Source organism: Oncorhynchus nerka, linkage group LG28 (assembly GCF_034236695.1).
Source record: "Oncorhynchus nerka isolate Pitt River linkage group LG28, Oner_Uvic_2.0, whole genome shotgun sequence".
NCBI classification, from domain to species: domain Eukaryota; kingdom Metazoa; phylum Chordata; class Actinopteri; order Salmoniformes; family Salmonidae; genus Oncorhynchus; species Oncorhynchus nerka.
In genome coordinates, this window is record NC_088423.1 from 49679007 (window position 1) to 49901672 (window position 222666).

At 42.3% G+C, this 222666-nt stretch overlaps 1 protein-coding gene and 2 long non-coding RNA genes across 7 annotated transcripts; 1 reads left to right on the plus strand and 2 right to left on the minus strand.

Annotated features, from left to right (window-relative positions):
- Positions 1 to 8479: 8479 nt before the first annotated feature.
- Positions 8480 to 13486, plus strand: LOC135565527 (uncharacterized). The gene is made up of 4 exons (XR_010461641.1): positions 8480 to 11645; positions 12069 to 12478; positions 12595 to 12667; positions 13089 to 13486. It is a non-coding gene; the product is annotated as an uncharacterized LOC135565527 (long non-coding RNA).
- Positions 13487 to 56452: 42966 nt separating this feature from the next.
- LOC115113350 (DNA nucleotidylexotransferase) lies at positions 56453 to 199994 on the minus strand. 4 transcript variants are annotated; one of them, XM_065012862.1, is made up of 11 exons: positions 199887 to 199994; positions 194442 to 194616; positions 184767 to 184874; positions 161818 to 161988; positions 153707 to 153778; positions 153366 to 153489; positions 151310 to 151442; positions 127958 to 128060; positions 113285 to 113539; positions 111055 to 111138; positions 56453 to 57230 (listed from the first exon to the last, which is right to left on the minus strand). In XM_065012862.1, exons 1-11 carry the CDS (start codon positions 199925 to 199927, stop codon positions 57144 to 57146), a joined length of 1353 nt encoding a protein of 450 aa, XP_064868934.1. In that variant the 5' UTR covers positions 199928 to 199994; the 3' UTR covers positions 56453 to 57143. The 4 variants fall into 4 exon arrangements, with proteins under 4 accessions (XP_064868934.1, XP_029496750.2, XP_029496749.2 ...); XM_029640890.2 differs by lacking the exon at positions 199887 to 199994 and adding an exon at positions 198765 to 199082 and having other exon boundaries at positions 111055 to 111135; XM_029640889.2 differs by lacking the exon at positions 199887 to 199994 and adding an exon at positions 198765 to 199082.
- LOC115113352 (uncharacterized) lies at positions 76681 to 83627 on the minus strand. 2 transcript variants are annotated; one of them, XR_003861104.2, is made up of 3 exons: positions 80796 to 83613; positions 80423 to 80501; positions 76681 to 77384 (listed from the first exon to the last, which is right to left on the minus strand). It is a non-coding gene; the product is annotated as an uncharacterized LOC115113352 (long non-coding RNA). The 2 variants fall into 2 exon arrangements; XR_010461642.1 differs by having other exon boundaries at positions 80423 to 83627.
- Positions 199995 to 222666: the final 22672 nt, after the last annotated feature.

The window sequence follows — 222666 nt, forward strand, 5'->3', positions numbered from 1 at the left end:
TTTCCAAATCATGTCCAATCAAATGAATTTACCAGAGGTGGACTCAAATCAAGTTGTAGAAACGTTGTAGAAACATCTCAAAATGATGGAAACTGGATGCACCTGAGCTCAATTTCGAGTCTCATTTCAAAAGGTCTGAATTCTTACTGTATTTACTGTATTTAAATAAGGTATTTCTGTTTTTATGTACTATATTTTCAAAAAATGTCCCAAAAACTTTTTTAGCTTTGTCATTATGGGGTATTGTGTGTAGATTTGTGAGTATTTTTATTTATTTAATCCATTTTAGAATAAGGCTGTAATTTAACAAAATGTGTAAAAGGTCAAGGGGTCTGAATACTTCCCGAAGATACTGTAAATTGTAGTCAGCAGCACAGTTAGTAACTAATCCTCTAGTTAACATGCAAACAGCCTAACTTGCTCTGCTAGCGTGAGTAAAATGGCCAGTGAAGTGTTCTCTCATTTGTGTCTGGAAGTAGCTAGCAAGCTTGCCAACTTTAGCCACTTGGGTGCGTGACTGCAGTTGTGAGGAATTCTTGGATCAACCCTACTCCTCGGCCAGAATGTCCAGTGTCAATAGTGCAGTGTGTGCTCTGAATTTACGAACAGATTGTCTGACAATGCTCTGAATTTAGGAATGACCCAGAGTGCACTCTGACACACTGGAAGCAATTTACGACCGCACCCTTAGTTGTCAATCAAATGTATTTTGGCATCGATCAAATGGGAGGGCAGGCAGGAAAGTTCCCATTCAGTTGTCAAAACGTGGGTTGGGACAAGCATGCACTGGCAGGTAAGCTGTAGAAGGACGAGCAGGTTATTATTCCCCATCGCGCTTTCAGTGCCATTTTTGACAGCCAACTAGCTGAACAAATTTGAAAGGGTTTATCTAATGTTCCCTCGTTTGATTTTTTGCTCATTCCGTTCTGGCTAGCATTAGTTGTCGATTTTGTTGTTGATGTGGATAACTGAGGGAGAGAGAGCCTACCTTTTCATGTTTTTTTTAATCAATAGGACCGTGAAGTTCCCACATGTAAGAGGACTCCCGTGGTATTTACCAGAGGTGGGACCAAGTCATTGTTGTACAAGTCACAAGTAAGTCTCAAGTCTTAGCACTCAAGTCCCAAGTCAAGACAGGCAAGTCTGAGTCAAGTGTCAAATCAAGACCGACAAGTCTCAAGTCAAGTCTCAAGTCCTAAACTTTGAGTTTCGAGTTCTAAATAAGTCATAATGTGCTCTTCACCAAATGTAATACCATTTCATATTTGTAACAATAGTTAGTATATTAGTAATAGATAGTATATTACATTCACGCAAATCATGAATGCTTTAAAAAATATATATATTTATTACTTTCCAAATAAACTTTACATTTCCATGGAAATACATGGGTAGCCTTGAGAAAACCCCCCCTTAGCGATCAACTATCAAGGATCTGGGGCCAATCAGGCGATGTAGGCTTGTACACAATCGCCCAACCTTAAACCACACACACACCCTCTCTGTGTGTGGTCACAGTAGGATAACGTATGTCAATGGTTTTAGGAACAACAGTAACATCAGGCAGGATTTAGGCTACCAACTGCCTAGCCAGTTGTAGCTCAATCTTGGGTGCAATGATCACATTCCCGCACCGACTGACTGTGTGGAGGCTCATTGATTTAACGTTACATTAACCTACATGCTACAATAGCAAAGTTATAAATGATATAACGTTAGCTGTCGGCTATATTAGCCACGTCTTACCGTTCTTTGTGCAGCTTCAAATGTCAAACAAAGTTGGAAGTTGTTGTGCCTCCGTCTGTCGTTTTCTTCCCGCGTGTTTTGCAAGTTGCAATCCGTTCTTTGTTGATACAGCGTAGTCTTTATAAACAAAAATAATAATTTTGGGTATCATCTTTCCAAGAGCTCCATCTAAATTCACCTGTTGACGTTCCTCTGCACTACCACGCGCAACTTTTCCGCAGCTGGCACAATTTGATTGGCTGCTGTCCGATTTAAACTGTAATTCGTTAACCTCTTCAACCTATGGGGGCGCTATGTCATTATTGGATAAAAAAACGTGCCCGTTTTAAGCGCAATAGTTTGTCACGAAAAGATGCTCGACTATGCATATAATTGGCAGCTTTGGAAAGAAAACACTCTGACGTTTTCAAAACTGCAAAGATATTATCTGTGAGTGCCCCAGAACTGATGCTACAGGCGAAACCAAGATGAAACATCAAACAGGAAATGAGCTGAATTTTTGAAGCTCTGTTTTACTATCGTCTCCTTATATGGCTGTGAATGTGCTGTGAACGAGCTTATGCTCTCTGCCGTTCGTCCAAGATGTCTGCAGCATTGTGACGTATTTGTAGGCATATCATTGGAAGATTGGCCATAAGAGACTACATTTGCCAGGTGTCCGCCTGGTGTCCTTTGTCTAAATTGGTGCGCAATTCTCAGTAGCACTCATTTTACCATGCGATACAGAGGGAGAAGCACACTTCCAGGAACAATACATCATTGAAGAGATATGTAGAAAAACACCTTGAGGATTGATTCTAAACAACGTTTGCCATGTTTCAGTCGATATTATGGAGTTATTTTGGAAAAAGTTTGGCGTTTTTATAACTGAATTTTCTGTTTTTTTGGTAGCCAAACATGACGCAGAAAACGGACCGATTTCTCCTGCACAAATAATCTTTCAGGAAAACTGAACATTTGCTATCTAACTGAGAGTCTCCTCATTGAAAACATCCGAAGTTCTTCAAAGGTAAATGATTTATTGAATGTTTTTGCTGGTTTTTGTGAAAATGTTGCCTGGTGATGCTAACGCTAAATGCTAATGCTAAATGCTAGTTTTGCTATGGTAGAGAAGCATATTTTTGAAAATCTGAGATGACAGTGTTGTTAACAAAAGGCTAAGCATGAGAGCTAGCATATTGATTTCATTTCATTTGCGATTTTCATGAATAGTTAACGTTGCGTCATGGTAATGGGCTTGAGGCTGTAGTCATGATCCCGGATCCGGGTTGGCTCGACGCAAGAAGTTAAATGAAGAGTTTATTCTTTTTTTAATAGCATTATTTTTAATATTGGGCTTGGGGAGGGTATCAAGTCAGTTTGAGTCAAAGGGCTCAAGTCCAAGTTAAGTCACGAGTCATTGGTGTTAAAGTCAAAGTCGAGTTGCAAGTCATCATATTTGTGACTCAAGTCTGACTCGAGTCCAAGTCATGTGACTCGAGTCCACACCTCTGGTATTTACATATTTGCAGAAATACATTCTGGTGTATTTTGTGAATGCATTCTAATTATCTAAAGTCTGCTGTTGCTACTGCCTGTAAACACACAGTCCAGTTCAAAGTGTATGATGCTAGGCCCATGTGGCAAATGGCTTATTTGCATAAATGCCTGCTGTAGCTCTGATTGGATATGGCGCACTGGTCTGCGTAAACTCCGGTCCTGGACAAGACAGATGTTTTTATTCGGTTTTATTTATTGCAGCGTCTACTACTTGTCCAAACGCACGCATGGTCGCTTTCCCACTCTGTATTGCTGTAGAATTTTCACAAATTCCTTACTATACATCATTCCCAAGCATTCTATGAATTTATGAAAACATGAAAATGACCATATCTAAACGCTGGCTTGTCAGAAAATGGTGTCATATTCTTCTTGGTGGTGTATATGAGCAGATTTTTTATAACATTTCATGTTGTTATAATGCTGTCAGTTCCACTTTAAGTCCCCTATTAACTGAGGTGAATGAAGCTACAGCAACAAGGTGATAATGACTTGAGTCAATTTTGCTTGTTTTTGCTGTTCTCCAAATTGCATGTAATAGCTTTTAAACTGTGTAGAAATGCAGTAAATGAGCTTCAATTTAAAAATATATCCTTGGAAGATTGTCACTTTGCCATACCCTAAATTTAGCTGAAATGACGCCCCTGATATGAGTAATAAAGTATGGTCACAGTTCATTTGCTCTGTTAAACCTACTCTTTGGAATGACTTTGATAGCAATAGTACATCTATTTAGTTCTTAAGTGGAGATCTTTCAACAATCATTCTCACGATAGCACATTGGTAATAGTCACTCACAAAGAGAAATGGAAAAAGTACCCAATTGTCATATGAGTAAAAGTATAGCTACCTTAATAGAAAATTACTCAAGTAAAAGTGAAAGTCACCCAGTAAAATACTACTTGAGTAAAAATGTTAAACAATTTGGTTTTAAATATACTGAAGTATCAAAAGTACATGTATTTGATAAAATATACTTAAGTATCAAAAGTAAAAGTATAAATCACTTCAAATTCCTTATATTAAGCAAACTAGAATGCCCAATTTTCTTTTTTTAAAATGTATAGCCAGGGTCACACTCCAACACTCAGATATTATTTTACAAAAGATGCATTTGTGTTTAGTGAGTACGCCAGAACGTAGGCAGTAGGGATGACCACTTGTTATCTTGATAAGTGCGTGAATTTCACAATATTCCTGGTCTGCTAAGCATTCAAAATGTAATGAGTACTTTTCAGTGTCAGAGAAGTGTATGTGTAAAAAGTACATAATTCTCTTTAGGAATCTAGTGAAGTAAAAGTAAAAGTTGTCAAAAATATAAATAGTAAAATAAAGTACAGATAGCCCAAAAAATGACTTAAGTAGTATTTAAAGCATGTTTTACTTAAGTTTAAGTACTTTACACTACTGCTGACAAATTTCAAAACTAAGCAGGCTGGGCTTGGTTAGAACCTTGGAACGGAGACCAAAGGGGATCTGGGCTTCCATGACTAAACCAAAGCAAGGTCAAAAAGATATACATACATTTACAAGATGTATGTAAATGTATAATCAATAAATCATATGCTTCTCTGAGGAAATTTTCTGAACCATTTAGCTCAACCCACTGTTCCTGGCATAGATTTACATTTTGTCTGGCTGAGAGTAATCAACTTTTTACATTCCTGTTTCACTATGCAAATTGTTTCCATCATCACAATGTGACACGTACTGACCAAGGAGCAGAGTGGGAAATGGACAAAGCATAATGTAGGCAGACTTTTGAGAGGATGATTTTACTGATTCAGGTTCCTCAATAGTTCCCGCTGTCACATTTTATTTCACTAAGACATACAGCTCTGTGCTGATATACTTTGTGAATTGTAGCACATTCATCCGATGGAGTTGCTATTGTGGTATAGGCAGTGGGCCATGGATGACAGAGTAGGAACAACGAGGATATCAATTAGAGCAGAAAGCCTCGCCCACCTTTGTCCCTCAATACTCCATACACTCCAACACATGGGCCCCGTTAACAGTAGAGTGCTGCTCCACCACCGCCATCCCCCAACGAGAGATCATCAAATGATTAAAATTGAAAAGGAAAGACTGGCTTCACACCCCATTTAGCACGATGCAAAGATAAATCACATTGGTATAAACTCACATTTCCAGGCCGGAAGCTTTAGAATGGTTCTTCAACTCAATGCATCCTCTCACTTTCCTTTCCCATATGTGATTTTATCCTGGGAATTATTATCTTTCTTCATAATTGCTGGTGTTCTCATTTTTGGTCTGTAAATTTTTTAGTTTAAAACGTTGTGATTGCTACATGTCGCTGCCAATCATCGATGGAACAATGAGGGTGAAACAGGGTAGAGGCGTTAGCGTACAATGTCAATTACTGCCCTAACATGCTGACCAGACCGGACATGTCGCGTGCACGAGCGTCGCAAAATACATTTAGAAATCCTTGTTATTCAATTATTGCATCCACATTGCTCGAGCTTGCCAACGAGCGTCTGTGACGCCAAGGGCTAAAATAGAAGTCATTCCTATTTCTGATGCAGATCACGCTGCAAGTCCTGCCTCTCCCATCTCTTCAATGGTTATACCCACGTGGGTGAATGAAAGACGAACTGTTTTGCCGGTAGTCGTGGTAATACAATGAAAGTTTAGATGCGATCACCATATAAGTTAAACGATGAAAAAGCCTGGAAGGAGGAGAGATGACTAGAAACGATTCGGTTGGCCGTTTATGTGTGGATTAATTGTCTGAGTAGAGGTCCTCGTGCATATCAGGTAAAATAACAACTCAATGTTTATATCCCAGGACAAATTAACTAGCAACAGCAAGCTAGCTAAATAGGACAAATTGACTAGCAGGAGCAAGCTAACTAGCTAAATTGTCATACATGTTTAATGCTTTTCGACCTGTCCCCAAATTAATGTTGTTGGTTCAGAGTTTTTATATATGTTTTGATATTTTAACCTATGTGTCGTGATCGCGTTTGGTGTGGGGGGTAAAATACATTTATGCACGATAGCGCACGATGGCGCACGCGCGCATCCGGTTTGGTTCCATGTTAGTACTCTCTCCACTTTCTCTCTGCAAAATACTGGTAAATTACAATGGTTCCTCCTTTAAAAGTTGTGTCATACTGCAGCACATCTTGCGGGCTGCTGCAGCATTTTGTGGCATGTTATTTATTTGTCAGCCATTTTTTTCTGTTAATGCGAGTTAGTGCTAGTTTGACCACCAGAGGGCATCTTTGAGAAGCATTTGATAGTCTTCCATATTGGCATTACCAGAGATTTTTTATTTTATTTTGAAATAACATAGTATATAGGGTTGATTTTAATTAATTTGTCTTAATTAATTTGATTAATATTATGGTGTTTCTATTCCAAGTAAAATGAAAATTGAAACCCTCAGGGAAATATGGCGCCGTACAAAGTGATGGTCGGGAATAGGCTACAGCATAAGAGGATTGGAGGACTATCTAAGGGGCATAACATTTCCACACCCTAATTGTAGTGTAACCGAACTTTCAGTTGAGCATACTTGCTCTTTGCCTTCTCTACTTCTCTGCCGGAAGTTGATGCTGTTGCTATGCAACCTCTTGCTCGCAAGTTATCATAACAAATTATTAGTTAGACATTTTTCGACTATGGGAATGTTCTTAAATTCTCAAGCATCCAAGCTAACGTTGGCTAGCTTGTTAGCTACTTCCAGACACAAATTAGACCACTCTGTGTCCGGAACCTCCTGCAACGTTCCACAGTCCGGAACCTCCTGCGACGGTCAAAGGTTCGGAGAGTCCAGGCACGGCGGCCAGTCCCGCTCCATGGCAGGAGCCTTCCTCCGCACCGGTGCCCAGTCCATGCACGGTGCCCAGTCCAGTTCCATGGCAGGAGCCTTCCTCTGCGCCGGTGCCCAGACCAGGCACGTTCAGCCCGGCGCCATGGCCGGATCTGGGGTCTGGGCGGGGGCTACGACCAGGTTTTGCGGCCACCTTTGGGGGGGGGGGGGGGGTACTCTCACGCCCTTGGTTCTCTATGGTATAGTAAGTCAGGGCGTGACTAGGGGGTGTTCTAGGTTTATTATTTCTTTATTTCTATGTTGGTGCTCTTGGTACGGTTCCCAATTAGAGGCAGCTGAGGTTTGTCGTCTCTAATTTGGGATCATACTTAAGGGTTCCCTGTTTCCACCTCCTGTGTGGGATATTGTTTTGAGTTAGTGCATGTTGCACCTCTGATGTCACGGTTCGTTGTTTGTTTCTTTTTGTTTGGAAATTTCGCTTAAATAAATATGTGGAACTTTAATCACGCTGCACCTTGGTCTGTCTCGCCACACATCCGTGACACTCTGACCATTTTACTCACTCTAGCAGAACTGGTTAGGCAGTTTTTTGTGTTAACCAGAGCGTTGGTGACTGTAACTGTGCTGCTGGAAACAATTTAATTACGCTTTTTTACAGATGTTTACTGACACCGGCCATATTCAACAGGTGTTGAGCGCTTGTAAATTCATTATTCTGTGCTCTGGTACACTCAGACGAGAGTGCTCTGAAATCGGAGTAGATAGCCAGAGCGAATATACGAAAGTACCCGAATGTCCATTGAGAATGCACATGACTATACCATTTAGCTAAGAATGACGGGAATAATCAAGTCAATAAACATTGGGTAGTTAGATAGCCTATAGTTAATATACTGGCAAGTTTGATGTATAACTACTAACGTTAGGTAGATAGCTAACATACCGGTACATACTGCTGTAATGATATGCTATGTGGTTCATAAGGACAGCGTAGCTAACAAAATGTCAGCTAACATAACGTGTAAGGTAACTTATTTAAAAAGTAATTACTTTATTATATTGAGTAGCAAGCTACCACGAGGACGCTCTCTATCGACTGCGGCTTGAACATGCTTTTGGTACACAGTCGATAGCTTTTGGTACACAGTCGATAGCGAGCTGAACTTCGGGCAAGAATGTTGAGGATTCAAAATGTGCTCCCTGCTTGTTTCATTTGAAGTCGTGCACAATTATCAGTTTATTATTTGGTTTATATTTCCCATTCATTGTCAGTTAGAGATACAGTAGTGCTTTGGGACCCAAAAGCATAATCAGTGCTCTAACTCCCCCTCAGTCGGGCAAATCTGGTCTGTGATAGGAGGGGGGGGTTCACACCTAGCTCTACTATTAGACTATTCTTTAGTAAAGGATGAATAGTCTATTGTTCAGCTATTAGTTCCCCTCCCCAACTTGCAACAAATTGTTGTTACTCCCATCTCTTTCCTCGCCCTCTTCCACACGCCATTCTCCGGCCGAGTGGCTTGCTTGTGGGCGTTCTGGCATGATATGGCAGCACCTTCGGTTTTATGTCAAGAATTCTGCATAGCATATTTGTATGAAGGTCTGGTTATTCACAGGAAAATTATTATATACTATGGAGGTACTTTTGTGTCTTTTTGTCGAGAGCAAAACTTTTTTTTTTTCAATCAAAAATAATTGTTCTGAAAGCAAAAACGAGGCAATCAAATATTTTGTAATAGAGCTCAACACTTTATGCATTTTATTCCCCAAAATTATTTTGAGAAGAAAAAATGTATTTGTAAACAAAAATTTAATTTCGCTATCAACCACCCTCCATTTTGGCAATTTCTTGAGTGTTTTGCTACAACCAATACTGTTCAGCCTTTCTTTCCGACACAAAGGACGTCATAGCGGACACCTACGAAGGACTGTGTCATGATGGCATCTCAGGTAAGCAGCACTGGGCGATATTCCGTCTAACTTCTACATAGCTAGTAGTTAGCTCCTAAGATGCAGTGTCGGTTCATAACTTCTTATGGCTGCAGGGGCAGTATTGAGTAGCTTGGATGAGAGGTGCCCATAGTAAACGGCCTGCTCCTCATTCATAGTTGCTAATATTTGCATAGTATTAGCAGTATTGGATAGAAAACACTCTGAAGTTTCTAAAACAGTTTGAATTATGTCTGTGAGTATAACAGAACTCATATTGCAGGCAAAAACCTGAGAAATTTGTTTGGATTTTTTCTGGGGGTGGCAGATTTTCAACCAAGCTCTCATTGAAATTACAGCGAGATATGGATGAGTTTTCACTTCCTACGCCTTCCACTAGATGTCAACAGTCAATAGAACTTTGTCTGATGACTCTAATCTGAAGGGGGGTCGAATGAGACAGGAAATAGTCACCACTGCCACGAGTTGACCATGCTTTCACCTTGCGCGTTCACACGGGAAGGACCTGCGTTCCACCACTCATCTGAAGTCATTCTAATTCTCTGCTTGGAACGTAATTCAAGATGTATGTAAACAACATTCTAAAGATTGATTCAGTACATCGTTTGACATGTTTCTACTGACTGTTACAGAACTTTTGGGCATTTCGTCACGTTATAGTGGACGCGCTTTGTGAATTTTAAATTGTTTACCAAACGCGCTAACCAAAGTAGGTAATTGGACATAAATAACGGACATTTTCGAAAAAATCAAGCATTTATTGTGGACCTGAGATTCCTAGGACTGCATTCTGATGAAGTTCATCAAAGGTAAGGAAACATTTAACATGTATTTTCTGGTTTCTGTTGACTCCAACATGGCGGCTAATTTGGCTATTGTTCTGAGCTCCGTCTCAGATTATTCCATGGGTTGCTTTTTCCGTAATGTTTTTTTTCAATCTGACACAGCGGTTGCATTAAGGAGAGGTATATCTATAATTCCATGTGTATAACTTGTATTATCATCTACATTTATGATGAGTATTTCTGTTGAAACGATGTGGCTATGCAAAATCACTTGATGTTTTTGGAACTAGTGAATGTAATGCGCCAATGTAAACTCAGATTTGTTTTATATAAATATGAACTTTATCAAACAAAACATGCATGTATTGTGTAACATGAAGTCCTATGAGTGTCATCTGATGAAGATAATTCAAGGTTAGTGATTAATTTTATCTCTATTTCTGCTTTTTGTGACTGCTATATTTGTCTGGAAAATGGCTGTGTTTATTGTGGTTTGGTGGAGACCTAACATAATCGTTTGTAGAGCTTTCGCTGAAAAGCCTATTTGAAATCGGACACTTTGGTGGGATTAACAACAAGATTAACTTTAAAATGATATAAAACACATGTATGTTTTAGGAACTGTAATTATGAGATTTCTGTGGTTTGAATTTGGCGCCCTCTATTTTCACTGGTAGTTGTCATATCGATCCCGGTAGTGAGATTGCAGCCATAACAAGATAACATTCTACTATATTACATACATACATACATACATACATACATACATACATACATACATACATACATACATACATACATACATACATACATACCGTAGAATGATAAATCATGCAATTATTATTCTCAAGCTAACCAAAAACATTTTGCTATGAACACCTGTTCTCACCATTTTCAGTTGAATTCATCAAACATTCTTTCATGGCAGCTCATAAGCAGGCCATGTCCTATTTGTTTCTTAGTCGAAATATAATCATTTTGCATGAAAGTATAACGGTTAGCTTTTTTTACAGAAGGATGAAAGAACACAATATGTCTGTCGGGGGAATGCTATTCTGATATGTCAGATGAAGAGTTAGACCAGAAAGTCAGGGCCATTAAGGCAAGGATGCCCCATCCAGGCTTTAGAATGGTCAAAGGAAGTCTCCAAGCAATGGGCCATCGTGTACAATGGCGAAGAGTTAGGGAGTCTCTGCAGAGTGTAGATGGTGCAGGTATCGTTGCCAGAATGATCCAGCTTCGTTGCATTGCTCTGCAAAAATACTCTGTACCTGCTCCCCTGTCTCTCGTCCACATTGATACAAATCATACATTGATAAGGTACTAGATGTATAATGTCTCCATCAAATCTTAGAAGTAAACTTTTTTTGTTCTTTCTTATTTGTAGAAAATATCAACTGGTAGTACATAAATAATGAAGCAGGTTAATAGGTTAAACATTTCACTTTTCATTCCAATGCTTTTTTCAAGATACAACATTGTCATATTTGGCAGTATAGATGGATTTTCAAGGAAGGTAAGTATATTATTTTGTATGCATATTGCATATTTCCCATCACCTAATGAACAACCATAATACCAGTCTGGTGTTAAGCTTTCTGTGCTGTATTGATGTGTCCTACAAATGACATCTCCTGCTTTAGATTGAATGGTCATATCTCAGTTATTGTTTTCATATCTACAAAAAAATAAGCTATTTTCTTTACTTTCAGAGTGAGAGCTGATCAAGGGGTCGAAAATGTCAATATTGCCAGATGTATGTTCACTGTCCGAGGAACAGGCTATGGAAGCTTTACTGCTGGCAAAAGTGTCCTTAACCAAAGGTAATTAAACTGTTCTGTGTTCTTTTTCTCTCTTCCTCTCTGCCTGTCTTGTTGTACATGGAACCTGTCTCACATGCATTCATTGAAGATGTCAGCTGCTAATTTTCAGATTTACACCACATAAACATAGCCATTTTCACTGGACTATCAAGCCCTGTTGCTGCCAAGTCATGATTTCCCTTGGGGGTTAGCCTTGCAATAACCAAGTGGTGAGACACATAGCCCTCTATATTTAACTGTTTCAGGTACACTCGGATAGGTGTATGCATCACATACAGTCAGTAACCACTCACAGAGGCACACACAACTTGCATTTCTATAACTTCGGACCCACCTCAGTGATCACTATTCATGGAGGAAGACCACAGGACCACATAGATTAGCCCCCCCCCCCACACAAATCCTTTTCTTTCTCTCTGTTAGAGTGGAACGCTTATGGACAGATGTTTGGAGTGCTGTGACATGTCAGTACTACAACTTTCTGCACAGTTTGGAGGAAGAAGGCTACCTTGACCTGTCAAATTCTATCCACCTCTTCTGTGTGGGATATGTGTTCCTACCTTGTCTGCGGGCAGATCTGCAGTGTTTCACAGAGAGTTGGAATAATCCCCCTTTAAGTACAGAGGTCAACCTGACACCTCACCAGCTGTTGCCTTAGCACTACACAACTGATTCAAATGATCAAGTCATCATCAAGCTTCAAGTGGTATTTATGTATTCATTTGTGATCTGGTAATGTAAAAGTCTAATAATGACATTATCTTCTATTTTTTGTCCTCATGTGTCTGTTTTTCAGCATAAAGTACTCTGTAGTCACTTAGTGTGGACACCAGGTGAGACTACACACACAGATTCCTGTTGAACACAGTTTCTTTAACTACCTTATTTTCTCGGTAACAGTCTCTCTCCTTCACTTCATCCCTCTCCCCCTTCTCCCTAAATCCTCTAGGTTATATCAGCTGTGTTGGTGAACCCCTCCCGCATCTGAACTGTCTGACACAGAGTGCACAGCATGATCATAGGTGAGAGGTCAATTGGTCGGGTCAACGGGAAGTATTATTAAAGAAATGCTTTACATCGAAATACAGACAGAGATGTAGTAGTCCCAGAGTTAATGATCCAAGGTCAGTTTTGCATTTCACCTCCTGATGATTATGATGACTGATCATTTTAAAAAACAACCATGTTTTTTTTTTATCATCGGGGCGGCAGGGTAGCCTAGTGCGGCAGGGTAGCGTGTTGGACTGGTAACCGGAAGGTTGCAAGTTCAAACCCCCAAGCTGACAAGGTACAAATCTGTCAATCTGCCCTTGAACAGGCAGTTAACCCACAGTTCCTAGGCCCTCATTGAAAATAAGAATTTGTTCTTAACTGACTTGCTTAGTTAAATAAAGGTTTTTAAAAAATCATGCTCTGTCTCTATCCATCTGTCACTCTCTGCAGGTATGTTTTGATGTGAGAGAGGAAGCCAGTCCCATCATCGCCACCTTACCTGCTCTTAAGATAACCTTCGGGCCGACTGGGAGCCCAAGGCTGGTTAGGAGACTGGTTAGGAGACACCTCTAGAGACACTATGTAATTGTGATGAACCGAGAGAATATTAGGATAGTACTGTAATTCATTAATCATAAGCGGTCTTCCCTGCTCGTCTATCTTACCTCATTCCTTTTCTGTCTTCTACACCTCTCTCCCCACCTCCTCTTTCATCCTCTTTGTTTTATAATACACACCATATGTACATTGAAGTACTGATTGAACTTGTATTTATAAAATGATATTACATTTATAATATTTATAATGCATGTATTGTATATTTATAACACCTGGATAATGAACTTTCAATAAAGCGTTTCACATGGTTGAAATTAACTCAATGATCTAATTGAAATACTACACCTATCCTGTGTCCTCAGATGAATGCAGATGAAGGGAGTTAGATATGAAATACTACACCTATCCTGTGTCCTCAGATGAATGCAGATGAAGGGAGTTAGATATGAAATACTACACCTATCCTGTGTCCTCAGATGAATGCAGATGAAGGGAGTTAGATATGAAATACTACACCTATCCTGTGTCCTCAGATGAATGCAGATGAAGGGAGTTAGATATGAAATACTACACCTATCCTGTGTCCTCAGATGAATGCAGATGAAGGGAGTTAGATATGAAATACTACACCTATCCTGTGTCCTCAGATGAATGCAGATGAAGGGAGTTAGATATGAAATACTACACCTATCCTGTGTCCTCAGATGAATGCAGATGAAGGGAGTTAGATATGCATAGGAGGTGTAGACTGCTGTTTTTTCTGTATATATGAATTACAAATCAGCCTTAACTTAATTCATGTTTCTAGTCTATTGCATAGTTACAATGTGTAATCATTGATGTCCCAGGAGCAGGAGTGGTAAACACAGTTGAAGTGTATAATTGTAATACATACATGCAGACACAGCATTATTGGATATGACTGAAAAAGAATGTCTCAGAGATTCATACCTGAACCGCACCTTTATTTGCCAAGGAAGAGTACATGATCAGTTAATATATTCAATGTACAGGCTACAATGTGGGGGGGATCTCATGCTTGGTAATAACTACAGTACATGTATATAGGACTTGCATCCTTGGCACAATAAAGTATTATATTCTACTCAATCCATAGGCTTCATTAATGCCATTCAGACTTGAAGTCGATACAACAACTATGATAGCTGAGGTTCATAGGTTCTGAACTAATAATCATACCAAACGTTTTTGGGTCTATACACAGATCGGCTACATACTGTAGCTAGCTACACATCCATAGGCATACAGTTATTTTTATCCTCCACTACACAATAAGCAAATAAATCATTAGCTAGCTATGTTACTTCAGCTGCATTGCATTGCAAATATAAGCAAGGCAAGCTCACACAATTGTACATTAAATTTGCAGTAAATGCTTTAGCTAGCTAGATTCTTTACATCCACTGTTTCACAAGATGATAGACTGGTTTGCTGGTTTTCTCAGGAGTCTCTAAAACATTAAAGAACACGAATTACAATTTCATACTCATGTCTTAGCACTAGCTAGCTAGCTGGCTAATTTTAGCTAGTCAGCTAACTTGCTAAATAGCGATTTTCATAAATGAACTTTATGACAAAGGTATATGCACAATCGTTTGTCTCTACATTAACTAACATACTCCTCTCAATTGTAAATTTTTTGCTTGACTCGTTATGATGTTATAATTACTTACATTTGCTTCCACCGTAATGTTTTGTCAGCAAACTTTGCTGAAGAAAGTCACGAGTGACGGATGGCTCGCGTCAAATTTATCATTGGAACCACTCGATATGATTGGTCATATAAAAACCTTGGGACCCAAATGCATAATGAGTGCTCTAACTCCCCCATTGCTGTGGTCTGGAGCTCGCAACTTTTAAAGGAGGAACCACTGTACATGTTATTATAACCAGTGGTGTAGTGGGAGGTAAATGCACGTAAAGGTCCTTTTGTGGATGCATTAAAAGTATGGGGATCAATACTTTACTCACTGCAAACAGTGATTAGTGATCAGCGTTTACCTATAGTCTCGGAAAATCCCAGACCAACAATAAGGCTGGGGATTTCCTCAACAATAAGACTGGGGACCATTGGGGATTTCCTCTGCAACTTCCAAAGGGGTGAATAAAATTCTGGGGAGGGTGTTCCTCAGACAGACAACTCTTCCAAGCAATCACGATTTTGGGTAGGCGGATTTTAAATGCATGCGGGAATTATGCTCTTCAAAAATAATCCCCTTGGAAATGACAGGCCAACACGAGTTCCTAGTTCCTGTGCAATCATGTACAGTACCAGTCAAACGTTTGGACACAGCTACTCATTCAAGGGTTTTTCTTTATTTTTACTATTTTCTACATTGTAGAATAACAGTGAAGACATCAAAACTATGAAATAACACATATAGAATCATGTAGTAACCAAAAAAGTGATCAACAAAACAAACTAAACGTTATATTTGAGATTCTTCAAAGCAGTCTTTGCCTTGATGACAGCTTTGCACACTCTTGGCATTCTCTCAACCAGCTTCATGAGGTAGTCACCTGGAATGCATTTAAATTAACAGGTGTGCCTTGTTAATTTGTTGAAAAAAAAAAAAAGATGTGTTTGAGCCAATCAGTTGTGTTGTGACAAGGTAGGGGTGGTATATAGAAGATAGCCCTATTTGATAAAAGACCAAGTCCATATTAAGGCAAGAACAGCTCAAATAAGCAATTTGAAACAACAGTCCATCATTACTTTAAGACATGAAGGTCAGTCAATACAGAAAATGTCAAGAACTTTGAAAGTTTCTTCAAATGCAGTTGCAAAAACCATCAAGTGCTATGATGAAACTGGCTCTCATGACGACCGCCACAGGAAAGGAAGACAAAGAGTTACCTCTGCTGAAAAGGATAAGTTCATTAGAGTTAGCAGCCTCAGAAATTGCAGCCCAAATAAATGATTCACAGAGTTCAAGCAGCAGACACATCTCAACATCAACTGTTCAGAGGATACTGTGTGAATCAGGCCTTCATGGAAAGAAACCACTACTAAAGGACACCAATAAGAAGGCAAGACTTGCTTGGTCCAAGAAACACAAGCAATGGACATTAGACCAGTGCAAATCTGTCCCAGAGTTGGTGAACGGATGATCTCCGCATGAGTGGTTCCCACCGTGAAGCATGGAGGAAGAGGTGGGATGGTGTGGGGGTGCTTTGCTGGTGACACTGTTTGTGATTGATTTAGAATTCAAGGCACACCAGCATGGCTACCACAGCATTCTGCAGAAGAAATGCCATCCCATCTGGTTTGCGCTTAGTGTGACAGTCACTTGTTTTTCAATAGGACAATGACCCACCACATCTCCAGGCTATTTAAGGGCTATTTGACCAAGAACGAGAGTCAACTGTATATTTAGATTTGTTTAACACTACACCCTGGTGCTACCCTACAGAGTGCTGGTGAGGCTACTGTAGACCTTCATTGCAAAACAGTGTGTTTTAATACATTATTTGGTGACGTGAATATATGCAGTATAGTTGAAAAAATATATATAACTTTTTAAATGTTTTAATTTGTCACAACTTCCCCCGAAGTTGGTCCCTCTCCTTGTTCGGGCGGTGTCCGGTGGTCGAAGTCACCAAAAACAAAATAAACAAAATAATTAGCATTTCGGCGTTACACAAACCGCACAATAAAATAGAAAACATTCATTACCTTTCACCATCTTCTTTGTTGGCACTCCTAGATGTCCCATAAACACTATTTGGGTCTTTATTTCGATTAAATCGGTCCATATAAAGCCTAGATATCGTTATATGTAGACTGTGTGATAAACGAAAAAAACATCGTTTCAAAACGTAACGTCATTTTTTTAAATTCAAAAAGTCGACGATAAACTTTCACAAAACATTTCGAAATACGTTTGTAATGCAACTTTAGGTATTAGTAAACGTTAATAAGCGATAAAATTCATCAGGAGGCGATGTAAAGATCATTAGCTGTCCGTCTGGAAAAATGTCCGGCTAGAAACTCAACGAAAATATCCGGTCCTAGACCATAGGAGATACGGTGCCCTGCATGTGTTTGACCAAGAAAAAACTCGAAGGGAAATGACAAGACTCTAGACACCGTGTGGAAGCTGTAGGTACTGCAACCTCAGTCAATTAATTGTGGTTCACACAGACTAAGCAAATGCATATACTATATTCCTGGCATGAGTAGCAGGGCGCTGAAATGTTGCGCGATTTTTAACAGAATGTTCAAAAAAGTAGAGGGTCGACTTAAGAGGTTAACCCTCATGTCCTTGTCGGTGATTGTTTTTTTGTAAGCTATGTGCAAGGTATGTTCTGGTGTGCGACGGGTTTTGTACCCACTTGTCTTATTTTGTATATTTTGGTTTTCGTGGCTTTTGAGCACTTATTAAACTGCTCCGTTTATACCAAGTTCGAACTCCTGCGCTTGACTTCCCTGCCACAAGCACGCACCCCCTTACATAATTAAAAGTTTATTTTAGGAAATTCACTGAGGAGGATGGTCCTCCCCTTCCTCCTCTGAGTAGCCTCCACCGGATCTCAGGATGATAGATGAGTTTCCCACTAGTAATTACCAGTTGGAGGGCCATTCTAAGGATTTTTTCCAAGTTGTATGTGGTAAATTCCCAATTAGCACTTGATTACAAATGCAGCAATATTTCATTACGCCACCAGGACAGAGCTAGCATGCCATGATTTGTTTTACGCATACAAAACTGTTAATTTAATCTATCAGAATGTAATGTCTCATTTGCTTTTGCATAGAGAGGAACTTATCAAGATAGAGGATATGTGCATCGAGCGATACTTCTCTGTGTAGCCCACTATACTTTTCAACTGTTCAGTGTGCGCATGCGTGGGCTACATGGAGAAGCAACACAGCCGGATAGGGGAAACTGCTAGAGCTTCACAATAAAACTGGAATTAAACTTTTCAGATAACGTTAGAAATGAAACAACATCTAAACACCTGCATCACTATGTATACTTAGAGCATTGCAATTTCTAATTTGTGAATTTTTGGAGCCTTTGTTCATGTGCCCCTGTAACTGCTGAACAAGCATTTGGAAGAATAACGCTGGTGAGGTAAACCTCTCAAAAACATGTGAGATTGCAAAAAAACTGTCTGGGGACTTCTAAATTATGCCATTTACATCCAAAACACAGATTTGGTTCTAATAAGGTGAACTCGTCCTTTAATGTTCTGGTAACATTCGGAATATATTTTTTAGAACATTGCCAGTATATTACCAAGAACTGACTTAAAAGATAATTTAAGGTTACTTTCGTAATCCCGGTTCTCTGATAATAAGGAAGTGCAAAGGAGATGTTGTACCTACTGTGACTATTAAAACCTACCCTTACCAGAAACCGTGGACAGATGGCAACATTTGTGCAAAACTGAAAGTGCGAACCATCGCGTTTAACCATGGAAAGGTGACTGGGATTTTTGCCGAATACAAACAGTGTAGTTATTCCCTCAGCAAGTCAATCAAACAAGCAAAATGTCAGTATAGAAACAAAGTGGAGTCACAATTCAGCGGCTCAGACACGAGACGTATGTAACATTTCAGCTGTCCTGAAAAACCCTGGGGCAGACTGCTGGCATGAACAGTGGCTGGTAGAGTGAGGTCCTCAAACTGGCTTTAGGGACGCCAAGGACTATAGCATCCAGATGAGGGTAGAGAATTGCTTTGTTCGCTATGGTGCAAACCAGTGTAACTGCCGACTGGAACATCACTGGTCATCGAGTGGTTTGAAGATGAGGGGGAGGCCCTATTTCCTTACTCCGTGTAGATGGAAAAGGGAGGGTAGGCAACATACCATAGGAGGAAAAGCATACGGCATCACCCTATTTCATGTGTTAAAACCACTTAGAGCTACTGTTAGTAATTAGATATGTAGAGGGGTGAGCCGGTCAAGGATCGATTCAGACAAAGTGGTAAATTGTATGACAAGCGACAGTTTATTCAGAGTGAAGATATCTGGTACAGCGTAATTACGGCTCTCCCGTTAGCTCGCACAGAACAGCAGGAAAAGAGGCCATTAACAATCAGCACAGCCCTAATATATGGCACAGAAAGTAGGTTGATTCTAGAAGATCGGATCTTTGGATTGGTTCAGGCTGGGTGTAGTCTGTAGTCTTCCGCCATTGGCTCAGTTGTCTGTCCGTCATCGTAGAATCCTCTTCGGGCACACAATGTTCGGCTAGAGAGGAGATTATGTGTGTGCGCTAGTTTGGCAGTAAGTGTGTAATGCGGGAGCTATCCTGTAGGGGACCCCACGGGCTTTACTGTGAGTTGTAGCCATGTATTAGCAATAGGTTGGTCACCTGCATAAGAAATAGCATTTCTCTACACTACCCCCTTACTTTTTTCAATTTCCACCTGAAGACATACCCAAATCTAACTGACTGTAGCTCAGGCACAGAAACAAGGATATGCATATTCTTGGTACCATTTGAAAGAAAACACTCTGAAGTTTGTGTAAATGTGAATTGAATGTAGGAGAATATAACACAATAGATCTGGTTTAGATAATACAATGAAAAAAACATATTTATTTTATTTTATTGTTGTATCATCATCTTTAAAATGAACAAGATAAACAAACATTCAGATAGGATGATGGGGACAATTTCAGTGAAAAACATAGAGGGCAGCAGTACTTGTGCAAAGTTTCAGAATGATAACTTCCAAAATGATTGTGCTACATGACATTTATCATGAAGTCACCCAGGTGTCCCACACAAGTAGCCCAAATGTACCCAAGTGGCCAAATTGGTGAAGGTATACATTTTGAAACAAATAACTATATACAAAATGCCAAAATGGTTTTCTAACACACCCTCCCCAAAAAAGGAGAGAAAAATATGGAGAAAAAAAATATGAAGAAAAAAATATATACATTTACAAAATAATATGGGTAACTATTTACACACTTTCAATATTTGGAAGACCCTCAGTCCTCTATCAAATCAAATGTATTTATATAGCCATACATCAGCTAATATCTCAATGTGCTGTACAGAAACCCAGCCTAAAACCCCAAACAGCAAGCAATGCAGGTGTAGAAGCACGGTGGCTAGGAAAAACTCCATAGAAAGGCCAAAACCTAGGAAGAAACCTAGAGAGGAACCAGGCTATGAGGGGAGGCCAGTCCTCTTCTGGCTGTGCCGGGTGGAGATTATAACAGAACATGGCCGAGATTTTCAAATGTTCATAGATGACCAGCAGGGTCAAATAATAATCACAGTGGTTGTAGAGGATGCAACAGGACAGCACCTCAAGAGTAAATATGAACAGTTTAGGGTTCCATAGCCGCAGGCAGAACAGTTGCAACTGGAACAGCAGCAAGGCCAGGTGGACTGGGGACAGCAAGGAGTCATCATTCCAGGTAGTCCTGACGCATGGTCCTAGGGCTCAGGTCCTCCGAGAGAGAGAAAGAGAGAATTAGAGAGAGCATACTTAAATTCACACAGGACACCGGATAAGACAGAAGAAGTACTCCAGATATAACAAACTGACTGTTTGTTGTGGGCCTGCCCTCCCCTTAACAGCCTCAAATAGGCTATTTCATGTGGTTTGGGGTGGGGCGGCAGACACACGCATCTCACATTTCATTACATTACATTTTTATATATTGCTTCTAAAATTTAAAAAAAAATCACAAATAATACTTTATATTATTAATTTCAAACAAGGGCATTAGCGTGAGAAGAACTTACCAGTCCAAAACATGTCCTCTCAGTTCAAAAAATATTCCTCCACTTGGGAATCGCTAAATGAATCGTCCTACAACAATCTCTGTCTCACTTTTCCGATCAATTTCTTCTAAAATTGTGTGTACATCTGTATATCTAGACTTAGATTTAGCTTTCCCTGACTTAGTCGCCATACTGATTGATATATAAACAGCTGAATCTGCACATTTACCAAACAATGCTGCGCGTAATATGCGTAGCTCCTTCCGGTATAAAACTTCAATAAGGAATGACTCTCTTTACTCTGGAGTTTACTACATGGGTTGGTCTTCCAACACATAAACATTGCATATTGCCATTTACCTCAGCTCATTGGCTATCTACCCAGCTAGATTTCAAGACAATCAGTGGTCATTGGGTTAAAATACAGTCAATCAATCCTCAGATAATCGCATCGTATTATTTTGCAGTAAATCCTTTTTTAAATCTGACAACGCAGTTGGATTAACAAGATTCTAGGCTTTCGATACATGTGAGACACTTGTATTTTCATGAATGTTTAATATGACTATTTATGTAGGATCAAAGTATGTTGTGGAATTTCAGCCCGCTACCGGGTTCCGGGTTCCGTGCATTAAATGCTCTACAACAAAGCTTTCTTAGTGACCAACAAGCTTAACCTTGTTCTGAACACCTCCAAAACAAAGGTCATGTGGTTTGGTAAGAAGAATTCCCCTCTCCCCACAGGTGGGATTACTACCTCTACCTTGGGAGTATGGCTAGACGGTGCACTGTCCTTCTCTCAGCACATATCAAAGCTGCAGGCTAAAGTTAAATCTAGACTTGGTTTCCAGTATCATAATCGCTCCTCTCTCACCCCAGCTGCCAAACTAACCCTGATTCAGATGAACATCCTACCCATGCTAGATTACGGAGAGATCATTTATAGATCGGCAGGTAAGGGTGCTCTCGAGCGGCTAGATGTTCTTTACCATTTGGCCATCAGATTTGCCACCAATGCTCCTTTTAGGACACATCACTGCACTCTATACTTTTAATTATGAGATTTGTGATGTTTTGAATTTGGCGCCCTACACTTTCACTGGCTGTTGTTATATCATCCCGTTAACGGGATTGCAGCCATCAAATCTGATGACGTGACGTGTCAATCAACGTGTCAATCTTTGTTCCAAAGCCAAGCAACTATCCTGTCACAAGTTGTGGGAAGGTGTTATGCCAGGTAACCATAGGACAATCACACTCTAACCATGCTCTGATGATTCTTAGAATGTTTTTTTGCTACCTGGGTTATTAGAGTTGTGCATGGGACTGCAGTCGGCTCCAGGTGCATCTGAAGTAATGGTTTCTTTATATAGTTCAGGGTCACGCAGCATTAAGCAGGCCTCCATTTCACACTGAATATTAAATGCTTTATCATGAATTTTGTGTATTTTTGCTGCAAAGAGAACATGCACGCACACACACACACACAGATACACACAAACATGCTGCTCTCTTTTTTGGAGATGTGAATGATTCATGTTTTTTGAAGTTCTAATGCTTTGTGCTTCATAGCGGATGGAGTGTTTCTGGTCCAAGTCAAGGTTCCGGGCTGCACCTGTGCTAGCGGGACTACAGCGGAATTACAAACGAGACTCAGGGGAGGAGGAGGCTTTGGAGGAGGGGCGAAGGCTGCAAACAAAATGCATCTTTAATTGTGAATCTGTTTATATTTAATCCCACTTGAAGTGGAAAAGCCCACACAGTGCAGACACCTCTGCATTAATTATGCCCAATTTCATGATGGTGCATGGAGGAGAGCGCCCTTGGTAATTATTAAAAAGTCTTTACACCGCCTGCAAAGAAGGATACATCAAAGTGGCATCAAGAGTTCTTCACAGAGCTAATAAACTTGAGGAGAGCGCCCTTGGTAAAAAAAATAAAAAGTAAAAGTCTTTACACCGCCTGCAAAGAAGGATACTGTACATCAAAGTGTACATCAAGAGTTCTTCACAGAGCTAATAACCTTCAAGTTATACTGTTGGTTGTCACTCACAAAGCTTTGTCACTCAGTGACTTAGTGTGGGCAAAACTGGTGCAAATAATCTGAATGAAATGAGGAGAGATAAAGAGAACAAGGTGGATACTGGATCACAGTGCTGCCACCAAATGTTTGAACGTTTATCATTGTGCTGAGATCTTTATTTTTCTGTGATCAGAGATGTTATGAATCAGATAAATGAAGAGATGGTGTAAGCATACCAATGCCATGGGAACACAAATGTATTTACTTGTATAATTAATAATAATAATAATAATAGTAGTAAAAATAATTATTATAATTGTACCATATCTGTCAGAAACCTTACTGACAGTGCTGTCAAATCCATTTAGATGTTGTAGCTTATTTATATATATATATATTTATTTATATATATCACTGACAAATACAGTATAACCGACTGGACACAGACCTCAGTTCACAGACATCAGTTCAACATCTAGAATTGTCAACCAATTTTATTTTTATTTCACCTTTATTTAACCAGGTAGGCTAGTTGAGAACAGGTTCTCATTTGCAACTGCGACCTGGCCAAGATAAAGCATAGCAGAGTGAACAGACAACACAGAGTTACACATGGAGTAAACAATTAACAAGTCAATAACACAGTAGAGAAAAAAAGGGGAGTCTATATACAATGTGTGCAAAAGGCATGAGGAGGTAGGCGAATAATTACAATATTGCAGATTAACACTGGAGTGATAAATGATCAGATGATCATGTACAGGTAGAGATATTTGTGTGCAAAAGAGCAGAAAAGTAAATAAATAAAAACTGTGGGGATGAGGTAGGTGAAAATGGGTGGGCTATTTACCAATAGATTATGTACAGCTGCAGCGATCGGTTAGCTGCTCAGATAGCTGATGTTTGAAGTTGGTGAGGGAGATAAAAGTCTCCAACTTCAGCGATTTTTGCAATTCGTTCCAGTCACAGGCAGCAGAGTACTGGAACGAAAGGCGGCCGAATGAGGTGTTGGCTTTGGGGATGCTCAATGAGATACACCTGCTGGAGCGCGTGCTACGGATGGGTGTTGCCATCGTGACCAGTGAGCTGAGATAAGGCGGAGCTTTGCCTAGCATGGCCTTGTAGATGACCTGGAGCCAGTGGGTCTGGCGACGAATATGTAGCGAGGGCCAGCCGACTAGAGCATACAAGTCGCAGTGGTGGGTAGTATAAGGAGCTTTAGTGACAAAATGGATGGCACTGTGATAAACTGCATCCAGTTTGCTGAGAAGAGTGTTGGAAGCCATTTTGTAGATGACATCGCCGAAGTCGAGGATCGGTAGGATAGTCAGTTTTACTAGGGTAAGCTTGGCAGCGTGAGTGAAGGAGGCTTTGTTGCGGAATAGAAAGCCGACTCTTGATTTGATTTTCGATTGGAGATGTTTGATATGGGTCTGGAAGGAGAGTTTGCAGTCTAGCCAGACACCTAGGTACTTATAGGTGTCCACATATTCAAGGTCGGAACCATCCAGTGTGGTGATGCTAGTCGGGCAAGCGGGTGCAGGCAGTGATCGGTTGAAAAGCATGCATTTGGTTTTACTAGCGTTTAAGAGCAGTTGGAGGCCACGGAAGGAGTGTTGTATGGCATTGAAGCTCGATTGGAGGTTAGATAGCACAGTGTCCAATGACGGGCCGAAAGTGTATAGAATGGTGTCGTCTGCGTAGAGGTGGATCAGGGAATCGCCCGCAGCAAGAGCAACATCATTGATATACACAGAGAAAAGAGTCGGCCCGAGAATTGAACCCTGTGGCACCCCATAGAGACTGCCAGAGGACCGGACAACATGCCCTCCGATTTGACACACTGAACTCTGTCTGCAAAGTAATTGGTGAACCAGGCAAGGCAGTCATCCGAAAAACCGAGGCTACTGAGTCTGCCGATAAGAATATGGTGATTGACAGAGTCGAAAGCCTTGGCAAGGTCGATGAAGACGGCTGCACAGTACTGTCTTTTATCGATGGCGGTTATGATGTCGTTTAGTACCTTGAGTGTGGCTGAGGTGCACCCGTGACCGGCTCGGAAACCAGATTGCATAGCGGAGAAGGTACGGTGGGATTCGAGATGGTCAGTGACCTGTTTGTTGACTTGGCTTTCGAAGACCTTAGATAGGCAGGGCAGAATGGATATAGGTCTGTAACAGTTTGGGTCCAGGGTGTCCAGGGGATGACTGCGGCAGCTTTCCAATCCTTGGGGATCTCAGACGATATGAAAGAGAGGTTGAACAGGCTGGTAATAGGGGTTGCGACAATGGCGGCGGATAGTTTCAGAAATAGAGGGTCCAGATTGTCAAGCCCAGCTGATTTATACGGGTCCAGGTTTTGCAGCTCTTTCAGAACATCTGCTATCTGGATTTGGGTAAAGGAGAACCTGGAGAGGCTTGGGCGAGGAGCTGCGGGGGGGCCGGAGCTGTTGGCCGAGGTAGGAGTAGCCAGGCGGAAGGCATGGCCAGCCGTTGAGAAATGCTTGTTGAAGTTTTCGATAATCATGGATTTGTCGGTGGTGACCGTGTTCCCTAGCCTCAGTGCAGTGGGCAGCTGGGAGGAGGTGCTCTTGTTCTCCATGGACTTCACAGTGTCCCAGAACTTTTTGGAGTTGGAGCTACAGGATGCAAACTTCTGCCTGAAGAAGCTGGCCTTAGCTTTCCTGACTGACTGCGTGTATTGGTTCCTGACTTCCCTGAACAGTTGCATATCGCGGGGACTGTTCGATGCTATTGCAGTCCGCCACAGGATGTTTTTGTGCTGGTCGAGGGCAGTCAGGTCTGGAGTGAACCAAGGGCTGTATCTGTTCTTAGTTCTGCATTTTTTGAACGGAGCATGTTTATCTAATATGGTGAGGAAGTTACTCTTAAAGAATGACCAGGCATCCTCAACTGACGGGATGAGGTCAATGTCCTTCCAGGATACCCGGGCCAGGTCGATTAGAAAGGCCTGCTCACAGAAGTGTTTTAGGGAGTGTTTGAACGGAATTCAAAGTAAAATCAACAAAAATGTTAACCGGTCATTGGATTTAGATTTTTAAAAAGACATACATTCTTTTTTGGAAATCCAAACAGTTTTCCACGTTGATTCACATTACATTCTTCTGTTGACATGAGGTGGAAATTATGATTCAATCAGTTTGTGCCCAGTGGGAACTATTAATAACTCAAATCATAAAGTTGGTTCAGCAGGCATGATCAAATCCTAAATCATTCGGTGGACTATTAGTGAAATAGACAATTCTATAAATGTAACGATTTATAAAGACGCATCAACTTCAAACATTTGATAGTGTGGTGAAATGTGATTAAACACAATTCTCTGTTAATTGAACATCAATACAGAGGATATGAAATTGTTAATGCAATCCGATGACATTTCTTCACCTATTTTGTCCCCTGTATGGTGCTGTTTGACTTTTCTGCTCTGCTGTATTGTCACCCAGCAGCAGTCTACTGATTGGTTGAAGGTGGTCCAATTGCTGACAAATGTGGTTTGCAAAACACCATTCATTAGAAATATAGGAAGTGGTTTTGATGGAATCAGTAAAGTAAAACAATAGTGAAACAGACAGATATTCAGTCTGGATTCTTTATGGACAGTGGGAAAAACTGGCTACTGCCCACCATTAATTACAACCAAGTCAATCAGGGAAAGAATGTCAATGAGATGAGCAAAGAGATTGAGGGTTGTACGTCCTCCCACCATGGCAGCCCGGCTAATATCATGCCACTTGCAATAGGTTCATTGGAGGATCACAAAACACCATCTCACGAATACATAATTGCTGCCATGAATACACATCATCATCGTTTATCCACTAACATGATCTATCATCTATCAGGACAAAGTAAACATTTATGGAGAAACATTCACATTGCGACTCTCTAAGAGCGGTTCATTTATTGGGAATGTAACAGAGTATTATTGTCAATACATGGAGGGAAATGAAATATTACTACACTATTATTAAGACATGCATCCAGTGATACAGAAAGATGCATATTGGTGATGGAAGGGGGGATGATGTGTTGGTGATGATAACAGGTGATGTGTGAATCCCATGGTGTCCATTCTATATGGAGGCCAAAAAGGATCCTCAATAGCAACTGCCTACAATAATAGACAGAATAGTCAGTTTATGGCAGTGCATTGTAATATTAATTTCACTCTCCCACACACACGCACTCTCTCTCTCTCTCTCTCTCTCTCTCTTTTATCGTCTCTCAGACACAGACTATGACTTACCTTGCCCCACTGAAGCTCAACCTTATAGCTCAGCGGCCACGACGGCAGCAGCCACGTCGACGACAGCGGCGAATGTAGTTGCCAGGCATATGATTGTAAAGAATACGACAACCCCATATTCCTTGCTCGCAATGACTACGTGAAGTTTGTGGCTCTCCAAACGGGTGCATTTGCAGTTTTGGTTGTGTTTTAGTTTTTTTTTTGCCCAATAACTGAATGATGACTGGAGTAATTTTTATTTCTAAGTAAGTAGATAACATGTTTCTGAACACTACTAAATACATCCTGGTAATGCCATTTAATGATTAAGATGTGAGAAACTACAACAAAACATGCTAACATTTCACCATTACCAATAACAGGGGAGGTACTTTATGATCTGTCATTATTCACAATTAATTTATCCATCATCGTAGTAGCAGAGGTGTTCAGGAACATCTTCTATTCTTACTTACAATAAAGGTGACTCCAAAATGACACAAGTCATTATTAACCATTCAGTTCTATTGGGCAAAGCATAATCCAAAACAAACTGCAAACAGGCCCAAGAGGTTTGTACTCTTACAAAACAAACAAACACCTAAAATGTGCAGTTTTACATGTGAACTACTGAAGCTGTTTCCACATGGTGAGCTTAAATGTCATATGTGAAACCATATTTTCACGTGTAGTAAGTATAGAGTTCACAGGTTAACAACACCTTTTCACAGTGAGGAGAATAACATGTTTTCACCTCACGTGAATTGCAGGTACACGTGAAATGTGCGGTTTTCACGTGAAAACATTGGATATGCAGTTTCATATGTGAAAAATATTCACGTGAAATTCTCACTTTCACGTGTGGAATTCCATTTTCTAGTGAACAACAGTCACATGTGAAAATCACATTTGCCGTTTACTCATACAAATTTTAAAAAACTGTGAAAATCAATCACGTGAAAATACAATTAGCGGTTTCATATGTAAGAAAACTACAACTGTGAAAATCTCACTTTCAAATGTGGAATTGCAATAATGTTATTCTTCTCCTGTGTAAAAAAAAAGAAGAAAAAAGATGGTGTTAACATGTTGCAGTGGACTTAGGGTGACGGCATCTTAAAATCTGTTCACAGAACAGTGGAGGGCAGGTTAATGGATCACGTTCAAATGGCGACATAGTTCTTCTGTATGAAGGTGACTGTCTGTTAAAGGGGCGATCCTTAGCTGCTACATCCATTTTTAGACTTACTGTACATATTAATGAGATGTACTGATGCCTCATGGCCCTAGTTCAACTGTTATACCCCATCAGAACTCAACATATAAGCTTGTTTTACTCCGATGTTTGTAAACAAAGTACATGTAAACAACCACTGTATAGCCTAAAAACATGGTTAAAGCTATCATTTTGATATGATGGATGATCAGTCCTTGCATCCATAGCGTAGTGTATTGATTTGTGAGTTGCATTTCTCCAGACCCATCCCTCATCTTTTCACTGAAACTGTGGCGGGGATTGAAATTAAAGATTGAGAAGAGTAATCGTGTTATTATATGGTGCAATCCTCTAGTGAGTGAGTTACTTTTGTGCCATTAATATCAAGCAAAACTTCTGAATTCAAGAACAAAATTCTTAGTATTGCAAACAAAAATAATGATATTGAAAGTAAAACATAAACCCAAAAGTTGTAACAGCTGTTGGTGGAAGAAGGTGAGGACCAAAGCGCAGCGTGGTACGTGTTCATGTTTATTTATTGACACTGAACACTAAATACAAAAATAACAAAGGGAATAACCAAAACAGTCCTGAAAGGTGAAAAACACTAAACAGAAATCAACTACCCACAAAAGCCATGTGGGAAAAAGCTACCTAAGTATGGTTCTCAATCAGAGACAATGATAGACAGCTGCCTCTGATTGAGAACCACACGGCCAAACAACAAAGAAATACAAAACATAGAAAATGAACATAGAATGCCCTCCCTAGTCACACCCTGGCCTAACCAAAATAGAGAATAAAAGCCTCTCTATGGCCAGGGCGTGACAAAAGTATTGATAGCAGGTAGCCTAGTGGTTAGAGCGTTGGGCCAATAACTGAAAGGTTGCTAGATTGAATCACCAAGCTGACAAAGCAAAAATCTGCCCCTGAACAAAGCAGTTAACCCACTGTTCCTAGGCTGTCATTGTAAATAAGAATTTGTTCTTAACTGACTTGCTTAGTTTTAAAAAAGCTACAATTAAAAATATTGCAAGGAAAACAATTGAAATGCCTCCCTCTTTCCCTATCTTTGGTTATGTTTCCATGGTCCTTGCTTTTGCTGCCTTTTTCTATTTGCATGTTTTGGCACATTCATTCCAGCAACCTAGCACCCTGCATCCCACTGCTGGCTGTATTATGAACATAAGCAGGGTCACTCCTGGTCACTCCCTGGATAGGAGACCAGATCTAACTAGAAGTGGTGAAAAATAAAGGTGTGAAAAAAATGTAATGTGTGTTTTTTTACAAGGGAAAACACAAATTATTAACATGTGAATCTTCACACGTGTCCAAAGACAACATGTGTCCGACTCAACATTTCAACAGCCTTTCAACAACAACATTTATATTTTTTTGCATGTGATTTGATCACACGTGTGTTCACTCATGTTTGACCAGCACAGGTTTTTTTCACGTGATTTTTTTTGTAAGTCACAAGCTTCATGTAGTCATTTTTTGCAAGGAATATGGGAGTAATACTAAACTTCTGACTACTAAAACTTTAGACAAATATTATTAAAGTGAATTACATCAAATGTTTTCTAAATGGTAAAACAGATATGTATGAAAATACCCTAAAATAAAAGATGACATTCTGTACTGTTAAGCTAATATGAAACATAAATATAAAACATTATATTTCAAATCCAAATTGCTAGAGTATAGGTCCCCAAAAATATATATTTGCTTCACTTTCAGGTCCACATTTATTGGCACCCTTGATAAAAAAAAAACAATAAAATACACTCACTGGACAGTTTATTTGGTACACTACCCCATTCATGGAAATGTATCACTCCTACAGAAAGTGAATCACATGGCGGTGGCTTGCTATGTAAAGCAGGCAGATAGGCATCGAGGCATTTAGTTACTGTTTGATTGAACGTTAGAATGGGCAAAATGAGTGACCTAAACGACTTTGAGTGTGGTATGATCGTCGGTGCCAGGCACACCGGATCCAGTATCTCAGAAACGCCCTCTTGGTTGAAGAATAATGGCAAGAACCGTTGATAAACGGATGGGACACTCCTATCAGCTTAAAACAATAAGAAGTGGCTCCAGTTGCCATGGGCTCACCAACACTGAACAATTGAGGAGTGTAAAAACATTGCTCGGTCCAATGAATCGCGGTTCCTATTGTTGAAAACTGTTCAACTATTGTCTTTCTCACACTCTGAGTCAACTACTCACCACATTTTTTGCACTATAGTGCTAGGTAGCTGTAGATTATGCTTTCAGTACTACTGTAGATTCATTCTCTGATCCTTTGATTGGGTGGACAACATGTCAGTGCATGCTGCAAGAGCTCTGATAGGTTGGAGGACATCCTCTGGAAGTTGTCACAATTACTGTGTAAGTCTAGGGACCAATAACCTTCTAGGTTTTGTATTTAAGTTAATGTACCAAGAGGAGGACGGAAGCTAGTGCTGTTGAGGCACTCAAATTAGTAAGGTATACTTTTATGACTGCTGAATACCACCTATCAATCACTTAGATCATGTATTTTCAGGCTCACAAACTGCTTTCTATCCCTCTCGATCACGTGTTCTCTCTTCTGTCAGTCTCCGTGTCTGCTTGGATTAGAGCTGCACTTTGGTCCTACAAGGATTGAGAAGCAAAGTGAAATCAGACTAATTATTTTCTGGAATATTGTGATCAGGATAATAATATAACGGGAAACATTGAACTATTAACCTCTTAGAGCTCCCCCTCTATACTGCCCCTGTTGGAGAAAGTGCGTGCCCATAGTAAACTGAAAATATTTTTCCCCAAAATTGCTAATATATGCATATAAAAAATATTATCGAATAGAAAACACTCTAAAGCTTCTAAAACCGTTTAAATTTAGTCTCTATGTAAAGCAGAACTCTCAGGGCATGCATTCTCCCAAATGCTATCTTGTCATGGAGAAAGTTGGCCCAACTTTGACGTCATCTCACACGCACTTCCCAAACAGCTACCGCCCTGGGAACATTCTGTAAGTGTTCAGCGCGAAGCCTCCGCTCACGGGAGTTTGAGCGAGCTGAAACCTCTCGGCCACGCGAAAAAAAAGGTGACTGTTACGCGCGCTCTGGCCGGGTGAAGTCCTTTCTTCAGGATCGATTAAACGACGTGTGTGTTTCTGTTCGCCCTCACGATTTCTGTGCACCTTTATAACATGTTAAAGCTTAATTATGAACACAGTTTGACAAGTTTACTCGACATATAATATGTACTTTCGACGTTTTGGTGCGCATCCACTTGAAATTTGCCTACATTTCGACCGAAATGTGCCGTTTTTGAGAACCGAAAGACACAGACTTGAAAACTAAACGCTGATTTGGTAAGTATAATCCCTTCCAGGTCTTCTGATGGAAGAACAGCAAAGGTAAGGGAATATTTACGTGTTAATTTTGGGTTTCTGTCGACTCCAAGATAGAGGAGGGATACTGCTAATGTTGGAGCGCCGACTCCTAGTATAGCCTAGTGAACGCAACCTGTAACGTTAAAAATAAATGTAACACAGCGATTGCATTTAGAAGAAGTGTATCTTCCTATACATATGTAAAACATGCATATTTAGTCAAAGCTTATGATGTGTATTCCTTGTTAGCTGACGTTATCTGCCGGAGCTATTTCATTTCTCCTGACATTGTAGTAGCATTTTTTGAACGATGCGTCATTGTAAACAGAGATTTATGGATATATATTGCAGATTATTGAAAAAAAAATGAATGTACTGTGTAACATGTTATATTACTGTCATCTGATGAAGATTTCAAAAGGTTAGTGAAATGATTTTTCTTTTAATCCTGCGTTTGTTGATTGCATATTTTTTCCTACTTGGCTATGCTAATGAGGTATGTCTGCGGGTGGTGGTTGGACATAAATATGTGCTATGTTTTCGCCGTAAAACATTTTAGAAATCTGACTTGCTGGGTAGATAAACAACTTGTTTATCTTTCATTTGAGTTATTTTACTTGTTAATGTGTGGAGGTTAAATCTTTTTAGGAATATTTTTTCGCATTGTGCGTTATGCTAATGAGCTTGAGCCCTAGTCAAATCAAATCAAATCAAATCACATTTTATTTGTCACATACACATGGTTAGCAGATGTTAATGCGAGTGTAGCGAAATGCTTGTGCTTCTAGTTCCGACAATGCAGTGATAACCAACAAGTAATCTAACTAACAATTCCAAAACTACTGTCTTATACACAGTGTAAGGGGATAAGGAATATGTACATAAGGATATATGAATGAGTGATGGTACAGAGCAGCATACAGTAGATGGTATCGAGTACAGTATATACATATGAGATGAGTATGTAGACAAAGTAAACAAAGTGGCATAGTTAAAGTGGCTAGTGACATAAGAATGCAGTCGATGATCTAGAGTACAGTATATACATATGCATATGAGATGAATAATGTAGGGTAAGTAACATTATATAAGGTAGCATTGTTTAAAGTGGCTAGTGATATATTTACATCATTTCCCATCAATTCCATTTATTAAAGTGGCTGGAGTTGGGTCAGTGTCAATGACAGTGTGTTGGCAGCAGCCACTCAATGTTAGTGGTGGCTGTTTAACAGTCTGATGGCCTTGAGATAGAAGCTGTTTTTCAGTCTCTCGGTCCCAGCTTTGATGCACCTGTACTGACCTCGCCTTCTGGATGATAGCGGGGTGAACAGGCAGTGGTTCGGGTGGTTGATGTCCTTGATGATCTTTATGGCCTTCCTGTAACATCGGGTGGTGTAGGTGTCCTGGAGGGCAGGTAGTTTGCCCCCGGTGATGCGTTGTGCAGACCTCACTACCCTCTGGAGAGCCTTACGGTTGAGGGCGGAGCAGTTGCTGTACCAGGCGGTGATACAGCCCGCCAGGATGCTCTCGATTGTGCATCTGTAGAAGTTTGTGAGTGCTTTTGGTGACAAGCCGAATTTCTTCAGCCTCCTGAGGTTGAAGAGGCGCTGCTGCGCCTTCTTCACGACGCTGTCAGTGTGAGTGGACCAATTCAGTTTGTCTGTGATGTGTATGCCGAGGAACTTAAAACTTGCTACCCTCTCCACTACTGATCCATCGATGTGGATAGGGGGGTGTTCCCTCTGCTGTTTCCTGAAGTCCACAATCATCTCCTTAGTTTTGTTGACGTTGAGTGTGAGGTTATTTTCCTGACACCACACTCCGAGGGCCCTCACCTCCTCCCTGTAGGCCGTCTCGTCGTTGTCACGAACCCGGATCCGGTATTGGTGGACTATGAGGTTAACCTTGTGAGTTAAATTGTTTTGCTGAATCTCAAATTAATTATTAAACTAACCAAAAAAACATTTGGGCAAAATGTATTAATTAAAACATTCCTGAAAACCATTGGTTATATGGTCACCATTGGGGTTTTACATTTTGCCTTCCTAACAAGTTATGGAGTCTGGACTGCCCCTGAGAATCAAAGGAACAGAACAAAAGAGCAAGTGAAGGGAAGCATTTTTCTCTGCTGGATACAGATAATTTTTATTCCATGGAGGTATTATCTGTGTAGGCCTGTCTTCACGCTGTGATCAATAGCTCTGTATAACGTCTGTTCCCATGCTCATCTTAATAATGAGACCTGAACACAGCCAAATTCTCATTTTATTTGGCTTTGAAGAAGAACAAGTTTGCTAGTTGCAAAGCTTACATTGATTAATATTTATTTTCTCACAGCCGTAGATGAGAAATTATCAGTAATGGTACTTGCTAGGGCAAGAAGAATCGATTGGGATTCATGCGAATGATGAAAATCAATCCGAGTGGGATATGGGAGAAATGAAAGAGGAGACAGAGGAGGAGATCCAGGCAGAAAAGACCTCAACTGTCACACCCTGATCTGCTTCCCCTTTCTTTGTTCTTGTCTCCACCCCCCTACAGGTGTCGCCCTAGTGTATATATCCCTAGTGTATTTATACCTGTGTTCTCTGTTTGTCTGTTGCCAGTTTGTTTTGTTCGTCAAGCCTACCAGCGGTTTTCCCCTTGCTCCTGTCTGTTTATAGTTCCTGTTTTCACAGTTCTGACCATTCTGCCTGCCCTGACCCTGAGACTGCCTGCCGTTCTGTACCTATTGGACTCTGATCTGGATTTACCGACCTCTGCCTGCCCTTGACTTGTCATTTTGCCTGCCCCCTGTTATAGTAATACACTTTTGTTACTTCGACACTGTCTGCGTCTGGGTCTTCCCTAACACGTGATATCAACACTAAGGAAAATTCAGGGAGTAGGTAGTTCATTTTCGTGACAGTATCTAAGCCTAAGTGACACAGAAACAGTATAAAGATTGGGTAATACTTTTTTTTTAAATTGTCCGTAATACACTATTCATAGGGCATTTGTTTAGCTAAAGTTTATTAATCATTACTCACACATTAGTAAATGTTAGTAAGCTAGTTATTCACACATGTATACATATTTCCTTAAACATCCTGTGTTCTGTGCTTCTTCTTTTACCAGGTACTTCAGGAATGTTTACCAATGGCATGCCCGTCTTTATGGCAGAAATTACACTTGTCACTCAAAACATTTATGAAGTATTTCTAAAGTATAAATAGTGCTCACTTTATAGTAGTACCCCCTAGAGTCGATGTCCGCACCTGCATGGACATCTAATTACAATAAAAGAATCTCCATCAAAAATCCGTCTGCTTAAGATAGAGATGTTTTTTTGCATGGGCTGAGTCTCAATCCACTGAATCCGACAATATCGGCCTTCTGAATCTGCAGTGGAATGTAGCAGAGCTACAGAGGTGTATTTCAGACCCCACCATCGAAAGCTGAGACTCTCACATACTTTTCGGTTGTTTTGCGATACGACGCCCACAAGCCTCACAAGACTCTCAGATATAGGACAGACACTTCAAAACATACAGTACTTCCTTTTGATTTATTTTCTGAGTATATGTTTTTACATGTATGAATCTGTTATTCAATGTTTTTCTAGGGGCTAATAGCAGTAAGGCCAAATTGAATGTTTCATCGAATCATACAAAATATAAATATTGGGGAATATCTACAGGCGTCCTAAAATTCCAACTCAAAGAGCTAAATGATCCACAGTATGACCATTTTTAAACAATTGCAGTAACAAATATGTTACTGTAACTTAGTAGAACCCCCCTCATTAGAACGAAAACTCCTTGCTATAGATTTACTTTGGCTCATACACGGCACCCCTCTTGAGTTTGAGGAGCAGAAGCGACAAAACCATCTTGAGTGATTCCATCCAGTGATCCTCCTCCTTTGCTGCGTCTGAAGCAGCACACATCGGTGGAGAGCCAGATGGTGTGTTACACTAGTTTTCCGTCGTCACGGTAACTGTTATTTATACACTACCACAGATGAGATCTTTTTGTTCTCCTCCAAGCTGGAGAGGAGTGGAAGAGAGAAAAGGAGGAGAGAAGCAAGAAACGAGTGGGTGTCACGACTCAGGATAAGACCCAGAAGCAGACACAGGAGGCGGACAGTTAGAATCTGAGATATTTATTATGAAACAGGTGGCAGGCAAATGGCAGGTCAAGGGCAAGCAGAGGTCAGTAATACAAGGCAGAGTCAATCTGGGACTGAACGGCAGGCAGGCACAGGGTCAGGGCAGGCAGAATGGTCAGAATCCGGGAAGACTAGAAAACAAAACTTGAGAAAAGGGAAAAACTGGAAAAACGTTGGAACGACCTAACAAGACAAGATGAACTGGCACAGACAAACAGAAAACGCAGGTATAAATACACAGGAGATAATGGGGACAAATGGGAAACACCTGGTGGGGGGTGAAGACAAGCACAAGACAGGTGAAAGAGATCAGGGTGTGACAGTGGGAGAATAAAACAAATGTCCCTGTCACCTCCTCAGCCCCCTGTGGAACAACTCATTTCTGGCTTTCTGTAACTCGAAACGCGTGGGCCCTACCAAGAAAGTATCATTTATTTATTTTTTAAATGTAAAATATCACTTATATTAGCTGGAGGGTACAAGGCCATGGATCATTATAATGTTACCATGTACAGGACACTTATGGTTGGAGATCAATGATAGATTTCACACCAAGATCTAGCACCACAACCTTTACATTCTCCAACCCCCTTCTGTAAGCTATGAGGCAAAGTGAATTTTGCGGCGCCGCCATAAATCTATGACGTTCATAATAGTGAGAGGTGATGTGAGGTGGGAGGAAACTCGATTTCCTCTTCCAAGTAACATCATAGCAGTTGGTCATCCGTCTCAGCGTGACGGGTCATACTGTTGTCATTATCTCTTCAGGAGGTTTACCTCACTCAGGCCGCAAGGTTATCATCCAGACCACACCCTGACATTACAGCAAATTAGTGAGCGGGCTAACACTTCTATTGGTATTGTTGGCATGATTCCTTGCTTGAGTTACGGATGACAGTTTGCTCTTCTGTTTTAACTCCAGCAGATTTAGATGAATGTGAACACTGAAATGTTGATGAATGTGCACTGTCCCTGTCAAAATAAATGCCATGAGTAAATGTGCTGATTCCGGTTCAGAATGTTTGATTCGATGTCTTATTGCTTCTCTGATCACTTAATTCTCATAATCTCATGCAATCGTCTTTGCTTCAACATCTCCATGGTCATTTTGTGCGAGCGGTGTTTTGAGTGTAGATAAGAGGGAATTGGAAGGTAACAAGTGTAGCCAATTTAAAGATGCCATTTATTATAGTTAATCGCACACATGATTATATGTCCTGTTGTTTGCAGAGAGCACCGTAGGGAGTAGTGGGGTGGGGAGAACGTCCTAACCACTCATTTCAAAAGCCCGTCATGGGTTTTCACAACTGCAAAATGACACTATGGTTTCGTAAGAAAGCATGAGCAAGCCCTATGCAATTGAGCAAATGTGATATGAGATGAGGAGAGACAAGAGGCAAAGGAGAGAGAGTGAGAGGGGGAAAGAGGAAGAGAGGAAGAGAGGACTAGGCAGACTAATCAGGCCTGTTTGTCTCTGTCTCTCTGATTGCTTTGATATTTACTTTGGACAGTAAAGTCTGACCACTGCTTTTTCAAAGTCCTTGAATAATGATCGTCACAATAACATTCTCCAGACTGAAATTTGTCAAATCAAGATGCAGCTTGAGTGTGAAGAATAGTGTTGGGCACGAACCAATGAGAGGCTCATTATCTCGATGAGCTCTCATGTATTGATTGAGATGTGTGTTAAATTTTTTTAGCTACATGAATTAGGACAGGGACAGGCACAGCACTAGATTGACAATTAAAGATCCCCAGAGATTCATTTTGTGATGCAAGTCTTGGAACTTAAAGGGGTTAATCAGGTGCCATCATCACACATTACAAATTGTGCGCAGCCTTTTCTTCATGCTGTTAACTGTCTTCTCTTGCCTAATTATCACCATCACATTTGAAGTTAACTTAAACTAAACTGATGGCTGTTTATTTTCACTTAGTGTTACAATATTTACAATTGGTTGTTAGATTGTTTTTATCTTAGTGTGTCTTGTCTGCTTAGGGGGTCGAACTAGTTGAGTTGTCAGGTCTGTGGAACACAGGCAGAACAGACAAAAATGGTCCAAAGAGAATCTCAGCAAATCATACCTGATGGAAGAATGACCTGTGGAAAGAGGTTGACCCTGATGCAGGAGCCACATACTGTATGTCAGGAAGCCTACTACTCATAGAACACATGGGCATTGTTGGCCTGAGAGAAACTACCAGAGCAGTACTGATTCAGACACTCACCTGCTCTGATAGACATGATGCACTTACTCACACAGACACAGTTGTGTAGCCTAAATGCACCTGAGTAAATGCCCTGCTGGTCCGACATGCTAACGGCTCGATTTTCACATGAATCAACTCTAAAATTGCTCTGAATCAGAGACTCCATTATTTAAAAAAATCCACCTTGTCGAATTTGTGGTCTTGCCCCCAAGGTTCCAGGCGAAGGTGTTTACCATGGCGTGAAATGAGGTGATGTCTAAAAATACAGCAGGTCAACAGGGGGGTTTGGGAGGGGTTAAACGATTGGCCCTCTATTCAAAGAGCGACAAAATGAGCATCTCTGCCTAATTACAATCTCCAGAAGGTGGTGGGCCTATCAGGACATTTGGAGGGCCGTGGCTGCCAGACCAGACAGTGGGCTGAGAGAGGGAGGGTAGAGAATGGGGGTTGAAGACAGCTTGAGGAAGGGCAAGAAGGTCACCACAGCCCCTCCTTTAGACACAGCAGAAGGTGGAGGGTAGCAAGGTGACATGGTGGAGCAGATGGCATATCTCCTTCTTACTCCTTTTTTTCTTTCCATCTCTCTCCATTCTCTCCTATTCCACCTGCGGAGGTGGACACCTCCTGAAGCTCGGCCCACCCACCCCAGGAACCAGGATGCAGGTAATTTATCACTGAAATCCACACACACTGTACGGTAGATCCATGCCACACTTTACTCCACAGCACGCTCAGTATCATTTTCAGGTCAAGCACGGTGTCCTTTCCCTTTTATTTACCCTTTCATGAACAAGATATGATTCCTAAAGAAAATGTGAAACCTCAATACTATCATTACTCTTTGTACTGATGAAGACAATTGATGGAGACCAAATGGCACCTTTCCTAGAATTAAATACAAAAACAATGTTTTATGTGACATGGTAAGTGGTGGCAACAGTTCTCAGTGGATGTGGGGAATATCCGGAGAAAAGACGAGAGGAAAAAATTGGAGTTAGAGTAGAAATCAGATTGATTGATTGGTTTCACCCATGAAAGACCATCCTGCAGGGCCAGCAGCAGGTCCTTCTAAATGCCTGTCATTCCTTGTGTGGGTGACTCCAATATCTCCGAGCTGTGAAGCCAAGCAATCTGAATATTTCCCCCTCTACCTTATTTTTTTTTCACATCGACTGCAGACATGTATCGGTTTCACTTCTCTCCGAGTGAGTTGACGGCCTGACAGGACTTGAGAGGAAAGGATACACAGTGTCCTTATTCTGTCACCCTCCTCCATTGGCTTTAACTGGCCCAGACATGATGCGTTCTAGCACTTACAGCACATCCAATAAATCACTGTCCTCTAATACAATACCGAAGAGTTTACTCAAGCAACTATGAAATTACCAGCCTTCAACCTAATCTATTTCTGTCTCCTCTCCTCGTTTAGTTTATGTGATGGTTGAGTAGAAAGAAAACTTTTGTCAGTAAGTAAAGCAGCACAGTGATGTTGTGACAGTGTTGCTGATTGGACAGTAATGTGTCACATTGCGTTGGGAGTGAAAGCCCATACAGTTGCTGTGACAGCCATTCCCTAGGCTATAATATGATGCAAACCTATATGATCTTGGGAAGTGTACTGTCATACACAAACACAAGCATATACACAAACACACTTCCAGTATGCCCATACTCTTTACAAAGGATTTCAAACACAGCACACAAAAGCATCCAAGTCCATTTTCAGCTGTAAAGGTGTAGTGTCCCTTTTGGGGTCCCTAACCGAGATTTGGTTGGGGGGGGGGGGGGGGGGGGGACCGCACCTCGAGACAAAACATTTTAGTCCCCCCCCTCTTGACGGTGGAGAGAACATTTTTAGTTTTACAGCTATTTTCCTCCAATTCTACACATTTTATCATGGGTCATGGAGAGACGATTTTGAAGTTTAAAAATAAAATCGTGCAATTCTACACATTTTGTAATGACTTATCCCATGTTAATATGATATCTGAGCGAGAATGACTCTGAAATTCAATGGGTGTCCTCTGGAGGTCACAGCCCTCTTGAAGTGTCTGGTCGGTATTCGGCCATGATTACTCTATGTTTATTTAGCTGGCTAGACTAACTACCAATCAAAAAATTCTTAGCTGACATGGCTAACTACTGTCAGTGACTGGAATAACAAAAGAAAAGCTGATGCACAAACACATTTCTAAATGGCATCTGGTGTATTCTACTATTCTCACTCTCACTTGTAAGTTGAGACCCAGTCTGTGTTTCCATAAAAATTATATATACACTGCTCAAAAAAATAAAGGGAACACTAAAATAACACATCCTAGATCTGAATGAATGAAATATTCTTATTAAATACTTTTTTCTTTACATAGTTGAATGTGCTGACAACAAAATCACACAAAAATTATCAATGGAAATCAAATGTATCACCCCATGGAGGTCTGGATTTGGAGTCTCAAAATTAAAGTGGAAAACCACACTACAGGCTGATTCAACTTTGATGTAATGTCCTTAAAACAAGTCAAAATGAGGCTCAGTAGTGTGTGTGGCCTCCACGTGCCTGTATGACCTCCCTACAACTCCTGGACAGTCTGTGGTGCAACGTGGCGTTGGTGGATGGAGCGAGACATGATGTCCCAGATGTGCTCAATTGGATTCAGGTCTGGGGAACGGGCGGGCCAGTCCATAGCACCAATGCCTTCCTCTTGCAGGAACTGCTGACACACTCCAGCCACATGAGATCTAGCATTGTCTTGCATTAGGAGGAACCCAGGGCCAACCGCACCAGCATATGGTCTCACAAGGGGTCTGAAGATCTCATCTCGGTACCTAATGGCAGTCAGGCTACCTCTGGCGAGCACATGGAGGGCTGTGCGGCCCCCCAAAGAAATGCCACCCCACACCATGACTGACCCACCGCCAAACCGGTCATGCTGGAGGATGTTGCAGGCAGCAGAACATTCTCCACGGCATCTCCAGACTGTCACGTTTGTCACATGTGCTCAGTGTGAACCTGCTTTCATCTGTCAAGAGCACAGGGCGCCAGTGGCGAATTTTCCAATCTTGGTGTTCTCTGTTAAATGCCAAACGCCCTGCACAACCCCCACCTGTGGACGTCGGGCACTCATACCACCCTCATGGAGTCTGCTTCTGACCGTTTGAGCAGACACATGCACATTTGTGGCCTGCTGGAGGTCATTTTGCAGGGCTCTGGCAGTACTCCTCCTGCTCCTCCTTGCACAAAGGCGGAGGTAGCGGTCCTGCTGCTGGGTTGTTGCCCTCCTACGGCCTCCTCCACGTCTCCTGATGTACTGGCCTGTCTCCTGGTAGTGCTTCCATGCTCTGGACACTACGCTGACAGACACAGCAAACCTTCTTGCCACAGCTCGCATTGATGTGTCATCCTGGATGAGCTGCACTACCTGAGCCACTTATGTGGGTTGTAGACTCCGTCTCATGCTACCACTAGAGTGAAAGCACCGCCAGCATTCAAAAGTGACCAAAACATCAGCCAGGAAGTATAGGAACTGAGAAGTGGTCTGTGTTCACCACCTGCAGAACCACTCCTTTATTGGGGGTGTCTTGCTAATTGCCTATAATTTCCACCTGTTGTCTATTCCATTTGCACGACAGCATGTGCAATTTATTGTCAATCAGTGTTGCTTCCTATGTGGACACTTTGTTTTCACAGAAGTGTGATTGACTTGGAGTTACATTGTGTTGTTTAAGTGTTGCCTTTATTTTTTTGAGCAGTGTATATATATATATATATATATATATATATATATATATATATATATATATATACACTGCTGTTCAAAAGTTTGGGGTCACTTAGAAATGTCCTTGTTTTTGAAAGTTGAAAGTTAATGGAATATCTACATAGGCATACAGAGGCCCATTATCAGCAACCATCACTGTTGTGTTAGCTAATCCAAGTTTATAATTTTAAAAGGCTAATTGATCATTAGAAAACCCTTGTGCAATTATGTGAGCACAGCTGAAAACTGCTATTCTGATTAAAGAAGCAATACAACTGGCCTTCTTTTGACTAGTGGAGTATCTGGAGCGTCAACATTTGTGGGTTCGATTACAGGCTCAAATGGCCAGAAACAAAGAACTTTCTTCTGAAAGTCTATTCTTGTTCTGCGAAATGAAGTCTAATCCATGCGGGAAACTGCCAAGAAACTGAAGATCTCGTACAACGCTGTGTACTACTCCCTTCACAGAATAGCACAAACGGACTCTAACCAGAATAGAAAGAGGAGTGAGAGGCCCCGGTGCACAACTGAGCAAGAGGAGAAGTACATTAGAGTGTCTAGTTTGAGAAACAGACACCTCACGAGTCCTCAGCTGGTAGCTTCATTAAACACCAGTCTCAACGTCAACAGTGAAGGCGACTCCTGGATGCTGGTCTGTTGGTTCATTGCAAAGCAGAGCAAACAAACACAACAATGTATGAATGAGATCGTCAGTAATTCACTTTCTTATACAGTGGAATCTGTCACCGTTTCTCACCTTGCGTCACAGAATACACACTGTAAAATGTGTGTGATAGGTGGGAGCACTCGTCTTTAATTCAGGCAAACAGGAGCATTTGAGATAACCTTAATGGTAAGATTGTGAAACTGTAAAGACATTACCAGATGTGACAGCCGGTGGTAACTTGTGGAAAAGACACCGGCTGGAATGTGATTTTAACCCATCTGCATTCAGGATTAGACCCACCCGTTATATAATTTGAAATACGTCTCTGAATAGTTGTTTGCATTTATACATTGTTACAGCAGCGGACAAACATCTGGGCAGAAGGTACGCCGACCTCTTCCTCCTGCTCAGGGAAGAGCGGGGCTGATACCCCAGGGAACACTCAAACGGAGATAGATAATGTAAAAATGCAAACAACTATTCAGAGACTATTTCAAATTATATAACGGGTGGGTCTAATCCTGAATGCTGAACACAGCAGGGGCGTTGGTAAGGCCAAATGGCATAACCAGATACTCGTAGTGACCGCTGGCCATGTTGAAGGTAGTCTTCCACTCGTCCCCTTCCCCTATCTGCACCAGGTGGTAGGTGTTACGTAGATCCAGCTTGGATAACACGGTGGCCCCCTGGAGAGGCTTGAAGGCTGGGGAGATGAGTGGTAGCGGGTAGCGGGTCTTCAACGTTATGTTGTTGAGACCCCGGTAGTCGATGCACGGGCACAGGGTCTTGTCCTTCTTCTCCACAAAGAAGAACCCTGAGCCGGCGGAAGAAGAACAAGGATGGATGAATCCTGCAGCAAGGGAGTCCCCAATGTAGTTCTCCATCGACTTGGTCTCTGGTCCCGACAGAGTACAGTCGTCTTCAGGCAGAGTCATGCTAGGGTGAAGGTCAATCCCGTAGTCATCAGGTCGGTGCGGCAGGGGCGAAATGGCCCAGATGGCAGGCAGGCTCAGGGTCAGGGTAGGCAGAGGTCAACAATCCAGAAGTGGGGCAAAGGTGCAGGTCGGCAGGCAGGGTCAGTGGCAGGCAGAGTGGTCAGGCAGGTGGGCTCAGAGTCCGGACAGGCAAGGGTCAAAACCAGGAGGGCGAGAAAAAGAGAGACTGGAAAAAGCAGGAACTGAGAACAAAAATGCTGGTTGACCTGACAAACAAGACGTTTGTTGTTGGCTAGCTCCTCTGACCAACAGTGTCCTGACGAGGGTGCACATTTTCTATGCCAGGTGAAATCACTCCTCCTTAGCTCATTGTTAAGGATGTATCCAAATAAATGTCACTAGAAAACGGCTGAAACAACCTCTTTGGGCTAGGTGGGGCGCTAGTGACCCACCTCGACAACATCTGGTGAAATTGCAGACCGCGTAATTTAAAATACAAAAATCATAATATTAAACGTTCATGAAAATACAAGTGTCGTACATGACGCAACAATCAGCATTTGAGCTGGCCACACTTTTTTCAGAAACATTTTGCACAAACACAGTCGTTACAAAGTTGTCCAGAATGTGAGCAGTTTATTTTTGGATGCAACGTTCAGACATTCACTGAAGTATCTACTACAGCATAACACAATAATCCAATAGTTTTAGCGCTAAGATTAATGTAACACAAGCAGTCATATATTTTTATAACTCTCGGCTGACATAAACTACAATATGAATTAGCTAATAGCTATTACTATTATAATTAATCTCATCACGGGTGAGCTCACCATTTATCGAAATAATTGAGTAAAACACTTTCTAGAAATCTAAAGTAATCTGACAATGGGTAGTTTCTCACAGAAACCAAAGATAAGAGAAGACAAGATGAGTTTGGTCTGTTTATAGTATGCATGTTGAAGGGGGTGTGTCGTCTACCATCGTTCACATCCCACCATTCACTTCCGGAAGTTCTCAAAAAAATGGTGAACCCTTAATCACCTCATTTTGTTATAACATCTTTGGTCCGACAGACCTGGTCTGATACCCAGAATGCATTGTATGTCAAACATGGCTTCACACATAGCTGGAATTAGCTTAGCTCATAATAATCAGTACAACCATCAAAAAAGTATTTTACACACATAATATGTGCCCATTACAATCTATGCAAGAATCGAAATAAATGATTTGTCAACAGAACTTGAAAACGTGAATAAAACAGTAAATATATAAATAATTACCACACTAAACATTTTCTGATAGTGATTTATTGATACAAGTGGCACGTGCCGGCAGTCAATCACATAACCTCTCACTCCCACTCTGAGCCATTCAGTGTTGTTATTGCTGTATGTTTATAGCTAGTGAGATAAACTGTAGAATTAGCCATGTCTTTCAAAAGGAGACAACTCACAAATGAGGAAATTCTGGAGATGTTTTTAATTCTGACAATGAGTCTGAGTATGAAAGTCAGGAATCAGATTCTGACAGTGAGGAACTGCTCCCCAACCTTGTAGCCATTGAGAACCCTGAATCTGAGGACTCCTTGTCCACTGACGAAGTCCCAGGTCCCTTTGAAGATGCTGGTAGTGATGGAGGCAGACCGACAGTGGATGAAGTACAGGAGTTCTGTGGAAAGGTTCAGCTGGAATGCCTGAGCCATCTCACCCCAACCTGGCCCTGCTGTTTGCTTTGATGAGTCCCAGTCTGGAGTGCAACGCCCCTAGCCATTTCCATCTGAGGCAGAGTGCTTCAAGTTGTTTCTGACAGAGGAGCTGGTGGGACACATAGTAGAGGAGACCAATCGCTATGCCTTGGAGCTACAGGAGAAGAGAGCCAGGAGTGGGGGGGGAAACTTGCTAAATGGGTGACGACCACAATTAGTGAAATGTATACCTTCCTGTATACCTTCTCATGGGGATAGTAAAGAAGAACTCCCTAAGAGAATACTGGAGCACAGATCCTATGTTTGCAACTCCCTTCTTTGCCACCCTCTTTTCCCAAGACCGCTTCCTAGTTCTGCTACTGCCATCCTAAGTGACCCGTTATACAAAATAAGAAATGTTCTTATCAGCCTGACATCAGCATTTGGTCGGGTCTTTGTGCCATACAAGGACCTATGCATTGATGAGTCCCTGATGTTATGGAATGGTAGGCTGGCGTTCCGTCAATATTCCCTCCAAAAGGCACAGGTTTGGGGTCAAGTTCTTTGTCATGTGCGACGTGAAGACAGGGTTTGTCCAGGACATTATAGTTTACACAGGGTCCACCACTGAAATCCAACATTTTGAGGGGCTTGGGGTGTCGGGTCCATGGTGTCACGAACCGGCTCAAAGCCCGTAACAAAGGGAGACAACGTGGAGATAAGGAGTAGCAAAATATGTATTTATTACCTAAAGCAACTAAGTATAATATACAATGGTGTGTGTAATCAGTAATCAGTAGTGTAAGTGAGTGTTTTGCATGCATGAATGTGATAATGCAGGGTGATGAAAGGTGCCAAAGCAAACAAACAAACAAACGGCCACAAAGAACCACAACACAATCTACAAAGGGTGTTAGCATGGAGAGAGTCTCCTCCATGAATGGGGAAGTGGTGTATTTATCCTGGGAGACACCGGGCCCAGGTGTTTCCCATGTAGCTGACGACCCTCCCAACTCCGCCCACCAGCATCCTAATAAGGAAATAACAGAGAGAATACGGCAGACAGAGTGGGAGGGTCGTCACATCCCCCCCCATAAAACCGGGGACCAACAAGGACCCCGGAACAAAATACCAGCCTCTAAGTTCCAAATTGACACAGCTTCTGCGCCACAAATTGATGAGGGTTTACGTGTTCACACTTACAATTTGCCCCAGCCAACCTCCTCCCCAGACCTCAGCGACCTTTGCACAGGAAGCAACATTTAAGAGGAAAGAAGAAAACAAGACCAGGAGGGAGCAGACAGGACAGAGAGAACATGACAATACGAAACAATGGTCAGTCACGTAAACATTAGGAACAGGGCGCACGAGAGAGCGCATCAGCAATCACGTTTTCAGTGCCCCGGACCCCGGATGTGCCTCACATCGAGATGGAATGATTGTAAAAATAAACACCATCGCATTATCCTCTGGTTTGGACACATCATAGACCTCAAAAAAGTGAGGGGGTTATGGTCGGTGTAGACCACAATAGGTACTACCCCCGACCCGACATACACTTCGAAGTGTTGTAGTGCCCAAATTAGTGCTAGCGCTTCCTTTTCAATAACCGAATAGTTCAACTGATAATCGTTAAACTTTTTGGAAAAAAAACTAACAGGCCTCTCAATCCCAGACACATCTGCTTGCAGCAAAACTGCACCTGCCCCCACATGACTAGCATCCACCTGCAAGGTAAATGACAAATCCATGCGAGGAGCAGCCAGCACTGGAGTTGAGGTAAGCAACCTCTTTGCCTCTTCAAAAGCGTGTTGACAACGAGTAGACCAAACATAAACAGCCTTAGCTTTCAGCATATCTGTCAAGGGAGCGACCACAGTAGAGAAGTTATTACAAAAACTACGGTAATAACCAATCATGCCCAAGAAACGCATCAGTTCCTTTTTAGTAGTTGGTGGTGGAAAAGCATCAATAGCCACCACTTTAGCCCGAACAGGACGCACTTCACCCTGCCCAACCATTTTTCCAAGGTATGTAACGGTCGCCTGAGCAAACTCACATTTTGCCAGATTGATTGTGAGGCGACCCGCAGCCAGACAACGTAGTTTCTCTGAAGAAACTCTATAGAAGCGCTGACGAATGGGGTCAGCACCTCCAATGTCAATATCATGTTCTATTAAGTTTGTACGTGTAGGTGTATCAGAAAACAAACCTGGAAATCTCTGAATCAGACCAACTATCTCTTTCCGCCCATCAACAGGTAGGTGAGTGAGAAGACTGTCTAAAATATCCAGTGTTTCTGAATTTTTCAATCTACCCTGCAATATACAATCGTCAGGACCAGGAACATCTTCCTCCTCATGCACAGATCTAGCACGACAAGAACCCAAGGAAACAACGGTATCAGCCAAAAGAACAGGTTTACCGTCCTCTGTAGAATCCCACTGTTCAGTCTCAGAGGAACGTGCATAATAGGGTTTTAACAGATTTACATGGCACAGCTGGTGTGCTTTCCTCCGTTCTGGAGTGGCAACTAGAAAATTTTGCTCAGTGCACTGGCGCACCACTGTATATGGACCTTGAAACTTGGCTTGAAAAGGAGAACCAACAATTGGCAGCAGAGCAAGAACCTGGTCACCTGGACTAAAGTGACGAGGCTCAGTTCGGCGATCAAATATGCCCTTCATCCTCTCCTGTGAAGATGATAACTTCTCTTTAGCCATTTCACCAGCGGCATACAGCCGTCGCCGGAAATCACACACATACGATAACAGGGACTGAGGAGGCTCGGGAGACTTCCAGTCATCCTGGAGAACAGATAAAAGTCCACGCACCCTATGTCCAAACACAAGGTCATTTGGACTGAAACCTGTGCTCTCCTGTGAAACATCCCTAGCAGCTAACAGTAACCAAGGCAACCCCTCCTCCCAATCCTTATCCATCTCAGTACAATAAGCTCTCAACAAAGACTTAAGTGTTTGATGGAAACGTTCCAGTGCTCCTTGACTTTGCGCGTGATAGGCGCTAGACAAATTGTGTTTAATATGGAGCTGTTGAAGAACCTGACCAAACAGATTAGAGGTAAAATTAGATCCTTGATCACTCTGAATGACCTTAGGGATTCCAAACAATGAGAGAAACTGAGTCAAAGCTTTTAACACCGATTTAGTCGTGATAGATCGGAGAGGATAGGCAGCAGGAAACCTAGTGGTCTGACACATCACAGTGAACAGGTAACTGCTACCCTTTTTAGAACAAGGCAGAGGACCCACGCAGTCAATAATCAGATACTCAAAAGGTTGGCTGAGTACAGGAATAGGAAACAATGGTACTGGTTTAATAGCTTGATTAGGCTTACCAGTTAATTGACAGGTGTGACAAGTTTTGATAAAATCAGAAACATCCCTCTTTAATCTAGGCCAAAAGAAATGTCTTAATATGCGATTGTAGGTTTTCCTCACCCCCATATGTCCAGCAACGTCGCTGTGAGAAGTTTCCAACACCAACTCACGAAGCTTAACTGGTACAACAACCTGACTAATTGCCTCCCCAGAAAAACACTATCATGAGACACCCACTTTCTCATCAGGACATCCTCTTGGAGAAAATAGCCATGGGCGACATCTCCCAACTGTTCTATAGGCACAATTTGATCACGCAACTCTTCCAACGTGGGGTCATCCCGTTGCGCATTGATTAGATCTGAGCGGGTTACAGATAACGGGATAACAGGGAAAACAGTGACATACTTTGTATTATTATCATTAGTCGGCGCAGTGACCAGTACGCCACGGCTCATAGAACGTGTCACTGCACACGCAGAGAACACCTCTGGGAAACTCTGTACACTCTCATCAGGAATCCCAACAAATGACGGCTTAGTGGAAACCACTAGAGATGGAAACACGACAGGCCATACACGCTCACCAGCCAAGTTATTCCCAAGGATAACATCGATACCCTCAATAGGCAACAAAGGACGCACACCCACAACAACTTCACCCTTCACCAGCCCACAATCCAACATCAGTTTATGCAATGGAACTGACAGAGTGTTCAAACCTATTCCCCTAATTAGAACACTATTCCCCGAATCAGTCTCAGCAGAAAAGGGTAACACAGACTCCAACACAAATGATTCAGAGGCACCTGTGTCTCTCAGGATCTTCACTGGCACTAGGTCTTTACTTCCTAACATAGACACAAAACCTTCTGTAATGAAAGGTAAATAGTCTGGATCAATATGGACTTTCACATTCTCCTGGGCCTGAGGAAATGAGTCATGAATGAACTGATGTCGAACAGGTGCAGCTAATGCAGTAGGCTTAGATTTAGCGTAAGCACCCTTTGACCTGAGAAGTGGACATTCGTTTTTCCAATGCCCTGAACCTTGACAGTAGTGACACTCCTGCCCAAAGTCAGCTTTTCCATGGGAGTCAGGTTCAACCCTAGTTGAATAGAACTCTGCCCGAGAACCAAAGTATCTCGGTGAGCGAAGCCCAAATCTATCCAAACGCCCCCACTCTTTCCGAATACGGGGTTCTGCAAAGACACTTTTGTGAGTCAACACATACTCGTCTGCCAAAACTGCAGCTTCAGCAACATTCTTCACTTTCTGTTCATTAATATACGTGGCAATACGATCAGGAATTGTGTCCTTAAATTGCTCTAACATAATCAGATCACACAGCCCTTGGAAAGTCACAACTGCAGAGGCGGAACACCAGCGATTAAACTGTAAAGACAACTGTCGCGCAAACTCAACATGAGTCTGGTTATCATCCCTTTTTAAAGTTCTAAATCGTTGGCGGTAAGCCTCAGGGACCAATTCATAAATCTGTAACACAGCTGTTTTAACTTTATCATAACTGGCACTATCGTGTACACTAAGAGCTGAATATGCTTCCTGCGCTTTACCAGTCAGCACACACTGCAACATTAAAGTGCGGTCAGAATCAGGCCAACTCCTAGCGTCAGCAACCCGCTCAAACAACGAAAAGAATGTCTCGGGTCCCTTTCATTAAACCGAGGCAATAACCGTAAGTTCCCAACAATATCAAATGTCTCTGGGGCACGACCAAAAGCGGAACTACCCCTAGGTAAATCTGGGTCACCTTCCCAAAACAAACTCTCCCCTGAGATCTTTCCTTCCCTAACCAACTCTATACGTTCTTGTTGCAATTTGATTTTAGCACGCTCCATATCTTGTTTAAATGCCAATTCCTTTTCATATTTTACACGATCATGCTCTAGCTTCTCACGATCATGCTGCCGATCATGCTCTCTTCTCACGATCATGCTCCAGCTGTAACAAAAGCAGTTCTTTCTGCTGTTCAAAAAGAAGGCTACTAGGACTAACCGATGGAATGTCCATTGTAACGTTATGGGGAGACGACAAATCCTCAGCAGAGGCTGGCCCAGTGGTAACTTCAAGAATACCACTCTCCATCAGATTGGCCTTCAATATCAACCTAATAGAATTCTTTAGACGTTTATCACTAATCTCAACCTTGTAGTGTTCCGCGACCTTCAACAGCTGTTCTTTAGTACCTAAATCTAACAATTCCTCTGATGGAGAGCGAATGAACATAAGACGCCATAATCACACAAAAAAAAAAATTCTCGCTCTTCCCTTCTGCTGAGCACACCAGACCACAACCCGAGAATTGACAATCACCCTGAGTACCACAGAAGAGAGATGAGATACGGAGCTTCCCCAAAACCTACAATAACTCAACCCTAGTCTTCGTGCAGATTTGCGGTGGGAATTTACGCACTGTAGCCCGCTGGCAAGGAAATAGAACTCCCCAGCATGCTGGCAAATTCCACCAAGCCACGGATGTGCCCCCGAGACAACTGCTCAGTCCACAGACACCACACAAAAATAACAAACATTAACCATGCCCAACATATTCCAAAAAATGAAACACGTCGCTAAACCTATCAGGGGAAAAAGGCTATAGCTCCGGGTAGCAAGTTCCACTACCCTACCCAAATCTCCCACCGAGGTACACAGCAGATTACTCACCTCAGACTGATGTCCCAACAGAAAGTAGAACAAGAGTTCAGGCTAGGCAGGGCCTGGAAACTAACCATTATAGTCTCTCCAACACAGCACACAAACCAAACAACAAAAGGCAACCAATACTGGGCCTATCAAACACAATATGCAAACCAAACACGTACCTCCACGGTCTCCCAAACCAATAGTTCAAATATCCCGGATGAGCCCCCACTTGTCACGAACCGGCTCAAAGCCCGTAACAAAGGGAGACAACGTGGAGATAAGGAGTAGCAAAATATGTATTTATTACCTAAAGCAACTAAGTATAATATACAATGGTGTGTGTAATCAGTAATCAGTAGTGTAAGTGAGTGTTTTGCATGCATGAATGTGATAATGCAGGGTGATGAAAGGTGCCAAAGCAAACAAACAAACGGCCACCAAGAACCACAACACAATCTACAAAGGGTGTTAGCATGGAGAGAGTCTCCTCCATGAATGGGGAAGTGGTGTATTTATCCTGGGAGACACCGGGCCCAGGTGTTTCCCATGTAGCTGACGACCCTCCCAACTCCGCCCACCAGCATCCTAATAAGGAAATAACAGAGAGAATACGGCAGACAGAGTGGGAGGGTCGTCACAATGGTGATGACCATGCTGGCTCCTCATCTCAGCAGGGGACACACTTTGTATGTGGACAATTGTTACAGCAGTCCCACAGTCTTCCAGCATCTGCTCTCCAACAGCACAGGGGCTTGTGGCACAGTCGGGTCGAACAGGACGGGGATGCCGGCATTCGGATGCAGGAAGATGCGGAGAGGGGAGGTGGAGTTCAAGGAGAACGGTCAACAGCTGGCAGTAAAGTGGCATGACAAACAAAACGTCCATGTCCTCTGCACTGTCCATACAGCAACCATGTCGGCCACAGGGAAGGTGGACCAGCTGACGGGAGAAAGAGAAATCCAACCAGACTGTGTGCTTGACTATAACCTCAAAAAGGGGGCAGTGGATAAGGCGGACATGATAAACAGCTTTGTGGAATGCACTTGGAAAATGACAAAGTGGGATAAGAAGATATTTTTCCATCTGATTGACACTGCTGCCCTCAATGGCCACATAGTTCACCGCCATCTAACAGGTGAGATGATTACTGAACAAGGTATTTTTGGTAAATGGACATACAAATCACATACAGAAACTATTATAACGTAATAAATCACTTACTTTGATAGAAACGTAGCCTGGATTTGAACCAGGGTGTCTGTAGTGATGCCTCTAGCACTAAGATGCTGACTGCTGCGCCACTTGGGAGTCACAAGGCCAGGGTAGCTTCAAAATACAACACAAGATAATACTTCCCGGACGCAATTAGCATTGTTTTACAGAGCTAATAGAAGAATGTAGCTAGCTACATAAGCATGATTGAACATAACACCATAAAGGTTATGAAATGAGTAAGGTTACTTCTTGTGTCGGCAGTTATAAGGAATATACACAAATATATTACGCTCCAGGCATAACACGACATACAGAAACTATTATAACGCAATAAGGCACTTACTTTGAAAGAAAGGCACACATTTCCGAAGTTATTATTGGAAACACAAACAACAACGACTGTGATGCGGACAACAGACGCAAAATATGAACACGTGTGTGCAGATCTTGTTCTGACGGGAGTTGCGCAAATATCTGCAGACTTGAACTGCACAAACAATTGGGAATTGCATTGGGTAAATTCTGCCTGGGTCAGAAAAAATAATAATAATGAATTGTCCACAAAAGACTTAGTCTTGGGCCTGACAACACCCCTGTCAATATATCCTCCAAACACAGGCTTCTCGGGCATTATCCCTTAAATGTAGGTAACTTCACTCAATAAGATTTAGTACAGACCAAGCCTGACACAAAATGTAGAAATGTAGAAAGAGTAGCCTACTTTGACAACAATTCAGTGGATGTAACAACTATTAGATAGAGAGAGATAAAGGGAAGAGGGAAGATACAAAACATAACTCTTCAGAGACAATGAATGATTTGTAGGATAAATTCATATTTCACACAGTCACTTTAGTGTTTGAATTTAGCCTACAGCATGTAATGGAACTTGTGGAAGCACAGCCCCACCCTGCAAAGTGGCACAGAACAGTAGAGCACCTAAAGGAGGGTTTTACACATCTCCCACTCTTCGCCCTGCATCCACTTCGGATGCACACCACACAGCCTCTCTTGCGCCCTTCAAACTTCACCTGCCTTCAAATGAGTTGTAACTCGGTCCACACACCCTGGTGCCACATTCTTGGCTCCCCTCTTCCTGCCATTGTGCCCATGTCACAAAGTGAATGCAAAAGCTGCATTTTGAATGCACTTTAGGCCCAGACTGTATGGTGAGTGGTGGGACTTGGGGCAGACACATGCCATGGAAACGTAGGCTCCCCTCTCGGGTGTGATCTCCCTCTTCTTCCTCCTCTCCCGCTGCTTCGTCCTCTGCTTCGTCCTCTCCCTCCTATTCTTCCTCCTCTCCCTCCACTCTCCTCTCCCTCTCCTTCACTTGCCTCTTCTGCTCTCCCTCTACTCTCCCTCCTCTTCACTCTCCTCTTCCTCTCGCCACATCTCTATCCCTCCAATCATCTCTAACTGCTCTTGCTCCCTGCCTTTTGCTGCTGAGCCCTGACTCTCAGAATCACTTACCTCACGTTCACTGACCTAGAGGAGCAGAGTAACAGAGGAAAAGGAGAAAAACAACAAATAGAATACATTTTTAGTCAGGAACATCAACTTTCTCTCTCCCTCACACTGTCTCTCTTCCTTCCTCTTTTTTTTCTCAACCATACACATACTCTTTTCCTAATAAGGGTTCTCCATAATAAATTGTGTGATATAGTTACAGGCCTCCCATTCCACACACACACACACACACACACACACACACACACACACACACACACACACACACTCGCTCTCTCTCTCTCCTCCAATCAACTCTTGCCTGACAGCAGGGCTCTCCAGAGGGTGGTGCGGTCTGCCCAACTCATCACCGGGGGCAAACTACCTGTCCTGATGTCTCAGGAATGCCAAAAAGATCATGAAGGACAACAACCACGCTAGCCACTTCCTGTTCACCCCGCTATCATCCAGAATGCGAGGTCAGTACGGGTGCATCAAAGCTCGGACCGAGAGACTGAAAACAGCTTCTATCTCAAGGCCATCAGACTGTTAAACAGCCATCACTAAAACATTAGAGGCTGCTGCCCTATATACATAGACTTGAAATCACTGGCCACTTTAATAATGGAACACTAGTCACTAACAATGCTAGCATTATTTACACTACTAATCTCATATGTATATACTGTATTGTGTCCTATTCTACTGTATCTTAGTCTATACCACTCTGAAATTGCTCACCCAAATATTTATATATTCTTAATTTCATTCCTTTACTTTAGATTTGTGTGTATTGTTGTGAAATTGTTAGATATTACTTGTTAGATATTACTGCACTGTTGGAGCTAGAAACACAAGATTTTCGCTACACCCACAATAAAATCTGCTCAACACCTGTATGTGACAAATAAATTAGATTTGATTTGAATACATTTTATTTAACCACTATATATGAATGTCTTTTTACATCAGCAGTTGTCAAAGTGCTTGTACAGAAACCAAGCCTAAATTCCCAATCAATAGCTCTTACCAATTAGTAAATGACAGTGCATAGAGAACGGTGTTATTTATGTAAGGAAAAAATGTATTTGATGTTTTTCCACTTGGAACCAACAGGTTGCACAACCTTATTCATCGTATCCTTATTCAAATGTGTACCTTGCTGGCACTGGCTTTTCCCATGCGTAAGTTCAAGGTCAGAATACGGGTAGAGAGAAAAGTGCATAAACATTGAATTATGTTCAATTTACGCACTGGTAACTCGGGTCTGAATTCCTCCCATAGTTACTGAAGACATCACAGCTAAAAAGTATTTATCCATGCAGTATTAGATAAGCTGCCTCAGCTGGACAGTGAAACGTTCATTGCCATCGTTTTATTATTATACAACCCAATGACCCAGGCCTCCAGAGAAAGGCAGATAGAGCTCCAGTTTCAACACCACTGTGTAGGCCTGTCTCAGAATGCAGTTAGTGTGACTCTCTGTTTGACCGGCCAGCCAGGCTAGGGGAGAGAGGGGGTGAGAGGGAGAGCTAGGCCCTGGGGTCGAGTCCTCAAAGTGCCTGTTATGCTCTACTTAAAGATCTTTAAATAGGGTGATTCACTAGGATGTGATAGCCCCAGTGATCTTTCAGTGGTATCATGGGATGTGCTTGATCTGAGCATCATGGGAAACTGGGCTAGGTTGTGGACAGGACAGCAGGCCATGCTACTGTGCGGCTGGAGGACTGTGCTCTTTATATCTTCAGCAGATGAATCTGTTTGACCCAGCACAGCTACCATAAGAAGAGTAATAGCATGCTTCCTAATAAGAGGCCCTTAAAACAGCAACACTTACTACCGATGTAGGATGTTAATTTGGTCACTCCTTTGTTGCAGAGAATTGTTCTGCACAGCAGGAAATGCCAAATTGGTTTCGAAAGTCTGTCGAAATTTCTGACTTGATTCCACTTTGAAATTTCTGAATTTGAATTTCTGACTTGATTTGAGAAAAACATTCTCAACCCCTGCAAAAATGTCCATAAATTATAATCCACATAATAATGCGCATTTCCTGTTGCTGCAAGATTATTTTCCTGCTATAGCAAACTGTCTCAAATTAAAATGCTACATCTGTAAATGACTGTATTTACAATGTAAACTGACCTGTCATATGAACCCTGGTGATTGCAGTATCTCCAGTACGGTTGATTGGCCTTAATCAGCACAATTCATTCCTGCCACTAGGGAAGTGATTCATTGCGACACAGCAGACTGAGGGGAGGCGGCTGTAGCAGTAGTGGGCGGTTGCTACTGTAAATGCCCTCCAGTGGATGTGGAGGCACTAACGGAGGCTAAACGGGGATGCTGAATGCACCTCTATCTGCAGCTCATTACCCTCCTCTCCATTCCCAGGAGGCTTGGCTCCGGTTCACTTCGAGCGCTGTCCTGCCAGGAGGAGGGTGATTACAACCATTTTACTCAACAAGGGACTTTCTCTCTCTTGCCCGCGCTTATGCCCCTCTCCTCTTCCCTTTTTACCTCGTAGCCATTTGATTTATGTAGTTATGTATCAATCACATAAGAATACTCAGAGAAAAACGGGTTTTGAATGACAGAACAGAATTTTTATTTACTAAGAGGCTAAGAAAAAGCCAGGCATGATGAAAAGAATATAATCATGAATCATACATCAGTATGTAGTCTGACAACAGAACACAAGTATAAAAATCAACCCAGATTAGGCTCTTTGAAATGAGATTGCAGTAGTGTGTAGCCGAGGGGGGAGACAGATGGGAATTATGTACTGCAGTGGTTCCCAAACTGCGGGGGGGTCAAGGGGATGGCAGGGGTGGCGCGGAGTTCCCCAAAACATATTTTTTTAAGGAACTCAGTCGGGCTTTCAACTTACTCTTGAAAGTTGACATTTCTAAAATGGGTAGTGCATCAGCATTTTTTCCTTTTGTCATGTCAGTTATTAGATAGCGATTTATAACTTGTCAGAAATGTCCAAATCAACTAGCCCATGTCAGCTAATGTTTTGTAGCTAGGTTTTTAGCCCATTCATTTTGTTGTAATGTTTAACTCACTCAGATATTACATAAACACACGTAAGACATGCCAAAATCTGTAGAACTGCAGGAAATTAGCTTTAAAACAGCAAAATATTTCTCCATACCATTGCAAAATGTGTTTCCCAATGTTGGAAGGTGGGCTGAGAATTAAAAAGTTGGGAACCCCTAATGTACTGTATGTATAAAGGTGGTATTGAATGGGTGTCTGTGAGAGGATGATGCTTATGCATTTCTCTGCCAAGGCTCCACATACTCCAAACCCAGATGGGCAAAGATGTCCTCCTCAGTAGTCGCCAGTAGGCATAGTTTCTGGAGAAAGAACAAAGACAAAATTGATGGTTGGATTCAGAAATATAGTAGACATAAGAGATATGTGAGAGACTGTGAGAGTTGACATGGCTTGACAGCAAGATGCCACGCACGCACTGAAACATCTCAAGTTGCAAACCAAACAAGCCCAAGTATGAGCAAATCGGAGGACACTCATGTTAGTCTCAGATGAACACAAAGATAACATCGCTATACAGTGGCTTGTGAAAGTATTCACCTCCCTTGGCATTTTTACTATTTTGTTGCCTTACAATCTGGAATTAAAATAGATTTTTGGGTGAGTTTGTTTCATTTGATTTACACAACATGCCCACCACTTTAAAGATGCAAAATATTTTTTATTGTGAAACAAACAAGATGTAAGACAAAAAAACAGAAAACTTGAGCGTGCTTAACTATTCACCCCCCCCCCCCCAAAGTCAATACTTTGCAGAGCCACCTTTTGCAGTAATTACAGCTGCAAGTCTCCTGGGGTATGTCTCTATAAGCTTGGCACATCTAGCCACTTGGTTTTTTGCCCATTCTTCAAGGCAAAACTGCTCCAGCTCCTTCAATTTGGATGGGTTCTGCTGGTGTACAGCAATCTTTAAGTAATACCACAGATTCTCAATTGGATTGAGGTCTGGGCTTTGACTAGGCCATTCCAAGATATTTAAATGTCTCCCCTTTAACTATATGAGTGTTGCTTTAGCAGTATGCATATGGTCATTGTCCTGCTGGAAGGTGAACCTCCGTCCCAGTCTCAAATCTCTGGAAGACTGAAACAAGTTTCCCTCAAGAACTTCCCTGTATTTAGCACCATCGATCATTCCTTTAATTCTGACCAGTTTCCCGGTCCCTGCCGATGAAAAACATCCCCACAGTGAAGCATGGTGGTGGCAGCATCATGCTGTGGGGATGGTGTTCTCAAGGTGATGCGAGGTGTTGTGTTTGCACCAGACATAGCATAGCAAACCTGGTCAAGAACTACAGAAAACGTATGCTCTCTGTAATTGCAAACACATTGTTTCTGTACCAAATATTAAGTTCTGCTTTTCTGATGTATCAAATACTTATGTCATGCAATAAAATGCTAATTAATTACTTAAAAATCATACAATGTGATTTTCTGGATTTTTGTTTTAGATTCTGTCTCTCACAGTTGAAGTGTACCTATGATAAAAAAATTACAGACCTCTACATGCTTTGTAAGTGGGAATACCGTCAAAATCGGCAGGGTATTAAAAACTTGCTCTCCCCACTGTATGTGTTGGGCCCCTCTGACAGCTAAAGGCAGATGATAAACAATCATAACTGGTAGGAGAGAGGGAAAAGTACTTCTAGGCATGTATTCTGCCATTCTAGCCTGTTATTTACAATGCAAATAACAAGGGGGACATTACAGGCCCTGAGTGCATGCTGGGTAAAATAAGTCAGTCCAGCCCAGGTCCAATCTGTGTAAATATCACTCCCTCTGTCTTCATTTGACTTCTGTCTCTGTTGATAAAATCAATTTCACAAACAGTCCAGGCTTAAATCTTGATCATCTAAATTTGATTATGACCTGACACACATTAAACGCAGTCATGCCCGCATGTCTGACAGGGGCACACACACACTTTAAGTCTCTCCACCAGCTAAGTGGATGATTGGTTCTCTGCAGGTCACTAACAGGTCACTAACTCTCACATACATTAAACTCTAGAGAAAATACCCCCATTGTTACAGCAGATGAAAATCTTTCCACAGAGGTGCAATTTGCTATATTCTTCCCAACAACTCCCTTGTACCAGAGCAGACCACCAGATACTTTTTTCCTCTCAGGAAGTAAATAAGACAACATCCACACAGTGATTGGGGAACTGATGAAGTAGTCACATATAAGAGCTTTGGACAGTCAGATCTGAAGGTGATATAGCTCGTAGAGCATCATGTTCAGGCATCCCTAACAAGATGCATGCTTACTGTTCAAAAGGCTCGACGGAAAGCTATGGTAAGCTCTAACATCCAACTAACAAAGGAAATGTAAACTCTGTCCAATCCTTCCAATCCCCACGGGGAATTTTTTTTCATTACATACTGACAAGTTATGTCTATATTAACTTGTCAGTTATTTGTGCCCCAATAGCGGGGGCACTGGTTCGATTTCCTCGACTAAGCGGTACCCCCTGTATATAGCCTCGCTATTGTTGTTTTACTGCTGCTCTTTAATTATTTGTTACTTTTATTTCTTATTCCTCATATATACATATATATTTATATATATATATATATATATATGTGTGTGTGTGTGACAAATACAATTTGAATTGATTTGATTTGACCACAGCAAACTCTCTGAAAGCTTTGACCAAGAACATGTTGTTGCTCTTCTGAGCCTGGCCTTACTTGACTTAAACCCTTTTACTCCGTAAGGAGCATATGCCATCCAAATATAAGCCTACTTACCATGTACTACAATAAGTACTACTTTATTCAGACAGAAGTATGGTAAGCATTTCTGACAGAGGAGGAGCTGGAGTGTGAGTTACTGCATGTCAATGTCCTTGACTTAGTGACCGGCTAACCAGCGGTGTATTTCCTCTTCCCGCTGCATATTTACAGCTCTCGTGGATGTGAACACAGACATCAGGCCATCTTAACATCTGCCTTCTGTCATTGCCTCCATGCCATGACACACAGGCTGATGGAAGGGTCTGATGGAAATGATTGGCTGCCACTCGAAGAGCCATGCACATCCACACACAAACACACAAATTAAAGCACACCCACAATTTCAAACATTTGCTTTACTAGATTTGTGTGGAGCAAACAATTGATTCCCATTCAAAAACATGTTTGACCTAACCCTAATCCCTAAGCCTAAACTAGTATTTTTCTGTGTGGGGAAATGTCCGAATTTTCCATGTTTTACTATGTTTGTGAGTCACCATAAGGATAGTAAAACCAAAAACACACACACACCACACACTGGAACAGACTTGCTGGCTTGTGGATCCTCAGACACAGTGATATGCAAACACAGTTGAATAATATGCAAATCCACACTAAATGAACAACTCATAGGAACATGTAAATACAGATGTTACACAAACACTACAAACACACAAACAGGTGGCCTGTCAGAGAGTACTTCCTTTTGATTGTATTCAGTGTTGATATTCATAATCTATAATACACCGGTAGTATGTCTGAAGGACATGGCAATTCGGGGACTGTTGCGTTTGTTTTCCTCTGTTGGACAGCAAGCAATGAATTTAAATTATTCAAAAGAAAATCAGTATTTTGAGATAGTCCCCTTTGAAAATCACCCATTTACATTTTGTGTCCAACTCGTTGACAGTGAAAGATCCCCCAGGACTAAAGAACACATTGTTTCTGTAAGAGAGGAACATATACATCCACCTATAGTCTACCGTATCATATTTCTCCGTATCCATAGCGTACTACTCCCGTGGGTCTCTCCATTAGAAATCACATCAGGACTATTACATAAGGCATACCAGCGTGGGCCACAGCCTTCCTCCCTCTCTTTGTTTAGATAGTTTTCTTCTTACTGTCACCACCTGGAAACATGTTATTGCCAAGAGGGTGGTGAATCGAAAAATGTTTTGATTGTCTCTAAGTTAATCTATCTTTATTGCAGCTCACAGGAAAGGGCTGACAGTGGTGGAAAAGTGGGAGTCGATTAGTGCCTCTGCTGTCCTACTGAAACGATCCACCCACGATCAGCACGCACGCACATGCTCACACGCGCACACACCTAGCCTTCTCCAGGCACACTGGGACAGCAGAATAGAATCTGGGAGAGAAAGGAGGCGATTCAGACACCTCACTAATCAACCCAGCAATTAGTGTTAGCATCATGAACCCCTCTGAACCATAAAAAGGCTATTGAGCTGAATGTGGTTTACATTGCCTAACTCTCTCAGCCTGCTAATCAGCCAAATAAACTGGGCAGTAAGGGGAAACAGTGCCAGATAATCAACCATTTAATCATACACAGGAAATGAGTTTATTTGGCCGCCAGGGTTTTGCCACATAAAGTAAAAAGTAAAAATACATAATTGTTGATTAGAGTGTCCGAATGTAACAAGCAAAGGAAGACAAAGTCATTATGCCAGTGTAATATGACCTCACTATATCTCATTGTCTATTAAGCAGAATTATTTATTTATCTCCTCTGACACGTTCCTTCAATCCTTCATAAGGCCTACATAACACATCACTGTCACACAGCTAACATAAGCCCAAATCACACGGAGGGACATCTGTCAACTATGTGAATTTTGGGTACGCGAGAGTAGCGTAGTGTAGTGTTCGCCAGCATAATTGTGATGAAAAGCCATTGTAAACAGTTGTATTCTCTCTTGAAATCGGAGTTACCTCATTCCTCGAGTTTTCCAGCCTATTTCCAGCCTATGATCGAAATCAACACAGGTAGGCTGCCATTGTTTTCAAATAGGTAGGCTAATTGTCAGAACAAACACAGCCTATACATCCCAATAAACGTTTTAACCATAAAACTTTACTTAGCAAAGTAGAGAAGTTTAAAACAATTAGTCTAATTCCCTTTCGACCCACTCAATCTCTAGTCCAGACGTGAATATTTGGAAACCAAGGCAATCAATAACCATGCACTTTCTTTTGAGGCTCCCTAAATGTTATCAGCATATCGAATGCGCGACCCGGGCTGGCAAAACCCAGGATCATTGTTATTCTAACTTCCGCGAAGCATATAAAGCCCTCCCCCACCCCCAATTCGGAAAATCTGACCACGACTCCATTTTGTTGCTCCCAGCCTATGGACAGAAACTAAAACAGGAAGCACCCGTGCTCAGGTTTGTTCAACGCTGGTCTGACCAATTGGATTCAACGCTTCAAAATTGCTTCGATCACGTGGACTGGGATATGTTCTTCATTGCGTCGGACAATAACATTGATGAATACGCTGATTCGGTGAGCGAGTTTATTAGCAAGTGCATCAGTGATGTTGTGTCCACAGCGTCTATTAAAACATTCCCCAACCAGAAACCGTGGATTGATGGCAGCATTCGCACAAAACTGAAAGCGCAAACCACTGCATTTAATCAGGGCAAGGTGACCGGAAACATGACCGAATACAAACAGTGTAGCTATTCCCTCCGCAAGGCAATCAAACAAGCTAAGCATCAATACAGAGACAAATTAGAGTCGCACTTCAACGACTCAGACACAAGAGGTATGTGGCAGGGTCTACAGTCAATCACGGACTACAAAAGGAAAACCAGCTCCGTCGCGGACCACGATGTCTTGCTCCAAGACAAACTAAACAACTTCTTTGCTCGCTTTGAGGACAATACAATGCCATTGACACAGCCCGCTACCAAAACCTGCGGGCTCTCCTTCACTGCAGCCAATGTCAGTAAAACATTTAAACGTGTTAACCCTCGCAAGGCTGCCAGCCCAGACAGCATCCCCAGCCACGTTCTCAGAGCATGCGCAGTTCAGCTGGCTGGTGTGTTTACGGACATATTCAATCAATCCTTATCACAGTCTGCTGTTCCCACATGCTTCAAAAGGGCCACCATTGTTCCTGTTACCAAGAAAGCTAAGGTAAGGACTTTCGCTAAGGACTATCGCCCCGTAGCACACACTTCCGTCATCATGAAGTGCTTTGAGAGACTAGTCAAGGATCATATCACCTCCACCATACCTGACACCCTAGACCCACTCCAATTTGCTTACTGCCCTAATAGGTCCATAGACGACGCAATCACAATCACACTGCACACTGCCCAAACCAATCTGGACAAGAGGAATACCTACAGTGGGGCAAAACAGTATTTAGTCAGCCACCAATTGTGCAAGTTCCACCACTTAAAAAGATGAAAGAGGCCTGTAATTTCCATCATAGGTACACTTCAACTATGATAGCCAAAGTGAGAGAAAAAAATCCAGAAAATGACATTGTAGGATTTTTAATGAATTTATTTGCAAATTATGGTGGAAAATAAGTATTTGGTCACCTACAAACAAGCAAGATTTCTGGCTCTCACAGACCTGTAACTTCTTTTTTAAGAGGCTCCTCTGTCCTCCACTCGTTACCTGTATTAATGGCACCTGTTTGAACTTGTTATCAGTATAAAAGACACCTGCCCACAACCTCAAACAGTCACACTCCAAACTCCACTATGGCCAAGACCAAAGAGCTGTCAAAGGACACCAGAAACAAAATTGTAGACCTGCACCAGGCTGGGAAGACTGAATCTGCAATAGGTAAGCAGCTTGGTTTGAAGAAATCAACTGTGGGAGCAATTATTAGGAAATAGAAGACATACAAGACCACTGATAATCTCCCTCGATCTGGGGCACCACGCAAGATCTCACCCCGTGGGGTCAAAATGATCACAAGAACGGTGAGCAAAAATCTCAGAACCACACGGGGGGACCTAGTGAATGACCTGCAGAGAGCTGGGACCAAAGTAACAAAGCCTACCATCAGTAACACACTACGCCGCCATGGACTCAAATCCTGCAGTGCCAGACGTCTCCCCCTGCTTAAGCCAGTACATGTCCAGGCCCATCTGAAGTTTGCTAGAGAGCATTTGGATGATCAAGAAGAAGATTGGGAGAATGTCATATGGTCAGATGAAACCAAAATATAATTTTTGGGTAAAAACTCAACTCGTTGTGTTTGGAGGACAAAGAATGCTGAGTTGCATCCAAAGAACACCATACCTACTGTGAAGCATGGTGGTGGAAACATCATGCACATTGTGCGTAAACAGAGGTGTAAGGATTGGATGAGTGAGTTTTGAACGAGTGGTCAACATCGGAATTAAAAATGTTCAGTTTAATTGCACAACAAGCCTCTTTGCATTTGTAACGCAAAGCTCTTAGACACTTACCCAGTAAGACTCACAGCTGTAATCGCAAATTGATTATAACATGTATTGACTCAGGGATGTGAATACTTATGTAAATTAATATCTGTATTTCATTTTAAATACATTTTAAATACATTTTTTTTAAATACAAAAAAAAGTTTTCACTTTGTCATTATGGGGTACTGTGTGTAGATGTCTGAGAAAAAAATCTATTTTGAATTAAGGCTGTAACAATAAAATGCGTAATAAGTCAAAGGGTATGAATACTTTCTAAAGGCACTGTATACAGTTGAAGTCGGAAGTTTACATACACTTAGGTTGGAGTCATTAAAACTCGTTTTTCAACCACTCCACAAATTTCTTTTTAACAAACTATAGTTTTGGCAAGTCATTTATCCAACAATTGTTTACAAACAGATTATTTCACTTATAATTCCCTGTATCACAATTTCAGTGGGTCAGAAGATTACATACACTAAGTTGACTGTGCCTTTAAACAGCTTGGAAAATTCCATAAAATAATGTCATGGCTTTAGAAGCTTCTGATATTCTAATTGACATCATTTGAGTCAATTGGAGGTGTACCTGTGGATGTATTTCAAGGCCTACCTTCAAACTCAGTGCCTCTTTGAAATCAAAAGAAGTCAGCCAAGACCTCAGAAAAAATATTGTAGACCTCCACAAGTCTGGTTCATCCTTGGGAGCAATTTCCAAATTCCTGAAGGTACCACGTTCATCTGTACAAACAATAGTGCGCAAGTATAAACACCATGGGACCACGCAGATGTCATACCGCTCAGGAAGGAGACACGTTCTCCTAGAGATGAACGTACGTTGGTGCGAAAAGTGCAAATCAATCCCAAACCAACAGCAAAGCACCTTGTGAAGATGCTGGAGGAAACAGGTACAAAAGTATCTATATCCACAGTAAAACAAGTCCTTTATCGACATAACCTGAAAGGCTGCTCAGCAAGGAAGAAGCCACTGCTCCAAAACCACCATAAAAAAGCCAGACTACAGTTTGCAACTGCACTTGGGGACAAAGATTGTACTTTTTGGAGAAATGTCCTCTGGTCTGATGAAACAAAAATCTAACTGTTTGGCCATAATGACCATCATTATGTTTAGAGGAAAAAGGGGGTGGCTTGCAAGCTGAAAAACACCATCCCAACCGTGAAGCACGGGGATGGAAGCATCATGTTGTGGGGGTGCTTTGCTGCAGGAGGGACTGGTGCACTTCACAAAATAGATGGCATCATGAGGGAGGAAAATTAGGTGGATATATTGAAGCAACATCTCACGACATAAGTCAGGAAATTAAAGCTTGGTCGCAAATGGGTCTTCCATATGGACAATGACCCCAAGCATACTTCCAAAGTTGTGGCAAAATGGCTTAAGGACAACAAAGTCAAGGTATTGGAGTGGCCATCCCAAAGCCCTGACCTAAATCCTATAGAATAGTTGTGGGCAGAACTGAAAAATTGTGTGCGAGGAAGGAGGCCTTCAAACCTGACTCAGTTACACCAACTCTGTCAGGAGGAATGAGCCAAAATTCACCCAACTTATTGTGGGAAGCTTGTGGAAGGCTACCTGAAACATTTGACCCAAGTTAAACAATTTAAAGGCAATGCTACCAAACACGAATTGAGTGTATGTAAACTTCCGACCCACTGGGAATGTGATGAAAGATATAGAATCTGAAATAAATAATTCTCTACTATTATTCTGACATTTCACATTCTTAAAATAAAGTGGTGATCCTAACTGACATAAGACAGGGAATTTTTTACTAGGATTGAATGTCAGGAATTGTGGAAAAACTGAGTTTAAATGTATTTGGCTAAGGTGTATGTAAACTTCCGACTTCAACTGTACTTTCGAAACACAACCCAGTTGATAAATGTAGAATGTCGTTGCATTCATGCATTGCTGCCACATTTATATTAAAGCACTTGCCAATAGATCATGCTGACTTGCAGTTAAACATATCACTAAATACACATGCTAACAATACATCACAATTTCAGAGGTAACAACGCACAACCAAAGTGCCAATTTCAGTATGAGCTGGTGGGGACATTTAAGTCCAATCGAAAGCTGATCTTAGCTGTGAAGCAGTTGGTTTATGGCAGGGTTTCCCAAACTCGGTCCTGGGCATATAGCCTACATGGAGGGGTTTTTACACACATCCAAAATAATAACAGGAGCTGGCAAAAATAATGTAACAGCTTACATATATTTATAGATAAAAATGGGATGTCCGCTCACTGTTTTGCTGCTGCCTAACTTTATCTTTTAATAAAGCTTTGGCGATAAAGATTTATTTCAAAGCCGTCTCCCGAGCCAAACCTTTTATCGATGGTCTTAGTCCTGGGGCCCCGCCTGGGTGCACGTTTAGTTTTTTTGCCCTAGCACTACACAGCTGATTCAAATAATCAAAGCTTGATGATGAGTTGGTTATTTGAATCAGCTGTGTAGTGTTAGGGCAAAAAACCCTGTGTTGTCACATAGATTTTGACAAATGAAGCTCATCCTATCCAGCTGTGACGCAGTGCCCATTATGCACACGGAACAAGAGAGTGTTTTTTGTGCCTGTTACGGATACAGTTATCCTGTGTGTGTGTGTGTATCCTGTGTGTGTTTCTTTTCTCTCCTTCTCCCCTCACAGGTGAAAATCATCACTCCCCAATCAATCAACAATCAATCATCAATCAGAAGACACACCTCCTCCTATTTCCTACCCTATCACAGTTCCTTCCCCATGGTTTAAAAACCCCATCATTTGTTTGTTCTAGAGCTCAATCTCTCTGTAAATGCCATGTCTGTAGGTCTCTGTGTTTCACTCTCGCTTTGTGTCTTAACCTCTCTTTTGTTAAAGCACCTCATAGCACTTTGTCATCACCTGTGAGTATTGTTTTTGGTTATGGTGTTTGTTTGTTGCTAGTGGGAAAAGGGGGAAACCAAGACAAGTCGCCCATGGGCACACACTACCCGTAGGTGAACTTTGTTAAATACACTAGTTAGAACTGGGCGGACCACCAACTGTATTTTTGGTTAGTTAGTTAGCTGTTGTTAAAGTAGGCTAGTCTAGCTTAGGGGTGTTTTTGAATACTTGGGTCCAGCTCAGCCCCTTTTCCTGCTCCCCCCATTACCGTGTGTTTATAAATAAACCTAGAGTTTGATGGTAGATTTCTGTTGTCGTGGTTATTTCGTGCACACTTTTACTTTGTCACAATAATAATTTGCATGAGTTATGTTACGGGTCTCCTTACCATCCCCCCTAGACTGTCAGGCCAAAAGGGATTCGTAACAGTGCCCATTAACCTCATCTTTAGAAACATAAACTAATGATTTCTCCCATTTTGTTGAATTTGATTAAAAACCAAGCATAGCCTCCCCTCTGTTTTTTTTGTCATGACCAATGCATTCGCCATGTAGTCAAGACTATCGATAAAAGGCTTTCCTCATGAGACCTCTTTGAAATAAACTTTTATCACCAAAGCTTGATTAAAAAAATCAAGTTTGCCAGGACAGTGAGCGGACATCCCATTTTTATCTATAAATATATGTAGGCTATTACAATATTTCTGCCAGCTCCTGTTATTATTTTGGATGTGTAAAAACCCCTCCATGTAGGCTATATGCCCATCTTGAAATGAGAGATGAGCCCATGTTATTTAATAAACTGTAGTATCAATCCATAATTGTTGCGTTTACCAGCGAGAAAACCAAATAATGTTGCTCAAACAGAAGTGGGAACGAACAGTCACTGACAACAGCCAAAACGATGGGGTTTTAGGAGGGATTCTGAAAGCGACTCATGGGGGTGTCCACTGAAAGTTGACTAGCAACAACAACTGGAACTTTAAAGACACCCACCATGAGTGCCCACTAAATTTGACGAAAAACAGGCAAACAAAAATAAAACCCACACCAAACTTAAAGACAGGAAGCACACCAAAAAGTGGAGCAAAATGAAAACAGGGAAGATCAGATAAAGGTATTTTTTTTCAATAAATCAAATAGGGAGAGACAACTAAAGGAGTTAACCCTCTACATCTCTCAAGACAACTGGAGCACTGGGCCAGCCATTCTTAAATATCACCTGAGTCAGCAGAGGTGAAACACCTACCCACTAACGAGATGACAAACCTGTGCGCGTCCCATGTGCTAACGTCCAGTCTTGAAATATAAATGGAAAAACCAATGCCTGTAACAATAATGGACTAGGAGGATAATATGTGGTTACCCCTGTCGAAATTGGAGTTTGACTATGCAAATACTGTCAATAACATACAGATCTCGATTGCACCTTGATTGCCAGTGAGTGGCCAAGCCTTCGTTACACTTACAACTTGTTTATTCATCAAACCCAGCCCTTTTCGCGCCACCGCCAGCTATTGCGCTCATAATAATGGCTGTGAAAATAGCAATAAATATTTCTCACACACCCATGGATCTATAGTGCTACCGCTAGCGCTTAGACTCACCATTGAATAAGGTTTGTTAAAATAGAGCCCTGGGTGTTTTTCTCGGCTCTCTTGTACGGACCCCAACAGAATATGAATGCTCCATTAATGATTACAATAAATTACGTTTCACTGGTCTACTGAAGCCTGAAAATAATGAATTGGTTTGTTCTAAAGGGGCTGGTTTTGCATGACCAATTTAATTCCTTCTGCATTCACACAATGCGATCCGATGCTGCTGCATCAGCAGAATGAAGGTTCTGCTCAATTAAAAAAAGTATCTGCAAAACATGAGCTTTGTTTGGAAGTTTTTCTTTAACTGTGCTTTCATCTTATAATGAGTTCATTCTTAAAAGTCTAAGCTGTGTTGGATGGGGGGGATCATTTAGCTATTTGATTAGAATTTTAGGACCCCTTTAGGTATAAAAAAATATATATAAAACAATATTTTATAAAATATTTAATTTGGACTTGACTAATATAGCCCAGAGAAACGCATTGAATAACACATTTATAAATGGCAAAAAAGTCAGTCAAAAAATGTATAATAAGAAACAAGGTTTGTAAAGTGTCTGTCCTATATCTAGGAGATACAAGAAAGCTCAGGAAATATTATCATAATTTTATTTCAACACATATTTAACCCCTTTTTTGGGTAGGCACAAAACTACCTTCATACTTCCATTCATTTTTTAAAAATGGTACCGGTTACCTGTGACACTTGTGGGTGATGTAGAACAAAACCACCATCAGGTTCTTGAGTCTTCTCTTTCCATAGAGTGCTCACCATAGTTTTGTAGGTCAAACCGTTCGGAAGCTGCAGACGTTTACGTGTGAAGTCAGATTTTACGGAAGTGCGACATACATAGTAGGTGGATGCTGAGGATTGAGATTCATCCAATGTTGTTTATTATGTTACTTAGATTGACGCACAGGTGTATCAATCGACTCTAGGGGGATAACTGATTTGAATGTTTATTCTATTGTATTGGAAAAGTTGCTGTTGAAATCATTAAACACGTTTCACATGTAAAAGTCGCATTTTCACATGTGAAATAGCTGTTTTCACATGTTGAGCCTACCTAAATGTCGCATGTAAAACCATAATATCATATGTATTAAATTTAGTTCACATGTCATCACCACCTTTTCACATATGAGGAGAATAACATGTTTTCACATCATGTGAATGGCAGATTCACATATGAGAATCACATTTGCCGTTTCTAAGCTTGGACGGTATACCATTTATACCGTATACTAGCATATTTGGAAGTAGTCATGGGATGGTTTCTCAATACCGTTGAAACTATTTCATAAAAGTTTTTTAATACATTTGAATATTTGTAGCTACTTTTAAGGAAATACCGGCAGTCAACTTCTGCAATATGTTAGGCGATAAAGCAGATCGCATTCTTCATTTCACCTGTCACATAATTCATTATGAAGTTTGCCGGTAGTCTTTAGCCACATGGTATTTGATTGGTTTGCTAATTTAGTAGCTAGTTATTAGCTAAGTGGTTAGCTTCTTACAAAATCAAGCTTCTCTTGGTAACAGCAGAGAATCGCTTCCTGGATCAAGTGCCTTGCTGTCTTATATATGTTTTGTGTGTGCAGCAAACTTGTTTTGTTACTTGTATAATTTTATTAGCTGGGATGTATGTCCTGCAAATAGTTTATGTCAAAGAATGTATAAAAGGTTAGCATTCACTATAGGATTTTACATGTACTTTACATGTAACCTTCGAATTACAGAGGCTCAGTGGGGTTGGAAAATGTTGCCCCTTGTGTTTACTGCCAGTATTACTGGGATGGCACAAGTTTGGAATGAAGGTATAACTGTCTGGAATTAAAAGTTCACATGTGAAAAACAATCACATGTAACAATCTAATTTGCAGTTTCATATACTGTATGAAAAATGTTGATGTGATTGTTACTCACACTTGAACTTGCAATTCCACATGTGAAAGTGAACATCAAATTAGCAGTTTCACATGTAAGAAATCTCCACATTTACTCCAATGTAAACAAAGTAAATGTAAAACACTGTATAGCCTAAAAACATGGTTAAAACTATCATTTTTATATCATAGATGGTTAGTACTTGCATCCATAGCGTAGTCTGGGTTGCATTTCTCCAGCCCCATCCCTCAGCTTTTAACAGATACTGTGGTTGGGAAAACAGAGTATTCATGTTTTAATTAGGACTACCGCTTTAAACACCTTTAATAGAGTAATATTATATGGTGCAAATATTATGTAGTATTATGATATGGTGCAATCCTCTGAGTGAGTTACTTTTGTGCCATTAATATCAAGCAAAACTCCTTAAGTCGAGAATAAAATTCTGAGTTTTGCAAACAAAAATAATGATATCGAAAGAAAAACATAAACCCAAAAGTATTGATGGCGAAATAAAATATTACACGATATTTTTTGGGGGGGGTGAATATTGTTTTATCATAAAGCAATTAATTAAAATGCCTCTCTCTTTCCTGCAATTTTCCCTGTCTTTGGTTATGTTACATTGGCCTTTGCTTTCACTGCCTTTTTTCCAGTTGCAAGTTTTGGTACATTTATTCCAACAACATAGGACCCTGCATCCCACTGCTGGTTTGCCTCAGAAGTTAAGCAGGGTTGGTCCTGGTATGTCCCTGGATGGGAGACCAGACACATCTGGAAGTGGTCAAAAATAATGATAAACAGTGAAACATCACATGTCTGACTCTAGCGTTTCACTGTAGTAACATAACACATAGATCATGTATGTCATGGTTACTGTACTGCACACAAAAGCAGGAGGTTCCATCTGATGCAGGACATTTCAATGTATGTTCAGTGGAGTGTCCCGTGAATTATTCATGGTCCAAACTGAAATTGGATATATGGATGGATGGGTGCCACCCACCCCAAGGGCCATGTCAATTAATGTTACATGACAGGCAGACAGACCCAACATCGGAGCCGGAGTGAAAACCTCTGCCATTCACTTTCATCAATAATGCAGCAGGACCTGTCTCTAGAGTTAGCCCGATTGACAACACTCCCCCCATCTCTCTCATCCCCCCCTCATATTCTCTTCTGAGTTCAGAATATTTGTTTTATTTTTCTAATTCCATAATAATAGATTGCAACAATAGTTGTGTATTCATGGATAATAGCTTGAGATTGAATTTCATTTTTGGCACAAAAACATCTGCAAGGAATAGGATCTATAAATACCACTCCTTTTCTCTCCCAGGATAGAGTGATAATGGGCCTAGTGTGGGAGGATGGGAAGGAGGGGGGAAGGGTGAGGAAATGAGGGGGCGATGGTGAGAGGGGTGGCAAAGAAAGGGGATGTGAGAGGAACTTTCATTGTGGTATTGTTCACCCTGGCGGGGGGACTGTTGTAATGTGTGTTTCCCCCCCTATCTGTCTCGGTCTGTATGTCTCTGTTCTCTCTTTTCTCTCACAAGTTTTCTTGATCTCTCCATCCATATCTCCAACTCAGTTTCATTGATTCCCTCAGAAACGCTAGACTCCTACGAACTCTTGCGAGCTTACATTCTGTTTCATTACACAGATTAACAGGGGCACAAATGTGGTTTTAGAAATGGGGGGGACATAACATATATATTTATTTTATATATAGTTGAATAAACACTCCAAACAGCCTAACCAACCGCTCGGAGGCGTCCGTATGGTCCTAAAGCACGTTTTGTATCACATTCTAATTATAAAACTGGTTGCACAGCTGCGGATAGGTTCTGGCCACAACCAGATTCAAACTATTTGAGTCCCTCCCTTCCCTCCACTGTATGGCTGATCTTGAGGAAGTTGGTGTTGATGCTGCTGTAGCAGAAGTTATAACAGGAGAGCATAACTTAATTGAAAGAACGGAAAACTGCATTGAAGGCTTTTCTCAGGGAAGAAGATATTTAGGCTTTTCTGGGTTGGCAAGAGCTTGATTTACCACCTGCCTCCTCTGGTAGTGAAGAAAATGTGACAGATTGAGGAACCAATTCTCATTGTTTTGTCGCCTTTGGTCGCCCTCATGCAAGACATTACCATGTTGTTTTTGGTAGCCCAGGGTCTTGGTATAAGTTAAATAATAAGACCAAATAAAATAAAATGCACTTGAAAAAAATTGGGATTTGATTTATTCCTATTCTTTAACTTTAATTATTGGTTGAGATGGAGATGTGAAAGCCAGACTAAATTAGCAAATCTGATCATAATTCTATCGTCCCTATTCCTACTTACAAGCAAAAACTAAAGCAGGAAGTACCAGTGACTTAATCAATACGGAAGTGGTCAGATGACGCAGATGCTAAGCTACAGGACTGTTTTGCTAGCACAGACTGGAATATGTTCCAGGACAAATCCGATGGCATTGAGGAGTATACTACATTAGTCACCGGCTTCATCAATAAGTGCATCGATGACGTTGACTCCTTTGACCGTACGTACATACCCCAACCAGAAGGCATGGATTACAGGCAACATCCGCATTGAGCTAAAGGGTAGAGCTGCTGCTTTCAAGAGCGGGACACTAATCCGGACGGTTATAAGAAATCCCGCTATGCCCTCAGACGAACCATCAAACAGGCAAAGCTTCATTAAAGGACTAAGATTAAATCGTACTACACCGGCTCCAAAACTCGAATGTGGCAGGGCTTGCAAACTATTACGGACTACAAATGGAAGCCCAGCCGCGAGCTGCCCAGTGACATAAGCCTACCAGATGAGCTAAACAACTTCTATGCTCGCTTCGAGGCAAGTAACACTGAAAATGCATGAGAGCACCAGCTGTTCTGGACGACTGTGTGATCATGCTCTCCGTAGCCGATGTGAGTAAGACCTATAAACAGGTCAACATTCACAAGGCCGCAGGGCTAGATGTATAACCAGGATGTGTACTCCGAGCATGCGCTGACCAACTGGCAAGTGTCTTCACTCACATTTTCAACCTGCCCTGGCCGAGACTGTAATACCAACATGTTTCCGCAGACCACCATAGTCCCTGTGCACCAAGATAACCTGCCTAAATGATTACCGACCCGTAGCACTCATGTCTGTGGCCATGAAGTGCTTTGAAAGGCTAGTCCTGGCTCACAACACCATCATCCCAGAAACACTAGACCCACTCCAATTTGCATACCGCCCCAACATATCCACAAATGACGCCATCTCTATTACACTCAACACTGCCCTTTCCCACCTGGACAAAAGGAACACTGTGCAATGACTACAGCAGAGTTCAACACCATAGTGCACTCAAAGCTCACCACTAAGCTAAGGAACACTGGGATTAAACACCTCCATCTGAAACTGGATCCTGGACTTCCTGATGGGCTGCTGCCAGGTGGTAAGGGTAGGCAACAACACATGTGCCACGTTGATCCTCAACACGGGGGACCCTCAGGGGTGCATGCTTAGTCCCCTCCTGTACTCTCAATTTACCCATGACTGCGTGGCCAAGCATGACTCCAACACCATCAGTAAGTTTGCTGTCTACGGTGGTAGGCTTGATCACCGACAACGATGAGACAGCCTATAGGAAAGAGGTCATAGACCTGACCGTGTGGTGCCAGGACAACAACCTCTCCCACAACGTGATCAAGACAAAGGAGATGACCATGGACTACAGGAAAAGGAGTGCCGAGCATGCCCCCATTCTCATCGATGGGGCTGTAGTGGAGCCGGTTGCGAGCTTGAAGTTCCTTGGTGTCCACATCACCAACAAATTACCATGCTTCAAACACACCAAGACAGTTGTGAAGAGGGCAAGACAACACCTATTCCCCCTCAGGAGACTGAAAAGACTTGGCATGGGTCCTCAAAAAGGTCTACAGCTGCACCATCGAGAGCATCCTGACCGATTGCGTCACTGCCTGGTATGGCAACTGCTCGGCCTCCGACCACAACGCACTACAGAGGGTAGCGCATACGGACCAGTACATCACTGGGGCCAAGCTTCCTGCCATCCATGACCTCTATACCAGGCGGTGTCAGGGGAAGGCCCTTAAAATTGCCAGAGATTCCAGCCACTCTAGTCATAGACTGTTCTCTCTGCTACCGCACGGCAAGTTGTACCGGAGCGCCAAGTCTTGGTCCAAAAGGCTTCTTAACAGCTTCTAACCCCAAGCTATAAGGCTGCTGAACAGCTAATCAAATGCTACCCGGACTATTTGCATTGACACCCCCCTTTTTTTTGAGCTGCTGTACTCGCTGTTTATCATGTATGCATAGTCACTTTACCCCTACCTACATGTACATATTACCTCAATTATCTCGAATAACCTGTACACCCGCACATTGACTCAGTTCTGGTGCCCCCTGTATTATTATTGTTATTTATTGTTGCTCTTTCTTTTCTTTTTTAGTTTAGTTTATTTAGTAAATATATTTCTTAACTCTATTGTTGGTTAAGGGCTTGTAAGTAAGCATTTCACTGTAAAGTCTACACCCGTTGTATTCGGTGCACGTGACAAATACAATTTGATTTGAAAACGCAATTCAACATCACTTTCGCTATACATTAAATAGCCTATTAAAAACAAGTTATCAAATATTATATTGGATTCACGTCTCCAACTAAAATCCAAAATAAAAGTTATTGAATAGGATTAAGCCAGTGGCTCAGATGAAACTGTCCAAGCAATAGATACCCTTTAAATGTTGATATTCAGTTGTGTTGACGATCAAACACAATTCAATATTAGTTATTTTGTCATGTCTATTGCATTATTTACACTTTTGAAATGTATTTATCATTGTCATTATTACACTTTTTTGAGAACCATACTTAGGTAGCTTTTTTCCCCACATGTATTGGTGGGTAGTTGTCCATGTATAGTTGCCTGTGAGCAATACGTTGGCTTCACGGTTTCGCTGGATGTTTATTGTTTTGTTGGCGACAGCTTAAAATATAGATGTACGCTCCCCACGCTGCACCTTGGTCCACTGTTTCCACCTTAGACGATCATGATACAACCTCTACAGAGAAAGCATCCCATGCCCTATGCCAGGTTGCAGAAATGTCTACACATACAGCAAAGCAAGGGAGAACCATGCAAAAAATATGACTTGGTAATAGGTTCAGTGCCAGATGCAACCAGGACTAGTGAGGTGGACCACAAACAACAACATACTGAGGTAAGACTCAGCTTTGGCTTCTTCCTGTCCAACAAGCAGGATGCAGTGAAAGAGGGAGATGGGGAGAGGTTGTTGAAGTTATACACTGTACCTCTGTTGTTCTACAAGGCCTATGGTCATGTCCAGATAGCCTACAGTACCCTTCTACTGACCTTGCAAGTCAATGCCACTCATCCCTTTGGATGGCACACAGTCTTACCTGGAACAAGTTTTAAAATGGGAAGGGAAAGAATATACCTGTTGACTTACACCTAGACCACATCAACAACTTCTAGAAGTCGTTTTTAAGGGTCTGGGTCCAAACATGACAAAGCAAGAGGGAGACAGGATTAAGCAAATCCATTGGTGCCCTCAAGTACTTGATAGACATCACAGACTCTGAGTTTAAGGTATCTAAGTCTAGTGGCATCCATCATGCTGCTCATCAGACCGAGGACATTCTATCCCTTGTGGAGGTTATCAGGGAGGCAGAGCTGTTCAAAACCCAACCAGGCAGAGAGTTCACAGCATTCCTTGGTTAACAGAAACCGAGGTTCAAATTGAAGTAGTGGAGAAATCTTCCAGTTTGATTTGAAACAACTTATGTTCCAGGCTAGCTGTGGATGTGGCCTGCTTAGTCTGACTATCGAACCCTGTCCAAGCGGTAGATAGCGATGGGGAGTTAAGGAGTAGGAGTAGGCTAAGTCAACTAATGTTGTCACTGTTAACATTTCGTATTGATCTGCATTTGAAATTAGTTAAGTTTTGTATTTCAGTATAACTTGTATCTGTTTTTATCTGTATAACTTTTCATGCATCATTGTTCTGTTGTACTGTATTCTGTAACAACGTTAAAACTCATACTTCTTGATTAACTCATCATAATTTGAAAAAAATCCATAATGTTAACAGTTGAAATACCTCAGATAGTTTTGAGCAACAGTTATGTGTCACGACTCTCATGGGTTGAAGGAAACCAAGGTGCAGTGTGGTAGGCGTTCATGATATTTATTATACTGAACACCATAACAAAGAGACAACAAACACGCACAGTTCTGTGTAGGCAACTAAACAGCTAAACAGAAAATAACTACCCACAAAACACAGGTGGGAAAAAGGCTGCCTAAGTATGATTCCCAATCAGAGACAACCATAGACAGCTGTTCCTGATTGAGAACCATACCCGGCCAAAACATAGAAATAAAGAAACTAGAATGCCCACCCTAGTCACACCCTGGCCTAACCAAAATAGAGAATAAAAGCCTCTCTATGGCCAGGGCGTGACATTATGACAGTTTTTGAACAAGTAACAACATACAGATAGTAACACAGTCTCATTTCTGAACAGTCGTTCAACTAACTCTCGCTCAACTAAATCTATATAGAACAATGTCCCATCCCCCCCATAAAATGACAGTTGTGTTATAGCAGTTTGGTTCTAGTGGCCTACTGCTGACCAGTGGTGCCACGTTTGTTTAAGTGACCCTTTAATTTATCTGTCGAAGCTGCTGTGTTGTTTTTCCATCCCAAAGTCCTCAGCTTCCTCATCATATTAACCAATGTAATCATCATCTGGCTCAGTTAAGCTATCCTGATGGAAAGTAGGCTCTACACCGTCAATGTTACCAAATACTTCACTGATGATGTGCAGATTTGCTCTTGCATGTTGATGCTGTGAGTGGCAACACTGGTGTACCTGAAAGACAAATACATGCACCAATGAATAAGTAATAATAGCCATTATAATAGCCTGAAGTTCGGGAAAGTTCCCAAAGGCATACCTGTGTCTTATCGGATGTTTTTGAAAATATTATAGACACACTGGTGTGTTTCCAGATAAAAAAAAAAGTTTAACAGGGGTGTATGTGCGAAGTGTTATGTCTCATGGGTTTCATAACTACGTCTTAATAACAATTCAATTATAATAAGACGGGAGACAGGAATCAGTTCAACCATTTATTTGGAACGTGATATCTCAACACATACAACTCCTATGATGCTCAGCGGTACAACCCCAAAACATGACAACTTCTTCCCTCCTACATGAACTGTCTACCAAGTGTCTAGGTGCCCTCCTATCTCTTGTAGGATAATGGCGGTCAACCTGACTGCAGACTGTGGCATTGACACAGGTGTCACACACTTGTGTGGTGCGGCTGGGTCAGTGCCCTGAGTTACGTGACTGTGAGCTCATATGTGACGACTGCTGGGTCAGGGTGTCACCCATTAACAGTTCTGGACCACTCACGACTGGTTCTGTCTGTGTTGCTTTACTCAACAGTAACTGATCTGTGTGCCTTTTCCAGATGGTGTCCTCTTCAGTCTGGACAGTGTAGGATACAGGACCAGTCTGAGCAGTGACTGTAGCAGGAACCCACTTTGGTCCTTTGAGGTAGTTCCAATCTAAGACAGTTTCTCCAGGATTGAAAGCTCTGTCCTTTAATCTCAGTTCACAATGTTTGACTTGACGCTTCTGTTGACGTTGCACTGCCTCCTTTGCGTTCTGAGGTTTGAATAGGTTGAAGCTTGTGCGTAGCTCTCTCTTTATGAGTAGCGATGCAGGTGAAGCCTTGGTGGTTGCGTGAGGTGTGTTCCTGTAGAATAGCAGGAAGCTGTTCAAACATTAGTGTAGTGTCCCTTGACCCTGAGATGCTTTTAAGGCATGTTTCATGGTCTGTGCAAACCTATGTGCAAGCCCGTTGGTGGATGGATGATACAGTGCCGATCTGATGTGGTGTAAGCCATTCACCGGTATAAACGTGGCCATTTCCTGTGACATCAGTGATACCTCTCATGGTGACATTCAACTGTTCAAAGTCTTTAACAAGATGTGTGCTGGCTGAAGTTGGTGTTTCATTGTCTTTTTGTAGACTGAGTCTGGCACGAGATTCAGCTGCGCCTGTGTCAATTTCCATACGCACCGGCTGCCCCTCTAGCAAGGGAGAGACATAGTAGCTGTTCGGCCCCGAGCAAAAGTCAGTATATTCAGTGTGACTTCCTCGTCTGAGTCACTCACCTCTGTGTTCTTCTGCTAAACAGCGTGAACATGTCTCTTTTTCTTTCGTTGGAATGTCTCTTGTTTCCAGTCTTCGACATTTTCTCTGAGATCTTTTTGTTTCTGCAGGCTCGTTTGACGTGGCTATTTTGTACCACATGCTCGGCAATCCATGTCTTCACAACAGCATGTAGACGCCTGATGAACCACTCTGCCACAGCGGCTTGATTTCCCTGTCTCTGATTTTCAGTTGCAACTCTGTGCACTTTTCCTGATGAACTTAACTGCTGAACCTCTTTAGCAGCTACAGTAGTTCCATGGACACACTGATTTCAATGGCCTTTGCCAAGGTCAGATTACTTTCAGTCAATAGTCTCTTTTGTGTAGCTTCACTCTGTGGCCCACATACTAGTCTCTCTCTAATGGTGTATTTTAGAACATCATTCATCTCAGTGACCTGATAATTTCTTTAAAGAAGCAGCAAACATTGTAACTGATTCCCCTCTAACTGATTTCTTCTGTGGAATGTAAACCTTTCAGCAATAACTAGCAGTTTTGGTGAAAAGTGTCCTTTCAGCATTTCCCAATATCCCCATATGTCTTATTACCTGGCCTGTCTGGCTGTTGCAGGCTACTTAGTACATTAAATGTTCTTGGACCCATTACACTCAACAGTTCTGCCCCCATTGATGTCATTTACAAGGACACAATATTAATACTGTTCTGTATATGAACTCCACTATTCAATTCTTTCATCAAACTGTCCAAAGTTTCCAACAAGTCCAGACATTTTTCCTTTCTAAATAGGATCCTGATTATCACTCACTTCAATGTTGTCCTTAACCACCGAAATATATTCCTCAGTTACGTGATCTTCATCACTTCAATCACTGACATTTCCACCTCAAGATCGCTCATCTAGCAGTTTTTAATTCCAAAGTTAGTCTTCACAGTTGAATAAATGTTCTTTCCTTTACTTCTGTATATTTCTCCCTTTTTAATCACATTGTTTTCCCGCACGACGTCCGTCTCTAAATCCATTTCTGCCGTCCATGACGATGCTAATTCTCTCTCTTAGCTAGCTCAACTATTGCCTCTACTAGCAATACACTGTGCTAACATTATCTTCGACTATTCCACGGAAAATAGTTTTAAACATGTAAAAAATGACTTCTTCCTGACAGAATAGCTCCCGCAGGTTCAGACTTCCTCTTCGCCAATCTTTGGTTATGTCTCGTGGGTTTCATAACCACGTCTTTATAACAATTCAATAATGAATTTAGACGGGAGACAAGAATTAGTTCAAAAATGTATCTAGAAAGTGATTATCTCAGCACATTCAATTCTCATGATGCTCTGCTGCACAACCTCAATACATAACACAAAGCTTAGTTGAAATCGTTTTATCCATCATCTTAGCTAACACTACTGATATCAAAAATGCACAGGGACTGTGTTCTTTCATGTCCCTCAAACAGACCTAGGGGCTCATCAACTCAGGATGACATAGAGATATTGTCTGTTAAATTATGGGAAATCAGTTGGTTAAGCTTCCTCTTGAATTTGAGGGCGACAGGATCGGGTTGAGAAGGAAGTGAAAATTACCAGGGTCCATATTTAGGAGTTACAAACAGGTGGGACCTGATCCTTGATCAACACTCCAACTCTAAGACACTTTAGGAATATGAGCCCAGGGCATGAACTGATACTGGTTTCATTTGGTGACAATGTTTACTCACCCTCTTTGGCAATGGATCGAAGTTCTCCCAGCTTTGTAAAGCTCTCTTTGAAGGCTAATCCCCTTTTGCACCCTCTTCCCTGGTTGAAAGAAAATAAGATCCAACATTAGAGTCTAGATCAGAAAGTAGAATAATAACATACATAATAACATATGAACTTGCAAAAATAAGTCATCATACTGTCCATTACTATCGGTAACATTGTAACGTGAGGTTAGAGCATGTCTAAAGTTAGCTAGCTACACTAGTTTATTGTCTTTGAGAAAGTCTGTTACTTATGCACTAGCTAGCTAACGAGCTGCTAGCTAGGAATCCAATGAATGTTTAACATAGAATGGACTCGTTTGATATAAAATGATGTAGTTATATTTACCATTTGTATGTGACATGAACCTCATCCCCATGAGGTTCTCGATACAACCTGGCAACGTCCATGGAGGATGTCCGCCTCATTATTTACACCGAGCTGCATAGCAGTGATCCCCAGCTTCGCACCCTCCCTCATCTAGTACTCCATGAAGGCGACCAACGGCGACACAACAATGAAAATTGGATCATTGATCAGTCTCTTTTTCTTGACTAGCAGCAGAGCTAGCTAGTAAATCAAGCTGTTGCCAAACCCAGTCTGGAGAAGAGCGAAAACATCTTTCCTCTGAGATGATCTTTTAATGCAGTTATATGCTTTTCTTTCAATGAAGTTATGCCCTCCAGTTTTGATATACAGTAACTGATGCTATAGCAGCATCAACGCCAACCTCCTGAAGAGGAACTATTGTTGTTGTGATTTTCGACTTCTGTTTCCAATACAGGCGCTTCTCGTTGTCATCTTCAACTAAACCACCCCCACAGATTAGCAGAAAACACTGATTGGACTAGCCATACCCTGAAGGGAATGGAGGGGCTCAAAAGATTTGAATCTGGTCATGACCAGTTTGGATTTGTGTAGCGAAATGTAAGCTTGCGAGATCCGGATGGTTCGTACGAAGCTACAGAGAGGCACTGACCTTCAGAATAATTTATTGTGAATAACGGTCCCTTAATAGAATATGATCAGACAGCACAGACATTGCTTAGCATGGCCTTACCAGGAACAGTCTGTACAGATCTGGAAGTAAAAAGTACATTTCAATTTAATATTGTTACAACAGTAATTAAGTGTGCACTATACATCTGTGGCTTCTGATCTTTCAGTAGAATCCAATCAAAAGTCAAAGTAAAATCTCAACCCTGAAAAACAGTACAAGCAAAACAGACACACACAACTTTTTGATTACTCAAAATTAGCCACCAGTAAAATTAGCCACCGGCGATATGGACTCGGAAGGAGTCAGGGTATTCATACTATGTGAGATTCGCCCAGTAGAGCGTGGTGAACGAAGTTACGCAATTGCGCACACCCTCCATAGAGCCTCTGACCGCATAGCCTGATCAAGCATAAATCAGCTTTCAGTAGTCTCAGTACTGTACCACCACAGGCCATCAGTTTAACACCCTGCTCCTGTCCCTCTCTCATTGCACACCATCAATTTCACTGTAGCTCCCTCTCCCTGACTCTCCCCTATCACTCCTATTACACCAGCCTTAATTGTCTCTCTGACCTCCATGGAAAATGACCCAATCACACAGCAATTGTAGCCTGAAATGAGAGTCCATATTTGCATTGTTCCCCTGTCACTGGGGGTGTGATTTCTTTGGTGGATGGAGAGAAAAGGGTACATGTTCAAGGAGAGGAAGAGTGAGAGGCATTGTGAAGGGTTTGCTTTGAAGAGATATCTGTATTAAAAGCATGACAATCTCCTCACAATAGAAATTGGCAAACAATTCAGTGCATTCGGAAAGTACTTAGACCCCTTGACTTTTTAGACATATTGTTACGATAGAGCCTCATTCTAAAATTGATTGAATAGTTTTTCCCCACCCGCGTCAATCTACACACAATACCCCATAATGATAGAGCAGAAACATGTTTTTAGAAGTTTTTGCAAATAAAAAGCCAAATAAAATAAGTAAGCAAGCAAGCTCAGCACACCTGTATTTGGGGAGTTTCTCCCATTCTTCTTTGCAAATCCTCTCAAGCTCTGTTAGGTTGGATGGGGAGCGTCACTACACCGTTATTTTCAGGTCTTTCCGGAGATGTTCGATTTGGTTCAAGTCCGGGCTCTGGCTGGGCCACTCAAGGACATTCAGAGACTTGTCCCCAAGCCACTCCTGCATTGTCTTGGCTGTGTGCTTAGGGTCGTTGCCCTGTTGTTATGTGAACCTTTGGCCCAGTCTGAGGTCCTGAGTGCTCTGGAGCAGGTTTTCATCAAGCATCTCGCAGTACTTTGCTCAGTTCATTTTTCCCTTAAACCTAGTCTCCCAGTCCATGCCGCTGAAAAACATCCCCACATTATGATGCTGCCACCACCATGCTTCAACGTAGCGATGGTGCCAGGTTTCCTCCAGATTTGACGCTGGGCATTCATGCCAAAGAGTTACATTTTGGTTTATTCAGACCAAAGAGTCTTGTTTCTCATGGATTGAGGGTCCTTTAGGTGCCTTTGGCCAACTACAAGTGGGCTGTCATATGCCTTTTACTGAGGAGTGGCTTCCATCTGGCCAGTATACCATAAAGGCCAGATTGGTGGAGTGCTGTAGAGATGGTTGTCCTTCTGGAAGGTTCTCCCATCTCCACACTCTGGAGCTCTGTCAGAGTGACCATCGGGTTCTTGGTCATCTCCCTGACCAAGGCCCTTCTCCCCCGATTGCTCAGTTTGGCACGGCAGCCAGCTGTAGGAAGTCTCTTGGTGGTTCCAAACTTCTACCATTTAAGAATGATGGAGGCCACTGTGTTTTTGGGGACCTTCAATGCTTTAGACATTTTTTGGTACCCTTCCCCAGGTCTGTGTCTCGACAAAATCCTGTCTCTGCGCTCTACGGACAATTCCTTTGACCTCCTGGCTTGGTCTTTGCTCTGACATGCACTGTGGGACCTTATATCGACAGGTATGTGCCTTTCCAAATCATATCAAATCAACTTGATTGGAGGTGGACTCCAATCAAGTTGTAGAAACATCTCAAGGATGATCAATGGAAACAGGATGCACCTGAGCTCAATATCGAGCCTCATAGCAAAGGATCTGAATACTTATGTAAATAAACAATCTGTTTTTTTTTGTTTTATAGGTTTGTAAAAATGTCTAAAAACCTGTTTTCACTTTGTCATTAGGGGTTATTGTGTGTAGATTGATGAGGAAAATCTATTTTATAATAAGGCTGTAATTTAACAAAATGTTGAAAAAGTCAAGGTGTCTGAATACTTTCCAAATGAACTGAATATAGTCATGGCAAATTTGAATCCAAACGTTGGCTCCTAGGAGTTTTTAGTTGAATTTTACATTTCTGTGTGCACACCATGATTAAAATCTGTAAATACTTTCATTATATGTGACTCATTTCAGGAAACTAGGCGTATGTCACGCATCCCTACTTCACAGGAGCGCCATTTGAACGTAAAGTTTTTGTAAACATTTTGGAAGAAAAACCTTCTGGAACATTCATGTCCAAATCTGTAAATATTAATAAAAGTGTTAAATTATGAGCCTAGTTGGTTTAGCCACGGACAAATACAGCAACCTTACCGCTAGACATGATTGGCTGAGATAATGAGTGGGCTGGACATGCTGAACGATGAGTTCGGATTGGTCTGCCTTGTAGCACACTTCTGTCTATAATATGAGCTGGTCAGTATGTGTAGGTAATCCTTTCCAACGTGGCTATTTTGAAAGATATCACATAGCAGAACTGTATACGTGTTGCTCTCAACTTTCTGGAGGACCAAGTTTTGAAACCAGTGGATTAAGAGTATGATAGCTAAGGAAATTAAGAAAATTCTGACATTTGATTGCAAGTATGCTGATGGAGTCAAAAAGAGAACACACAGAAGGCTGTTGTATAACACACCTGTCTCCGGATTACATCTTCAAACTAAGGGCAACCATGGCATCCATGACAGAGAGGGAGAAGTGTCCATCCATGTAAACGGGTAAGAGAGTCTAACTACATTTTCAGATATTACACGTTTCTAATTTTGTCATAAAGTCATTTTCATTTCAAGTTAACGTGTACTGGCTGGCTAGCTAACGTTACATGTTTGATCTGTGTGGTAATACAATTCGTATCTCAGAGCCATTTGCTAGTTATAACCTAATGTTAGCTAGCTAACATCATACCTGGTTGGTTAGCTACCTGCACATTCATGTAGTATGGTAAAATTATGAGTTGGGATTATGGTAATGTTTTTGCTATCTAGCTACATCTAAACAAAATACTTCACTATGCAAGTAACTATTCAATAGAATGTTTATGATGTCACTGTGACAACTGTCGATAGACGTAGCTGGTAAATTTGCTCTGGCTATCTTCTCCGATTTCAGAGCACTCTAGCCAGTGTCAGCAAACATTGGCAAAAAAAAAGGGTAATTGGAGCACAGTTGCAGTCACCAACTCTCTGCATAACATAAAAATAGCCTAACCAGCTCTGCTAGGTCGAGTGAAATAGTCAGTGAACTGTTCTCTCATTTGTGTCTGGAAGTAGCTAGTCAATGTTAGCCAGTTAGCTTGGGTGCTTGACTGCTGTTTTTAGGACGCTCTGATCAACCCTACTCCTTGGCCAGTGTGCTCTCCGAATGCTCAGAGAGCGTAATGCTCTGAGTTTACGAACGGACAATCTGACAACGCTCATAGTTTATGAACGCCTAGAGCACACTCTGGCACTCCAGACTAAATTTACGAACCCACCTGTAGTATAATCCAGCGTTTAGTCTTGCAATCTTTGGTTGTTTAGTACATGGCCTCACATGTGAATCCTTAAAGAGATGGGTGGGGCTAAAGCTTAAAATGGTGTGAACACACCTAATACAATTAGTTGGTCAGAAGGTTCAAATCAACGTTTCCTATCATGGTGTCGATGTACTGTAGATCGAATTGCACTCAAGAAATGTTGTTCCCTATTATGGGTCATATTAGCAGGCTATCCCAGGGTAAAAACACTTAAAATTCATTACAAATACTTCCGTTCAAAAGTTTGGGGTCACTTAGAAATGTCCTTGTTTTTGAAAGACAAGCACATTTTCCGTCCATTAAAATAACATAAAATTGATCAGAAATACAGTGTAGACATTATTAATGTTGTTAATGACTATTGTAGCTGGAAATGGCTGATTTGTCGGAACATCTACATAGGCGTACAGAGGCAACCATCACTCCTGTGTTCCAATGGCACGTTGTGTTAACTAATCCAAATGTATCATTTTAAAAGGCTAATTAATCATTAAAAACATTTTGCAATTATGTTAGCACAGCTGAAAGCTGTTGTCCTGATTAAAGAAGCAATACAACCGTCCTTCTTTAGACTAGCTGAGTATCTAGAGCATTAGCATTTGTGTGTTCGATTACAGGCTCAAAATGGCTGGAAACAAATCATTCTCTTCTGAACTCGTCAGTCTATTCTTGTTCTAAGAAATGAAGGCTATTCCATGTGAGGCATTACCAAGAAACTGAAGATCTTGTACAACGCTCTGTACTACCCCCTTCACAGAACAGCGCAAACTGGCCCTAACCAGAATAGAAAGAGGAGTGGGAGACCCCGGTTTGAGAAACAGATGCCTCACAAGTCCTCAACTGGCAGCTTCATAAAATAGTACCTGCAAAACATTTACATTTACATTTAAGTCATTTAGCAGACGCTCTTATCCAGAGCGACTTACAAATTGGTGCTTTCACCTTATGACATCCAGTGGAACAGCCACTTTACAATAGTGCATCTAAGTCTTTTAAGGGGGGAGGGGGTGAGAAGGATTACTTTATCCTATCCTAGGTATTCCTTAAAGAGGTGGGGTTTCAGGTGTCTCCGGAAGGTGGTGATTGACTCCGCTGTCCTGGCGTCGTGAGGGAGTTTGTTCCACCATTGGGGGGCCAGAGCAGCGAACAGTTTTGACTGGGCTGAGCGGGAACTGTACTTCCTCAGTGGTAGGGAGGCGAGCAGGCCAGAGGTGGATGAACGCAGTGCCCTTGTTTGGGTGTAGGGCCTGATCAGAGCCTGGAGGTACTGAGGTGCCGTTCCCCTCACAGCTCCGTAGGCAAGCACCATGGTCTTGTAGCGGATGCGAGCTTCAACTGGAAGCCAGTGGAGAGAGCGGAGGAGCGGGGTGACGTGAGAGAACTTGGGAAGGTTGAACACCAGACGGGCTGCGGCGTTCTGGATGAGTTGTAGGGGTTTAATGGCACAGGCAGGGAGCCCAGCCAACAGCGAGTTGCAGTAATCCAGACGGGAGATGACAAGTGCCTGGATTAGGACCTGCGCCGCTTCCTGTGTGAGGCAGGGTCGTACTCTGCGGATGTTGTAGAGCATGAACCTACAGGAACGGGCCACCGCCTTGATGTTAGTTGAGAACGACAGGGTGTTGTCCAGGATCACGCCAAGGTTCTTAGCGCTCTGGGAGGAGGACACGATGGAGTTGTCAACCGTGATGGCGAGATCATGGAACGGGCAGTCCTTCCCCGGGCAGCTCCGTCTTGCCGAGGTTCAGCTTGAGGTGGTGATCCGTCATCCACACTGATATGTCTGCCAGACATGCAGAGATGCGATTCGCCACCTGGTCATCAGAGGGGGGAAAGGAGAAGATTAATTGTGTGTCGTCTGCATAGCAATGATAGGAGAGACCATGTGAGGTTATGACAGAGCCAAGTGACTTGGTGTATAGCGAGAATAGGAGAGGGCCTAGAACAGAGCCCTGGGGGACACCAGTGGTGAGAGCGCGTGGTGAGGAGACAGATTCTCGCCACGCCACCTGGTAGGAGCGACCTGTCAGGTAGGACGCAATCCAAGCATGGGCCACGCCGGAGATGCCCAACTCGGAGAGGGTGGAGAGGAGGATCTGATGGTTCACAGTATCGAAGGCAGCCGATAGGTCTAGAAGGATGAGAGCAGAAGAGAGAGAGTTAGCTTTAGCAGTGCGGAGTGCCTCCGTGATACAGAGAAGAGCAGTCTCAGTTGAATGACTAGTCTTGAAACCTGACTGATTTGGATCAAGAAGGTCATTCTGAGAGAGATAGCGGGAGAGCTGGCCAAGGACGGCACGTTCAAGAGTTTTGGAGAGAAAAGAAAGAAGGGATACTGGTCTGTAGTTGTTGACATCGGAGGGATCGAGTGTAGGTTTTTTCAGAAGGGGTGCAACTCTCGCTCTCTTGAAGACGGGAGGGACGTAGCCAGCGGTCAGGGATGAGTTGATGAGCGAGGTGAGGTAAGGGAGAAGGTCACCGGAAATGGTCTAGAGAAGAGAGGAGGGGATAGGGTCAAGCGGGCAGGTTGTTGGGTGGCCGGCCGTCACAAGACGCGAGATGTCATCTGGAGAGAGAGGGGAGAAAGAGGTCAGAGCACAGGGTAGGGCAGTGTGAGCAGAACCAGCGGTGTCGTTTGACTTAGCAAACGAGGATCGGATGTCGTCGACCTTCTTTTCAAAATGGTTGACGAAGTCATCTGCAGAGAGGGGGGGGAGGGGGAGGAGGATTCAGGAGGGAGGAGAAGGTGGCAAAGAGCTTCCTAGGGTTAGAGGCAGATGCTTGGAATTTAGAGTGGTAGAAAGTGGCTTTAGCAGCAGAGACAGAGGAGGAAAATGTAGAGAGGAGGGAGTGAAAGGATGCCAGGTCCGCAGGGAGGCGAGTTTTCCTCCATTTCCGCTCGGCTGCCCGGAGCCCTGGTGTCCAGTTCAGCAATAATAGCCTTAAAATCCTCAGCGAGAGCGACACGTAGTTCTCCTTGAAGCCAAATAAGTTCTGAAATTGTCACGTTATTACCTGTGCCTTCCGCCATGTCTGTCTCATTGTTTGGTGGGGAAGAGGCCACCGATGAGGATTTATTATCCTTTAGTCGACTATTACTTGGCATGTTCACATAAAAAGTTACAATATTGTATTAGAAAGAGACTTACATTGTGAAAAGTGCTGTAAAGTAGGTTAAGTTAGATTGTGGGAGCCTCTCTCAAACAGAGCTATTCACTCCAACATTCTAGCTCCACCCTCAGTACCAACATGTTTTACGCAGACCACCATAGTCCCTGTGCCCATGAACACCAAGGTAACCTGCCTAAATGACTACCGACCCGTAACACTCACGTCTGTAGCCATGAAGTGCTAGCTCTATCCAGCGCCGACAGAGATGGCCGCCTTGCTTCGCGTTCTCAGGAAACTATGCAGTATTTTGTTGTTTTTTGTATTATTTCTTACATTGTTACCCCAGGAAATCTTAAGTTTTATCATATACAGCCGGGAGGAACTACTGGATATAAGAGCAACGTCAATTTACCAACATTACGACCAGGAATACGACTTTCCTGAAGCGGATCCTCTGTTTGGTCCACCACCCAGGACAATGGATTGGATCCCAGCAGGCGACACAAAACAACGGAGGCTCCGTAGACGGTCACATTACGCACCGCTCCCGAGTTTACTACTCGCCAACGTCCAGTCTCTTGACAACAAGGTAGATGAAATCCGAGCACGGGTTGCCTTCCAGAGAGACATCAGAGATTGTAACGTTCTTTGTTTCACGGAAACGTGGCTCGCTCAAGACATGCTATCGGAGACGGTACAGCCACCTGGTTTCTTCACGCATCGCGCCGACAGAAACAAACATCTCTCTGGTACGAAGAAGGGCGGGGGGTATGCCTTATGATTAACGAGACGTGGTGTGATCATAACAACATACAGGAACTCAAGTCCTTTTGCTCACCTGACCTAGAATTTCTTACAATCAAATGTTGACCGCATTATCTACCAAGAGAATTCTCTTCGATTATAATAACAGCTGTATATATCCCCCCAAGCAGACACATCGATGGCCCTGAATGAACTTTATTGGACTCTATGTAAACTGGAAAACACATATCCTGAGGCTGCATTCATTGTAGCTGGGGATTTTAACAAGGCTAATCTGAAAAGAAGACTCCCTAAATTTTATCAGCATATCGAATGCGCTACGCGGGCGGAAAAAATCCTGGGCCATTGTAACTCGAACTTCTGCGACGCATACAAAGCCCTGCCCCGCCCTACCTTTGGAAAATCTGACCACGACTCTATTTTGTTGCTCCCAGCCTATAGACAGAAACTAAAACAGGAAAAGCCCGTGCTCAGGTCTGTACAATGCTGGTCCGACCAATCTGATTCCACGCTTCAAGATTACTTCGATCACGTGGACTGGGATATGTTCCGCATAGCGTCGGACAATAACATTGATGAATACGCTGATTCGGTGAGTGAGTTTATTAGCAAGTGCATCGGTGATGTTGTACCCACAGCAACTATTAAAACCTTCCCCAACCAGAAACCATGGATTGATGGCAGCATTCGTGCAAAACTGAAAGCGCAAACCACTGCTTTTAATCGGGGCAAGGCGACCGGAAACATGACCGAATACAAACAGTGTAGCTATTCCCTCCTCAAGGCAATCAAACAAGCTAAGCGTCAGTATAGAGACAAGTAGAGTCGCAATTCAACGGCTCAGACACGAGACCTATGTGGCAGGGTCTACAGTCAATCACGGACTACAAAAAGAAAACCAGCCCCGTCGCGGACCACGATGTCCTGCTCCCAGACAAACTAAACAACTTATTTGCTCGCTTTGAGGACAATAGAGTGCCAACGACACGGCCCGCTACCAAAACCTGCGGGCTCTCCTTCCCCACACCCAACGTGAGTCAAGCATTTAAACGTGTAAACCCTCGCCCAGACGGCATCCCTAGCAGCGTCCTCAGAGCATGCGCAGACCAGCTGGCTGGTGTGTTTACGGACATATTCAATCAATCCTTATCCCGGTCTGCTGTTCACACATGCTTCAAGAGGGCCACCATCGTTCCAGTTCCCAAGAAAGCTAAGGCAACTGACCTAAATGACTATCGCCCCGTAGCACTCACTTCCGTCATCATGAAGTGCTTTGAGAGACTAGTCAAGGATCATATCACCTCCACCCTACCTGACACCCTAGACCCACTCCAATTTGGTACCGCCCCAATAGGTCCACAGACGACGCAATCCCAATCACACTGCACACTGCCCTTACCCATCTGGACAAGAGGAATACCTACGTGAGAATGCTGTTCGAATGCTGTTCGACTACAGCTCAGCATTTAACACCATAGTATCCTCCAAACTCGTCATTAAGCTCGAGACCCTGGGTCTCGACCCCACCCTGTGCAACTGTGTCCTGGACTTCCTAACGGGCCGCCCCCAGGTGGTGAGGGTAGGAAACAACATCTCCATTCCGCTGATCCTCAACACTGGGGCCCAACAAGGGTGCGGTCTCAGCCCTCTCCTGTATTCCCTGTTCACCCATGACTGCGTGGCCATGCACGCCTCCAACTCAATCATCAAGTTTGCAGATGACACTACATTGGTAGGCTTGATTACCAACAACGACGAGACGACCTACAGGGAGGAGGTGAGGGGCCTTGGAGTGTGGTGTCAGGAAAATAACCTCACACTCAATGTCAACAAAACAAAGAGATAATCGTGGACTTCAGGAAACAGCAGAGGGAGCACCCCCCTATTCACATCGACGGGACAGTAGTGGAGAAGGTGGAAAGTTTTAAGTTCCTCGGCGTACACATCACGGACAAACTGAAATTGTCCACCCACACAGACAGTGTGGTGAAGAAGGGGCAACAGCGCCTCTTCAACCTCAGGAGGCTGAAGAAATTTGGCTTGTCACCAAAAACACTCACAAACATTTACAGATGCACAATCGAGAGCATCCTGTCGGGCTGTATCACCGCCTGGTATGGCAACTTCTCCGCCCACAACCGTAAGGCTCTCCAGAGGGTAGTGGGGTCTGCACAACGCATTACCGGGGGCAAACTACCTGCTCTCCAGGACACCTACACCACCTGATGTCACAGGAAGGCCAAAAAGATCATCAAGGACAACAACCACTCGAGCCACTGCCTGTTCACCCCGCTATCATCCAGAAGGCGAGGTCGGTACAGGTGCATCAAAGCTGGGACCGAGAGACTGAAAAATAAATTCAATCTCAAAGCCATCAGACTGTTAAACAGCCATCAGTAACATTGAGTGGCTGCTGCCAACATACTGACTCATCTCTAGCCACTTTAATAATAAAACATTGGATGTAATAAATGTATCACTAGTCACTTTAAATATGCCACTTTATATAATGTTTACATACCCTACACTAAGTCATCTCAAATGTTTATACTGCACTCTACCATCTACTGCATCTTGCCTATGCCGTTCGGCCATTGCTCATTCATATATATTTTTATGTACATATTCTTATTCATTCCTTTACATTTGTGTGTATAAGGTAGTTGTTGTGAAATTGTTAGATTACTTGTTAGATATTATTGCATGGTCGGAACTAGAACCACAAGCATTTCGCTACACTCGCATTAACATCTGCTAACCATGTGTATGTGACAAATGAAATTAGATTTGATTTGAAAGGCTGGTCATGGCTCACATTCAACACCATTATCCCAGAAACCTTAGACCCACTCCAATTTGCATACCGTCCTAACAGATCCACAGATGATGCAATCTCTATTGCACTCCACACTGCCCTTAAATGAATGCTATTCATTTACGACAGCTCAGCGTTCAAAACCATAGCGCCCTCAAAGCTCATCAATAAGTTAAGGATCCTGGGACTAAACACCTCCCTCTGCAACTGGATCCTGGACTTCCTGACGGGCCACCCTCAGGTGGTAAGGTTAGGTAACAACACATCCGCCATGCTGATCCTCAACACAGGGGCTACTCAGGGGTGCGTACTCAGTTCCCTCCTGTACTCCATGTTCACTCATGAATGCATGGCCAGGCACGACTCCAATACAATTATCAAGTTTTGCGATGACACAACAGTGGCAGGCCTGATCAACGACATGACAACCTATACGGAGGAGGTCAGAGACCTGGTAGTGTGGTGCCAGGACAACAACCTCTCCCTCAACGTGATTGTTGACTCCATTCTCATCGATGGGGCTGTAGTGGAGCAGGTTGAGCGCTTCAAAGTCCTTGGTGTCCACATCACCAACAAACTTACATGGTCCAAGCACACCAAGACAGTCATGAAGAGGGCACGACAAAACCTATTCCCCCTCAGCAGAGAGGGTGTGGGTCCTCAGATCCTCAAAAAGTTCTACAGCTGCACCATCGAGAGCATCCTGACCGGTTGCATCACTGCCTCATATGGCAACTGCTCGGCTTCCGACCGCAAGGCACTACAGAGGGTAGTGTGTATGGCCCAGTACATCACTGGGGCCAAGATTCCTGCCAGCCATGACCTCTATGCCAGGCAATGTCAGAGGAAGGCCCAAAAATTGTCAAAGACTCCAGCCACCCTAGTCATAGACTGTTCTCTCTGCTACTTCATGGCAAGCGGTACCGGAGAGCCAAGTCTAGGTCCAACAGGCTTCTGAACAGCTTCTACCTCCAAGCCATAAGACTCCTGAACATCTAATCAAATGGCTACCCAGACTATTTGCATAGTCACTTTAATAACTCTACCTAAATGTACATATTACCTCAACTGGTTCCCCAGCACATTGACTCTGTACCGGTTCCCGCTGTATATAGTCTCGCGATTGTTAATTTACTGTTGCTCTTTATTTACTTGTTCCTTTTTATTTCTTATTCATATTTTTAAACTGCATTGTTGGTTAGGAGCTTGTAGGTAAGCATTTCACTGTGAGGTTGTACCTGTTGTACTCGGCGCATGTGACTAATAAAATTTGATTTGATTTGAATTTTACTATTAAAAAAATCCTGTATCATGTATTTCTTACCTTAATTTTTCTTTTGAGTGGCAGCCAAAATATATTCATTGATATCACAGGAGGTTGGTGGCACCTTAATTGGGGAGTACAGGTTCATGGTAATGGCTGGAGCGGAATCGATGGAATGGTATCAAATACATCAAACACATTGTTTCCATGTGTTTGATGCCATTCTATTTCCTACATTCCAGCCGTTATTATTAACCCCTCAGCAGCCTCCACTGATTGAAACTGATATTGTGCCTGTAAAACCCCAACAAAAAAGTACAAAATAAATCAAACCAAAAATATATACGCTTGTTTTACTCCAATGTTTGTATACAAAGTAAATATAGAAACTCTATAGCCTCAAAACATAGTTAAAACTATAATTTTGATATCCTGAATGGTCAGTCCTTGCCTCAATAGGTCTGTCTATGAATTTGAGAGTGGTATCATTTCTCCAGCCCCATCCCTCAGCTTTTTACAAAAACAGTGGTGGGGATTACGCTTTGATATTTTCTACTGTGGATTGCCCTTTTAAGTGAAGTATATTGCCAGATTTGAAAGAAAAATATATACCAAAGCTTGCATTTTCCCATCTACTGTAGATTCAACCTAGTTTTATGCCATCTCCTCAAATCCCTGACACTCTGCCCTCTCAAAGCCAGAGCTTTCCAACCCGCTCTGAACGTAAACACCCAGAGATAAGCCATTGAGAATGTCCAAAACCATTTGGTGTGATCAAAGCAAATATTTCACACCGCAAAGTCCTTGAGCTGCTCTTGACTGGCTGAAGACTACATGTTTGAAAGTTTTTTAAGCTAAACTGCCTCCTGGTCTTTGTTATAGAGAATGGACAGTTTCTCCTGGTCAAGGAGAGTGATTGAGAGTTTTAATTTGGGTTGTATTCATTAGGGCATGCTACGGAAAACTAAAAGAAATGTGCATTTCTATCTGACTGTGCCAATAGGCCTGTTCTGGTCCAAGCCAGCAGAGTAGGCCCTGGTTACAGCAGCTGCACTCCGATTGGATTCAGGAGGCAGCAAATGAGGATCAATCAGTGCTGTGGATGAGGGGGCCTAAATGGACTATTAATCCTTATTCACACTGCAGGCCCTTGTGCTCACATCAGTTTTGTTTTTCAAATCCTGGCTGTCCAAACAGCAAGTTACAGGTGACCAAATCGGATCTGTGTGTGTTCAGACAGCAGTCTTTTGCTGACATGACTATGCTAGTTGTCATAGTAATGATGGGTGTGTGCAGTGGTGTAGGAGGATTGAGGCACCACCTGTGTAGAGCCATAAGCAAGAAAGAAAATATAAATCCAAAGGCAACGCTTTTCGTGGCCCGTGATTTTAATGCAGGGAAAGTGAAATCTGTTTTAACAAATTTTTGCCAGCATGTCACATGCGCAGCTAGAGGCACCAAAACTCTTGATCACCTTTACTCCACACTCAGAAATGCATACAAGGCTCTCCCTCGCCCTCCCTTATGCAAATCTGATCATAACTCTATCCTCCTGACTCCTGCTTACAAGCAAAAACTCAAACAGGAAGTACCAGTGACTCGCTCATACAGAAGTGGTCTGATGAAGTGGATGCTAAGCTACAGAACTGTTTTGCTGTTTCACTAGCACAGATTGAAATATGTTCCGGGATTCATAACATAGAGGAGTTTACCACATCAGTCACCGGCTCCATTAATAAGTTAATTCGATGACAGGTTAGAGTTGCCGCTTTCAAGAAGCGAGACACTAATCCGAACCCTTATAAAAAATTCCTCTACAACCTCCGACAAGACATCAAACAGGCAAAAGCATCAATACAGGACTAAGATCGAATCCTACTATGCCAGATCTGATGCTCATTGCAACTATCACAAATTACAAAGGGAAATCCAGCAGCGAGCTTCCCAGTGGAGCGAGCCTACCAGACGAGATAAATGCCTTTTTTGCTCGCAAGCAATACTGAACCATGCATGAGAGCACAAGTTGTTCCGGACAACTGTGTGATCTCGCTCTCCGTAGCCAATATGAGGAAGACCTTTAAAGGCTGCCCTGCTAGATGTATTACCAGGATGCCTACTCAGAGCATGCACTGATCAGCTGGCAAGGGACTTCACTAACATTTTCAACATCAGTCTTCTGTGATGTATATAAAGTGTAATATTGGAATGCAAACTCCAAATTGAAGACATTTCAACTCTATATCTGACACGGTACAGGTGTCTTCCTTTTTTAAAGCCCATAACAATGTACTGTATGTGAGGTGTAAACTTGTAACATGTACTCTTAACAACTTGATGAAACTTTTCTGCCCCTTGTTGAAACAAGCAAGGTGTTGTGGCGAACAGGATTGTGCTCAATTCAGAATTTTGCAGTTGATTCCTATTCTAATTGAATTGGCCACACCCCAAAGGATTTAGATTTTGAATTTGAGTGACAGGAAGTAAAATTTAAGTCAGTGCAATTCGAAGAAATTCCACTTAGTCATAGAACATGAGTTTCAGTGAATCTGACAGGTCACACTTCCGGATATCCCTTTTCTCTGGAAACAATGTTCATATAGTCTTTTAACCTTAGCGCGTAGAATAGTCAATTTCATCCGTGCTTTTTCTAACCTGATACAAACTTGTCTTTGTGTGACTTAGTCATAAGACTGGGCATATACTGTAGCTAAGAACCATTTAGGTGCGACAGCACAATGTGAGACATCCCGTGGGTTTACTATCTGCAGGAAGTCAGCTGTGTTGAACCTTGCAGGAAGGAGCACATTATAGTGTGAACTGTGACAAAACGATGTTGAGCCATCGTGCTATCAACCTCGGGGTATCTTAATCTGCACAGACAAACCAATCGCCTTTTATACTATCTTCCTCCCCTGTTTACACACATCTGCTGAACTGCCACGTAGACAAGAGGTTGTACTTTTTCTATAAATGCAGAGACCCGACTGTGTTTGTTAAGCTTTCAAATCTGAACCATTCTTGGTAATGATTTTGGGCTCTGGAGTGGCGCAGCAGTCTAAGGCACTGCATCTCAGTGCTATAGGTGTCACTACGGACCCTGGTTTGATTCCAGGCTGTATTACAACCGGCAGTGATTGGGAGTCCCATAGGGTTGCACACAAGTGGCCCAACGTCCTCCAGGTTAGAGTTTGGCCGGTGTAGGCCGTCATTGTAAATAAGAATTTGTTCTTAACAGACTTGCCTAGTTAAATAAATGGTTTAAGGCATTTTTGCAAATCTTCTAATAAAACTGTTGTTCCTATAGATCATTCCCGAGGAGACCGAGGTTAACTGTGGGCCATTCCATTCTGAACATGCAGAGTTAAGGGTGAGGCTGACTTTCTTACACGCAACCTCCAACTTTTCAAATCTGACATTTTAACATTTTTTGAAAATCCTGTTCTGGGAATATGTCACGTGTGTTGGAGATACCAAGACTATCTCAAACATTATGGTCGCTATAAGCCAATGAGCTCACATATTATACAGGTTAGCTACAGTAGACTCACATCCCTTAGCATTAACATGTGTGCCATATTCCTTGACTGACTCAAACAGATCAAGATATACAGTATATGAGAGTTCAGTGCACGTAACCGGGTTGACCTTTATCACCTGATTTCCTTAGCAAAAGGAACATCTCAATAGATGGTCTAAATAAGCTTTATTTTTCCTCTTTGGGGGACCACTTACATAAAAAAAACACTGTAGAACTCACTAAATTGGTGTAATTTAGCCATCTCGGGGACCGGCAAGCAACATCCCATGGAGGTTGAGAAACCGTCCAGCAATCATGGCCCCATTGGTTCCATGTGGGTATTCAGTCGGCTAGGTGAGCACAGTCTGGCACACACCAGCCCAGCACTGGCTAGCCCACAACAAAGCCCACACCAGTCTGACACGGGGTCGCCATCACCAGTCAACACAGGCTAGCCCACACCAATGCCAATGCCGACATGGGCCAGAACACACCAAGCCCAACACATCATACTTATTTGCAAATTGCAGTAGGATGTAACATACTTTCTCCAGCTTCCCTGGTACATACCTTATTCTGGTTACACAACAACGACTCATGTGAACATACTTTCCCATTAGACATTTTGTCAACCACTGCTGTTTCTCTTAACTAATCATCACCTACCAACTACAGGCACAGCCACCAATACGCCTTGTGGGAACATATTTACCCTTAGGCAATTTAGAGCTGCGTTTCTCAACTCCAGTCACTTAATATAGGGTCAAGATGTATTGCACCATCATGCTTTATACCGTGTTCTAATTGACAGCTTAATTTACATACGTTGTCTTTTTACATTTTGTTTTAGACCAGTACAAACACACCTGATCCACCTGGGGTGGGTTTCACAAAGCATTCAAAGCTAACAATGTACTCAATTTCTCTCAACCATCCAGACAAACTTTCGTAGAACAGCAAAGTGCTTACTTTTACTAATTTAATTCATTCACCCATCATAATGTTATACTTTTTACTCTCTCATCTGTGTGGCTGGGTAGTGGAGATAAATAACGTACTACTTAAACTACAAAGGCTTTAGGAAACATTTCCACAGATTAATGGGCTTCAATAAAAATGTTAGAATCACTGATATGAACTTTATAAATGAATCATCGTCCATTAACTAGCCTGGTTGCCAGATCTGTTGATGCCTTAGCCAAAGTCTGTTGGAAACATTGGGTTAGCTAAATCACAAAAAGCTTCAAACAGTATCTAGAGAATGATGACTAGAACATGAAACAAAACCAAGACTTTGAGATATAGGTAGAGGTTCTAGTGGCTTCTATAACTAAATTACTTTGCTACAAACTGCAGATGTGCAAGTTCACATGTCACAGCGACTGATTTCTCCCTAACAAGGATGACATCAAAAGTTCTGCCATGATGGATGATGGTGGCACCTGTATAATATGTCCAGGAATCTGCTCTTACCTTGGCCACAACACGGGAAAAAGGACACATGAAACCAAGAAAGAGAAAAAGCCCATTCAAAAACTTCATGAAGATGCAGGGCAAGTTCATGAACAAAATGGATAATATTGAAGAGAAGTATGCTGTGATGGAGGACAACGAGACCTTGGATTATGACATTCTATCTGAGAAAAATCTAGTTCTGGGATCATAAGAAAATGACATGGTATTGTTATAGAGCTTTTCTAGTACCTGGAGTCACTTTACATAGTTATACAAATACAAGAAAATATAGCTGCAAGCAGTTCAAACCCTATTGCACCGCAGTGCCACCATCAGGACAAATTTGACTCATTGCCTTTGGATGATCTACTTCTGTACTCCTTACCACACCTGCCAAATATCAGAACTCAAAATCAAACAGATCATGCAATGTGCTTTTGATTTTTATGCTTTTTATTATGTTGACTACTTTCTTGAATACTATGTTGATGGCAGATTTGCAATATGGCTTCAGTGGACCAACTTCTTTAAACCCAATATTTTACAAGACTCCAGCTCAAACATCATGAATGAGCTTGCATGAATCATTTTTCCTGGAACATCAATTTATACAAAAATAATTATGACTCCAGAGTAGTATGTTTTTAGGCTATTCCCCTTCCTGAAATACATTTTCCATGAATTAAGAATGATCGGCCCATCTTCTTATTTTCACAATGTGATGTGGCACATCGTATGTGTAAATGTGTGTAGTCCTGCATTTGAGCTGCTCTTGTCTATTTGTTATTCTGTATTATGTACATTTCTTTATGTTGTGTGGACCCCAGGAAGAGAAGCTGCGGCTTTTGCAACCGCTAATGGGGATGCTAATAAAATAACAGATAACATTGACAAACTCAAATCGCTTTGAAAAAGAGCCTTTTATTTTAGCCTTTTTCTTACCTAATAAAAGCCTGTAGCCGTCATAATAAAATAATATCTTTACATTCAATATTGTTTAAACAATCACACTTAATTTAAACTTAAATGATCAATTCCCAGAAACATATAGGCTATGCCACACAGGTTTAAACGTTGTATGGCCTGCGTATGGTCTAAATGAAAGAAATCCTGAATGAATGTAATGATGAACTGATAATGTTTACTTAATTATCGTGAACAAATACTGGCTTGCACTTTTGCAGGCTGTATCCGTGGGTTGTTGTTCTCCTTGTCTACAATGACTCCAAAATCCAACCGGGGATTTCACTCGCGCAGCACCTGTTCCCACGATGGTGTATTCCAGCATTAGAACCTTTATTTTTGATTTCTCCTGTTACATTAGCCATTTATGAATGAACTAGGAGTCAGGGAAATATACATTTGTCAACATATTGTCAGGTGGCGGAATGGAATTTTTCTGGTGCGGATGATCAGGGGGCCGGAACATAATTACAAAAAAAAACGAATACTGCAAATTGACTACAAGAAGCTAAAAATATATATAATATATTACTAACATAATAATTTCAAACCTTGCTTATATTTGTATACTATCACATATAGTATTTCTCTATTATGTGTGGGAATACTATTATGCGTGGTGTTTTGACAGTATTTTATGTCCAACAATTAAAATAAAACATATAATAATTGTTTTTTTTTGTTTTTTTGCTCCGAACACTTGGAGGGCCAATTGGGGAACCCTGGCCTTGGCTGTCTGCCTCACCACTTGCATAATAGAATTCACAACTCAATTCAACACAAGTTCCTGGGTTTGTAAAAAATATTTGAACAGTCAAGCCTCTAGTGCTTTAGATAAGATATTGACTTCATTGTGTGTGTGTGTGTGTGTGTGTGTGTGTGTGTGTGTGTGTGTGTGTGTGTGTGTGTGTGTGTGTGTGTGTGTGTGTGTACTGTAAAAACTGCAAAAACTATTCAGGCAATTCCTGAACTCATCTCTGAATTTAATTTATTCTGGGTCTATGGTAATAGTATAAAGATTTTGCATAAGGTTATGCAAAAACAAAAAGTATTCCTTTTAAAAACAACAACTTCCATCAACTTTGATTGCTGCTCTAGGACTTGTGGGTTTAGTCATATTATTTGTTATTTACATGGAAACAACATCTACTGTCTGTCCATCCAGATTCGGAGACCCACAATCTTTGGCACAGAAAACGGAAGAAAACTTCTTCAAACTAATGCTTAGCTACAGACATGATGTCGACGTCATAGGTGCAAACAAATTGACAACCATGAAGTCTGAGGCAGACATGCTGCCCAAGAAAGACAAAAGAGCATCATTAAACCTTACATAGGGACGTCAGTCCGAGAAAAGTATTATCAGGAGCTGAACAAATACGGTTAGAGAGTTTGGCCAGTAACTGAAAGGTTGCTGGTTCAAATACCTGCGCCGACAAGGTGAAGTAACTGAACAATCTGTCGATGTGCACTTGAGCAAGACACGTGCTTCTACATCTGCATTGCTTGCTGTTTGGCGTTTTAGACTGGGTTTCTGTGTAGCACTTTGTGACATTGGCTGATGTAAAACGGGCTTTATAAATACATTTCATGACTTGATTGACTTAACCCTAATTTTCTCCAGGGACGCCGTACTACTATGGCTGGCCCTGTAAAAACAGTGGTCACCAACCGGTCGATCGCGATCTCCAAGGCATTCCTAGTCGATCACCAAACATTTCTGCAAAAATCCCAACAATAAAGCTTTGCATTCCTATTTTTTAAATTAATTTTGCTCTGTTCGCGTTAGATGCACTTGATTCAGCAGCCCTAGCGCAGGAAAGGCAAAGTGTTCCCATTTTGAACCATTTCATGTGTCTGAAGGTAGAACTTTGCCTACCCAGCAGGACCAGAGAACAAATCAAGTGTACCTATAGGCTGTGGTGTAAAGTACTTAACCTCTTAAGTCGACCCTCTACTTTTTTGAACATTCTGTTAAAAATCGCGCAACATTTCAGCGCCCTGCTACTCATGCCAGGAATATAGTATATGCATTTGCTTAGTCTGTGTGGATAGAAAACACTCAGACGTTTATAAAACTGGTTAAATCACTGCTGTGGCTTTACCAGAACGGCATTTACATCGAAAAGCACAGGAAAAACTGATCACTGAAAATGGGAAAATATATCCATGCGCTACTTGAACCCATTGATAAAGGTGAACCACAATTAATTGACTGAGGTTGCAGTACCTACAGCTTCCACACGGTGTCTAGAGTCTTGTCATTTCCCTTCGAGTTTTTTCTTGGTCAAACACATGCAGGGCACCATATCTCCTATGGTCTAGGACCGGATATTTTCGTTGAGTTTCTAGCCGGACATTTTTCCAGACGGACAGCTAATGATCTTTACATCGCCTCCTGATGAATTTTATCGCTTATTAACGTTTACTAATACCTAAAGTTGCATTACAAACGTATTTCGAAGTGTTTTGTGAAAGTTTATCGTCGACTTTTTGAATTTTAAAAAATGACGTTACGTTTTGAAACGATGTTTTTTTCGTTTATCACACAGTCTACATATAACGATATCTTGGCTTTATATGGACCGATTTAATCTAAATAAAGACCCAAATAGTGTTTATGGGACATCTAGGAGTGCCAACAAAGAAGATGGTGAAAGGTAATGAATGTTTTCTATTTTATTGTGCGGTTTGTGTAACGCCGAAATGCTAATTATTTTGTTTACGTCCCCTGTGGGTCTTTTTGGGTGTTACATGCTATCAGATAATAGCTTCTCATGCTTTCGCCGAAAAGCATTTTAAAAATCTGACTTGTTGCCTGGATTCACAACGAGTGTAGCTTTAATTCGATACCCTGCATGTGTATTTTAATGAACTTTTGAGTTTTAACTAATACTATTAGCATTTAGCGTAGTGCATTTGCATTTCCAGAGCTCTAGTTGGGACGCAAGCGTCCCGAGTAGAAGCAACAGGTTAAGTAAAAATACTCAAGTATGACAATTCAGTATGTTTTCCAACACTGCCTTTAGGCCAACCACTGGCCAATCAGATAACTCAGATCACCGTGTGCACAGTTTCCTTGAGCCATAGACTGTAAAAAGAAGCCTCGAACGGACAGCAAAGTTGATGCTGTGAGATTTCAATTCTTGTAAAACCATACTAGAGAGACTCAACGAATACAGCAAACTGAGCAATCAGGGGAGAAGGGCCTTGGTCAGGGAGTTGACCAAGAACCCGATGGTCACTCTGATAGAGCTCTAGAGTTCTTCTGTAGAGATGGGATAACCTTCCAGAAGGACAACTATCTCCGCAGCACTCCACCAAAGGCACTCCAGGCCTTTCTGGTAGAGTGGCCAGACGGAGTACATGGCACATGTCAGCCCGCTTGGAGTTTGCCAAAAGGCACCTAAAGACTCTCTTAGACCATAACAAACGAGATTCTCTGGTCTGATGAAACCAAGATTGAACTTTTTGGCCTGAATGCCAAGCGTTATGTCTGGAGGAAACCTGGCACCATCCCGATGTTGAAGCATGGTGGTGAGAGCATGCAGTGGGGATGTTTTTCAGCAGCATGGACAGGGAGACTAGTCAGGATTGAGGCAAAGATGAATGGTGCAAAGTAGAGAGATCCATGATGACAACCTGCTTCAGAGCGCTTAGGACCTCCGACTGGGGCGAAGGTTCACCTTCCAATAGGACAATGACCCTAAGCACACAGCCAAGACAACGCAGGAATGGCTTCGGGACAAGTCTCTGAATGTCCTTGAGTTGCCCAGCCAGAGCCTGGACTTGAGCCCGATCAAACATCTCTGGAGAGACCTGAAAATAGCCGTGCAGCAACGCTCCCCATCACACCTGACAAAGCTTAAGAGGATCTGCAGAGAAGAATGGGAGAAACTCCCCAAATACAAGTGTGCCAAGCTTGTAGATTCATACCCAAGAAGACTCAAAGCTGTAATCGCTGCCAAAGGTGCTTCAACAAAGTACTGAGTAAAGGGTCTGAATAGTTATGTAAATGTGATATTTCATTTTTTATATATATATAAAGTATCAACAATGACTAAAAAAACGTGTTTTGTGAGTAGATTAATGAATTTAATACATTAATGCAGTGTAGATAATTGAAGTGGAGATTGTAAGTTACAGTTACAAGTCAGTTACAAGTAAAAGACTGTATAAAATAAATAATACAAATACTGAGTTATTTTGTATGCTCACAAATGTAAAAGTAAATAATTTGATACCACTGTCACCCCGTTCCTCCACACATTCCACTGGCTTCCAGTTGAAGCTCGCATCCATTACAAGACCATGGTGCTTGCCTACGGAGCAGAAAGGGGAACTGCCCCTCCCTGCCTTCAGGATATGTTCAACCCCTACAGGCGAACCCGAGCACTCCGTTCTGCCACCTTTGTTCTCTGGGCCGTCCCACCTGTACGGGGGTCAGCTCCCTGTCAGCCCAGTCAAAGCTCTTCTCTGTCCTGGCACCCCAATGGTGGAACAAGCTTCCCCCTGAAACTAGGACAGCAGAGTCCCTGCCCATCTTCCGAAAAAAACTGAAACCCTACCTACCATATCCCCACCCCCATAAAGAAATTGTGCACTTGTCTTTTCCTACTAGCACTGACTTTGCTGATAACTTTTGTATTGAGGAAAAATGTACTTCCTACGACTGTGATATGTGGTTGTCTCACCTAGCTATCTTAAGATGAATGCACTTACTGTAAGTCGCTTTGGATAAAAGCACATGCTGCATGACTAAAATGTAAATGTGAAATGTATACTAATACATTTTTTGCCAAAAACCTGGTCGCCTCTGCCAGAAGGCTGAAACACGTCCAAAAGCACACATCAAAATCCAAAGAAATAGTTAATTGACCACAAAAGATTATAAAAACATTAACGCTCCAAATCTCAAACGACCACTCATGATGCATAAAGGCACTCCACCCTCCTTTGTCCTCTCACCTATCTGTCTGTCACACCTCAGCGGTGTACATGTGACGCTCTGAGGGCACTGTGGCATGAGTCGCAAAATTAAACCCAAAACCTTTCCTCCACATCCTCTCCCGCCTCTCCTCTCCTTTCTGTGAAAGGCCTCTTTCCAGACCGTTTTCATCCTGTCTGCAAACAGTGCTTTTCAGCACCAGCTGGGGAGCATTAAAAAATGACGCTCCCCAAAGCCCAGTGCAATTGCTCCGGGTTTTGTCTACCCATCCGCTTCTCTGAGAATGGAGGGAGGGATGGAGGGAGAGAGGAGGGAGGGAGGGGGAGGAAGATGAGTTGTGAAGACTCCACATGCTACGACTGAAATCGGACAGGCAGTTCAACTCACTGTTGACTAGTCTTTCGGGAGGAAAGATGTGATACTGAATGTTACAACTGTAACAGATGTGACCTCAACAGAGAGGTCACATCTGGATTGTGACGCTGAGAATTTCCTCTAAATGTGTGACGTATTGAGGGATAAGTGAAAAACGAGGTCGCATTGGGGAATTTAGGTCATGAAACACTTTCTTTTCAGAGTGTGCCGAAGTTCATTAAATGTTTAAATTGTCAATTCTAACACGAGCTTTGCATATTTGCAAGGCAAAATGTAGTGATGAGTTTCAGACATACCTTTAACCTTGCATGGGGTACACCAGGTTTTGAACTCAAACAGCCCTGCTTCACTCTTGAAAACAATAAGTGTTTAATAGTGTTCAAATATCAGGATATACAGTAGCCTAAATAAGAGGAAATGTATCTGTCAATCAATTTACTGCACAAACATACACACACACACACACACACACACACACACACACACACACACACACACATACTCACACCCATACAAACACTCAAAGACACTCAAATACAATATAATCACACTGTATGCACATACATGACATATGCAGCACACATTCATACTTACACACTAGCACATACAGTAGTGAAATACAAATGTGTATGCAAATGTATCAGACAAATACTCACATACCTTTCTTGACACATGCGCTCTCTCACACACACATACTCCCACAGGTAAGGAATTTTAATGTATAGGCTTTGTATAGGAGGTGTTGGACAGGTCACAGAGCCCTCCTCATTGTGGAGGGAGTCAGTTTGTCTGGGGCTGATGAAATCCCCCACCTGTTCTCATTCATCAAGCCCACAAAACATATTAATTATCCCACACCTTCAGCCTGCCAGCAGAGGACAGACACTCAACCTTGCTCCCATATAACACAGGCCCTAACATCACACCTCACTCACAGACTAGGCTAATGTATACTTTAAATACAGCTGCAGTAGTACTATATATTGATCTAAGGCCTTGGGACTCTCTGCTGTCGTAATATGGACGACATACAGAATGACTGTAGCACTCCAACGATGTGATGTTTGTATAGTAAGTCCAACTGTCCGCCAGGTACTGCTATTGTATTATGACAAGCTGTCTCTGGAAGCTGTTGCATTTCCTTCTCAAGGCTATTCCCCTGGGCTTGTCCTTCCTTAATTGGGATAATTAGTGTGAGTTTAGTCATATCGTTTCTAAGCTATTCCATATTACAGTGAGACAGAGCACGTCGTCATGTGCATCCATCCAGGAAGAGCTCTTTAAAGCAAATGACGAGATGGAAGTCCTCTAAATGACCGTGTTTGGTCTTCAATGGTCAGGTGGCGACGAGTAACCCCCCCCCCTCTCTGAAACCCCCCCCCTCCTATTCAGCCCATTCCGATATCTCTCCGGTTTGTCCTGACATCAGTCAGACGCAGAGCATCGACTCTCTGGGGGGAAAAGATTGGTCAATTATGACGGCTGCAAAGATAAAAGTGCCATTATCTGAGTGGTGGCGGCCATACGTTCATCCAATTAATGAGGGCTTTGCAACAGTGACGAGGACCAGACAGAGAGGGACCACTCCTCCCTGCCTAGAGCGAACAGAAGAACAGAAGGAATAGTCAATGATCTGTGGAGACGGAGGCCGCCCGGCGACTTAGAAAGTGAATTGATCTTCATTACCTTAATTATGGCTGTAATGTCAAGCTGACAGCTGAAAAACGGGCCACACTGTTGAATGATATTGTCAGAAAGTACCCTTTTAAGCGATCTGCTGACCTTGAAACTAGCAGTGAAACTGCAGTGTGTGTGTGTGTGTGTGTGTGTGTGTGTGTGTGTGTGTGTGTGTGTGTGTGTGTGTGTGTGTGCGTGCAGATAACGTCAACATCTCAATTAATCAGACCGTTTCCGACCACTTTCCTCATCAAACTCAAACTCAAACATACATATGTCACGACGTGGTCCTTTTGGGGTGTATCACGTGGCTCCCCCATCTCTCACTCTCTTTCTCAGGTTTTACAACGGTCATAAATTCCTGCTAGAAACTCTCTCTCTTCGCTGCCATGGAGTATGGAGGGAGAGAGCCTATGGAGAACAAAGACATTCTTCTTCCCAAAACTACTAATCCCCAAAACTGGAGAATTAAACAATATTTATATTTTTGAGAAGGTAGGAATGGTCCGTGGACACTGAAGGGACAGTCATGTCGAGTGTGCTTCATTTGGTGATCTCATGAAGGACAGGAAACACACATAACTATATCTCTTAAAGTGTACATTTCCCAGCTGTCAGGTTTACTTCTGAATGTTGTATAAGATGAATGAATAAGTATAAGAATACTTTTGAAAAGTTAACCATGTGATTTAGTCTTCTTAATTGCTTGTTTTATGGTAACTTATACACAGTCAGTAGCCATGCCCAGGTGGGCACAAACATGAAGAGATGGCCCCTTTTCTACCCAAGTATAAAAGCCCCTGTGGCGCAATTCACGCCAGACCACGCGACCATGGTGTAAACTAAGGTTGCAAATTCTAAGACCAGAAAATATAAAGTGGTAGCTACATGTTGAAATTGTTGGCACTACAACTCTACCAAAGGACAAGACCATACAGCGTGGAGCATTGGCTACACGGCTAGAAATGGTTAAACTCTGAGACTATCGATTCACTACAGAAGTATGAAACTACCAGTCTGCAGCCGGAAATGTATGTAGCCTAGGACAAGAATACCGACAACCTCCGAAATATTTATTCTATGCGACAACCATGGGTACACCTGACTTATCCATTATGAACACAACAAGATAATTTTTGTCGATTGACTCTCCAGCAGACGAACCGGCGACCACAAGACAACACTTGTAAATATGTAAATTGCAATTTATTTTCGAATGGGCGGTCGTTCATGTAAAGTATTAGCAATTTCTATGAGTGTAGTTATCAGCTATGAGTTTCCCGCTCTTGAGCGGTCCACACCCCTTTTCCTTTGTCTACCAAGCCGTTATATCGGACTTTTCTTTGTATCATGTAATACCCCATGTATGACCTAATTGTGTGTGTTTTCATGTATTTCTTTGACTTGGTTAGTTAGTTAGTAAATAAATAATTAAACCAATTTGTATATCGCTGATTCATAATTTATGCCAGGGTTCGTGCAGATATCCAAAGGTTTGTGATGTTCAGTAATGAGAACTGATGAGGTACAATTCATTAATAAGCGACTGTTTTGATAAGATATGAAAATATCTAAAGAGTCGAGTCAGGAAATAGAGACTCCATAAACATTTTCCCGTGGTGCCCCGACTTCCTAGTTAATTAAAGATAACATGACTAGTAATAATCACGTAATAATAATTACACAGACAGAATTGATTTGATTAAATAACAGTCTTCACATTTAATGATAGTCACAGACACAACACACTCATCTGACCTGACCCCAGATCTAATTTTGAGTGTAAATGCATGTGATCCAATCACCCTGTCCCTGCCAGCACCCAGATGCTTACCTCTGCCCTTGTGTATGAATAAACAATCTCTGAGATGGCCGCATCTGTATAATATGTGTCAAAGCTGCCACCCTGCTCTCTCTATGTCCTGACCCCCATTCCCAAGGGATGGGGTAATGGGGACGTTGTGGTGACAGTGTGTCCCCCTGTCAGTGAGTCAGGTGACATGCCTGGTGCCCTTGTCCTGCTTCACTCACTCCTCAAGATGCCTGTCCCCATGCTCCCCCAGCCCTGTACATGTCAATGAGCCAAGATGCATTGCTGCAGGATGCCATACTCTTAGCAAGGCTAAGTATATGCATAACCTCAGCACTGACTGTCATCTGGGACTGTAATAAACATATTTATGTTTTTCATGTGACACATTCTCTTACAGTATGTCATATTTGTTCAGAGGGATTTTAGCGTAAGCTTGAAATTAAGTGATAAAAAAAAGAGACACTCTTATTTAAAACGTATCTAACCTCAACAATAAAGGTAAAAAAAATAATAATAATTCACGCCATAGTCTTTAGCATGTAGTGCAATAGTAATAGTGATAGTAGTAACCCTTAGTGATAAAACACATGAATTACATCATGTATCTAAACATGAATTAAAACCTCTTAGTCCCCTATACAGTATTTTGGACTTTGAGCAGTTCTGGACCAGTTCCGACTGATAATTCTGTTTTACAATGCGCTCTGTAAATGGTGCAACATCAATTGCCTTACAATCTCGAAAAGCACTGGTTGTTCCAATTCATATATGCTATATCAAGCTCAGCTATCAGTTTCAGGGACACAGGAAATTGGCTATTTGCATAAGGAGCGACAAGTCATATTTTCTGGCCTGTTCAGACAAAAGAACGATTTCCTGTGCCTGTGAAACTCACAGCTGCGCTTGCAATAGTGCATATTGCACAAGTGATGTTCTCAGATGGATTTATAGCTATCAACAGGATTTCAAAAATAATAATTTCATCAAATTGAATCAAGACCACTTTCTCTTGGTCACAGACAGACGAAATCACTTTGTGCTTGAAGCTGAAGTTGTAACGCAGCCAGTGTGGCTCAGCATAAAGACCGCGTAGAACACGTGTCAAACTCATTCCACGGTTGGCCGAGTGTCTGCGGGTTTTCACTCATCCCTTGTAATTGATTGACAAATTTAAAGTGACTAATCATTAAAGAACTCCCCTCACCTGGCTGTCTAGGTCTAAATTAAAAGGAAAAAACAAAAGCCCTCAGACACTAGGCCCTCCATGGAATTAGTTTAACACCCCTGTTGTAACTAGACTACACACATATTAATGGTGTCTCAGCACGTCTCAGAGGACGTTTGGGGGAAAAAGTATCTTTCGTCAGTAATATGAAATGGCACCAATATTGTATGTCACTAAGTATGATCATATTTATTTTACAGATATAAGAAAGGTGACATTTTATAGAAAGATGTTTATAATTTGATTATTACTAAGAATTTCAGTCATTTGAAGCCCTTTTGGCACCACTTTTCTTGAACAGGAAAGAAATCAAATATTATTTTTATATTTTCATAATACTTCTACTGCGTTTGTGGCGTCAAAGGTGAAAACATGTCAACAATCTATATTAAAAAAAAATGAGAAGAGCGTTCCAGACTTTTCTAGAACCATGCAGCATTACCAGTTAGTGTTATTACTATTTATGAATAAATCTACATTTTGCCCTATCATTCAAGAGGTATTAAACTGAGTGTAATTAGCTCTTGCTGTGTGGGCAAGTGAGGATTAATGTCATTTGAATTCTAATGAGATGTAAATTTATATAATAGCCTTTTATCATATCAGTTCTCGATCAATCTGTTGGCTGAAACTGAGATGCAAATGTAATTCATTTAGAAATGTGTAAATGAACCTTGCGCTTCCCAGTACAATTAACTTCACCTTAACAAGCCTCTACCTCATATATTGAAACCAATAGACGGATTTGATTCACTTATAACTTAATGCTGATGTGTCATTATTTCTTCTAATTTTAGAGTGTGTGTGTGTGTGTGTGTGTGTGTGTGTGTGTGTGTGTGTGTGTGTGTGTGTGTGTGTGTGTGTGTGTGTGTGTGTGTGTGTGTGTGACGTGTTTAATTATACTTGTGAGGACTAGAAGTCCCCGCAAGAATAGTAAACCAATAACAATTTGACCAACTTGGGGAATTTTGTTAGCCCCCACAAGGTCAAATGCTATTTCTAGGGGTTTAGGGTTAAGGTTAGAAAATTAGTGTTAGGGTTAGGGTTAGAATTAGGTTCACAGTCAAGCCGCTAGTGCTTTAGATAAGATATCGACTTCATTGTGTGTGTGCGTGATTGTGCGTCTGTGTGTGTGTACATGTTTGTGCGTTTGTGTGTGTTTCTTACGTGCGTGTATGCATTTGCCGGTGTGGTGTGTGCGTGCATGGGTGTGTGTTTGTCTGTTTGTTTGTGTGTGCAAGCCTTTGTATGTATGTGCGCATGTGTGTGTGGGGTGCATCATGCCCCTTCACAGCAAGCGGAACTGTAATTAAAAATGTTGCCCTCATGCCAATATCTAGTTTCTGCTCACTCAGAGGAGAATCGCATTGTTATAAAATTACTCAAGATAATGTGTCTGTGTATTCCCAGCACAGGCATTCTAACACCCAAGCCTAATCCTTCCAATAAAGTTTGAGGACAAGGGCTTTGCTGTAATTCACCACCCAGATTCATAAACACACACTCTGGAGGCTAGACTTTGGAGTGTGAGAGAGAGAACCAACACGACAACTAAAACATTTGTACTAGTACAGCACAATACTGTAGGTGACCAAAAAAATTGCCTCCGTGGTAAAGATATATTACCACGGAGGAATACCTAGGATAGGATAAAGTAATCCCTCTCACCCCCCTTAAAAGATTTAGATGCACTACTGTTCCACTGGATGTCATGAGGTGAATGCACCAATTTGTAAGTCGCTCTGGATAAGAACGTCTGCTAAATGACTTAAATGTAAATGTAAATATATTGAGCATCACCACCATTGGGACAAGACCGGTCTAAAACCAATGGTTGAGCCTTGTATTTATCAATTGCACTGTAATGAGAGAACACACCGTACCTTAGTTTTGTCATACAGGGCATGGTTGTCAAGAAGCATCAGCCTCTCCTTCTGGGCAAATGTCCTCAGATCTCTCCCAAACTGCTGTGGAAGAAGAGAATTGATAATCATATCTCTTGTTATCTATTTATCCCCCTTTCCTACCACCCTCCAGCCACCTTACAACCCTTGTTGTATTCTCCAACAGTAACCCTGCAGCAGAAAAAAATGCATAGACCAGCATAGGTTGGTAACCAGCCCATGTTGTGTTTTCGCTGGTGACCAGATTTCTATGTTAATTCGCAGGTGACCAGCCTTCGTTTCCTTTTCCCTGGTGACCAGCCTTCGTTGTGTTTTATCTGGTGACCAGCCTTCATTGTATTTACGCTGGTGACCAGCCTTTATTTTGTTATCGCCGTTGACCAGCCTTCACTGTATTTTTACTGGTAACCAGCCTTCGCTTGTCACCAGCAAAAACAGCATCAAGTCATATTATGCTGCCTTTGCAAGGGATGTCTAATTCCTACTGGAATCCAGCCTGAGTGGGGATATCCAACCATTTGTATATTACAGTGAAAGAATACTAAAGATTACCCGGAAAACACCAGTCCCAATGTCAACAGTGAAGAGGCGACTCCGGGATGCTGGCCTTCTAGACTTATAAGCGGAGTTGCAAAGAAAAAGCCATATCTAAGACTGGCCAATAAAAATATAATATTAAGATGGGCAAAAGAACACAGACACTGGACAGAGGAACTCTGTCTAGAAGGCCAGCATCCCGGAGTCGCATCTTCACTGTTGACGTTGAGACTGGTGTTTTCCGGGTACTTTTCAATTAAGCTGCCAGTTGAGGACTTGTGAGGCATTTGTTTCTCAAACTAGACACTCTAATGTACTTGTCCTCCTGCTCAGTTGTGCACCGGGTCCTCCCACTCCTCTTTCTATTCTGGTTATGGACAGTATGCGCTGTTCTGTGAAGGGAGTAGTACACAGCGTTGTCTGAGATCTTCAATTTCTTGGCAATTTCTCGTATGGAATAACCTACATTTCTCAGAACAAGAATAGACTGAAGAGTTTCAGAAGAAAGTTATTTGTTTCTGGACATTTTGAGCCTGTAATCGAACCCACAAATGCTGATGCTCCAGATACTCAACTAGTCTAAAGAAGGACAGTTTTATTGCTTCTTTAATCAGGACAACAGTTTTCAGCTGTGCTAATATAATTGCAAAAGTGTTTTCTAATTATCAATTAGCCTTTTAAAATGATAAACTTGGATTAGCTAACACAACGTGCCATTGGAACACATAAGTGATGGTTGCTGATAATGGGCTTCTATACGCCTATGTAGATATTCCATAAGAAATCTGCCGTTTCCAGCTACAATAGTCATTTACAACATTAGCAATGTCTACACTGTGTTTCTGATCAATTTGATGTTATTTTAATGGACAAAAAAATGTAATTTTCTTTCAAAAACAAACACATTTCTAAGTGACCCCAAACTTTTGAAAGGTAGTTTACTTTCTAAACTAATCCAATCTGTTAGTTGGAATTATTGCACCCATTACTGAAATTGTTGTTCCAGTTTAGATGGTTTAGCTAGTCTCCTTTATTCATTTCTCTAACCCTGGCAGTCATTCTTTATACAGATTGTAGGAATCCACTCTGGCTGGATTCTAACAAGGAATTAAACATCACTTTGCAAGCATGATGTTACTTGATGCTGGTTTTGTTTTAGTTTATGGTGGTCATCAGTGTCCAAAACACAGCGAAAGTTGATCATCAGCGAAAACACATCAAATAAAATACAATTTTTGGTCAGACCAGCTTGGCCATCTAGACTGGTCATGCTGGTCAGCTAGAAGAACCAGCTAGGCCATGCTGGTCAGACCAGTGTCCAAAACACAGCATAGACCAGTATGGACCAGCATAGACCAGCTTGAAATTTATGCTGGTCTATGCTGTTTTTATCAGCAGGGAATACATCTGCCATATCATGTGTTCCGATAGTAACTTTCTTGTTAGTGTTTAGCTATTCATTTCTCATCATCAATGTTTTATTGTTGGTTATTGACTGCTCTGTCGAACACTATCATCATGTGAATTGGATCATTTGTTTTTTTGCAAATGAAACGTTTCCTAATTCAAACTCAGCTGTCTTTAGATCAAAATTGATTAACAATTTTAGTCAATGTATCTTTGCGTGTTTTGGCATCCACATTTATTTCACAATAATTTGATCCAAGCCTACCTTGGAGCCGGTCCAGCCTAGGAGGGCAAATGCGTAGCGGTCAACAGGTGGAGCCACCAGGTCCACCCGTACGGCCCTCCAGCCCCTGCTGTCCCCTGGGTCCCTCTGCAGCCCCCTCTCCCCCGCCACCTGGCCCTGTTCCAGCCTCAGGATCAGGAAGCACTTCTGGAAGCAGTCCATGTCCTCAAACCTGCAACTAGGCAGCTTGCTCACATCAAAGGTGGAGCCCTGGTACTCGCAGTACAGCAGAATGCCCTTGTGAGGAGAGAATATTAATCAGCGTGGACATCGTCACTGTCACCACTAATAAAAATAGATATTGACATTATAAATATAATGTAGGTATGGACTTTGTCATGGGATTGGTTTATGCTGCTACCGTACTTCAGTGCCTGATGTATGTTATTATGAAAATGTAGTTGCGTTTTTGCACATGCTGTCATCTAGAGCCTGCAATGGGTTTGAAGGATTTATATACACACTCGCAGTAGATGCATATAAAAACAGTGTGTCTGCCACTTAGTGTAATATGCCAACTGTGAGATTGCAACTAAATTACAACCTTCAAGACGCATAACAAAGTGGGGCCATTCGGACCCAATGGCACACAATTCCACTCCATGGAAAATCACTCCCAAGTAAGACATTACTTTTTAGCAGAGAGAGTGAGAGAGACAGAAAGAAAGAGAGAGAAAGAAAGAAAGGAGATGGTTGGGGAGAGATATAGGGAGAGAATCAGTGCGGATACGGCTAGATAAGACAAAGGGAAAGAGGGAGAGGAGTAGATGACTTGTGGGGTGGATAGTGGAGAGTAGGCGGTAGCAGGAAGAAGAAGAGGTTTGATTTCCTCTGGGCTTTGGCCCGGCTGATTATGCAGCTCCCCCAGTCCAGGAGCGCTAAGGTGATTAACATTACAAATTGTCAATTTAATTCCAGCACCCACAGTAATTGTTGGGATACTGTGTTCCTCTAACTGACCATTAATCTGCCAGACTCTCTTCAAAGAGCAATAATTGCAGGAGGAAGTGCAGCTGTAACTGCTCCCCCTGTCGAACCAAGAGACTGAGGTCAATCAAGAGACATTAAACCCTACTGAGCCAGTACTGCCTGGTCTTGTTTGACCGTGTTTCTCCGCTTCATTAGAAGAGACAGCGTTTCCCAGAGGGCATCGGGAGAGGAGGTGATGATTGAGTCATTAACTGATGACATCAGAGAGACTGAGTGAGTGACATGTGTGGACTGCACTCAGAGATGTTGTCCTCATCCCTCTTCCCCTGCCCCTCATCCCTTACACCTCAGCTCCTCTAATTAGCTTCAGGCGCCGATCAGCTTGTCCTCAGAACTGAGAGAGAAACCCCTGATGTCACCCCTGTTGAACCACAGAAACCCTCTCTATCTGCAATTACTGTTCAGGTAACATTTCACTTCCCACAAGGATATGAACAGATTAGAAAGTCTCCAACTCCCTCACATACTGGATACATCATCCTTCATTCTACATACATTCTCATTAACTACATTTCAAAATACTGTAGATTATAAAGCCAAATAAACTGAAATTACTGAAATACTTAATTAAAGCAATCTTCCGTCCAAAATGTATAGCCTTAAGCGTGAATCATAGTCCTGAGACGCTGAGAGATGATAGTCCGATGTCCCGTTGTGACATAGCTAAGCATCTCTGAGACCACAATCTGCAGCCCGAATGTGCACCTCCCCACAGAAACCCTCACTAACCTTTACAGGTGCACAATCGAGAGCTATTTGTCCGGCTGTATCACCGCCTGGTACGGTAACTGCACTGCTCATAACCGCAGGGCTCTCGAGAGGGTGGTGTGGTCTGCACAACGTATCACCGGGGACAATCTACCTACTTCAAGGACACTTACAAAACCGGATGTCACAGGAAGGCAAAAAAGATCATCAAGGACAATAACCACCCGAGCCACTGCCTGTTCACCCCGCTTCCATCCAGAAGGCGAGGTCAGTACAGGTGCATCAAAGCTGGGACAGAGAGATTGAAAAACAGCTTCTATTTCAAGACCATCAGATTGTTAAACAGCCATCACTAGCACAAAGAGACGCAGGGCCTCTACCTTCCATGCAGCATCAGCTATGAGGCCTGCCAGGCGATGATTGACACCAGTTCCACGATATCCCTTGTTTGGCCTGGTGTTCTTCCAGACACAGTGGGTCCTTCCCCTCTGGGTTGGACCCCTACCTTGGTTTATCTTCACACTGTGACAGGGGATCTCGCGGAAATGAAGCGCTGGCGGTCCTTATCTATGAGAGTCAGCAATGTCTTGTTGGAGCACAAGTTCTGGATAGGCGATATCCAAGATGACTGCATCCTAGGGTTGGATTCACTCAGTAAAGTACCTAGATGTTGGAATGTGGAACCTCCAGATGAAAGACTCCATGATGGGACTTCGGAGCAGTGGAAGAAGACACCGGCAGCCGCAGCTGACTCGTCAGGAATTGGTGACAGCCAGCCCCACAAAGATCCTTCCCCCAGATGAGAAGGAGCAACTAAAGACCCCCAAAGAGGTGAGTTCCCAAAGTAGACTGCCTATTTCTCAGGACCAGACTCTAGAATATGCATATAATTGACAGCTTAGGATAGAAAACACTCTAAAGTTTCCAAAACGGTAAAAATATTGTCTGTGTGTATAACAGAACTGATATTGCAGGCGAAATCCTGAGAAAAATCCAATCAGGAAGTGACCCTTATTTTGAAACCCCTGTCTTTCTATGCATCCCTATTGCCCATTGAAAGGGATATCAACCATATTCCTTTTTCTATGTCTTCCCTAAGGTGTCTACAGCCTTTAGACGTAGTTCCACCCCTTTATATTGAAGAATGAGCGTAAATGAATACATTGCGTAAGTGGCCAGCTGATGGCTCTCAGAGTGATTCTTGCGTAAAAGAGAGGTAGCCATTTTTCCTCCCGGTCCTAGTGAAAAGCCAACTGTCCCGGTTGATATATTATCTAAAAGATATTTGAAAAACACCTTGAGGATTGATTATAAAAAAACGTTTGCCATGTTTGTCGATATTATGGATATAATTTTGAATTTTTTTCGGCGATGTCGAGACCGCTATTTCCGGTGGATTTCTGAACATAACGTGACAAACAAACGGAGGTATTTTGGTTATAAAAATAATCTTTATGGAACAAAATGAACATTTGCTGTCTAACTGGGAGTCTCGTCAGTGAAAACATCCGAAGATCATCAAAGGTAAACGGTTCATTTGATTGCTTTTCTGATTTTTGTGACCAAGCTTCCTGCTGCCAGCTGGACAACATGCTATGCTAGGCTATCGATAAACTTACACAAACGCTTGTCTTGCTATCGCTGTAAAGCATAATTTCAAAATGTGAGACGACAGGGTGATTAACCTCTTCAGTCGACCCTCTACTTTTTTGAACATTTTGTTAAAAATCGCGCAACATTTCAGCGCCCTGCTACTCATGCCAGGAATATAGTACGTTCATATGGTTAGAATGTGTGTATAGGAAACCCTCGGACGTTTTTAAAACTGGTTAAATCACGACTGTGGCTATTACATAACGTGCGTTACATCGGAAAGCGCAGGAAAACCTGATCACAGAAAATGGAAATAAATATCCTTGCGCCACTACCGCAATTGTTAACAGTGAGCCGAATTAGATAAGACCGAGCATTCAACTCCCACAGCATCCCCATGTTGTCGAGTATCTTGTGAATTTAATCATCTTTGATTCTTGGTTGAACCGAAAGAGGGGCACCGCTTACCTCCGGTCTCCGCCCAGATCATTCCGGAAGAGCTCTCTCCTGAAATTTTTTCCAAGACGACAGCTAATGATATCTACATCGCCTACGGATGATTTTTATCGCTTATTAACGTTTACTAATACCTAAAGTAGCATTACAAACGTATTTCGAAGTGTTTTGTGAAAGTTTATCGTCTACTTTTTGAATTTTAAAAAATGACGTTACGTTGTGAAATCGCTGTTTTTTCGTTTATCACACAGTCTACATATAACGATATCTTGGCTTTATATGGCCCGATTTAATCGAAATAAAGACCCAATAGTGTTTATGGGACATCTAGGAGTGCCAACAAAGAAGATGGTGAAAGGTAATGACTGTTTTCTATTTTATTGTGCGGTTTGTGTAACGCCGAAATGCTAATTATTTTGTTTACGTCCCCTGCTGTGCTTTTCTGTTGTAGTGTATTGGTGCATGCTATCAGATAATAGCTTCTCATGCTGTCGCCGAAAAGCATTTTAAAAATCTGACTTGTTGCCTGGATTCACAACGAGTGTAGCTTTAATTTGATACCCTGCATGTGTATTTTAATGAACTTTTGAGTTTTAACTAATACTATTAGCATTTAGCGTAGCGCATTTGCATTTCCAGAGCTCTAGTTGGGACGCAAGCGTCCCAAGTAGAGGCAAGAGGTTAACAAAAGGCTAAGCTGTGTTTCGCTATATTTCACTTGTGATTTCATGAATATGAATATTTTCTAGTAAGATTATTTGATCGTTGCGCTATGCTAATTAGTGTAGTTGCTGACAATTCTCCCGGATCCGGGATGGGTAGTTCCAAGAAGTTACGCTGTGCGGAAACAAGTGTAGAGGTGTTCGGAAGGGCTGGAGCCTGAGCAGCGGCATGTGTTGGAAGCACTGTTTGCAGAGTTTGTGGATGTCTTTGCAGTATGAGATGAAGACTGCCAGAGAACCAGTCTGGTCCAGCACTCCATCGCTTGCCACTGGCAAAGAGAGAGAAAGCAGAAGACCCGGAAGATGGCAGAGACAGGGTTCATCAAGCCACCCAACAGCCCTTGGGAGGCCCACCGTAGTCCTTGTCAAGAAGAAGGACTGCTCATAGTGCTTCTGTACAGACTACAGGCAGCTGAACTATGTGACCAGGAAGATTTCCTATCTCACCAGCCATGTGAAGAGGATGACTGCAAGCACTGCCCACATTGGCGGCAATTCAGATGGGAGACAGGAGCTCAGCACCCTTGGAGAGCTGGAATAACCAGGACCTGAAGAGGGAGTAGGAAGGTGACCGGGTGTTGGCGACTACCTGGGGTTGGTTGGAAACCGGTCAGTGGCCTGCCTTGAACAGTGTGCCCTGAAGCCAAGGCCTACTACTCCCAGTGTGACAACCTTGCCATTCACAATGGGGTGATGTTTAAAAAATGGAGGGAACCAACATACAACTTGGTGGTGTGGTAGCGGCTGGTGCCTTGTTCCATGTGAGCCCATGCCTTCAGGGCTGTCCATGGGTCGGTGGGGTCAGAACACTTCTGGTACACAAAGACCCTCCAACAACTCTGAAGGAAACTCTACTGGCTGGCTGCCGCCAAGGCACATAACAGTATGTGCGTGCGTGCCTGTGACGCCTGCACTGCCCATAAAGGACCAACCAGACGCTCCCATGCCCCGTTGCAGTAATATCAGGTGGGGGCCCCTGTGGACATCCTGGGTCCTTTCCCAATGACAGAGGCAGGCAATCGATACCTACTTGTGGCCATGGACTATTTTACCAAGTGGCCAGAGAACTACGCACTCCAATGGACTTGTCCTTGTTCCTGGAGCCTCAGGCTTGGAGTACCTCCACCATCTTCATCAGCACCTGGACACAGCCCATGACTTTGCACGGCATCGCTTGATGGAAGCAGGGGTAAAGCAGAAGTGGGCATACAACACCTGCTGCTGAGGTCAGCCTTTACAGCCTGGCCAAAAAGTGTGGTACCGGCACAAGCGTGGTCTGATCCTAAAACAAATGAGTCACTGGGAAGGCCCATGCAGGGTTCTGGAATGACATGGTGTACTGCATCCAGCTTCAGACTAGTGGATGAGTTGTGGTCCTCCATCAAGATCGGCTGGCACCTTACCAACCTCATACACCTCGTAAAGTGGAAAGAGAGGACAGGGAGGTGGTTACTCCTCCTCACAGCCCTGGATCATTGGACAGCACAGCGGTTTCCTCACCTGAAGGGCAAGGTCAGAATGGGACTCCGTCGCTGTCACGAGGGAGCCACTGTCGCAGGCTCCCATCTCGATGTCAGGATTGCACCCCTCGACGACAACCATGACTCCACCTCTGAAGACCCCTATCCAGGTTTCAGGATTTTGTGTTGGATTTCGGGGTTGTCGGGGACAACTGGCCCATTAGCTGATCTGGAGGTGTGACTTGTTGGAGGCGTGGCCTTGGGTTAACTCTGTTGGGACAACTGTAGGTGAAAGTGTCATGTCAGTTAATGTATTACGTTGTACTATTTTAATAAAGGTTAAGCTTGTACTCTGCCAGTTTTATAGTCTTAATGAGACTGATATAAGTGCATATGATACCAAAGAGTCTACTGGAGTTCCATTGTTAAGATAGTCACCATTTTGTTACAGTTTGAAAGCCAATACCCTAGAACACTGCTGTAGATATGTGTACACATTCTGGACTATGATAAACCCTTTAGGCAATCTCCTATCACAAGTCGTTGATGAAGAAAATCTACATATTTTAATTTAGGTCGCTTATTTAAATACTGCTGGATATTTCTGTGCATTTATTTTCTACCCTTGAATCACTAAGGATGCTGTCATGACGTTGGCCTGGGGGTAGGTTTATGACAGTCATAAATACCTCTTCCCCCCTTTTTCCTCTCTCTACCCTACTGATCTGAAATTTGAAAACCCCTTAGTTAACAGATTCTGGGAACATCAGAAGGTGGGGGGAAATTAACCATATTCTGGTAATCCGACCAATTGAACATATGCGGTGGTACTGAATATGATGTCAGTTCGGCTGTCATCTGAGAAATTCTACTCAATGATAGGATGATATAAACTCTACAGTGGAAAGTCTAAACATCAGAGTTATCGGATTCACATGGGATTGTTGTTCAATTGAAATGTTTGAATATAAAATTATTGGTGGAGAGATTAAATGTAATTTTAGCTTCCAAATGAGAGATTTGGGTTTTCATAAGGTTAGGGCTCTGCTCAATCAGTCAATCATGTCCCTGTGAAGAGACATGGGTTATAAAACTTTTCAGACACACCCTTCTCGCTCCACTATATAAAGCCTTGACGAAAATGTAACCTCCTGTTCCAAGTACGTGAGGTCTGCAGCCACTGCGTTAAAAGGACTAACATGTCAACTACAGAACTAAGCCAACCTCAGCGTGAGCTTTGGTTGCGAATGGTATGAACTTTGAACTCTTATTCGCTACAGAAGTGATACCTCCTAGCCGTTGAGTTAGCAACAGCATTTGCAAACGTGGTCTAGGAAAGAACAGAGTAACCCGTCTACCACACAACGACGTTACTACAACGTATCCAATTGACCACCAGAGACATTCTTCAAAGGACAAAGGACTCGGTTTGGCAACATGGCCTTCCATCTACCACCAACCTACCGAAGCGCAGCTCAGAGTAAATATTTATTGCATTTTCCTTTTCCAAATGGGCGGTAATTTAGAATGCATAAGATACTGTATTTACAATAGCACAGCTTCTCCCTTTGTCCCTCAGTCTTCCCACTCTTTCACTAAAACCCAGCCCCTTTTCTTTTGTGTAACCGGTTTTCATATCTGTTCCGCCCGCAAGGGACGTTTTCCTTAATGACGTAATTTGTAATCAAGGTATAATTCATTCTGTGTCTATGTAATTCTGCGTGATTAGTTAGGTATTTAGGAAATAAATAATTAAACCCAATTTTGTATTGCTGATTCAACTTGTTAGCCAGGGTTCGTGAAGATAACCAAGAATTTACAACTTTCAGATGAGACTGAATTAAGGTAACGATTAATATTGACTGCTATTGATGTAAAATATTACTAGGTCCTTAAGAGTTTATTCGGAAGATAACAGCTCTATATATATTATTTTGTGGTGCCCCGACTCTCTAGTTAATTACATTTACATGATAAGCTCAATCAGGTAATATTAATTATGGAGAAAGGATTTTATAGAATAACATGTCATATCACTTAATCATTCATAGCCAAAGGCACGACAATGCCTTGAGCGAAATAATTCATGAGTTAGCGACAGTTTTACAGACCATAAGTGTCTAAACATGAGTGCCCTTCCTTTGATGAAGCCTACGGCCCCACGCACACAAACCCACCATAAAAAAGCGACGCCTTAAAGTTTCTGTCTAGGATGGCTGTTTAGCGCAACGCCACACTGTAATCTTCTAAAATGCAGCAGGTAATGTCAGAGAGCATCCCATCGTAAGCTTATCTCACCAGAACTATTTACAGAGGGAATTACTGAGGCGGACATGTTGCAGGGAGTTAATCTTTGAAGTTAAGCTTTGCCTTTAAGACAAAAAACACAAATGCAAGTGATGGAATTCTGTGGCTTGCCAAATTGATAAAATTCTTATTTCATTATTTATTTTGTTTCGTTCTTTTCAAGTGTGTGACAAACAACTGACAAGCAGGCTGCCACCATGGCCACCTGCCCCAGAGGACAAGCAGGCTGCCTCCATGGCCACCTGCCCCAGAGGACAAGCAGGCTGCCTCCATGGCCACCTGCCCCAGACGACAAGCAGGCTGCCTCCATGGCCACCTGCCCCAGAGGACAAGCAGGCTGCCTCCATGGCCACCTGCCCCAGAGGACAAGCAAGCTGCCTCCATGGCCACCTGCCCCAGAGGACAAGCAAGCTGCCTCCATGGCCACCTGCCCCAGAGGACAAAGGGAGCGGCGGTCAAAGCGGTGACAGGGACACGGGCCGCTGTGATCTAATGTCAAATTTTCTCTGAATCAGAGCACAAACCCTCCCTTCATGTCCCAGATTAGTGTGTGTTAGCAGGCTATGTTTGAACTGTGTTTTCCTTTGATTCAAAGCTTTGCCGGAACAGTCCGGTCTGATTACTGAAATTAAAGTGGAGCATTTTGAAACTTCTGTCTGTGTGTTTGTGTGTACTGTGTAGACATGTTTAACTCTACTTGTGGGGACCAGCAGTCCAATAATAGTAAACAAACACAGATTTGACCAACTGGGGACATTTTGTTAGTCCTACAAGGTCAAATGCTATTTCTAAGGGGTTTAAGGTTAAGGTTAGGGTTAGGGTTTTAGGGTTAGAATTAGATTTAGGGTTAGGTGCTAGGGTTAGGTTTAGGGTTAAGGTTAGGTTTTTGGGTTTAGGTTAAGGTTAGGGGTTAGGGAAAATAGGATTGTGTCCCCACAAGGTCAGTTATTCAAGACTGTGTGTGTGTGTGTGTGTGTGTGTGTGTGTGTGTGTGTGTGTGTGTGTGTGTGTGTGTGTGTGTGTGTGTGTGTGTGTGTGTGTGTGTGTGTGTTCATCCAATGTCAGTGAAAGAACAAAAATCAGCTGTAGTTTTCTTTTAGACAACGCAACAACCAAAGCAAATGGAGACAATTGTGATAACTGCAGGCAATAGAGATATGGAGTGTCTTGCTGTTTTTATTACGTCATGTTTTGCAGTCAAACTGGGCAAAAGTGAAACCGAATTGTACATTTAGGCAAAATTCTGACTGGTTAGGGTAAAGGTTCGGGATAGGGTTCAAACAGAAAAATAAAATAACAAAACAAATCCCTAGCACTGGGATTGAACCTGCAATGCTGGAAGCCGTAGCGTTTGGTTTAAGGCCATTCTCAACCCCATCCCCAATGCCCTAGCTCGTCCCAAGCCTACTAGATGGTAATAGGCAATCGCATTGCCCTTAGTGGCGCCGACAGATAGGGCAGCCATGCTTCTAGCTCCAAAGCAGCTTTGCAGTATTTTGTTTTATATGCTATTTCTTACATTGGTAGCCCAGAATTCTTTCGGTGTTATTACATACAACCGGAAATAACTTTTGAATATTACAGTGGCGGTAATTCAACAGCATTACGACCAGGAATACGACTTTCCCAAATTGGATCCTTTGTTTGGCAATTGAACTGATTCCAGAGGCTGATCCAAAATACCGCCGGCGGAGAAGAGGTATTCGGAGTGGACTCCTAGTCCGACTCTGGAGGCACGCACACCACCCACCACTTCCTAGTATATTACTCACTAATGTTCAGTCTCTGGATAAGTTGACGAGTTCAAGGGTAGGATCTCCTTCCAGAGAGACATCAGGGATTGTAACATACTCTGTTTCACAGAAACATGGCTCTCTCGGGATATACTGTCTGAGTCCATACAGCAAACTGGGTTCTCAGTTCATCGCACAGACAGGAATAGAAATCTGTTTCATGATTAACTACTCATGGTGTGATTGTGATAAGATACAGAATCCTTTTGTTCACCCGACTTAGAATACCTCACAATCAAATGCAGACCGCTTTACCTCCAAAGAGAACTATCTTCTGTTATAGTCACAGCTGTGTATATTCCCCATCAAGCCTTTACCACGACGTCCCTCAAAGAACTACACTAGACCCTATGCAAACTGGAAACCACATATCCTGAGCCTGCATTTACTGTAGGCGGGGAACTTAACAAAGATAATCGGTGGAAAACGCTACCGAAGTTCTACCAACACATTGACTGTAGCACGCACTCTGAAAAAACATTGGACCACTGCTACTCAACTCAACTTTTCAAAATGCCTACAAGGCCCTCCACCACCCTCCCTTCGACAAATATGATTTTGCTTCTCCCTTCCTATAGGCAGAAACTCCAACTGGAAGTACCTGTGTTAAGGCCTATTCAAAGCTGGTCTGACCAATCGGAATCCATGCTTCAAGATTGTTTTGATCACACGGACTGGGATATGTTCCGTGTAGTCACTGACAATAATATAGACGAATACACGAATACGGTGACTGACTTTATCAGGAATTGTACAGAAGATGTTGTACCCACTATGACTATTAAAACATACCCAAACCAGAAAATGTGGATAGATAGCAGCATTCGCACAAAACTGAAAGCATGAACGACCACATTTAACCATGGCAAGGTGACTGGGAACATGGCCAAATACAAACAGGGTAGTTATCCCTCAAACGTCAGTACAGAGACAAAGTGGAGTCGCAATTCAACGGCTCAGACACAAGACATATGTGGCAGGGTCTACAGACAATCATGGACTACAAAGGGAAAACCAGCCACATCGCGGACACCGACATCACACTAAACACCCTTTTCACCCGCTTTAAGGATAACACAGTGCCACCGACGCAGCCAGCTATCAAGGACTGTGGGCTCTCATTCTCCATGGCCGACGTGAGTAACACATTTATGCGTGTGAACCCTCGCAAGGCTGTTGGCCCAGAAGGCATCCCTAGCCGTGTCCTCAGAAATGGCTGAAATGTTTACATACATATTCAATCTCTTCCTCTCCCAGTTTGCTGTCCCCACATGCTTCAAGATGTCCACCATTGTTCCTGTACCCAAGAAAACAAAGGTAACTGAACTGAATGACTATCGCCCCATAGCACATATATCTGTCATCATTTTTCCATCTACGTAACATTGCAAAAATCAGAAACGTTCTGTCCAAAAATTATGCAGAAAACTTAATCCATGCTTTTGTCACTTCTAGGTTAGACTACTGCAATGCACTACTTTCCGGCTACCCAGATAAAGCACTAAATAAACTTCAGTTCTTGCTAAACAAGGCTGCTAGAATCTTGACTAGAACCCAAAAAATGTGATCATATTACTCCAGTGCTAGCCTCTCTACACTGGCTTCCTGTTAAGGCACGTGCTGATTTCAAGGTTTTACTGCTAACCTACAAAGCATTACATGGGCTTGCTCCTACCTATCTTTCCGATTAGGTTCTGCCGTACATACCTACACGTACGCTGGTGCTCTTCCATGCCGTCCCTAGGAGGGGAGCGTCACTTGAGTGGGTTGAGTCACTGATGTGATCTTCCTGTCTGGGTTGGCGTCCCCCCTTGGGTTGTGCCAATATTTATATATTCTTAATTCCATTTTGTTACTTTAGATTTGTGTATATTGTGTGTATTGTTGTGAAATTGTTATACATTAATTGTTAAATATTAATGTTGAAGCTAGAAACACAAGCATTTCACTACACCCACAATAACATCTGCTAAACATGTGTATGTGAGCAATTCCTTTGATTGGATCGTTGGAACTTGCCATGGAAATAAAATGCCATAACTTTATGTGCATAATCCACTGGAGGTTGGGGTGCTTTTAGTGTGTTTTGAGTGTGACTTGATTAAACCAAATAATTGTCCTTGACTTTTAAATAACCCCAATATTACTGTCTCTCAAAAATGTCTCTACACACGTCTTAACTGCACAGTCTACAGTTTATGGGACTCAAATCTCATAACATATCTAATTCATGTGCCCTCTGGCTACTGTTGTTGCTTTGGAAGTACTATGGCCAACATATCCATAATCATATAATATCATTACATCAGTACTTGATCTACATAGCGCACTGCAATGGAAATGAATCTACCACTACCACCCGGACAGTTAGAGCAGATGATTGGTGAATGGTGGATGAGGCATCGCCCTCTCACGTTCTCCGTTGCTATTACCAGGGCAAATAGCTGCATCTCATCCGTCTACCATCGAAATGTCTGGCTGACCTTTGCTTGTGCCCCCAAGTTATGCTTTCATATCCATCAGAAGAAATGATGAAGCCCATTTTCACAAGGACATTTCCAGATAGATAGATTTTTACCTCCCCCAGGGTTAAAGGGGAAAAAAACAGCCATGATATTCAGCATAGGCAAAGAGTTGACGACATGTGGTCCCCAGGTGACTAGATTGAAGATGACAAGGTTACACGACTTAGAGTCAACCTCTGCTACCTCCACTTTATCACGGTCTCCCGTGCTCCCTTTCCTATGGACATATTCCTCCCCCATGCCAGGGACACTATCTAGGGAAGTTTCTTCCTTCCCATCCTCCCCTCCTCTCACCAAAGGGTGGGAGGAACCAGCAATAACCAGAGTGAGTGTGTGTGTGTGTGTGTGTGTGTGTGTGTGTGTGTGTGTGTGTGTGTGTGTGTGTGTGTGTGTGTGTGTGTGTGTGTGTGTGTGTGTGTGTGTGTGTGTGTGTGTGTGTGTGTGTGTGTGTGTGTGTGTGTGTGTGTGTGTGTGTGTGTGTGTGTGTGTGTGTGTGTTAGCATTGGAGGTTTTATCAAAAGAATGGCCCATGAAAGCAAGTTAAGGCTGGGGGTAGAGGGTGGGGGTGGAAGGAAAGGGGAACGATTTTTAAAGCCAGGCAGAAATGACAAAAACAGGCCTGCAGCTACAGTAGACACCACAGCCCTGCTCTTCATCAAACACTGTTCTCTTTTCAGCCCCTCCAACATGAAATCCATCAACTGTCTCAAAGGAGAGGAGCATGGTGGTACCAAAGAACACGTCCCCCCGCACCCCATCTCTTTCTACCTCGTTCTCTCTCTGACTCTCTCTCTCAAAGCCAGGTTAACTGTATAAACCACATTTAAATAATCATTTCCTGGGCAGAGGCCCTCGATATTGGTGTGACCATCTTATTATTGCCTCCTTATGTGCCAACTCATATGCACTTGGCTCTGTAATCATCCTCTCCTACAATCACTTTATCCCTCTCCACACTGTAGGGCACTAACCCAATTCCCCTCAGCCCTCTCCTCTTTTTCTCTGTTCATATTACTCTCTCAACTCTACAAACATTTCTTTGTTTTTTCTCTACTGCATTCTGAGAACATTCTTTCTCAATTCTTTCTCTGTTTTGTTTCAACGCATTTCTTTCTGAGGGGTGGAAACTCACAGCCTCAAACACATAGATCCCCTGAACACAGCTCACTTTCCAGCCCACTTTCCAGCTCACACACTCAAACACCTAGATCCCCTGAACGCAGCTCACTGTCCAGATCCCAATCACCTGAATTCTAATCACCTGTTCACACACCTGTAAGTCATTATCACACTATTTAGTTCAGTTCTTTGCACCCCATCCCTGTGAGGTATTGTTTGTTTTGTGACACGTCTTTTGTAGTGCTGGGTTTCCCGTGATTTACTCCTCCCGTGTATGATAGTTTTTGCCTGACTCACTAATGACGCCTTTTGCATATTCCCTGCCTGTATTTTATCGGATTTCCTGTTAGCTACCTATTGCCCGATCTTGCCTTTACCTGCCTGTACTGTTGTCCCTTTTGAACCCCTGTGTATGACTTTCTGCCTGGCCCTGGACCCAGCTACCTGCCTCCTCCTGTGGTCCTTTGCAATAAACACTTGCTGTGCCCTGCGCTTGAAACCAGCTCTCTGTCTCCCCTCATGTTCATTACAGTTAGGCACATTGTACTCAGTCTTTGCGGTAGTGTATGTGCCCTAGGACAGATGTGGGAGGAGTCACAAGATCCATACCTTGAGGAGACAAACTAGTTGTTCGTTGTCAGCACTGACTAAGCTGCTAATCAAGGGTTTTACTCTCTTTTCAACTTTTTGTTTGAAAGAATGCAATTAAGTAGAATTTACGTTTATAATAAAACAAACCTTCACCAAAACTGCACCCTCCAATCTTTACTGAAGTGATACTCCACTTGATGTTGCCACAATCCAAACATCACTTAGTGCTGTGCTTTTCTACTATTAATCTTGGTAAAGGGTAACTAATCACCCTGGAACCTTCTGAGGGGACTGATATGTTTTTTTACTGTATATCCTGTATAACTGCTATACTGTTCAATCATAGTCATTGAGCTTTGTCTACTGTATATGCAATAATACATTCATTTACCTGGTCCTTCAGTCTGTCAATCACATGAAGCAGTAGCCCCTCTTCTTTCCCCATCTCAGGCATAGTCAAGAGGAAGTCCACATCATGCCCATACTCTTTCCCCCTGGGGACAGAAAGTGACTTGAGACCATTGTCACCAGTCAAAGCAAGCAATACATAATTAAATGAGAAGATCTTTAGTCACACTGGATAACTGTTGCACAGTAAGATGGCCTGTGGCCTGGCCATTGGGGGAAAGGAGTATATTACTGGATTGACTTTTTCTGTTGTTCAAACAAGCAATTTGTCCTGCGTCATTAAGTTCAAAAGCTCATTTTTGTTGTCTCAGCTGTCAGCAGAGCCTTCCCTTTTATGAGAATCATAACTTTCTACTTGGATTACTGTAATAAAGAACACTCGTACTGAGCATGGCTGCTCACACAATATGTAGTCTCTCAACGTCAGCAGAAATGTGAGCAGTGAACAGATAGCCAGATGAGTGGAGGGAAAGTGTACTGATTCCTAATAGGACAACCTCAAAAACCTGTTTCTAGACCTAAAGGCCCGAAGACCTTATTTAACCAACCTGTCAAATAAGAGATCTGGAGGTCTCTATTTTTCTGCTATGAATCTAATTGGAACCAGCTGCCCTGAGAGGATGATCAAAAAAGTGTATTAAATCATGGAAACCCACCAGCTCTACTAGTCTCTGGCTCAGATGGCATCAACAGTGAGTTGCACAAAGTGTACACTGATACAAATAACCTAAGCACTGCCTGTGACTGTTGGGAGTTGGCCCTCAAAGACCTATAGCGAAGTTATGCCTGATTGTCATCCTGCAGGTAGTTTATAGAGGAGCAGCATGGCCCCTCAGAACCTGGGCCTGGGTGGCTCTAGGTAACCCTGTTGGTGTCATCCCAGGGCACTGCGGCAAACCACACGTTTCTTTCAATTCCTGATCGCCCCTCTTTGATCGACAGGCACCCACAGTCATACAGTCTTAAGCGCCAATCTTACGGTTAACGCGTCAAAACAGCAAGAAATCAGGCCGGTGTCTTAAAGCACCGTTTGATCTCGTCCACATCGCCGCCATCGGAATGATGGGAGTAACAGAGCAGCAGGGCGTCAAAGAAAGAAAAAGGAGAGGACAAACAGACTGTCTGAGGGGGAGAGGTCTGCAGCAAAAGGTCATTGTGTCTAATTCAGTGGGCAAGGAATGAGACAACAGCTGCTTAGAGCTCAACAAGGCATGCTAATGCCTCTCCAGCTCAGTTGTAGCACAGCAGGGAGGTCTACCTCGCAGACATAGACAGTACCTGGCTCACATGTTTAGTCTGACTGAAGATAAGGTCATTGCTTTATTGTGATAGATCCGGGGCATTTTACGCTTTGAAAGTACTATGGCCAGTCTGATGCACAATTACACAATTACGGACAATCTGTTGCTCAGGTTGATTGAAAAGCACTTCCATCTAACCATTAAGCAAAATTTTGATGTAGAACTAAGACATCATGTGCCAAATTGTAAAGTTGGAGTAATTTGATGTGAATTACTAAGGACTGAGGCCGATCATTCTGAGTTCCACATTCTGATTCAATGAGAGACAGAAGCTGTGAGGTGAGAGAGCTAGTAAAGATTTGTAACCTTTTTGGATACACCCACATCTAATGAATGGACACTACTTTCATGAAAATATGCCACAACACACTTCTACCTAATACCAAGGCAGTGTGGTTAAGTAAATCTCTGAGCTAACCTCTGCTGTGTTAGCAAAATGCACTTGATTGCACCACGTAAGTGTGTGTCATGAATAGCAAAACTGGAGGCCGGGGGAAAATCATCAGCATAAATTCAGTTTGCCTCCAATCAAATCTCAAACACCAAGGATTTATCGAAGTGTGTGCTCCAGAAGCCAATTTCAGTCTGGTCTCATCTTAACCTAGTAAACGCAGGGACTGGGAGACTAGTCAGGGTCGAGGCAAAGATGAATGGAGCAAAGTACAGCGAGTGAATACCTGCTCCAGAGCGCTCAGGACCTCAAACTGGGGCATAGATTCACCTTCCAACAGGACAATGACCCTAAGCACACAGACAAGTCAATGCAGGAGTGGTTTCGGGGCAAGTCTCTGAATGTCCTTGAGTGGCCCAGCCAAAGCCCGGACTTGAACTCGATCAAACATCTCTGGAGAGACCTGAAAATAATAGCTACGTTCCCCATCCAACCTGACAGAGCTTGGAGAGGATCTGCAGAGAAGAATGGGAGAAACTCCCCAAATACAGGTGTGCCAAGCTTGTAGTGTCATACCATGTGATGATTTTAGCATGTAAATCTTTGTGGGTCAAAAAAAAAAGTGGAATGCATGCCAGCAAAGCCACTACACAACACAACACTAAACAATACATTAATTGCACTATAACGGTGACAAACGGTGCCCACAAACTGTACTGTCAGGACTTCCGCCGAAGTCGGCTCCCCTCCTTGTTCGAACGACGTTCAGAGGTCAAAGTCACTGGCCTTCTAGCCATCACCTCTCCATTTTTCATTGTTCCATTTTTTTTGTCTTGTTCTCCGGTTTACATTCGCTAATCAACTGCATATATATATTTCTCTTTGTGTGGGATTGTTTTGTTACGTGTTTTGTATTGACGCACCAGGCAACCCGGCGTATGTTTAATTGTTTAAAAAAATTGCTTATTTGTGACTTTGTCACACTTTGCACTTTTGCCTTTGGCTGGAGGTTTGTTGGACACTGTTGCGTCCGTCTGTTGTTTGCTTCTGCCGAATAAAGTGTGTGTCTTATGACAACTCTCTGCCCTCCTGCACCTGACTTCAACACCAGTAGCGCATATGCTGACAGGTACAAACCATGGCATTAGGAGACGACAAGTGTAACAGTAGAACTTTAGACCGTCCCCTCACCCAGACCCGGGCGCAAACCGGGGACCCTCTGCACACATCAACAACAGTCACCCACGAAGCATCATTACCCATCGCTCCACAAAAGCCGCGGCCCTTGCAGAGCAAGGGGAACTACTACTTCAAGGTCTCAGAGCAAGTGACGTCACCAATTGAAACGCTATTTTTGCGCGAACACCGCTAACTAGCTAGCCATTTCACATCCGTTACACTCACCCCCCTTTTGACCTCCTCCTTTTCCACAGCAACCAGTGATCCGGATCAACAGCATCAATGTAACAGTATAACTTTAGACCGTCCCCTCGCCCATACCCGGGCACGAACCAGGGACCCTCTGCACACATCAACAACAGTCACCCACGAAGCATTGTTACCCATCGCTCCACAAAAGCCGCGGCCCTTGCAGAGCAAGGGGAACTACTACTTCAAGGTCTCAGAGCAAGTGACGTCACCGATTCAAACTCTATTTAGCACGACAAGCTAGCCGTTTCACATCCGTCACACAAGCAAATAAGAGGCAATCAGTCATTTCGATTAACCCTCCTGCTGTGTTCCGTTCGAATTGGACCGATTTACAAGTTTTCTCTCTGAAACATGTAGTTCATTTAATATGATTGTCATAAGGTTCCAGGCATCTGAACACACAAAATACACTTGGATGATTTTCATTAAATTCGGGGTGTTTTATTTCACTTTTGTACACCTGTGGTGTTCCCGGTCAAAAATGACCGGTCATTAGAAATGAATGGGTGAGACTACAATTAATGTGTAGCATTTAGTTCAGGCACATGCCCATTCATCAGATGGACACGCTTCCTCTCCCAGACCCCCACATGCATGGATGCCATCTATACTGAGTATACCAAATATTAGGAACACCTTCCTCAGAAGGGTTGGGTTAAATGCGGAAGACACATTTCAGTTGAATACATTCAGTTGTACAACTGACTACGTATCCCCTTTCCCTTCCCTAATATTGAGTTGACTCCCCCTTTTGTCCTCAGAACATCCTCAATTCGTTGGGGTATGAACTCTACAAGGTGTCGAAAGTGTTCCACAGGGATGCTGGCCCATGTTAACTCCAATGCTTCCCACAGTTGTGCTAAGTTGGCTGGAAGTCCTTTGGGAAGTGGACCATTCTTGATACACACGGGAAACTGAGTTTTGAAAACACAACAGTGTTAGCAGTTTTTGACACAACGCAGTGCGCCTGGAACCTACTACCCTTTCAAAGGCACTTAAATATTGTGTCTTGCCCATTGTCTCAATTGTATCTAAGCTTGAAAATCCTTCTTTAACCCATCTCCTCCTCTTCATCTACACTGATTGAAGTGGATTTAACAAGTGACATCAATAAGGGGTGTCCCTAATGTTTTGTATGCTCAGGGTATATGGATGTATGAGCTCTGTGGTAACTTATTAAAATGACTATTAATAATTAATAGATTACTAATAATTAATAAATTACTCTATGCAAAGGTTTTTTTTTTCATCTTATGAATAATGTTTTATTTACATTGGTCTCATTCCTAACGCAAGAAAAAAAGTGACAATAGTACTGTTTGTCCATCTTGAGGCGCCATAGCCAGTATTGGAGTAACTACAATGTTGTTGATCTATCCTCAGTTTTATTCTATCACAGCCATTAACATGCAACTGTTTTAAAGTCATTTTGGCCTCATGGTGAATTCCCTGAGCAGATTATTTCCTCTCTGGCAACTGAGTTAGGAAGAACAGTTGTATCTTTGTATTGACTGGGTGTATTGATACACCAGTGTAATTAGTAACTTAAAATAATAAAATCATGTTTATTGCACACAGAGTGAGTCCATGCAACTTATTATGTGACTTGTTAAGCACATTTTTACTCCTGAAGTTATTTAGGTGTGCCATAACAAAGGGATTGAATACTTAGTGACTCAAGACATTTCATTTATTCATTTTTTAGGGAATTTGTAAAACAAAATCTAATCTAAAAACATAATTCCACTTTGACATTATGGGCTAATGGTAGCTAATCCCAATCCGTACACATTTGCGCAACCGTAGCATTCAAATGAGGCTACAATGAAAACGAATGGGACTGTAGCGACTGTGTTGGCATCAATATCCAGGGTGTGAACTAAGTTTCGATTCAGCGTTGATTGACATGGTAATGGACCAATAGTATTGGAGAAAAGTTGAAAGTTGAACTGACGCTGCACGTTAAAGTGTGGCGTGTCCCGTAACGTACAGCACGCATTATTCAACTAATTCTGTGCCGTACAGCCTCTTTCCAGCAGGTGTAGCGCTTCTCTCGCAGATTAAAAACAATAAATTATCAATGGTGAGTGTAAATTACTTGTGAGTTCATCAATAGTTAATTTAATCAATTGTTAATTATTCGGGTTATCACTGCGAGCCATCATGACTCTCAAAAACCGTGACTGCCACAGTTTAATTGTGAAGATAAATTTAGCGCCGCCCTAAAAACCCTACACAAACTTTCTAATAGGTATGTAAATGAGACATTATATAAACTCTTTAGAATGTTTCATTTACATTTGGGGTGATAAGTTGGCAAATTCGGGTGAAAAAAGCCATTTCACCACACTATCTCCCCCTTTCACTATGATGCAGTAGCTTTCTCTTTCCAACCAGCCATTTTTAAAAAGAGCAGATGTAGCTCCATTGCCTTCAATCATGCAGAGACGTGCAGCATGAAGGTCTCGTCATTGATTTTGCTGGAAAGGGGAGAAATTGTGCTTTACAATGGTATTCATATTACAGTTGACCTGGAAGTATTATGTTTTTGGGGCGCTAAAATAAGGTGAACTGTACGGAACAGCACGATGTACAAACGTGCGTTAGCTTACATTATAGTGTGTAGGCCAGTGCCCAAAAATCTCTATTCAATCCATTTTAAATTCAGGCTGTAACTCAACAAAATGTTGGTAAAGTCAAAAGGTGTGAAGTCACTGTAATTCATGAACCATTCCTTGTTAGCATGAACAGCACGTTTTAAATGACAACGTGATCATTGGACAAACCGCAGTGTTTTTTTTGGAAACCTGGGTGTTTATTATGCTGTGGTTGTCTTGGTTGCGCATAGGACAGGTTTAAACATTTGTGATTACAATGTATAAACATCCTCTCAATGCGTGGTGTGAGCGGGGAATAAATATCCTGACTTGTTTGAGAAATGGTGCAGACTCACCCCAATGTTTCAAACTCAAAATGCACTTGCCTGGAGCTCAGACGCTCTGTCTAACTGTAATTCTAACATAGCCGGGTAGGCTGAGACAATGTAGTCTCAAACATATGTTTATAACATTCAACCCTTTTATTGTTGTGTGGTAATCAGTTGAGTGTGATTTTTATTCCTATGCGTATTGTTCATATGGCCAAGTCCATTGGATATGTGAAGATATGTGTGAGTTATGAGTTTTGTCCCACCCCTCTGCTAGCCACGGGATGGTCTAAGATATTTGATAGGAGTGTCCTATGTTTACATTTGTTCGCTTGTTGTTATAATGATGATTGACTATTTTCCCTTACATGACAAAGATTACTTTGATTTCAGATTTGGACTTTTTCTGACTCAACCTATTGCTATTAAGTATTTTTCTAGCATTTGATCTAATCACTGACACTATGGAAAGCAGCTGAGTCCTGGGATGAATTTCTTTGCTTCGGCTCAACGATAAAAGGGAATCACGTCGGCCTGGCTGATGCCATCTATATGGATGTAGGATCTCTGTGGTAACTTGAATCTGTACAGGGTAAATTTTAAATTACTTCATGCAAAGGGATTGATTGTCCTCTCAGGCATTTTTTCTTATTTACATTGGTCTCCCTCACATAAGCCTATGACATCCTGTAGAGATTGGGCCTGGATGATCAGGTTACTGTAAACTTTGTATCATTTGATTGATAAATAGTGGTTGGTTTTCAGAAGTTAAAAATTAAATGAAGGTCTGTGGTTCTCTTATCCTGTATATTGTCCATTGAAAAAAGGTTGGATAATATTTTTCTCATTTCCTAGGCTTCTAGGCATCTTGTTGTTCCTGCTTTGCCTGGAAACTCTTGTTAATGCTTGTTCATTCTTCGTATCTTAAGCGTTATGCCTTGTATGTGATTTAATACATTTTACAAAGTGAATAAATAATATTTGCTTTGATATTTGCTTCTTATGAATATTCCTTGATCTTAGTCAGCTAAACGCATAATACTTGATTGCACATGGTTTTTCTATAATGATAAATGGAGTCAGATATTCAGTTGAAAAGACTTTGATCATATTCATTGCATAGCGTTATCTATAATAAATGCATTGATATCAAATATTATCTCACTACATAACCATAAACCTAACCATAACACCTAGCCAAAGGTTAGCCATAACAAATTGTAATTTGTAACATATCATACGAAATGGATGATGGACATCCACAAATTAATACATACCATATGAAACGTAAAATATCATACTGAATGGAGAGAGATGGATTTCTATTTACTATGTTACGTCTACCCCTGAGTCCAGGTTGCTAAAATGGGATGAAAGCTCCATTACCAAGGAGAGGCAGCTTTTACAGTACAGTCACTGAGTCATGGCATCAGTTTAGAGGGTTTCTTTCGTCTACAGTCGGCAGATACTTCTGAATCAACCCTGGTTTTAAAGGCCCTGGTTAACGGAAAAAGAAATGACAGCATTTCATTGAGTCTCAAAGAGATTTTTTGTATCTCTAATGGTATGCCCTGAAAACACTGTATTCTTATTTAGCTATAGTTTAAGCATCTACTCCAACTCAATCAGACGGCTCTAAAAGTGTGCTTATACAACTTCTTGAATAGAAAGACTGATGGATGTTTTAAAGGCTGTACCCATAAACCATGTGTCACGCCCTGACCTTAGAGATCCTTTTTATGTCTCTATTTTGGTTTGGTCGGGGCTTGAGTTGGGGTGGGCATTCTATGTTTTGTGTTCTATGTTTTCTATTTCTTTGTGTTTGGCCGGGTATGGTTCTCAATCAGGGACAGCTGTCTATCGTTGTCTCTGATTGGGAACCATACTTAGGTACCCTTTTTCCCACCTGTGTTTGTGGGAGGTTGACTTTCTTTATGGCACTTTGCCGTTGAGCTTCACGGTTTGGTTTTGTATTGTTTATTGTTTTGTCGGCGTCCTTCTTAAATAAAAGATCATGTACGCTCCCCACGCTGCACCCTGGTCCTCTCCTTTCATCAGCCGTGACACCATGGCTGTGTTCAAGTTATCCGGCCTAAGCAACAACAGTTTCTGAGACAACTACATCTACTACTGTGGGCTGTATACTTGATCTGTAGTTACTGTACATACAGCTTATAACACTATTACATTAGGAAAAACTGTAATATTATTGATAACTTCCGTGCAGAACATATAAAATATAAATGGATATTTACAAGTAAATGACAGGGGCGACACGGATGAATAATAGATTTGTCGGTTGTTTGGCTGTGCTTAGAGTCTTATTAAAAAACACATTTGAATAAGTTAGCTACGGTATGGCAGCTAGAAAATAATAATACTTTCCTGATTCTTTAATGTGTTTTCATTAACAGCTCCTATATTCTTGAGGATCTTGGGGAACAGTTTTGTTGGCTAAGATGATCTACACCTGAACATACTGTAGTGGGTGAGTCCACACGCTGTCAGTATCCTTAAGGATAGGCATACTTGCATCTAGCAATATTTCCCAAAATGTATCACAAAATTGGCAAAGGATTTAAGTGATGACTTATCCTCAAAAACATTCTTAGGATGCCAGAGAGAACTCTACAAACACTATAAATAATTCAAATGCTTCCTATACGATTCCACAATACAGAGAAAGTTGCAGTTCAATGGAGCAAGTTGAGCTAATGCATTTTTTAAGTGAAAAAGTCATTGACAAAAAAGAAATGTCATGACTGGGATCTGTGATAACATCACTGCAAATAAAAACAGCACCTTATTGACACCTCAGTATTTTCACACTCTGAAGTGGCAGACAGCTTTTCTGTATCTCTTTTTAATCTTCCTTGTTACCCTCCTTCGACAGCTGTCCTCTCCATAAAGGTGAATGTCACAAGCATCAAATCACTAACGCCAACAAATCCTCACAAACTTCTCCAACTGAAGTGTCATCAAGGCTATGGGCTATAGATTGTGCAGGAATGCAGGACCTCAGAAACTTTGAATGGCAAATGATTATTCTCTATGCTAGGTGGAGACAGAGGCTCTTTTCGACAGAGGCTGAGACAGAGGCTGCGTTTCCAAAGGTAACCGCCCCGTTCCACCCCCTCCTGCCCCCTGGAAGTCCCAGTATTATGTTCTGCGCATGTGTTTCTTTACCTCTACCTAATGCACACATTTGTGACTTGTTTCAGGAAACTAGGCCTATGTCGCACGTCACTACTTCACAGGAGTGGCATTTGAAACGTCTTCTGGAACATATGAACTTTCATGTGCCTTAATAACAAACTTGTTACTCCATAAATATAAATAAAATTGTTAAATTACGAGCCTAGTAGGTTTAGCCACGGAAAAAGACAGGAACCTTCCCGCTAGCCATGACTGGCTGAGATAATGGATGGGCAGGACATGCCGGGAGATGAGTTTGGATTAGTCTGCCATGTAGCATGCTTCTGTCTATAACATGAGGTGTTCAGTATGTGTTGACAGTCCTTTCTACCGCGCCGTTTCTCAACAACATTGATGCCCCGAATTTAGCAGCCGCTATCGACAGATCAATTGGAAAAAGTGATGGGCTACTTTCTGCACCCACCACGGTCAGCGTGACTTGACACAATGCTGGCTAAACAAGATGTTGCTCCAAGTCTGCCGTGAAGCGTTCATCCACATATACGGACGGGTAAGAGTCTAGCTACATTTTCAGATATAAGTTTCTAATTTAGTCAGAAAGTAGTTTTTATTGCAAGTTAAAGAATACTGTTAGTTAGCTAGCGTTACGTGTTTGATCTGTGTAGTAATATTATTCAAACCAGAAATCCATTTTCATTGCTAGTTATTACCTAAGCTTATCAAGCTAACATTGAACCTAGTTTGGTAGCTGCACATTTATACCACAGCTATGACAATGATGTATATGGGACAGCTATGACAATGATGTATTGGTAGTAGTATGAGTTGGGATTATGGCAGTTCATTGGTTAGCTAGCTAGCTAGCTACATGTCTAAACAAAAAACTCCACTTCGAACGGATTATTACACGATCCATCAAACTAGCCAGGTGTGTTTGGGGGGGATTTCAGTCATATATTGTATTTCCTGAACATGTGTACATGTCTAGACAATCGTGACCCATCCACTTAGCTAGATGTGGCTGGGGGGTGGTTATAGAATTTCCTTCACATCACCCATCAATTTAGACAAGTGTGTTGGGTATGCATCATCTAGTAATGATAAAATATTTATTAAATATTTTTCTCAACACTTTCTGTTTTTGATATTGCTACTATGCAAGTAACCACTTCACTGTACTGTTTGAACCTTCTGTATCCTGTGCATGTGACAAATAAACATATATTTGATTTGATATAGCATGTGTTTACCACGTGGCCTCACATGTGAATCCTTAAAGAGATGGGTGTGAACGATGCTGAATGGGTGTAGACAAAGAAGAGCTCTCCAGTAGGTGTACCAAATTTTGGGACACCTACTGGAAAAGTGGGGTTCCATCCAAAGTGTAGTTCCAAGTTTCAAAGCAAAATTACTTCCCCATTGTTCCTCAACTGCAATGTATGATATACAATTGTATAGCTTGGAATCTCTACTTTAATCCAATATAAAAAACACAATTTCAAATTTTCTACATAAGACCGAATTGAGGCAGTCAGTCACATTTGTGGTCACCCTCCATTCACATTTCTCACTGTCAATCATGAATGATAATTATTCAAGTTATACCAGTGAAACTTCCATGCAGAATCTGCATGCCAACCGTTCTTCTTGAGTTATGTACAGTGTTGTTTCGAATTTTTTAGCAAAGCACATATTTTGCCTAGTGGTGAGTGGTGTTGAGTTTTGGCCCTATTAGAGAAAAATGTGACCATTTGCACAACCATCCTATAATCTCATAAGAAATTAGGTGATGTTTTTTGTCTTACAGTAACGTAATATTATGCTATTACATTATTATCACCTTTATGTGATGTAGAGGAGGATGAGTGGAGGGCCCCTCACTGTTAAGAACATTTGAATTATGTAATAACATTTATTTTTGGTATAATAGGTCTCCACTGCAAAGGTGTTTCATCAACCCTGAGAATATCTCCATGGCGATGTGCATGTTCTCTCGCCAGTCGATGGTTCGATTATGAACTTCAGGGGGTCACCTGGCTCGAAGAACAACTCTATAGCAACCAGTCATGATGCAAATTAGATTATGGTATTTACTTTTTGAACTGCTTCCAGACCTGGGTTCAAATACAATTGGAAATAATTTAGATGTGCTTGCTTCAGCATGCAATGGAACCAATAGAAAAGTCCCAAAAGTGCAAACCCTGCCCACCCGACAATCCAGGCAGGTAAAAAAGTCACCCAGGTCTGGCTGCTTTAGATTGTTTCTCTCTTCCATTGAGCTTTGAATACTTGAAATCTCTTCCTCATAGCCTGCAAACAATAATGAGTCGTTGTGGCGTCCCGGGATATTACGAAATGGTCACTTAAAGTCATCAGGATGTTTTGTCATGGTCCCCTGGAGATTTTGTCTAGTTCCCGGTTGGTCCCAAGGAACATCCCCAAGGAAGATTTTAGGACATTCTTGGAAAGTTGTGTCATGGTCCCCTGAAAGTTTTGTCTAGTTCCCGGTTTGTCCCGGGGACATCCCTGAGGACATATTTAGGACTTTCTTGGGATATTGGATCATGGTCCCTTGCAGGCTCCCTCAAGGTTTTGGGATTTTGTGTAATGAAGGTTTTTGTCTAGTTCCAGGTTTGTCCCGGGGATGTCTCCTGATGGTCGCAAAGAAACCTTCTCCCAACAAACAAACCTTCTCCCAACAAACAAACAGAATGTTCTACCCAGGGCACGTGCACCGTAGTTTCCTAACACATCACTCCTTGATACTGTTGCCAAGCCCATCAAGGCTCTGATTGGTGAACCACTGATCCAGTCAGCTCTTTACACACAAAGAGTGCTTTTAACTTACATATTTAGCACACTTTGACATAAATGATTACATTCTGTATGTTTATTCATACAATAATTATTATTTATTATAAACTGGGTAGTTTGGATACTGGATGCTGATTGGCTATAACAGCATTTAGCCGTATGTACAGTATGTGAGACTGTATCATGACTATGATGTTTATCCTTTTCACCTTGATATCATTGCACATTTTCACCTCGATAAAATGCCTATATCAACAATAGTTCAGCATGCCAATGTAGAAAATAAGCGTTTAGAAAAAAGGGATAGATTGTGAGTTTGGGAATAGAACAAAAACTGAGCTGAACATCATCCTACGGGACTTTTATGGTTCAGTGAGAAACATGAACAGCGAAGAATATGGGATTAGCAGCTACGCTGGACACAGAGCTCGTTTGTACCGGCATATCAACGACGCCCCTCTCAGTCTGGCATGGAGTATACATAAGGACACGAATTCACAACAAGCAACAATGCTGCCAAACACTGCAAAAAAGCTGCCTTTTTCGCAGATTTAAACAAACCACTGCTTCCGAACCACCATGATCCAGAAACTGCTGGAAGCTTGACTAGAGGCATGAGAAATATTCTCTGTCTTAGGACACAGATACTCAACATCTTCAAAATTACTGGAAGCGAGGAGGTGGTGGAGCACTTACTGTTCTCTGACAACAAAGCAGCAGCTCCCCCAGCTAAAATAATCGCATTCATTTCCAGCAGCGTGGCACCAAAATCAAATGATTACATGGGGAAGCCAACAACAAATGATAACATGGGACAATTTTTCATCCAGATCAACATTATTAAATAATTGCCATGTCTTTGTCATTCTAGAAGTAGCGCTAAATGCTCGGTTTTTGCATAAATTTAATGTAAGCTTGTGAGCTAGCCTGTGGTTATGTTGCAATGCAACCAGTCTAGCAATGAGACTTTTGACCGGACTACCTTTTCTGGTGGAATGTATTTATTATAAATGTATTTCTTAAAGCAACATTTTCAATTTACATGTGTAGTTCCTTGCCTTTCTGTGTTGGCAACCGGTATATAAAAACAATAAGGTACCTCGGAAGTTAGTTTTTTCTTGGCTCATTGCTCTCTAGCGACTCCTTGTGGCAGGCCGGGTGCCTGCAGGCTGACTTCGGTCGTCAGTTGAACGCTGTTTCCTCCGACACATTGGTGCAGCTGGCTTCCGGGTTAAGCGAGCGGGTGTTTAAGAAGCGCGGCTTGGCGGGTCATGTTCCGGAGGACACATGACTCGACCTTCGCCTCTCCTGAGCCCGTTGGGGAGTTGCAGCGATGAGACAAGATCATAATCACGAATTTGGGGAGAAAAAGGGGGTAAAAATTACCACAAAAAATACAGGGGACCATGACACTGCTTCCCAAGAACATTCAGAGAACCATGACACAACCTCCCAAGAACGTCCTAAAACGTCCTCGGGGATGTCCCCGGGACAAACTGGGAACTATTCTATGCACATGTGAGTTCCAAAATGAGATTGTTACACAAACAGGACTGCCCTAAAACCAAGGCACGCTCTCTGCTAATGATCTATAGGCTATGTTCAACTTGTCAATTCCCATGATTTTCTAACAGCAGTTTGAATTGAGGTATGTTCTGCCTCCTCATTAATTCACATAAAAGAAGCCCATTTCACTGTGGCGGATCACTTACATTTTAGGCTTGCTATGCTAATGTAGGGTAAGGATTATCTAGATGAGCCAGACAAATTTTTCTCTTTGATGACGGACGAAGTACTCCACCAGTGCTTCAGTCAGAACAGAATCTGGCAGAACTTTTCCTCCTGGTGCATTTTCCGGTTGGCACCTGTATTGCCTTCATTGTCGTTTTCCTTACTAAGTGCCTTATTACATTATCATAATACAATTTCTGTATATTGTGTTGTCATTTTTACTGTAGCACACCATATTTATGTATAGGGCATAATGTATTCCTTTATAACAGCGGACACACAAGGTACTGATTTCATAACCTTTATGGTGTTATACTCAATTGTGCTTATGTAGTAAAAAAAAGAAAAGTTAGTTCTGTAAAACAATGCTAATGGCGTCAAAGCAGGATTAGCTTGTGTTGTATCCTATTGCCGATTTCAAAACAACTGGGAACTCTGACTTCCGACTTCAGTGCGTTCAAGACACCTAGGAACTCTGGAAAAAACGAGCTCCGACTGGGAAAAATCGTTTTGAACGGTCATCCAACTCGGAATTCCAAAAGGGAACTCAGGCCTCTGTCTAGTGCCCCAACTTTCCGACCTGAAGATCGCAGACATCATGATTTGACCGTACTTTTCTGAGTTCCCAGTTGTCCGGAAAGCATCATAAACACATTATTTGAAGCTGCCCTGGTCTTACCGTGACCATTGCTTTGGCCTGTGTATTAATTTGACCTGCATAGCTCTGTCCTGCCCTACACCGTTGGTACTTGTAATATTGTTTTATTTCTATATCTTGATATTTTATACTTTTACCTGGGTGCACCTCTACTACTTAATACCACCTTCCACATCACTCTCTCTCTCTCTCACTCACGCACGCACGCACGCACGCACGCACGCACGCACGCACGCACGCACGCACACGCACACACACACACACACACACACACACACACACACACACACACACACACAAAGCTGTTTATCATGTCTGCCTTATCCACTGCCCCCATTTTGTAATTATAGCTAAGCGCACACTCTCCCGTCAGGTGGTCCACCCCTGTGGCTCTCTCTTCTCCTGTAGCTCCAAGGTATAGTGATTGGTCTCCTCCACTATGTCTCCCACCAGCTCCTCTGTCAGAAAAAGTTTGGAGCACTCTGCTTCAGAGGGAGATGGCCAGGGGCTTTGCACTCCAGACTGGGACTAGTCAAAGCCAACAGCAGGGCCAAGAGGGGTGAAATGATGTGATTGGCTGCCAGTGTGGTGATACTGATGATGTGTTTCCACAGATGGTTTGTTTACTGTATGTTTTATCCTGGAAACTAATGTGACCCTGTAGAAACTAGTGTGACTCCGTAAAGACATGTGTTATTATAAGAAGCTAAAATGTTGAGTAAAATACCTGTAAAAGTAATATATTGGAATATTCTGTTAATTAATTGTGAAAGCACTGTTTTCCTATTGAGATGTATTGCATTGGAAATTGTACACTGTCTCTTCAAAAAATAACATCAAGTTGGGAATTCCATCATGCAAGAGGTCAGTCAGTTCCGTGATTGCTATCATAGAAGACCTACAGTACTAAAACAAAAGATGTAGTAATTTAACCAAGCCCCTCGTATAAAGTTGCCAAAACAAAGATGGACTGGAGTTGTCAGGGTGTTTCAAGGGTGTTTCCGGTCTAAAACAAAAAGCAAGACGTGAAAATGTTAAAATACCTACAAGAGAAGACTGCAATGGGAAAAAATACATAGCTAGCTAGCAAGCATGATCCTGTGGCGGATTTGTTGTATGGAGGAGAGAGAAACTACCAACCGTTAGTTGTCTTGTTTTCTAGCTGTGAACAATCCAAGTAAAGGATAAAAATGTCATCAGAAAGGGAACATGTTGTAGTCGAAATTGAGAAGAAATTGCCTGAGTGAGTGAGCTGAAAGAAAATTTGCGAGAATCTGAAACTAAACATTTGTGAGGACATTGCAAATTCATCTAATTTGTTTGAGTAGAGCTATGATTCAGTACTTAGAGAGAGATGTATATTTTATTTAACTAGGCAAGTCAGTTAAGAACAAATTCTTATTTACAATGACGGCCTACCTCAGCCAAACCCTGATGACGCAATTGGGACTCCCAATCATGGCCGGACGTGATACAGCCTGGATTGAAAACCAGGGACTGTTGACCACTGGGACCGCTTGGACAGAGAAGCAGTGCCTTAGACCGCTGAGCCACTCGGGAGGTGTGGTTACTCAGGTGAAAGATCAGGGACTTGCAGTGCTTTTGGCAGTAAATTATCAGATTGACAGCTTGGGAAACATGGGTGATGTTGTTGAAGATGCATCAGTACATCAGGATGGGGATCATGGGCAGTCGGTTGTGGTTGACGCCCTCTTGTGGCGGATGATAGTACTACTGCTACAGGCATTTCTTCTCACAAACCAGCCAGTGCAATTGAGTCAGATAATAACCCAATACGAGTGCAGGTGTACACCCCACGTACATAAAATAGTTCTGAATCAGTAGTCAGATTGGTGAAGTTGGCCAGAAGGATAAATTGAACTTCAACAGTCTTGAGATGCAGATTGAAAGATCTGAAAAAAGTCTATGTTGAAGGTGAAATTGTTGAAGCTGTCATTCAGTCGATCGCTCCAGAGGTTAAACTCATTGACCAGTACAGTTCAAGAACCCAAAGAAAACCCTATTCAGTTCTTAGTGCATACAATGGGCATCAGACAGAAAGTCTTCTTTGCATCAGAACGAGCTAAAGCTGGATTTCAGTACAACCCAGAATTGATCCAAACACAGTTCTTGCAGACAGTGATGACAGGTCTCCAAGATGACGTCATATCTGGAGATCTCAAGCCTTGCTTACAGGACCCAAATGTGAAGGACGAGACATTACTGGAGAAGATGAATACTGTCTACAGTCTGGAGATGGAAAAGAACATCAAGATGTCAGCCTTATTGAAGAGCAAAGAAGCTAAAGTAGTTGCAGTTCAGGAAGAGGAGAAAGATTGCACAGAACAGGTCAGTGGTCTTAGGAAGGGGAATGGTCACGCACCTAAACTAAATACACTGATTGAGAAGCTTAAAGCTGGAAACAAAGCCATCTGTGATACTCTTCAATACCTCACCACAGAAGTAGCCAGCCTTTCTCAGACCAATAGGACAAAGATAGGGAAGTACCACTCCAGCAACGTACAAAATAATATACTCTGATGGTGGTGATGGTAAAAGCAAACCAGGATGCTGTCAACAGTGTGAAGAGTCCAACCGTGATGGAAGAAATGGGCACTGTTACAAATGTGTCAGTAATGAACACTTCGCTGTAGGCTGTCATAAACGAAGAGAGAATACTGCAACTAAACTCAGCATAAAAATAAATGTCCTTTCATTGTCAACTGCATTTTTTTTCAGCAAACTTAACATGTGTAAATATTTGTATGAAGATAACAAGATTCAACAACTGAGACACATACAGAACAAGTTCCACAGACATGTGACTAACATAAATGGAATAATGTGTCCCTGAACAAAGGGCGGGGGGTTCAAAACCAAAAGTAACAGTCAGTGTCTGGTGTGGCCACCAGCTGCATTACGTACTGCAATGCAGCTCCTCCTCATGGACTGCACCAGATTTGCCAGTTCTTGCTGTGAGATGTTACCCCACTATTCCACCAAGGCACCCGCAAGTTCCCGGTCATTTCTGGGGGGAATGGCCCTAGCCCTCACCCTCCAATCCAACAGGTCCCAGACGTACTCAATAGAATTGAGATCCGGGCTCTTCACTGGCCATGGCAGAACACTCACATTCCTGTCTTGCAGGAAATCAAGCACAGAATAAGCAGTATGGCTGGTGGCATTGTTATACTGGAGGGTCATGTCAGGATGAGCCTGCAGGAAGGGTACCACATGAGGGAGGAGGATGTCTTCCCTTTAACGCAAAGCATTGAGATAGCCTGCAATGACAACAAGCTCAATCTGATGATGCTGTGACATACTGCCCCAGACCATGACAGACCCTCCACCTCCAAATCGATCCCGCTCCAGAGTACAGGCCTCGGTGTAACGCTCATTCCTTCAACAATAAACGTGAATCTGACCATCACCCCTGGTGAGACAAAATGAAGAGCACTTTTTGCCGGTCCTGTCTGGTCCAGTGACGGTGGGTTTGTGCCCATAGCCAGTGTTGTTGCCGGTGATGTCTGGTGAGGACCTGCCTTACAACAGGCCTACAATCCCTCAGTCCAGCCTCTCTCAGCCTGTTGAGGACAATTTGAGCACTGATTGAGGGATTGTGCGTTCCTGGTGTAACTCGGGCAGTTGTTGTTGCCATCCTGTACCTGTCCTGCAGGTGTGATGCTTGGATGTACCGAACCTGTGCAGGTATTGTTACACGTGGTCTGCCACTGCGAGGACGATCAGCTGTCCATCCTGTCTTAGCCGTCTCACAGTATGGACATTGCAATTTATTTCCCTGGCCACATTTGCAGTCTTCATGCCTCCTTGCAGCATGCCTAAGGCATGTTCACGGAGATGAGCAGGGATCCTGGGACACTTTCTTTTGGTGTTTTCCCAGAGTCAGTAGAAAGGCCTCTTTAGTGTCCTAAGTTTTCATAATTGTGTCTTAACGACCGTTCCACAGGTGCATGTTCATTAATTGTTTATGCTTCAATGAACAAGCATGGGAAACAGTGTTTAAATCCTTTACAATGAAGATCTGTCAAGTTATTTGGATTGTTACGAATTATCTTTGAAAGACAGGGTCCTGAAAAAGGGATGTTTGTTTTTTGCTGAGTTTACTAAAACATGTGCAGCTGAAACAGAGAGACAGTTGCCACTTTCAAGGAAGCAAGATAGAGCTGCCAAGTTGTTAGGACAAAGATGTCTAGTCCAGTGCTCTCTTGACAGAATCAACACCTTGTTGATAACAGTTGTCCCCGACGTGATATAGTGGTTGTAGGCCTAGCTACTCCCTCTACCGACAATGGTAGAAAGATAAACAAACCATCTGGCGACAAATCATCAGTAATTTTATCACACCGGCACGGGCATCTTGTATCAATAAATCACTATCAGAAAATGGTTTGTGTGGTAATCATTTCTTTATTTATTGTTTTTTCATGTTTTCAAGTACTAGTGACAATTCATGCATTCCGATTCTTGCATAGATTGTAATGGACGCATATGATGTGTGTAAAATATATATTTTTACGGTTGTATGATGAGGTAATGGTAAGTTATTTTCCGGCTATGTGTGGAGCCATGTTTCTTGACATCATTCAATGTGGTCTGGGTGGCACGTAAACGTCTGCCAGACCAAGGAGGTTACAGCAAAATGAAGTGAAGGGATGGTTCACTCATCTTTCGAGTAAACTACCAGAAGTGAATGATGGTAGACGACACACCCACGTCACATTTGACATGCATACTGCAAGCAGACCCAACTCATCTGGTCACCTCTTATCTTTGGTTGACACAGAAAAACAAACATGGTGGCTCGCACAAACTCTATCCACCGTGGGATTACTTGAGACTTTTAGAAAGTATTTTGCTCAATTATTTCAATCACTTGTGAGCTCACCCATGATGTGATGAATTGTAAATAGTAATTGGTATTAGCTAATACATATTATGCTTTCTATCAGCTGAGAGTTGGCTAAATATGACGGCTTGTGTCAGCTCATTTTTACTCAGTTAGCACTAGGACTAATGTAGCCTACATTTTCCGATGTGGATGAGAATTATGTTATGCTGTTGCTACTGTGAATGTCTGAACATTACATCTAAAAATAAACTGCTCACATTGAGGACATAACCTTGTCAAGACTGAAAAATGTTCTATGAAGAAACATTGGCCAGCTCAAAAGCTGCCTGTTGCGTCAATCGTAACTAGACATTCTGATGAAGTGTTCTAATCACATCGGTTTGAGCATACGCTGCAGGGACCACTGTAGAATGATCACATCCCTGTGTTCATACACGTTAAAGGGCTAGACGAAACCTCCAGGGGACCATGACACAATGGTCCAAGGACGTTCAGGTGACCATGACACAATGTTCCAAAAACATCCTAAAAACGTCCCCAGGTCATAAAGGTCCCCCTTAGAATGTTTCCTTGGGACCATCATGTGACGTTCTAAGGACTAGTAAAATAAAGGTCCTTCTAACAGACTAAAAAAGTCCTGACGTTGTCCCCAGTAACATACTGAGAACTAGACAAAGGTCCCCCAGAGAACGATCCCTTGGGACAATCACACAACGTTCTTAGAACATTCTCAGAACTTGAATAAACTTGCGCCGAAACCCTTAAGTGACCTTGTAATGAATGCTCAGGGAGAAAATAGGGTAGATTCATGCGCAGAGAGCGACAGATGTTTATTAAGTTTATTAAGCCTTCGCAGAAGGCAGGAATTGTGGTCACAGGCAGGCAATGGTCAAACAGAGGTAGGCGGTCAAAAACAAACAATATCTCACAACCCTACAAAAAGAAAGAAATGAACTAAGTAGGGAGCTGATGAGACCAGGTGAGAAACGAACACAGGTGAAATCAATGAACAAAAATGAAAGACAGGGCTACGTTCCAGAACACAAAGAAACTGGGCTACGTCCAAGAACACAAAGAAAAAGAACACAAGGTTGACTAAGAAAAGAAAAGCAGAACCTTACAGACCTACTGGGAATGTCGCTGAATGTCCTCAGGACGTCCCCAGCTTTCTGGGTAATAAACACGTCTTGTAGCTGCAAATCAATCAAATAAATCAGCTACAGTTCCTCCTCTCAACTCCAATCATGTTAACTACCCATGATGCTTTAATCACTTTTTAATCTCCCCCTCTTCCCCCCCAGTGAAGACGATATTTACATAATCAATTATCATTCCAGCTGTCATCCCTCCATAGGGTGCAAGAGTCATGGGACATTTACAGCTGTTTCCAGAAGATCAACCACACTTGAGCGGAGAGGTTATTGGTACACAGGCCTATGTGGGACGAAAATGCTAATCGATTCAGTATGCTAGTGTGGCTGCCCAGAGCGTTACAAAGAACTATACTTCCACCATTTATTATTGAGGGAAGTATCCACAGTAAGGTGACTGGAATCTTTATAGAAATAGCCTGGGGGGGTGGGGAGTGGGACATCCTAAAAAGTAGAAAAATAAAGAAAAATAAACTAAATTTGAAGAAAAAGAAATCAGTGTGTTTCTCTTTCCACCAATTTTACCTACTGTGTATAAAGGATTATACTGTATTATCAAGGATTATACTGTATTGTCAGAGAGAGAGAGAAAGAACGAGAGAGAGAGAAAGGGAAAGAGAGAGGGATATAGAGAAAGAAAGAGAGAGATGGTTGGGGGATGACAACAGAGAACAAGGAGATTAGTCATTAAAGTCATTAAAACTTGTTTTTCAACCACTCCACATATTCCTTGTTAACAAACTATATATTTGGCAAGTCGGTTAGGACATCTACTTTGTGCATGACACAAGTAATTATTCCAACAATTGTTTACAGACAGATATTTCACTTATAATTCACTGTATCACAATACCAATGGGTCAGAAGTTTACATACACTAAGTTGACTGTGCCTCTAAACAGCTTGGAAAATTCCAGAAAATGATGTATTGGCTTTAGAAGCTTCTGATAGGCTAATTGACATAATTTGAGTCAATTGGAGGTGTACCTGTGGATGTATTTCAAAGCTTACTTCAAACTCAGTGTCTCTTTGCTTGACATCATGGGAAAATAAAAAAATATCAACCGAAACCTCAGAAAAACAACTGTAGACCTCCACAAGTCTGGTTCATCTTTGGGAGCAATTTCCAAACGCCTGAAGGTACCACGTTCATCTGTACAAACAAAAGTACGCAAGTATAAACACCATGTGACCACGCAGACATCATACCAATCAGCAAGGAGATGCGTTCTGTCACCTAGAGATGAATATACTTTGGTGTGAAAAGTGCAAATCAATCCCAGAACAACAGCAAAGGACATTGTGAAGATGCTGGAGGAAACAGGTACAAAAGAATCTATAGCCACAGTCAAACAAGTCCTATATCGACATAACCTGAAAGGCCGCTCAGCAAGGAAGAAGCAAACTGCTCCAAAACTGCCATAAAAAAAGCTGGTGACAAAGATCGTACTTTTTGGAGAAATGTCAACTGGTCTGATGAAACAGAAATAGAACTGTTTGGCCATAATGATCATCGTTATGTTTGGAGGAAAAAGAGGGATGCTTGCAAGCTGAAGAACACCATCCCAACCGTGAAGCACGGGGGTGGCAGCATCATGTTGTGGGGGTGCTTTGCTGCAGGAGGGACTGGTGCACTTCACAAAATAGATGGCATCATGAGGTAGGAAAATTATCTGGATACATCGAAGCAACATCTCAAGACATCAGTCAGGAAGTTAAAGCTTGGTCGCAAATGGGTCTTCCATATGGACAATGACCCCAAGCATACTTCCAAAGTTGTGGCAAAATGGCTTAAGGACAACAAAGTCAAGGTATTGGAGTGGCCATCACAAAGCCCTGACCTCAATCCTATAGAAAATATGTGGGCAGAACTGAAAAAGAGTATGCGAGCAAGGAGGTCTACAAACCTGATTCAGTTACACCAGCTCTGTCAGGAGGAATGGGCCAAAATTCACCCAACTTATTGTGGGAAGCTTGTGGAAGGCTACCTGAAACATTTTAACCAAGTTAAACTATTTAAAGGCAATGCGATATTTGGCTTAGGTGTATGTAAACTTGGGACTTCAACTGTAAGTGTTACAGACTGTTGGCTAACCAGCAGCAGGTCTGTCATTCCCGTAGAGAAGAGAAGCGCATGTCCTTATGGCAGACTGCTCTTGCATTATTTAACACCACACCACCACATTTTTACACCACCATAGAGCCCAGAGCTCCGAACTCACTGAAGCACACTGTGTCACACATAAATAGAGCACAAAGGAAATTGGCATAAAGAGCCTCCCTTTGTAGCCGCCTAGCCAGCAATTTATGTGAATGTAGCTACTGTAGTAATTACTGTAGGGTACCATATATGCTTGATGCTTCTATGCACACTCTTCTCTCTTCTCTCTTGGCAGGAACTAACGAACCATGTATGTCATAAAGTATGTAGAATGAACTCCTTGTGCATAACAGATATTGGAGTAAGTCAAGGCAGATTGAACTGTCCAATTTATTTCTCTATCACTTTTTCACAAGCACATGCACACACATGCAAGTGCACGCACAAATATGCACACACACACACACAAATTACAGAGGGGATTTCCTAGACTCTAGGGAATCCCCACTCTGTAATGTGTGTGTGTGTGTGTGTGTGTGTGTGTGCGTGCGTGCGTGCGTGCGTGCGTGTGTATGTGCTTGTGAAAAAGTCAGAGAGAATAAATTGGACAGCTAGAGGGTCATGGACCCGCTCATGGTTTGTATCATTCTTAAAAAAACAGTGGGGTTGTATTCATCAGACAACAACAAGGAACTAAGACTATTGCATACTGTACAGACAGTGTTGTATTTGGCCTACTATTTCAAACTCTACAAACACTCAAATACATGTACACTAGCAAGCTGAGACAAGAGTTGTACTGTACCTGCGAAAGCCACCTGTCAGAGCCAGTATAGCATCGGGTGCGATCCAGTGGACAGTCTCTTCGATGATGCATCCAAGAGCTTTGGCCTCGGCTTTACTGACAGCCTTGGAGATGTCACTGTAATACAGGAAACCTGAAGGGAAAATGTCCAAATCGGTCTGTCTGAAGTGGGCAATAGCTGCAGTAGAATTGTGGAGGATGTACAGTATAGTAATTTACCTGTAACTTTGGAAGTATTCAAGAATTTTGTGGATTTTCATAACATGTCAAATATATAATGAAATAACAATAAATATGAACTAGAATCACAAAGCTGTTAAATAGTCTCCTGAGTATAACCTATCAACTTAGTGAATACTTTTGCTGTTTAATATGAAGATTTCAACATGGAATATATTTGATGTTTTAAACGTGCTGATGTAAAGCTAGATGAAACGTATCATGCTGCATGACATACTCATGTGCAAATGAAATGTCTCATACATGGGGAATGCATTTAACACTGCACACCTAAGTGCTAAAGCTCTCTAAGCCACAAAAAATACAATTAAGAGTGAGAATATAACCTAATTGATGTTCAAGGACAACAGGTATTACTCTAAATTCATGTGACAATAAGAAATATGCTATTTTCTCTCTCCAGACTTACCCTCCACTTCTGTACTCGCCTCGCCTTTCCTCTCTACCTTTCTCCTCCACTCTTCCGAGTTGACAATCATGGATGTTTCAAAATATATACTACATATACAGTATATATATATATATATATATATATAAAACATATTTAAATATAACATATAGTGTAACAATATAAGAACGTCATACTCTTGCTAAGACAAAAAAGGTTCACGATCTGGGTTGCTCTTTCACAAAAAACTGCTCAAGAGCGACAGAGAATGCTGAAACTCTCTAACTTCAGCTTAGTTTACTGGAAATTTCACCTGCTTCCAAAAAAACGTATCTGAGTAGAAATTGAATTGAATAAAACATTATTATCCATTATAGAACAGATAATAAAAGAGTGGTTTAGGAAGACTTCGCCAAGCCAATGATAAAATAACAAGGGTACCTTAACACTTCAATTAATAGCCTGGGTGTTAATTTGCTTAAATCACTGAACACTATTAGAGACAGGTTCTATTTCAGCCAGGGATCTATTTCCATAATACACACAGCTTTTGCTCATTTGCATAGTTAATTGTTTGATTCTATCATTCACTTCCAGCATTTTAATCCATTTCTTAATTTCCTGTGCTAATGTGTTATTATTTACACACTGTGCCACGTTTCTTTTGTGCTAGTACCAATGTTCCCTAAAAAAAATTGCCACCAAGCACATTCCCAAGTCTACTGAGCGCAAACTTGAATGTTGTGAAAATTCTGTGCGTTTACTGTGAACACAACCCTCTTTAAATTGTAGTTTCAGACAGTGGTCAAGTACGCTCCTGTGGCTATTTGATCAGAGTGGTCTACCATCAAAAACAATGGAGAAAATGCATCCCATAACATTTGAACATTCTATCATTCAGCCTACAGTAGCAGCCAACGTGTGGTGTTCAATGTAGGCCTACATTCCATGACACTTTTGAAAAGAACATGCAGGGCTTGACATTATCCTGTTTATTCACTAGTTCCTCAGACAAGGAGGTGACTGAACATGTTGTTGTGTTTGTTTGATGCACGAAAGCACTTTACAAAATAAAATGCATTATTATTCCCATACCATTATTACAGAGAATCAGACAATGTATGCTACAGTACCATCTGCCTACTGGCTACCTAGTTTCCCCTGAGGTCTCAGCTTCTCTCCGTGAAGTGCTAATTGTCTGGGGGTCTACTGCTGTGGTAAATAACCTACTCTAGGACATTACTTTAACATAATTAGGGACTGTTTTCAAAAAGAGTATCAGATTAGTGCAGTAGTACTGATCTAGGATCCTCTCTCTTCACATAATCGTATTCATCATGACCTAAAAGGCTAAACTGATCCTAGATCAATATTTATGTTGTGATATCAAAAGAAAGAGAAGAGGTTGTGTGCCACTCCTGTTCATACCAGCTCTCTGCATCCTGTTCAACTGGATGTTGGGCTCGGTCAAAATCTCCTGGAGTGAGCGCAGCCCTCTGCGGTACCACTTCTCAGCTGTTTTGGGTCCAACCCCGAACACACTGGTGAACAGCTGGCAGGGGAGGACAGATGTACTCAAGAGAACATATTGTCAGATTGGACCTCTTTGGGAGGCGGAATTACTTGTACTTGTACTATATAAATACTTAATGGCAGCATTTGTAAGGTGTATACAATGATCATTTGGTGGAAATGTACAGGAAATAAAAGCCATGGTATGTCTATGACTTCAAAAGAATTTCAAAATAAGTTCCTTTTGAGCTACTTACCTTAAGTGCCTGATATCGTTCATCACACCGTATCTCTTCAACTTTAAAAGAGCGGCCAAATGTAAGGATCTCCTGTGGAAAATCAAGTAGACTACATTAATATATTGATTTTACCTGCCAAACTGCTGGTAAGTTCTAAGTAATTTCTCTAAAAACAGTTATAAAGCTTGAGTAATTGCTTTTCATTTAAGAACAGATTATACTTAAATCAAGTACCCCTTTGATGCTCATTTCCATTCCTATTCTATAAATTTTATATTTGGTATGGTTAAGCATCGGATTAATTCCATAATAGCTGTAATGAAAGGCTCAGGATGTTATATTCCACAGCTCCAAATGTTTGTTTTGAACAGGCTTTGTTCCCGAGCCTAATAGTGTTCTCCTCTCTGGGGAGCAGAACTAATTTGCTGGTCACATTGTAAGTGTCTCCACATCACATTTATCAAAGGGTGTAATAAAGGGATCATCAACTAGATTCATCCGATTCGGGATGATTCTTTCTCGAGCGCATGTTCAGGGGGCCAGAACATAATTACAAATGATTAGAGAAAAGCAAAATTACCGCAATAAGATAGAAAACAGATATTTGAATATTTGACTATATATATATATATATATCACAATTATTTTAAACCCTGCTTACATTTAGCAAATGATCACATACTGTATATCTCTCTATTATGCGTGGGAATACTTTGGAACAGATTTCCAAAATTAAAATCACTTTATGTCCAACATTAAAAAAATAATGATTAAAAAAAAAGTATCATTATTGTTTTCTCAGAAAATGTGGGGGGGCCAAAACAAAATCGTCCTGCAGTCCACCTGCTGGGGGACCCTGGTGTAGGATTAACACTCCAAACAACATCACAATTATCTAATAGAACCATAATTGGTCATCTCAGAGGACACAACTCGTGGAGAAGCGTTTACAAATTTGAGGTTAATATTGTAACGATGAACAAGCAGCTACACTACTGACGATGCGCTCCCCAAATTTCACCAGGCTCACTGTTCATGAACTCTTGGAAGTGCTTGCACAAAGGATAGTAACATCTCATCCTGTGTTCTTGGAATCTGAAAGTAGAATATACTTTTCGGCCTAGAGTTCACTGCTCAATGCTGGTAATCAACCTCGGTGCTCACTACTAGCTACTACTAAGTTGTTTTTTAGCTTTTTCCTCTCTGATGTTCACTCAACAATACTCGACTCAGTGGTTGCTTACTGGGTGTCACTCCGATGTCCACGGACATGTGAGACGTTTGGGCTTCACTCTTTTTAGTTTGACTTTGTTTTGTATCATGCCACTGGTTTAGTTTTTTTGATTGTGTTCTGTAAGGAGCCACTCTGAGAAGTAGGTTAGGTAATGACGGACTCTCAGCGAACACCTATATCAGGCAAAATGACAGTATGAGTGGGAATCTCAAGACAGTTTCCTTCTTTACTTAACATAAAGAATTGTCATCCTTTTGGATAAAGACTGTGTCTGAGCTTTGAGAGGTTAGCTGTCAGTCCTCTCTCTCTTCTTTCTCACCATGCATTTCGTATTGAGACGTTGCCTGAATTTCAGACCTGCATGGATTTGCCCATAGATCTCACCCAGCTGTGGCTTTAGCATTCAATTCAAATAGGCATTCTCTGACACTCTACAGCCTGCAACGATTTCTGCCCTGAAGATGTTTGTGAACTTGTGTTCAGGGAGGGTGGGGTGGATTGACCTGATGTGACAGGACAGTCTTCTCAAAAGTGTGTGTGTGTGTGTGTGTGTGTGTGTGTGTGTGTGTGTGTGTGTGTGTGTGTGTGTGTGTGTGTGTGTGTGTGTGTGTGTGTGTGTGTGTGTGTGCGTGTGTGTGACTGCGTGTGTGACTGCACATATGTTACATGGACTGCGGCTGAAGTCTGAAATGTGTATGTATGTGCATGCACAAGTGTATATGGGTGATTCTACAGAAGTGGTGCAAATTGCAGCGCCACCATTAAAAAAAATACATTCATTTACATCATGATACTGTATATTCTAATTCAATTCAAGGCAATAACAAACATACTATATATGAATATAGTCATTGTTTATACACCTATTTCTATTTTACCTTTATTTAACTAGGCAAGTCAGTTAAGAACAAATTCTTATTTTCAATGATGTCCTAGGAACAGTGGGTTAACTGCCTTGTTCAGGGGCAGAAGATTTTTACCTTGTCGTCTCAGGGATTCAATCTTGCAACCTTTTGGTTACTAGTCCAAAGCACTAACCACTGTCGCCCATCTTCCCCACTTACACTCTGGGTATTTATACCTGTGTTTTCTGCGTGTCTGTGCCAGTTTGTCTTGTTTGTTCAAGTCAAACAGTGTGTTATCTCAGCTCCTGTTTTTCTCCAGTGTCGCTTTTGTTTTTTTGTTTTTTTGACCCTTGCCCCTTGCCTGTCCTGACCCTGTACCCGCCCACTCTGCTTGTCCCTGAGCCTGCCTGCCATCCTGTACCTTTGCTCCATATTTGGATTATTGACCCCTGCCTGCCTTGACCTGCCGTTTGCCTGCCCCTGTTGTCACAATAAACATTGTTACTTCACACAGTCTGCACTTGGGTCTTACCTTGATTCCTGATACCTCAACCAAGTGCACAGAGCTCCACCCCCAAAACCAACCCAATGGAGCGGCCTAGGGGATCATTGCTTGCCTTTATCCCTACTAAGACAAGGAATGTGCCATGCGCTGGGCGAGAGAGCATCAACAAAAATTCAGTGGGCAAGATATACATTTCTACCCGGACAGGAGTGCCAAACTCGTGAAGAAGGTCATCAAAGCCTGTCTCTACAAAAAGGGGATCAAGTTTCAGCTCCATCTTCAGGTCTTTAATGAGGGAGAGACCCTTACATTTGACAGACTGGACGAAGCTAAAGCAATCTATGCCCGGCGCTTGGAGTGAAGTTGATCGAGGAATGCTAACAGCCTGGCTGGCCAACCATGACAGACGGATTAGCTAACGTTACTTTAATAGCATTTACTGCCTGGCTAGCCACTCACTGACTGTCTCCTAGCTGACATTTGCATTGAAGCAATGTTATTATTTAATTCCAGGAGCACCCAAAGACATGTTCTTTTCTTTAGCTTTATGTAACTGGCTAGATGAGATTTCAGACATCAACAGTAACTGATACGTCACATTCTCACTTGATAGCTAACTGGCTAACAACCGAGATGTGGCTAGCTAGCTGGTTTTGGACATTGGAAATTTGACTGGCTTGCTAGCATGGCTAGATGGATGGCTACCTGCACACAATAACCAGAATATTTAATCATTAAAATGACTATTTGAATAAGGCTGGGGACTTAAACCACTTCATTTCAAGCTGCTAGCTGGCTTCATTGTTGTTGGATATTTGGTTAACTAACTAGTTAGCTACACCTAGAATCAAATGACTGATTTCCATTGTCCATGCAAGTAACTTAGCTGGCGTTAGCAACAATGTTTTCTGCATGAGCTTGAGCTCTCTAAAGACGACTTAATCCTATAATCTCTTGGTAGACTTTGGGGTGATTTCATAAACTTTCATGCTTTTGAATGTTTAATTCAGTGGGTGTTTAGATACAGTATGTATTGTAGCTAAAATGTATCCAAATGTTATTTGTCACATGCTTTGTAAACTAACAATGAAAAGCATACGTATGGGTCCTTCCCAACAACAACTTGGCTATATGTAGCCTTTATTTAACTAGATAAGTCAGTTAAGAACAAATTCTTATTTACAATGACTGCTTACCCCTGCCAAACCCGGACGACACTGGACCAATTGTGCGCCGCCCTATGGGACTCAAATCAAATCAAATTGTATTTGTCACGTGCGCTGAATACAACAACCTTACAGTGAAATGCTTACTTACATTCTCTAATCATGGCCAGTTGTGATACAGCCTGGACTCAAACCAGGATGTCTGTAGTGACACCTCTAGCATTGAGATGCAGTGCCTTAGCCCACTGTGCCACTCAGGAGCAGTGGGATAAGAGTACCGAGTCGATGTGTAGGGGTATGAGGTAATTGACGTAGATATGTACATATAGGTGTACATATAGATAAAGTGACTAAAACAACAGGATAATAAATAGTATCAGCATTTATGATGAGTCAAAAGAGTTACAAAAAAAAGGATCAATGCAGATAGTCCGGGTAGCTATTTGGCTTGGGGGTAGAAGCTGTTCAGAGTCCTGTTGGTTCCAGACAAGGTGCATTGGTACCGCTTACCAACAGTCTATGACTTGGGTGGCTGGAGTCTTTGACCATTTTTAGCGCCTCCATCTGACAATGCCTCGTATAGAGGTCCTGGATGGCAGGGAGCTTGGCAGGGAGCTTGGCCCAAGTGATGTACTGGGCCATACGTAGCGCCTTGTGGTCAGATGCCAAGTATTTGCCATACCAAGCGGTGATGCAGCCACCGGGTGTAAGGGAGGAGTTTTTAATGTGCCTCGAGCACGTTCACGAGGTGCTGAAACCCCCTATTCTTCTCAAACACTGATAACGGGCGCATATCCACAGCTATAAACAAACCTATTGCTCTTGTCATTTATTTGGCTGTGTTGTGTTGTTGTTTTTTTGCGTTTCTGTCTTGCTCCGGTAGTAGGAATACTGGGGTGATGTCTGAGTAAATGTGTCAACATGTTTGAGGTTGAGCTGTAGTAATATGCTCTCTCTGTCCATCACGGTTGTAATCTACTGGGAAACCAAAATGTTCCCAAACTGGAGATTTAACGATGATGGAGAATCCTCCTGGTTTATCGACCCCGTCACTTGAAACAACTCGTTTCCGGCTGCGCCTCACAAAAGGACAGTTTGAAATGCAGCAAATAATATGCCATTTTTGATTACAACGTGCAGATAGGCTCTAGTGGTTTTCAGTGGTGCAAAGTACTTAAGTAAAAAATTATTTAAAATACTACTTAAGTCATTTTTGGGTATCTGTACTTTACAATTTATATTTTTGGCAACTTTTACTTTTACTTCACAACATTCCTAAAGAAAATAATGTACTTTCTACTCCATACATTTTCCCTGACACCCAAAAGTACTCGTTACATTTTGACAGGAAAATGGCCCAATTCACACACATCCCTGGTAATCACTACTGCTTCTGATCTGGCAGATTCACTATACACAAATGCTTCATTTGCAAATTATGTCTGAGTGTTGGAATGTACCCCTGGCTATCAGTCAATAAAAATAAAATAAAAATAGTTCCTTCTGGTTTGCTTTATACTTTTACTTTTGATACTTAAGGACATTTGAGCAATTCCATTTACTTTTGATACTACCATGCTGTGTTGTCATGTGTTGCAGCCTTGCTATGTTGTTGTCTTAGGTCTCTCATTATGTAATGTTTTGTTGTCTCTCTTGTCGTGATGTGTGTTTTGTCCTATATTTATATTTTTTTAATATATATTTTTTTATTCCCAGCCCCCGTACCCGCAGGAGTCCTCTTGGTCGGCATTCATTGTAAGTAAGAATTGGTTCTTAAAACTTGCCTAGTTAAGTAAAGGTTAAATAAATAAAAAGTACATTTAAAACCAAATACTTTTAGAGTTTTACTCAAGTAGTATTTTACTGGGTGACTTTCACTTTAACTTGAGTCATTTTCTATTAAGGTACCTTTGCTTTGAGCACTTTTTCCACCACTGGTTATTTTAATGGAAAAGCCTGACATTTTTTTCCAGCTCAGATTTACTCAAAAAGCATACAACAATAGGCATACAATAGGCATACTACAATAGGCATAGTCTATAGTGTGATTATTTTTTATATATATTTTTGATGTATTCATTCGAGTTAACAGTGCGGATGTGTAGTGCAATAGTGATTGTGTCATCTGTGGATCTGTTGGGGTGGTATGTGAAATGGAGTGAGTCCAGGGTGTCTGGGATAATGGTATTGATGTGAACCATGACTTTCAAAGCATTTCATGGCTACAGATGTGAATGCTACTGGGCGATAGTCATTTAGACAGGTTACATAGGCGTTCTTGGGCACAGGGACTATGGCGGTCTGCTTGAAACATGTAGGTATTACAGACTGGGTCAGGGAGAGGTTGGAAATGTCAGTGAAGACACTTGTCAGCTGGTAAGCGCATTCTCTGAGTGCACGTCCTGGTAATCCGTCTGAATGTTAACCTGTTTAAAGTTCTTACTCACATCGGCTACGGAGAGGGAGCCGGCATAGGAGGATTCGATCTTAGTCCTGTATTGACACTGCCGTGGATCGTAGGGGTTCATAGAGGGATTTCTTATAAGCATCTGAATTTGTGTCCCGCTCCTTGAAAGTGGCAGCTCTAGCCTTTAGCTCAGTGCATATGTTTCCTGTAATCCATGGCTTCTGGTTGGGATATGTACGCACGGTCACTGTGGGAACGACTTATTAATGAAGCCGGTGACAGACGTGGTAAACTACTACTTATCGGATGAATCCCAGAACATATTCCAGTCTGTGCTAGCGAAACAGTCCTGTAGCTTCGCATTAAGGCTGGGACAAAACATACCAGTATCGCGATCCTCATTAGTATCCTGTCAAGGAAACAAAACACGAGGCGGATTTAACTTCTTTAGGAAAACAGCCCTAATGTTGGAAACAGTCCTAATGTCGTTTGTTTTCCCTTAACAGTGACTACGTTTCCATCCACAGTTTCTATGTGAGTAAAATTGTACCGTAGAAGAAGAAAAAATCACGACAGCTGTGATGGAAACAGGACGTCTCCGTACAATTTTATAAATGTCGACAGTTCGTTCGACACGACGGGATCTTTTTGTGTCGGTAAAAATAGTGAGAAATGGCGGTGGAAGCGTCTTCATGTGCAAATAATAATATAATAACCATCACATCGAAGTAACGCGTTGACATAGTGTGTTACTACGACTCAGGAAACCATGTAGTTATATTAGACTAAAGATTAAATAAGTTACGATGAACTTCACAGTGTGGTGAAAGTGCACAATGATCATGATGCTCCTTTCCAATAAATATTGAGGGTCTTATTCTGGTGACATGATGATCGATGCTTGACTGCCTTTTGACAACAACAGAAATATTCTCGCTCTTATCCATAATAATGCCATCATGTAGACTAGCCTACCCACACAGCCTATATGCACTGTATCTGCGAGCTGTTGGCTAGAGAGAACGTGCCAAGACCAGAGTAGACACATTTGCTATTTAACACAACAGTTTTTGTGACAAAATCAGTAGAGTTGAAAATGCAACGGAAACACATTGAAATACATCGATTTTTAGTACATGAAAACTTGTATCTGTGCCATCATGGCATCTGTGACAGCATGTGCAACACCGTTGAAGCTATCATCCATTTTAAAGTGGCATGCGCCATGCTCTACCAACTGAGCTACAGAGGACCAACATGTGGGTAGTGGACAAGTGCACACTTCAGGAAAACGTTAAAGTATTGAGATGCATAGCCAGACTCCAATCTTCCAAGAGCCCAAACATTGACATCTATTTGGCCAAAACACAATGTGCTATACTGTACTGTACTGTACTTGAGTTTCTTACAAATGAAGAAAGGGCCCATGGACTATTGATCTAGTGGTCTTGATCTTGAGACCACTTGAGACAACATAAATTTGGTCTTGAACTTATTGCGGTCTCAACTCACTGAGTCTGGATCTTGGGACCAATGACCTGGTATAAATCTTTGTCTTGGCTCCTTTATATTACCTTAGTCTTTGGTTTACAAAACATAGGCAACTCAATTTGAAAAAGACAATACTCGCTGATCACTAAATGGTGGAAGCCCTCAATGGCAATGTCTATACTAAAACAAGTTAGATCCATCCAGAGTCCTCCATTTATCTCTATGATTATTACTTGACACTGAAACGCCAGTTATTTTTACAAAATGAATATAGGATCATTTAAACATTTAACATAATTAATTAGATGCCTAAGTAATTCAATCAATCAGAAAGGTTCATTTTCATACAATCAAGACTGAACACTTCACAGAGAACAATATAGATTATATTTCTCTAGATTAAATGTTAAAGTTTAGAAAATCCATTTAAACAATAATGTTACTCTTTAGTTAATGTGGTATGCAGTGGAGATGATATTACCTCCATGACAGCCTTGGTGTGTTCCCCCAGGCAGGGGAGGCCCTGGATGGCCTCCAGACAGTGCACTGCTGACGGCAGACTCTTCAGGACTGAGGCTGCTTGACGGAATGCCAGGCATGGACCTTTACTTTGATTGAACTCGGAACTTTCAGCCAGCTCCTCCATCACATCCTACAGAGAAGAGGGGTGGATGGGAGAGAGAGAGAGAGAGCGCGAGAGAGAGAGAGAGAAGGAGAGAGAGAGAGAGAGAGAGAAGGAGAGAGAGAAAGAGAGAGAGAGAGAGAGAGAGGCACAATGAGAGGAGAGGGATGTGAGAAATATGAAGATGAGAAACAAAGATGAAAAGGGAAACCCAAAGGAATTGTGATATGAGGTCAGAGAAATAGAGGGATGGGAGAGAACAGAGAGAAAAACAAAGGGGGCGATAGTGTGGGGAAAGAGAGAGAGATATGTCAGGTGTGCACTCAAACATCAGATGCACTGACCCGTGGTGACAGCCAGACAGGGATCGGAGTACACAGTCCCCTCTCTCCTTTCCCTCTCCTTCTTTACCCCCATCCATCTGTCTTCCCGTCGTGGTAGGCCCAGGCGCACAGGACTTCTACTGGATGACCGCACAGCGACATTTTGGTCGGTGTGCGGCCAGAGAGGAACCTGTCATTTTCCACTTGTTGACAAAAGGCTCCTCAGGGGCCTGCAGTGCTCTTTCCTTTCTGACACAACATGGTGGTTCAAACGAAAGTAAAGAACAACTGTCAGGAGTTTTCCCTTTTGTTATTTTCAGAAGAAGGATTTGGCCGGGGGGGAGGGGCGGGTTTATGCATGAGCTGTCCCAGAGGACACCATGTTCCAGGGAAGAGAAGCTTCCTTACTCGATACCTATTGCTCTGCATTGATATACAGAACAGACTCGTGGTAAATGTAGGTATGTACAGTCAGGTCCATAATTAATGGCACCCTTGATAAAGATTGCATGCTAAAAAATGGGAAATTATATTATTTTATACTAATCAAATTGCGAAGGAGATTTGAGAAGGAGATAGGGATCAACATTTTGGGCTCCCTACCCTTGTGAGGATAAAAACACTGACTTTTTCGAAAATGTTTTATGAGATTGGAGAACACACTGAAGGGAATTTTAAAACATTCCTCCATACATAATCTTTCCAGCTCCTGGATATCCTTTGTCTGCGCTTATGGACTGCCCTCTTGAAATCAGACCACCGATTTTCAATGGGGTTCAAGTCTGACTGTGGCAGAGGCAGCCAGGTTTTTGGACACAAGTGGATCTTCCATCAAGACAATAACCCCAAGCACATATCCAAATCTACAAATAAATGGTTAATTGACCACAAAATCAATATACATGACCATCTCCCAATGTCTGTTGGAAAGCACTGTGAAGTCTAGATTTTTGCCTGTGCTGTAACGACGTTCGTTTGTTGAAGGAAGAGAGTCGGACCGAAATGCAGAGTGTAGGTTACTCATGTTACTTTAATGAAGAAAAACGTGATACATGAAATAACTATACAATACAAAACAACAAACGGAACGTGACACTATTACAGCCTATCTGGTGAATACACAAAGACAGGGACAATCACCCACGAAATACAAAGCGAAACTAAGGCTGCCTAAATACGGTTCCCAATCCAAGACAACAAGAATCACCTGACTGATTAGGAATCGCCTCAGGCAGCCAATCCTATACCACACCCCTAATCAGCCGCGATCCCAAATAATACAAACCCCAATACGACAACAACATATAAACCCATGTCACACCCTGGCCTACCCAAACAATTAACAAAAAACACAAAATACAATGACCAAGGCGTGACAGAACCCCCCTAAGGTGCGGACTCCGGGACGCACCTCAAAACCATAGGGAGGGTCCGGGTGGGCGTCTGTCCATGGTGGCGGCTCCGGCTCGGGACGTGGACCCCACTCCATTAATGTCCTTGTTCCTCCCCTTCGTGTCCTAGGATAATCCACCCTCTCCGCCGACCATGGCCTAATAGTCCTCACCCAGATCCCCACATAACTGAGGAGCAGCTTGTGACTGAGGGGCATCTCGGGACAGAGGGGCATCTCGGGACAGAGGAGGGGCATCTCGGGACAGAGGGGCATCTCGGGACAGAGGGGCAGCTCGGGACAGAGGGGCAGCTCGGGACAGAGGGGCAGCTCGGGACAGAGGGGCAGCTCGGGACAGAGGGGCAGCCCGGGACTGAGGGGCAGCCCGGGACTGAGAGGGATCCCAGTACTGAGAGGGATCCCAGTACTGAGAGGAAGTTCAGTACTGAGATGAAGCTCAGTACTGAGATGAAGCTCAGTACTGAGATGAAGCTCAGTACTGAGATGAAGCTCAGTACTGAGATGAAGCTCAGTACTGAGATGAAGCTCAGTACTGAGATGAAGCTCAGTACTGAGATGAAGCTCAGTACTGAGATGAAGCTCAGACAGGTAGTAGACTCCGGTAAATCCTGGCTGGCTGGCAGATCTGGAAGATTCTGGTTGACTGGCAGATTCTGGTTGACTGGCAGATCTGGAAGAGACTGGTTGACTGGCAGATCTGGTAGAGACTGGTTGTCTGGCAGATCTGGAAGAGACTGGTTGTCTGGCAGATCTGGAAGAGACTGGTTGTCTGGCAGATCTGGAAGAGACTGGTTGTCTGGCAGATCTGGCGGATCCTGGCAGACTGGCGACGCTGGGCAGACTGGCGACGCTGGGCAGACTGGGAGCACTGGCGGCGCTGGGCAGACTGGCGGCGCTGGGCAGACTGGCGGCGCTGGGCAGACTGGCGACGCTGGGCAGACTGGCGACGCTGGGCAGACTGGGAGCACTGGCGGCGCTGGGCAGACTGGAAGCACTGGCAACGCTGGGCAGACTGGGAGCACTGGCGGCGCTGGGCAGACTGGCGGCGCTTGGCAGACTGGCGATGCTGGGCAGACTGGCGACGCTGGGCAGACTGGGAGCACTGGCGACGCTGGGCAGACTGGAGACTCCGGCAGCGCAGGAGAGGAGAAAGGCTCCGACAGCGCTAAACAGGCGGGAGACTCCGGCAGCGCAGGAGAGGAGACAGGCTCTGGCTGCGCTGAACAAGCGGGAGACTCCGGCAGCGCAGGAGAGGAGACAGGCTCTGGCTGCGCTAAACAGGCGGGAGACTCCGGCAGCGTAGGAGGGAAGGAAGGCTCTGGCTGTGCAGAACAGGCGGGAGACTCCAACAGCGTAGGAGGGAAGGAAGGCTCTGGCTGTGTAGAACAGGCGAGGCGCACTGAAGGCCTGGTGCGTGGTGCTGGAACTGGTGCTACCGGATCGAGGACACGCACAGGAAGCCTGGTGCGGGGAGCTGCTACCGGAGGACTGGTGTGTGGAGGTGGCTTTGGATAGACCGGACCGTGCAGGCGCACTGGAGCTCTTGAGCACCGAGCCTGCCCAAGCTTACCTGGCTCGATGCCCACTCTAGCCCGGCCAATACGAAGGGCTGGTATGTACCGCACCGGGCTATGCACCCGCACTGGAAACACCGTGCGCTCCATAGTATAACACGGTGCCCGGTCTCTCTAGCCCACCGGAAAGCACAGGGAGTTTCACAGGTCTCCTACCTGGCATAAACATACTCCCTTCTACCCCCCCCCCCCATTATTTTGGGTTGCTTTACGGGCTTCCTTGCCAACCGTGTTCCCTCGTATCGTTGGCTCCTATCTAGGGCTGCCTCTGCTTCTTCCTTGGGACGGCGATATTCTCCCGGCTGCGCCCAGGGTCCTTTTCCGTCTAATATCCTCTCCCAAGACCAGAAGTCCTTATATTGCTGCTCCTCACAATTAACAGGGAGAGCAGGCTCAGGTCTGAATCCTGACTCAGTCACTCTGAGCCCTCCCCCAATAAATATTTGGGGGTTACTTTCGGTTTTCGCTCTGCGTCGCCGTGTTTTCCTTTTTGACTCCATTCGCCTGTAGCCCTCTTCGCACTGCTGAAGTGAATCCCAGGCGGGCTCCTGCACTCTCTCTGGGTCGGCCGCCCACCTGTCGATTTCTTCCCACGTATTATACTCCATGCCTCTACCGTCCATAACGTCCTCCTTTCGCTCCTGCCAGTTTTCACGCCGCTCGGTCCGTTTGTGGTGGGTGATTCTGTAACGGCGTGGAAAGAGAGTCGGACCGAAATGCAGCGTGTAGGTTACTCATGTTACTTTAATGAAGAAAAACGTGATACATGAAATAACTATACAATACAAAACAACAAACGGAACGTGACACTATTACAGCCTATCTGGTGAATACACAAAGACAGGGACAATCACCCACGAAATACAAAGCGAAACTAAGGCTGCCTAAATACGGTTCCCAATCCAAGACAACAAGAATCACCTGACTGATTGGGAATCGCCTCAGGCAGCCAATCCTATACCACACCCCTAATCAGCCGCGATCCCAAATAATACAAACCCCAATACGACAACAACATATAAACCCATGTCACACCCTGGCCTACCCAAACAATTAACAAAAAACACAAAATACAATGACCAAGGCGTGACATGTGCTTAGTTCGAATCTGTTTATTTTTATAAAAAAAAACTCCCTAGTCCTTGCCAATGACAAGCATACCCATAACATGATGCAGCTACCACCATGCTTGAACATATGAAGAATGGTACTCGGTCATGTGGTGTTGGATTTGCCCCAGGACATCAAGTTAATATCAGGTATCAAGGTAAGACCCAGATGCAGACATGTCGATTTGACTATGGTTTAATATTCCAACAGGGGCAGGCAAAAGACTGGTTGTCTGGCAGATCTGGCGGATCCTGGCAGACTGGCGACGCTGGGCAGACTGGCGACGCTGGGCAGACTGGGAGCACTGGCGGCGCTGGGCAGACTGGCGGCGCTGGGCAGACTGGCGGCGCTGGGCAGACTGGCGACGCTGGGCAGGCTGGGCAGACTGGGAGCACTGGCGGCGCTGGGCAGACTGGCGGCGCTGGGCAGACTGGCGGCGCTGGGCAGACTGGCGACGCTGGGCAGACTGGCGACGCTGGGCAGACTGGGAGCACTGGCGGCGCTGGGCAGACTGGAAGCACTGGCGACGCTGGGCAGACTGGGAGCACTGGCGGCGCTGGGCAGACTGGCGGCGCTTGGCAGACTGGCGATGCTGGGCAGACTGGCGACGCTGGGCAGACTGGCGACGCTGGGCAGACTGGGAGCACTGGCGACGCTGGGCAGACTGGAGACTCCGGCAGCGCAGGAGAGGAGAAAGGCTCCGACAGCGCTAAACAGGCGGGAGACTCCGGCAGCGCAGGAGAGGAGACAGGCTCTGGCTGCGCTGAACAAGCGGGAGACTCCGGCAGCGCAGGAGAGGAGACAGGCTCTGGCTGCGCTAAACAGGCGGGAGACTCCGGCAGCGTAGGAGGGAAGGAAGGCTCTGGCTGTGCAGAACAGGCGGGAGACTCCAACAGCGTAGGAGGGAAGGAAGGCTCTGGCTGTGTAGAACAGGCGAGGCGCACTGAAGGCCTGGTGCGTGGTGCTGGAACTGGTGCTACCGGATCGAGGACACGCACAGGAAGCCTGGTGCGGGGAGCTGCTACCGGAGGACTGGTGTGTGGAGGTGGCTTTGGATAGACCGGACCGTGCAGGCGCACTGGAGCTCTTGAGCACCGAGCCTGCCCAAGCTTACCTGGCTCGATGCCCACTCTAGCCCGGCCAATACGAAGGGCTGGTATGTACCGCACCGGGCTATGCACCCGCACTGGAAACACCGTGCGCTCCATAGCATAACACGGTGCCCGGTCTCTCTAGCCCACCGGAAAGCACAGGGAGTTTCACAGGTCTCCTACCTGGCATAAACATACTCCCTTCTACCCCCCCCCCCCCCCCATTATTTTGGGTTGCTTTACGGGCTTCCTTGCCAACCGTGTTCCCTCGTATCGTTGGCTCCTATCTAGGGCTGCCTCTGCTTCTTCCTTGGGACGGCGATATTCTCCCGGCTGCGCCCAGGGTCCTTTTCCGTCTAATATCCTCTCCCAAGACCAGAAGTCCTTATATTGCTGCTCCTCACAATTAACAGGGAGAGCAGGCTCAGGTCTGAATCCTGACTCAGTCACTCTGAGCCCTCCCCCAATAAATATTTGGGGGTTACTTTCGGTTTTCGCTCTGCGTCGCCGTGTTTTCCTTTTTGACTCCATTCGCCTGTAGCCCTCTTCGCACTGCTGAAGTGAATCCCAGGCGGGCTCCTGCACTCTCTCTGGGTCGGCCGCCCACCTGTCGATTTCTTCCCACGTATTATCTGCCAGTTTTCACGCCGCTCGGTCCGTTTGTGGTGGGTGATTCTGTAACGGCGTGGAAAGAGAGTCGGACCGAAATGCAGCGTGTAGGTTACTCATGTTACTTTAATGAAGAAAAACGTGATACATGAAATAACTATACAATACAAAACAACAAACGGAACGTGACACTATTACAGCCTATCTGGTGAATACACAAAGACAGGGACAATCACCCACGAAATACAAAGCGAAACTAAGGCTGCCTAAATACGGTTCCCAATCCAAGACAACAAGAATCACCTGACTGATTAGGAATCGCCTCAGGCAGCCAATCCTATACCACACCCCTAATCAGCCGCGATCCCAAATAATACAAACCCCAATACGACAACAACATATAAACCCATGTCACACCCTGGCCTACCCAAACAATGAACAAAAAACACAAAATACAATGACCAAGGCGTGACATGTGCTTAGTTCGAATCTGTTTATTTTTATTTAAAAAAACTCCCTAGTCCTTGCCAATGACAAGCATACCCATAACATGATGCAGCTACCACCATGCTTGAACATATGAAGAATGGTACTCGGTCATGTGGTGTTGGATTTGCCCCAGGACATCAAGTTAATATCAGGTATCAAGGTAAGACCCAGATGCAGACATGTCGATTTGACTATGGTTTAATATTCCAACAGGGGCAGGCAAAAGACAGGTCAAGACAGGCAGGGGTCAGTAAGCCAGAGGTGTGGCAAAGGTACAGGTCAGAGGCAGGCAGAGTGGTCAGGCAGGCGGGCTCAGAGTCAGGGCAGGCAAGGGTCAAAACCAGGAGGGCGAGAAAAAGAGAGACTGGGAAAAGCAGGAGCTGATAACAAAAATGCTGGTTGCCTTGACAAACATGATGAAATGGCTACAGACAAACATAGAACACAGGTATAAATGCACAGGGGATACTGGGGAAGAAGGGTGACACCTGGAGGGGGGTGGAGACAATCACAAGGACAGGTGAAACAGATCAGATTGTGACAGTTAATTTCTTTGCCACATTTTTTGCAGTTTAACTTTAATGTCTTATTGCAAACAGGATTCGTGTTTTGGAATATTTTTATTCTGAACAAGCTTCCTTCTTTTCACTCCGTCATTTAGGTTAGTTTGGTGGAGTAACTACAATGTTGTGATCCACCTCAGGTTCTCCTATCACAGCCATTAAACCCTGTACCTGTTTTAAAGTCACCATTGGCCTCATAATGAAATCCCTGAGCGGTATTCTTCCTCTCCGGCAACTGAGTTAGGAAGGACGCCTGTATCTTTGTAGTGACTGGGTGTAATGATACACCATCCAAAGTGTACTTAATAACTAAACCATGCTTAAAAAGTGATATTCAATGTCTGCTTTTTTTACCAATAGATGTACTTCTTTGCAAGGCATTGAAAAACCTACCTGGTCCTTTTCGTTGAATCTGTGTTTGAAATGCACTGCTCGGCTGAGGGACCTTACAGATAATTGTATGTGTGGGGTACAGAGATGGGATTGTCATTGAAAAATCATGTTAAACACAAATATTGCACACAGATTGAGTCAATGCAACTTATTATGTAACTTGTTATGCACATTTTTAGTCCTGAACTTATTTAGGCTTGCCATAACAAAGGGGTTGAATACTTATTCACTCAAGACATTTCAGCTTTTCATTTTGTATTAATTTGTAAAAATGTATAATAACATAATTCCACTTTGATATTATGGGGTTTTGTGTGTAGGTCAGTGACACAAAATCTCAATGTAATTCATTTTAAATTAAGGCTGTAACACAACAGAATGTGGGAAAGTTTGCATGCTTTTTCTCTCCTGGTCTGGTTGAGTAGTGAGCTAGATCAGTGCGGTCACCAACAGTGTGGCCGGGTCATGGGTGATCTGTCCAGACATGGTACCTCGGGTCAGCAGGCAAGACCTGAGCCCAGCCTGGCAGGAGGCTCCACTGACCCATTCACAACAAGCAACGAGAGGATGACCTCAAACACACCAACAAGCACGCACAGACACACACACAAACACAAACACACAGGTAGTTCACACGCATGCATGCACACTCACAAAACACACTCCCACGCATACCACAGCTGGGCTCCCTTCACAGCATGAGATAACAAGAGGATTGAGGCCTTCATTGAGAGGGGTGAGAGGGCAGGCACCTGCTGTGCTGGGATACTCTGTCTGCACCCTTGGTCTGCCTGGAGGAGCTAGCTTGGTAGTATTGTAGCAGGGGGGCAGCTTTCCACTGATTATGGGGAAAGACATCTTAGCTCTATTTGTCTAGTACAGGCATCGGTTGACTAGTACAGGCATCGGTTGACTAGTACAGGCATCGGTTGACTAGTACAGGCATCGGTTGACTAGTACAGGCATCGGTTGACTAGTACAGGCATCGGTTGACTAGTACAGGTATCGGTTGACTAGTACAGGTATCGGTTGACTAGTACAGGTATCGGTTGACTAGTACAGGTATCGGTTGACTAGTACAGGTATCGGTTGACTAGTACAGGTATCGGTTGACTAGTACAGGTATCGGTTGACTAGTACAGGTATCGGTTGACTAGTACAGGTATCGTATGGCATCTTTTTTTTCTTTTCTTTTTTTTTGTATAAAATTGACTAAATAAGTGAAAGTGCATTTGTTTTGAATTTGCATTGGTTTTCCATAATTGCTACTGCTTTGGACCTGACCACGTTCGTGAGAGTATTTCTTATGTGTGAAGATAATGTGTCTTGAGAGTACTTTTAAATGAAGGTGAAGGGGGTGTAGTGAAGATGCATTAGGCGCGTCTCTTTCCAGAACGCGCTTTTTCCTGCCTATCCGTGTGCTTTCATTGTTTGAATTATTGTTGAGTGTTAGTGTTTATAAATTGCCCATTACATACATCACCGGTAATAAATGAATTTACTAATACCCATAATTTCTAATCTACAATGTTTGGTTACAGTCATTTCTGTTAACGTATCAATATACAGTGGGGCAAAAAAGTATTTAGTCAGCCACCAATTGTGCAAGTTCTCCCACTTAAAAAGATGAGAGAGGCCAGACGGATTACCAGGACGTGTACTCAAAGCATGCGCGGACCAACTTTCAAGTGTCTTCACTGACATTTTCAACCTCTCCCTGACCAAGTCTGTAATACCACACTTTGCAGCTGAGCCGTTGTTACTCCTAGATGATTCCACTTCACAATAGCAGAGCTTCCCCGGCCAACTGTAAGTGCTAACAGGGCAGAAATCTGACGAACTGACTTGCTGGAAAGGTGGCATCCTATGACGGACCCAGTTGATACATTGTTGCAGGTTTGCTTGCTAGAGCTCAAGACACAGAAAAGGAGACAGAGGCAGAGTAGGGTGATGAATGCGATTCACCTATACCATGCTTTGCCAATCTCTAGCATCTCTACTTACCAGCTGTAAAGTGAAATGTGTCCGTCGCTATAAAATAAAAGTCTGAGTCCAATTTTTGTCCAAACCGCACCCTATTCCTGTTGAGTTAGACAGTGGGCTGCCATGAGACCACACACTTCACGCAAGACTTCCTGCCACAAAATCTACCACTGTCTACACAGCAGGAATACGGTGTGGTTTGGACAAAAGTTGGATTCAGACGTTTATTTGATATTGAGGGTCACGTTTCACTTTACGTCCGGTAAGTAGAGTTCCTACATATTAGACATACGTCTTTGTTGACATTATATTTTTTCATGGTAGGGTTATTTTCTGTCCCAACCCACCAGAACGATTCACAACTCAGAGTCCAACCAATACACAACCTCTTGATGTTGTTTCCCAAATATAGCTAGCTAGCTAACTTTAGCTGACCATATGCCTTGCTCTAACCTAACATTTCAACGTTACGGACAGTAATGGACAATATGATGACTTGTCTTTGTAAATCCATAACTATGTATGTTATTATTGCACTTTCTGATCTAGGCTCTTATGTTGGATCTTATTTTCTTTCAACCAGGAGAGAGAGTACAAAAGGGAGGCCAGCCTTCAACGACAGCTGTGGAAAGCTGGGAGAACTCTGGTACATTGCCAAAGAGGGTGAGTAAACATTGTCTTGTCACCAAATAAAACCAGTGCCAGTTCATGTCCTGGGCCCATATTCATGTCATGCTGGGTTGAGGGCCTCTAGGTCTGTGTGAGGGACATGCAAGAGCAGAGTCGTCCACTTTTGTTATGAGTGTTAGCTAAAATTATGGATTAAAAAAACAGTATATGCTTTGCACATAAACCCCTGTAAAAAAATATATATATTACAACTTGAAATACTGCAGTGTGTCTGTAATATTTTCAAAAAATGTTAGATGCCAGAGATTTTCCTTTGAGAACTGTATGCTATTATAATGGCTTGATTACTGATACAATGGTGCATGTATTTGTCTTTCAGTTACACCTGTGTTGGCGCCGGCAGCATCTGCAGACGTTGAGTCCAGAGGCCGGGTGACCAAGCTATTGCATATGGAGAAGGCAACTTAAGTGACTGTGAGCTCCAACAAGACAAACATCAGACATGGACTGGGTCAAGTGGCTACAGATAACCTGCACTTCCTAGATTGGATAGTGAAGGAGGTCAGAGACAAGGGGATATCAATGTCTTCCATCCTTTTTTACTGCCGATCACTAAAGGCATTAGAAAAGGTGTTCAATTATCTTATAGCAGAACTAGGTGAAGATGCTTGCACGCTTAGAAAAAAGGGTTCCAAAAGGGTTATTTGTGGAGAGATAGTTCTACCAAGAACTGTTTTGATCTGAAGTAGCCTTTCTGTAAGACAAGAGTTCTTTGTAATGCAAAGGGTTCTACCTAGAACGTTTAATATCCTAAGAACTGTTTTTGAAAGAAAGGATGATTCAAGAATTATTTTTTCGGAAGGCAAGTGTTGTTTGGAAGGCAACAAGGGTTCTACATAGAGACATATTTCCAAGCATGTTCTATTGCAGGGTGATTTTCAGAACTGTTTGTTTTAATATCTGTGTTTTTGCATGTGAATTTATTTGATTTGGCCTGTAAACCAGGATTTCTCTAACACCACTGTGTTAGGGTATAACTAGGCCCTCAAAGAAAGGCCTTTTGATACACTATATAACCAAAATTGTGTATGTGGACACCCGTTCAAATTAGTTTAGTGGATTTGGCTTTTTCAGCCACACCCGTTGCTGACAGGTGTATAAAATTGAGCACACAGCCATGCACCTCCATAGACAAACCTTGGCAGTAGAATGGCCTTACTGAACAGCTCAATAACTTTCAAAGGATGCCACCTTTCCAACAAGTCAGTTCGTCAAATTTCTACCCTGCTAAAGCTGTCCCGGTCAACTGTGAGTGCTGTTATTGTGAAGTGGCAATATCTAGGCTCAGCCGTGAAATGGTAGGCCACACAAGCTCACAGAATGGGAGTTTGCCGAGTGCTGGGGCGCATAAAAATTGTCTGTCCTCGGTTTCAACACTTACTACAGAGTTCCAATTTGCCTCTGGAAGCAACATCAGCACAAGAGCTGTTCGTCGGGAGTTTCATGAAATGAAAGGTTTACATGGCCTAAGAACACCATGCGCAATGCCAAGCGTAGGCTGGAGTGGTGTAAAGCTCACCGCCATTGGACTCTGGAGCAGTGGAAACATGTTCTCTGGAGTGATGATTCACTCTTCACCATCTGGCAGTCCGACAATCTGGGTTTGGCGGATGCTTGGAGAAGCAACCTGCCCCAAGGCATTGTTCCAACATTGTTCCAACAGTAACGTTTTGGTATGGGGCTGTTTTTCATGGTTTGGGCTAGGCCCCTTAGTTCCAGTGAAAGGAAATATTAACTCTACAGCATAAAATTACATTCTAGATGATTCTAGAATGTCATTGTAGGGGTTGGCCCTTTCCTGTTTCAGCATGACAATGCCCCCGTGTACAAAGTGATGGTCCATATAAAAATGGTTTGTCAAGATCGGATCGGTGTGGAAGAACTTGACTGGCCTGCACATTTCCATGACCTCAACCTCATCTAACACCTTTGGGATGAATTTGAACGCTGAGGCCTAATCCAGGACTAATTGCCCAACATCACTAATTATCTTGTGGATGACTGGAAGCAAGTCCCAGCAACAATGTTCCAACATCTTGTGGAAAGCCTTCCCATAAGAGTGGAGACTGTTATAGAAGCAAAGGTGACCAACTCCATATTAATTCCCATGATGTTCAAGTAGCATACTTTTGGCCACGTTGAGTATGTGTAATTATTGTCATAAAAGTTTTTATTTTAAAGGCTAATAAGGCTGTTAGAACCATTCATTGATGTTTCTAGGAAGAACCCTCCAAAGATAAAACGGTTCTCGGTAGAACCTTTAACATATGGTTCTAGGCAAAACCCTTCATATAGGATTCTAGGTACAGTTGAAGTCGGAAGTTTACAAACACTTAGGTTGGAGTCATTAAAACTAATTTTCAACCACTCCACAAATTTCTTGTTAACAAACTATAGTTTTGAAAGTCGGTTAGGACATCTACTTTGTGCATGACACAAGTAATTTTTCCAACATTTGTTTACAGACAGATTGTTTCACTTATAATTCACTGTATCACAATTCCAATGGGTCAGAAGTTTACATACACTAAGTTGACTGTGCCTTTAAACAGCTTGGAAAAATCCAGAAAATGATGTCATGGCTTTAGAAGCAATTAGAAGCTAATTGACATCATTTGAGTCAATTGGAGGTGTACCTGTGGATGTATTTCAAGACCTACCTTCAAAATCAGTGCCTCGTTGCTTGACAGCATAGAAAAATCAAAAGAAATCAGCAAAGACCTCAGAAACAAAGTTATAGACCTCCACAAGTCTGGTTCATCCTTGGGAGAAATTTCCAAATGCCTGAAGTTACCACGTTCATCTGTACAAACAATAGTACGCAAGTATAAACACCACGGTACCACGCAGCCGTCATACTGTTCAGGAAGGAGACGTGTTCTGTCTCCTCGAGATGAACGTACTTTGGTGCAAAAAGTGCAAATCAATCCCAGAACAACAGCAAATGACATTGTGAAGATGCTGGAGGAAACAGGTACAAAAGTATCTGTATCCACAGTAAAACGAGTCCTATATTGACATAACCTGAATGGCCTCTCAGCGAGGAAGAAGCCACTGCTCCAAAACCTCCATAAAAAAAGCCAGACTACGGTATGCAACTGCACATGGGGACAAATATCGTACTTTTTGGAGAAATGTCCTCTGGTCTGATGAAACAAAAATAGAATTGTTTGGCCATAATGACCATTGTTATGTTTGGAGGAAAAAAGGGGGAGTCTTGCAAGCCGAAGAACACCATCCCAACCGTGAAGCAAAGGGGGGGCAGCATCATGTTGTAGGGGTGATTTTCTGCAGGAGGGACTGGTGCACTTCACAAAATAGATGGCTTCATGAGGGAGAAAATGTGGATATATTGAAGCAACATCTCAAGACATCAGTCAGGAAGTCAAAACTTGGTCACAAATGGGCCTTTCAAATGGATAATGACCTCAAGCATACTTCCAAAGTTGTGGCAAAATGGGAAAAACTAATTCAAGGTATTGGAGTGGCCATCACAAAGCCCTGACCTCAATCCTATAGAAAATCTGTGGGCAAAACTGAAAACGTGTGTGTGAGCAAGGTCTACAAACCTGACTCAGTTACTGTCATTATCTGACCTTTAATATCTCTGTTTTCTTTATATTTTGGTTAGGTCAGGGTGTGAGAAGGGTGGGTATGCTAGTTTTTGTATGTCTAGGGGTTTTGTAGGTCTATGTATTTATATGTCTATGGTGGCCTGATATGGTTCCCAATCAGAGGCAGCTGTTTATCATTGCCTCTAATTAGGGATTGTATTTAGGTGGCCATTTTCCCTTTCATGTTTGTGGGTTCTTGTTCTATTTTTAGTTGCCTGTATGCACTACTCATATTAGCGTCACGGTTCGTTTTGTTGTTGTTTTGTTGTTGTTGTTGTTGTTTTGTTTGTTTGTTCAGTGTTCATTCTTAAATTAAGAAGAATGTACGCATACCACGCAGCACCTTGGTCTCCTCCATACAACGAACGTGACAGAAGAACCCACCATAAAAGGACCAAGCAGCGTGTTCAGGAGGAGCAGACACCATGGACATGGGATGAGATTTTGGATGGTAAAGGATCCTGGACGTGGGAGGAAATATTGGCAGGAAAGGATCGCCTGCCATGGGAGCAGGGGGAGATAGCGCAGGAGGAACGGCGATGATACGAGGGGACACGGTTAGCACGGAAGCCCGAGAGGCAGCCTCAATAATTGGAGGCTCAGGTCTCCAACCTGACTCAGCTAATCCCCTCGTGTGCCCCACCCAAATAATTGTTTTATTGGGGATTATATTTAGGTGGCCATTTTCCCTTTTGTGTTTGTGGGTTATTGTTCTATGTTTAGTTGCCTGTCTGCACTACTCATATTAGCTTCACAGTTCGTTTTGTTATTTTGTTTGTTTGTTCAGTGTTCATTCTTAAATAAAGAAGAATGTACGCATACCACGCTGCACCTTGGACTCCTCCTTACAACGAACATGACAGTTACACCAGCTCTGTCAGGAGGAATGGGCCAAAATTCACCCAACTTATTGTGGGATGGTTGTGGAAGGCTACCAGAAACATTTGAACCAAGTTAAACAATTTAAAGGCAATGCTACCAAATACAAATTGAGTGTATGTAAACTTCTGACCCACTGGGAATGTGATGAAAGAAATAAAAGCTGAAATGAATCATTCTCTTTACTATTATTCTGACATTTCACATTCTTAAAATAAAGTGGTGATCCTAACTGACATAACACAGGGAATGTTTACTAGGATTAAATGTCAGGAATTGTGAAAAACTGAGTATATATATTTGACTGAGGTGTATGTAAACTTCTGACTTCAACTGTATAAACATGTACAATGGGTTCTATGAGGACCTCTACATATAGGGTTCTAGGTGGAACCCTTTGCAAATGGTTCTACCTAGCACCTAAATGGCTTCCCATATGGGGACAAACCGAAGAACCCTATATGGTTCTATTTAGCACCTTTTTTTCCAAGAGTGTAGGTTGACAGAGACCAGGAACATAAGGCTGAAATCCAACAGATTGGAATGTAACATGGCAAGACCCTCTCACGGTACAAAATGGAGAGGGGAACTGCAGACAAAACTTTGATCAGGAAAACCTTAGAGGAGTAAATGAACCATTTGCTTAAGGAAACAGCACATCTTTACACCATCAAGGCAGCCTGTACTGGATTTAGTACTGGACTAATTGAGGCAGTTGTAGAACACAGGACATAAATATTTGACTTAGCCTCTATGTTGTCAACAACCTTCCAGTCTTCAGATTACAACATGCAAGATACATTCTGCACATCATCAGTAAAGATTTTGATTACATGGGTTAAGTTGATGAGGAAGATGAAGACTTTGAGATGGAAACACAACTCACATACCCCAAAAAAAGGTACACTTGCACAAACATGGCACCACTGGTTAACAGTAAGCCACTAGAATGAAGCTTTTAATACACAACTGTTGTTCTACAGTGCATTCGGAAAGTATTCAGACCCGTTCCCTTTTTCAACATTTTGCTACATTACAGCGTTATTCTAAAATATATATATTTTAAAATATCCTCATCAATCTACACACAGCACCCCATAATGACAATGTGTATTACATATATTACAAGTATTCAGACCATTTGCTATGAGACTCGAAATTACGCTCAGATGCATCCTGTTTCCATTGATCCTCCTTGAAATGTTTCTACAACTTGATTGGAGTCTAACTGTAGTAAATTGAATTGATTGAACGTAATTTGGGAAGGCACACACCTGTCTATATAAGGTCCCACCGTTGACATCGCATGTCAGAGCAAAAACCAAGACATGAGGTCGAAGAATTTGTCTTTAGAGCTCCGAGACACGATTGTGCCGAGGCACAGATCTGGGGAAGGGTACAAAAAAATGTCTGCAGCATTGAAGGTCTCCAAGAACACAGTGGCTTCCATCATTCTTAAATGGAAGACATTTGGAACCACCAAGATGCTTCCTAGAACTGGCCGCGCGTACAAACTGAGCAATCGGGGGAGAAAGGCCTTGGTCAGGGAAGTGACCAAGAACCCAATGGTCACACTGACAGAGCTCCAGAGTTCCTCTGTGGAGAAGGGAGAACCTTCTAGAGGGACAACCATCTCTGCAGCACTCCACCAATCAGGCCTTTATAGTAGAGTGGCCAGACAGAAGCCACTCCTCAGTAAAAGGCACATGACAGCTCGCTTGGAGGTTGCCAAAAGGTACCTAAAAGGACTCTCAGACCATGAGAAACAACTCTTTGGCCTGAATGTCAAGCGTCGCGTCTGGAGGAAACCTGGCACCATCCCTACAGTGAAGCACGGTGCTGGTAGTATCATGCTGTGGGGATGTTTTTCAGAGGCCGGGACTGGGAGACTAGCCAGGATTGATGGAAAGGTGAACGGATCAGTACAGAGAGATTCCTGATGAAAACCTGGTCCAACTATAATATTTGTTGGTCTTTATCTGTTGTGGTGTAGTACTGTCCTTTTGCTAGCTAGAGAAATCAACTTTAAGTGCTGCTTGTCTTCCCAGTGTCCTACTTGGTGTGTGAACTGTTGACCGCTCATAACTTGCAGATAGTTGTTGACATATCAACCAGGATCAAGGGGCAGAGCAATTTGTGACTTGTTTTGGTAGTCAGTGACTGTATTGGAGGGGGAGTGGTTTCACCTCAATAAGGCAATCAACAATTAGTACAGGGAGGTGTGCTCTCAACCTCTGCTGTGTTAGTTCTTCAGTCTCTCCTGGTTTCTCGGCTGTAAGCGGCAGTCGTGTCAGTTTTGATGCAAAACTAAGACCATTGCCGAAACAAAGACTATTCTGCGGAGTTGTTTTCTGTCTCCCTTTCCTCCAACCCTAATCACTCAGACCCTACCCAGATGGTCATGCTCCATTGCAATCTTCACCCTCTCTCCTACTACTCTCTCCTCTTCTATGATATCATATTTCTCTTCTGCTAAATCCTTCTCACTGCTGTCTCCTGATTCTGCCTCATCGACCCTACTCTCCTCCCTTCTGCATCCTATGACTCGCACTGTCCCCTTTCCAGTGTCCCTCCTCCCCCTCCCTCCTCCCTCTCTGTGGACGACTTTGTCAGCCACTTTGAAAAGGTTGACAACATCCGCTACTCATTCATTCAGCCTATTGTGTCCACTGGTGTCATTCACACAGAACAACCCTACGCCTTGACCTCTTTCTCCCCTCTCTCGCCAGATGACATCCGGCAACTAGTGAGGTCTGGCTGCCCGACATCCTGCCCGCTCGACCACCTCTTCCCTTCTCCAGACCATCTCTGGAGACCTCCCATTCCTCACTCGGCTCAGTCATATACTCACATGGTCTCTCCTATAACTGCTCCTTCCCCCGTTCTGACACCCAGGTGGCAACATGCATCTCTCTGTGCCTGGCAGATATCTCAACTTGGATGTCGGCCCACCACCTCAAGCTCAACCTCGACAAGACGGAACTGCTCTTCCTCCCGGTAGAGAGCAGTCTATGACTTGTGTGGCTGGAGTCTTTGACATTTGTTTTGGTCCTTCCTCTGAAACTGTCTAGTATATAGGTCCTGGATGGCAGGAAGTGTGGCAACAGTGATGTACTGGGCCATACACACTATCTACTGTAGCACCTTGTGGTCAGATGCAGAGCAGTTGCCATACCAGGCGGTGATGCAACCGGTCAGGATGTTCTTGATGGTGCAGCTGTAAAACTTTTTGAGGATCTGGGGACCCATGCCAAATCTTTTTAGTCTCCTGAGGGAGAAAAGGTGTTGTCGTGCCCTCTTCACAACTTTATTGGTGTGTTTGGACCATGATAGTTTGTTTGGACCATGATAGGGGTTCTGAATGTTTCAGCCGCCTCATTGCCCTGAACGGGTACCTAAAAGAAGGTCTCCTTTTGCAACAATTTTAACTTGCTGCTCGGAGCAACCAGCAATCTTTAAAAGAGATGGGATTCACCCTATTTCCAGCAACTGCAAACTGTTGTAGACACTGACGGTCTTGGTCTGGTAGTGCTCCAATCCTCCCTGTCATAATTAGCAAAAGAGGACATGGAAAGCATATTATGTCCCGTAGTGTAGTTAATTTAAGTAACCTAATTTATGTTCCTCTAACTCCCCTAAATAACATGTCAAGATCGGTTCATTGAATATAAGATTTCTAAATAAGTTGTTCACATGCAATTTGTTATTTCCAAATACATTGATATTTTCATGCTAACTGAAACCTAAGACAGTAGGTTAAGTATGAAACAAATCGAATGTAATCCATTTTTAGATTTTAAGGCAACAAAATGGGATGACTGTCTCTCGGTACCCTCCTCTTCATTGACATTCAAGGCACTAGAAGCTGATTTGTTTAAGTCTTTATAATGCTAAATATGTGCATTATTCGGCAATTATTGATATAAAAAAAATGTTACTTTTGATATCTGTTTCTCTATTGACTCCTATGGGGAATTATTTATATAAAAAGTTCTTACAATTGATAATTAACATTCAATTTTTCATCAATAGATGCTTTGATATAAAAACGTGTCATTGATATCGAAAATAACGTTATTGTTGTAAAAAAATGAAATTATTAATAGAAATAATACAATGAATATACCTGTATGTTAAAACGGCTTTCCATACTATACTAGACTACAAAAAGAGGTTATGCCTACTGTTGGCCCCAACATACTGTCAATTGTAAATGGCTCCTTTCCAGCCTACTTTAAAATTGCTCTGATCCAACCTCTTATTAAAAAGCTCAATATTCACCCCTCTTTACTGAGCAAATATAGACCTCTCTCAACTTGCTTTATTTATCCAAGATTTTAGACGTTTTCAACGTTGGCTTATTTGAGTATGAACACCTTATTTGGAAAAATTCCAATCGGGCTTCCACTCACTTCACACAACGGAAACTGCTTTATTAAAAGTCAGTAATGACCTTGTGTTGGCTGAGGATGCCGGCGAATGCTCTATTCTAATTATTTTGGATCTCAGTGCCGCGTTTGATACTATTGATCATTACATACTTGTTGCCCGGCTGGAGAGGTGGGTGGGAATCTCAGGAGTTGCCCTCGACTGGTTCAGATCATATCGATGTGGCAGATTTTTTTTCAGTGAACATGGGTGGTTCAGTATCGTTCCCAGCACCTATTCACTATGCCTTTTGCCTCATCTAAGAATTATAGCTAAAGTCAAATCTTTTTCTTCAGTCCCTGATCTGGAAAAAGGTATACATGCTTTTATTTCCTCTTTGAATGCATGTCTCCGTCATCTACAGTTTGTCCCAAATGCTGCAACTCGACATTTAACAGGCACCTATTTTAGCTTCTTTACACTGACTACCAGTCACTTTTAGACTAGATTTAACAAAAGTATTAATCACATTTAAGACTAGGCTTGGTTTATCCCCATCCTATATCTCTGATATTGTATCTCCCTACGAGCCAGGACACAGCCTGAGATCCTCTAGCATGGCGATCAGAGGAGATCAGGCTTGTAGAGTCAGTGGCTCTATTTAAATCCCTGCTGAAGACACATTTTTATGAAGATGCTTTTAATGTATGATTTCAATGTACCGTATTTTAACTCGTTTTTTTTTTTCCAACATTATTCTTCTGCATCATGAGCTTTACCCAGTACCTGGATATTTTAGCCAAAAATCTGTTTTTTTTCTGGCTGAAACTTGACTGCAAGTGGATCTTCCAGCTAGACAAGAACCCCAAGCCACACATCAACATCCACAAAGAAATGGTTAATTGAACATAATATCAACATTTAGCAATGGCCATCTCAGTCTCCGGACATGAAACCCATTGCAAACCTGTGGTTTGAAATGAAGAGGGAAGTCCATAATTGCAAACGAAGGATATCACGGATATGGAAGGATTCTGTTCTCCAACTTATCAAATATTTTTGAAAAGGCTCAGTGCCATTATCCTCACAGTGAGGTATTGAAAACAGGGGTGTCAATCATTTTGACCCCTACCTTTTTGAGAGAAAATATTACTTGTTAAACAATTGTTTTTCATCTTTATCAAGGATGTCAATCATTTCAGACCACACTGTATATCTCCACACCTTTTAGATGTGTTCATCCTTGTAGAGAAACCTTCTAGGTGCTGTAGTTCATTCAGGCTCTTTGATATTTCACCAGACCTCCCTGGTCTTTCAACCCTAATGCTCCCAGGATATTAGGATTTAGTTGAATTACTTCTGTCTCTTCTCCACAGCCACAGGTTGAACTGACATTACAGTAATTATCTCAAATAACACTTGTGAGTGATGTATGTTGAAGTGGAATAATGAGTGAAACATCAGCCCGATGAGGAGTGAAGGGAGACTGGTGATTACAGAGCTAATGCAATGGAAAGGAACAGGGGAAGGGGAACCGAGCACCACTCCCACTCAAGTGTCTGTCTCGGTCTGTCTGTCTGTGTGGGTGGGTGTGTGTGTGTGTGGGTGGCATGAACATGTCGCATGAATATGTGTGCAAGTGTGAGAGTCTGCATGTGTAGTCAGTCAGGGAGAAGTGAAAGTCATTATGAAACAGATGTCTCCATATGCTCCCAGTAAGCTCTGCTTAATAAGGCTTGGAGGAACTCTTCATCACCAAGCACCAACCTCCCACACACCAAGCCCCACTGGAAGTTTGAGATCAGATCAGCGGTAGTCAGTAGTTCTACAGCTGCACCATCGAGAGCATCCTGACTGGTTGCATTACCACCTGGTATGGCAAGTGTTCGGCCTCCAACCGTAAGGCACTACAGAAGGTAGTACGTACGGCCAAATACATCACTGGGGCAAAAGTTCCTGCCATCCAGGACCTCTATACCAGCCTGTGTCAGAGGAAGGCCCAAAAATTGCCAAACACTCCAGCCACCCTAGTCATAGACTGTTCTCTCTTCTAACGCACGGAAAGCGATACCGGAGCACCAAGTCTAGGTCCAAAAGGCTTCTTAACAGCTTCTACCTCCAAGTCATAAGACTATTTGCATTGGTCTTGGCTTGTAAGTAATCATTTCACTGTAAGGTATACACCTGTTGTCTTTGGCACATGTGACAAATAAAATGTGATTTGATTTGTGTTGATACACTACGCTTCCATAGAGTATCACTCAGGTATTCCCTAACTCCAAGTAACTTTATCTTAATTTGAAGTGCTTTGATAATCTTGGACTGTCAGCAAAACAGCCCTCACAGTGCACATAAAGACTATATTACACACTGGCAGAAATAATTAAAAACTGGTAATGAGATTTATCTGAAAACATATATTTTTTAAATGTTTGTGAGAAGGCGGCATTGTTATTGTGTAGATAAACGTTACGGCACACAAAGCAATGGCAAGCTGGAGTATTAAGGCTAGTTTATACTTGGTCTAACGACATGTCTGTGGACAACAAGAATGCGACAAGGATCGCTGGTCATTCCGGGGCGGCAGAGTAGCCTAGTGATTAGAGCGTTGGACTAGTAATCAAAAGGTTGCAAGTTCGAATCCCCGAGTTGACAAGGTACAAATCTGTCGTTCTGCCCCTGAACAGGCAGTTAACCCACTGTTCCTAGGCCGTCATTGAAAATAAGAATTTGTTCTTAACTGACTTGCCTAGTAAAATAAAGGTAAAAAAAATAAAAATTCCAGTGGAATGTCTTTAGACCGTTGCTGCAACTGTCCGTTTCCTTGTCGCACAGACATGAAAAAAAAGTATCTGCGACTGTCGCAACATCCGTTGTCGTGGTTGCCGGACTGCTACAGCAACTAGAACAAATCCTCTTGTGACAAGGAGTTCTAAAATTCTCTGATAGAATGACCTTTTATTTCGTCACACTGTAGTAGTAAGCTATTTTCTGTAAACGTGCCATTACTTTGTAAATAATTATGTACTTGGGGTTTATTTTCTTGTAATAATTCATCAAAAGTAGCTAAAGTAAATACGTCATCATATACTCTGTTCATGATATGAACTGACTAGAAAACTAGCTAGCAATGAACCAAAACATTGTTTAGAAAATTGCTTTAAGTTGCCTGGCTAGGTTGACATTTACCGAATTCATTTTTAAAACTGATGTTTTTTTTGTGTTGTTTACAGACATGCCGAGAGACAGACTGTAAACCAGCCTTAACACTCCCTCACATCCTGCCCCCCCCCCCCCCCCCCCATCCCTCTTTCCTCTGGAATTGGCCACTAGCTGCCCGATGGCCAGATGGCGTAGAGACAGATCCGTCATTGTTGGTGAGAAGCTTTACGTCAAGTGCCAATCTCAGTCTGGCGTGCCTAGCCTCAGGGTCAGCCCATACCAGCCTGTGTCAGTCCTCATGGGCACCTCAGCTGTTCTGCCTTCATCATGGCCTACCTGCAGATGCTTCTCATTTGTAGGTTAATTTATCTGATTGGGGTCAGCGTCGGTGCATTGGTGTGTGAAGGAAGAGACCCCAATCAGAGCACAACTGGTTAGGATGGATGCTTTGTGGGAGCAATGAGCGTGTAATAGCCTCACAAAGACAGAGATAGGGACATGCAATTGAGAAGGTGTGCTTGTATGGTGGTGTGTTCTGTTTTTCCTTACTGTGAATATCTTGTTGTGATTTTCCGTGGTCGTCCGCCTCTGACATGCGTATTGAGAAACATTGGCCACAGCAGTGGGTGGAGAACAGTCTGTCCCTGTGGGTGTGTTCTGTGTAAAAAAATAAAATAAAATAAAAATGTATTTGAAATCATCGGGAAATACTTGCTCCAGTGGGAGTGATGTTCACCAGCAATCCAATGATAAGTCGCCGCATCAGCCAGAGTTTCTGGATCATGCAAAATGTGACAAAAGGGGATTTCAAAAAGTTACATGAAATTGTTATGAGTTCTGAAAGCTGAACAACAATAAAGGAGGTTGAGAATATCCCAGTCCCCATGTCACCAAGGCAACAGTCTAATGGCACTCATCATACAGTCTGGTGGTATCCAAGTCCATTACTCCAGCTAACCTGTAACACATCAAGAATTCTTGCAAACCCATAATCCAATGTGCCTCTTGTGAATTGCTGTTTCATTTCCTAAGAAGAAATTGTCCACGTGTGATGTATCAAAAGGATTACAGATGTAATATTAATGTTCTCGCAGACAATGAGACATCTACAATGGCACATTGTGTCTGTGAAAATGATCTAGTGGCTCAGGAACATGGTGACAGAGAAGAATCGTAAGGAGGTAATGCCAACATGCTGTGTTGACGGAGATACGTTTAAAGAAAGAACAGGGGCGTTAAAAGAGGAAGATCATGAAAAAGGGCTTGGCATCGCTCAGGTTCTCTCACACTGAATGACGGGATAAATCAGTAAGGGATACAACAAAAAAAATCATCAGTTATTCCCTAGCCAGAGGGCTCTCCTGTTCTTAAAAGAAAAAACATTGAATAGCTCTGAATATATTTCATGGCACCAGATTTTATGCCAATCAAAAGTGAAACTTAATTTCACCTCTCCCTATACAGATCAGAAAATAACATCTTTTTTTTCTGCCTTTGCGGTATTTTAATCCTCTGACTAAAAGTTTGTGTGGGCATGTGGACGGGGCTGTGAACGCTTGTGTGTGTGTGTCTACACAGACTAGTGGTATCCACACAGACAGAGAGGTGTGTTCGGGCCGCCAACTAGGGTTAGGGGTCACAGAGGCATCCACTCCTACTGGAGGGGGCACTAGCTCTTCCTAAACAGAAGATTGATGACAGCCACCGCACAGGGATAACAGGTGTCTCTGTGTTCATAGAGACACCTTACGCATCTCTTTCCAATCTTGCAACCATTCCCACAATCTTTCACTCACTGTCTCCTCTCTCCTTGTTCTCACCATCACCTATTCCACATCCCACTCCACTTACGCAAAACAGCCACTGTAGGATGGAAAGCTGTTTTAACATATATTAATTGCATTTTTTATATCAATAATTTCATATTTGTATATCAATAACTACATCGGACGATATTCGTTCACTCTGCTCGTTCATGCTGCTCGTTCCATGGGTAAGAAAATACTCCTACCATTGTCTCTCCCAAGCATCTTTGACCTGTGTTTTGGCTTACTGCCCCGCATACTGCTTGTATCCGCAACACTAAGATGCGAGTTGGTAATCTCCCGCTCGTTTAGGTAAGTGCAGCCGGGGTCCATACAGTGAGCAAGTTCTACGCTTTCTCACTGTTTATCGTGCATGTGTGATCTCACTGGTGCATGTGTGATCTCACTGGTGCATGTGTGATCTCACTGGTGCAAGTGTGATCTCACTGGTGCATGTGTGATCTCATTGGTGCAAGTGTGTGTTGCTTGAGTGTGTTTGCCATTTCACTGGCGGAGCTTGTTTTTGGGAGGTGGGGTGTGGGTTGTGTTCGCAAACTCTTTTTTAGCTCATGACAAGCTTGTAGCATGGCTAACACAAAAAACGCCGCAAAGCTCAATGCGAAAGAGGAATACGTATTAAGCACTACACTCCATGAACTACTCGATCAACAAAAAGAGTTCTATAAAGATCTAATAGATCTGCAGGAAAATCACTTTAAGTCCTTCCTGCTGCTCTTTATGGATTCTACACACAAAGGGTTGATGATCTGTAATGGAATTTAAACACAGTTTGGAGATTACGCTGTCGGAGGTGGAGGAGATAAAGGTCACGAATGTCACCTGCCAAACCGCATTCAAAACCATGTCTGAGGATTTCGCAAATTTCCAAACAACACTTGACAAGCACTCTTCCAAAGGAGACTACCTCGAAAACAGATCGAGGCGCATTAACATTTTAATCGATGGAATTGAGGATGTAAAAACCCATTAGATATTAATGGAGAACAATAAATATAATGACTGTTTTGATACAGATTCAAATTTCCTGAAATTTACCAGAAATTATTTGATCACTTGTGTTTACTATAATGCTAAGCAATTTAACAACCTGTATAGCAGTTTATCTAATTTCAAGACAAGCTTATTTTCTAACTTTCATTTGAACGTTCGCAGTATTGGTCACGTTCTGACCTTAGTTCTTTTGTTATGTCTTTGTTTTAGGTTGGTCAGGGCGTGAGTTGGGGTGGGTTGTCTATGTTCGTTTTTCTATGTTGTGTTTTGCGTTTGGCCTGGTATGGTTCTCAATCAGAGGCAGGTATCGTTAGTTGTCTCTGATTGAGAATCATACTTAGGTAACCTTTTCTCACCTGTGTTTCATGGGTGATTGTTTTATGTCTTTGTGTATGTCACCAGACAGGACTGTTTCGTTTCGTGTCATTCTCTTTGTTATTTTTGTTTTAGTGTTCTGTGTTTAATAAATTCATCATGAACACGTACCACGCTGCACATTGGTCCTCCGGGCCTTCATACTCCTCAGACGAGGACGATGAACGTTACAGTATTCTTAAAAATCGTGACCACCTTGTTAATTATCTGTCTTCTCTCAATCATTCATTTTCCTTTGTTGCCCTTTCAGAAAGATGGTTAACTGAAGAGACAGCCATGGTTTTATCACATCTCCTTATAATGCTGTTCACCACTATAGAACCTCAAGAGTCGGAGGAGGAGTGTCCATTTTTGTTCATAAATGTTTTCAACTCTTTGTTAAAGAGAACCTCGCACTTACATCTGATAACAGTGATGATGAATCTCTTTTCATAGAAATTCTCTCTGGTAAATAGTTTATTGGTAGTTTCATTGATAACCTTGCATCAACTTTGGATTTGATTAATAATGAAGATAAAATGGGTTTTCTATTGGCTGATTACAACATACACGTATTTAAAAGTGATGAACCCCTGACTGACATCTGGCTTTTTGAATACTTTATACCCCAGCCATCTGTGTCCCCTCGTCTATAAACCCAAAAGATTGATCAGTTCATCTGCACCTTAATTGAAAATATTTGTGCATATTCATTAAATAATGTGGCTAGTACAGGTTCCCTTTATACTGACTTTTCTGAGCACTTCCCAATGTTCCACTTATCTTTGCCAGCTGGAAATGAACATATGGGAATGATTAAAGCCAGAATCTTCAACAAAAGTAATTGTGAGCACTTTAAGACGTTGATATTTCATGGGGAAATGTTTATTACCAGAATTTCCTCACATCGTCCAATTCTGTATTTCACCACTGCTTTCCCTTAGTTAAACCACATAAGAAAGCAGCAGATGGGTTCTGTAAACCTTGGTTTACAACAGGTCTAAAAAAAATCCTCAGTAAAAAAAAATACTAGTTGTAGTAAAGTTTTGTCACAAATCCCTCTCCCCTGAATTCCCTGAAAACTCACAGGGCTGAGCTTGCTTTAAGCAGGTTTGCATCGCGTAGTCCTGCCTTATGCAACTGTAGGCCTAAATAAAAGTCAACACACAGTCTATGTCAGCTATTGTGCTTTTTGATTCATTCCAGTTCATCATTTTGGATTGAAAAAGTCTAGACAGCTCAAGTTTGAATATAAACCAAATTTGATCCCCTCCACATTTTCTCACAAACAAATGGCCTATAACTAGGCCTACACAACGTTATTGCTTTGTTTACCCTGGCCAGAGGGACAGGGTGCATAGCAGGCTAGACTATGCAGCTGCTGTTGTTAGTAGCCTACAGTTGATCAGAATGAAAAAAAAGTATAATTTCCATACAATACAGCATGTCAGATCACTAATGTTTAGGTGCCTGGAGTGATGTTTCATCACGCTTGCTAAATAAATATTTAGAGGAAAGTGGAGAGTGGACCTTCAGAGACCTGCACTTTCCTTGAATCTGATTGGTCAGACACACACAAAGCCTGCAGCAGCACTCCAATGTGAAGAACAGAGAAATTGTGAGTTCACCAATCATGAGGCAAATCGACAACAACAAAAACTTACTTTGCCCCTCTTTTTAATTATTTGTGTCGATGTACTGTATTTTATACATAATAAAGTACGTTGAAAAGTGCTGGGGCAAATGCCTCCTCGCCACACGTTTTCCGGCAGCCTGGCCATTGTTAATACTTGGTTGAAGCACAATTGCCAGCCATTACAGGTGTGAATCATTTTGAATAAGATGAGTATTGTGTTGGCAGCATCATGTTATGGGTATGTTTGTTACCAATAGTGGCTGTGGAGTATGTTAGAATATTGTTGTCCATCAATGATCGCAACCAAATGTACTTAGCTTGAGTAATTTTGACAAAAACAATAGATATGTTGCCCTAAGTGTTGTGCAAGGTTAGTAGAATCTTATTCAAAAATGTTCACAGTTGTAATGGCTGCCAAAGGTGATTCCATCAATTATCTCTGGGGTGTGAAGACATACACAATCAAAACACTTGAATATCTTAAAAACATTTATTTTTATTAAATATAATTTGACTTTCACTTTGAAAAATATGAGTAGGTTGTGTAGTTCTACAGGAAAAGCAATCAAATGTACTAAATGAGAAAACTGTGCAAGGTGTGTGTAGACTTTCACCATATGTAAGAGCATGCAAATGTAATCCCGCCCCATGAAGGTCATTATCATATAATATTTTATATAAAAAATACAAAATAAATTAATATTGATAAATACTTTGATATAAAAATTATAATTATTGATATCAGTAAATACAATTATGGAGTGTACAAAACAGTGCTCTGCTCTTTCCATGACATAGACTGACCAGGTGAATCCAGGTGAAAGCTATGATCCCTTATTGATGTCACTTGTTAAATCCACTTCAATCAGTGTAGATGAACAGGAGGATTTAAAGGATTTTTAAACCTTGAGACAATTGAGACATGGATTGTGTATGTGTGCCATTTACACACATTTACAGATCCCCTTGTGTATCAAGAAAGGTCCACCACCAAAGGACATGCAGCCAACTTAACACAACTTTGGGAAGCATTTGAGTCAACATGGGCCAGTATCCTGCTTCCGACGTAGTCCATGCCCCGAGGAATTGAGGCTTTTCTAAGGGCAAAAGGGGTGCAACTCAATATTAGGAAGATGTTCCTAGTGTTTTCTATACTCAGTGTATGTTTTCCTAGTGGTAAGTACCTAACAGAAATATTACATTTCAATAGTTTTTTAATAGGTAAAATTCCCTTCAGACACACTGTGCAGGGTACAAGGTGAAATATTTATGGTTGTAAAACGCATAATGTTTTTATAGTGTTAGGAAGACCCTGAGGCAAAAGTGTTAGCAAAGCCAGCTCTGAGAATATTGTCTCTCTACACAAGGCTCTTAAATAGATTTATAACTCTCTACTGGAAGCGTGGCACACGTAAATGCCATGGTGTATTGCCTTGTGCAATTTAGAATAGGGATACATCACGGGATAAGCAGTAAAAGAGGCTTGTGGTTACCTTAGGAGACAGGTCGATAAACGTTAACATTGCATCATTAGCTCAGCTTCTTGATGACATAGCCACCAGAAATCTATTGATGGGCCAGATTTGAGCATTTCATATGGAATAGCACGAATGGCTGCGCAGGAATGGGAAATAGACATTTTCATATCCGTTGCTGCATAGCTTTGGCACACACTCGTCATATCTTTGCATAATGTTGTCAGAAAGGCAGGCTTGCAAGCCCTTTTGTGATGAGGTTGGTGGGAAGCGGAACTGGGCTCAAAATACTATTTGAAATATTTCAAATACTTTATTTGCTTTAGCTTGTCTGAAGTGTCAGATGGACTGGGTTTGCACATTTGGGTCTTTCTATTGGTTTTTATTACACCAGGCAAGCTTCATCCAGCCCAGCTAAAGTATTTGAAATGATTTCGAATCACATTTGTACCCAGTTATGGTAGGAAGAAGAGAAGAACCAGACAGTATATTTCTTTATTCTGTTGTAGATGCCTCCACAGTGCCTTCCAGCAGAAACAAATCTGTGTTTTGGTTAGGAGCGAGCTCCGAGTCCTGATGTTACGCCGATGGGTCTATTTGACATGCGACAGCAATATGGGGGACCCTTCTGCCGCTGTCAAGCAAACTGAAATGTCTTAATGTGAGTGGAGGCTAGAGAAAGTTTAGTGTTCTCTCTACAATTCCTCTCTTTGACACACCCACACCCAGACAGCCACCAATGCGCAAACACAAACACGCACATGCACACACGTACATACACACACACACACGCACACACTTACACAATAAAGCTCCCCCTTAAAATCTGTTAGCATTAAATTCATTAACTTTAGATAAGGATTTTATATTTTATTACTCCTTTATTGAGCGTCACCAGTGACATACCGACTAATCAGTTACCATATGGTAATTAGTATTATTGCAAATGTCGTTGACTCAGTATGTTCAAGGTTGCATTTTACTATCTGTCTCTCCTTCTCCAACATCATTCTTTCATGGACTAATTCACACTACCAAGTTTACTTCAATATGATGGTTATTAAATCAATCTTTGAGCATAAAAGCGTTTCCACCGCCATTTCTAGCATAAATCATTTTACTGACAAAAAGATCCCACCTTGTCTAGCATATTTTGTCTTGTCGACATTTGGAAAGTGTCCCGGCAAATTTGCTGTTTCTATCAGGCCTGTCATGAAATGTTTAATCTGATATGTACTTTACCCGCATAAAACGAATGTATGGAAACCTGATAACAGAATGGGTTTTAACAGTGTAGATACTGTAGTAGGGTGGCACTTACGGTGAACTCAGGCTACCTCACCTCCCTATAGCAGAGGATGCCTGAGAAAGTGGGCTTGGTGGAGTTGAGGTGGAGGATTCTGTGTGGAGGAGACCTCCGGACCAGGAGGATCCTGTCCCTGTCCCTTTCCATGGGAAATACTGGACAATTTGCTGAATGTAGACGTTCATTTTTTGATAAATGTATAATCTCAGATAGCAGAAACGAGTCGCGCACCTAGTCTTGTTGCCCCAAAACTGAGTTCCAACCAAACGTAATGTATTATTTTCATTTGGAATTGCCATGGAAATGGATAGAACGGGTCAAACTGGATTTAAATGAACACTGGCTCTTAGCAGCCAAACATAAAACATGTCTGCCCTATACTCCGAGTCAATATTCACTAATAAGAAGAAAATCCCCTCGACCACGCCCACAAATTGGGAAAACATTGTCCCCACATTATAAAAGAATCAACTTCGTTGAACATGTTTCGTTATACAGAAATAACATGACAAAAAGCTGCTGTGTTGTTCAATGTACACGTATCCAGGTCAAGACCTGTGGTTAGTAATGCTCCCGCATAGGGAAATATAGCATGCGAGAAGAGCCTGGTGGCTTCAAGCTATTTATTGTGGGTGAGCGGGAAATGTGGGGACCCAGTGTACAAGTAGGCTACACTATGTGTAGCTATGTGTGGAATCACAGGTAAGACATTTAACTTGTTTAGTATAGTCCGTTTGTACTCCACTCACTACTTGTAGCTGTATAGTCCAATTGTTTGTGTTGTTGGTCTTGGTAGCTAGCTAGCACTCACTAGCACTGTCATTAAAAGGGGCATTTTTATTTTTTATTTTTTTATTTCACCTTTATTTAACCAGGTAGGCTAGTTGAGAACAAGTTCTCATTTGCAACTGCGACCTGGCCAAGATAAAGCATAGCAGTGTGAACAGACAACACGAGGTAAGATGAGGTAAGCCATACAATATTATGTTTTTCTAAATAGTCAGAATGCTCGGGAGCAGGCAATGTTGAAAAGTCATCTTTAGACATGTTGTGCTTTTCATAAATGTTGTTTTTAATTGACTAAAACAAGCAGACAAGAAAATTGTGTTTGAAAAAGGTCAACATTTTGGTGTGAGGCAACGGGGTAACATAGGTACACTCAGGTTGTATTCCCCACAGGCAGGTGGGACTGTGATGTTCTATTTCATGCCGGCTGGGACTATTTGACAGACACTACCGGTCAAAAGTTTTAGAACACCTACTCATTCGAAGGGTTTTTCTTTATTTAAAACATGAATTGTAGAATCATAGTGAAGACATCAAAACTATGAAAAAACACATATGGAATCATGTAGTAGCCAAAAGTATTAAACAAATCCAAATGTATTTTATATTTGAGATTCTTCAAATTTGCCACCCTTTGCCTTGATGACAGCTTTTCACATATGTTTAACACTTTTTTGGTTACTACATAATTCCATATGTGTTATTTCACAGTGTTGATGTCTTCATTATTATTCTACAATGTAGAAAATAGTAAAGAACATAAAGTAAAACCCTTGAATGAGTAGGTGATCTAAAACTTTTGACCGGTAGTGTAAGACCATGGGCCAAGAGGCCATGATATAGACTTGAACCAATCAACATAGCTAAAATGGACGTCAACACTCCAATGCACCAATCACACAGACATGTTGTAGTCTTCTGCAGCAATTAAAGGTGCACTCCAGGATATTAAGAATAACACATTATATTAAATGATATATACATGTATATATTTTGCAGGACATAACATATCTTGCTAAATGGATGACTAGTACACAAAACACGGGGACTACTTTTTGCTCAGGAGCACCACTTTCAAAACTACTGGCTGAAATTATACAAAAGTTTGTCAGTGCATCTTTAATGAAATACTACAGTATTACAAACAGCCCCACCAAGATGCCCATCTGCTAGCAAATGGTTTCAGTGGGGGGAGAGGCCTATATTGTGTGTGACTCCTCAGACAAATTAATTCAACTCACCCTCTGTCTGTATTTTTCAGAACTACAGTATCTATACTGTATTTCCTTTGTTTTCCTAAATATACTCTCTTGCACACACACACACATCCACACTCGCTACACACATACACATCTCCAGGCCATCAGACTGTTAAATAGTCACCACTAACCGGCCTCCACCCAGCCCTGAATTTTAGTCACTGTTACTAGCCGTCTACTACCCTGTACTCAACCCTGCACCTTAGAGACTGCTGCCCAATGTACATAGTCATTGAACACTGATCACTTTAATAATGTTTACTCTTTTACCCATTTCATATGTATATACTGTATTCTAGTCAAGGCTCATCCTACACAACTACTGATGTACACATATTTTCTATTCATATGATGTCCATAATGTCTATACACACCATCATATACATATATATTTATTTTCCGGACTCATTGTCATTGCTCGTCCTGATATTTCTTTATTCCTTTACGTGTATTTTGGGGATTTGTGTGTAACACAACACACACACACACACACACACACACACACACACACACACACACACACACACACACACACACACACACACAGCGGTAAATGCCCACATACACTCACACTGACCACAGGTTCCCTCACCTGAATACAGTGCCTGGTCTCCACTCTGACAGGTCTCCCCTCCCTCATGCTGTCCGTGAACCAGGAGATGTCCAGCACAGCCACTCTGGAGACATCCCTCAGACCATGTCCCATCAGCCACGCCCACAACACCTCAGCCTGATTGTCCTCCGCCACCACGTGAGTGACATCATCACTGCACAAGGAACAGGAAGAAGGGAGTCACAGGTCAGTAAAATTACAGTAAAACTTTACATAAAGCCTGCAGGTATAATACCTTATGATGTGGTTACAAGTGGGGGCTACACATCGCTAGCGGAGGAGTCGTCCAGTGGCTACAGAGAGCTGAGGACTAAGGAAAATGTCAGGACCGGCAAACCATGCGTGATGTGCATTCACAATTGAGATCCATAAAGATATGCATTCACCTACAGCAGGATTGGGAAACTTAATGTTGCGAGTTAGAATAGTAGAAAACTTAAGGTGCAATTTCGGCCTCTTGTGGTGAGTTCAGATGTTTTATGGCACCCACCCCATTCAAAGTTGCCCATCCCTGACCTAGAGTATCCCACAGCTCCATAGGGATCCTCACAACAGACGTGTCTGGTGTCTGGTTTTCTCCACCCGGAAACCCTCTCTGTTCCACCAGTGTGTAACTACCATACCAATGAGCCAATCAGAGCACCTGTCCATGCATGATTATCCTCCCCATGCTCCTTCTTCTCCTCCTGTCTCCTAGCTGAGGTAAAACAGCGGAACGGCTCCTTACGGCCCTCCCAGGACATCCCAACAGCCTAACAGAGCGTCACTTCAGCAGAGAGGCGAAGGCCTAATTGGCCAAATCAGCAGTGAATCTTATGCTCTGTCTGACTGCTCTGTGTACTGGTTGGTTGGTTGGTTGGTTGGTTGATTGGCCTGCCGCTGAGACCAGGTTTAGAGAGGCTCCACAACAATAACAGCAACAGAGTGAGGCTCATCAAAGATAACACAAACAGTATGAGTGGATAGAGCATATAATCACATTCAATATCTTTGCGCAGGTGTGAATATGACTATATTATCACCAAACTGAGAGAAAAAAATATTCTACACACTGTCAACATCAACTTTGGAAGTTATTGTGGTGTACTGAATAATGTTATTTACGGACAAAGAAGTGGTGAAACCCATCCTCTTAGAAAAAGGAAAAATAAATTGTCCTTCAGATTAATCGCCATCTGTTGATTCTAACAAAAAAACAGGAAGCCTTTCAAAATGTCACAATCGAGTGTGGACTGATGTAGATATTCAACTCTGTGCTTAAATTGATATATAGGTACTGAATTTAGCCATGGTGGATAAATAAAATAGAGTGCTCTCTCAAGGATAAATAACTGAATGCTCTCTCTCATTCCCTCACTGCTCTTTTACTCACTGCCCTCTAAACATAAACACAGCCCCTATAATCTAGGCCAAAATCCTGATATTTTTCTGACTTACGACCAGCAGTGAATATAAAATGGCACGGCAGATAGATATGCAAATGAGCAAGCATGCCCTGCTGCACCAGATTGGAGTTCCCAGGAACAGTGGGACCCTGAGCTCCAGCGCAGTGAGCAAGGACAGGCTAAAGTCAATGGGGTTCAGATAGGGAGCGCTGACGCCTGTGCTAACTGGAGTGTACACTGCATCCTACTGCATCCCACTAGGATATCCAAGATCAAGATTACGGAAGGTGTGTGTCGATAACAGAATTATCGACATGCCATTAATTTCACAGCAGCTAAAGCCAAAATCGCAACCTAGCTGGTCACTCAAAACTCCCACGATAAACTCACAATTCAGAAAACTTGATAATGCTTAAGGTGTTGTGTATTTGCGTTTCAGAGTTGAAATTAGAATGGTGGATTTATCTAAGTGGCTCAACTGATCAGATCACACTTGATAAATTATAAATGAAGGTTTGTGCCTCTCATCCACCTCACAAACAGCATTCAGCCGCACCAAACAATGTATGTGTGCCTGCTTGCGCGCGTGTGTGTGTGTGTGTGTGTGTGTGTGTGTGTGTGTGTGTGTGTGTGTGTGTGTGTGTGTGTGTGTGTGTGTGTGTGTGTGTGTGTGTATAACGTTCAAGAGAATATCTTGTTTGTGTAAGGCTGTGTTAGGGAGGTGTTATCAAAACTGCCGCTGATATCAAACTGTCTGCTAGGCAGAATGTCAGTTCGAGGCGCACACACAGCCTATTTCCTGTGGTTGGTTTCAAACAATTGTATCAAGCCAAGTGTAACCGTAGAGGCGCTCAAGCTGTGTTTCTGGGAATGCTGCCATCATCCGCAGCCTGGTGCGATGCGGAGCTGGCAGCAGCTTTGTTCTACAGCCTCCCAGTTCGCCTCCTCCCACTGGTGCCCCTCAAGGCAGACCTATACAGCTCTATCTGCCTGGCTGAGCTTGATCAGCTCAGTATCGCTAGCTACCGCTGCCACCCAGCTATGGCACAATGGATCATTAAATGAACCTGTGGCTGGCTGTTGGCTCCACGTCAATTCAGCAAGCCATGACACCCACCATCTCAGATGTTTCTGAAATCGTTTCTGTAGTCAGGAAGAGATACGTTAAGCATTCCCGGAAGCATTATTTTGTTGAAATATAATTTGACCTCTGAGAAAATAAGCTAATTGATTTCACCCAAATTGGCCATTTTACATTTGAAGGATTCATATACATTTTATTTGGAAAGTATTTAGACCCCTTGAATTTTTCCACATTTTGTTAAATTACAGCCTTATTTTAAAATGGATTACCACCATGCCACCACCATGCTTCACCGTAGAGATGGTCCCAGGTTTCCTCCAGATGTGTCACTTGGCATTCAGGCAAAATAGTTAAATATTGGTCTCTTGTCTCTCATGGTCAGAGTCCTTTAGGCAAACTCCAATTGGGCAATCATGTGCCTTTTACTGAGGTGTGGTTTCCGTCTGGCCACTCTACTATTAAGGCCTGATTGGTTGAGTGCTACAGAGATGGTTGTCCTTCTGGAAGGTCTCTCATCTCTACAGAGGAACTCTGGAGCTCTGTCAGATTCTTGGTCACTTCCCTGACCAAGGCCCTTCTCCCCCGATTGCTCAGTTTGGCCGGGCGGACAGTTCTAGGAAGAGTCTTGGCAGTTCCAAACTTCTTCCATTTAATAATGATGGAGGCCGCTGTGTTTTTGGGGTCCTTCAATGCTGCAGAAATGTATTGGTACCCTTCCCCAGATCTGTTTCTCGACTCAATCCTGTCTCAAAGCTCTACGGAAAATTCCTTCAACCTCACGGCTTGGTTTTGCACTATCAACTGTGGGACCTTATACAGACAGGTGTGTGTCTTTCCATATCATGTCCAATCAAGTTAATTTACAACCAAGTTGTAGAAACATGAGCTCAATTTCGAGTCTTAAAGCAAAGGGTCTGAATACTTATGTAAATAAGTAAATAATGTTGACAAAAAAAACTTTTTTTTAACTGTTTTTGCTTTGTCGTTATGGGTTATGTGGAACATTTTTTATTTCATCCATTTTAGAATAAAGCTGTAAGTAACAACATGTGGAAAAAGCCAAAGGGTCTGAATAATATCCGAATGCACGGTAATATTTAATAATTATAGTACCTAACATCCGATTTGGACCATTTTTTTTGCCGTCCAACATTTGAATGTGAGTACAACATTTTCACAACAGGCCTGAAGGAAACAGCAAGTTGGTCGGTAAACTTTCCAAATGTCTACATAACAAAATATGGTAGACAAGATGGGATCCTTTTCTGCCTGTAAAACGAATTATGCAGTTCAGGCTGTAACAAAATAATGTGGAATACAAGATTGGTGTGGGTTGTGGTGGGTCTGTTTGTGGCTTTTGACCATTTCTTTGGATTCCTCATGTCTATCTCATTGTTTGGTCCAAATTGGATGTTAGGTAATATATTTATTCAATTTTATATGAGTCCTATAAATTAAAATAGCCAATTTGGGTGCAATCAATTGAGTTAATTTCTTAGAGATTTAATTATATTTCAACAAAATAATGTTGCAGGAATGCTAATCTTATCTGTTTCTAACAACAGAAACAATTTCAGAACAATCTGAGATGGTGGGTGTCGAAATTGTGTTTTTATTGTGCTTTTTGAGGTGGAACAACCCGCCTGTTATACATGCTATTGTGTGGTGGCTGGTGGGCGATTCCATCTTAATACACAATGACATTGCTTGGAACCAAGAAACTTCAAACAATCAGACATAGAGCAACAACATTATGACCAGGAGGTTATGGAAAAACAAGGAAACCAAAAAAATCTATTTGACTTGAGAATTACAGTGTGCTGGTTGGCCTACCTGAGGACATCTTCCACCCTAAAGCCTTTTGACCTGGCCAGGCTGGTCAGAAAGTTCCTTCTACTGCTGCCCATCTTCCTCTCCACCAGATACAGAGTCACCTCCTTGAACTTGACCTCTACCTGACCCTGAGCACCAGCCTCAACCGGCCTCTTCCTCTTTTTCACAAGAGCTAGCATGCCAGCATGGTTCATCTTTTTGGCATGAGCTTCAGAAAGTGGAGCACTTAAACTTGAAACTCGTTTTGCTTTCTCAAAGGTCTGTATTGTGTGCCTCGCACCTCTTGCCTCTAGGAAAATGCTTGTTTTGGTGATGCCACAGTTGTTGGTCTCTTATTTGTCAACACAAGGATAAACTGGCAGTTGGAATGAGGTCTGTGAGGGGCTGACAGACAGGAAGCCTCTGGCAAAGCAACAGGTGTTTATGATTTGGATTTTATTAGGCAGAGATCAACTGCCACAATCAAACAATGACAAAGAGGAAAAAACATAAATAACTTGTGATTGGCCTATTAGAGGGGCTTCGTGAATCCACATAGAATGGATTGAAAATGTATCTACATAGAATCTAATGAGGAAAAGCAAAGCCATGTTAACAATACCAATGAAACGGGGCCCAGAAAAAAATTACATTTAGATTATTATTATTATTATTAATCGGGATGATTCTGGACTGCAGGTTAGAGCAAAACCTTTTTCCAGGGGTCAATTATTAGGACTATTTTGTCCAAATTGGGGGTGTGCATATGGTGGTCAGTTTTGAAACATTATTAGGTCATTAAAAGCATAAGTATAATTTTGAGATGTTTCTCAACTCCTCAGATAAGACACTAGAATGGACTGAAATGATTTTGTAGCTTGAGTCTTTGAATGGATGTTCAAGTCCCTGTCCAAGGATATAAAAACACTCAAAAAGGTCATCCCAAGGCAATTTGAAGTAAATGTCCCTAATCCAATGGCAAGTCTAATGGCAATGGATGGCTCTGAACTATTCAATGTCTATTTTCCAACAAAAGAATGTGAGAAACAGAGAAGAGAGGCCTGGGGTGTATTCATTCCGCCGATTCTGTTGCAAAACGTTTCTTAAATGGAAGCAAACGGAACAAAACGGGGAGTGACTTACCTGAATTTGTCCAATGGAAATCTTTGGCGGAATAAATACATTCCAGAAATCCCTCTTTGTAGCAAACAATGGGCATGTTCGCTTGCTCAGTCGGTGAATTGCACATTCGCAGTTGCCCCTCCCACGTATGCCTGCCTCACATGGAAAAACTTTAGACCACAGGAGGTTGGTGGCACCTTAATTGGGGAGAACGGCTCGTGGTAATGGCTGGAATGGAATAAGGGGAATGGTATCAAATATATCAAACATGGTTTCCATGTGTTTGATGCCATATCATTTGCTCCATTCCAGCCATTATTATGAGCCGTCCTCCCCTCAGCAGACACCACTGCTTTAGACGTTCCTGTTTTTCTACATTCAAAAGACTACAGTAGCCACAATTCTGTTGACAACCTATTTCCTGTAGTTTCAAAGTCATTAAACATTTTGTTAAATGTAATGAAGTAAAATGTTTTATTTCTACTTCAAAACAGAGCAGACTTTGTTAAAACTTCATTGGGATAGAGGGCAGTATTTTCACGTCCGGATGAAAAGCGTGCCCAGAGTAAACTGCATGTTTCTCAGGCCCTGAAGCTAGGACATGCATATAATTGGTAGATTTAGATAGACACTTTAGAGTGTTTCTAAAGCTGTTAGAATGATGTCTGTGGGTATAACAGAACTGATATGGCAGGCGAAACACCGAGGACACACCATCCCAAAAAATAAAAATTCAGCTTACCACTGTTTTCAATGGCTAGTACTATAATTAAGCCCAAGTCCTCCCACATCGCAGTTCCTAGGGATTCCACTAGACAACAATCTTTAGAAAGAGTTTCAGGCTGTTTTTTTTTTAAATGACCCAGAAATTGTAGTTTTTCTAGGTGGCTCCCATTTTGGCTGTAGTGTTTCCAAGCGCGTGGAGGAAAGCACGTTCTTTCTTATTTATCTCTGGTAACGAACATACTATTCTCCGTCTTAAATTTATCGTGTGTTCGCGTATTAGGATACCTAAGGTTTGATTATAAACGTTGTTTTACTTGTTTCGAAAAGTTTATTAGTATTGTTTGGGATTCATTTTGTATGCATTTTGATCTAGGGAAGCTGAGTGGATTATTGACTGAAGGGCGCCAGCTAAGTTTTTATGAGTTTTTATGGATATAAAGAAGAACATTATCGAACAAAAGGACCATTTGTGATGTAACTGGGACCTTTTGGAGTGCCAACAGAAGAAGATCATCAAAGGTAAGGCATTTTTTATATCACTATTTCTGATTTTTGTGTCACACCTCCCTGGTTGAAATATGTTTGTCATGCATTTGTATGATGGGGCGCTGTCCTCAGATAACCGCATGGTTTGCTTTCGCCGTAAAGCCTTTTTGAAATCTGACACGGTGGCTGGATTAACAAGAAGTTAACCTTTATTTTGATGTATTACACTTGTGATTTTATGAAAGTTCAATATTTATAGTAAATTAATTTGAATTTGGCGCTCTGCCATTTCACCGGATGTTGTCGAGGTGTCCCGCTAGTGGGACGCCAATCCCAAACAGGTTTTAATGGCATGTATTAAATAATTTCATTCAAATAAGTTGACTCACCCGGATAAGTATACCTGGATGCACATGTATTAACTTTGAAAAATGGATTTCTTTGTTTGGGCTAATGGTTATGGCTAATGGTTTCTACCTGAGCATACGGCACATGGTAATTGTCTGCAATTCACACCTCCCAGTATAGATGGTGATACTATTATTCCCCCACTGGGTCAAACAGCTGCAAAGACAAAGGCATGTTTACACCAGCTACTAGGCGAGTTGACTCCTTGCACATCTAGACAGCCAATACTCTGTTGCTAGGCAGAAACTTAAGTGGTGTGTGTAATCGAGCTGTTCCTTCTCACTTCATCTAACTTGACCTCGGCCTGAATTCCTCACTCCTCTCTAATCCACGGCAATCCAACCTTATCTGCCACACCCTGATCTGTTTCACCTGTCTTTGTGATTGCCTCCACCCTCCTCCAGGTGTCATCCATCTTCCCCATTATCCCCTGTGTATTTATACCTGTGACCTCTGTTTGCCTGTTGCCAGTTCATCTTGTTTGTCAAGTCAACCAGCATTTTTGTGTCAGATCCTGCTTTTCCCCAGTCTCTCTTTTCTTGTTCTCCTGGTTCTTGACCCTTGCCTGTCCTGACCCTGTACCCACCCGCCTGACCACTCTGCCTGACCCTAAGCCTGCCTGTTGTCCTGTACCTTTGCCCCACCTCTGGATTACCGACCTGTGCCTGACCTGAGCCTGCCTGCCGTCCTTTAACTTTGCCCCTGTTGCTGTAATAAACATTGTTACTTCGACACGGTCTGCATCTGGGTCTTACCTCTATACCTGATCTTATCAGTGACCACAACCAAGTGATTGCCTTTTTCCTCACTCAGTAACTTTCCATACCCCTTAGTTCTTATCCACCCTCCAATGACCCCAATGATACCTCCTTAGGCTTTCACCCAGTCTTCCCCCGTTAGGGCACAGGTTAGAAAAGATGCTCCCTTCATGGTCACCCGATATACACGTGCAGTGGCCTTAATCAACTTTACCTCATCTTGAGGCAAATCGGCACTGTAACGACTTCAGAAGCTGATATCCCAGCCATGCTAACAAGTTCACCCCTGCTACCACTAACACTGCCCACTGCTTCAAAATACACCTCATTTGCGCCGTAGTCCAGTTCTATGCTGTTACTATAGCATCCTTCACCACTACTACTGCTCATTCAGTTGCTGTCCCTACAGCCGTGAGAATAGCTATTGTATTGAATCTGTCTCCTGCTCCTGATCTCCTATTGCCTTTGTGGTTCACCAATAGATCAAGAATTGAATATTTCAGATACTCCCTAATTGTCTCCCAACCCATACCCAGTTTTCTAGACACCAACATCTCCACTGATATCCTGTGTTCTGCTACAGTCGGTATCTGTGGATAATACTTCCCGTGTGCTCAGGTTAGGGACACATCTCTCATCCCAAGGCCGATCTACACCCCCACCCCTTTGTGAACACCCTCGTTACAGTGTAAACTTTAGGTCACAACGGTTGATAAGCAGCAACCTTCTAACAATTTCCTTTTACAGTCACTTGGTCCCAATCTTCTGGGAGATATGTCAAGTGTTTGCGGGTTTGTTAGGACTGGGGGAGAGATTAGTGGCGTTGGAAGAGTATCCAACCGTACAAAACTCTGTGTCACATGTTTCTGAATCACACTCTGTGGGAGATGTGATGCTATTATTACAGCAAACTTCCCCTTCGGTGATGTGGCCTCCTGTATACAGGGATCTGTGGCTATTCTTTCAAGCGTTGTACCTTCTTGGATGAAGCCCTCACTGAAAGTTGACAATAGTGTCTGAAATGACAACACTATCTATGCTACTCCCACCTACTCCCACCACTTGACTTTATAGTAGTCTCTATATTGTGCATAGTTAGCTGTCCTTCCTCTACTATGTGCTTTCCCCTGTATCACTATACACAAGGAGTGGTATCGTTCCCCAGAGACTCTATTTCCCACTTCCTTAATCTATGAGCCTCACAAATCTCCGCCCCAGTCATATTAAATTCCGCTTTCCCAAATCCCTGTAATGTTAATGCCTTGGTTTTTGGAACTCTGTAGAATGCACTGATATCGATCCTACCAGGATGTGTCAACACCGATATGGAAACATTCTGCCTCAAACATTCTGTCCCCTATGTACATTGCCTCTGGCCTCAAGTACATTTGCACCTAGATTATTCCATCTAACCCATAACACGTTAATCACTACTGCTGTGCCACTCACATAGTTATAAACATACTAAGACATGCTCAGGTCAATTAGTCAGTTCTGGCACAATGATCACTCACATGTTCCACGCCACCTAGAAAACATTGTTTGTTATCCCACTCAGTTGTACCCAGTCTTCTTCTTCCTCATCATTGGAGGTCAATGGTAAAACAAAGCCCCTACTATCAATGTCCCTATTACGGTTAGCCCACGCTACCATCTACTGTGTTCTCTGATAACCTCCCTCTCGGAGGACACGAAAAGATAAGGTTTCCTGGGAGGAAAGCCTCCCTAGACTCAATGGATTGTTACAAATATTGAATTAGTTTCAGAAACCACTTCGTGCTCTCCTCACAGCTTAAGGGCAGCGCTCTCTCTCTCTCCTTCTCTCCTTTCCAAATCATAATTAGAACTATTGATAAATTATCCATCCCAAATTTGGAATGACAGTCCTGAGTGCTTCACTTTGAGTCTATCATCGAATTCCAGACTCTCAACTTATCACACACCGACACTGGCAGAATGTACGTTTACAGACAGGGGGAAATATATATACAGTATGTACTACTCATATTACCAGCATTAACTTTTCTCATCACAGCCACCATTTATCCCTGTCTCACATTGTCGTGAGTGGCATGTTAATGACAGATAGGTATCTCTATATATTTTTTTGTGTGCAGACCCCCACAATCAACCTGATACCCCAAATACACAGTTTAGAGCAACCCTAAATCTATTACGAGTACAGTTGACAACCCCCCTCCTTCCCATTACTCATTCTTCTGACGTCTCTTAATTTTCTTCTTCCGATAGCGTTACAGTACATCTTCCCAATGGCACACATGTAACTCATGCCTGTCAAAGTTGATGGCCCTTGATAATGTCCCGATTTCAATATCTGGGGAATAATCCGTTTTTCCCAAGTGAACGAATGTGTCACCTGAGCCTCCACCACCATTCTGTACAGTCCATTCTTTCTTTATCATTTTCCGAACAGTGCACCAGCAGCATGAGAGGAGTTTGGACATGATCTCTCTCCATACTCACTCCACATGCACGGTGTCAGGACTCATTCCGCACTCCTTGATAGCTCGGATTAAGGTCTCAGGTAGAAGTGGTGCAGGACAGGGCCGTACTGAACGCCATTGTCGCCATTACTTCAGTCAGTTAGAGGGGATGAGGCTCACACTCTTCTTGGTCGAATTTTCTCTTCCATGCACCTAGATGCCATCTGGAGTCACTCTCACCATAACTTCGAGTCTGGACCGACAAGAACAGTATAGGGCATGTCTGATTTGGGGAATCAAGACAAACTATTCACTGTATGACAAATTATTACATTTTATTTTATTAATACAAATATTTCTAAGACAAATGTCAAATACAACACACTGTTGAAACAAATTAGCTTATACTCCCTTATCATATTGGCGACCTCACCTCAGAGTTATAGGTTCAGGGAGTTAGAGGGCTAACCCTTTGGGAGAAATCCCGACCAGACAGCAAACCCAATCTGGTGAGGTTTGTATTGAAGCAAAGACAAACGCAAATCAACCAAAACAACAACACTTCATATTGTTTGATTAGGGCTAAACTTTGAACATTGAGATATTAAAGACATGATAGATCAGACGCATAGTATATAAAGGAGTGAGATCTGTAGAAGGACAGAGTGGCTGTGGAATGTGTTGGGTGGATGAGAGGAGATCACAGGATTGCTATATGGGAGCGGATGGACATCTGTGGATTAGGCAAAGGAGGGGTTGAGGTCAGGAGGTCAGGTCAGATCCCCTGAAGGGAGTAATAAGGGTTTAGTATCCTGTTACCCTCTTCCTGTCGAACCATAAGATGTAAGGATTGGAGAGAAGGAGGAGTGTCCAAATTGGGGTATATATAATTGTGATGGTGAGAACATGCTTTTGTCTGAATGTCGACCCTTTGGGAAGAATTCAACTTGGTTAAGCTTCTCTAGTCTCCGTGAGTTATTTACTCTGAAATTAGAACCTAACAGACGATTTGTAGTTCAACCAAAGAGTCCAGATCAGTGGAGCAGAGCTGGCAACAAACAAGGTAGGCTAGTTCCTATATCTGTTTCCACTTATTTTGACATCTTTGGGAGATGAGAATCGTAGGCTGAACAAATTATGGGATACGGACTTGGAGAGCCTGAGTTTAATTCGATAGGCCCATTGTATATCGACCGGTAGTAGCTTTATGGTAGATGGTAAGTCCCGGAAGGTAAACTCGTACATGCTGGTACCTATAGGGTAAGTCCTAGGGTGTAAATCCCTAGTAGGTTGGTTCCTGCTAGTACTATAAGTAAGTATAAAAATAAGTATAGATTAAGTCCCGGAAGGTAAACTCAAGCAGGCTAGTACCTGTGGGGTAAGTCCTAGGGGGTAAATTCTGATTGGGATAGTTCATGTGACTACTATAAGAATAGGGTGAGTCCCGGAAGGTAAGCCTGTGCAGACTGAAACCTGCGAAGGGTAAGTCCAAGCGGAGTAAATTCTGGGTGGGGTTGGTTCCCTGCTAAAACTGTAACGAGAGGACAAAAGGCCCAGTTTCAGTGGCCATAAAAGCGTAGGGTGTGAGTGTGAGTGTGTCACGCCCTGGCCATAAAGAGGTTTTTATTCTCTATTTTGGTTAGGCCAGGGTGTGACTAGGGTGGGCATTCTAGTTTCTTTATTTCTATGTTTTCTATTTCATTGTTTTCGGCCGAGTGTGGTTCCCAATCAGAGGCAGCTGTCTATCGTTGTCTCTGATTGGGAATCATACTTCGGTAGTCCTTTTTCCCTCTTTCATTTGTGGGTTCTTAATTTTACACTGGTTGTTATTTTGCCCTGCAGAACGGCACGTTCATATTTTGTTTTGTTGTTGTCGGTGTTCAGTTAACCTTTTTGGGATAGGGGGCAGCATTTTCACTTTTGGATGAATAGCGTGCCCAGAGTGAACTGCCTCCTACTCTGTCCCAGATGCTAACATATGCATAGTATTATTAGTATTGGATAGAAAACACTCTGAAGTTTCTAAAACTGTTTGAATGATGTCTGTGAGTATATAACAGAACTCATATGGCAGGCGAAAACCTGAGAAAAATCCAATCAGGAAGTGGGACATCTGAGGTTTGTAGTTTTTCAAAGCTTGGCCTACCGAATACACATTGAGATATGGATGAGGTTGCACTTCCTACAGCTTCCACTAGATGTCAACCGTCTTTTGAAACTTGAATGAGGATTCTACTATAAAGGAGGGGCTCAGGAGACCTCTTTGAGTCAGTGGTCTGGCAGAGAGCCTTGGTCTCGTGACGCGTCCTCCCGACAGAGTTACCTCGCATTCCAGTGCTTTTTCTGAAGACAAAGAAATTCTCCGGTTGGAACATCATTGATGTTTTATGTTAAAAACATCCTAACGATTGATTCCATACATTGTTTGACATGTTTCTAAAGGACTGTAATGGAACATGAGTTTTTGTCTGGATGAAATGCTTGCGCATTATGGAACAAATCAGTCATTTATTGTCGAACTGGGATTCCTGGGAGTGCCTTCTGATGAAGAGTGAATATTTATGGTGTTGTTTTTAACTTTGTTGATTCCAAAATGGCGGACATTCCTCTGGCTGTTTTGGGCTCTGAGAGCCTTTCTCAGATTATGCTTTTTCCATAAAGTTTTTTTGAAATCTGACACAGCGGTTGCATTAAGGAGAAGTCTATCTTCAATTTTGTGAATAACACTAGTATCTTTTATCAATGTTTATTATGAGTATTTCTGCAATATCCCCGGATGTTTTGCAATCCAAACATTACTGCACGTAACGCGCCAATGTAAATTGAGATTTTTGGATATAAATATGCACATTATCGAACAAAACATACATGTATTGTGTAACATGATGTCCAATGAGTGTCATCTGATGAAGATCATCAAAGGTTAGTGATTCATTTTATCTATATTTCTGCTTTTTGTGACTCCTATCTTTGGCTGGACAAATGGCTGTGTTTTTTTTTACTTGGCATCTAACATAATCATATGTTGTGCTTTAGCTGTAAAGCATTTTTTAAATTGGACACGATCGGTAGATTAACAAGATGTTTATCTTTCATTTGCTGTATTGGACTTGTTAATGTGTGAAAGTTACATATTTCAAAAAAATATTTTTGAATTTCGCGCGCTGCCCTTTCAGTGGAATGTTGTCGCGCCTGCGCTAGAAAGGTTAATAAATACATAGAATGAACACGTACCATGCTGCGCTTTGGTCCACTTCTTCCCATGACAATCGTGACAGTGTGTGTGAATGGGAGGTTAGTTTTGTGCCTTGTTGGGGTGGTGAACCATGGCAGATTATGTGGAAATAGGAAGACAAGTGTGAATAATTTTGGTGATGTGTGTTTTCAATAATAGGGATATTGGTGGAAATAAGTCATCCATATTCTCCTGTAATACATTTGCAGACACTATGGTATCGGTTCTAAATACAAGGTATTAAGTGCCGTGACCAATTAATTATTAACCGGGGAAGTGTGTAGTGCTATCTTAGAAAATAGTTAATAGAAGGTGTGTATTATAGACGGGAGTGAAGTAATCTAAGATACCCTGAACACCGTCGGGAGAGTTTAAGGAATAATAACTATTGATATGGCGACAGCTCCGATTCTCCCTGTAATGTAGAGCTAGCATAACTCTTTTCATCCATGGAGGCGCTGAAAGAAGCGCACAAGCAGTCTACCAATTCGACTGGAATATGGGAAAAATTGCGCAAAGTAGATCAAATTGGACAATATTTTCCCGCTGACGGAGAATTCAAATCAAATAAAGAATTCAGGGAGGCTATTATGACTTGGCATAAAGACATAAAAATAGAATCAAAAGCTCAATATGCCAACATTTTGATGTCAGCATTCTATCAACAAAGAATGCATCACGATAAAACCAGAATGAGTACCAGTACGCTACCACAGAAAGACTGGGAACGGGAGTGTATTAATAGAATTTGCAATTATGCTTTGATGACAGGTTTGAACCTTGTGATCAAAACGGTATTTGCGGGGGTAGTAGATTTAATTCAAGACGATGTTTTGAGAATGGAATATAACTCCTCTCACCTCGCAGGCGTGCGAGGGGTTAATAGGGCCATAGAGAAAATCACTACCTATAGTTTCAATGGCCAAGATAAGACAAAGAAACGTAGTGAAAAAACATCAAAGCGTGAGGAGATCCCACATCTAAAACAGGGAGCTATCAGGCATTGGAAGAATGAGTGTAAGGTGATACTGGATCCTACTGCATTCGAAGGAAATGCCACGATACAAGAGTTTGCATCTTTTTCAAAAGAGCAACAACTAATCGTTTTGAGATTAGCAAGAATGGAACTTTCACCTAGGGGTGTATAGTCTCTGTTCGATCAATAAGTGGTTCATAGAGATTACAGTTTCTATGTGGAGGAAGACGTATGAGATCACGTTTTACCTAACCTAGGCCAGGGATTAAGTATTGCGGATTCCTTGCAATGAGAAATTGGCTAAATTTGCAGGAAAATGTATTCTGGGTTGAACAATCTGTATTTTGGGTTGAATAATGGATTCTAAAGGTAACAAATTTAAATTAGATGGCCAAACACTCCTTGCAAACTCAGAAAGCCTTCTTTTTTTATATATATCATGAGACATTTTATGTGGTTTTATTTTTAATAGATTTACGTTTTATGTCGTCTTATTCTGGAATAGAATTCTAGAATGGTCGAAAGGGTGGAGGGGTCACGAGGAATTGGTATAGGGGTTACCAAACCTAAAATGAACTTTAAATAGTTTTATGTGGTGTGGTGGTTATGGAGAATCATGGGGTAAGGAGACCAGTGTTACACTCGGTGGAGAAATAATTGTGCCGTGTCTATGGGTAGTACATGCTAAATAATGGACAGCAGATTTACAAATAACAGGTTTGGTTTATAATTAATACTTTTGGATTGCTGACTAAAATGTTGCATAGTGAATGCTAACGAAATGTGCACTCTCTTTTCCAAAAGAGGGGGTTTCATTATTTTTCATTTGAAGGTCCCCGGACATTGAGGGGGGAGAGCAGTTTGTGATATTTGGCAGTTTTAGGTATTAACGTATCTGGATTAGGCCATAAACGAGTTCCAGATAATACGTGAGGCCCGTTCATGTGTGTTCTGGACCTACGGTTCACCAGCACGCACCATTTACTGGTTACGAATATGCGTTTGTGGTGTGTTGATACTGTGGGATTTATTTGGATGGGGTCTATTCAATTCAGTAAAATTGGGTATGCAGAAGGATGGAAATGTTTTGAAAGGTATTTAAATGGTTTCTGAAGGACAGGCAAAGAAAAGGGACAGGAAACATTTTAATGGTGTCGAATGCCCTGTATCCTAAAAATCTCTTGTGAGGAATGATCAACCTCACTAGAAATGAACAGAACAGGGGCATTTAATTATAAAATGAATGAGAAACACCAGTCTCTAATCAAATTGTACCATTTCTTTAGGAGATTATTATTATTACCGTAGGGAGTTATAAAGTGTTGTAATTCTAAATTGATTAGTTATTCGAATATGTTTATTTTTGATATAACATGTTTTTGAATCACGTGTTCGAAAGGGGAAATGACCAGTTCCCTGAGGTCCTGGTCTTTGTGTACTTATACAGTGGTACTGTGTTCAGTCTGCATATAGAAAGGAAAATATATGTTAATAAGGGATGACAGTTACTTCAAATTGACTGTGATGTATATTTTGCTGATTTCATTTTGTGTTTTGTTTCCATACAAATTTTACCAGATTGGATAATGGAGTGTGGAATTCTGCGAGGGGTTAGGGTGCTAACTTCACAATCTGGTAACTCTTCTGAGAGGTCGCCAGTAGAGGGAGTATGGACTAATTTACTAAATGGTTTTAGCAGTAACAGTATGTTGTTATGCTTTTTGACATTTGTCGTAGAGATAATGTTATTAAGAAATGGTTAATGTAATTATTCGTCATATAGTCAATGTTTGTCTGGATTTCCTGAAACAGAAATGAAATGAACTAAACTGTTTTGAGGTTATGATGGAAGGTGACGTCAGATCGTGTCTTAATGCATGGTAGGAATAATTTGTCCACAAACAGTGTGTGTGAACCTCAAAACCCTCCCTAACCGGCTGAAGAAAGAGCGACAAAGTCATGCAATGAGAGACAGTGACTTTTACCACTTCTATCTGAGTCTGACCAATAAACCGGGCCCGTGGTAATGAGAGCGAGTGTGGAGTGAGCGTGGAGTAAGAGAACGCTCCGGTGAGAGACTTGTGTACGTGGGAGAAACAAAAGTATCGACTTGGATATTAAAATCGGGACATTATCAAGGGCCACAAAATGTGACAGGCAAAAGTTACATGTGCCGTTGAGAAGACGATATCTGAAAAAGACACGCTAGAATGATAAGTGCCGGGTGAAGGATGGGGGGTGGTCTACACACTGCGTACAATTTGGACTATGGATGCATTGAGATACTGATCTTTCATTACCAGGACACACGTGTCAGGAAAACAGGGTCAAAGGGGGGCTGTAATGAGAAGAGCTATTACCAGCAATAAAAGGTTGTTTATAAACGTATGTTCTAACAGGGATGATGTGTGCTAAACTGAGAAGCTAGAATTCAAGTCCTAGACTCAAAGTAAGCACTGAGGAATGTCATTCTAAATTTGGGTTGGATAATTTATAGTGTTGTGATTGGGAGACAGCGAGAGAGAATTGCTTCAGAACGATGAGGGGTGGGGTCGCTGCTAAAATGTATTTGGCCGGGGGTTGGTTTGTTAGGGAATCACTGGATGATAGCTTGGGACAACCATGAACGTTTTTTGTTCTCTTTTGTTTTCCCTGCATTCAGAATTGTAATGTTACATTGCATCAATGGCTGGTGCTAGGTTATTAAACATTGTCATGACGTTGGCCTGGGGGAAGGTTTATGACAGTCATAAATAACCCCTCCCCCCTTTTTCCTCTCTCTACCCTACTGATGTGACATTTGAAAATCCTTTGGTTAACATAGAGATTCTGGGAACATCAGAAGGTGGGGGGAAATGAACCATATTCTGGTAATCCGACCACTTGAACATATGTGTTGGTACTTAATGAATATGATGCCAGTTTGGTTGTCATCTGAGACATTCTCCTCAATTATAGGATGACATAAACTCTACAGTGGAAAGTCTGCACATTGTAGTTCAATTTAAATGTTTGAATATATAATTATTGGTGAAGAGATTAAAGGTAATTTTAGCTTCCAAATGAGTGATTTGGGTTTTCATAGTGTTAGGGCTCTTCTCAATCAGTGGCCCACCCCTGTGAAGAGACATGGGTTATAAAACTGTGAAAACACACCCATCTCCCTCCACTATATAAAGCCTTGACGAAAATGTAACCTCCTGTTCCGAGGATGTGAGGACGACGGTCCGATGTCAGAATGATTCAGATAATAACTACAGAACGGAGCCAACCTCAGCGTGAGCTTTGGTTGCGAATGGTATGAACTTTGAACTCTTATTCACTACAGAAGTGATACCTCCGAGCTGTTGAGTTAGCAACAGCACCTACAAACGTGAGCTGGGAAAGAACAGACAGAGTATCCCGTCTACCACACAAAGACTTTACTACAACGTATCCAATTTACCAGCAGATACATTCTTCAAAGGATAAAGGACTCTGTTGGACAACACGGGCTTCCATCTACCACCAACCTACCGAAGCGTAGCTCAGAGTAAATATTTATTGCATTTTCCTTTTCCAAATGGGCAGTAATTTAGAATGCATAAGATACTGTATTGATGGTAGAGACATAGCTTCTCCCTTTGTTCCTCTGTCTTCCCGCTCTTTCACTCAAACCCTGCCCCCTTTCTTTGTGTAACCAGCTGTCATATCTGTTCCGCCCGCTAGGGACGTTTTCCTTTATGACGAAATTTGTAATCACATTTACATGATTAGCTCAATCAGGTAATATTAATTACAGATAAAGGATTCTATAGAATAGCATGTCATATCACTTAATCCGGCATTTCCTTTTCAAGTCAATTTGTTTTTAGGTTTTGTGGAACATAAGGGTGTTCATTGTTCCAGAGGAGGGAATGATGTATATTGACTGATTGATTTGAGAATGTGTTATTATGTTTATAACTGTAGAAAATGCATTAGGAGTAATGACTAGTGTGTTATGGGTTAGATGTAATGATAGAGGAGCATCATTCCCAGAGACTTTATATTGTTACAGAAGATAGCTCATAGGAGAGGAAGGACAGCTAACTGTACACAATATGGGGATTTAGTTGAACATTACACATACCTAGAGCATGGTGAGAGTAGAAGAGATAGTGATGGCATTTCAGACACTATGGTAAACTTCCAGGACACCTGTGACTCAGAGTTTTGTTAGGTTGGATATTTTTCCCAAATCATTCATCTTTTCCCAATTTCTAACAACCAGTGAACATTTGACAGATGACATGCAGGAGTTATTCTCACGGCAGTCGCGGTAGGGACAGCAACTGAAGGAGCAGTACTAGTAGCGAAGGATGCTATATTGACAGCATGGAACTGGACTACTGTGCAAATGAGGGGTATTGTGAGACAATAGTCATGGGCCATGTTAGTAGTAGCAGGGGTTACTTTAATAGCATTGTTGGGATATCAGTTTATGAGGACTCGTGCCACATGGATTGGTAACTGGTAACTGGGAGACCGATGGGAGTACAGGGGAGGCTGTTTTCAAATGTCACAAATTAGTGATCTTGCATAGTGCATAGTTCTCACATGAAATGAGGTCCAGCTGCATAATGGGTGAGTGAAGACACCATGACAGAGGAAGCGGAGCGAGAGAGAAAGAGAGAGAGACTAGATTCCACTGTAAGACATACAGATGGGTTGGGTCTGGGAGCTACTTTAAACATAATAGTTGGGTTGGGGTTAACTACTTTATTGGTCAATGCATCATATGATAAAGGATAGATGTTGGGGTAATTGTACTCTGAACAAAATGTTGAAGGTATTGATGTGAGTTACCTCAAGAGGATGTACCGTTGATTAGGGATTCGCGCTTGCATATCAGGTGACATGCCTATCAGGGGAAATGGAGGAGATGAGGACAAAGTGAAAATGACATGACTTTCGAACACCTCTCGGAACCTGGGGCCGAAAGGGGACGACTGGGCGAAAGCATGAGGAAGCCTTTTTAGAGCTTTAATTTTTGTGGAACCCCGCAGGGAAGTATCCTGGAGGCATAGAGTCAGGTGACGAGAGAGTGGGACTTGTCATGGTCTCAGACTTTGGTTTTCATGCATATATAATTATGCATAGCTTATCACGTTAGTAATGCTGTTGTGTTTTATGTATTTTTGTTGTTTTCCAAGTCTTATGCTATCACTGTCTTAGGAACAGTAGGAGAAAGTGGAGAAACGAAAAGCGTTCCAGCTGACAAGGAACAAGACAGCAGATTCAGCTGGAATGGCATTTTGTTGTGTGATGAGAGATGGGAATAAAATTGTGTTGGATGTGGTTATAGAACAGAGGCCATAAGTCTCTGAGTTTGTAAACCTCACAGTGAATGTTTGTTATCATTGTTTGTTCCATTTGTAAATGTTTTAATTTGTGATTTGTTATCATTGTTTATTCATTTATATTCATTTGTATTTTTTTTAAATGCATGTTTTATTATTGTTTGTACATTCATTAGTCATTCCCAAGTTTGTATAAATTGAACATTAGGACGCTATTGTTCAAGAGGAGGGACTGTTAGATTCGGGCTTAAATTTGAACATATATTAAAGACATGATAGATCAGATGCAAAGTATACAAAGGAGTGGGATCTGTAGAAGGACAGAGTGGCTGTGGAATGTGCTGGGTGGACGAGAGGAGATACAGGATTGCAATAGGGGAGCAGATGGCCATCTGTGGATTAGGCGAAGGAGGGGTTGAGGTCAGGAGGTCAGGTCAGATCCCCTGAAGGGAGTAATAAGGGTTTAGTATCCTATTACCCTCTTCCTGTCGAACCATAAGATGTAATGATTGGAGAGAAGGAGGAGTGTCCAAAGTGGGGTATATATAATTGTGACGGTGAGGACATATTTTTGTCTGAATACAGCTGTGTCGACCCTTTGGGAAAAATTAAACTTGATTAAGCTTCTCTAGTGTCCGTGAGTTATTTACTCTGAAATTAGAACCTAACAATATTATACTTAAATCTCACCCAATGTCTCTAGCCTTTCTGGAGAGGGTGAAAGTCCCAGAAAGTCAGAACAGAGGTCATTCAACACAAACTGATGAATTAAATATTACCACTTCCTTTTTAAAACCATGTCTATCTTTATTTCCCAAATACACTTCAATACTATCACAATCGCTTTTTTAAATATTTTGATAATTTTAAGCAGATTTAAAGACTTACACCTAACAAACCCTTTGTACTTTTTTAAACACTTTTAACATAGGCCCTGTTTTTAGCTCACATCCCACCGATAATGCCTTCCATTACGCCTGGGAAGAAAACACTTCAATTTGTTCAACTTGCCATTGACTCAACCATTGGCTCAACATACCCCAAGGCAAACATTTTGACAATTTTTTTATATTTTTTATTTCACCTTTATTTAACCAGGTAGGCTAGTTGAGAACAAGTTCTCATTTGCAGCTGCGACCTGGCCAAGATCAAGCATAGCAGTGTGAACAGACAACAACACAGAGTTACACATGGAGTAAACAATAAACTATAACATAGTAGAAAAAAAGAAAAAAAAGAATCTATATACATTGTGTGCAAAATGCATGAGGAGGTAGGCAATAAATAGGCCATAGGAATGAATAATTACAATTTAGCAGATTAACACTGGAGTGATAAATTATCAGATGAACATGTGCAGGTAGAGATACAGGTGTGCAAAAGAGCAGAAAAGTAAATAAAATAAAAACAGTATGGGGCTGAGGTAGGTAAATTGGGTGGACTATATACCGATGGACTATGTACAGCTGCAGCGATCAGTTAGCTGCTCAGATAGCAGATGTTTAAAGTTGATGAGGGAGATAAAAGTCTCCAACTTCAGAGATTTATGCAATTTGTTCCAGTCACAGGCAGCAGAGAACTGGAAGGAAAGGCGGAAAATGAGGTTTTGGCTTTAGGGATTATCAGTGAGATACACCTGCTGGAGCGCGTGCTACGGGTGGGTGTTGCCATCGTGACCAGTGAACTGAGATAAGGCGGAGCTTTACCTAGCATAGACTTGTAGATGACCTGGAGCCAGTGGGTCTGGCGACGAACATGTAGCGAGGGCCAGCCGACTAGAGCATACAGGTCGCAGTGGTGGGTGGTATAAGGTGCTTTAGTAACAAAACGGATGGCACTGTGATAAACTGCACCCAGTTTGCTGAGTAGAGTATTGGAAGCTATTTTGTAGATGACATCGCCGAAGTCGAGGATCAGTAGGATATTCAGTTTTACTAGGGTAAGTTTGGCGGTGTGAGTGAAGGAGGCTTTGTTGCGAAATAGAAAGCTGACTCTAGATTTGATTTTGGATTGGAGATGTTTGATATGAGTCTGGAAGGAGAGTTTGCAGTCTAGCCAGACACCTAGGTACTTATAGATGTCCACATATTCTAGTTCCGAACCATCCAGGGTGGTGATGCTAGTCGGACGTGCGGGTGCAGGCAGCGAACGGTTGAAAAGCATGCATTTGGTTTTACTAGCGTTTAAGAGCAGGTGGAGGCCACGGAAGGAGTGTTGTATGGCATTGAAGCTCGTTTGGAGGATAGATAGCACAGTGTCCAAGGAAGGGCCAGAAGTATACAGAATGGTGTCGTCTGCGTAGAGGTGGATCAGGGAATCGCCCGCAGCAAGAGCAACATCTTTGATATATACAGAGAAAAGAGTCGGCCCGAGAATTGAACCCTGTGGTACCCCCATAGAGACTGCCAGAGGACCGGACAACATGCCCTCCGATTTGACACACTGAACTCTGTCTGCAAAGCAGTTGGTGAACCAGGCAAGGCAGTCATTAGAAAAACCGAGGCTACTGAGTCTGCCGATAAGAATATGGTGATGGACAGAGTCGAAAGCCTTGGCCAGGTATATCAACCTCAAGGATGCACATTCACACTAGGTTTAGAACCTCACAATGAAGCTTATAGAGACCCTAACTGATGTATAGAACAATCTTGAAATTATCTACTTTGGTTTAGATACAAGCGTCATAAAATGTCAAACACGTTGCAGCAGTGTGTAGGAGAGAGATTCATAGATGCGACAAGTGTGAAGCAGGGCATGAGACAAAGAAATGTGTAGTATTGGTGTGTTAAGTTCTGACAAACAGAGTGAAAATCTAACGGACAACTAATAAAAGCTTAAACCAAGTTTATTCACCCACTGGATCAAACAGCTGCAAAGACAAAGACATGTTAACACCAGCATAAAACTCTACAAACAATCACTTATAATTTTAACGCCACTCTAATTTCTCGTGACCCCTCCTCCCTTTCGTCAATTCTATAAAGATATAGTGTCTCACGATAAAAAAAAATGTTTAAAGGTTTTCTGAGCTTGCAATGGATTTGAACTTTTTACCTAATAGAATCCATTTTAGAATCCATTCCTTTCGCATAGATTATCCAACACCAAAATTGGTTCCACACCTGTCGCCATGTAAAATTATCTGGATATTGTTATTGCTTCTATGGTCAGAGACATGGGTATTAGTCGTATCACTTTCGAATCTGCCCAGTTACCCCACTAAATATAAGTCTTTTTCCTATCACAAATTTAGCCAATTCGAGCTCCCCTGCTCCGCTGCCCTCAAGAGTGTCTACTGCTCTTCTTTTTCTAATGTGGCAAATGACTACATCACAGCGTTCCCTCAAGAGGGAGCGGTTGCAGTAGGCTTCCCTGCTGCCCTACACTCACTTTTCCAATGACCAACGGCCCCACACCTAAAACAGGGTTCTGACGCTCTGTGCCTTGAGGCAGATTCACTGCCCTTTCATTCCTGTTCTTTGTCTTACCTTGGCCGTTAAAGCCACTGTTAATAGCTTTCACTGTGGCTGTATTAACCACATGCACTGCCACGCCTGCTCCCATGCCTGCTCCCACTCCCCCTCTTAGCACTTGAGGGCACCATGCTGCCCATCATTACGCACACTTGTTACCATCATTACGCGCATCCGCGCAATATTGGACTGACCTGGACTCCTACACTTTGTTACCCCCTCTATATCTGTCTGTTCCTCAGTTTGTTCCCCATGTCAGCATTGATGCCGTTATGTTTTCCCCTGTCCAGACAGAATTAGATTCCACTCTCAAGCTTACTGCACTATTTCATTCCATTGAAAATGTTGGTCACTACCCCCGCAATAGCCGTTTTGATAACAGATTTCAAACCTGCCATCAAAGCACACTTACATATTCTCTCAATGTACTCACGTACCCAGTCTTTTTAATGTTGAGTACAACTACTAATTTTGTTTTTATCCGTTTTGTTTTTCTGTTGATAGAACATTGACATCAAAATGCTGGTGTATTGAGCTTTACATTTTTTATTTTATGTCATTGTGCCAACTCACAATAGCATATCTGAATTCTTTATTAGATTGGAATTTTCCGTCAGCAGGGAAATGCTGACCAATTTGATCCAGTTTGCTCAATTTTCCCCAATTGATAGAATGCTCTTGCGCCTCTTTTAGCACGCCCATGTTTTGCTATTGTTTTCCTATTCTGTTCCCCCTTTTTTGGGAGTGTCAGAAGCCACGGATGCCATTTCAATGGTGGTTATTTATGCGCCTCTCTCGACTGTGTCTAGGGTGTTTAGATTTCCTCACTCGTGACTCTAATACACGCACTGTATTTACAATTTTCCAAGGTAGGGATACCCACTTCCCCGGAGAATATCTATGGTTTCTGCCTATTAATTAGTCACGCCACCGGAAACCTTGTATTAGAACCAATACTGAAGTGACTGCCAATTTACTACTGGAGAATACGGGAGACCTAATGTCTTATACCAGTGTCACGCTTCAAATATCACTGTTGTTGACAACACACATAACCTAAATTATTTACAGTAATCTTATTATTTCCACATAATCTGTCAACCTCTCTCCTTATTGCTACTGCTAATACACTAGCAATAATGCTCTCTTCCAGAACTTGTAGGCAACCTTGTAAACAACCTTTTATCACCATCCACATTACCACTCACTGACAATGTTTCATCTTAAAGCACAGATGTTTTCTCCTTTTCTCCTTAGTATGCACTTCCTTCCTGTGTCCTTCTATATGTACTTTTATACTAGTACACAAGCATGACAATTTATCCATACACACACACTCTACGGCCTACACAGTCACTGCAGCTGGAACTTTCGTCCCACTTACAGAGCTCGCAGGGAAATAACCCCACTAGGGACCTGTCCTACACGGAATTGACCCTACACTGTAGTGTCACTCACAGATCTCGCAGAAACTATCTCCACTTGGGACCTATTCTAACGGAACCCACCCTAAACCATGCATTTCTATGGATCTCGCTGAGGACTAATCCCACTCGGGACCCCTCTTTACGGAACCTACCCATAACCATATATTTCCAACCAGTAGTTACACAATGGGCCTACTAAATAAATCAAATCAAATGTTATTTGTCACATGCACCGAATACAACAAGTGTTACAGTGTTACAACCTTACAGTGAAATGCTTACTTTCAAGCCCGTAACCAACAATGCAGTTTTAAGAAAAATATTAACAACAAAAAAGAAAAAAAAAGAAAAAATAATTAAGGAACAGCAGTAAAATAACAATAGAGAGTCTATATACAAAGGGTACCGGTACAGAGTCAATGTACATGGGCACCGATTAGTCGAGTTAATTGAGATAATATATACATGTGGGCAGAATTATTAAAGTGGCTTATGCATAGATTATAACAGAGAGTAGCAGCAGTGTAAAAGAGGGGGCGGGGGCAATGCAAGTAGTCCAGGTAGCCATTTGATTAGATGTTCAGTAGTCTAATGGCTTGGGGTTAGTATCTGTTTAGAAGCCTCTTGGACCTAGACTTGGCACCCTGGCTTTCTATGTCCATATCCTATAATTGGTTCAGCCTATGACTCTCATCTCCCCAAGATGTCAGAATGAGTGGTAACAGGTGTAAGAACTGTGTCTACCTTGTTTTTGGTGCTGGCTCCTGTTTCACTGATTCTGACTCTCTAGTTCGACTCTAAATCGGGGCGAATCCTGCAGACAGCACCAACTGTTTGTTTTTCACTCTGTTTGTCAGAACCTAACGGACAACTAGTAAAAGTTCAAACCACGTTTTATTCACCCACTGGGTCAAACAGCTGCAAAGACAAAGCAATATTTACACCAGCACAAGTATTTATACCCTCCTACTAGGCGGAGTCAACTCCTTCCACATCTAGACAGCCAATACATTTCTGTTGCTAGGCAGAAATATAAGTTGTGTGTGTGTAATAGGACTGCTCCTTCTCACTTCCTCTAACTTGACCTCGGCCTGAATTCCTCACTCCTCCATAATCCACGGCTGTCCAACCTTATTAGTGACGCCGAATACAACCTGACCTCGGCCTAAATTCCTCACTCCTCCATAATCCACGGCTGTCCAACCTTATTAGTGACGCCGAATACAACCTGACCTCGGCCTGAATTCCTCACTCCTCCATAATCCACGGCTGTCCAACCTGATTAGTGACGCCGAATACAACCTGACCTCGGCCTGAATTCCTCACTCCTCCATAATCCACGGCTATCCGACCTTATTAGTGAGCACAACCAGGTGATTGTCTTTTTTCTCACTCTAACTTTCCGTAACCCCTAGCTCTTATCCACCCTCCATTGACCTCACCATATACATTCCTTATACATGTAATCATTAACTTCTAGTATAGTAAGTATGTTTCAAGATGGAATCCAGCAGGAGGAAAAAGATGTGTGTGTTAACTGAAGGGGTAACCATGGTGCTGGAGATCAGAAGTGTCCGGTGAGAGAAAGACAGGTCGAGGTTGCCAGGATCAGTGAAGTACAGAAGTTGTCGTATGATGATGCAGTGAAAAGAGTAGTAGAGGAAGATGGGTCCAGGGTGAGGGATCCTAAGAGCTCCCTGTAAGTAGGCCATGGCCAATAGAGAGTGATAGGAATAACATGTGTTTCAGGAAGGTTGGCTTAGCTTTCATAGAAATGGTTATCAACTGCACTGCAGAAATGTAATCACAGAAAATAGAAATTGCGGTGGCAGCTGCAGAGAAATACTTGGGTGTACAAGATTTTACTGCAGAGGATTTACAAGGTGTGTTGAATGATAGTGTACCATCCTCCCAGGCTGCTGGCCTGGTCTAAGATCAGATGGGGCCAAGTAGTGGAATAATGGTGAGGTTATAATGGGTATAGAGCTGGTTGATTTTCCTTCCCTTTTCCCAGTCCTTTTTCCCTTCCCTTTTGTGTCACAAACTGTAATGAATTCACAGTCCAGAACAGTAGGCAGAAACACAGGGCTAAATAAGCTAAATATATTAATAGCGAGGCCTCACACTCCAGTACAGTAGGTGGCGGTGTATGCACCTTTCAGTTGGTTGCGATCCGCCAAAACAAATGTAAAAATCCCATATAACGTTGCGGTCTATATCATCAAATCACAGAGCAGATACAAGTCACGTGACCACCGGACTCGTAAGAAACATAGCGGTTGTTGGTTGGGTGTGGTGTTAGTTTAACATTTCTGTGCTAAAGGGTAAAAAAAACATGGTATTTAGCAAAATAGTGTTTTTTAGACACAACTGCAAACTTCAAGGAGTAGGGCATTCAAGGAGTCGGTTTGATGGGAATCTGTGATGTCATGCCTTGATCAGAGTGAACCAACCAATCATGGGGCTACCAGCCTGTCTGCCTGATGGAATGTCTTCAGCCACTATAACTCTCATTAGCCTGATGCTTGAGGGTTAGTGTCACAGGCTAGGTTTTGTCTAATTGTCGGCCCACTTCCCTCCGACCGCTCAGCTGTGTGCCGTGCTGGCCCAAGTCCAACAGTGTGATCTGACGAAATACACATACTCGCAAAGACTCACACAGTCGGCACATTCACAGTTCACACCCAATTTCAATCATATCTAAACGTACGCTCTCCTTTAGCATGTGACGTTAGTAAGGAAATTATATGACCTGAATCAATTGTTTCATTGGTTTTATTACATTTTTATGTGAACCGAGCAAGCAAAATTACTTTGAAAAGATGCGTCTGGACAGTGATGTCAGGTGAATTTTAGGTGCTGAATGAAATGTGAAAAGACGCCTTCTCCAGACATTGAAAGCCTCTTAATATAGGAAAGAGGAACCAGCTGAAGACTGCAACAGAATAGTTATCAGTGCGCCCGTGTCACATGCTCTTATGTTAGCTTTTTCAAAAGCTGTAGACCTTTCCTGCTGTAAAGTGCACAAATCTACCTATAGCGGCCTCATGAGTGGGATGTTATAAATATTTTTTGAATTTCATAATTAATCAACATTAAAAAAATTAAATACTCAGAAAATCCAGTGTTTCTATGCCAAATGGTTTTGTTATATTTCATTCTTCTGTGATGGAAACAAATGTCCTCTCACTGTCAATTGAGTTTATTTTCAGCAAACTTAACATGTGTAAATATGTGTATGACCATAACAAGATTCAACAAAAGGGGGGGGGGAGTTCAAAATCAAAATTAACAGTCGGTATCTGGTGCATTAAGTACTGCAGTGCATCTCCTCCTCATGGACTGCACCAGATTTGCCAGTTCTTGCTGTGAGATGTTACCCCACTCTTCCACCAAGGCACCTGCCAGTTCCTGGACATTTCTGGGGGAATGACTCTAGCCCTCACCCTCCGATCCAACAGGACGTGCTCAATGAGATTGAGATCCGGGCTCTTCGCTGGCCATGGCAGAACACTGACATTCCTGTCTTGCAGGAAATCACGCACAG

Bases quoted from the DNA above. Each gene is read 5' to 3' on its own strand.
- LOC115113350 (XM_029640889.2), bottom strand. From the start codon at position 198,958: ATGAACCATGCTGGCATGCTAGCTCTTGTGAAAAAGAGGAAGAGGCCG. The intron at 151,443-153,365 runs GTATGAACAGGA...TTTTCCCTTCAG, and splicing joins GAACAGGATGCAGAGAGCTG to GTTTCCTGTATTACAGTGAC. The intron at 128,061-151,309 runs GTACAGTACAAC...TTCTGTCCCCAG, and splicing joins CTGACAGGTGGCTTTCGCAG to GGGGAAAGAGTATGGGCATG.